This window comes from Poecilia mexicana, unplaced genomic scaffold, assembly GCF_051168715.1.
Source record: "Poecilia mexicana isolate PSO_F unplaced genomic scaffold, ASM5116871v1 scaffold_12, whole genome shotgun sequence".
Taxonomy (NCBI): domain Eukaryota; kingdom Metazoa; phylum Chordata; class Actinopteri; order Cyprinodontiformes; family Poeciliidae; genus Poecilia; species Poecilia mexicana.
Window position 1 is genome coordinate 9,302,767 of NW_028263381.1, and position 243,311 is coordinate 9,546,077.

At 38.5% G+C, this 243,311-nt stretch overlaps 12 protein-coding genes and 1 long non-coding RNA gene across 17 annotated transcripts; 6 read left to right on the plus strand and 7 right to left on the minus strand.

Moving 5' to 3' along the window:
- The first annotated feature begins 1,335 nt into the window (after nt 1-1,335).
- Nucleotides 1,336-9,282, plus strand: LOC106912345 (Golgi phosphoprotein 3). Its single transcript, XM_014979165.2, has 5 exons — nt 1,336-1,739; nt 2,221-2,352; nt 2,568-2,682; nt 3,903-4,063; nt 6,868-9,282. The coding sequence occupies exons 1-5, from the start codon at nt 1,527-1,529 to the stop codon at nt 7,129-7,131; spliced, it is 885 nt and encodes a 294-aa protein (XP_014834651.2). The 5' UTR covers nt 1,336-1,526; the 3' UTR covers nt 7,132-9,282.
- Nucleotides 9,283-11,379: 2,097 nt separating this feature from the next.
- Nucleotides 11,380-12,672, minus strand: LOC106912332 (uncharacterized). Its single transcript, XR_001416887.2, has 2 exons — nt 12,352-12,672; nt 11,380-12,233 (listed from the first exon to the last, which is right to left on the minus strand). It is a non-coding gene; the product is annotated as an uncharacterized LOC106912332 (long non-coding RNA).
- Nucleotides 12,673-20,244: 7,572 nt separating this feature from the next.
- pstpip2 (proline-serine-threonine phosphatase interacting protein 2) lies at nt 20,245-27,859 on the plus strand. Its single transcript, XM_014979104.2, has 14 exons — nt 20,245-20,387; nt 20,939-21,039; nt 22,951-23,025; nt 23,570-23,604; nt 23,707-23,813; nt 23,912-23,974; nt 24,965-25,063; nt 25,324-25,369; nt 25,516-25,595; nt 25,678-25,776; nt 26,811-26,907; nt 27,034-27,118; nt 27,262-27,299; nt 27,394-27,859. Exons 1-14 carry the CDS (start codon nt 20,355-20,357, stop codon nt 27,447-27,449), a joined length of 1,014 nt encoding a protein of 337 aa, XP_014834590.1. The 5' UTR covers nt 20,245-20,354; the 3' UTR covers nt 27,450-27,859.
- A 1,201-nt stretch (nt 27,860-29,060) lies between these two features.
- dhx29 (DEAH (Asp-Glu-Ala-His) box polypeptide 29) lies at nt 29,061-40,638 on the minus strand. Its single transcript, XM_088010878.1, has 28 exons — nt 40,457-40,638; nt 40,074-40,147; nt 39,585-39,698; nt 39,380-39,509; nt 39,162-39,301; nt 38,938-39,075; nt 38,691-38,817; nt 38,342-38,500; nt 37,825-37,993; nt 37,568-37,688; nt 36,850-37,242; nt 36,504-36,770; nt 36,241-36,384; nt 35,987-36,163; nt 35,183-35,323; nt 34,961-35,105; nt 34,754-34,874; nt 34,567-34,651; nt 34,356-34,444; nt 32,983-33,111; nt 32,771-32,846; nt 32,470-32,694; nt 31,990-32,126; nt 31,003-31,093; nt 30,633-30,917; nt 30,429-30,560; nt 30,048-30,144; nt 29,061-29,749 (listed from the first exon to the last, which is right to left on the minus strand). Exons 1-28 carry the CDS (start codon nt 40,623-40,625, stop codon nt 29,694-29,696), a joined length of 4,131 nt encoding a protein of 1,376 aa, XP_087867004.1. The 5' UTR covers nt 40,626-40,638; the 3' UTR covers nt 29,061-29,693.
- A 110-nt stretch (nt 40,639-40,748) lies between these two features.
- mtrex (Mtr4 exosome RNA helicase) lies at nt 40,749-56,729 on the plus strand. The gene is made up of 27 exons (XM_014979142.2): nt 40,749-40,937; nt 41,249-41,389; nt 41,941-42,007; nt 42,097-42,159; nt 42,383-42,495; nt 42,799-42,973; nt 43,147-43,237; nt 44,215-44,339; nt 44,660-44,758; nt 44,970-45,087; nt 45,177-45,308; nt 46,707-46,786; nt 47,138-47,248; nt 48,340-48,441; nt 49,485-49,610; nt 49,988-50,138; nt 50,265-50,437; nt 50,526-50,594; nt 50,999-51,124; nt 51,210-51,320; nt 51,413-51,601; nt 53,813-53,976; nt 54,524-54,629; nt 55,079-55,135; nt 55,216-55,378; nt 55,778-55,882; nt 56,343-56,729. Exons 1-27 carry the CDS (start codon nt 40,837-40,839, stop codon nt 56,393-56,395), a joined length of 3,111 nt encoding a protein of 1,036 aa, XP_014834628.2. The 5' UTR covers nt 40,749-40,836; the 3' UTR covers nt 56,396-56,729.
- On the minus strand, nt 56,606-72,686 carry plpp1a (phospholipid phosphatase 1a). Of its 2 annotated transcripts, none has more exons than XM_014979121.2 (6): nt 71,801-72,686; nt 64,578-64,729; nt 62,718-62,998; nt 60,408-60,465; nt 58,217-58,393; nt 56,606-57,542 (listed from the first exon to the last, which is right to left on the minus strand). In XM_014979121.2, the coding sequence occupies exons 1-6, from the start codon at nt 71,856-71,858 to the stop codon at nt 57,426-57,428; spliced, it is 843 nt and encodes a 280-aa protein (XP_014834607.1). In that variant the 5' UTR covers nt 71,859-72,686; the 3' UTR covers nt 56,606-57,425. The 2 variants fall into 2 exon arrangements, with proteins under 2 accessions (XP_014834607.1, XP_014834600.1); XM_014979114.2 differs by lacking the exon at nt 64,578-64,729 and adding an exon at nt 66,344-66,498 and having other exon boundaries at nt 71,801-72,684.
- A 2,018-nt stretch (nt 72,687-74,704) lies between these two features.
- Nucleotides 74,705-115,741, minus strand: csgalnact1a (chondroitin sulfate N-acetylgalactosaminyltransferase 1a). Its single transcript, XM_014979091.2, has 8 exons — nt 112,791-115,741; nt 98,268-99,545; nt 92,676-92,892; nt 88,923-89,024; nt 81,369-81,547; nt 80,306-80,400; nt 80,085-80,166; nt 74,705-77,929 (listed from the first exon to the last, which is right to left on the minus strand). The coding sequence occupies exons 2-8, from the start codon at nt 99,064-99,066 to the stop codon at nt 77,643-77,645; spliced, it is 1,761 nt and encodes a 586-aa protein (XP_014834577.1). The 5' UTR covers nt 99,067-99,545; nt 112,791-115,741; the 3' UTR covers nt 74,705-77,642.
- A 90-nt stretch (nt 115,742-115,831) lies between these two features.
- Nucleotides 115,832-117,723, minus strand: nxnl2 (nucleoredoxin like 2). The gene is made up of 3 exons (XM_014979082.2): nt 117,646-117,723; nt 117,233-117,557; nt 115,832-116,476 (listed from the first exon to the last, which is right to left on the minus strand). The coding sequence occupies exons 2-3, from the start codon at nt 117,532-117,534 to the stop codon at nt 116,308-116,310; spliced, it is 471 nt and encodes a 156-aa protein (XP_014834568.1). The 5' UTR covers nt 117,535-117,557; nt 117,646-117,723; the 3' UTR covers nt 115,832-116,307.
- A 962-nt stretch (nt 117,724-118,685) lies between these two features.
- gng10 (guanine nucleotide binding protein (G protein), gamma 10) lies at nt 118,686-119,805 on the plus strand. Its single transcript, XM_014979068.2, has 3 exons — nt 118,686-118,897; nt 119,447-119,574; nt 119,664-119,805. Exons 1-2 carry the CDS (start codon nt 118,817-118,819, stop codon nt 119,570-119,572), a joined length of 207 nt encoding a protein of 68 aa, XP_014834554.1. The 5' UTR covers nt 118,686-118,816; the 3' UTR covers nt 119,573-119,574; nt 119,664-119,805.
- Nucleotides 119,806-124,016: 4,211 nt separating this feature from the next.
- btc (betacellulin, epidermal growth factor family member) lies at nt 124,017-132,208 on the plus strand. Its single transcript, XM_014979059.2, has 5 exons — nt 124,017-124,191; nt 124,764-124,856; nt 127,366-127,483; nt 127,714-127,860; nt 129,991-132,208. Exons 1-5 carry the CDS (start codon nt 124,152-124,154, stop codon nt 130,118-130,120), a joined length of 528 nt encoding a protein of 175 aa, XP_014834545.1. The 5' UTR covers nt 124,017-124,151; the 3' UTR covers nt 130,121-132,208.
- A 6,366-nt stretch (nt 132,209-138,574) lies between these two features.
- Nucleotides 138,575-142,709, plus strand: rxfp3 (relaxin family peptide receptor 3). The gene has a single exon (XM_014979050.2). The coding sequence runs from the start codon at nt 140,676-140,678 to the stop codon at nt 141,903-141,905; it is 1,230 nt and encodes a 409-aa protein (XP_014834536.2). The 5' UTR covers nt 138,575-140,675; the 3' UTR covers nt 141,906-142,709.
- Nucleotides 142,710-149,714: 7,005 nt separating this feature from the next.
- Nucleotides 149,715-174,128, minus strand: slc45a2 (solute carrier family 45 member 2). Its single transcript, XM_014979033.2, has 7 exons — nt 173,596-174,128; nt 168,818-168,994; nt 156,635-157,029; nt 155,311-155,454; nt 152,169-152,292; nt 151,425-151,630; nt 149,715-149,993 (listed from the first exon to the last, which is right to left on the minus strand). The coding sequence occupies exons 1-7, from the start codon at nt 174,065-174,067 to the stop codon at nt 149,772-149,774; spliced, it is 1,740 nt and encodes a 579-aa protein (XP_014834519.2). The 5' UTR covers nt 174,068-174,128; the 3' UTR covers nt 149,715-149,771.
- A 14,191-nt stretch (nt 174,129-188,319) lies between these two features.
- amacr (alpha-methylacyl-CoA racemase) lies at nt 188,320-207,717 on the minus strand. Of its 4 annotated transcripts, none has more exons than XM_088010880.1 (7): nt 207,302-207,717; nt 206,502-206,615; nt 205,675-205,944; nt 205,397-205,540; nt 202,572-202,732; nt 190,847-191,033; nt 188,320-189,718 (listed from the first exon to the last, which is right to left on the minus strand). In XM_088010880.1, exons 3-7 carry the CDS (start codon nt 205,919-205,921, stop codon nt 189,309-189,311), a joined length of 1,149 nt encoding a protein of 382 aa, XP_087867006.1. In that variant the 5' UTR covers nt 205,922-205,944; nt 206,502-206,615; nt 207,302-207,717; the 3' UTR covers nt 188,320-189,308. The 4 variants fall into 4 exon arrangements, with proteins under 4 accessions (XP_087867006.1, XP_087867005.1, XP_087867007.1 ...); XM_088010879.1 differs by having other exon boundaries at nt 205,675-205,958; XM_088010881.1 differs by lacking the exon at nt 206,502-206,615.
- Nucleotides 207,718-243,311: the final 35,594 nt, after the last annotated feature.

The following is a 243,311-nucleotide window of genomic DNA, read 5'->3' on the forward strand; positions in this document are numbered from 1 at the left end:
AAAGCTGTCTGCAACCCCTCTCTGGACACAAGGTATCACATTAAATATGTTTTTTTTCTTGCTGCCAAATGTTTTGTAACCCAAAATGGCACACTAAAATGAATTTCTGTATTTGATTCACATAGCCTGGCAGAAGATGAAGCTAAATAACTCATAGTTTATGCAGATGTCTGAGGCCTCTATACCAGCATTACCAGTCACAAGGATGAAAATGAGACAGTAAAACTGGCTAAATAAGAAAATATCAATTTAGAAAATTGATGTTTCTAATCTCTCTGATGTTTCTAATATTAACCAGCTGATCAGTATGTGAATCTCTACCTTCAACAGCTGTAGAAAGAGGAAAATGAATATCAAGTTGACGAAAAAAAGTAAGAAAACTTCAAAAAATATATTTGAAATATGAACAAAGTTGAACTTGGAGACCATCTTTGATTTTACGCTGTTCATGTTAAATCTTCCTCCTCACTGACCCAGTTGTCTTGTCTCTGTTTCTGTTGTATGCCAAAAATAACTGAGATTATTGATTCATTCACAGCCTTCATTGTTATTAATAATATTTATAGCCTTCATTCATATTGATAACATTCACAACCTTCGTTCATATTGATATTCATAGCCAACATTCATATAGATGTTTATACCCTAAATTCATATTGATAATATTGATAGCCTATATTCATATCAATGAAATTCACAGTCTTTGCTCATATCATTAAAATTCAACTCTTTCAGTCTTATCAACAATATTCACAGCCTGTTAATATTAATAGCCTTTGTTCATATCAGTAAGTCACAGCCTAAATTGATTTCAATAATAGTCACTGCGTTCATTCATATTTATTACATTCACAGCCTATGTTCATATTAATAATATTCAAAGTCTATGATCTTATAGATAATATTTACAGAATACGTTAATATTGGTAGTATTCAAAGAATATATTGATATTATTCCCAAATTACCTCCATAACAATATTTACAGTTTTATACATATTTTTAATATTCACAGCCCATACGTTCATTTGGGTTATATTCAGACCCTATGTTCATATCGATAATATTCACAGCCTTTGTTCATATTGATATTCACAAAATTAACATAAAGAATTTCAGTTTTAATGAATGTGTTTTCATCAATATTTTTAATGTATTTAATACAGTTGAACTGAAACTTTCACATTAAAAATATTTATTTGATAAATCACTCGTCTGAATTACTATTAACCTGCTGTGTAGGATTTTCCCACAACATTGAAGGCAACACGAGAGAAGCGTTCACGGTCCTGCTCAGACCTCATTCGACGTCACAGAAGCACCGCCACCATGTTGGATCAGGAAGTGGGCTGAGACTTCGCTAGAACACCGAGCCCAGCTTAACGTCAACGGCCGCTGACTCTTCTTGGCCGACCTGTCTTTCACCTCCTTTTTTCCACTTCCACAATTCGGTTTTGATGCTGCACGGCTCCCTATCTCACCGAGGTAGGCGCCTGTCTTTGAATCCGACCGCTTCGCAGCCTCAGCTATGACTTCTCTCACGCAGAGAACCTCGGGCCTCGTCCAACGGAGGACCGAGGCCATTCGCAGCGCCGCTGCTGCCGAGAAGGAGAAAGATTCCGGTGGAGAGGAAGACGAGGCTCGCCGAGGTGAAGAAGAGGAGGACGACAAGGGGGACTCTAAGGAAACCAGGCTGACGTTAATGGAGGAAGTCCTGCTTCTGGGCCTCAAGGACCGAGAGGTGCGGACTGTTTGTAATCCGTTAACTTATTAAAAGTGTTTACGTTGCGTCATCGGCTAAATGTCAACACAGAACACTGAGTTTATCCACTCGGTAGCTAATGTTTCCGGGATTTGTTTATGCTCAGCTTGAAGTGTCTGACTTTAAAGTGTAACGGTGTAAATCCTGTTAGCTAACGTGTGTCAAGTAGCTTCTGTTTACCGACGTGCAACGTGTCAGTTCTCTCAAGGTGCTCAATATTAACAGTATTATCTGAATACGGCGGTCCGGTGCGGTACCGAAGCATCCGGTTCATAACTTCCCGGATCAAAGCAGTTATGCTACTTGTTTACCAAGATACGTAGCTACCACGGCTTGCGTTACCTGGGTAGTGTAGTTACCAGGTGTGAGGTCCTTTGAAACATGGAAGTGTTGTACCAAGGCTGGCTCAACACGTCAGCTAAGCAAGCGTTTTTTTTCCTTCTTCTTCTTCTCCGCTCAGGGCTACACGTCTTTTTGGAACGACTGTATTTCTTCCGGCCTCCGCGGCTGTATGCTGGTAGAACTGGCCCTCCGAGGAAGGATACAGCTGGAGGCCTGCGGTGTGCGGAGGAAAAGCCTCCTGGCAAGAAAGGTGGGTATTTGTCATCGAAATTCTTTACATGGCATACCGTAGAGTTTGTTTGTTATTAAAGATAATTACGCTTCAGAGGTCAGAGGAAGCATTTTTGTTATCTGTCCAACAAAGGCACTTCTTGCCTCTCTTGTAATTCCTGTTTGTATAAGATGTGAATCCAGTTCAAAGTTAACTTGACTGCCACTGACAATTCTCTTTTTTGTTTTTGCAAGGTTATCTGCAAGTCTGATGCACCAACAGGAGATGTGTTGCTGGATGAGGCCTTGAAGCATATTAAAGACACTCAGCCTCCAGAGACTGTGCAGAGCTGGATAGAACTCCTCAGTGGTGAGATAAGCACTTCTGACTTTGTAAAACAAAGCTTGCAGTCATCATGAAACTGCCCAAGTGGATTATGTGCCTTTATTTGCATATCTTGTGCTGATTTGCTCCATTTCACTACGAAGTAGTTTTTCCATTTGGCCCTTGTTATTCAAGGTTACTTACATTCAACCATCTAAATTTTTAAGCAGGTCAAAATCCCACCAAGTCGATGCCACATTAGTTACCTTCAAATGTATCTCATTATTAATTTAAGGATGCGAGGTTGTGTACGTTTTACTTCTTCCTTTAATTGGAATCATTGTGCTGTAGTTCCTGCAGATGTTTTCAGACTATTTTGCACCGTGCCAAAACTCTTCTTTTTAGGGAACTAAAAAACGAAATGACCAATTTGTGAATCGCCCGTGCTGTGAAGCTTACCACAAGCCGTAAGTTAAGTAACGAAGCGTGAAGGCAATGGGCACTCCTGTCGGCGTTGAAAACCATAACTGAGCAAAAGTATATTTAACTTGAGTTATTAAGTTACCTAAGTTATCTTTAATCTTAATGTGATTCATAAATTTTAAAGGGAATTTATGCGCCATGTTGGAGAAGAAATTCTTCAGTCTTTGTCTTAGGATTATCTAAATAACCAGTTTGAAAAAGTGCATTTTTCAAATATGTTTCGCAAACGTGTAAAACATTCAAACGCTACGAGAGTGCTGCACCTACCATTTTAAATGTAAAAGCATTGTACAGCAATGTATATTAATGTTTGTTTGTTTTTTCCATGAATGTTGCCTGAATTTGTAAGAATTAGGACAACCCACTAAATTACTTTATTAAATGGATTAAATCATCCTTTCTGATTTTTGTTTCAGTCTTTTGAATAATTATCAAAGATAAATTTGGTTTTGTTTGCTGCAAAATAATCTATTTGCTCATTATTTCTGTATATTTTCCTCCATTTACACAATAACTGTCGCTATATTCTGTATCTCTTTTAGGAAATGGAGGGTAGATTAACGTTAACACTCTCAGTCCAACTACTACTATCCTAACAGCTCACCATCGTCACAACTATTAATCGTATATCTTCACTATGCTGACATGGAAGTGTGGTTTCTACCTTCTTGGTATTGTGATATTGTCTGTTGCCTTAGGGCGACATACCCAAGGGGAGTTAGCATACGGAAACATGCAGAAACTCTGGTTATTTAAAGCTACATTTTTGTGTTGACCTGTAGGAGAGACCTGGAATCCCCTGAAGCTCCATTATCAGCTTCGAAACGTCAGAGAGCGTCTGGCTAAAAACCTGGTGGAGAAGGGGGTCCTCACCACAGAGAAACAGAACTTCCTGCTTTTTGACATGACCACACATCCGCTAACCAACAGCACCATCAAGCAGGTATGATGAGGCAGTGTTCATCCCATCCATTCATCGTGAGATATGTTGTTGAGCTGAGTAAGGATTAACGAGTCGATATGTATCATAAAAGGTAAAAGCATTTTTCAGCTCTCTGCTATGACTGACTGCTATTGTGTGAAGTGTAGTCACACCCTCAGTTTAATTTTCAACAGGTTTGACCTCTTCTAGCACAGCTTCAGTTGCATTAGATCTTGATAAAGTTTTATTGAAATGCACAGTATGTAATTTGTCTTTAGCTTGTGTGTTTTGCGAGTTTTGCACCACACAAAACCATTCATAGCTTCTTCACAAAGTACATCTGTGAATAATTTGATGTTGGTATGAATTTAGCTGTTACGTAAATGCCAGCTGGATTTCTTTACTAAAAATATATTCATATAAAAGTGAATATTTTCAATGTTAAAGGGGGGAAATAGTTGGGGATTCAGGCTGAACGTTCTGCAGCATTGCATTGTTTTCTTTTTGGCTTACAGGGGCAAGCGTGTGCATTTCTTTATCAGAGCCACCAAGATAAAATCTTCCTTTTATCCCACAACTTGCATTTTAAGTTTCGGCAAAGTTTAAGTGTTGCAATCTCAATAGTTCTAGATGATGCACTTCTGTTTCCGAAGTTTTAGATTTTAGACCAGCATTTCATCAGCTTGCAGAGTAGCATGCAAGAGGGAATGGAGTAGAAATGAAAGGATGCATAAGTGTCCAAGGCTATGACCTGTATTTGTTGTCCTTTTTCTCTAAATGATGCATTCTTTTAGCTAAAAAATCTTTGCTTTGAAAACATCGTTTGTACAATAAGTACTGGGACCCAGCTATTGGTGAAGTTATTGCATTTTACTTTATTTTAAGCAAACATTGCCATGTGTATATTTATTTTTTAATTTTATTGGTTTATAATTGCATCTGCAGATTGATCATACTTGTGATTAATTTCTTTGGTAATATAAGTTAACTTACATTGTTTTATTGTACCAACAAACTATGACGTGTGTGTAACATGAGTCCCACACACGTCATCCTCTCACCATTTTAAAGGTTCAGCACGTCACAACATGATTCATTGTGAGTTTTACAAAACCTTTATCTCCATTTAAATGAGTCTTTTATTTTAGTAGACTTGATGATGCTTCGAAACTACTTGGCTCAGCTAATATTTCTTAATTAGATAGAAAAATAAGCTGTAATTTTATTTATTAATTTTTTTTGTGAAAGATGGGATTCAGCCAACAAGCCTTATTAGTCTAATAAATTGTTGTGCTCACTGGCAGAAATCTGAGGATTGCACCAAGAAGCAATATTTCCAGCTTATGCTGAGTTGGATGTTCGCTCTCTACATGTGGATCTGTATTAAACTGACAGTTTGATCTGTAAGAAGACCAACTTGTTCAATAAATCTTCCTAGTTTAATAAATATCCCAGGAGGAAAAAATGAGGTTGAAACACTTATGTGGTCAGGCGGATTGATTGTAATTGAGTCATAAGAACCGAATGGAGAACTTTTGATTAATGGTGAGTAAATGTTGGGCTCATCCATCATTTAGACCTTTATCCAGTTGATATTTATTAGCCTAAAATGCCCAGCGGATGAGTCTTGCACAAAGCGTCCCACTTTCGTTCGTCCTTTAAATTTTGGGCTTTTTGAAATGACAAGATTTGCCCACCAAGTGCAGATGCTCTAATTGCTGATTCTTTAAACAGAAGAACGACTATTATTTCTACTGCCACTAAAATCAATAAGATTTTAAACAGTTTAAATATCTACTCCATATTTTTCATCTGTTTTTGTGTTTTAACTGGGCTATATACGCCGGAGGCCAGCCAGCTGTGGTTTCAAAACGGCGTTACTTTAGTAAGAGTGTTTGGTGGGATGTTTTAAATTCCTGTGACTGTTGGTGGTTTTTGCTACCTGAAAGACAAAATTAGCAGCATCCTACTTGATGGAGATGTGGTGTGGTATTGCAGTGTCCTTTCAGGCGGCTGAATTTTCTGGTCTTATATTTCAAGACCTTTAAACTGTGAAATTGTATAAATACCAAAGATAAATCATCCAGATAGCAGTGGAAATGCGCAAAAACGTCTCGGTTAATACAAAAAACGGCTGTAATGTCGATAAAGATTTTTGTACTGATTAAGAATAATGATATTTAATAACCTTTTTTTTTAAATAAATGTAAATTTAAAAACAAATTTTAATAATACAGCAATTGTAGATTGTTTTAACTTTTGAAATGTAAATTTTCTAAACTTCAGATTTGTAGAGAAGTTTGTTAGCCGGCTCATGTTATAACACAAAACGGGTTCATGATTTATTTCATATTAATCTGAAGGATTTAAACTACTAAGTGGTATAAAATCACGCCTAAACTTCTACTATATATAATTAACAGCTTTATTGAGGTGATAATTGTTTTTCTACAACTCTTTAAGAGTCTAAATGAGGTGTGAAAAGACTCATTTTCTGAGGGAACCCATACAGCTGCAAACAGAAAGCCTCAGTTAATTAAGTTACCTTATATTTACCCTCACAGTGCAGTATGTTTCAGAGCATGATGAACCTGAAGATGCTTTAGAGTTTCAAACTAAAGGAAGAGCTTTGTGAAACTTCCTTTGTACCGACCACTCAACTCTCTTAAGCGAGTGTTACAGATTTGGTGAACGCTGGAAATGCTGTGGGTTCCCCTTTACTTTTAGTGATTGGTTAAAAGTATAACTGTCGTCTGTAATAGGGATTTCTGTTTTCCCATTTGGCACTTGAAGTGGAAGTAACGCTTTCCTTTTGTCCACCGCAGCGCCTTGTCAAGAAAGTCCAGGATTCCGTTTTGGAGAAGTGGGTCAACGATCCTCATCGCATGGACAAGCGGGTGCTCTCCCTGATTCTCCTGGCTCACTCGTCCGACGTCCTAGAGAACGCCTTCGCCCCCCTCCAGGACGACCAGTACGACCTGGGCATGAAGCGGGTCCACACCCTGCTGGAGCTGGAGCCCGAGAAGGAGAGCTCAAAGCCCAATGCCAATGAACTCATGTGGGCTGTGGTCGCTGCATTTACTAAATGAAAATGCCTGACTGGTTGAGACTGAAACGATCTGGCTGTGGTCTGGGTTATTTAATTGGTTGAAGGACTCAATAAGACAGACTTCACTTAAATGAGACAATCTATTCTGGTTGAGGAGCCTGTTTATACATCTATTCTGGATGACATTTTTTTTTTTTTTGGTGGTAGTCCATATTAACAACGTGCAGTCTGAGTGGTGGTGGGCTTCACCAAGTAACTGTTGATTGGAAGGAATGATGTCTGGGTGGAAAACGACGATGGGCTGCTTTCACACGAGTGAGGTAAGTGATCTGCCACCGCGGACTATGGATCTATTTCAAAACATCAACACTACAAGCGGACGAGCCTCTGCTTGCACAGGATGGCACCAGAGAGCAGAGCAGGTGGCAGTTGTCATGGTGAATATGAAGAAACTGACCAGGGTCAAGCGTCGCATCAAAGAAAAGAAAAAACGTCACCTGCATTGCTTCAAGGTCTGGCCACGGTTTGCAAACTAGTCTCTGTACGCTCCCTCATGCTGAGTCACGAATTACAAGACGGAAAATTACATGGCTATAGATGCTCTTTGCACTCACGGAGGCCCCATCCCCCCCTCCCGCGCTACGCTACGCTCTCTCCAACAGTTCATTCCCCAACGTGTTGGGGAGAAATTGCTGTTATCGTTACTGTTAGAACAGACTACCTGAATGTTTCACAGATTTTCTCGTTATTTTGTCCTCATGCCTCCCTTCTTTCTCATCGCATCCTGGGGAAGAAAGGAAGGATAAAAACACCCAAGTTATCTGACCCTTTAGTGACTTACATGAAGAATTTCACCTCGAGTGTATTTAAGTACAAAAAAAAAAACTTTTGCTGTTTTTGTTTGTTTTTTTTTTTGCAAGGGTCCATTCTGTGTTTATAGTACATGGCAAGTCTCACCATTGTTGTTTTATGTAGCTAGCTGATGCCTGGAGTAGCCTTTCATTTATTACCTGTTTTATTCAGTCTTTACCCCGTGTAGGTTGGATTGTATTTTACAGAGTTGAGTAACATTAAAAATTATGAACTTTAGCAACTCTGACAGAAAAAAAAAATTAATTAAAAGCTCCCTATGTAGTCTGCTTCTGATCAATAACAGCTTCTGCTTTCTGAGTGTGAATTAAAACTAAAGGTGCTTCCAGAAACTAATTTCAGATTGGGATCTCTGAGGGTAAGAGCTACGAGGCTGCTTACTGAAATAGGCTGAGGATATTTCTACTAGACAGGTTTGGTCCATGCTGGTGTCAATTCCCCCTTATTTTTGTTTTTAATGATTAAATGCACCTCTTCACTGAATGCAACTGGTTTTACACCCATGACGATTGAAGAGTCTTGTTCAAGTGGAGTTTTTGTTATCCGCCTTATGAAAGTAACAGGCCTGGTTTCCCACTTTGCTGATCCACAAACTTCAGTGTGAACTGTTTTCCTTCTACGAAAGAATGGAAATTATCAGTAAAAATCTTAAGAAGATGAAATGCGTAGTTTGGATGAGGCGTCCTTTAAAAAGGTTCCATCTTGCAGTTGATGAATCTGTAAGTTTTATTTTATATATCTAGTCATAAATCATACAGATTTTGTTTTAAAAATAACAAACAAATAAATAAAAAACATGGGGATGTTGTTTTGTTCTTTAGAAGACGCAAGAGTTACCTGGGGCCCAAATGAATCCAGAAGAATAGAGCATGTAGTCCGTTGGAACAAAACCTTAACACCAAAAACATGATTCAGAGCAAGTCAGTTGAAACTTATTTTCACAAATAAAAATGTGATCATAAATATAATTCAATTCTAGTTAATGTAATCTTTGTGTAATGTGAAATTGCTTTTCGTTTGATTGCATACATATTTTTCCCTTCCTGTTTGGTTTTAATTTCTACATGCAACATACCAAGGGGTATGAATAACTGTTCCAAAGCGTTCACAGCAAAGAGACCATGCATGCTACTGGTGGAGGGGCCGGGGTACTTGACGGATGTAGCTACAGATAGCAGGCTTGTATGTAATTATTAGTCATTTTACGTGTATGATCTAATGGAATTCAATGAAAGGGATCTACTCTGCTATTCTCTATAATTCTGTATGCTTTTTTTGTATTACCACAGAAAATAAAGTAAGGATCCTTTAAGTGCCTGAATTCACTGTTTTGGTGTTTTTTATTTTCATGTTCTCCGTAACCATTTTTGCATCCATATGTCTCATAGGGTTTTTTTTTTTTTACCTGCTACAAAAATGTATGATTTATTCATTTCGAGTAAAGTCTGTAGTTCACAATGTAGTTTTCAGTGTTTTTCCTCAAAGTTAGAATGAGTTTACCAACTACTACTACACTAGATTCAAATGTTTGAGCATAAAAATGGTTCAAAGTACGGATCTTTGACATTCAGTCACCAGATGCAGTTAATATACTGGATAATCTTACTTTCTCATGAAAAACTACTCAAAACCCTCGAACGTTAAAGTTATGTCGCATTGCAAATATAACCTTTTATGTTGTTTGGATTTTACTCAGACCAACACAGGTAGCGCATAATAAAGTCTGTCCTCAAGGGTTGTCATCCTGCATGTTTATATTCTTTCCCTGGATCATGAGCAGATTTCTGCTGGGAGAAGGTAGTTGGGCCATTTGAATCAGTTGTGTTAGAGCAGAGACACAAACTGCCAGGAGCTGGATACCTTAAAGGGCCGGTGTCTTTTTGGATGCCTCTCTGCTTCAGCACACCTGGTTCCAATGTTTGCTCATTAGCAGAGCTCTGTAGTGCTTGACTGCCTGCTAGTGAGGCAGTTTAACCATTTAATTCAAGATTGCAAAACATAAAGGCACACGTCTAAAAGCTGCAGGACCCTGGCCCTTGAGGGCTGGAGTTTGAGACCTCTGGCTAAAAGGCACATGCTTTATGCGCTTGGTGCCACTCACGCACGCGTTTGCATATTATTTCCACTTGGGGGCAGTCTTGTCAATTGGATAAAAACACATACTCCTTTTTTCCCCTCACTTTCTAAATAACTCAAACCTATTTTAAGGTTAGTTAGAATAACCAAGATTATTCATATTTGCTAAATGTCACAATAATCAGAGAATCAGCTGATATATTTTTCAAAATCAGAACTTTAAATACATTTCCTCAATATTTGCTAGCATTGCCACAAAGTTGACTTAAGCCACTTTGTAACCACTTTGCCTAGTTGCTAAGAGTCATTGTCCATTTGGAATATCCATTTACTTCTGAGTTTTAATTTCCAGGCTGATGTCTTATGATATTGCAGCAATATTTCCTCATAATGTATTTTTCTTGGGTTTATGAAGTGAACCAGTTCCTTGTGTGTGTTTGGAAACTCCAATCTGGCTGTTTTGTATTTCTTTTAAAATAATTGAGTGACCTTTCAGCCCATGCCACAGCAACATGGCAAAGTCTTTGGCTTTTGTTCTGGGTTCTTTGCTGATTTCTTGATATTTCCACAATTTCCAACAAGATAGTGTGTCTGAGGTGTTCCCTTGAAAAGCATCCACAGGTGTTCCTCCAATTAACCTAAATGTGTCAGTTGCCCTGTCATTAGTTTCCAAAGCATCATCATCTGGGCTTTCCCTCGTTAAAAGAGATAGTAATCACTTTGTATGTAAACTGCTGATTTAGAAGACATTAATATATAAATCTCCAACATATTCTCTCATTGTGGCATTCAGCAAATCTTTATTTGGTGTTTGTGAACCTCTGTCAATAGAATTTGACATATTAAACCGTGAGTCTCATCCTGTTCATGAGACTGTTTTAGAAAACCAGATTATCTTTTGTCAGAGGCTTCTTCAAATTTGCTGTAATACAGACTGATACACAAGATATTTTCTACCCACGGCCAACACCATCTGCAGCTCTGAAGAAATCAGAATAAATGAGTTACAGCAGTTTTTTTCCCTTTGGGATCAGTAAAGTATTTTTGAATTTGAATGAGACAGACACATTTCTGTGCGAGTTCTAAATTTAAGAATCTAATCTAAAAGCAAATCCAGGTATGATATCTGAAAACATTTTGTTTTTGTTTTCTCCCTGAAATAAAAAGAGAAATAGCTCATGCCAGTGTTGTGGTACTCGAAGTTGGTCTTGGTCTCGGGTTGGGTGGTCTTGAACACAACACTGGCTCATGCTTTAACAAATATGAGCTTCCTTTGTCTCTTGGCTAATTTTCACATTGTCATCACTTTGTTATATATAAAAAAAATACCTTAGTCTCAGCATAGTATTGAGGATGATTTATTTTTAAGATCCAAGTATCAGTGCAAAACAAAATTAATGCCATCAATTACAGTTATCCTCATAATTAGGCATACAAAGGTACATCTGTTAAAAGTGGAGATAATTTAGTCAGGTTTTTCTGCTACATTTCAAAGACATAGTATTTCAAATATACTCTGCCTAACATCTCTGCAATGTTGTCAAAGACAGAATAGGTTGTATAAAATCTGACAAAATTTTAGCTTAAAAAAAAACTTAAAGCAAGTTCATAAATACGTAAAACAATACATAGAACTACAACCACTATCAAATAACAGTTGTATCCCATTTAACAAAGACAGTACTAGTAACTATAATGAGAAGAAAGAAATAGTTTCATTTGTAACCTTTTTAACAAATCCGTAACACCAACGCTTCCCATTGCTGCAACTCTTAAATGAACATGAACATGATTCGGTGCATGAATGTATGTGTTCTTCAGTTCCAGTATCTTCAGCGGGCAACTGCCATGTAGTCGTCGTTCTTTGGTCCAGTCAGCCGCGGGATCGTCATCCTCCCGCCCGTTTTGTCTTCCCTCTTAATTTCACTCCAAACTCCACACCGGCGAGTCCCGCCAGATGGGTCAGCAGTGGAAAGCCCTCGCAAGGGTCACCACGTCGTAACCGGGTTCTCATCCAAGGCTAGATTGGGTTTCGTCGAATTCATGATTCCATCTGTGTCGGTGTGACCTCTCATTTTATTTTGCTGACAGTCTCATAGTTCTTGAGCAGCATTTCCAGGAGTTTGTATCTCCAGTACAATTTATCTCCAACTTGCCTCAGCTCGCGAGCGCAGAGCTCAACGGCGGCAGGAAGATCTGTGAGGCAGGAAAAAAAAAAAAAAAGTCAAGGTTACAATTGGAAACATTAAGACTCGTAGATTAACACTAGCACATTTTTACTCAAACAGGTTTGTATACATCCTTTTTGACTCACCGTGGTTTTCCATTTTGACTGTCATCTTACGCCAGAAGTTTTCAGATGTTCAGTTTTTCTCGATCACTGAGCTTTTAAACACCCGTTGTATTGCTTTGACAAGGAAGAACAGGTTGTAGCTAAACTTAGGAAGTGAAGCTTAAGTACTATGAGGTGCAGTCTCAGTAAAGCTCCACCCACCATGAGAACTTGTTTATGATATTGTTGTAAACTTCTCTAATCAGGAAGCCTTACATAACATGTATTCTCTTTACTCTCTATATTATACACATCTGCTGGTAAGGCATGACGGTACTAGAAAACTAGTGAACATACTCACAAATTAAAAATGTGATAACTTAATGAGTTCAGAGCAGTGCGATATCGAAAGTAAACAACTACAGTGAGTCATATGACGCAAGATGACATCATTTCTTACTCCCATATTCGGATACACGTCAATAAATTAAATCTTGCTTATTATTAAGATACATTTATGTAAGTGTACAGCTTTACCAGTTCACAGGAGGATTGTTTTTGTGTTCAAATGGGACAAAACTCCAAAGGTTAACTGTCACTCAGTGGGGGAGAAAGTACTCAAAAAATGTACTGAAGTAAAAGTAAAAGTACCACATTAACATTTTACTTAAGTAAAAGTAAAAAAGTACTGTTTTTTAAAAATACTTAAGTATTAAAAGTAAAAGTACTTACTGAATGCATTACCTAATCGCTAATATCATTAAGTGTACCTATTGTATTTAATTCTAATACATCAGCAATGTGCCATTTTAATGAACAATGCCACAGATAAAGCATGTTTTTACTATGTTTACTCTCTGTAACATAGTTTAGACTTAGATATGTGATTCTATGCATCATAATTTCAGGGATGGAAACATCTTGTCTCCTGTCCTAATATAGCATGAACTCCACTTTTTTTTTGCCACTAGTGGCATTTATTTTGAAAGAAATCCAACAGAAAGGGTGGGCAGTGGAGGATATGGAACCAAGGAGCCACGTAGCGGAGTTGTGTCATGTAGCACCCGGCGCTACATGACACATAAAATTAAGTTTACCTATCAAAATTGCTTCTCAAATTGATCTGAAAGATCCACGATCCCATAAAAATACCTAGATATTAAATACTTAGAGCTGAAAGAAATTTAACCAGTATCAATTCAAACTCTTCATTCTGTTTTGCTTCCATCTCTGTGCTACAATCCGTAGAGGTCTCCTGCCATCCCTAAAAAATAATAACATCCTGGGCGGTTGCCCATATTGCCAATATCAGAAACCACAACTGTCTGCACCATTAAACATAGCAATTAACAGTAAATAATGCTCATCTATGAACACTGACCAAGGCGCAATAAGCAAGAAATAACCAAGCAGAAAGAGGTGACTGTTCTCATCCTCCCTCCTGCTCCAACGTCTGCCACCATGACAGGTGACGAAAACAAAAAGCAGTGAACATGCTCTGTGTTCTTATGTTCTTGTTTTATTTATTCACCAATTAAATATAAATAAAATAATAGCTACTGCAGTGTACGTACGCAGAACGAACAAAAAACGGCTCTCAGTGAGGCTTCAGTCCTATCGGACTAAGTAAAGATCCGTCCAGAAGAATCGGATCATTCCTGAATGTTATATCACTATATTACAGACTTTGGTCATAGCGTTGTCCCATATTTACGACACCTCAGTCAACACCTCCACACAATAATTCAGGGAATGAGTGAAAACTTTTTTTTCATCGCAGTTGCAACATCTTTGTCTCTGTACAGCTAGCTTTGCTAGCATCACGTTCACAGATCTTACCTTTCTTTAAGCTTTCATTCCAAGTGACGCTAAAAGTTGGACGAAGTCCCCCACCGTCTGTGGAAGCGAAGCGCTGCTGATTTTACATGTCGCCATATCTTATGATTTTTGCAGCACTATTATATTACTGACGATTAGACAGACATCTTCTCCCGCTCAGAGGAAACCACTGCGCATGTCTGGAGCTCCGCGTGCGAGTAAAGGGGGAGGCGATGGGTGACAACAGACACGTAAGTCACGTTATTACTTGGATTTTACCTTAAGACCCTGAACTTCACAAAAAAAAAGCGCACAACGCGACTTGGATGTAACGAGTAACGCGACAGTTTTGTAGAAATGTAGTGAAGTAGAAAGTACAGATACTCTCTGTAAAATGTAGTGGAGTACAAGTAGACAGTATTAAATCTACTTAAGTAAAGTACAGATACACGAAAATTGTACTTAAGTACACCACTGCTGTCACTGTATTCACTATGTAGACAGAAACCTGGAATACTGCAAGCAACAGTTGCACTATGTGGGGTTAACAACACAATGAACATGTGACAGACCTTCATTTTAAAAATGAAATACACAAATCTCAATCCTCCATACAGGAGAATGAACATGTCACTACATGAACATGTCAGTTTCTCTGAAAAGGGGAAAGTACCACTGAATATACTTCCTTGTGCAGTCAGGTGACCGGTGGCCTGATGTTTTAGCAAAAACAATCTTACCTCACTCAAAAGCACCTTGTTGCTTTATTTGGCAATTCTGTTGCAAAGAAGTCCCATTGTTTATGTTCAACATATGTGACATACTTTCACAGCAGGCTTCGTGGCACATGATGTCTGAGAAGCTTGTTTCATCATCTTTTGTTACTGGTTCCTGGAATCAACAATGGCCTTTTTTTCCACAGGAACATGTTCTGTATCATAAAATCAACTTTGACATTAGGCAAAGATAAAAAAAAAAAGCTTTTCAAATCAACCTGGGGTTATACAAGTGGAACAATGTGGAACAATGATCTAAAGTAAACCAGCAAGTCCACCTTGGAGTAACTTGTAAACTTTAAATCAGGACACAAGTCCAATTAAGAAGCTGTGGTATGTCATTTGTGCAAAATCCCCCTCCAATGCAGCAGATTTAAAACATATATAGAAGAAGAAATAGGCCAAAATTCCTTCATAGGGATGCATGAGACATAATGACAGCATCAAAATGCCAGACAGCAGTTGTTGCTACCACGCGACAGCTGACCCTCACTTTTTTTTCCCCCTTAAATAAATGAAACTGTAATTTGAAGACTCAAATGACCCTTGTCTAAAATTAAATTGGATTTGGTGAGCTAAAACATTTAAGTGTGACAGAAAGTAAAAACAAAATAAAAATAAAAAAACCTGAAACAAAATAGACAGCACTGTAGAGACACCAGTAAACAGGTAAAAATCCTTAAAAACTGTTTTAACATGAACAATTTCATCATACATTTGATTTTAAAGTTATAGCAAGTAAATGAGGAATGAGTAAAACGACACACTGGAACTGAGGAAGTGCTTCTTCCGCCTGTCTGGCTCCTTCCACGTTGTAAGTCACAAACGAAACAAACGGGTCACGTGGTTGAAGGAGGCGTGTCCACAGCTTATATTAGAACTATAAAATGTTTTTGAGTTCACCGTTATCACAACGTACCGAAGGTAATGTACCTAGAGAGACAGTTTTTTCACAGCAAATGTACCATGAACTTGTTTATCAATGGATGGGTCTTGCAAAACAGTTACTGATTGCATACTCTGTAGCAAAGCATATTTAGGAAGACTGTTTAGCCGGATAGGTATTAAAATGCTATCCAAAATACTGAATTGGTTTCAGAATCAGAAACACAAAAATTACATCTAGGACTTTCCACTGAGAAATACCTATAAAGTGCTGAAATCTGTGTATTTCACAGGAAATATGGGTTTATTTAAGATCAGCACTCACCAGCGTAACACCAGCACTCCAGTTAATGATTCTTCTTTGATTTATTTAAGTTAAAAAAAAGCACAAGTTAACAAAGATCAAAAAGATAATACATCATAGAGGTGAATGATATGAGCTTTTTTTTGTTTTAATCAATTTTACCATATTTTCTGGTATTTATTGTAATAATAACAAAACTAATGTTAAAAAACTAGAGTTGAAACCAAAAATGTACATCACTCAATAAAAAGTCAGTAATATAATTTTTTTTCTTATTAAATCAAACCAAATTTCTTTTGCCTCAGGTCAGTTACAATTAGAAAATAATTTGCATTTACTGGACAAGCATTGGAATCCCCATACTTCCCAGTTAGGCTGGTGTTCCCAAGTATTGCACTTTTTCCTGCAAATGTAACAATGGTAATCATGACCAAACAGTTCCACTTTAGTTTCGTCAGACCACAAGGCTCATCTCCGAACAAAAAACTCTTTGTAGTTGTGCAGCTGCTAACGGCTATCTGGCTTTATATGCTTTTTTTTCTTTCCTTCCTCTTGGCCCATGTCAGTTCAGGACACACTGTACTGTGGATGATGACACCTTCTAACAGCTTCAGCCAGCATTTTAACAAGATCTTCGACTCTTGTGCTGGGATCAGTTTGCACATTTCAGACCAAAAATGATATGCATCTCTGGGAGACAGAAGAACCCATCTCCCTTCTAAACAGTATGACGATTGAACATTCCCATCATGTCTATACTTGCGCCAGTCATTAAAATACCTGCATCTTGACTAGGAACTCTGTATCTTCTCTTATTTCTTGTCTCAGTCATATTACAGATACAACACATATTCAGATACACGTCCGATTTATATTGAAATATTAAATAATTTCCTTCTGTTAGGATCTTGTGGTAAATGGTGACTCAAGCTCAAGTTTCAGGAAACCTTGCAGACTTCCAGGAAAATACTTTCCAAAAAACTTTTCTCAGGGCCTCTGCTGGTCAAAGGATGGCCTTTACAGCCATATAGGTACTTTTATAAATTGGTCATACAATAAAAACTGTCCTACAATTCAGCAGGATAACTGGTAAGTAGGAACACAAATAAAGAGGGGGCGTTAGAGCAGGTTTTTTTGCATTAGGCTGACATTCAGATGGTTCAGTGGAGGGTGGAGAAGGCTGGAGAATGGGTATAGAGAGCCGAGAGGGCAACCGCCCTAGTTGCCCAAATCAGAAACTGCCCCTGGTCGATTATATGCACGTGTCATTGCAGCGAATGAAAATTACCTCAAGAAGGAATGCCATTCCTGGGTGGTGAAACTTAATACCAGGGGATTCAGCGAGAGCGGACAGGTCCAAACGTGTCCGAACACTTCTGTAATTCTGGGATATTTAGTTTACATTGCTAAATTATTGCCCAGTGGCTTTGCTAGTGTTATTTTTATATCCCAGAAAATGTTCTTTTCTGTTCTGACTGTTCCCTTAAGCCCTTTTCGCACTGCAGGGTCCGGCACGGAACGGAACGGAACTGCACGCTTCGGTCCGGTTCCACCAGTACTGCAACCCAGTTGTGTTTGCATATAAGTGAGGGCGGCATCGAAGCTGTACCTGACGTCATTGTTTTTGAAACTAAACCGGCATCCTGCATGTTTTAGTTCTCTCCTTGGTTTTACACACCTGCATCAAATGATGGCTCATTAGAGGCCTAAGGAGAACACTGACTTGCCGAGGAGGTTGTTACTATCACTAGGGAGAGAACTAAAACATGCAGGATGCCGGTGTTCTATCAGATAGCCATGCGCTGTCAGGATGGCCTACAAGCAGTTAGTACGCATGCCCGCGCATGCGCATTAAGAAGTCCGACCGTTTGGAGCATAGACATAATATAAGGATAGACGCCTCATGGACCGTTCTCGCCTATTGTCGCTGACGAGATTTAGGGCGGCCATCTTGGAGCGGTACTCCACTCCACTCAGCCTTATGTGTTTAGCAGGCACAATGACGTATCAGCGGATTTAATCGATCATAACACACTTTTTTGTTACTGTAAACCATATTGAAACATCTATCAAAGCAACATTTATAAACAATTATATTTTTTAAGTATGTTTTTAATACATAGTTCATCATATTTAAATATGCTTAGTGGCTATAACAATAGAATAGGAATGGAATATTCTGATATCGATGTATGATGAGCATATTACAAAGCACACAGCCGTTCATAATTTATTTAATAAATTATTTAGTAATATCAATATATATTTATATAACTATACAAACACTAATAAATAAAGATTAATAATGGCACAAATAAATGATTAATACTGAATTATATATATATATATATATATATATATATATATATATATATATATATATATATATATATATATATATATATATATATATATAAACTAAAATATGTTTTTCAGCCGACGAGTCCAAAATCCGATGCGAGATTTATCCGTTCTGCAGTGAATCCGTCTCTCTTTATAGATTTCTCCCTCTTCTTCCTCACATCGTGTCTTTAGGAAATTTTCAAAACAAAAACGGAAGATTTAGGATGTATATTACTTTTGACAGAGTGAAAGAATATAAATAATAGTCTTTACCACCTGTGTAAACTTTGCCGGTGAATGTTATAACACATAATATAAGATTTATAATATGTGTTATATTGTTTCATTTCTAATATAGGCCCTTGTGTCAGATAATCTAAGTCAATGTTAGAGAATAATTATTTTTTTTTAGATTAACAGAATCTCAGTTAGCCTTCATAGCGGGGCTGAACCCGTATTACACCAAGCACTGTAGCTAATATTAGCTGGTATCTCGCCGGTGGACATAAATACAGTAAAGTAATATTCTAATCACAATATATACACAATAATATGTCCATCTTACTTGTAAAATGTTGTCTGTGGAGCCCTCACATCAATAATCCATCGATCCGAACAACAATATCCCTCAGTGCTGAGGCATCTTCTGCTGTTTTGATTGAGCAAAGTAGGAGGGTATACCGCTCCAAGATGGCCGCCTTATTTCCTGCGCCGGAGCGGTCCATGAGGCGTCTATGCTTATATTATGTCTATGGTTTGGAGTCGTCAGTTCAGCGTACGCAACAAGTTATGACGAAAATAAGTCATTAAATTGTCTATAATATCACATAATATGATAACTAGATAAATATACATGCGTTGTCGTGGTTTCAAAGTGTATTTATAGCAGGTCTGGCTGCCGCTGCAGTCAACTACAACACACGCCCGTGTAAAACTCATTAATCTACTTAACCGCTAAGTCAGGATGCCACATAACTGTTAATAACAAAGTGTATGATGATCTACGTCATGATTCTATGTTGCTGATTAAATAAAATAGTATGGTAACGACTGCTTATACATGTCAGAGCTAAGCGTAGGACTATCTGACAATGTAGGCTGATCTGACAGAACACCTGCCAGTGCAGTCGTTCTCAAACTGTGGTCCACGGGCGCGCCCTGGTGGTCCGTGAGGTACTGCATGTAAACGACCTTTTATTTGCCGTGACGTGAGCTCAGAAGTGGTAACTCGCCAAAGGATTGTGTTAAAAGTACGGTAATGGAAAACTGGCTTAAAACCGAGTTACTCAAAAGTGTGACTTTGCTTGGTAATGAATGATGCTCTGCTTACACGTCTACTATGGTTATTTTTTATTTAATTAAATGATTAAGTTAATTAAATGACATTAATAAATGCAATTGATAGAAATGGGTGGATTATTTTTATATTTAATGGTGCAGAAAATGATTTTTATTTTTTATCTTTTTGGTTTCTGCTAAAGCAACTCAAGTCTGTTTTCTTTAATTAATTGTAATTCTAAATCACAAATAGCCCCAAAGTGATGTGCACTGCTGGGACTTTACTTCCTGTATTACTTATTTTAGGTTGCGTCGACGGTCATATTTCAATCCGTTTTCTCGTATTTCTCGGGATTTAAGTAAGATGTCCCTCAGACACGCTTTCAATTGCAAGAGCAATATATTTTTTTAAAACGCTTTTAATTTGTAATTGGTATCTGTAGTCAGCAGAGGGCAGCATACTCAAACATAATTTGGGACTGCCATGATCCACCTATTTGTCGGCGTCATCATCACTGCGCGCTCGACACATTGACCCAAGAGAGTTGTTCACACTTGACACACAGTGTTTGTTGCAGAGGGAATGTACACACTTGCAGCCCAGGCAACCCTGCCTCTCTGCTGCTTTCTGTGTTTCAGTCATGAAGAACCTTCACTTCAAAGATTTTTTCTGGGTGAGGTATTTTTTGTATTCCGCTTTATTTTCTAATGGAGATTAAATGTAAAAATTTATACGCCTCAGTTATGTACTTTTTAATTTAAAACTTGATGCAGATAATAATTTAGTTAGATTCGATCTGATAATATTAAGCCTTTTCATTGATTGCTTATGTTCCATGTACCTGTTACATACTCAAGTGAGGACATACAGTACTTTAATTCTTAACTGGTAGCACGAAACAGAAAAGCTCATAACAAATTTGCACAATTATAATTGACTCCCCCCACCCCTCTAAAATCTCAAATTTAATCAAATTTGCATTTATTGATCTTGTTGTACCATACAAAAGAAGTAGAAATTGAGATTATTTTTGCTGGGTCACACTCTAACATAGGTGCAAAGCTCAAAATATAAATAAAGTGGAAATTGAAGTTTTTCTAATTCCAACAGCATAGGCAGAACATGTTACAATTAAAATAGTATGTTAAGAGAACATGTTAGAAGGTGTTTTTAAATGAAGAAAATAAAACTAATTATTATTATTATTATTTTTTTTTTTTTCAGTGTCCAGATCTGACATCCACTGCTGGCTATGATGCCATCATTCAGTATCTCAATGACGGAAAGAGAACATGCAAAGAGGTGGAGGACTTCATGAAAGCTAGGTAAGGGCTTTTCTCATGCATGCTCAGGAAATTGATTATACTCAGGTCCAAATTCCAAAACCAAAAGCTAAAGCAACGGGAACTATAGCTTTTTGTGTCAGTGTGGGAAGCAATAAAGTTTATTATTTAAGATACTAAAGGAAAAGATATAATAATGTGTGTTACTTCTTGGAGCAGCAAGACTACAAAAGGCTATTTTCTACACTTAACTACTCTAAATTGATCCCCTTCTAACATTTCTTGATTATTTAAGTAGTAAAGTGTGTTCGTGAAGCATCTTTTGGCGTATTTTATTGTGGAGTCATGCAAAGTCATGTGTTTGCATTCTAAATTCCTCCTTCCTCCTATAATAATTAATCTACCCTAGCGCTATCACCCACCACACACACACACACACACACACGTTAAACCCTGTTATTTCTACCGCTAACCTGAGCTAAAGTAATGTAAATTATTGAGGAGCTTATTATGATTTAGTGCAACAGAACACTATTCATGTCATTATTATTGACAGTAATAAACTATAGAAATAGCTAGAAAAGTAGATTGCACAATACCACAACTGAAAGTTCCTTAAATTAAAAAGGAAAGCATGCTGTGGACAAAACTGCTTCGCAAAATACAAGAAGTAAGACTTTTTGATCATGGCAGTTGCTGTAAAAAGACGTTACCGAGCTAACATATCTAAAACTGTATAAATGGAAAGTAGAATTAAAGGGAATTGAGCCTTCAAACCATGTCTGTTCTTGCAGAACCTTGTTGGGAGTTTTTGTACCTGCTGTGTGTTACTGTTTACTAGTCAGCGTCAGAAAATAATGGACTATTAAAGGATATTTGTTCTAAAATAGTTTTAGAGTAGCTGTTTCCTGCTCTGGTATCTGTGTGCTGCGTTTCTTCACTTGATTGATTGCTGTGTAAAGGCCTGGGCTTGGTCTTGGTGTGCCCAACATAAAAAGCAAAATACCGGTAATCAGTTTTGGTTTATAAGTAGCTCAATATAAACTTTAAGCCAGTCTTCTGAGCTCTTGATGTAGCTGTTTCTGCATGACACAGGTGGCAAATGTAGGTGAATGTAGTCAATTTTTCTCAGCTGTGTCATCGGGTGTAACTTGTAAAGAAGCAACTGTACGTACTTTTCATGCATCATGTCAGCATGAATTGTAACCAGCGGTAATGCTTCAAAGCAACAAGTCAGCTTATGTACATTCCTTTTTTGCTTATCAGTCAAGCAAGAGGCTGATATGCAAACAAATCTTCCTCCAAATAGTCTGTTCTGCAATGAGATGCAAAGTGAGCATCTGTTTGGAGACGTTTGTGGTGCAGCATTTTGCAAAAATATTAACTTTTTCCACATTTTGTTATGTTAGAACCAGAAACTAATGTATTTTAGACCTATATATATATATATATATAGTGTGTGGCGGCTTCATGGTGTAGGGTTGTGTGTCTTTAGCAGGGATTGGTGAAGCTGGTGAGAGCTGATGGAAAAATGGATAAAGCTTTTTAAAGCTGAAAGAAAGCTTGGTTTGGTTTTGCAGAAGACTAAGACTGGGGCAGTAGTTCATTAGCAGCAGGGCAATGCAGAGGCACAAAGGCATTATTTATGACATAGGCATCTGCGTTCCAAAAAATTTTCTCTGTCCACTACGACTGAGTTTGAACTATTTTGGAAGGATGTGTGAAAAGGATGTTAGCGACAGAAGTTTAAAACCTGCATGCAACATTTCAGACCTGCATGCATATAAGTGGTAAAAGCCATGGATCTCTTACCTTACACTTAAAAACTGCACAACTGTGTAACATTAAATAATGTAAGATCACTATTAAATACACTGGAAGATAGCTTCTGCTACATTTTTAAACATATCTACTCTCTTAAAAGACTCACTGTTTATTAACTGTTCCTTTCAGGGCTTCGATCGAAGAGAGGTACGCCAAAGACCTGCTTAGTTTGTCCAAGAAAGTTTGTGGACACAATGAGATGAAGTAAGCAACCTCCCCGTCCGGATGCAGCCATTTACTCCACTGACCAACTGTAAATACAGCACACAAGCATTTTGCTCTGTTAAATGCGTAGATATATTTCCTGCAGAAATATAAATTTCCTGTGCCTTTGCTTCCAGATTTAGGCACGGATACGTTCAGCAAAAGCACGACAATTTCATTCAAACACATTTTAAATATAAGTACCATTAAAATAAAAAAATAGCAGACGATACTGGTCCCTTCTCAGTTTCCTTTTGATGTTAGTCGGTCCCTATTGCTAACATGCTACTTATTCAAAAACACAAGTTTCCATTTTAGTCAAATGTCTGTTCTGGTTTTAGTGTTAAGAGGAAGGAAGAGGGATATGTGAAGATGATGGTATCTCCTTTTATGACACTTGATTAGTCCTTTTTCAAAAGTTAGAGCATCTTGTCCCTGTGACAAAAGAATAGGGACATTTCAATTGGAAGAAACTATATGGTAATGAACTTTTTTCATTTATGTAAATTTGGAGTGGTAATCTGTTTTACTTTTATATTTTAAGCACATTAAAAAGATCCCTGGACGTGTTTAAACTACGTAAGTGCCTTGACAGCAATGCTATAATGACTCTTAGAGTTCATGCTTTCCACGCTGAATGCAACTAAAAGCGTGTTTGTTTGGTTTTTTTTCTCCTTTAAGAGACTGAACATGTTAGTCTATCACACTTACAACTGGCGCAGAGTATGAGGGAAGAGGTCAAGAAACTGGAAGACTTCAAAGAAAAGCAAAAAGAAGCAAGGAAAAAAGTTGGTGCTCTTATTTATGCTGTGATATATTTTAGGTGACCTGAGTTAATTTGACGTGTAACCTTTTCTTTCTTTCTTTTTTTTTCTTCTTTTTTTAGATAGAACAACAGATGGATGCTCTCCACAAACAGAAGTCCTCACAGTTTAAGAAGACGATGGATGTGAGTTGAGATGAAAATATGTTACGGGACCTTTCAGATTTGAGTGTGTAAAACCTCTTAAAATACGTTAATCTTTTATAAAACAGTGGTAGCTGAAAATGACAGATTTAGTCAGTGATCGTCCTTGTCTGGATTTTTTTTTATCTTTGTAAATTACTTTAGTTGTTTTGTAAAGTGTTCTATAAATCAACACGTGTGAATAATGGAAAAAACATACGAACAAAAAGTAGAAATGACTCTAGTGCAAAGGCCTGTAAATATTTCTTAAATACAGATATTTACAGATATTTCTGTAAATATCTTAGATCAAGTTTTAAAAAAAAAATAAATGTTTCCTCTTTCAGCATGTAAACATGCTGTGGGTGCTTCTTAGAAAGAACCGAGAATTTTCACTCTTCTCCTAACATTTTAACCATGTTCTCAAATGTTTCCACTTTTTTCTTGAAGTCCAATTTGTGACTTCAGTCTGTAATGGGGGAAAAAAAAGATCTACAAGAAAATTTAAGTTCATTTTAATTCTTCCACATACCTTTAAGTAGTTTTATGTAAACCAAAGTTGGAATACTCACACTTATAAAAGTGAAAACAAACATGTCGCTAGTCGTCTCTTGTTTTCCACTACTTTTGGGCAACCTATCGTGTAAAATGAGAACCCGGAGTAGTATAGGAAGCAAAATAGGACACGCAGAATCATCAAAACAGTTTCAACTGCGTGTAAAATATCAAATTCTTTACTTCTACTTTGATGGAGGAAGTTGCTCCATCGAGTTGCATCAAGTCTGAGCATCTGAGTATACCATTTACAAAAAAAAAAGTCATGGCTTCACAGTGAAAAGCGTGCAAATTTTGATGTTAATTAGTTGAGAAAGGAGAACTAATTACGACAGACTTATTTCCTTTGTTTTATTTATGTTTTGCTTTGATTCTTTGTGGTGACAAAAAGTTCAGAATGATGACAGTTCCTCCTAACTGCTGTGGTTTTGTGCCCAGTCCAAGAAAACATATGAGCAGAAGTGCCGTGACAAAGAAGAAGCGGATCAGAACATGAACCGAAACACTAACACCAACAACACCAAGCTTGTGGAGAAGGTACACAGACAAACCTATCATAGTGTTACATAAAAAAAAGAAAAAAAAAGATGAAGTACAATTGCTACTCTGAACCTCTGAACTTCAGTAAGCTTGGTGTTTGTCAGAATAAATGATCACTGTGTACGCTAATCCCAGTTTAGGGGTAAACTGCATTATCTCTAACTTGATATTTTTGGAAAATGTCACTGTTTTTTTTTGTTTTTTTTCCTTGTAGACATTCCTAATTTACATTGAGGCTTCTGTTATTTATTTTCCAGCTCCAGTCAAAAGCTCAGCAGGCAAAACTGAACGCAGAAGAAGCAGGTAAGTTAAAAAAAAAAAAAAAAAAAAAGCAACGCTAGGATGAACTGGCTGGATTACGTTAAAGTATGACTTTTAAGCACTAAAGGATCGACAAAACCAATCGATATAACTGAACATCTGTCGTGATGGATTTGTTTCATCGGCAGACAGATTATACCAACAGAATGTCGTAACCCTGGGGAAAATTAGAGACGACTGGCTGAAGGAGCATGTGAGCGCCTGCGAGGTAAGGCTGAGGATAACAATCAATGCATTAGACACGCAATGTGCTAAATGCCAATTCTTTTATATATTTTTTTCAATCCCAGATATTTGAAAAACAGTCGATGGAGCGTATTAGCTTCCTGAGGAACACAGTGTGGACTCACCTCAACCAGCTTTCGCAGCAATGTGTCACCAGCGATGAGGTAAAGCTAAAATTGGGATTGCTGCGATCTACATCGCATTAACGTTGCAGTCACACGTGCACAGTTTTTAAATCGCCGACAAGGAACCGTTTTATAATTTCTCTAGCAATAATAGAGCTGCTTCCTTAATCAGCTGGCCTATCGAAGCACAAACGGCGTTTTTTTTGCGAGGGTTTATGTCAGGCCGTCAAGACTTTCAATACATTTTTAAGTACAAGTTCACATTGCAAAATGCAAACACAATGAGTTTTTAGACTCATTGTGAAATTAGCATGTACATTCGGACATTATAGGTACTTCAAGGTGCTAAAGTCAATATTTTTTGACTCATCAAAAGGGTAATGAGCTCCGTAGGCTTCTCTGAGGTTATTGTTTTGGATTTAGATCTCCTTAGGTGTGACGATTTTTGGTGTCTGTTGTTCCAGGTAGTGGGAACAGTGCTGACTCAGTCATTTTAATCTGTTGCACTCCCACCACACAGCAGACGGAGACATTTAACAGCTACTTGCAGCCCACAGCTAAGCACTTAGCGGCTTAAGAGTCAGACATCACCAGGCATCAGAAAATAAATGTCGGTCTTGGACTGTAAATAGGTGTTGCTCGTACAGTGGCCTGCAAAATCTTTTTTCCCCACCTTTTGCTAAGTTGCAACCGCAAGCCAGTGTGTTTTATTAGAAGCTTTTCTAATAGTTCAGCAAAAACAAAGTAGCAGATGAAATCTAAAGCGGAAGGAAATGCTTCCAAAAATATCTAATTTGTATTCAGACTCCTTGAGTCATTGTTTTGTCGAACACTGTCCACAGGAAGCGCGACTAATATTTTTGGGTCACGTCTCTGTCGCCTGATCATCTGGACACCGGAACTGTCCTCCCGTGTGAAACAGCTCAGACTTTCTCTGATTAACGTTGCCCTTTGTCCAGCCTATCCAGTTTACTACTTTGACCATTTTTTTTTACTCATTAAATAGGTAACTGCATTTATCAGAGCAAAAACATGCATAACATTTTGTGTTTTATGTGTCTGTGTGTGCCAAGCTGTACGAGGAAGTTAGAAGGTCACTGGAGCAATGTGACATCCAGGAAGATATCGAACACTTTGTGAATCTCAGACGGACCGGAGACAAACCCGCAGGTGTGACTGGAACACAAACTGATAATAGCGTGCCATTAACAATTAACCAGTCCCATAAACAGAGGGAAGTAATTATCTACTATTATTTGCCAGTAAGTGAACAATTTCTGTGCTTGTCTGGAACAGCTCCAGTCGCATATGAGAACTTCTACACGGGCCTGAGGTCTCCAACCGGACCACCGCCTTCCCGGGTGCCTCCACCAGCTGTGAGGTAAGCAAAAAAAAAGAAATACAATTTTTATTTATTTTATTTTTTTTCGTTACCTTCTCATTTTATGACTTGTTCTTTGCTGCTGCAACAACAACAAAAAAAGGCCACAATTTATGTTTCAATGTTAATTTGTGAATTTTCAGAAGGGGACCGCTTCCTGATCCAACACAGAACAATAGAGGTGCGTTTTCTTTCACTAAAGAGTTCTCTGCTTTTTTTTTTTTTTGTTGCAGATTTTGCTATATGTTCTGAATTGCGCTGTCCTTTCGTTGCAGATGACGCGCGCCACTCTTTGGTGCAGGACGGAGATTACAGCGTGATCCAGTATTAGCACATACATCTCCAGCAGTTTCAGACTTACCCGTTATAGCCCATCGCTTCCCCTTTTTAGGCTTCCTGTAAACACACGGTCATATCAGATGGAAAATTTGTGTCATAACTATGTGTACAGACTACGTTTCACTTTAGATTTCTTCGTGTGTTGAATGTAGTTTTATGAAGCAAAAGAAGTGGAAGTAGGTTTGAAGTTAATATATAAAATAAATGTATTGATCACATTAAGCATTCACTATCAGTGTTTTACTTCACGGAAGATCATCAGACATAAATCTTAAGACGATAACGCAAACTTAATTGCAGTGTGAATTCTGCAGTTAGGTTGGATTATATGTTTATATTAACTGTGCTTTGATTTTTTGTTTTTTTGTTTTTGCATTAAATTAAGACTTTCCCAGATTTAAACATGCCATTTGTTTACCAGTTTTCGTTTCCTTGTTGATGTGAAAGTGACTGACCGCTGTCTCGTGAGTGGCAAGATTCTCACGTTTTTATTGTAAGGAAGAAAAAAAGTCCCAGTCCAAGTTATTTATCAACTTGAACTTGTTACATTTTTGCGAATTGTTCAAGACAATAAAAAAAAAAATCCTCTTTCAAATCCATCTTTATATATACGATGTACATATAAATTATATAATAAATAATATAGACCATCAATACTTTCATTTGAAATCTCGTGAAAACGAGTTAAATTATTGAAGCCATGCCCTTTGAATTTGTCGTTCTGCAGACAAATCTGTATTTTTATGAATGATTCTGTTAAAAGAAGTTCAGTTTGAGACGGTGGAAAGAGGAAAAAGGAAATATTGTTGCTTCATCCGTCTTCAGAGCATTTCATAACTTTTGAATTTTTTTTCACATTTTGCAACCATAAACTTCATGGATTTGTGTGCAAGTCGTATGTATGTGATGGAGCAAAACACAACAGAGTGCATAACTGTTAAATCAAAGGAAAAACGATGCATCGTTTTTAAATATTTTTTGATAAAAATGACCTGAAAAGTGTGGTGTGAATTTCTATTCAGTGCTCGTTAACCCTGTATGAACCCAGAGCAACCAAAAAGATCACCTGACCATGGAAATGGTTTCTGCACACCGACTGAAACTTGGCAGACTACACACAGGCCTTGTAAAGAGCTAGGGCTAGCTAAGCCTTCATGTGGCAAACAACCCTAAGACCCCTCAGAGCGTCCCAGTTGAAAATCTTCACGATTGCTGTTCACCAATATTCTCCAAAAAAATATATCTCAGAAAACTCTATGGTAACTGATGGTTCCACAAAGTACTGAGCTAAACATAATGCTTTCCCGACTTTTTTCTTTATTTGCAAAACAAACAAAAAATACAAAAAAAAGTGCGAGTTTCCTTTAATCTTACAAATATGTGCTACTTAGTAATAATCTGTCACATAAAATCCCAATATAGTTCACTGGCGTTTACTTGTGTCAAGTTATAAAATCTGCACAAGTCGGCACTCCTACTTTTCCAAGAAACTGTAAATCTTTCTGGACTAGACAGCAGTTCTTATTGTGGCTACATAATCATTTTTGACTTTTGTCATTTTCTCCAAAGTGTTGTTCTGTGCCTGTATAACCAAACAAATACATTTGTTTTGTTCCGTTTATTTTTTATTTTTTTATTTTTTACTCCAAACACAGAAAACACTTCCTCCAGGCACGTCAGCAGCGCAGTACCAATTTCTGATCTGTCACATGTTGTGCAGCATCTTTATGCACTTTGCTCGGCACGACATGGTTACTGAAAACCCGCTTCACTTGATAAAGAAAGCTGTTAATTTCAGCTGAAAGCTGTAGAGAGAGTTCAGATCTTAGAATGACGACACTTCACCCCTCCATATGCCAATGCTACTATATAAATCAGACGTTTTAATAAGAAATATTCAACATGCCAAGCTCTAAACATTATAGATCTCGGGACCGAATCTGGATGTCACGGAAAGAAAAGTCGCCTTTCTTGAACCGTTTTCACAAAAATCCACAAAACATAAGTATTCCTCCGAAGGATAAAATCTAAACTGTTTTTACTTTATTTTAACAGTTGATTGTAATTTAATTTTGTTTGTCAGTCATGATACAATAAACATTATTAAAACAATAATTGAAAATAACCTTAACTATTATCTGGGGATTACATTTCAGTGTGTTTGTATGCATTTTATCTACAGTTCTCCTCAATGTGAGTAAAATGAGTCCTCTTCAGTGACCTGCAGCTCCTGATGTTACGCAGCGTGTTCAGATTTGATCAGATCCAGAATCACCTGGATGGTTGCATCACCTACAATGAGAAGACATTTTATTGTACGATCTGCTGCCTAAATTTAGATTCTAGCTAGAGAAAGGGGCGTCGTACAGACAGAGGAGCAATTTGTCTTAAATAAACAACAATAAGAATGAAAGTTATTTTTTAAATTAAGTGATAAAATTGTAGCCAAGGTAGAGCGATAAGTTTCAAACTGCTGATGTGTTGTGTGACACAGTTCAGAGGATTTTTTGAAGTTCTGGAGTAACTAAGTTACAGGTGATCAAGGTTCAGGGAAGCATAATAGAAAATGTTTCTTTTATTTTACGTTTACCTTCCAGATTCTTTCTGGGGTTCTCCAACTTCCTTTCAAGTAAAGAGTCCATCAGTTTCCTCAAATGTTTGAAGATCACTCCAATCCGTACCGGAGCCTTAAAAGTGGAACAACAAAATTTCTAACGATTGACCATAGAAGAACAGAAGGTCAGACTCAGACGTGTGACGCGTTAACTAACAACTGCTTTAGCACAAGTAAACTAGTAAATGCTCTCTTTACAAAAAGGGAAGAGGTAGTTTGTCATTTTTTTCCTCTAATTTTATAAAATCCACTAAATTGTGACGGAATCTTACAAATAAAACAGATTCAACTCAAGTTTTGACAAAAATTTCTTGTTAGGGTCCAATACGATACACATGCTGCAGGGGAAGTTCTGACCTGGAAATGAATCCATCCGTCTAATGTCATGAGCTTCTCTCTGTGCTGGATGTCGATGTCGCCTCCGAACAGCAGCATGGGGAACGGAGAAACCAGGGTGGTGTCTCGCAGGTAGATCTTGGTGTATTTAACCTAAAGGGGGAACATTTATCAGCAAAAGCTGCACAGAGAGAGAGACACGGAGCGAACAGGAAACACAACTACCTTCTCCTGGTACAGCAGCCAGCCGTGCACCTGCAGGTTACGGTTAACAGAGGAAGGATGGACCTGAGCCCTGCCCTGAGGCGTCTCCACGGTGCAGGCCACCCGCTCCAGCCCGTCCACGGGGGGGTTGCACAGCACCCGCGCCACGCTGTCGTAGAGCCCCGCCGTCAGCGCCGCGTTCAGGATGCAGATCTGCTGCTTGGACAGCGCGGCCGCCCGCTGCTTCGAGCGAGAGGACCAGAAACCCGCCTGCTCCATCATCTTCATCAGCTCGTGCTTCACGTCCTGGAGGGCAAGAGGGAACTGGACGTTACGGGAGGGACGTGAGGAGCTTGGGTGAGAGCAGGTGAAGAGCGAGCACAAACGCTACCTCTATGGTGAGCAGAGCCGTTCGGTTGAGGAAGTGTTTTCTACAGTAGGACATCTCCGCTCTCAGTCCCTCGGTCTGTGAGCTTTTCCATCTAAAAGAAAACAGCAAATTCTATAAACACAAAAATGCACATTTTGGATTACAAGCATTTTTTTTCCCCCCATCTACTTTTGTTCCAAAACACAATGAGAAAACACAGATCTAGGAAATAAAATCACTTTATGCCAGAAAACAAACGTATACAATTCTGACATTACTAATGGTGAATGGTTGACATTTGAAATATTAGGTTGTCAATTGTTAACTCTTTTAATCACAGTTTGGCAACGATGATGCCTTTACTTACCGTGCAATGCAACATAAACAAATTGGCATCTAAGCCAGACCAATTGGTCTTAAGAAGCATAAATCAAGAGGAAAAAAAACTGTGAAATGTAACTTTTGTGTGCATATTTTTACAGTAACACCAAAACTGATATCATTAATGTGTTGGAGTTCTGGTTTGACAAAAAAAAAAAAAAAGTGGTGATCAAAATATTAAAAGGTTCTCTTTACATTTTAAAAGTTTCTATTTAGGTCTGAAACCTTCTAAAAACACCACAGTGCTCACAGGAAAAATGTGAGCTTGGAGTGCAGTTTGTCATGTAGTCACTAGTTTTATACAGTGAAGTAATAAACCGCCAAAAAACTCTTTCCTGTGTATTTCCTAATATGCTTTTAAGCAAAACTTCCTGACCTCAAGAAACCTCAAAGCTGATCTTATAAAAAATATACATTCATGGAAATAGAACAAAGTTGATCACTTCTTTACAGATATTAATAAATTTACACTTTCCAACAAAAGCACTCTTGATTTCTTTATATGTACTTTTAAAGGCTTTGCTTTGATGTTTCAAAGTTGTTTTAATTGATAGTTTTTGATGTTTCATGAAAATATTTGAACCGAAAACGTCAGCAAATCATCAGGATCTTTAAACTGGTCCGTACCCCATATATGCGTTATATATGGTCAGGTGATCAGAGTTGGCGGTGGCCAGAGCGGCTTTGGCCAGGTTAGCTTCCTCCTTTCTGTTCATCGGTGTGGAAAATGGAGACTTCTCAGTGATGGCTGCAGCGATGGTTGCCTGAAAGAAAGACATTCTTTTTAATCCTGCTGAAAAATATCATAAAAAAATAAATAAAAAATAATAATATTTAAAGTACGAGGGTTCCTCCCATTTTACTTTTTGTTTTTTTACACTCATACCCCTAAATAAAATGCAGATCAATCAATTTCCTTTACAAATCATATAACAAATAAATGAAATTTTATCATCTCAATAGCAAAAAACAGTTGAACAAAAGTAAAGTTTGTGGTTGTAATATAGCACAAATGAGAGAAAGATCAAGGTTTGTGACTTCCTCTATAAGGCTCTGTAACTTAAAAGCTTTTTAGAAGTAATCTGAAAAACAGCAAACAGGACTTACTATGGGCTCAAGGCAGCCAAGGATGGCTCCGTAAATGAGCATCTTCCCGATCTTTACGTTGACCGGCAGGCTTGCCAGGTGGTGTCCCAAAGGCGTGAGGATGTGGTTGTCGGGTTGACATGCGCCGATCTTCCTCAGCAGGTTCACAGCGTTGCTGACGGACTGAGGCTGAGGAGCATCCAGGGCCCGGCTCAGGAAGTCCTCCGGGGACCCATACTGACATTTCTACCACACAGGAGAAAAACACTGTTTGACTTTGTCCGACTTCTTATTGCTAAGTGACAAAGGGTGGCCTCATTACCATTATATGGAGACAAAGCTCCTCCAGCGGGACCCGCAGAATTTCTGGGATGGAGTAATCCATGAAGGCATCAAACCTGGTGTGAGCAGCACGTGTGTCGCAAAAGGGAAATGGTCACGTTTTAAATGTTTAAAACTAACCAAAGGTCCGTTTATGAAGGACAGGCATATTGAGTGTTTTACTGTGGTTTGCCTGCAAACAATGCTCCAAACCTGAATTTAGGGTAAAGTCTGAAGCAAAAGCCGTTTCTGACACGTCCTGCTCTCCCCTGCCTCTGGAGGGCGCTGGCTTTGGAGACGAAGGTTTCCACCAAAGAACTCATCTGGCTGCTCTCATGGTACCTGAAGAAGCCCAAAGCAAGATGCTAGTTCAGCAGACTTTCACTTATAGATATTACCAGGCTGTGGAAAACAAAATGGAGACAAACATTGTTAGATGTACAAACTTTAATACACAGCAATGACTATGGGAGTTTTTGCTTTAGTTGTTTGCACAGCTGCCTTACCGCAAAACATTCATTTGTTTTAAGCAAGCATAGAAAATGGATGGTTAAATTTACCACAAGTTTGTTTTTAAAGATTTTAGATATAAATATACTCCTCGTGCCAGATTCTGTCAGGAGAGTTGTATGAAGATACTGTATTAAAACACACGGATTCAATAAATATACTATTTAGTTCTGTATCATTTTTGACCAACATAAGCCATAGGTTGTGGATTTCTAGTCAAAGTTGTCTCTCTGCAGGAGCCTAACTATTATTAGAAACACGCACACAAACAGAAATTATGAAAACTCTAGTATCTTTACTCTAGTTAACAAGAGTAAAGACAAAAAAGACGACACTTAGCTTGAGCTAGAACCGGAAATGGTTTCTCAGTAGTACAGAGGTACGAACAGAGAATCCCTACATGGAGACTGTGTAGTTGTGTTGTTATTACCTTGACCGACAGATCATTAAACCACAGCAAACGCAGACGTCCTGATTGATGTTTTAAGAAGAGTGATGAGTGGTTACTAAATAAATACTCGCTATCAAAGCCCTGAACTGCATTTAAAAAGGGTAACTTTGCGATCTGAGGTCATACATGTGTGCTCTACCGTGGGATTTATGGCAAAATGGACAAACAGACAAAAGATCATCTAGTACCTCTAAAATGTGGCAGTGAAATACTAATAAGAATTATATTAATATGACAACATATTACTGTATGTATGAAGAGATTTTATTTTTGCAACTATATACTTCAGGTTTTGTATTTTAGGGCGTCATTAATTTTAATATCACAGAGAAATGTGTCTTTAAATTATACATACTTAACACCTGAGTATGTGGCATGCAAAGGCAAAAAAGGTATGAATATATCCCATATATTGATTAACCAGCACATGAATGGTGTCATAAATCACATGCAGAAATTGTGCTACATTTTCTCCCCCAAATGTCTCAGTGATTCATAATTAAGACTATAGGAGCTGCAAAATGTGGGGTAATCATTTAACAGAAAGTCAGACCCATTATGGGATATTATAGCTTAGAAGATTTTTGTAAATAAAAGTGTAAATTATTAATTCATGAACTCTTACTTATTTTCTTTAGTCTTCCCTGTGTCGATGACAAAGACAACATCTGGAATCGTCACGCCTGTCTCAGCAATGTTGGTCGATAGCACAATCTAAAAAAAAAAAAAAAACAATAAAAAAAAAAACAAGCAAGCCAACAAAAGAAGTTGAAGACTCAACAAAGCTACCAGTTTATGAAAGCCTCACACCAGCCCTGAGTCGCTACTAACGATACCTTTCTAACACCAGCAGGGGGCACTGTGAAGGCAGCAGCCTGATCCTTGGATGAAAGAGTTGAATGGAGGGCCACAATCTTATACCTGAAATACGGTTACAGCACAAAGGGAACTGGTCGTTTTAAGTTACTTTCACTAATTTTTGTCCTTGAAAGCAAAAATTAGTGCTTAGTCGTATAGGGATACCTGTTTTTCTCCCGAAACCTCTTGTCCGACGAGAGAACGTCGTAGAGCTGCTGAATGTGAGCCAGACCCGGGAGAAAGACGAGCACAGCTCCATCCACCGCCGCAAACTGTGGCGATTTGTCTGGCAGAGAAAAAAACACAAAAAGTCACAGAAGAAATTTTCAACAAAATCACAAAGTGCCTCAAGATGTGATGATGGCATCATACCCAAGTAGTCCAGGAGATCTACGAGCAAGTCCACGTTGATCTTATTAGGGTTCATGAACTGAAGCACCTGCCGAGTCCTGCTGCTGAAATGGTCGAGGTCTGGACCCAGGTCCCAGCCGGAGGACGGATCCCTCACTATGACCTCCTGACAACAAACACACAAGCTCATCTAAAACCAAGTCAGCTCGTTTCGGTTTTCTCAGCCTGGAGAGTCAAGGTTACCTGGTGCTGCAAAGTCTTGCCACCTTTCTGTGTGACGGAGACGGACACCTCTTCTTCTTCTTCTAAAATCTTCTGGCTGTACTCGGAATCCTTTTCAAGGACGTATCCCGTCTGCTCTACTATATCCTCCAAATGGTACACCTGGGGAAAAAAAAAAAAAAAGAAAAAAAAAAAACAGCACCCATGTTTTCTTGGACCTTCAAGTAGTTTTTATTTTAGCTTTTAAGAAATAAGGATATATCATGTATCTTATGATTCTCGCTGCCAATTCTGAAAAGCAGGAGTCATCTTTAAATCCTTGTATTTTCCTTCATACTACTAACCAACAGGATATTATTAGCAATGAACTCGTTGACACTTTCTTTGACCAACCATCCGTCCATTTCCTTTCACCATCATCCGTCAACAAAACGACGAGACACTTAAAGACACTTTACTGTATTTTTTTTTTTTAACAACACATGTTTCTACATCCCGACTGCACTCTGCTTTATCACTTACAATCCTAATAAAATGCAAGGAAGTGTGTTTTCAGTACGGGAAAACACAGACGAACATTAAGGGTCAGGTTCTACAGCACTTTAATTAGGAATCCTAGAATACTGGTTAAAAAAGTAGCAATACAACATAAATAAGAAAGCTGTTAAAGTCCCCACATTTAATAAGCAAGATCATTTTAAAATGACTGCAAGAAGGTTTGGCTCCTGTCAAGCAAAAATATATAGAAATAATGACAGCACAAGATCTGTTCACACATTTTTTTAACTCAGATTCTTTGTGTAACAAACCCGAATTACAACTTACTTCAACTGGGAAAGTCCTGCCTGGAATGCTGACCACAGGGCAGCGGTTGAAGTAGCTGGAAAACTTGTCACAGTCCACAGTGGCGCTCATGAGGATCAGGTGCAGGTCGGATCTCTTCATCACAACATCTTTAAGGATGGTGAGCAGAAAATCCGACTGGACACTGCGCTCATGGACCTATGAGAAAAGGATGCCACAGAGTGAAGGCAGGACATAAATCTGCGTATTTATGCTCACTTAGGGTTTGTAAGTACCTCATCCACAATAATATGGGTCAGGGAGCTCAGGTGTCTGTCCTGCTGGAGCTTCCTGAGGAGAACTCCGGTAGTGCAGTACAAGAGCCGGGTCCAGTCCCCGGACAGGTTCTCCATCCTGATCTGGTATCCGCACAGCGACGACTGAATTCAACCGGAAACATCGTCATTGAAGCAGGTGAGGGTGCAACTAGAGCCTCTTACACTGGCACACAAAAACAGGAAGAAATAAACGAAGCACAAGCCCGTGAGCGAATGACAACCTTGGAGCCCGGTCCATCGTCGCAGCCCAGCTCCTGGCTGACTCTGCTGGCGAGGCTCATGGCTGATATCCTGCGCGGCTGAGTCACCACGATGTTGCAGGGCCGAGCGGCTTTGCCCCCCGTCAGCAGCTCCTCCAGCAGGAACTGAGGGATCTGGGTGCTCTTCCCGCTGCCCGTCTCGCCGGCCACCACCACCACACGGTGGCGCTGCAGAGCCTCGAGGACGCGACCTCTGTGCTGAAAGACTGGGAGCTTCTCTCTCTCCGCCTTAACAGGTCAAACACTCGGTGAACGTTGAGGAGTTATGTCACGATGGGGTAAACTGAACGATGTAGAGAGGATTTACCTGCAGCTTGTGGGCGAGTGTAGACTCTTTCAGCTTTAGTAAGAGCTCTCTGGCTGACTTAAGCGACGCTGCTCCTTCCTTCTGCTTACTTTTCACACCCTTGTCTTCATCTCTGCCTCCTTTTTCCTCAATTTCGAGACCGGCCAGATTCTCCCAGGAGTCTTCCGGCTCGTCTTCTCCTGCCCTCCTGTTGAGCTCCTGGCCTTGGTGATACGCGGGCTGCTGGGCTTGACTCTGGTTCTGCTGCTGCTTCAGTCTGGTGAGGAGCCGGGATATGAATTGGTCTCGAGGTTTGTTGGCAGCGGTGCGGCTCGCTTCCTGCTGCTGCTGCTCGCTGTCTCTCCACTCCAGCCACACGTCTCTGTAGGTCGGAGGTAGGAGCTGATGCACAGACTATGTGGGGGAAGAAGGAAGGTAAAAATAAAGTAACATCCTCCAAACGACCAAAATCAATAAATAAAATGGAAATAAAAACCACACACAACCCAAACCATAAATTAAAATGATTAGTGGAATAAAATTTCACTTGACATCATGCACAGCAAGAATCATGCTGGTAATAAGACCAACATAAAAGTAGTCTGACTGGAGCAACTAATTTTAGGAAATCATCACACCAGACAGCAGGTGACATAAAAAAATCCAAATATTTTTTTCTACCAAGAATTCATTTTCCTTTTCTTCTATAGCTTAAAATGAAACTACAGAATCCAGTTACCTGCCCTTTAACCAGGTTGTAGAGTGCCAACGTGGCAGCCAGATGCTGAGCCTGCATGCTGTCCTCAGTCAAGATGGTAGGACAAACTTCCAGGGCATCGTCCGCTCTTTGGACTCGCACCCTGACAGATGTGAAAACATCGCATAGATAATGTCTAAACGACAAGAGCCTCAGCTAACCATTAGACATCAGTAGCGATAGTCATTTCTTTTCTCCACCTGGCTCGTTGTCGTGGAGACGTGCACACTTTTGCTTACTTGCATCTCCAGTATCTGCCGGCAGAAACCTTGTGGAAAGCTGGCGGTGGACTTTTGGGCAGGTTTTTTCTGACCCAGTCGATGAGGAACTGTTTGGGGGACTTTCCTGTCCAGCTGCGAGCCGTGTAGTCGAAGTTACGAATGTCTTTTGGCTCGTTCTTTCTCACAACTGCAAAAGAACGACGCGACATGAGGTCATCACTACACACACACCGCAGTTAAGGTGCTTCTCCAGGTTTAGTGTGTCAAGCATAAACATTTTCAAAGCGCTTGAAGGTTGTCGCAAAAATGGCTCTTGTTAACTCTGCACCTTTATAAAATGTTTTACTGTATGGCCCAAAACAGGTCATGAGTTAAACTGAAAGCAGTAATTCAAAGTAGTACAAGAGGAGCGTCTTGAAATAGCCTAATTCCAACTACGAAGATGAACTCTTAATATCAGGATTATGTGGATATGATGTCTGTAGAGTTACAAGTGATGATATTTTGAACTTAAGGTCATCACTTTATGGTTGACCTTTTTCCGCAGGAGGGTCCTTTTCTGCTTGCTCAAACAAACTGAAGCTCAGGTCATCTTTATCGTCCGTCACGGGAAGCGTCTTCTTTTCCTTCTGAGGGACATCGACAACTTTTATGGCAGGATTGAACATGGGATGAGACTCCAGCTGCTTCATTTCTAGAAAAGAGAGAATAAATGGATCGGGAAAATGTCACAACAGTTGGAAGTTTTGCTCACTTTAGCTTTTTTTCAGGATTACACAGCAACTTGGTGAAAATCTACCTGCTGGATTGTCACGTATACTTTCTGAGAAACAGAAATGTAGACCTTTATATGCTTATGCTTGGTAAATTAAAATGACATTCACCTTGCTGTATGACCCGAATCCTGTCCTGTGCCTTCCTCTGCCCCATTTTGTCTCCTTTGGTCTTGGCATCAGCTGCCATTTCTTTGGCGTCATACAGTTGCGCGGTGAGGATCAAATACCTGTCATTCTACCAATAACACACAACCAAACTCTGCGTCAAGACTGGAAGCTGCTCCACAAAGTCTTTCGAAAAGAGCTTCCCCAAAATATCCTACAACTCAGTCAAAGACTGTTCAATTCAACTTACAGGGTCAAACTTTTCATCCAATTCAGGATTGCGTGTCCTCTTATCTCCTTCGTCCTCCTCCTCTTCGTCGTCACTGCTTTGTTCTGCGTACCTCAAAATCCAGTCCTTCATGTTTGCAGCTTCGTCCTTCTCTGATACCTGGCAAATAACGCAACTAAGCTCACATGCCGAGCCAGAAAACACTTTCATCTAGCAAGCACACAAAAATCTTTCAAGGCACGGACCCTGTTGGCGTCTGTGTGGCTGTTGTTGGACGCTTTGGGGTTCCTTTCAGCAGGTTTCTGCTGCGGTGGAGGCTGGAATTTAGGCCTACTCTTCTGGCTCTCCTCCTGCAGCTGCTGGCTGAAACCGTCTGGCAACTCATCTGGCAAAACAAATGGGAAATTCACAAAGTCAGCGAAAAATATTAATAACGCCCTTATGAACACTGGCGCTCCGTTACCGTCTTTAAGGTTAAGACATAGCCAGTCGAGAGCAGAGTGGAGGTCGCCCCCATACAGGACGCTGCTCTTCATCGCCTCTTCAATGTGCTCTCTTTTGAAGTTGAATTTCTCCAGAGCTGTGTACAGGTCCTTAAAGCACATGCAAATACAGCATTTAGTTTATGCAGCGAAGCTAGATGAATGAAAATGGTGGCATCTTCCTACCAACAGCTTCTTGGTTGTAAGTCTGCCAGAAATGGGCCCTTTGTCCCCATTCTCCTGTCTGAAATCATTGATCAGCTTGATGATTTTCTTCTCCAGCTCAGCTTGGATAGAAACCTTTAAAAAAACAAAACAAAAAAAAAACTTTATGAGAATCTACACATCTCATATTGGAAAGGGGGTACTTTCAACACTTTGGCATTTTTGTAAAAATAAGTGTGTTGTAGAGGAATTTTAAAAGTTCAACACAAAGCAGCAGATAATTGTGAAGTGGAAGGAAATGGAGACAGGGTTTTCAAAGTGTGTGACAAATGCAAACAAAAAAGTGTTCACATCTGTATTCATTAGATTACTGATGTTTATTAGGTGATTTCCAATGACGAATGGTTGGACTGCACCCTATTTAGGGACCAGTTACACTGAAGTTTTTGGCTCACAAAACATAAAGAAGTTCAAATACTTTTTCAGACACTGTAGACGTGTTACACTTACTTTAAGAATGGACTTGTCTGAGACTCCACCTGTATCCACCTGAGCTGTGTTGGCAAGACTGTAGGTCTTTGGGGCTGAGGGAAAAACAAAACAAACCACTACATGTCATTGTATGTGTTGAAGTTTTAACATCCTCTGACAGATCCTACTTAAAGTTAAAGTATTAGGTCTGATGGTTCAGAAACCTTAATAGGGTGCTACGTGAATAATGGCAGTGGCAATTATACACAATTTACCAAATAATGGCAAAAACATACAGCCATTAGGATCTTCTTATTAGCCATAAACCGCCTTGAAGCCTTTATTGACAGCGTCCTGCTGACAGATTCTCAGGTTTTAACAAACAGCAATTGATTCATTGTATTGCATTACCAGATCACTACCTTTAGATTTAGTCTCTTTCGCTGGTTTATTCGTTTTGCTGTTGGCTGCGTGTTTCTTCTGGTCCTCCACCGCACCGGTACCACCGACTGCAGGGGTAGAACCGGAGCTGGTCGCCGCTGCTGCCGCCGGGGCAGCCTGAGCGGCTGATTTCTTCTTCTTTCCACCCATTAGGTCAACAACTCCTGCCTGAGTGTGGCTCCTTTACGTAAACACGGGATTTAAATACATCAGCGAGATGTTAGATATTATGGAAAGAGAGTGAAAAAGCCGGAGTCAATACGTGTGTCTGACTCGTCTACGTTTTGCACCACACGGCTTCCGTAGCGGAACTGTCGAAACAGCCTCATGCTGTATTGTGGGAAGTTTGTCCCTTACAAACATGGCGGACCCTTTTGGAGACGGATTGTTCAGCGTGTTTGACGATGAACAACAAGGTTCTGCTGGCAAAAAGACGCCCACGGGTGCCTCTACGGAGACTGGGTATAATATTTTAAACATATTAAGTCTTGTCTTTAATATTAGTGCTCTTTCTCGTTTACGTCGCGTGAACGTGGCGTAAACGTTGGCATGCTGGCTCTTGCATGCCAACTGCTCTAACCGGCTAATTAGCTAGCTTGTCCAAGTCACAAAACGGAATAAAGTGTGTAAATTGTTCGGATAATGCTTACGTTGTATCTGTGCTCCGCTGTGACTAGAGTCGAACACATTTTTAGCTAAACCTGGTGGAGCTTAAGCGTTTGAATTCCGCGCAGACAGCTAAACCATGCTCTGCTGTATTTGGTGTCTTTCAGGAAATCTGCGGATAAAAGCGGTGCTGACAGGGATGCAGGTCCGTCTGTTCGGGTCAAGAGGGAGGCGGACAGTGACGGCGGAGAGGAGTTGGTGTTTGGGAAGAAACCTCGGCATGATGTAGTCTCATCCAGTGACCTAAAGTAAGATGAAACACAAACTACTTGTATAAGTCAAACCGAAGATGTGCACTTAACACGCTTATGTGGTTCCTACACAGGATGTAAACGCAAGGAAAGTTAGCACTTTCCATGTATTTTTATGTAGAAAAAAGTGTATAAAGATAGATTTCAGATTTTTGTCTGGTTGTATAAATGTTGAATCACTTGGCTCAAAAGGGAACTAAGAAATCTACTCGGTAGAGTCCGAAAGAGTAAGGAATTTGATGTTAAAAAATGGTAATGAACAATGTGTTTAATGTAAATCTATTTAATTTAAGCTTACAGCAACATTCTGCTCATCTTTGGTAAATTTGAACCTACATGAAAACTTTATTTTCTGTGGACTTGTCATTAAATAGATCTCCATATCAGTCGCGATTTATTGCTATTCAATTCTTCTTGAGTTCATGCTCTTAACACTTGAAATACATAGGGCAAGAATTATTGCACTCCAGTTTTTTGCAGTGTGAATAATGCACACACTGAAATTGCTGATACTGTGTCTTAGATATGAATGTTTCTATTTATTTCAGTCTCACAGAATTTATGCCTCAAGTGAAGGTGGAGCAGGTGGAAACTGTGGAAGGATGCTCACATGAGGTAAAAAAAAAAAAAAAACCTAAACAAAACAAAAACAGCTCTCTTTAATTTATAGTTCAGTTGTTTTAAATGCTATCTGTAACCCACAGGTTGCTCTGCCAGCTGATGAGGAGTATAAACCTCTGAAACCAAGAGTGGGAAAAGCAGCTAAGGTATAACAGTTAATTTAACTTTATGGTTTCATTTTATTACACTGATAATACATTTTAAATGTGACACTATTGAATTTTATTACATACTTTCTGCAGTAAGACATCTGATTTTTGTGAAAAGAAACTAGTTAGTTCAGTTAGATATGAATTGCTTTATGTGTTTGCAATAACAATTGTATCTCTTTTTTTCTTTTCCTCTTCATATGTTATACTTGTCCTGCAGGAATACCCGTTTGTACTGGATCCCTTCCAGCGTGAGGCTATCCTATGTATCGACAACAACCAGTCTGTGCTTGTGTCTGCACACACCTCTGCAGGAAAAACTGTCTGTGCAGAGTAAGCATGCTAAATAAAAACTTCCATCCTTTACAGTTATAACAGTTCTCACTTGATTTTAATGGCATTAGTTTTTTAAACCTTTTAGTGTGTTATTGCACCGTAGTGTTCAAGAGTTTAGCTCCGATTAAAAGAACGAGATTCTCTAAATGCATAATCAAATGAATGTGTAGGCTTCATTTGTGATTTATTAATCACAACCACAATATTGGGTCTATGCACATGAATAAGAGACGAGGGACCAGTTCTCTTAAGTCATTAGTCATTGTGGGCTATTTCTAAATGAATTTCTCTCTCTTGCAGATATGCCATCGCTCTGGCTCTTAGAGAGAAGCAGAGAGTCATCTTCACCAGTCCCATTAAAGCACTCTCTAACCAGAAGTACAGAGAGATGTATGAAGAATTCCAGGATGTAGGGTTGATGACTGGTGATGTTACCATCAACCCTACTGCCTCCTGCCTTGTCATGACAACAGAGGTGAGACGTAGATCAGTCCATCGTGGAGGCATTACAATACAATACTACTGCTACACGTTGTGTAACTATTACAGCTGATGTGTAGCAGGTATTGTTTTCCCTATAAGATTTTCTTGACAACGTGTGTTTTCATTGTGCAGCCGCTTTGACTTGAATGTTTTCTTTTTGCCTAGATTCTAAGGAGCATGCTGTACCGGGGATCTGAGATCATGAGGGAGGTAGCCTGGGTTATCTTTGACGAGATCCATTACATGAGAGATGCAGGTGTGTACAGAAAGGAGAGGTCACTGGCAATTTGACTGCTTGTCTTCAACGGTGAACATTAGACTTGATGCAAAAGTCACTGAAGTTAACAGATTTTGCTTTTATGCTTTAAATTTTAGCTAGAAACTTGTGACAAAGCTGGTCATCATACACTTGCATAATGTAACATCCTTACATTATGCAAGGTTCTGTGAATGTCTAACTCAAGACTCTGTTCTGTTGAAAAGGTTTCTTATTACTTTTAGCAGTGAACTTTAACCTCTAGAACTAAGTGTTCTAATGAGACTGGAACTAACATGGAAAACGCTTAAGAACCGAGCTAAAACAGTAAAACCCTTGAATTATTTTTTTTGTCAGGTTAAGTTAATGTTGTATAAACTACAATATTTTTAAAGGAAAATATTGAAGTCATTATCATTATTTCAAGTAGTTTCAAAATACTGCCTCCCTGAGTGACATTTTTTCAGAAAAATATGGAGCTTCCTTTGGTACAAATGTTCAATATTTCTGTTACTGTTGATTTTAGGTGGCTATGTTGAGAAAGTTATTCTTTCTTTTCCTTTGAGCATGTTTTTGTTGTGTATTCAAAGATTAACCCAACCCTTAACAAAAGCTAATGGCTAACAAGCATTAGCTTTTTCTAACAACCATGTTACCATTGGCTTCTCTTGATTTTGTAGTCATTGACAGATACCTAATTTAAATTTTTGTCAGGTCAGAATTGAACAAAGAGTTCTAAAAATGGTAGAGCGGTGGTCAAATGATTTAGTTCATCTCTCTTGTAAATTTGTGAGATAAATAACTTATATGAACTTTGAATCTGTGATAAAAATGCAAATTTTCTAGTTTCTGAATACTGCAGGATTTCAAATGACGGTTACATCAAGATAAAAAAGATGAAATGGGACGATTGACCTCCAAATGAATTTTTTTGTGTTATTTATTGTCATTGACAAGAGTTTCTTTGTTCATTTCAGAGCGTGGCGTGGTTTGGGAGGAAACCATCATCCTCCTTCCTGATAATGTGCATTATGTATTCCTGTCTGCTACCATCCCGAATGCCAAACAGTTTGCCGAGTGGATCTGTCATTTACACAAGCAGGTGGGCTGTATTTCTGGGTTGCCACTACCAGTTAATTTAAGAAGATTGCTCATTTTGTGGTGGTTAAAACATAGTTTTCACAATACGGTTAAATTATTTTAAAAAATTATGTTGCGCAGAAACAGATTTTTTTTCAGATTCATAAACGTTTTGGGGCTTCATAATGCTAGTCTAGAATTGAAGTACTGGAAAAAGAATTTGCATGTCAACAGTAGAGACAATTTTAAAAATGATTTACACTAAAAATATTGTTGTCTGGGAATTTTATTTTTGTCTCTTTTATCTATATTGACAATAAAAGTGTTTCTCTTTTCCTGCAGCCATGCCATGTGGTTTACACAGACTACCGGCCCACTCCACTGCAACATTATATTTTTCCAGCAGGGGGCGATGGACTCCACCTAGTGGTTGATGAAAATGTAAGCACACCCATAATCTATTGTCGATGGTTTCACTAACTCGACACAGTCGATCTCCCTTTACACACTTTTATCTGGAGTTCAGACATTTTTAAAAATATTTTTAGAAAGATAAAAGATTTTGTCATCACTTTTTATAAAAGTCACATAAAGCAAGTCAGATGTTATTATACGTGATTCAAATAGTGTATGCTTGTGCGCCTTTCCTCAGGGGGACTTCAGAGAAGATAATTTCAACACAGCCATGCAGGTTCTCAGAGATCTTGGGGAGTCCGGGGGCGGCAGTGGAGGTGGCAAGTGGGATCGAAACCGAAAGGGAGGCACTAAGGGTACGCAGGAGACGCGTCTAAATAAGACAAAAATGGAAGATTATATCAATCACTTAACCTAAAAATATATTTTTGTATAATTTACTTAGGACCGTCCAGTGTTTTCAAGATAGTGAAGATGATCATGGAGAGGAACTTCCAGCCGGTGATAATTTTCAGCTTCAGTAAGAAAGACTGCGAGGCCTACGCCCTGCAGGTGTCCAAGCTGGATTTTAACAATGGTATGGGGCATTTGTGAAGATTTAACTTTAATTTTCACTTTTCTTATCTCTAATTTCTGGAATAAGAATAGCATGGTGTTAATTTTGCATAATAAAACCTCAGATTAGCTTGGATTTCTGCACTGCTAGTTGGTTTAAACCAAATGAAGTACTTTTGCACTGCATGAGTATATGTTTTGTTAATTTAATTAATTATATTTGACTGCTTTTATTGATTTTATTCTTGGAATTAGTAATTTGATTATATGCACTTATGCTGACCAAGATTTGATTAATCATTTTATCATCCCAAAAGGACAGTCACCTAATTTTGTTCACATCACATATTTGCTAAGGTTTCTGTTTGGTGAGCAAATTGCTTCTTAGTAATCATGTCAAAAGCATTTCTGGTGCTGAAAAAATTGGATAGGAGTTGAAATTAGGAAATGAAAACCTGCCACTTGGCAAACGCAGGTGAACAAAATCCCCTCACTGCAGTAATGTCATAAATATGTTTTATTGTGCTCATACATTTAGATAAGAAAAAGGAGTTTCTTCTGGAAGACAAATTCATTTTGGACAAAATGCAGTTTTAAAGTGATTTTTGGCTCCCATTCTCATGCTGTTAATATTATCCGGTGAAGTAAAACATGCAATCTGAAGATATATTATGAAACATTCTCTTTCCTCTTCATGATTTGTTTCTTCTGGATTGTGACACTATTATGAATGAGGTTTGTTTTAACGCTGGACTCCTCCATCACTGGAGTCTCTTTATTCTGGTAAAGCTGCCAGTTTTTATCAACCCTGTATAAAAAACATGGATAAACTGTGCCAAAGAAAATTCTCATTTCCACAAATTATGTGCTCCGAATTATCCAAGAAAAGTTTACTTTAAAAAAAAAAAAAAAAAAAAAATCCCCAAACACAGATGATATGATTAAAAGATGAAACAAACTTTCAGCAAAGAGAAAATGTAATCAAATTTAAAATACCAGGCTAGTTTGGTTATGTTTCTAAGTATGTTAAGCTAGGAATGAGCTAAACAACTGCATCTACAAGCCTAGCTACTTATTACAATTTAGAAACTCATGATGGACATTTGTTTAAGCAAGTGAAGCCATATTTTGGTTCAGTGTGTTTACTCAGGATTTTGTGCATTTGTGTGTGTTAATGCAAGTTAGTGTCAAATGAAGGCTACAGTGACAAAAGTAATCACAGTTTTGCTGAAATGTTGCATATTATGGCAGACTGTTATTGATTAACGTTTCCATGCTGGAAATTCTGAAATATATGCAGTGCATGGAAAAAGAAACTGAAAAAAACTTTTTTAAATAACTCTAAATTTTACTAGATTAAACATTTATTTTGTGTGCAGCTATAAGAAAATATCAGTAACGCCTTTTTTGTTTCCTGCAGATGATGAGAAACGTCTGGTTGAAGAAGTGTTCAACAATGCAGTGGACTGTCTTTCAGATGAGGACAAGAAGCTGCCTCAGGTAAGCAGGCCACAGTTTGCCCGCAACATGTAATGTGTTTTTTCTTCTAGCGCCTCAAGTCTTTGAACTCTCAATGTTGACACCTTGTAAAATTTAAAAAAAAGCTTCACAATTTCCTCCAGTTAACCACCTTGATGGAAAAAGGCTGCATGTGTTAAAACGCTGGTTCTTCTGTTCCTTATTAAATTTAGTCGTGTTTTTCCTTTTTCTGTAGCAATGGGAAAAATCCCACAGGGGTAGCAATGGCCAACTCAGCCAGGCCCCACACTAATACGAGTTCCCTCTCCATTCTTTGCCGTCTTGGCTTTTGTCGCAGCAGTGACGTGTTGTGGTTTTTTTGGTCTCCCGCAGGTCGAGCATGTGCTGCCACTCTTAAAGAGAGGGATAGGAATCCATCATGGAGGACTGCTGCCCATCCTGAAAGAGACAATTGAGATTCTCTTCTCTGAGGGTCTGCTCAAGGTACCTCCGTCTCTGTGAAAAGATGCTTCTTCAAGCATATTGAAACTAGAGATGCACGATATTGGATTATTGGTCGATAGCCAATATGCTGATATAGTAAAACTCATTTGGCCGATAACCGATACCAATACCATGCCGATAATGTCATGCATCCGTAATTGAAACAAGTGAAGTGAAGGGATTATGTGTTCAAATGTAATGTCTTGTAAAATCATTCATTTGCCTTTAACTTTTTCGCATCTTAACATTTTACAACCTTAATGCAGTTCATTGAGATTTATGTGACTGATGAACACATAGCTGCGGACAGTTGTAAAGTGGAAAGAAAACAAAACATGATTTTTTTATATATAAAAAGAAAATGTGAAAGAAAACAAGATATACATTTGTATTTAGTTGAACAAATGATTGGAAAACCATGTTTTTGAAGAGTGTAGACAAGGATCTGATGTATCAGTTATCAACTAAAGATGGCAGAGTAAGTCGTCATACTTCCTGAGCAGTTCCTGGTCAATTTTTGTCAGTTTCAGTCTCTGAAATAATCGGTTTTAAGAGCAAGTTGCTATTATTCAGCAAATATTAATATTTAATTTCACCCCGCCTGTTTAATTGTTTCTTGGTGTGGTTGTCAGTGGTTTGCTCACCTTTTTATATTGCTCTTAACATCGGAGAGCATCGGTTTGAAGATGCGTCATCACGTTTGTAGAGCTACGGAGCTTCATAACCACCTACTGTGTCTTAGCTTGGATATGGGCTGATGGGCATCTTTTAAGTATCCCTGTTTACCTTCGTGAAATGTCTCCAAACCAGTGCTTCTGCTCATACTTCCTGCTTGTAGTAAACTGCAACGCAAAAACAAATGCCTTACTTTATGTGTCTATCACACAAAATCCTCTTTCTTTTTACTGTTGAGAAAATGTTAAATTCAAGGGGTGTGAATATTCTAGCTTTGTTTCAAAGAGAAAAACAAATTGGGATTGATATCAGATGTTGAGAATATGCAATCGTTTACAAGGTCTTGGAAGCCATATAAAAATACTCTGATTTGCACGCTGATGACAAAATGGTAACGATTTGTCGTCTCATTCCAGGCCTTGTTTGCTACAGAGACCTTCGCCATGGGTATTAACATGCCAGCTCGGACCGTTCTCTTCACCAGCGCACGCAAGTTTGATGGCAAGAACCACCGCTTTGTAAGAACTCTCACAGCAACTTGACCATTATAAAACTGTTTCTTTCAAAGGGATTGATCAGTTGTCACAATTTCTGCAGTAGATTTTTGTACATAGGCAAGAAGGTGATCGGAAGCAGGTGATGTCTTTTGGAGAAGTTTGAATCAAAAAACATCCCACCTATGTGTATCTACAGAAAAAATAAATCATCCTGTAAACATGGCCTTCCCTTTAAAAGACCTCTGGCTTGTGCTTAGTGTTCACTTTTACACAGCCTGTCGCTCTGAAGTCTTTATAAGGTCTTCAAACGGAGCCGCTCGCTTTGCCACATAAACAGCCACGTATTGTTTATAAGAGCTGGGGGCCGTGTGTGAAGCTGCAGACATGCACACACAAACATGGCGAGGATTGAAGCGAGTCGAGAGGGAAACATCCCTCCAATCCAAGTACTTCATGAAGAACATCTGGTGCCTCGGATGGTGCCAAAGCTCCACGCAGGCACTTCAAAACACTCCACTGTGATTCTTGATTCATGCTGTGGTGAAAATCACAATCTGTTACTGTGGCACGGTTGATCGGAAGATGCGATCACATCAACACGGAGTCCTTTTGTTTTGGTTGCAAAACACAGGGTTTTGTGCGGATGCTTGAATTTCAATTAGGTGCCTTCAATGTTTGGAAAGTTCTTGATTTCTGTATTTAACCCTTTAAAGCGCCTGACATTTAAGCTGCACAGTTTGGGGACTTGGTGCAACTTAACATTTTAATAAAACCCTAAATTTGGAAAATATTATTTAGAGTTGAGAACAGATATGTTCATACACCTAATAAGAAGATGGACACATTTTTTTTCTTGCTGTCTGAAGTCAAATCAGAGTAAACTTTTCTTAATTCTTTCTGACCTTTTTTTTTTTTTTCCAAAATTGTCATTTTTCCATCAAGCTAATTTATTTTGTAATTCCAATTTGTGCAGTTATAAGGTTAATGGGGGGAAAAAAGCAACTAATGTTCTGCAGATATTGGGGCATACTTCATCCTAACAAGCCTTTTTCCTTTCCTTCTAGATTACATCAGGTGAGTACATCCAGATGTCGGGGCGCGCTGGCAGGAGAGGAATGGATGACAGAGGAATAGTTATTTTTATGGTGGATGAGAAGATGAGTCCAGCTGTGGGCAAACAGCTACTGAAGGTACAGTAAATCTGAATGCGATAAATCTTTGATCTTGTTATGGCCAACTAAGCTGATCGCATTAAGGGTAATCGGGCCATTTGGTGTGCTGTCATAACTTGGCAACGTTCTCACAGAGAACCCCGAGTCTTGATTGTCTGTCTTTGATTTGACACGTTTATTTATAGCATGTTGCTATAAATACACAGCACAGCTGTGTGCCTTTTGAACCACACAGCCCGATATTAGAGGCTGTGAAATGTCGCCGCGGTTACGAAATCTCTCAAGTTTTTAAATTGGAGTCAGCAACTTCAGCGTACTTGCATGTAGACCTCTTACGGTTTATCCCATTTGTCTTCTACTGCACCCAACATTTCTGTTGTCGTCGTGCCTTGCAGGGCTCAGCAGACCCTTTGAACAGTGCCTTCCACCTGACCTACAACATGGTGCTCAACCTGCTGCGTGTAGAAGAGATCAACCCAGAGTACATGCTGGAGAAGTCCTTCTACCAGTTTCAGCACTACAGGGCTTTGCCTGGCGTCGTTGAGAGTCAGCATCCTGCTTTTTATTTCTACACTTAATTAGAAAAAAGAACTGGTTAGCAAACACCACTTTGGGTAATGTTGTAGCAAGTTTAATGAGATTGCTGCTTCCATTTTTTTTTTTATTTTGCAGAAATTAAGAAGTTAGAGGACCAGTATCACACCATTGAGATTCCTAACGAGGAGAGTGTTGTTACATACTTTAAGATCAGGCAGCAGCTGGCTAAGCTGGGTAAAGAGATACAAGAATTCATCCACAAGCCCAAATACTGCCTGCCCTTCCTTCAGCCGGGCCGACTCGTGAAGGTACGCCTCTCTACCCGTTCACATTCTGGGAATGTTTCCAGACTCCTGCATTTTATTAAAGGCCAATCTTCCTGTGCTGATGCCACAGGTGAAGAATGAGGATACCGACTTTGGCTGGGGAGTGGTTGTAAACTTTAGCAAGAAAACAAACACAAAGGTAAGCCAGACTTTACTGCCTCTCATGCTGGTGTGTTTCATTGGGGATTTAGTGGCCAAAACTGTGCATAATGGTGAATAAGCTTTAATTAAAGCCTTTCTATTGAACATCTGGTTTATTTGAGGATAGTGTCCTGAGAGAGACCTTTCTCTCCAGTCTCAAATCTTTTGTATCTCCCTAAGATTTTCTTTCTCCATCTATCTTTACATCAACTGCAACCTACTTCCCCTCTTTTTCGTCTCGTTGACAACTACTCACTATTTTGTGTAGTCTGTCCCCAAAAATCTCAATAAAATACTTCAAAGCCTGGTTATAATTTGAGAATGTGAAGAAATTGAAAGTATGAATTTGCTTCCAGTCTTTAGTTAAATGTTGCTGTGCCTGATGTGGTTTTCATGCTTTAGGCCAGCGGAGACTCTGAGCCGCTGTACGTAGTCGAGGTTTTGCTTCACTGTAGTAAAGAAAGTGTAAAAAACTCTGCAACTGAGGCGGCCAAGCCTGCTGCTCCAGGGGAGACCGGAGAGATGCAGGTTGGTGAAACTAACACACACACACACACACTGAACTGTGTCTATCACGTTTTCTGCTCACATTTCAATCTGTTTTTCTACCCAGGTGGTTCCAGTGATGCTCCACCTCCTCACTTCGATCAGCTCAGTTCGTCTTTACATCCCTAAAGATCTCAGGCCTTTTGACAACAGACAGCTCATGCTCAAGTCCATACAGGTACAGGTTTCATATGTAAAAAAAAAAATAACAGTTTTTTTTTTTTTAGCAAAAATCTTCAACCAAACATTTTACAACATCTTATTCTTCAGGAGGTGCAGAAGCGGTTCCCGGACGGCATTCCTTTACTCGACCCCATCGATGACATGGGCATCAAAGACCCCGGCCTGAAGAAGGTCATTCAGAAGGTGGAGGCCTTCGAACACCGGATGTACACACACACACTCCACAGCGATCCCAACTTAGAATCCGTCTACTCCCTGTGTGAGAGGAAAGCACAGGTAGGAATGTGTTTGTGTGTGAACAAGTCAAATCTGGAGTAAATGTCAGACTTTACGTTGAGTCAAACAATAAAACAATGGATGCTATTTTAATGAAATGTGTACTTATTTATTTAGACAAAGCAGTTGTAGTTGAAAATAGCCAACAACCTTCTATTCCTACTTTTTTTTTTTACAAACGCAGGAAGAAAGCAGCAATATTACATCATCTGCTCTCAAAGGTCACTTAAAATCAGCCTCATTATATAAACTGAGCTTTTTTTTATTGTGCCATGTCTCTTTATCTCCTCTGTGCTGTTTTCCTGCACTAAACCAGCACAATCGATGTTTCAGACCTCTAAGTCCCATGCAGTTAAAAAACAAATCATTCCCAGCATCACAGAACAAAACGAGGAATTGTGTTTTCTGTGGGGATTTGACAGAAATAAAGAGGAAAAAATAGAAATAGAAACATCAAGTTAGAAGCTGCACAGCAGCTGTAACAGGCGGTTGATTTATTACAGACTGATGTAATTATGTTAGTTTAATAATAGCACCTTTTTTACGTTGTGTTTTAGGTTGATGTGTATAAATTTGGATATTTAAAATGTCTCCCAGTTCCAGTGTTAAGAACCCTCGCTTTCTGATGGTCTATCATACAGTGGCAGAGAGAAAGTGAAATTCTTGGTACGATTTTTGAGAGGAAAGCAGGTGGATGGATTTATTTTAAGAATCAAAAGAGAGTGTGGAATCCAAGGGGATGCCAGGGTAGTAGACCTTAAAATGGGGGCAGATGGACAGAAGATATTGTGCATCATAAAGATAAAATTAATATAAATTCAACTGAAGACATTAAACAGAATAAAGGTCATGTGTTGACCACGTTTCATCCGTGGGATTTGACTGGAATCTTTCACTTACCAGGTTAACCGTCTAATCTGAATAAAATGATTTAAAATAAAATTTCTGCTTCCTGCTTTCAGAGCACACACCCTTAAGTTTTAAGGGTTTCTGTAATTAGAGTCCTAAAATGTCTTAAATTATGATGTTTTTTTTTTTATCAAGTTGAGTTTTAATATGTTAATCACAGGTCTTAAATGTTATCTTGACAGGACTGTATAATTTTGTACTTTTTTGTTCTCGCTGGACTTTTCTGTCAGGCCAAAGTTTGAGTCACACTCAGGCACCTTCACTGTGTGTGACTCCAAATGGTTGAAGCTACTGGTCACTCAATGCTAACACACCTTGCTAATTAGTTTAGTTTTTTATCGTCTGTCATGGATAAGTTCAAATTTATCACCAATTTCCTGGGTGAAGTTTGTTTGTTTCTGTGGAGATATACGGCTTAAATTTTATTTATAGCAGTCTTTCGAAGTCTTAAATTGGAGTTGGTGAAACCTAATTTGGACAATTTCTCTTTTCGAACCGTATGTGTTAAAAGATACAAAACAGACAGGTTCTACTGGTCCGATGAAACAAACCTGTTACACAGTTTGCAACAAGTTTGACATCTTGCTGTTGCATTTTAAAATAAAGTTGTATAATATGTATGTTTGGTCTCTGCAACGTCTAATAGCAATCCCCCTGAGCAGAGCAACCTGTGCTTCACATGTTCTTTCATTTCTCTCCAGTGATCCAGTTTTAACCGCAGCACTCGCCTTATTTGCTTACCTAATTTGTTTAGTAAAACATAAACCTGTCCAACCTTATGAGCTGCAGCATGACCGACAAAGAAGTCTTTCATTTTAATTTATGACTCACCGAAGCTATAAAACCATTTTCACGTGTAGCTTGGTTTCTGGGAGGTGGCGGTATTCACTGGGAACAGAAACACTTAAATATGTTGAATTTGTGATCTTGCGACAATTTCTCAGCAACTCACAGACCCGCAAGTTCAGTTAGACGAAGCAATATCTGGTGACGTCTCGCCTAAAGAGACGTTGCTGATAAATGTGCAATCTCGCGTCTTTGGCTTGGAGGGGTTTTGGAAAGAGGTAAAAAAAAATTATTGGTGCCTCAAGATATGTACTTATCGTGTTGTAATTTCCTTGTTGTTCCTTCCTTTATCACTAGTTAATGTACTGCTTCAGATGATCTCACAAAACAGATGGCAGTAAAAATGACATGGCTTTTAAAGAGCCATGCTGTGTTTTTGTTTACACTGGTAGATCTTAATTTGCTCTCAAATCACTCTTTAAAACAAAACGCTTTCTTTGTGTGTGTGTGCTGTAGATCGCAGCTGAGGTTCGGACCGCCAAACGGGAGCTGAAGAAAGCTCGCACCGTCCTGCAGATGGACGAGCTGAAGTGCCGAAAGAGAGTCCTCCGAAGACTCGGCTTCGCCAGCCCCTCTGATGTCATCGAGATGAAAGGCAGGGTCGCCTGTGAAATCAGCAGGTAGGTTTTCTAAACTAGTCGTAGCCGTTTGTAGCAGTTTCCACTCTTGAACTGCTCACTTTAGAGCTTCTCTGTGTGCGAGCTGTGAATGTGTTTCGCTACTTTTTATAATCATTAGCTATTTAGCGTAATTTTAGTCAAGTGCTTCAAGCCATAAAGAGAATGTTGAACATGGCAGCTTACCTTCAGCTACGAGGAACCAAATAGCTGGTGCTGCAAGATTTATATGAAAACATCCAATGAGTGATTCATTTTTAATTTGTTTTTGTTGGAACCCCTCGTTGAAGCAGTTATATTTTAATGGTTTATACACATTTGTAAGAGTGCGTTTTGACCAGAGCTCTCTGGTAAAAACCCTATGGGTTCTTATTTAGCTTATCCTATAGGGACTCTGGATCCTCATGTCTCAAATTTTAAGATCTGAGTTTCTGTGAGAACAGTTTTTCTTGTTGTAACTCTGCCACATGTCCTCTCTGCCTCTGTTTAATAAAAACAATAAAAAGATGGCATTGTACAAAATGCTAACGGTGTGTGTTAACCTGTGCAGCGCCGATGAGCTCCTGCTGACAGAGATGGTGTTTAACGGCCTCTTCAACGACCTGACGGTGGAACAAGCCACCGCTCTCCTGTCCTGCTTCGTCTTCCAGGAGAACGTACGAACAGACACACAGAAACTCGCACAATTTCTGTAACTCTGTACAAACACTGCTGACACAATCTGAACCCCATTCCAACCGAGTCCAGATCAGGTTGCATTCTTGGTCTGTCTTACTGCTCTGCAAACATAAACTAGAGGTTGATTTGTTTGTCCTGTCTAATGAAGCAGAGCTGGTCCAGCATCAGATTTTTCAGCAGAGCTTGTTTTTTTTTTTTTTTTTCTCTCCCTCTGGCTCTTATCCTGCAGATTTAATCCAACTTGTCAAAATAACCATCACTAAAGCTTGGATCCAATGTCAGGAAAATAGTTATTTAAATAATCCCAGTTTTCAGGCTTCACTTTTTTATCAGCGGTCTCCTCAGTCAGGCTCATATAAGGTCTAAACAGCAGCACATTTTGTTTGTTTTGCTCTCTGATCATTAATGAAGTCATTGCGGCCCACAGGCTAACGAGATGCCAAAGCTAACCGAGCAGCTGGCCGCGCCGCTCAGACAAATGCAGGTGGGACTTTATGACGCACGAACAGCTGGAGAGAATTCTAGCTTTAACAGAGATGTGAACACCGCTGTTCCTGCTTTCAGGAGTGTGCGAAGCGCATCGCCAAAGTGTCCGCAGACGCCAAGCTGGAGGTTGATGAGGAGACGTACCTAAACCAGTTCAAACCTCACTTGATGGATGTGGTGTTCGCCTGGGCCAACGGGGCCACGTTCGCTCAGATCTGTAAGATGACGGACGTCTTTGAAGGTTTGTTCCTGGCAGGTTTTTAACCGTATCCGTTTCTCCCACTGTGTTCTTATGTTTTCTTTCTCTTTTTTTTTTTAATGCTGCCTTTTTGGGGGGTAAAGGGAAAAAAATAGATTTATTGTGCGGTTTAATTCCCAATCCAAAGTTTTCCTAGAAGTGATCTCATGAGTAAAATATGGGATGGTACCATAGTAAGAAATATGAATCTGGGTTGAGAAACCCGAGGGAGGATTCGATAAACTCTTGTGTGTGTGTGTGTGTTCTGGCAACCCAAAGAGAAATGAGAATTTTCTGCGATTATTCAGTCAGCTCTGTTAATTTAACTTTAAAATGACCTCTTGAGTGTTTTTATTTCCGTGTAAATGTCTCCAACACTCTGAGCTTTTGTTTTTCCTGCAGGAAGCATCATTCGCTGCATGCGGCGCCTGGAGGAGGTGCTGCGACAGATGTGCTCTGCAGCCAAAGCCATTGGTAACACTGAACTGGAGAACAGGTTTGCAGAAGGTAAGAAATGCAGAGCTGTTCACTTAAATTGATTACCTTTTCAGTAGAAACAGTAGAATTGAGCCGTTCAGGTTTAAAAACCTTGATTGATCTTAATTTATTTCTTTTTTTTTTTTTTTGGGAGGGGTCTGAAAACATTACACTTTGTTAAAAAACACAATCTTTTACTACTTGTGCTTATGGTTGCAAATATTTTCATCTCTTGAGTAAAATTTAAAAGACTATGCATGTAGCCATTATAGGATTTGAGACGTAGAGGATGCCAGCATCTACTTGTATTTAAAACTGATGTTTAACTGGACCTGAATGCTTTTATTTAAAAACACAAATCCTACTAAAATATCTTAATGTAATGACGCAGTTATATATCTAACTTACATGTTGACATGACTGAAAATTAGTAAACAATGTGCAACAGAACCTGTGAATAATTGTACAATTTTGTCACTTTTCTTTGCAGGCATCACAAAGATTAAGAGAGACATAGTTTTCGCTGCCAGTCTCTATTTATAGACACAAGATGCAACTCACAACTTCAACCCCGAATCTGTCCTACCCAAAGTTATCTGAACAACTTTCATCAGGATTTGCTTCCACTCCATTTTGTTTTCTCCATAACATCTTGATTACAGATTTATTTTGGATTGGAGGCATCTAATTCAGAAAACATTGTACATTCAAGTTTTTATTGAATTCATACATCAAACACATGCATCATTTGAGTTAATGTTTGTGAGTTAGATGGCTTTATTTTTCCTTATTTTAGACATTTGTACATAATTGTAACATTTTTTTTTTTCAATAAAAAGTCTGTATGGTGATTTGTTGACATACAGATTATACAAAAGCACATTGTTCTGTATTTGTTTTACATAAGATCCACAGGGAGCTGTAATAGCAGCCACAGCAGTCCAGTACAAGGCAACACAGGACTCAGCAGCCAGCTGTTGCGTCACGCTAACCCAAAGCTACAAAACAAACACTTGGTTCATGATGTCAGGTTAGAGAGCAGCGGTGTTCTCTGGCTTAGGGTCAGCTTCATCTTCTGTTAACCCTCTTCACTCATTCACTACTGGAGACATAAAACTGACCCTAAATCAGATCCGTGAGCACGCTGACTGCAGTTCAGGAAAAAGCACTAAGCAGGATTACATTCACAGGTTTCCGACGCGCCCTCCCTCCCAGCAGTGGTCAGATCCTTTTGGTGCATGCAGTTTTCCCTCCGCTTCAGTAGATCACGCTAATAGGTCCACCTCCTTTTGTTTTTTCTATCTTCAGCTTGCGATCTACGTCTGGACACTTTTCACAATCCGTCTTTCACACAAAGCGCACTGGTAAACAAGCACGAAAAACCCTAAAGTTTGAAATTCAAAGAGGCCATGTGTGGTTCTGAGTTCAGATTACTTGAGGAATAATCAGGTGGTTCAAACTAGACGTCCATGCAGTGTATTGAATGGGGGATTTGCTCGGGATTAAAGGCTTCGAAGCTGGAATTCTGGGCGTGCGTTGGAAGGAGAGGTCTTTTAGCTTAGCTCCACTTAGCTTAGTTGGGACTCTCAAAGTGGTTCCCGTTTGTGGGGGTCTCCTGCAGCGTTGTGTGAGGGATGTCCATCTCTTTACGGCACTCTGTTGTTTTGAAAAAGTCCGATATGAAGAAGACCTGCAGGAATCGGAAAAAAAATAAATAAATAAATAAAAGTTTATGCAATGCAGAACTTTTCATATCTACATTTTGTCACATGGACCACATGGAAAAATGCTTATTCCATGCAGACCTACAAAATGATGTGTGTGATTATGGACTGGAGATAAAAATAATGGTTTTCAAAATAATTGGAAATTATTTTTAAAAGGAGCGTATGTAACTTTGCGTATGTAACTGAAATCTTTACCTCAACATTTTTATAGTTTTTTGCTAATTTGTTCATGTCCAGTTAAGATTTCACACAGAGCTTCTGAAGGTTTCAGGTCTGGCTACAGGTTTTAAATTGGATTTACAACTGAACTTTGACTGGGCCATTTTAAACACTGATCTAAACTGCAGCGCCTGCTGCATGGTGGGGGTTGTTATCCAATCCAAAGGTGAACCTCTGCCATAGTTTCAAGGCTTTTGAAGCCTCTAACAGGTTTTCATTGAGAAATCCAGAGTATTTTACTCCATCACTGCTCTAAAATAACTCCTCCCCCTCTACTTTGCACATTTATCGCATTAAATCTACAAATTAAAAGTTTAATATAAAAAAAAAAAATCAAAAGAGTGTGAATATAATTGGAAGACAACTTAAATGCAGCTGGAGATGAAATATTTAATGACTCGACGATCGCAGCACGTACCACCAGCAGAGCCATGCCTGCGCCCTGCAGCAGCCCTGTCAGCACGTCGCTCCAGTGGTGTTTGTAATCGGAGACCCTTGACAGGCCGGTGTACACCGAGGCAGCGATCAGGAAGAACTGGAGGGTTGGTCTGAGCAGCCGCGCCCACTGGACCTGAAGCCGCGCCTGCAGGTAGAGCTGTGGAACGCAGATCGATGACTCATGTTCGTTACAGACAACACAAACGAGCCAAACTTGACTTCTGTACAGGAAACGAGTGGCTACAGACACGTCATTTTAAAATGATAAAATCAAGGTCACTGACGTAATCAGTAGTGACATGAAAAATGAATCTTTCTAAATGTAATGATCTACAGCAGAATAATCTCTGGATTAAACATGTCTAACAGACATGTTTAATCCAACTATAATTTGTCGTCTCGCTTTCAAATGGTTTTGTGTCAAGAACACAAAGTTTAACCTTTGTCCCGGTCTGCGTTTTCGTGTTCCTTCCTGCTACACTTTACTGACGTAAATGCTGACCAAAGGCTAGCGCTTTCCATAAGTGAGCTTCCACCCCACAGGAGAAAGGAGCTTACTGCGTTAATGCTGAAGACTTTGTCCCCTGGTCTATTTCTATCTGAAAGTATTGAATGAATCAGCAGCTCATAAAGTTTATCGGGGCTTGGCAGTAAAACCAGCTCTGGACAATCGCAGCAGGGTGCTACTGAGACTGTTCATAAGGTACAGGAATGAGATCTTTAAACATTGTGGCTTAAACGTAAATAAATATCAGCACCTGCCACTACAGCAAGACCATAAACAGAAACATCAGACTCAACTTGCCTGTAAATGTCACAGAAAATCTGACTCAATGCAGACACCAGATTATAGCTCCTGTTTGTCTTGTGTAGAAGCTGACTGGATCCCAACAACGTTTTTATGAAATTCCTTTAAATAGCAAGGAACACCTAGCCTGCAGCTTAAAAACAAAGGAGGGTTCAAAGTTTAATGTTCATCCCGGTCTGTACTGAACTACTGAACTTTAAGCTAATAATTAAAGTCAGAAAAAAAATGTTTTATCTACGTAATTAACTTAGGGTCTGGATGGAGATTTTGTTTTTTCCTAACCGGGGTTGTGGGAAGTAGTAATAAGCAGTCAGAGTCTTACCTACTCTCAAAAGCAGCGACTGTACGATTGAACTATTAAAGATAAGATGTTTTATTGAAGAATAAAACTATAAAGCTCCTAATAGTAGGGCCACAAAAGAAGCTCTAAAGGACACAGTCCAGAGTGCATCCAAGAATGATAAAACCAATGAGCACTTTATTAAATAAATGAAAAATAATCAGTATTCTTCTCTAAAATGTAAATATATTAAAAAAAAAACTTTTTTTCCCAAAAGAACTATTGGTTCAAGTTGCATGTTTTCCAAATTCTAATACAGATAAACTTTTTCCACAGCAAATACAAGCAAGTAGGGTAAAGATAAGCATCATAATATAATAGCATATAGGATTAATTGTTTTTGTTTTATTATTAATATTTATATCTGTCCACCAACGAAAACTGTGAAAAACTGCAATAGATGCTTAGTGTCTCATAACTCTTAAGACGTCTGTTAGGGACATTCCCTTCAGATTAAATCAAGAAATACGAGAACCAGATCATTAGCTAAACAACAAAGATCTTATCAGTTCCACTAGTGGTGAAGCTTCACCACCCCTAACTCTCACTTTCAGTAACACTACATTGTTCCCAGTCTTTACGCTGAACGCAGAGGGCTGATTGTGTTGGCCTTGTTTTATTTGTTTTTTGCTATCTTTGAAGTAAAACATACTGTAAATCAGCATGTTTAGAGATGTTATCTTGAAAATATTCCAGGATAAACCTTCCCACAAAATGCAAATATTTCCATTTCAACCTCCTTCCAGATTATCTGCAGTTCTTCAGTGAGCAGCTGGTTATTTTATCCAGTCTTCAGTGTTTACACTGAACTAAACATGTCATGTTCTGATTTCTTTATCTGCAATTTATTTTTGATCCATATCAGTTAACAACTAAACATCAAACTGAGCTGTGTCTGACTGAGGTGATGCATGTAAAGTGTATCTGGTATGTTTAAGTTAATACACGACACTGAAATCATAAATTAGACACGTTTATTAAAAACATTTCTGCTTAGCGTGCAGCTTGGTTGGAGGTACTTACAGCGAGGAACAGCATGCAGTACATGGAGAACGACGAGTGGCCAGAATAGAACGACAGTCTGCAACAGAAAGACAGATGCATGACTCAAAAATGGGACTGCGAGTGTGTGTGTGTGTGTGTGTGTGTGTGTGTGTGTGTGTGTATGTGTGTGTGTGTGTGTGTGTGTGTGTGTGTGTGCGTGTGTCTGTGTGTGTAATCTGTTCAAGCAAACGAGAGGCTGTGCAAACATGCACTGCCTCAGCGGGCTTTTGTTCGTACACGTTTCGGAGAAATGATAACTCAGGGGGGATGTTGAGGTTCTATGGAGCTGCTCTTCCGAACTGTCCCCTCTGCCTTTGCTACTTCCTGTTTGAAACACAGTTGTTGTCATTTCACCGCTGTGCGTGTGTGAGGCAGACTGAGCTCGACCTATTAAGAAACCTACGTTTAAAGAAAACTCGGAGACGATGTTCAGCTCATAACTCAAAATGACGGAAAAGTTCGGCTCCTGCATGGGGCAAACTGAGGCTATCCACGGGGAAAATCTTGAAACCGTCTTATCTCGTAGATAAATGTAAAACTATTTTACTTCTGGAATATTTTTATTTCCATTTTCCTTACAAATATGAAACTAACAGGTTTTCTTAAAAGACTGCTCAGATTTTATATCATCGATGTCTCCGTGCACTCTTACCAAACACAAAGGGAGCTAAATGAAAATTCAAACCACACATTGCAGATTTCTAATTGTAGGAAACTGAACATTTTCAAAAACGTATCAGACACTATAACAGAGCAGTGCCATCACCTACAGCGACGTGTCCGTTTTACTGCTATAACTTGTACATTCTCAGAAAGCATGTGCTTAGTCATTGTGCTCCAAGAAGAGATGGGTTTCTTCCTGTGATATACCTTGCAAACAAATATCTGCCCTCCAAGACCAGAGGCTCTGTTTCTCCTGTCGGATCAAGAGTCGTGTTACAGTAAGATGAGGCTGAGCAGGACACCCTGACCAGCCCTCTTTCTTGTTCTGCTGCACTTTATCAGACCTATTAGTGTCTGGCAGGCCGTCCTAAACGCCCGGATGAAGCAGCTGGAAATCTGTGTCCCCAACATGAATCTTAAAAGCACCGGATATCTGCTCTTCAATCAGTGGATCCCTCTCTTGCACTGCCGTCACACTACATTTAAAAAAAGAACAAACAGACTGCCGATATGGAAAAACAGCAACAAATACGCACCGCGCCCTTGTAGATGTAGGTGACAAGGAAAAAAAAAACAGTGGGCACATGCAAAAGCAGCTAAAGGATAAAAAAGCGGAAGGTTTAAGAAACAAAGGGGAAACCTGGAAAGTACAAAGGCTGCTTGGCTGTAAAGGAGAGCAGCATTTTCCTCACATCCCAGAATAAACTCTCCAACCTCAGCAGTCCTCTGTGGTTTCAGAATGAGGAGAGGAAATCCTCTCCTCCCAACGTTCTTCCTGCTGCTCTGAGCAGATAACAGACACGGGAAAGCTTCATAAAAATAAGCTTTCCTTTCCTGTGCCATCAGTACAACCATCATCGTATTCCAACCGGTTTCCACTTTTTATATGTCATCTGCTTATAGCTTTTTAAAAACAGACCATATTTTCATTTTACATTTATTTGAATCTTTAATAACAATAATCCTGATAACTGACAGTTTTTTTTAGTGACATTTAGACTAAAATATTCCAACCTTGCAGATCTGAGCTGAGTGAATTTAGCTCATTTTTTCCCCCACTTGTTTTATAAGTTCAGCACATACTGCTCAACCTGTTCTGGTTTATTATGCCTAGATGGTCGACAATGTGTCTGTGTAACCTTTACTTTTTGCACTTCCAAAACAGATTAAAGCGTAAGGCGTCAGGGATTTTGATTTTACTCCTTCAGAGTTCAATTTCCAAATTACTTGGACAAGAAAGAAACTCTGAATGATTTTACACTTGAAGCTGCAAGTAAAGACTTGTAATCATCACATTTATCTGAACAAAGAAGGAACAAGAGGAGAAAAAGCTTTTATTTTCAGTAACTGCTGGTCGTATCTTTCTCCTCCATTGTGAATATTCTGACTCCGTTTAAGATATCATGCAATGAGGAGAACTGTTTTTTTCAATACTCGTTCAATTCTTTATACAGCGGGGAAATTTTGATCAATGTTTTTCCTCTTTCTCAAATCTAAACTGGTTTGACAACAGGACTTTCTAAAACACACTTCCTCTTTCAGAAACAACCTGCTTTTTACTGTCACCGTACATCATCCAGCAAATAAAAAGTTAAAGATCTGGAGGCGTTTTGATCAGATGCATACCTGCCCTCGTTGACCATCTTCAGATCTCCGGTGCAGTTGAAGTTTTCGATGTATACGCCCGCTGAGCAGTTGATGAGTTTCCAGTCCGGTTTGCACACGTCAAGGAAGTGCGGCCTGAGCCGGCCGATCGAATACTTTGCAATGTCCGTCAGAGACTGGCTCATGCCGGCACCGAAGACGAAGGTACCGACGGCTTTGTAAACACAGGCAACGTAGTTGCCGAACGTTGATTTGGACTCGATGCGCTTTAGATAAACTAAAAGGCACTCGCCAAAGACCATCTGCAAAGGAAGGAGAGGAATAAGTTAGAGCTTGGCTTAAAACAAATTGCCAAAAAGAAAAAAGAAGTAAAATCACATTTTAAGAAAGAGCAAAGAAAATAATGTTTCATCTTGTGAATATTTGTCATGAAGTTGTTCAAATTACTGATGTTTTTGATTTTTGATGTTACGTTACTGCAAAAATTGGTATTTTTTGATCAAGAACTAGAAAAAGAGATTTTTTTTTCACACAAAAAAACAAGCAAAGAATATTACAGCTGAGCATACAGACAAAGTTTCAAAGTCAGAATATCTTTTACTGTCTTATTTTGAATAAATTAAAAAAATAAGTTTTTTGTTTTGTATTTATTGTTAACTTTGGATAGAACCAGAGCCACTGCTTTTGCTTTTCCTGTTTGCTACACCAACTGGAGAAGACATAATGCAAAGACACTATAGGTCAGTTTCTCCACATTGCAGATTTCAAAATAAATAAAAAATTATCCCAGGAAGATGTCCACTTAACAAACATAATGTTTAGTTATCTTTTTCTCAAAGTCAACTGACTTAATAACAGTGCGATATAAGTGATAATTGGCACCCCTGCTGGAGATGAGTAAGTAAAACCAGCCATATTTAACACAGTCACACAAAAACTGTGTGTTTGTGTATGAATCACACTTTGGAGATTTATTTTTTTCTTAGTGCAATTGAGTAACATGTTTCCCTCTCTTTCACATTTACAAAAACGGCCTTGTGTATCACATCTATACAACAGGATAAGATGAAATTATAAATGGATAATTAAACATTCCTTGATGCTCTGTTTAACTTTAAAAACATGAGTTACAGCTTGATAAAATAGCTCTCATTTATTTTATAGCATCTGTGGTGCTGGTTATTTTCTTTAAAATGAAAAATGATTCCCCAACGTGGGACGTTTTTCTCTAGGGTGCATTTTCTTTTATATACTTTGTGTGCGTCTGTGTGTGTGAGAGCATGCTGCTGGAATAAAAAGATTTGGTATTTTAAGGGGTGCCAATAACCGTGGGGGAGGATGTGGCTTACATGTCTCTGTGGTTGAACTTGAAAGAGACAGCAGTGACTGTGCTTTACGAAAACCTGACAGATCAGAGGCCAACAGCAAAGCTTAAAATAACATCCGACCTGGTTAGCCTTTCCGCTTAACACTGACCCTGGAACAGCACAAACTGCAGCTGAATTCATGTGTTGCTATTATTTTGGATATTATTTTGACTTTCTTTCGAAATTAGCTCTCAGATTTAAAGTGATCTTCCCAATCTGCCATTTTTATTTACGATGCATCCATCTTAAAATACACCCTACGCATACCTCTATCTGTTTCATCTATAAGCATTAGAAAGATCACTTTCGTTGAAACAAGCTTGATTAACAGCGTTTTCTGTTGGCGAATCAGGACGCACATGCAAATGTGGAGAAATTATTTTAGCAGAAACACAAAGAAACTCAACCAATGTGTAAAGGAGGAAGAGATTAACACAGAATCAAAGGGCAGGAAGAGCTGTTAAAAGAGGCACAGAGGGGAACTGTTAGCAGGTTAAAAAAAAAAAACACTTACAATGAGTATTGTGCAGGGAATCATAACAGCTCCTAACAACTGATAGGAAATGGTGTCCTCTTTATAGGGGTACTTGATCGTATCGTCATTACAGAAAAAGCCTCGGCGGAAAGGCCTGTGCAGCAAATTGAGTATTGCAAACGGGAGTCCCGCTGGCAGAGAAGCAATGAGAGAAAGAGAAAATACGAGTTATAAGAGGGCGTCCGAACAAATTCCGATCATGCAACAGCGCACCCCCTTGTAAAGCCGAAGACTGCGGTCCGATGAGAGGGTCCCAAAGAATGAAGCAGCCCCCTGCAGGGAAGTGTCTTGCCCAGCTTTTCAGGAACATTGTTAATTGGTTAAAAGACAGTCACATGTTAGTAAAGAGTGAAGGTCAGTCCAAAACACAATCAACAGAGAGCATAAAAATGGCATTTCTCGTGAGGTTACAAATCATCGCGACCAAGAGCATCTTTGCTGCGTTCTCCTCTGAGAAGCAGGGCTCGTGTTTCCGAACAGGCGTCAGACCAAACAGTCATGACGGCCTGGAATCCTCTGGGTCTCTCTCCTCTCTCTGTATGGAAATTTCCTCTCCCTGAGAAACGATCATGGAGATCCAAGTTTCTTCAACCTCCCCCACAGCTCTCCCCACAAGTTGAATTTTTACACATAAGGACAATTTAAAGGTGCGTTTTGACTTTACCAGTAACCAGCAAACATCCTGGGCTATTCCCACTTATCCCAGTGTAATAACCGGAGCCAAATCAGAGAACAAAAGTAGAAATTTAGTTTTTTTAAAAAACTACCCTAAACCTCTGAGGATGATTGGAGGGCGCAAAACCTTTCCAGCTGATCAAATATTCAACACATTACAACACATGACTCTTTTCTTCCTTTTTCTCTTTCAATCACTCTGTGTGATCCACTGTGGGCATAAAGTCAATTAAAGTCTTTCCTAAAGGATGAAAAATACTATTACCATGAAGAATTTGCATGCTTGGTACTTAAAATACAATACCTTAGCAAATCTTATAACCAGGCACTTCTTTGCATTTGCGATATTGCAGAAGATTGAGATTTAATATATGGTGCATTTTCACTTACAAAGCACAGGTTGAGCCAAATTCTGTTGCAGAGTAAAAAGGTTTCAGCATACAGTCAAAACACACCTTAAGTTCCCGAAGAAGCAAAGACAGTAACAACACACAAATGAGACTTTAGCACATATATTAACAAGCATGCATCCAGCTCCCATTACAGACTCCAGAACCAAGTGGTCCAGAGATGCATTCCAGCTGCCTGCATATCTGTCAGACTGAATAACAGCAGCCGTGGAAAGATCAAATAACAGCTCATGTGTAACGCCTGGAATCTGCTCCATGCTCAGACTCAGAGATTGTTTGCTTCCCTTCAACAAATAATTGAACTTCTTAAGTGATTACTTATATTAGCTTCATTTTATTTCCTTATTTGATGTTTTTAAGTGGACATCCTCCTTCACATCAGTATCTGCTTAAGTGCTCGCTAATGTGCAGCCTTATCAGCTCTGACAAACCTCTCCCAACGTGGATATTTTTGACTTGCTAAACCAGGACGGAGCGTAGCCGTTAACGGACGAAATGAGAGCTTCTCTCGCTGTGGGCGTGGATGAAAGAAAGCCGCCGCATTTGTTTCACCCGAGGCACCGGCCTGGGCACTCCTTGGACACGTGTGTTACGCTTGTGTTACGGCAAGTCAACATGCAAGCCCCGAGACAGGCTGCCGTGAGCAACTCTACTACTTACAGAGCTAATGGGCAGGCAGAGCCCCACAGAGTAGAGCACCGTTGAGGTGACTGTGCTGGGGTGGAAAGGGTACTTGATGCTGTCATCGCTACAGAAAAAGCCCCTTTGGTAGGGGCGGACCTTACCCAGGTTAAAGATTGCCAGAGGTAGAGCCCCTGTGGAAGAAGAGATCGGGACTGGTTAACACAGGAAGAAGTCAGAGGTTTACAAAATAAAATCTGAAAGAAAAACAAATATCGTTAGAGTGTAGAGATTATTTCAAAATAAAAGCCAGTAAGGGTGTTTAGGGATGCGCAATTTAGTGGCGATAACATTGGTACTGGCATGTCAGCCGGTTCTTTACATGCTGGTGCTGATCTGATCAGAGAAACTGGGCCGATATTAACAATCCACGTTTATTTCCTTCAAGTTTGTGAATGTTTTGTGGAAGGAGCAAAGAGCAGGTATTTGGTATTTGTTTTGGCATATGCTGGTCATACAGCGGTTTTTCACATTATCAAGGGAGCTACATATGATATCTGTAAACATCAGCGGCCGTAACAGAAATATTAACATCAGATATCATCCCAGATTCTCAAATTGGTGCATCCCTACTGATATTAGTATCAAAACAAGCAAAATAATGCAAATACCTGCAATACTTTATTCAAAAGTTTACACATTTGAATAACTATTTCTCTAGTAACCTAATATTTGTGATTGTCTTACAGCTTAAAGAAGCATTAACAGCTCGATCCAACACACCGTATACTCATATTTTAAGAATAAAATTACATATAATCATTTTCTCCATTCCCACATACTTTATTTCTTTTTTTTAATCTGAAAGAAATATGGATGCTTCTATAAACACACTTTTAGTAGTTTGAATTCAAATTGTGTCAAACTGTTTAAAAATCCACAAAGCGTCTTTTATTCCCACACCAGTTGGGTTTAAGAAACTGATTTCAGGCACAATTTTATGCCAAAAATCCCCCAATACACACTAGAAAGTGGATTAACATTAACTACAGAGCTTGATTATGTCAAGCTCTGTAGAACAGCAACCGTTTATGTAACAGAAAGAGAAACTTTTTCAGGCGTTGGAAACCCAAAACCAACAGATTGTTCATTTCCTTCTCCTTTCCTCAGTAGATTTACTCCTGCTGAAAAGAAAAGTTTTTAAAGTCGGAAATCACAAAATTTAACATCAATGCGGTCAATTAGATACTCAGCAGCGTTCTAGGGAAACGGGAAAATCACAAACCCAATGCCAGAAACCACACAGATCCACTTCCTTTAAGAGTTCCTTTTTTTTTTTTTTGTGGAAATAACTGAGATGTTTTTTTCAGTGTGAAAAGAACGACAGCCATGACTTAACACTCCCTACACATAGGATACCATAAAGATAAAAAGGTCATGCTAATTGGTTTCGACAGTGCAAAGTCTGTGGGGAATGCCGCTGTCATCTCTCTGGCTGTTTGGCCTGTTTAACCCATTGTGCTGCAAGAAAGAGTCGTTCCCCTCATTCAGGCGGAAACCGAGTCGATTGTTGAGCTGCGGCCCACGTTAACGAGCAAGCGGACACGGCATTGCATGAAGATGCAGCCGAATCTCTGAAACTATTCTCCTGCAGCTGCACCCTGCGAAGCTGTGACGGCTGCAACAGCTGGAGACATTAAAAAAAAAAAAAAAAAAAAACCTGTGCCGCAGTTGTGACACACACGACACAACTAGCAACAGTTTAACTGGTTTAATCTCACAACTCAAGAGTTACCAAACATCTTGAGTTCACACTGGTTTACTTCCTTCTAGAGGAACTTCATCGAGAACATTATTTTTGCAACGTAGACTCAAACGGGACAAGCAGTCTTCTCTGTGAAACATTCCTGTACTAATTGCACTCGTATGGCCCTACAAAATGATTTGCACGCCCAGTAAAGACATGCATAAATACATCTGCCTTACTTGCATGGCATGTTCTCTTATCTTTACGATTTTAAAGAGTCACTTAAACAAACAGGCCTCTCTGCCACATCATGTTCATATTTAAGGGTAACAGGACGTCATGAAGCAAGGCAAGTAATAAAAAGTTGGAATATAGACTTTAAAATGAGGTTATTATTAAATGAAGGCGACTCTTAACAGGTGGGTTTTAGCCTTGATATAAAGCTGCAAAACGCTTTTTTTTGCAGTTTTCAGGTGCAATAGATGAGGGCGTGTGCTAACTCTTGACTGCTCCTCTATTTACTCAGCTGGGGAAAGGTATAGCACATCCATGCGTTGATCTGTTTTAAACATCTGCTCAACGCTTGAATGGATTCATAGTCTTTTGGTGAGATCGTAATGTAGAGCTGTGTGTCATCCGCGTAGCTATGGTAACCTTATTTTGTGTTATAATATGTATGTTTAAATAAAAATCAGTTGTGTGTGATTACGTTACTACAGTAAAATATAAATTCATTACCCATCTCTACCAGGGATAGGATAAATACAGAGCTCTGTCTTGTCCCTCTGCATTCATGTAATTTGCTCATTAAATGCCCATGCAGTGCAGTGTGACCACAGACTCCAGCCCCAATCTCAAGACAAATGCTCAAAGACCCCGGTTATAATTTAATAATCTCGTTTACTTGGAAGACGAATCCAATTAGCAGACAGAGCTCAGCTCAGAGTCAGACAGCTGGCTTGGTTCTCACTCTGTGCTCATTTTACTGGGAGGATTTTCAATAGCTTTGTTGGCAGATCAGCCTTGGGTCAAATTTGAAAGTCTAAGCTTCGTTGGCCTGTCGGCATAGGCTGGTTGGATCACGGTTTAAATAACTTATTCAGCTGAAATTCTGTTTACAGCCTAAATCATTTTTTAGTTAGATACCAAAACAAGTGGCCTTAAAAGCAAGAATCACTGTTCTCAACTTTTTTTTTTCTATAAATAATGCAAATAGAAAACAATCAATCATCCCTAAAATCTGCAAGAATTTAGGCATTAAGTGATATTTTCACTTAATTGTTGTACGCTTCATTTACCTGTGAGCTGCTTTAAAAATAATAATAATTATTATAAAATGATTTTTTGTGTCGGTTATTCTAGATCTTGCTAAAGCCGTTCGCCTCTGCAGTCATTTGTTGAAATTAAGATTTAAACCACCCACTGCTTTAATTGACACCAAGTTTAAGTCCTAGCCCACTGCCTCTGAGTGAAGCAGAGTTTAAACAGTGATTTACAACATACTTTAACTGGGACATACTGAGCAGAAAATCACTGTCATGGGCTCATTAAAAAGCTGACTCACACCGACCCAGTCACTATCAGCACACTCACTTTTTCCTCTTACTCAACATATGTGTATCAATAAATACATATCAATAAAAAAATGTTTTGGAATAGAGATTATATTATTTTAGCAGCAAAAGGGAAAAAAATATATAGAAGGAATCTGTTTTTTTTTAAATGTGAATAACATGAAAGTGTGGTAGTTTTAGACAAGGTTGTGACACTATATGAAACTTATTCCTACGTTTAGTCTTTAGCCAGGTTAATAAACAACTAAACAGTTTCAAATCAAGATAAAGTGTGTTAAAGTGATAAAAGTTAATACAGCAAATCAGCCATTGATGGAAACATAGACGCTCCAGAGAGAGAATATCTAACTCTAAAGTGAGACAGTTCAGTCTGGATATAATAACCTGACTGACAATCTAACACAGCACTTTTGTCTTGATCTGTGTGACGATGCTTCTACTATTATAATTTTCATAGGTGCTCATGCAAGACCCCAAGCCGGAAACCTTGTGGTTTGGTGAGCGAAGATCTTTTCCACTGTAAGGTAAAGACATGACTCATCACAGCATGTAAGCTTCCCATTCAGGAAATTCACGTGAGCGCTTTTAAATCGTACGATCATGCACTGCAAAGGCTCAGAAATTCCCCATGTGAGCTCAAAAAGTCACTTCATGGAAACATTCAACTATAAAGCATAATCGTAATCAGGGCCGGTCCGAGGTTGAACTATAGAACCTCGCCAGAAATTCATTTGGGTGAAGCTTCCAGTTAAGCCCACCAGCTTAATTTTATATTTCCTGTGCTTTTATTTTTATTTTTAATCGTTAATTTTAAACTACTTAAAGTTAAGTAAGAGTTCCTCATTTTTATAGATAGAACAGTGTGAGAATTATAAAACAGCGTATATGTTGTTGTTTATGTAAACAGTGAATTCAAGGAATTTCTGGATCAGGTGACAATGTTGTTCTGCAGGCGACCCAGTTCTGAGTTTATTCTAAGAAAATGCAGAAAGGAAAAAATCTACATCAGAGTGTCTACTCGGGCTATTTTTAGGACGTAAAGCCCAATAAGCAACATGTCACAGACTCAGAGGAAATGGACAATGTTACATTATAAAAAGTCAAACATTTTGTTTTTGTTTTACCTATCAGCCATGACACTCATTACCTCTGCTAGCCAGAGGCAATGAATTGAGTGAACCCAGGAAGTAAAATCAAATACTCAAATACTCGACTTTTCTAAAAACATTTACAGAGTGCAAACAATGCCTTTTAAAAGATATATATAATTATGACTATGAGCTGGTGTGATCAACTTCAGTAAAGATACAATAATTAAATTTACAAAAAAAAAATGTTTAATACAAAAACTAATTGGTACACTCATTTTCAAAACTAACACGATAATATTAAACTTTTGTTTTGTTTTCTTCTCTTTTTTCCCCATACATACAGTTAAAACACAGGAGCAGGTTTTAGGCTAGTTAGGCTATATACTCATGTTTACAAATATACCTCAACTAACTGTATATTTTAAACAGTGCTGGCTTAACAAGATTGCAGGGTGATATAGTATAACTTGTTTGCCATTTTTTTCAGCCAGCTGACTGGCAGGGGGTGTCCAGCAGGTAAAAGATTGAATCTCTCTGCCACTTTCTATTGCAACTAAATAGAAAAAAACGTTAAACAGTATTGTGGAAACTGGCTTAAGCTATTCACATAAATTTCAAGCAATCCTTAACACATGTACAATTTACACATTTGTAGACATGTAAATTCACGTTCTTTCTTCCCAGCTCAGCAGCTGACTGTGTCACCAATTATGTAATTATGCGCAATTTTTACTAATACCTCGGGCCGGCCCAGACTGCGTCTAAATATTATGCAGTCAGAAAAAAAAAAAAAAAAAAAAAAAAAAAAAAACATGAGCTGAGCAGTTGTAACAAGTTTACAAGCATCTAACAAGTTCAAAGGTCTTTGCCAATACTAAAAATATATATAACAGGGGATATAAAAATGTTTTTGTTAAGTGGCTCATATACAAGTACAGTCCTGGACAGTCACCACTCCCTTCACAAGATAGTAAGCTGCTAAATGCTCCAAAAGAAGGATTAAAGCCACACACACAAATCATCTTATGTCATCAACAGGGCAGCAAATAGCCCACAACAGTGAATGAAATGTTTAAACACATACCTAGAATTAGACAGACTAAATCGAGCAGGACAAAAAGGATTCCTTTGGTCTCAAACATGTTGACTCCTCTCCGTCTGGGTGCAGAGTCCCTGTCTCTCTCCGTGTGCTGCCTCTGCTGCGCTTTAATAACCCTCAAAGGTGGATGCTCCTCCTCGCAGCGCAGTTACTCCTACTGCTCCGGCTGTCGTTGTTTTTCACTCCGCCAGTAAGGATAAAAAATGAAAAATAAAGGGGACCCGCGGCAGCAAATGGCTCTTAAAATACCACAATAAAGACGTAAGAAACTACCCGGTCCACAGGAGAGCTGTTTTCATATGAAGCGGCGGATGCCACTAGCTGCAGTTGTTGTCGCTCTTCTTGTTGGGTGGTGGTGAAGAGCAGCTCTGCCAACAACAGAGCCGGAGCTTCATTGTGATTTCACAGCTGCTAGGAGCTTTTAAATAAAACAGCTCACTCTCACGAGGGGCCCGGTCATTTGGACGGACACCTGTCCCGTGACGACGTCTGCAGCCAGTGAAATATGATCCGAAAGCCGAGCCGAAAAGCTGCGAAGACCTCACTGGCTGCAGCAGGCCATGGTGCTGCCTTCACGTACCGGAGAGGAGTCCGTAAATAAGGCGGATTCATTTCTGCATTCATGTAACGTCGGCAGAGTGGGAAAAATGCATATTCCTCCACGGTTTTCACACACTGGGGTTCTGGTAAATGGTTATAACATTTTCCCTGCATTTCTTTGCGTTTTCATATCTGCATAATCATATATAGTAAGTCCCATTAACAAAAAAAAAAAAAAAGCACATTAACAACACAGTAATGCTAAATACCTTTCTTCAAATGTCACGACCATTAAATCTACCTCATTTGACTTTTATTGCCAATCCTCATTATGGTGCTAAGCCAAGACCCCTTTATTGCATTTCTCAATTATAAGTGAGGCAGTGTGCTCCAAAGGCCCCGGTTAGCAATATAACTATTTTTTTCTGTGATCACATATTTACATAGCTTCAGGGTCCGTCTGAGCTCAGAGCTGGGAATGACAGCCTTAGCAATACAAGCCAAAAATTATTTATTTATCTCGGTTTTATTCATTACAACAATAACAACGAACAAACAAGTTCACAAACACACTATGTGTGCCAGTGGTCCATGGAGATATAAACTATCAGAAGTTCTTGTATCAAATGAGTTTATGTCAACCATCTTCATTAAATTATATGTGCCTACTAAGCCAAGACAATATTGTTGATTTTCTGACTAGAAACCTGCCAAACTAATGTCTGAGTACAATAAATATGCCGAAGTGAGTCTTTTTGGGCCACAGAACATTTTTCGGGGATTTTATAGGCTTGCAGAAACATTTGCCTAGTTCTGACATCGTCAACATACTTACCAGTAAGCAGTTTGTTGTCCATTTGACTTTATTTAGATACAAGTACTGGGATATATAGAACACTGATATTTAATGGAAACACCTGAATGAAAGTTTGTTTTTTTTTCCTATAATTTCTTCTTGTTGCATTGTCTTTCTTGCATGCCACCTCATCATATGTATGCTCCTTTATTTTTAGTATGCCACACTTGTTGACATAAACCTTCTTTTTAATCATCCATTAGAGGTTCCCCCCGCAGACAAAAGCTGTTATGTTTACAGCTTGTTTGAACCTCTAACAAGAAGACACATATTCTTGTGATTCATTGAAAGGAAACATGTGATAAGCACAGATTTATTAAATTGGTCACAGAGGTTAGCGGTACTTCAAACTGGGGCAAAGATCAAAGCAGTCTTCTACTGTCTTTTAAAATAAGTGAATTAAAAAAAAAAAAGACCATGGCTGTTTTTGGTTAATCTCCTGGGATGTTAAAATTGGATGTTTATTCACAGAGAGGACAGTTATGATTTAAACATTATGAATACAAAGCTTGATCTCTTTTTTTTACATACGCAGACAAAAAGATCATGTGAAGAATAACGAGTCAGACCAAAATACTCCCCAGGCGCAGGTTGTTGCAAAAAAAAAAACTACAAAAAAAAAAACTACACATAGTCCAATCATTTTCCAGCATGATAGTACATGTGTTACAAGGCAAATGTGATAATGAAGTGGATATCAACTTGTGAGCCAAGCATGAATAAAAAAATAGGTCAGGATTTGGCCCGTAAGATGATATCCAGCATGTCAGAGTCACTTGCAGAAATGCTACGCTAAAAATCAACTCTTCAAATCTACTTCACATGAACAAATATATGCATTTAAAAATGAAATTGTTCTTTAGTATACTATAGAAACATGTTTACAAAGTAATGTGTTAAAATATGTTTAAAACACGAGAGAGTTACAAAGAAAGGTTTAGAGTAGCAGTTTTAGGAAAGTTTGACTGTTCAATTCCAATAAATGTGAAAAAAATTAAAGTAATGACAATTTATCTTTTAGCAAGCCAACGTAAGAGCATTACATTAACCCTGTGCATGCTAAACAGGAAGAGGAGTTGTCTACCAACAACAATTAGCTCATTGGCTCCGCCTAGAGGTTTGGGAGTAAAGGTGCAGCAATGCAATGCATTAAATTAAGAGACCAAAATTAAATTGAAAATCTTCTTAAAAGTAAAATGAAAATTATAAGTTTCTTATATGTAAAAAGGCGGAGCTTGGAAGAAGCAGGACATTCCCATTTAAAACAATGAGACAAATCGGAAGATTTCAAAAATAAAGAACTTTTGTTTTTTAACTCCTTTAAAATGATTTTTCTTTTCTGACAGAATAGCATCCACAAAAGTGACTGACCTCCAAGTTTCTTTTTTGTTTAGGAGAAAAACACCACCATCACAAATCAGATTCAAAGAAGTTTGGTAAGACAGAAGTACTGCACTGAAAACATAAGTTGTAAAATGTTTTTGCAAAAAGAATCAGAATCAGTCAGGTTTTATTTTATGTTCTTGCAGAGGAACAACAGTAAAACATTTTTGTCCTTGGAAAAATACAGATCAACCACGTATGAAAAAAAGCCTTCGCAATGCATAAATATGTTTATTCAACTCATTTACACAAGGTTACAAAACCAGTCTGACAAAATAACCAAACAATTATCGAAAATAAAAGTATTTCAGCAAAAAAGTAAATGACTGCCAGTCATTTTGTTTCTGGATCCTTAATAAGTGCTGCACAAGGATTCTAAATGAAATCTTTCAGGGCAAATACATCGAAATAAATAAATGATTGCTTACTAGCACTGATCATAATTTACTTCCCTATTGCACAAAAAACTCCACTTGACCAATATTAAAAATAAATTGCTCTGACTTGTTAAGTCGTCGTCAACATAAATTCACCAAACGGTAAAACACTTTCCTGTAAAACGTTTGTGCGACACACAGAAGGTCTGAGTTTCTTTGATGTTAAAACGTCAACGCTCACATCCATGCCTATTGGTACTGATGGTAAAGATGTGCAATGAAAGTTATATGAAATTCAAAATAATGGCAAAAAAAATCTAACTTCTAGCCTTATTAATAGCAGCACCATCACTAGAGCCGCTACTGTCACGCCTAAAAAAAAATTGTTCATAGAATAAATGTAGCATTTGTTACTTTTTAAGTAAAGTCATTTAGATTTCCTGTTTTCCTGGGATAGATAATGTAAAACAGGTAAATTTCTTCCCATCCCCTTGTCAAAATAGGAAAGAAAGGAGAACACTGAATTTGAGTTAGTCAACACAGACGTGTGTTGAACGTTTAAGGAGAAGTGGTGATTTGATGCAGTGATGATGGCCTGTGCCACACAAATGAATTGGGTTGACAGTAGATTGCAGAGCAGGATAGTGATCTAAAACACACAGACAAATCAACAGGGAAAAGCTCCAGTCAGCCATTAATCACTTTTTATGGCCATCTCGGTCCACAGACCTTAATCTCCTCGTTTCACCAAGAAGATGGCATAAGGACCCAGGACTCTTGGTCAAAGAGCTTCGTCTCTGTTTTCCTTGTGAAATGTTACATGAGAATAATCTTGTTAAAAAAAAAAAAACCGTTGACAGAAATGCAGAATCATTGTGCCTATCAATAATTATACCCAAATTAAAGCTTGAATCTCCCCAAAACGTTCAGTATATAATTTTACCGCAATAAAATAATTTACAGGGGTTTCCCCCCCCCCCCCCACATCTTAAAACAGGGGTGCCAATAAGGCTAGAATGAGCTGAATGTAATACTGTCCAAGCAGGCAACAAATAAAATAAAAAATTCCAAGACTTGACATTTACAGAACACAATTATAAATACAAAAGCAAAGGCAACCGAAAGAATAATTTATGTAAAACTTTACAAGGCAGACTTTAAAAGAGTCCTTCACTGATTGCTCAACAGCATGTTATTCATTTTCAAACCAGTAGGTGGCTCTGTTTACACACGTAAAAAACTTCAGTGCAAGTTAAACTTTCACTGATTCTGAAAAACAGACGGATCTGACATTATTTACATAAGGCACATAGTTGAGATGCATTACGGTTCACAGTTGAATTAAAAAAAAACAACTTAAAATGGCTCTCATACACAAAGACATTAATATGATTCTGTACAGAAGTTTACGTACAATTATTGACATTGATGTTACATTCATTTTGAGTTTTTTTGTCGAAGCATTTGAACTGCTCGTTTTACAGAATGGAGAAACTATGAAGTATACAGTTTCAATGGTTTCTAAAAACCAGAACTGGAACTGCACATTTGAATGTATTGTGGATTTTCTCCACACATTGTCAAACATTTGCATACAGACAAACACATGCATACACCACTTCCACTAGTATCTGGATAATGTGCTTTTGTAAGCTGCAGCAAAACCATATGCTTTTGTAACCAACTAGAAACTATTTGCACCCTCTCCTTATCAGAATTTGTTGTTTAAATTGGTTAGTTTTCTGGGTTATGTTTTAGTAAGGTTGCAGCAATTTCAGAGATTTATCGTTAGCCAGCTTTATCAATCCAAAATGTTGCTTTGGATGTGCGTTTCGGATCACGGTTCTCTTGGAAAGGTGTCTACCTCCTTATTCTTAAACTCCCACCCAAAACTCAGACAAGATCCCATGTACCAATAAGTCAATGGTCCCAACCAGAAATCAAAACTGGTTTGAACTATGATTAAAAGCTGAGCCAGAAAACTAAGCTATTGTTAAAAAAAAAAAAACATATGGTTGAAGTTAAACTTGCAAATATTTATAGAAGTGCATGTCTATTTTTGAGCCTGTGTGTCCAATTTTGACTGTGTGAATCAAATAACATACCCAATAAATTCAAACTTGCAACAAATTTGAAGTTTCACATTGTATCATCAGGCTAAAAGCCCATGATGAATGCATTTAAACTACTCACTGGACCCATAAATGCATGTTTCTCACTTTTGATTAAATGTATCCAGACTTTTGCAGAATCAAATCTAAACTCTTCATTGAGGAAGATTGACACTTCAGGAACTGCATATTTTTACTTTTTAGATCCGATTTACATCATCATATGGTTGAGACCAATTAACTTTGCTTGTTGAACATGAATTCAATGGACAATAAAAAAAAATATATATATATAAATAGCTGGTGGTATTTTTTCATAGGAGTAAGTACAGATGTACCTAAACCACATTTTACATATGGAGAGAAAATACAAAATACAATTTTTCAACCAAACTCTTTCTCTAAGTTTCCTGTACACATATAAAAGAGTGAGTCTTGTATTTGGTTTACAGAAGGACAGCAAATTAGCCAACTTTACCAAACATTTCTTTCAGAATTACACAAAGCTAAGACACTGATTCACCTGCTGGCTGCAGTGCCTAGCCGTTCTCAGTCCAGAGTCACGTCTTCTTTGGGTTTTGCAGCTTCTGCTTGCGGAGGTGAGCTTCGATCTCATGCCTGAAGAAGAGCATTCCCAGCTGGCCGTGCGAGGCCTCATTCATGGCCTTGGACTGCATGCACATTCGGTACTGGTCCGGCGGCAGCTCGTCGGCGCAGTGCTTCTCGTGCCACAGGTGGAAGAGGCCGCGCGACGGCGCCCGGACGACCAGGAGGTTGCTGTGGAGGTACTTTCTGTAGAGGTGGACGTCTTCGCCGCCCCAGCCTTTGATGTCGATGTCAAAACCTCCTGGCAGAACAGACATGGTCATGAGAAGGTGCGTCAGTGTGTAATGCTAAACATGTTGCAGCATGGCTCACAGTTATGGTGTCATATTGACTTCCTGAAAAAAAAAAAAAAAAAAAAAGATATTGTAAAAGAGGTTGCAGTTTTTCAGAGAGGGATTTGTTAGTTAGGGTGATGAAGGCTACTTCCTGCAAGGCTCACTACTCCCTTCTGTTTTATTTTGATTGTTATACCTGCCTCCATCTTTCACAGTTCACAAAACTTAACTTTGTTACAATGGTCTTATTTAAAATGAAGGCAAAAAGAACGCGCTGTACTTCTTTAAAATTCAGGTTTTCACAAGTCTGGATAAACAACACCTGTTCTTTACTATTTTCTAAAAATATATTATTTATGTACCAAAAACCTCCAAAGCCAAATAAACAGCAAGTCCTAGATTGTCCTCATGTGCCAGACAAAAAGTAAGCCGAAAATGAAAATGTCATGTTTGAAAAGGTAAGTACAGCGTTGCTGCTTCCAGACGATTCAGGAGGGAAAATAGATACCAGCTGCTAACGAAACGCAAAATGAATAATTGATCAGGAAATGCAGCCGTCTCTGCAAAAGAGTTGTGTGTTAACACAGGATGGAAGGAAATCAGAAATAACTTTATAGAGAATCTGTTGGTTACAAATCCATTTCTAAATTATAGGAACTCCCTCATTATATGGTGAGAATTATTTTTTTCCTTGGACATTGAGGTTAGATTTCATTTTAATCAAATTAAATCATCTCAATACCTGGTAAAATATTACATGTGATTATAGATACATAAATTAGTCACGACAAGCAGTGAACACTTGTTTTACTATGCCTGTAATTCATGATCTGACTTTATAATAATGGTTCTAAATTTGGATACCCTTATAAATAAAATAGAGGAAGCAAGATATAATTTAAGGAAGAGCTCTCTAGCAATAATCTACATAACTTCTATAGTTTTTGGGCTGAATCTAAATACAAGTTTCATGAGTTCACAATTAAAATGCCAAGGTGAGCGTCTTTTGTTATACATCTATTTTTATTTGCAGAGCAAGAGTGGGATTTTGTCTTCTGTAGCTAAAAGTGTTTTCACAGAGCTCAGACTGTTTTAGTGAGAGGGGAAATGTCTATGACTAAGACAGGAGGCCGAGCAGCCTTCTGTTAAAGCACTTTAGATGGTCATAGTCTGGATGTGTCTTCACACATTACTCACTGCATGAATCATTTGGCTAAGATAAATTGATCGAGTTAAACCTTTGACAATTAGTCCTGGAGTCTATGTGCAAACAAAAGCAAGTGCAAAAGGCATATGGATGGAAAGTTGAGTGAAAGGAAAATATTTTTGGTAAAAAAAAAAAAAAAAAGTGCACAAAAAAGAAACTTGTGAAGCCAAACCTATTTAAGAATTTGAGGAAGAATATCAAGGCACACACTGAAGCTAGGGAAAGTGCATGAAGAGCCTCAACACATAGAATTATCCAGGACATTAGTCACGAGTAAATTAGGTTGTGTTACATCACTCCAGAACTAGAGATGCCAGGAGTGTTTTTATCATTTTAAGCACAAACCCCAGCTACATACTGAATGCATGTACTATACTGCACATAGCTTCACTCTTGAGTAGGGTGTTAGTTATTTTTATAAAAAATAGTTTCTTATTGGTCCTATGCAATATTTCATTCTTTTAATAAACTGGATTTTGATTTTTAATGAGCAGTGAACCGTAATCATTTCAATTAAATCATCACTCTGTGTGTAATGAATCAATGTGATACACGAGTCTCACTTTTTCATGACAGACAGACAGACAGACGGGACATAGGAAGATTCTGAGCTACACTGTTGCTGCTTTATTAAATTACCGTTCAGGGTAATATAATAAAACCAAAGCTCCGTATTGTGAATAGTAATGCAATCCTGAGCTATTAGTGCTCTGCTGTTTCTCATGTCCGTTCTGCAGCGGCACCATTAGGACAACAGCGAGGATATTACTGCCGCGTCTGATGAAGCCGTTTTTACTGTGCAGTGTCACGCCTCTACTCAGACAGTCAGCCCTCAGGAGGAACTGATTATGGATTCCCGAAGCCGTTGTAAAAGTGGTGTTACTGCTATGTAAATTCTGTTGTGTAACCCTCACCTATGTTGATAAAGTCAGACCTGTATTGGCAGGTCATACCAAAACCGAAATCCCTCCAAAAGCCCGTGTCTTTCTTGATCACCTAGAAGGAGAGTTGCAAACGTATTGTGAAACACGCACAGTAGGATTTGGAGACTTAGCTGCAGAAGAGGATAAGTATTTCTAAACCGTCTCCACAAGTAGTCAGGAAAATGAGAAAGTATGGATCATTCGTGTGTTACCAGTTGTTGCTCCACGGGTGGGATGTGCTCTGGACTTCCATAAATGAGGGCAGGGTTGTACTGGCTGAATAACACGGGGTAGAACACCTTTTCACCTGCAGGGACAAAGCAGCGTTTGACATTTGCTGGTGATCTTAGTGATACTTTAGTCAGCCAGAGTTTTATTAGTCCCAATAATTATTTCGCTGGATGGAACCACCACCGAGATTTCAGACTGAAGCATAGAGCAAATGTGGTGATTGATCACATTTCACACCATGTACCCTTAATTCATTTATTACCAGTGTGAACTTTAATTTAACCTCAATTACACATTTCCAAGTCGAAGCTGTTTTTTTTCCCCCTCAGATATCTGCAGTTCGTTTCTCTCTCCAGTCTTTAAAATGTCTATTTGGGCCCAGAGGGAGTCCCTACACCGAAACCGTATCAGCACAATGTGAAGTGCTTCTATTCTGGGCTCCTCCTGGATTTCTGAACTCCTCGTCTCTTCTCCGACAGCAGCACTTATCATGGAAAACGACACGCCGGTGACAAGAAATGCCAGTGGAAAGTTAATTACCAGATTTGTCAGGGTGCTGCTGCACACAACAGGCAGCCAGGATCTATTCCTCTCAAGTGTGGAGGAATGGATAGATTTGATAGAAAAGATGAAGGGAATTTACTGTCTAGCTCATTTTTAGCTGTGTAGGCAAAGTGTTTTCACTTTTAGTTTCGAAAAACAAAGGGCTGAGAAGTGGAAAAGGATCCCATGCTCACTGTGAAGTATGGTAGATGATCTATGATACTGTGGGTCACTTGGATTGTTCCATTTTGTCAGGTTTTATCGATGCATACCTCCACCTTTTACTGTTAGAAAGCCCTATAAAAATGAACCAACTCACTTTCTCCACTTAGTTAATATTAATGGAGCCTCTCGCCAGAAATAAACATCTGTAAAATCAGACACACACTGCTTCTGATTATTGTGTGAAGCTACAATTAGCCAGAAGTAAAAGCTGTAATGTTTTCAGTGTGGAAGAGACTTTGGGTTGTTTTCTGTCATAGAGTTCGTGCAGCACATCACCTGGCTGCGTGTTGAGTCTGCAGGTGTTGAGGAAGTCGGCGGTGAAGTAGATGTCCACATCGCAGAAGAAAAGCAGCACGTTGCCTCCCTTCCACGCCCGGGCCCCGACGTCGAGGCCCCGTCCCCGAGAAAACTCCTCGTCCAGCTGAAGCAGCGTGTAGTTCTTGAAGCTGGTCTCCCTTTAAAACGCGCGCGCACACACACACACACACACACACACACACACACACACACACACACACACACACACACACACACACACACACGAGTCATTAGAGAAGAAGTATTTATTAATTCTGTTTACAAGTGTTTTAAAAGCATGGATGAAATTGTTCTCGACAATTTTCTCAGACTGCTTTGATTTTTTTGTCCTGTATGTGGCTGATTAATGGCATTATCTCCCATCTCTGAAGCATGGAGATATTATTTAAGTGCAACAGCGTTTACATGCATCGCCAATGAGCAATATCATTAAATCATTAAAAAAAAAAAAAAAAAATCCTGAAGACCTGAAATGGAAAACAGCTTTTAGACTTAGTAGACTCATTTCAGTGCTGATTTGGATCTAGATGACTGAAGAGGAGTCACCAATTCGGGCCGCAGGAAAACGAGCCCGTCTGTCTCTGTGGGTTTTCGTTGCTGTGGCGCGAGTAAGGAGAAACAGCTGGATCCAGATGCACACAGCTGTGGCTTTTTCTTTGATCATAACAATTCACACCGTTGGTCACCAATCCTTTACTCCAACGTGCGCCCACGTAGACACACAGCAGATCACACACGCATATCCCCTCATCTTTTTCACAGGGAAAAAGTGGCTCACGTGTCCAAATTTAAAGCAGAACACACAGATGGAAACATCATTTTTCATACAAGTGGCTAATAAAACGCATGGAAAAAGCAGCTACAAAGATTTCGTTAGAGGAATTCACTGTAACGAAGGGAAAAAGTTTTTCCCTTTAGGTAGTTTGAATCACTCAGAGTGTCATCCCTCTGCTACGTAAGGGTTTTTAAGTCCATGAATGGTGTGCATTAGCATATTTTCCTCTTGCACTAATGCGTAAACACCTTTGACGCATTCCAAACCTTTCCGCCTCTCCCATAAATACGACAGCGAAACCTTTTGATCCTGAATATCTCTCAACCTAAAAATAAATAAATAAATAAATAAATAAATACCAGCACCATGATGCACCTTATTGCTTATTTATCCGTCTTCACATTCCAAAGATTTCTGATGACTTCAAACTTCCAAGACGTATGATGTTCGCATGTAACTACATGTCGGTGTGTGTGTTGTGAGGTGCAGTCGGCTGACGCGCAGATAACAGAGTCCATATCTGTCAGCACAACATGAATCCAAACAGACCGAGTGTCGGCACGGAGTCCCAGGAGAGCAGGACCGTGTGCAGCCGGCACCAAACTGTCCACAGATGGCAAACTGCAGAACAATGACTCTGCTTGTTTTGATCGACTTTAACGCGACTCCAGCTGCATTTGTGTGTTGATTCAGTCTCAGCTTTTAATGTGACAGGAAGTGAGTGAGAGATCAACCGAACCCGTAAACTGTTAAGAGGAGCGCCTGCAAGGATTTCGTCAGCATTACGGTGCCTTGGAATAGCATTCAATCTCTGACCTTTTTTCACGTTCGGCCACATTGCGTCCACGAACTTTAAGATGTTTTATTCTGATTCTGTGTGGCAGGAGAACACAAAGAAACGCATAAACTGTGAAGTGGAAGGGAATTGCTACATGGAGCATTTTAAACTCGTACCAAATTCTAAACTAGAGTAAACCTGGACTCTAACTGGGGCATTATAAGACATGAAAAGCTTTGATCTAAACCACTCCATTATGACTGACTGCATCTTTAAAGTTATCCTCCTACCTTCTGGTGAACCTCCACCACAGCCTCAATCCATTTGTAGTCTAACAAATTTCCTTTCATAATCCGTCTCTGTTCATCAACACTCACCAGCTTTCCAAGTCCTGGTTAAGAAAAGCATCTCCAAAACATTGGAGGAACTGCAGCTCTCTGCAGATCCTCCAGAGGCACAACGTGCAGCTTGGCCTCTTTTTTGATTAATGATTGATTTACTGTGCCTTACGGTGAACCACGTCGTTGCGGGTCTATCTAGGGTTTTGCCATGGTATCTTCATTTTCAGGTGAGGAATTGAAGAGTGCCTCATGGGATGTTCAAAGCGCAGCAAATTATTTTATAACCAAGCTCTGCTTTAACATTTTCCACAACTTTATCCCTGACCTTTCTGCCGTATACCTTGGTTTTCATGAAGTTGCTGAATCGCATCTTCTCCAACAAACCTTTGAAACCTTCGCAGAAGAGTTACTGATATTAAATAACACAAAGGTGGACTGCATTAACTCTTTAGCTGACTTCTAAAGGCAAATAAACCTTGGGTGTATTTGTAAAATAAAACATATAGTATATAAAGCTCACATATGACTTTCTATCCACTTCCCAATAGGAACTACTTTGTGTAGCTCGCTAAAATAAAATCAATTAGACATTTGTGTATTTGCTGAAAAGAAGATGTATCACTAAGGTGTCATTCGATAAAAATAAACTTTGACCTAATTTTTTAATTGCTCAGACTTAACTTGTTCTTTTTCCTCTGTGCTTGGAGTAGCTTACAGCTGGAACAATTAGTCTGTGGGCGAGCGTGACAAGAGTGAGGACAATAAAGACGCTGCATTCAGCTCACACCACTGTCTCTTTCCTGTGTTTTGTCTAGACATTGGAAAGAAAGTGTCACTCGTGAAACAATATTTTTGTTCCGATTTACTGCTTTGTCCTGTGGCCTTTCACCTATTGAAAGCCTATAAACACAGCAAGAGCGGTGGGGAGCGATATTAAATCTAAAGTCTACATAAATGTACCAGTTTCATGATTACTTAGGCTGCAGCCGCAGTTCAGTTTGCAAACAATTCAAGAATGCATTGAATAAAACAAACGGCTTTAAAAAAGGTACAAGTGGGCGAACTTCGGACAAATCCCCAGTGACCCACTTTGTACCGAGCTAAGCTAAGTTTCTTGTGCATATTTACATTTCAAACACAGCCGAGGATAATCCATCACTTGTTGAATGATGCTGATAAATTCCTGGTTATTTGCAGTAGTGGACGTTGAAAGCCAGGTTTTTATTTTGTTTTTTTGTTGTTTTTTCTTTGAAAGAATTGGGTAATTTACCTTTTCATAAACTGGTAGGGAAATCCTATTAAAATGAAATCACTGACTGAATTTGCATGTTGCCCAAACAGAATGCGAAAAGAAACTGATAAAGAGGGCTCAGCCAGCAAAAGTCAGCGTAACCCTACTTAAATCCACGTTTTCATAGACGCTTTTATCATTTTGATCTTTTGTCACCCACACATCGCCACACCCCTCCGCTTGTTCCAACAGATTCCTTTTCACTACTGCAGATGAGATGGTCTGCACCCTGTTTCAGATGAAACTATGTCAGAAAGAAGTCTGAGAAAAAAAACTCCCACAATACGTCTCAGCTGCAGGTCTTATCCTGTTAGCTACACTCGGTAAGGACAGGGTGGAGGATGCTGAGTCAAAGCGTGACGCTTGTTGATGAAACGGACTTCGGTCTAAGCCCCAAATCTGTGGCTTCTGTTTACTCCTGTCACTTTTGGTTGGAGGCCAACTGAGCCTGCTTCCTGTAAAAGTAATGATAGTGGTATTGGTTTTTAAATGGGAATCCCAGTGCCATCATTTTGCTCGAGTTTGGAAAAAAAAAAAAAACATTCAATAGCTATTGAATGCATTGTCCTCATTTCTTTTCATACATCAAATGTCTCTACAATCAATACTATAGCATTGTATTAAATGGCTTGGCTTGTAGTCAAAATGAGGAACTGAAGCATGCTGCTCTGCTCTGCTCATTCCTTTAGTTAGAAAAAAAACACAATCAGTGAAGTGAACAATGCTTTATGGGATGTTCAAACCGGCTACAAAGGAACCCCAGAACAAGATTCAAAGAAATGCAGGATTCACTTGCCTCAGTTAAGGTCAGAGGTCATGTGTCCACCATAAAAATAAAAAAAAGAGAGACTGCGCAGAACACATTTTGATGACTGATGAGGACCGATTAGACAAAAGCTAAACTCCTTAGAAGGCGTGTGTCCTGTTATATCTGGTGTAAAAGTAACAGCTTTACAGAAAAATAGCACCATGTGGAGGTGGTGTTATGGTCTGAGGTTATTTCGTTGCTTCAGGACTTTATGTGATTATGTGACATGAGCTTAAAAAGGATGTTCATGATTAAAAAACCTCTTTGTGGCTGAATTACAACAATTCTGCAAGTCCTCCACAGCTGGAAATGACTTATTGCAAGTTATCCCAAACACTTCATTGCAGTTGTTACTGCTGAGGTTGGCCCAGCCACTTACTATGTTTAGGTGGCTGTAACTTTTTCCACACAGGCTTACGCAGGTTTGGATTTTTTTTCCCTCCCTTAATAAGAAACAACTTCATTTAAAAACTGCATTTTGTGTTTACTTGTGATGTCTTTGAATAATATTTAAATTGGTTCTGTTCTGGAAATTAGGAAGTCACACTTGCTAATGTCAAGTGTGAAAAAGGGCTTGTATGTTCATGCAAACAAGTCTATCATGACAGCAGCTAAAGTTAAAGTTAAATACTTAAATAAATAGCTGATCACACTCTTAGGTGAGCCTCGACCAGACTGGGGAGACCAGGGCCCCGTCCTGGAGCCAGAAGCTCGGCGGCGTGTGCCCAAAATATTTCAATCATTCTCAGTTGTGAATATTTGTCTGTTGGTTAGCAAGGTCAAAACAGGAAACCATGCAAATGCTTAGCACCATCATTTTAATAATATTTTCGTTGTGAGCTAACTGAAGGATGAATTTTACACTGACATTTTTTTTATTTTTATTTTGCATGATTCTTCACGAGTTCCACCCTGCACAACCCTGGAAACAAAATGACTCATGCTTTATTGTTGATTTAACCGTCTGCTTTGTATGTAGAATGAAGGTTGGTTGATTTTTTTCCCTCTAAACAGTTGCGTAAAAGACAAAACTACCTGGTACTTTAGTGAGCCAGATAATCAGTAGTCCACACGTGTAATGGGAGGGTGAACGCAAGCCGGCAGAGGCCTCGGGCAAAACGGTTCCACGAGTTAATGACGCCGAGTAATTTGTGCAGTGCATCTCTGAAAGATCTGCGAAAGAACATGAAAACTGTGCAGCTCCGATTTGTGAGCCTTTAAATCCATTCATAACCTCCCTGTACTTCTGACCAGTTAATTCATCCTTGGGGGGGGGGGTTTTCACAGGATTTACTTGAGCCATCCGAGAAGTGACTGAAATGCCACAAATAAGGTGCGACTTATTAAAAGGAGAGAAAAATAATGGAAATTGTTCAAATGAAATGATTCACCACGTCATGCAAATGTTTTCTTTTATCTTTTTTCCAGTTTTCTACATAATCCTTGTTTTTATCTTTATCCTTGGGATTTAATGTTTTTTTTTTCTCTCTCCGTGTTAGCACTGCTTCTGATCTCATCTTCTGAGTTTTTCTGTTTTTTTCCCCTGCAGCCATCCGCTCCTCTCTGTGTCCACAACACAGTCATTATTTATGTGTATTGACTGACTGGTATCCAGTTAGATCAGATCACTCGCGTTTCTCTCTTCTTCACACGCCGTCTCCCTCCCTCTCCAATCATTCCTGCTATTCCTCTTTGTTTCGCATCGTTTTATACCTCCATTCCGAGCCACGTAGGGCTCATAAACTCACAGGACCCCCCCCTGTGACTGGGTTTGAGGCTTTGAAGTGCAGGATTTCAAAGCCTTATATTTGAAAGTACAGCTTCTGATTCAGTCTATTTTTAACAGGCATCCCAAGTGTCTGGCAGAAAAAGGTTAAAAAGTGAGAACCGACTTTCTTACAGGTTCACCAAAAATGTTTTCCATGCATCTAAATAATACACAGCGAGAACGTAAACTGTGTTAATTGAAAGCAGAGTGTGACTGCAAAGTGATCTTGCATTAGGAGTGGGGGGGAAGATCAACTTGCTTGAGGCTATTTGTGAGAAGAAACAAACTAAGCCAGTGGAGCTGAGCTGAATCTGTTAAAAGTGATCTGCAGAAACAGATCTCCGTCTCAAATGACGCCGACATCGCTGCAGGGAAAATTATGCCTGGGAAATAAAATGTGTTCATCTACAGTTTCATTTATCCATGTCAAAAGTTCAATAACATTCTGTGCAAAGGTAAAAATGTAGAAACGGGAAGGTTATTCGTTCCGATTTGCTTCTTTTAAAATTGATTCCCCCCCTCAAATAGATGCAGCAGCATTTGCATCCTCGCCAAAGGCAGGGAATCCCCTTCACCATTTTCCTCTCATTAAAAAGAAGAACCCAGCCTCTGGAAAACTTTATACTAGGGAGATATTCATGCAGACATGGCTTGATTATAAGAAACGCCATCCAAATTGCTCTTAAAGTGACTATTTACAAATTAAAACAAATATGTTGGTAACAAACAACTTTCGACTTAGGGTGAGAAATATTAAACAGCTAATTAACAACTCCAGAGAAAAGCTGAGGGGTAATATTGCATTATTTATTATATGTTAAAACATTTTTTTATTTCATTAATACTTGTGACGTGTGGGATTAATAACAGTAACTCTTTTAAACCACTAAAAAGGTTTGATTCATATTGTAAGTTTTGTTGTCCTACAGATACAATGAAAATAAAAAATAAATAAAAATCACAAATTAACGGTGCTTTTTAATTTCAAACTGTGATAGATCACACCCTGATGCGTTTTGCTGTACTCTAAGACGAACCCTAAATCTCTTTGGGATCCCATTTCATCCAAAACCATCTTTCAGAGATCCCATCTTCATTTCAACCTTTTTTTTTTTTTTAACAAGTTTGCTTTTCTTTTTACTCATTACTGAAAGTTTAACTCTGCCTGTTTTAGAAATCACCGACAGCGAGACAATGAGACGTTGTGCAACACTGGAGATGGTCCGACTGCTTCAAGGCCACACGCAAACCTTTGGGCCCACATCACCATAGAAACCCCTCAGGGAATCAGTCACTTCAACTCGCAGTGGACCTGACTCCCGATCAGCCAACAGCTACTGTCTCCCTAGGTGGTGACTGTGCATGCGTATGTGTGTGCGTATGTAGAAATCTGTGCCAAAAAGGGCTGAGTGAGTGAGGGATGATTGCAGGCATGTTGTAAATTATCAGTGTTGGCTGGAAGCTTTTCAGCTCTTCTGTACGGGTGACACGCTGCTCCATTATTCATTAGATACATGAGTGGCTGTGGCAGGATGAAGAGCCAGGAGGAGTGTGTATGTTTTGCATTTGTGTGTCATGACAGGAAGAATGATTACAGAGGAGATTATTCTGGTTATGTGTGGAAAAGTGGCCCAAAAAAAACAAAACAAAACAAAAAAAAAAAAACATATAGTTTTGCAGCGCTTATTCTGTTTGTTTTGTGCAGCATGTGATGCAAAACTTGGCTGAACTTGGCTGCAGATCAGACTCACCTAGATGTGTTCTCCAGAGTGCTCCGGACTTCACTCATCTGCTCTTTCCCAAAATACACCACGGTCAGATGTACCCGGCCATCCTGACGCACACAGACTTCCCTGCACACAAAGGATGGGACGTTAGGGATGAAAGCTTTATGTAAACCGAGCGGAGACTCGAGGGGGTTGACAGGAAGAAGGAAAATCAAGGTGACAAGAGTTTTTACAGGAGGCTTCACAGTTTCACTAGGGCCAGAACAAAAGAAGAGGAACAAGAGCTTCAGTGCTGGGCTGAGACTCTACTTTTAAAAATCTATGCACGTCGATTTATGATGATAAAATATTCTTAATGAGGGAAAGGACAATTCTCACTAGACACTAGAATATTTTCAGGCTGCACATAGTTAAAGTAACATAACTCTGCCTCTCTCTCGCCTGCTGCTGCACACTGCCAGTCAGCTGGCTGCTACACCTTTCCTTTCTCAAATAAAATACAAAGTTCAGCTGCTTACTCACAAAAACTCCAGCAACATTTATGATGTGGGAACTGAAGAAGCATCACCCGTCGCTTCTTTTACGATGACGGCATTTTAAAACCGCTGTTGGCGAGCTGCAAGCTGCTAAAAAGCCAACTGAGAGGATAGTGGGATTAATTAACCAGCCAATATCAGAGTATTATAGATGTTTTAGACTGAGAGAAGCAAAAAAGCCAAAACAATCTGCTTAGTAAACTTGAAAAATTATTTTGAATGCATCACAATCATTCTGTGCAACCAATACGCCGTTTCAGCTGCATTCGGAATAATTGTCGATTTTTTTTGCGTTTCACTTTACAGTTATTAGATCATGTTTTTGAAATTCTTTTTTCATATTCGAGTAAAATCCAAAAGGTGGTTTTTCCAAAGTTTATCATACCGTGGGAATCTCATGCCTAACTTTAGAGAAAATGATGTCAACGGCAATGTGTAGGAAGAGATCAAATAAAAAAATGGATAATCCCACGGATTGATTTAGTAAGCAATGCAGACTCAAAGGAAACAACAAAATAATAAATGGACGAAGCCAGATGAGATCGCCGTTTCCACGAAATGTGTCAAAGCGTGACCAAGCCGCCCACATATGTTCAACGACCCATCCACGTATCTATTATGTAAAGGTTTTTGCACCTTTACATGTAATCTGTGCACAGAGACGCAAAATCACCCCCTCATGCTCCTGTTTAATGTGATGAACGACGCGCAGGCAGCCATTATTCCAGCTCAACCACAGTTAATGCTCAACACACGGGCAGAGGGAACGGCTCTGCCATCTTTGCACTTTTGATGCAACATTTAACATCTTCTCAGGCATATTAAGCAATCTTTTTATATATATATATATATATATATATATATATATATATATATATATATATATATATACACACACATTTTTTTGTTTTTTTTGGGGGCGGGGGTTGTTCCTGCTGCTGGAAGAGGGGGAGGAATATCCACTGTATTGTATTACTCCAATAATAAATCTACAGTGGCACTCCCAAGATTAAATCAGCCGATTCTACTAACGCAGGGAGTTGAATGCCGTCTGTTTGCTGAGAGCAGCAGCTTGGAAACTGATCTACATGGAAACTTGCAGCATAAAGGCTGTCTGTACACAAATGTAAATATATGCGTTGTGAAAATAAATGCAACTGTATGCACAGAGGTGATTAGCTGAGAAATTTGAGGAGATTCAAAATGAATTTAATAGATAATGGAAGTTGGACAGCATTGTGCAGTTTGTTTAAACTCAAGGTCCATCAAATTTATAAAGGAATGGAGCTTAATGTCGCAAAGTATTGCTTTCACTTTTTGGAGCAAACTCTTCTTGCTACACAAGGGGATGTTGCTTAATAAGAAGTGTTTTGAGGGGCAGATTAATATACAGACTGACACATTTGGCAGCAACAATGCACCTTTAAGGTAGTCTGCCAACATTAATGAAATTCAGAAAAGGAGACAATATAAGAACAGAGGGACCGGTTCATGCTGGAAGAAAGAAAGTGAAGTTGAAGTACTGCAAGGAAACTTAAGAAATTTGTGTTTATAATCAGTTGTCGCGTCTTTAAAGTAGAGCTTTTATTTTAAGATGGAGTGGTTTCTGTAGCAACATTTCAACTGTCAATCATGATAAAAGAAGTGGTTGCTTAACATGGCGGGTGTTACTTTGGTGTAGCATCAGGAAGTCTGCTTCCTTTACAGAAACTAAACAACAAAATTTATCTAGATACACTAAAGCCCTGTGATCAGAGACACCGTGAGAAATCATCTGGTGACTGGATTTGGATGAGTTTTTAAAGCTCAGATGAAAAAAAATATTAGTAGCGCAAAGGCTAAAATAGATATTCTGTTAACTACGATTCTTCTTTAAGAGCAATTGGAAATGCGGAGGAAAAGAAATTGTAATTTTTACAAAAAGCCACATCTTAGATTCTCTCCTGGTTTTCACAAAGGAAACATCCATGCAAGCCAAACGAAACTGGGTGGAGATGCCTGCAGGAATTCGATGGAGATATGTTAAACACAACACACATCATGCTGCAGATTATTTTGATTGCATACAGGCACACAGGTGTGCTCGCAAGAATTCCCCCAGAAGCATGTGTAGAAAATAAATTCTCGTAAACCCCCACAGGAATCACGACATTTTATTGCCAATGTATATAGGCTGGTGTTTGACAGCTCCTCCTTTTTCATGTGAATATTTGATCTATTTTTGCAGGCCTCTGATGGTACATTATTTATCGTCAGGGATACAAAGATTAGATTCCATATATTAATGCGCCTTTGTACTTACGAGCTTAAAAAAAATGGATTAATTGAAGAGCGAACAATGGATCTGTATAATATTAGAGTTTCACTTCTGAAATGAGTGGCAAAATATATTCAACTCGTCTTTCAAACCTTTGGTGGAAGAGAAGCATTTTCTCCCAGTCTGTGAATAAATACCCTTTTGATTAAAAAAAAAAAAGTTATTACTAAACATTCACACATGCTGTGACACACGCTGCTTTCCTCACTGCACTTTTATGAGCAGAACGTGTTTGCTCAGCAACTCCACGTCTTTTAAGTAAGTACATTTTTGCCATGTTGTGCATCAGCCACAGCAGGTCTGCCCAGGGGGGCATTTTAATGGGTTGCAACGATTCAACTAAGCAGGATTTACCATGTAAAAAGCGGCGTGATAAGTAGCAGCAGCAGCACAATAAATCACAGACATTAAGGACGACGTTTCCTCGACTGGTTGCAGCGGGCTGCAAGCATGTTTCACTGTTGGTTAGCTTATTGGTTCACTGTTGCTTACTGCCTGTATATTTCATCAAACACTTTGTCGCATGCATACAACCCAAGATCTGCTATTGATTCGATTTGAAGTACTTTGGGACGCAAGTTATGTCATTTTTTAAGGCTACAAAAGTTTCCAAGTGAAAACTTGGTAGGTTTTGAAGAAAGCTTTCTAACAAAAATAACAGAATTTTTTTTTTTACTGCAACAGCTTCCTTTACATTCACAAGCGTCAAATACATTTCCCATGATACAACCCCAGGTTTAAATTCAAAAAGCAGAAAAAAAGGCTGTTGACTCTTCCAGTAATTGTCACAATTTGTGTACTTTATCACATTTTCCTTATTACAGTAGGTGTGGGAACTCGTGAATAATTCACGGTGTTTCAGTGGCTGCTATATAAAGCTGTAATGACGAGAAGTCAATATAAAAAAAAACCCCGTCTGCGTACCTGAAGTTGTGCATGAACTGTTTGAACTTATCGGCTCGTCTCGAGAGCGGGACGATGATGTTAATCATGACATTGGTTGTGTCCATCCTTTCATTTTTGACCTTCATCAGAGGTCCGAAGGGTCGGAAGAGGACCAGACGTCTGAATTCGTGACTCGCCTCCCCTCTGAAGGTCAGCTCGTACAGCGTCCCTTTGTCCCTCTCTGTACGACTGATACCTAATGGAGAAGAGATGAACTTATGACCAAACATGCATAAAATGCAATAATAATGTTAGTGTACGAATTAAAGGAACATAAGAAGCACTTATCAGTTATTTATCTTATTTTCAACAATAGAGAAATGGCAAATTTCTCCAAAATATGAATCCTTTGACTAAAATAGTAATCTTACTACAAGTTCTGGATAAAACAGAAAAAAAAAAACTGAGGTCTTGCTTGTTAAGGTTCAACCTAGAGAAGAAAAAAAAAAGATTTTAAAACATATTTAAAATGCATTTAGTCACCTCAAACAAAAGTTGTTTGCAATTCGTCAGACAGGATTTGGCAAGTTTTATTTTTTCCTTTCTGTAGGTGTTAATTCATATATTTAACTCTGCTGCTCTAACCACAAATGTATTTCCTTTCAAATGTGACACCATTTAAGGAGAAATGCACAAAAATAATTATCACAACAAAGAAAAAATTGAGCAAAAGCACCAGTCTATTTTGTGCCCTGCTTAATTTAAAGACGGTAACGATGCAGTTTTTTTGTTTTTGTTTTTTACCCACAGCATGACTAAACCTTTATGAATAAATTCTGTGTCATACTGTGACATTTTTTTTCTCCAAACATACAAATCTAATGAGGACACATGAGACGTTGTCCAGTCGCTCTGCTGTTTTTGGGCAAAGAGCCACAACATGCAACACTGAGGCACTTTCAGACAGAGAGGCTATTTTTGTAATCTGCGCTAACATTCTTGTTACGGGCTTTACGCAGCTGCCTCCCCATGAGGAAAGACGCTTTCCAATTTTTCTGCCTTTACAAAGATTTTTACTTGCCTTCAGACCTGATGAGATCACTTAGCAAAGAGAGAAAAGCGAAACCTAATAAAGAAAAAATGGGAAGTGGGGCCAGACAGAAGTGAATCAGATAGGAAGTAGGACTGAAAAGAGAATATGGCATACCAGTGAAAGATGACGGACTATTTGAGGATGATGGATATGAGGAGCAGTACAACAGAGGGGTTTCTATGGGCAAAGATAGACAGCGCTGATAGCAGCCCGAATTAAATGGTGCTAAATTGGCGAGCTTCCTGTGATCGGGGGCCTCGTTTCCCAGAGGGACACGATGAGCTTTCATTTAGTGCATTTGCCAAACAATTTAGGGTAAAAGCCTTCACTTCCTGTCTTCTGTCTCAGAGCAATTTTCTGTCTCTTTTGGAGGCCTTAGTGGCTGGATGGCTCATTTTGCAAACCTTTATTGCTTGTGTTTAGCTTCCAGTCACTGGTTTGTTAATGCGGCTTTAAATCTCTGGAAAAATGCTGATGCCATTCTCTTCTTCTTGGCTGGCTTCAATTTAGATAAGAACTGCTTCTTCAAGATGCAATGCAATTGATGGGCATTAGGGAGAATTAAAATATGTCTAGCAGAGAACTGCCAAGTCACAAAAAGCAGACAGCGTGGTCTAACTCTCCAGACAACATGGGAGCTATTCTGAAAACGCACACAGATACATTAAGGAGTACATGCGCAAAGAAATCCAGTGATGACCGGAGTGAGATTACTTTGTGCTCATCCTTGGCCTTTCTGATCGGTAAGCCCAGTTCGACCAGGTTGTGCCGACAACAAAACCATTTCATTGTGGAAGTTACTGAAGTTAGCATCTTTCAGGAGTTAAAATTATAAAATGAGGAAGGAGTACCAAAAGTGAAAGAGTACCAAAAGTGAAACTGAAAGTTGGACATCAGCAGATAACGAGAAGCCAAACATGTCCTTTTCTTGGATTGGGAAGTGTTTGTACTTTTGGAAAACCTCAGAGTTTGGAATCGATTGGACATGAGATTCTTTTTAGAATGATGACCTTGAGTAACAATGTTAAACATGTACAACATGGTTGAATTGACATTAAACATGTCTTTATCTGGACTATATTGATTATATATTTCTGTATATAAACTCAGTCTATTTATTCTGTAAAGTGCCTTAATGTAACATTTGTTGTGACTGTGGAACATAAATAAGCTTAACAGAGTTGCTTTAAAAAATACAAAAATTATTCCTTTCTGTGGCCACAATTATCCACACACCTTTGAGTATGTCATCATGACAGCTGACGTTTTTATTTGCAATATGAAATCTTCCAGCTACTGTTATAATCCCATAGTTAACGATCCTGTTAGCAAACTTAAGTCTTTTTTTTATTATTATTTTTTAAATTTACCAACATGTTTCTTCAGAGAGAAATTAATATTTAAGTCTATGGCTGGTCAACTCCAAAAAAATCCATTTGAATCCCCCTGCATACCCGTATGTAGCCCTGCATTGCAATGCATAAAACACCAATAGCATGTTCTAGAGAGCATCTAATGAAAAATGTACTACAATATACCTTGATGCAGGTAATTCAAATTCAAAAATACTTTATCGATCCCAAAGGGAAACTAAATTAATTTAATCAGTCCCTCGCTAGTCAAAGTTAAGAGAAGAGTGTACTAATTCTACATGAAGTACATTAATGGGAATGGCAGGAATGCTACATCTTTAATATTCCCACTAATGGTGGTAATTGCAAATATAACATGGCAAATAGTTTAAGAGGTCTAATTTCTAATAAACTTGTTTTAAAATAACAGAATCCCGTTATGCTGAAGTCATGGCTGTATAACACTGACTGCTCGCAGGCACACACACGCACAAACAAACACACACACGCGAACACACGCAGTCGCACACTTCCAGTTTGAATGAAGAGCAGCTGTGCTTATTTCCTGCGGTTTTGATCTGAGCTGAGCTGCACAAACTAAGGGGATATCCTGGCAGCACTTCTGCACAAACACACTCAGATTTATGACCTTCCAGGAATATGCAGTGCCAGTTAGAGGGACAAAAAGGAAAGAAAAAAAAGAAAAAGAAGCAGAGCTCTTGTGCTAAGATGCTTCCTGAGTTATCTGATCTCAAACAGATGCAGATGTCTACTTGAATGCGTGTGTGGGCACTCAGGATGGACTGGATGTATTCAACTCCTATTGCTCAGCTCGTTTTGAGGCACTCTGGCCATATTCTTACAAAGTGAATGCCAATCTGCCCCCGGGCATGTTGAAAGACCCCCTACTTCCTCTGACGTGTCTCCATTCATGCTGCTGAGTTTTCACAAGGACGTTTTTGTTTTTGTACACACACACACGCACACGCACACACAAAAGTAACAGAAAACCATTTAAACTCACAGGATGCATCATGCACAGAAAACTTCCTGCTTGTCTTTTATGTTAATCCCTGCAGTGACAGTAAAGAAAGCAGCTGTGGGTGCAGCAACAAAGCTCTCAGACGTGTCCTGCCATTAATGCACATATTTCTGCTGACTGGTGGAATCGGCAGCACACCAATTACGGTCCTGATGACACCCCAAAGAGTCAAATTGGGTCAAATATTATCTCAGTGTCCCTAGGTTGATCTAGCAATTTCACCTACAGTACAAGTACTTCAGAAATGGCTAAAAAGAGAAATTATAATGCGGATATTCACGTCAACCAAAACGTCTGTTCAGCCGGGTGTCCATTTTATATAAGCAAAGAGACCTTGCGTTTTCTGAGACTGTGCATCCGTCTACCAAAGGAACCATGGATCCATTTGGTGATTCATCTTTCTGCCGTAATCTGACATGCTGACAGCTCAATGCCCAAGCACATCTGAAGGCATCAAGTTAAAAGTTGAAGCTGTCGGTACAGCGGTGCTAGGCAAAGCCTGCAGGATTCATTGTGTCCTAATTAAAGCAACATTAAAGTGGCTAAGTAAAATGATTTTCATACCGTTTCCAGAGCCCTGAAATGGAACAATTTAGAGCGACTGTGACTAAAATGTCAAGTAATGTGTCTTTTGAGCTGAAAATGTCACAAGACGCTTTTAATCATTCTGGAGCACAAAAAATTCAAAGAGGCTAAAAATAATAATAAAAATCTGTCATACATTATCTCTGAGAAGGGATTTGGGTTTTGCTGGCCTCGTTAGAATAACGGTAACCTGGTTTTGTTGAACATGCTATGCAGCCAGAACAGTAGGGAAAAAAAGAGCGTAAAAATCAATAATTTTTGCTGCACCTCACAAGGTGCAACCAATGGAGACATTGGTTACACTACACAACTTCCCTACACAGAAGCTGCTATGAAAATCAAATTTTTTTTACCAGCCTTTTGCTTTAGGGACTGGTTCTGTATGAAAACAGCAGAGTATATAATTTGAAGTTTGTGGGCTATTGGTCCACAGGGGTCCGCCGATACTGAACTCGGCAACATCACAAATCAATTGTTAAAGCTCATTTCGCTTTTCCCATGTTGACTCTTTCATACCAGAGCTCATTTAATGGTACACCACAAACCCCTTCAAAGAGGCAGTATTCTCTGTTGACTTTGTGACCAAAGGATATGATAAGATGAAGCTTTAAAAATTTGCTTGTTAAAATGTATAAACCCAACGTAATGCTTGTTAAATGTGGAGTTTGGTTCGGATTTCCAGAGTAAGTGGCGTTGCTGCCGATAAAAATCAAATGACTGCTTTGCAAGTCATACTGCGCCAGCAGCTGCTGCCTGTAGCACTTATTAACCTAATTGCTTAGGTAACGACAGGCGTTAATTAATGGCAAGGCATTGCATTTCAAACAAACAAAGTGAAATCCTATTCTTTACTTGCACTATGCGAGTTCAAAAGTTACGTTTACAGGATCTACACAAATCATAATATCCTTTGAACTTTTCCTGTTTAGTCTTTGCAGAACTACAAATTTCACTGCATTATATTTGGGTTTGTATTTGTTGGATCAGCGCAAAGTCAGCGGAAAACCAAGTGTGGCACGCTTTAGTACTGTATGCTGTCAGCAGGGAGGTTTGTAAGAGGCCTTAAGAAGATGGATAGAAAATGTGACTCGAAAAACTGGGGCAGACATTCACTTGCAGGACAAAGACATACTTCAGTTCAGAATGGCCCGGTTAACTGAGAATATAAGTGGCAACACTTCAGCAATGTACACAAATGCTCTCTAGCCAATTCAACTGGGCTTAAACTATTTTGCGATGAAATAAAGGCAACATTTTCCCGTCTGCAATGAGAAAAAACTTAGAAGACATGTCGCTGTATTTGCTGCAAAAGATGACTTTACTTTTATCTATTGGGTTTTGACTCAATCGAGCTAAATTATAATGCAAATCAAACGTTCCAGGTTATTTTTTGAAAAATTGAAAGTTATTCATACATAACACAACATCCCAATAAGCTTTGGGTTGTTGGATATTAAATTACATTAAAGTTTGTGGTCATAAAAAGACAAAATGTGGGAAAAAAAAGCCACTTTTGGAAAGGAATGTAGTCATCGACTACATCAGGCAAAGTGTTTTACCTTCTATAAAGTCAGACGGTGTGTAGACTTTGCTAGTTTGAGTCTTTTCTGCTGCCACCCTGTTATCCTGACGTGATGAGGCTGTGTTGAGGCTGTGCAGAGCCGCCTCCAGCACCTCTCCCAGCTCATCTCTCTTGTCCTTCCTCACGGGTTTCTCCTCTGGATGACGCGTGAGCCCCATTTCCAGCTGGTACATCTTCTGCAGGGTGAAGCTCTCAAAAGGCACCACGGCGTACTCGTTGGGCAACCTGGTGCCGGAGCTTATCTCAGCTTTTGACAGCTGAGCTCGAAGGAACTCCTGCAGGTCAGACTGCTGGCTCTTTGCCCCCTGAACCTCTCCAAAGCCACCCCCCTGCAATTCGACGCCCCCGTCCCGCCCCTCTGGGAGTCCGTTCGCGGCCGTTTTCAGGCTCTCCTGCACCCTTTTGAGCTGCAGGCTGCGCTCCTGCAAATCCTCCTTCAGCTGAGCGATCTGTTTCTTTAAGGAGGAGATATAGAGGCGGTGCTGCTCCTCGCGCTCCTGGAGGAGCATCTGGTAAGAGTGTGCTGCAGGCGGACCCCGGCTTTGGGCAGCATCCCCTGCTCCCCTTGTCCCGCCGGGCCCTGCTCCGACCACGGGCCCTGTACCTCCGAGGCTGGGGTGGTTGGACCCTGCATGGGGTAAAACGTGACTCAGCGGAGGGTTGTTGGAATGTGGAGGGCTGCAGGTCATCAAGTAGAGGAGTGAGAGGGAGCAGCAGAGGAGCACCAGCAGGCCCCCCACACGGGACACCCAGGTTAGCAGTCCGCGCCTCAACATAACTGCGTGCGGTATCAAAGCTCACACTCTCAGTAATATCATGTAACCTCACACACTCCAGCCTCAATCAAAACAATCCGTTTCCGATGATGTTCCATCACTTAGTAAGGAGGCGGGCGACTTGTCAGACCGACGTCATTTATCCTGAATTAGGTCGCCGCCTCTCAGGTCCCAGTTTCTGTGAATTACTTCGTCATCGGAAACACAAATGGTCCACTTCGCTTCATGGTCTGCCGGACGACTCCATTCCAGACATCGTTAGGTCGTCCGTCACTCACAAGTGACTCATCTGTTTGAATTTACTACCGACTCCCTCACTCGGTCCACGCTGTCGTCTCCCTGTCTGTGTGGCTGTATCTGGGAACGACGGCAGTCAGCTGCGTGAGCGCAGAAAAAGCTGGCTGATGCATGAAGAGAACGTTTTAATGGGCACGTAAATCCTTCCTGCGGTCAGTGGTGGGGTTTTTCATCTTGGTTTCCTGACAGGGGACACAAGAGACATAAACAGTCATATTACATTCAAAGCGTTGCAAATCAGAATCCTCCCGGGCCCTTTTTGACGCACTGCTTTTAGGGTTGCGGAAAGTGCCAATTACGCATTCTTCAGGGCCACAATTTTGGAAAACAATATTGTTAGAGTAGATGTGCCTTGCTGCGAGGTGTAGAGCAACAGAGCGCCGTATATGTACATATAGCCACAGGCCAGTTCTGGATGTCGGGGCATATTACAGCTTAGTTTTAGTTACGGTTTCTGAAACGTAGCAAAAAAAAAAAAATTCTTTCATGTGGTTTCTATTGTTTAATGTTCTTTTAATGAGATGCCACAGAAAGCAGTGGAATGACTGAAGTTTTTTCTCTGGCTGTGCGGCAGTGCTGCCCCTCACCTATCTGTTGATGAACATTTCCACAGTGGCTGCAAGCGTTCAGGTCAACGAGCAAGTCAATTTGCCAAGGCCAACCGAAGACCCTTTATTTTGAAAGTACAGGCTTTGATGTATATTCCTATTAAAAGCTTGTAGAGCAAGTTCTGTGGTATATCAAAAATATGCCGTTATAACAGAGGTCAGTGGGACTAAACTTGTCGGTAAACCTGAAGTCAGGAATTTGAGAAGCTGGACTATAAAATAACAAAACGCTGTCCAGGTTTGTACAACTTTCCTTTAAAATGACTATGAAAAATAGAGAACTGAAAATAAAGCTTGCAAAATCTGTGGGCACCAAAGAGTTAATGTGACCACATCAAAACTTAAGGTGAAACGTTTCAAGCGACTGACTGCAGGCTGGCTACAGCAGCAGAAAGCTTTAATAACCATCAGCTTGCGTTACTCAGTATAGAGCCACATACAACAGCAAAAAGGTAGATACTCCATGTAACAGGCATGTTGTATAAAAATAAAACGTATAGATTACTATCATAATTCATATTTTTTAAATATAGGTTTTTTTTTAATGGGTTCTAAAGAAAAGCTATTAAATGACATGTTAAGTTACACCTGATTCCATAATATTCTCACAAAAGATGATCAAATTACGAGTCATGTTACACCTAAATATGTGATATTTATCCATATATACTCGTCAATTTTAGTAATCGTTTTCAAAATCCTCATGAAGCATCACAACCTTTAATTTGAGAGATGTTTTCTTCTAAGCTCTGATGAGTAATTGGGAAATAAAATCACTGATGGCTGATGTTTCTTAGAGCAGTGTGAACAGGTCCTGCAAAATCAGGTTGACTAAATATATAATTTGGTTAGGAATTTGCCAAAAATAACTACTACCGGTTAGTCTTTAACCGCATCAATTGAATCAAGACTTTATTTCAAATAATTTTAAAAAATGTTGATGTCCGTCAGAGTCAAAAGGTTTCTACCACTACCATCTTAATGAGTGAGTATACAGAGTAAAAAAAAAAGTCCAGAATATTTTTTTCCTCAATTAAAATGATTATGTGGTAGAAAAAAAAAAAAGTTAATGAGGGGAGCAACCATCTGTTTTGTGTAATCAGTGTTACAGATTAAAAGCCAATCGGATGGTCTGCATGCCCATTAGTGAGCAGCACGAACATCTGCTGACGCATAATTGGAGCTGAAATTATACATCAAGGAAGAAGTGTATTCCTTCATTTGACAGTAGCAGCAGATCGATAAACGTGCAAGTCTTTGGGATTGTCTCCTTATAGGCCTTCTGAAAAAAACCCCTCAAACATATTTGCTCTTTTTTATCGTAGCGTTGTAAATTTCACAGATTTAAGTTATCTAGAACCTATAGAGTCAGCGATTTAGCTTTCATTTCTTTTTGGGATGACCTTTCCTGGAAATCTACGTCTTGGAAGTTTGACAACCATCTGAAATGTTTTAAGCTTGTGAAAAATCTCCCTTTTGAACCTCAAATTGCTTGGGAATAGCTTTTTAACCTTTAAGAAGGTTCATGGACAGCAACAATTGCTCTCCTCTTGTTCAATAAGGCAAAGACAGAGTGGAATCTGTTCATTTTTGCATACTTGAGGCTAAATGAAAAATATTTTTGGAAATTTAGTGAAGACCACATGATTTTTATCCTGTCCCGACATGTAAAACCCAAAAATTTAAAGAGGATGTAATGTCTTTTAGGATGACTACATAAAAAAAAAAAAATATGTGTGCAATGGTGATATGTATATTTAGCAGTGCAAATGTGGATCTTCTGTATGAATGCATAAACATTTTTTTGTTAGTAAAGTGCTTCAGTATTTGAGCTACTGTACACGTCTGTAAATGCATCTCTGTATCAGTCTCCGTCCCTCCTGACTCCCCACACAGTCGGCTCTTTGACCCGACCGCCTGAAGCCGCAGCAAATGAAAGGATTAGTATGTGGTGGAGGTGAATACTGAACTGTGCTCCGACACATGGAGGGATCAGGAGACACAGGGCGTCTCTCCAGCAGGACGTCCACAGCTGACTCGAAAATGTTTGAGGAGAAGCTGAGCGAGGGAGAAGTGGGCGAGTTGGCGGTGGAGAGAGAGAGAGAGAGAGAGTCTTCAGAGACACAGAATCATCGTCAATTACAGGAAAACCCTGGTGATATCATTATGAAGCCGTAAATCATTTTATATGGAATGATGAACACATTTAAACGGGACACGCAGTTTGGTTTGGTAGCAACTGGTACTCATTACTTCTGCAATTTCCTTTTTTTTTTTTTAAAGTGATTACATCACTTATGTTCTTCGATTTGACTTTTTGAATATTTTTTTTGTAGACTATATATATATATATATATATATATATATATATATATATATATATATACACATACACACACACACACACACATTTCTTTTTACATTTTGGAGATTATGTCCACAACATTTTAATCCAATAGTAAAATTTTCAAGAAACAGTAAAAAAAAACAACAAAGATCACAAAGGTCACACCAGGTCACAGTTTTCTGTCTAATAACCAATTGTGAAACAGCAGCCAGCAAATAATTTCACTCAGCGTAGACTTTTCCCACATGATTCATTTTTATTGCAGTGGCTGGGCAATAGTTCAGTGACTAATATGCAAACATTTCAGTATGAAAAAAAAAAAACTGATTAAAAAACGCCAATTCAGACTGATACGGCAGTGATGTCTTTCAGATAACTCGTCACGCCACCTTGGGTGAAGCAGTCAGCTGGTTTCGCAGAGCTGCGAGAGAAAGATTCATCGCTAGAAGGAAGGCTAGTAAGATTGTTATTTATGAGCAGAGACTCATGGTCAACTCAGTGGAATAAATGACTTGATTCAGCCCCGGTCATTTCTCTCCGTGACGATCGGCACGGCTGCAGTGCAGCAAAACCGGCTGCTAAATAATCATGCTTTATTTTATTGGTGGCGGGATGCCTGGTGTTTGTGATTTCCCGTTCCCACAGTGTCCCTTCTCCTGCCCACGAACAAGGTCATAAAAAAAATCTATTCCCACGCCCCCAGATATTTTCTGTTTTAGTTTTATGGTAACGCATAATTGTTCCAGAACAAACTATATTTCCATACACAGGTCATGTGACCGAATACAAGATGCTTAAATTAGAATTTCAATTATTAAGTGAGGGGGAATAAAAACAAAAAACAACTTTGCCCAATGTGAAAAACTAAACCTAACAACTGGTCATGCCCCCATCGGTGGCAACAGCTGGCATCGGACCACCAGTAGCGTACCGTCACGCTACTACCATCATTTTGATGGTCAGTATAACGTTTGTTTTTACAACTCCTTTCATAAAGTTCCACTTTTGCTTTGTCATCCACAGAACATTCTGATCAAAGTGTATTTTAGTAACTCTAAAACACATCTTTGTGTTCATTTTGGTCAGTATTGGTTTTGAAATTCTGTTTTTGTTATATTTGTGCTCTTGCGTTGCAGCCGCACCCACTGACCAACAAAATTCAACTATGGGAGACTGATAAAGAGACACTTATGGTTTGACATTCAAACTCTTTCATGGATATCATTTTTTCTAGTCTCTTTCCTATTGTTAAAGGTTAGGTATTATGTCAGGGAGTTGTTTCATCATCTGTTTGCTAATTTCGTCATAGTCGGACCTGGCATAATGCTTTTAAGATCTTTTACCTATCCCCCCCCCCGCATCTTGTAAGCTGAATGCATAGAAAATCCTCTAGATGTTACAAGACTGCATTGATTCCACAAAATATAGCTCTTGGATATATTGTTGAGCTTCATATATAGTTGAAATAAAATATAGCTCTTCAATATGTTGAACTTACTGGATCAAACATAAGCTCTGTTTTCCATCATTTAATGACGTTCGACCACAAATCCAGAGTGCTACACGTGGTGTAAACATTCACAAGTTGCTATAGAAAAAGGGTCAAATTACACTTTTTAAAAAAAATAAAATAAAATACATTTAAATATAAAATTGAGTAAATTGAATCTGTCCAATCTGGATCCATTTACATTTGGTTACTTAACACAATATAATTAAAAATATCTTGTTTCCTGACTGTGTAAAGTGCCCTGAGATGACTCCAGCGTTGCAGTTGCTTTACACTAAAGTGAACCGAGATAAATTATTGACGATGCTAGAGCAGAGAGAAATAGGAGGTTAATTGTGAAGAGCGCAGCTGCATGCCACTTGCTCAAACTGAAATGGCTGCAGCAATGCAGATAGGATGCACACTGACTCAAAGTTTTTTTTTTGTATAAAAGACTTGAATTAGTCTGTCACATGATGTCAACCCAATCAAGGTACGGTCCACTTGAACAAACTAAAGAAAAACTACAGAAATTTTCACACAAATAAACAATAGGAAATACATATGGGTGTCACAGAACATTCTGCTCAAATGCACTATTATTTAAAGTTTTCTCTAGGGCTTGGTTAATATATTGGCTGCAAATAAATCATATCTGCCTACAGTATATATCAGCACATAACAGTATTTAGCAGCACATAACTAGGGTTGGTTTCAGTTTCTCATAGCATGCTTTAAGCTCAGCTTAGATAGTAAATGATTAGAGGAAGGGCAAAGCTTTTCAGAATTTAAAATAGTTAAAAGTTGTTCTTATTTGTTTGAGCCTTATTTGAATTAATGCATTTCAAAAATAAAATTATCCATGATCCACGGTTGATACTCCTACGTACATGTCTGAATGGTTCCTTTACAAGTGTCCGTCTTCAATGTGTCCGTTACAAGACGACTCACTTCAGGTCATGTTAATTAAGCAACAGTAAGTGCTGAAATTTTTACATTAATTAGGATCGCATTAGCAAGTTATGAGAAATGTATTTTTGTAAAGAAATAATACTTTTTTTCCTCAAATCTCAGTTCTATACTGTGTTGCTGTTGACTCATTTTGATCTGTTTTTTTCCCCACTTGGAGGACAGTTTCATAGTGGGATTTGAAAACTCTGCAATGGAGTCATTTTAGAATATTTCCTGAAAAAAAAACAAAAAACTGTGTGAATTATACTTGTAAAATAGTCCATTATCTCCTGGTCTGACTACATCACTATGCAGACTGCTCTGACTGTTGATTTTACAGTGCGCTCTTTCACCTGCGGCTAGGCTCATATCAGGGCCTCATATGAAATCTGCACAACACTTCCTGTCTTCTCTTTGTGTGGAGCGGAGACTTCCCCCTGAGACATAAGCAGGAACGACACCTGATAACAGCTTCCTGCTGTTTCAGTGCTTACGGTTTTCTGCAGATTTTAAGAAAAAAAAAAAAAAAGAAAACCCAGCCTGTGTAAATGTAATGAAGCTAAATTTGACACACATATATATATATATATATATATATATATATATATATATATATATATAAACACAGGTTTGTTTACCAACACAGCACAGAGGAAGAGGATACATTGTTCCGTTTCCTGAAATGGCTCGACTGATAAATGTGTTTTTGCCCATATCACATATTTCATTTTTCATTCAGGAAATAAAACCACAGATGTGGTGCTGAATGCGTGGGAGATGCTCAGAGATACAAAACCTCTCCTCTTAAAAAAATAGTAAAAAAAAAACAAAAAAAAACAGCTGTCATAAAGAAAATGAAATACGAGGACAAATAATTTAGTATTTGGTGACCAGCGATGTTTTCAGCTCCAGAGCTCTGCGCCCTCTGCCCTAGCTTTTTCCTCCTTTATACAAGAGCTTCCTGCCAACAGGGGATCGGCAGGCAGATATAATTTATTTGCAGCCAATATATTAACCAAGCCCCAGAGGAAACTTTAAATAATAGTGCATTTCTTTTAGAAAATGAGCCGGGAAGAGGGCGAGAGGCTGAACGAAGAGCCAGCGCTGCAGCAGACTGCTGTCAGAAAACGGAGTGAAGTTCTCTGCCCCACTTTTGTTTGACAGTAACACCAGCACAGCAGAAATCCCACTCAGGTGACGGGTTATCTCTTTATGTATGCTAGTCTGTGTTCTACAGAGCTACCTTTGAATGCCTTAGGCGTCTGACATGCCAGGTTTGACCCTCTCAATTGACTCAGACAGCTACTGCTAGTATCCAGTAAATTCAAGTTGGCAGTTTAAGGTAAACACATAATCTGAAAATCTTATAAAAAGTCTGGGAGTCTGATCAAAGGTAGAAGCGATAAAGAATAATAATAATTAAAAAAAAAAAAGAAATGCAGGTGGAAACTGCAAAGGGGATATCGCACCTCCACTTTGAAGAATTTTACTTCTGTTTTGAATAGGGCTGAAACGATTCCTCGAATGATTCGAGTACCTCGATTACTAAAATTCCTCGAGGAAAATTTACCTGCCTCGAAGCTTCGTTAATTTATGTTTTATTAGTTAGCGCACCGTGTTCCGGCCGGGACTTCATTTGCGTTGCGCGGAGCTCTCACTTCCGCCTCTGAGTTGTTGACAAAAGCTAAGTCTCAGCGGCATAAAGTCCAATCTTCAAGATTGGCCCGTGGGGATTTTATTGATTGATGATAATGCCCGACTTTTTATCGTTTTTGGGGAACCAATAAGCATCCTTAAAATGACTGGGGAATGCCTGGAGTACGGCAGCATTTCTCCTCCGGGGCTGCTGGTTGAAAGCGAACGGCGGGAAGAGCGCTGAGGTGAGCGGATAGCCTGAACAGGGCGGGCGGCTGAGTAGCTGATGTTTACCGTGTAAATGTAGCTTTACCGACGAACCGCACAATAAATTTCATATCCCGGTCTGAAGAAACGGGTGGCGGAGCGCATCGGACATGGCTGGTAGATGAGTTTCTGAGTGTGACCAGTGAAGGTGTCGTAAATATCCCGTATTGCTTCCCCCCGTGTTCGTCCCCCGGTCTAACGGTTCGTCAGTCCGCTGGTCTATTTCCTCCCCTCCACCCCATGTTCGTTCATTCGCCCTCTCCTCCCACTCCAGGCGGCATTTCCCGTATTTTCAAACCCAAAGCGTGACAGGTTAGGTGGCAAGGTGAGTTTAATTAATCTATTAAACTCACTGAAGATGAATATATAAACTAAAAGCTGGATTGTAGACATTTTTTATAAGCATATTTGTGAGCCTGCCTCTTTGTTATTACATTCAATATAATTTCAGATTTTTCTATAACTTTTCTTCTGGTTAACTTAGAAAGTGAGCTATTATTGTTACAGGTTAGTTTTCTAAACTACAAAAAAGCAACTGTTAGGGATGCTCAAATATGAAAAATTGGACTGATATTGATTGATATCTGATAGTAACACCGGTATTATGCCAGATTTACCAATATTTCATTTTATAATTTTTTTTATCCGATTACTCGATTAATCGTAAGAATAATCGATAGATTACTCGATTACTAAAATATTCGTTTACAACAGCCCTAGTTTTGAATATATTTGGCCTTTCAGTGTGAGAAGCTATGATTATCACTCCATTTCCCTTACACCTTCAAGCAGCGTTTGGTTTTTGTTTTCATTTGATCATCTTCAGATTTCTTTTCTCCGATTTTGATTAAGCTCAGAAAAGTGCAACAAAGTACATGCTGTTATTCGATCTTTTAATAGACAAATATTGTTGTGAGCTCATATTTGTGATGGATCTAATTATGCAAACTGTTTCTCAGTCCAAATGTGGAGAAAAGAGCAGGAGCTTCTTAAAGGGACAGAGGTCAATTTCAGGATGCCAATTTGTCAAATTTCTTGTAAGTTCATGTTTTATCTACACAGCGTTTTTAAAACAAACGAAGGTAACATTGCTACTTGATTATGATGTAAATTGGCACTATGTACCTTGAAAATACATAATACTGTCCCTTTAAGTACTCAAGTCACTGACATAGGTACAATTGTGATCTCTTGGTAAATGACTCCTTTACTGCTGAATAAATCCGTGATCCGACACCATAATAAACACAATTTATCCAGTTTGGACATTTCATCCAAAATGCTACTTTCAATGGACTTTATCTTGCTCTCATAATGCATGAAGCTTGCATGTTGTGGTGTAGATCTGCTTTCGCAGTTAACTGCCATTTCCTAATTACATGATAAGCTGAGGAAACAACTTCCTGAAACCTGTGGGCTATCTTCCTGCCATATTTTCTTCCTCTGTGGGGGGAAAAGCTATTTACTAGGGCTGTTGTAAACGAATATTTTAGTAATCGAGTAATCTGTCGATTATTCTTACGATTAATCGAGTAATCGGATAAAAAAATAAAATAAAATGGAATATTGGTAAATCTGGCATAATACCGGTGTTACTATCAGATATCAATATCAGTCCAATTTTTCATATTTGAGCATCCCTAACAGTTGCTTTTTTGTAGTTTAGAAAACTAACCTGTAACAATAATAGCTCACTTTCTAAGTTAACCAGAAGAAAAGTTATAGAAAAATCTGAAATTATATTGAATTTAATAACAAAGAGGCAGGCTCACAAATATGCTTATAAAAAATGTCTACAATCCAGCTTTTAGTTTATATATTCATCTTCAGTGAGTTTAATAGATTAATTAAACTCACCTTGCCACCTAACCTGTCACGCTTTGGGTTTGAAAATACGGGAAATGCCGCCTGGACTGGGAGGAGAGGGCGAATGAACGAACATGGGGTGGAGGGGAGGAAATAGACCAGCGGACTGACGAACCGTTAGACCGGGGGACGAACACGGGGGAAGCAATACGGGATATTTACGACACTTTCACTGGTCACACTCAGAAACTCATCTACCAGCCATGTACGATGCGCTCCGCCACCCGTTTCTTCAGACCGGGATATGAAATTTATTGTGCGGTTCGTCGGTAAAGCTACATTTACACGGTAAGCATCAGCTACTCAGCCGCCCGCCCTGTTCAGGCTATCCGCTCACCTCAGCGCTCTTCCCGCCGTTCGCTTTCAACCAGCAGCCCCGGAGGAGAAATGCTGCCGTACTCCAGGCATTCCCCAGTCATTTTAAGGATGCTTATTGGTTCCCCAAAAACGATAAAAAGTCGGGCATTATCATCAATCAATAAAATCCCCACAGGCCAATCTTGAAGATTGGACTTTATGCCGCTGAGACTTAGCTTTTGTCAACAACTCAGAGGCGGAAGTGAGAGCTCCGCGCAACGCAAATGAAGTCCCGGCCGGAACACGGTGCGCTAACTAATAAAACATAAATTAACGAAGCTTCGAGGCAGGTAAATTTTCCTCGAGGAATTTTAGTAATCGAGGTACTCGAATCATTCGAGGAATCGTTTCAGCCCTACTATTTACAGCTATTAAATTTTGATTACGTTTTTTTTTTTTTTTTTTTGCATAAAATCCTTAGGATACCATGCAATGATCTCGATTCAAATACTTAGAAAAGCTGCATGAAATGTTTCCAGTTTTAATCCCTGCCACAGAACTTTACAACAATGTAAAACTTTTGCATGCAGGTAAATGCTTAATGGGTTTTAACTGTCCACTTAGGCCAAATAAATGCAAAATATGCCTCCCCTCGGTCTCGTTATTGAAAACACACATCCAAGACAAAATAAAGACAAAAACCAACCAAACAAACAAAAAAACGCATCGAAGCAACCAGATAAAATACACAATGATGGATGCGTGAGCTCTTCTGCACTAGCCCGTCTGTGTCCCAGCAGCCCAGACTGCGTTGTGCATTTGTTACAGGTCAAGAAAGTTAATGTGCTCATGTGACTGTTGGCCTCGGCGAATGTCAGGGTTTCTCCCCAGACAAATTCGTCACAACATGCCCTCCAGCTAGAGCTCAGTAAAACAGAACAACATCCACAGCGCAGGGCAGAGAGATTAATTAAGATAAAATAAAAAAGGAAGGGGAAAAAAAAAAGAGGCTGGATAGAACGTCATCTACTCACAGATCACTTGAGGGGGAAACTATTAGCAGAGTAAGAGATCCACGGAACGAGGAGAAGTGAGACTAATGCGAGTGTGAGGGAACTGAAGGAGGTGAGAGGAAGGTTTTGTTTGATGTCTACGGTTCCCTCAGGTGATTCTCCATCTCATTTATTACAGGCTGGTTTTCCCAGAACCTCCCTGTCAACGCACCATCTGGAAAGGACTTGGAAAACAATTTCAGCACCACTTTTATCCCCCCACCCCTTTACAAAAGCATTAAACAAGGTTTGACACTCTTGCTTTCTTTCTGTGGGCCTTCTTCACGGTTAAGATAGAGAGAGGCTTGAATGTTCCCCTGAGAACGTTCAAGTTGTCGTTAACGTACTTGCAACGTCGAAGAGAAAAGCTTGTTCACTGCATTTGGTGGCAAATAGCCACTGGCTAGTGTAAGAAGGTGAAAGAGTTGCAGAGTCAAAACCACCAAAATTTTCCATCATTAAGCTTCTACAATTTAAACTCAATATAATGAGATGCCAATGGAACAACCAGAGTGACTGGAGGAGTTTGGCAGGCATGTCGTCAAAGCCGAAGAAACACCACCCGTAAATGTTTTTTTTTTTTATCCCCCCTCCCCAATTAAGGAAACTCATTCAAATCTAAAGCTGGCAAAATTTGAAGGTGTGAGGCAGCTGACTGCAGGTTTTACCTGAGCAGACAGTCCAACTAGCCAGCAAATATCAGCCAGTTATACTCGACTACTGAATATGGTGAGTGTTTTGTTTTTGGTATATATTTTGCTTAGGTCTTTGTATTAAAAGTAATAGAGACTAGCATTTCCCACTGACTTATTACTATTAGAGACTGAATACAAACCGTCTGATTTTTGCGGGAGAGGTCATTCTGCTGCTGGTGTCACCACTGTCCAATAGGGAAAACCATTGGTATTTGCCAATTGCTGTGCTCCATGGCCCACCTAACTACTTTTTGGATCTTATGCACTGAAACCTTGAGGCAGCATGTCCATCGTGAAAGACGGTACTTCTCATATCTAATTAAATCTGGCAGCAAACTTAATTTGTTGCCAGATTTGGGATTATTTCAGAGTGCAAATCCAGTTCTTATACCTTTAATGTTCATACATGCTGCTTTGAAGTTTGTAACGCACACACCAACCTGGCATGGTGCTGACCCACTGAGGTGTTGACTCCACGAGACTCCTGAGGGTTGCCAATGCAGTAATCAGCCTGTTGGATGGAGTCTCACTGCAATAGATCCCCACACCTGGCACAGATTACAGTGCCAAAAATGCTAAATGTTGTAGAAAATGATGGAAACACACACACACACACACACACACACACACACACACACACACACACACACACACACACACACATCGATGTGGTTCCACAGATCAATAATAAAAATGCAGCCTTCACCTTTATCTACAACGCGCTGCAAATAGATACGACACAAAACAGAGAAATGAATAGATGAATAGACTCGGCTCCAAAGAGCACAATGGCGACCACATTTCAATTGTTTTAGTCTCTGAATAGTAATTGCACAGCACGATAAATCTTAATCTGCATCGTGAGACACTCCCCGAATCCGATATACTGTACAGTTGTTGTTGGCGTTTTAAAAAAACTAAACGCTATGAATAACTGACAATAGAGACGGCAAGAGAGCAAACCACAGAAGATTCAGTCAAGATAAATTGTGTCAACTGCTTAGTTCACGCCTTGTAACTAACCACGCTGACTACTGCAACTCCAGACATGGCTCAATTTAAATGTTTTGCAAGCATGCACATTACCACTTTGTTTATGCTATTTTTTTATAAAAAAAGACATTTGATGCCACAACGTGCTGCAGCACTTGCTTAAAATCCAATCTTTGCCATGACACTTCTCCATAGGACTTTAAGTATTATTACAGAACCAGCCACTTTCTGCGGTTGATGTAGTTGAAGCAGATTGGCACAAGAAAGACAATCCAGAGGCTTGTACCACTCACTGCAGCCGATAGTATCAACTGGTTTTTAATAAACTAGCTCCATCAAAAACATGCAAGGAAAACAAATATATGACCTCAAAGGCAATTTGTCATTTTTATTGCATGGAAGTTACTTTAGTACCTGTAAAATGTCACAGATTTATAGTCCTGCATGACGTTGTTATCTGATCTATGAAACATGAGTGTGCTTGCACGCATTCTGCACAGCAAGGGAAAGTGAGGATAAAGTCGTTCCCAGGCACAAAAAAGAAACAAAGAGGACGGTAACCCAGATCGTCAGGACACAGGAAGCACATGTGTCAGTCATCCCGTATTACATCACCAGGTTCACACATATACAGTAATTTCATTTCAAACTGTTGATGCAGGATATCTGTTCCTTTTCTGGTAAACCACTTCAAATACTACATAATCTTCAGCTCTGTTCCGCCAGTATGAGGAAAAACAACTCTGCCAGCCTGCACACTAAATATTTCAGGGTCCAAGGTGCTTGTTAGAGAAAGCACTAAGCAGGATTACAGCATTTCTCTGATAAAAAAACAAAACAAAAAAAAAAAAAAAAAAACAGCTTGCTCAGAGTGGTGCATATACGTCTGTTAATTTGTGGGTGAGATGCTAAATAATAGTTAAACAGGAGCGTCAAGTAGATTAGTTGTCTCGGGTGGTGTTTTAATTTTTAACGGATTTGTTCAAACTCAAGCGCGTAATATTTGCAAGTAAGGTGAAAGACGGGTACCAAAAGCATGAACGTTAGTGAAACGCTTATGTTTGTCACAGGTTCCTCTTGGAAGTAGAGCTTAAAACAAGATTCAATTGGAGTGTAATTGCAAAAAGTGGACAATATCACTATAACCTCAAACAGTTCTCTCAGTTTGCGTTACTAGAGTATTTAATCTAGCGGCATTGCATTACAATCACTTAGCACTGAACTCACCTTTGTTGTGTTGAGGTCCGTCCTGAGTGCAGCAGGTTTGGTATCGCCTCGGTCCGGCTGACCCCGTCCAGCAGCAGCAGCAGCAGCTCTGCAACTGGACTACAGCGCTTTTCAGAAGCGACTGTGAGCGTTTGTATTGCTGCTAGACGTGAAGCCGTATTAGAAACACCGGAAAATTGGGCAGTTCCTGCCTTCAAAATAAGACGAAGGTCAGGAATCAAACTCAACTGTCTACATTATGGTTAATTTGGACCACCTGTTAGATATCCGTGCCTAAAAAGGCAGCTTTTTGGCGAACGTGTTTTTGTTTAATCGTGTTTTTATCTGTTAATAATAATCTGCTGGAATTTATTGTAATGAACAGAATACAGAATATAGGGCTTCTGTAGAAAAACAAAAAACAAAAAACATCTGCAAACATGAAACGGGTCTTGCACAGACTTTTTTTTCTTTCTTTTTTTTTTTTACTTTTTAAGCTCGTATTTTGTCTGTGAAAATGTTGCTTTACAACATAAAACCAAGTGTCAGTCAGCATCAACCACTTGTGGGCCAGATTTGCTTCATTCTGTTGCGGCACAAAATTGGTATTTGGACCACACTTTGGACTTCCATCAAGTAACACAATTGTGAAGTGCAAGGAAAGGGGAAAAATACATGGTTTTCTGCATTTAAAATAAAATAAAATCTGAAAAGTGTGGTGTGGCTTTGTATGAAAACTTTGCAACCGCCTTTCACAGCAGGTCTTTTAGCTGGTAAGCACAGAGACGTACAAAGAAAACGAGTTGACTTCTGATAGAAATTTATTGTGCTGGATTTTATAAACAGGTATGAAGGAGGCTTAGTACAAGTTCACATATGTTTCAGATTTTTATTTGTTAATAAAAATGCAAAAAAAAAAAACAACAAAAAAAACATGTTCTTTTATTTGATAGATTATTTGCTGCTTAGATAGCTTATCAGATATAATCAAATATAAATAACATTGAATTGTGTTTGTGAAGAGACAAAATGTAAAATGGTTCAATGGGTACAGACACTGGAAAAGCTGCTTTCCAGTTCTACATGTGGATGTCGACTAAGGTGTTAATCCTAATTTTAAAGATGTGTAAAGTAGCTAAAATAAAGCTATTGCAAACAAAACAAATTAAGTTCACTTATATTAAACAAAACGTCAATTTTTTTAACCATATTATGAAAAAAAAAACATTTGTACTGATAATTTTTCAACAAATTTGAATATTATTTTGAAACTACCTACCGGATGTTCTCTTCGCTTGATAGGTCAGTCTTGATTTCAAGGCGCTCTGTTTTCTGGTCCGTCAGTCCACTCAGCTCGCCATCTCCCTCCTTTCCTTCCCTGTACTCGCATAAAGCCAGCCTTGTTAGTTGACTTACTCAAGACACCGTTACAGCAGAAGGAAACACTACTGCCATTCATTTCTGAAAGCCAACAAAAAGTCCAAATGTAAAGTCGACATCTTGAGTTACGGCGGACATCCCTGCTATGGAGCGCGCTCTCGATCAGGCAGCAGAAAGGACCTATTGGTTTTGTAGGACGCATTGTATTACGTCTTGCACACCCGTGTGCATTAACACCTTTGTGTGAAACGAGTAGCCTAGACATTTGCATCCTCCGTTCTTATTTGAAATCGAGCTGAACTTAAGCAAGTATAAAAAGAAAAATCAGTCTGGTTGATAGTATCAGTATTTTTTTTCCAGTCACACGAGCCCAGAGAACAATATTGCAATTCAAACGATAATAAGTGTACAATTAGCCACATTGACCAAATTAATAGTTTTGACAGTGACAGATTTGGAGTTTTGCGTGTGCACTTTGCATTTTCAAAAATACATTATAATCAACAATGGTGCAATTTGAATAGGTGGGTGAAAGATGTTTTTTTTCTTCCATGTTACTTATGTGTGCTAATTTATTAGCCAATTAAACACACTCATCTTTCACCTTTTGAAAGACATCATTTCTGTTGTCATGGCAGTGACTATCACTTTAAATAGATATTACACTTAGTTTTTGCTGCAATATCATTCCAGAGCAGTTTAAATAAATCAATAAAAGTTCACAATTAATACCACATTCATGCTAATGACAACATATTTAAACATTGACCAAGATTACCCGAATATGCATATAAAGACTGCTTATGAATAAAAAAAAAATGATAAAATTGCTTTAGGGTCTTGTAGGTCCTCCCCCCAGTGAGTTATAGGCCACATTAAAAATCTATTATATCCACAGTAAAACTTCTATATGAGGTGCCATCCACTCCCTAATAATTATTTGGTTACATGTCAATGTACTTTATTTGAAAAAAAAAAAAAAAAAACACGAAACATAAAGCCAGATGCCTTGGTTAAACCGTAACCTTATAATATACAACTCTAACCGTATTGACAGGCGCAGCAGAAAGAGCTAATTGATGAGAAATCAATTTTTTATGTGGGCAACAGTGACCCCTTGTGGTAGTCTGCAAAACCCCAACCTCTCCTGTGTCAACTTAGAAAAAAATGATGCAAACAAGATCAATGAAGTTCTCTTGGACGTCGTGCTTTGATGCACATCTGCAGGTTTGACAACTCTCTTTCAGTCATGTCAATTCGTGTCTTGTGCATCATTTTCCATTAGCAGGATCTTAAATGGTTGCTTGGGATGCAGCCGAGTTCAAAAGTTGGTTAAAAACACCTGATCAGATTTGATGAAAAGGTGCAGTTTATTCCTCGAAAGAGCAAGTGGGGATAATTAGCAGCCATGAACGCTTTGATGGAGTTTCAAAGCAAGCAGGCCTGCAGGGACCGGTGGGTGCTGTGAGGACCATGAAGTCATCAAGGTGTGGGATGTATTCGCTCAAATTGATAACTGTGAACTCGGCATGCACAGAGGAAACATGCAATTAGGTTTGTGAAGGTGCTAGCATGCTGGAAACAGACCCTCTGGGATTTCTACCATTTAATGAGACTAAAGGGAATCGAGTTTGTTTTTCTGTTTAACAGAAGCCGAGTGATGTATAAACTAAAACACCAGATTCCATGGTATGCATTTTTATTACCAATGTAAAAAAAAAATTGCAAAAGAGAAAAAAAAATATACAGGCAGTTTAATAAATATAACAGATGAACTATTTTACATTTCTCCTTAAGTGGAGGTTGAAGGTGTTGCTGAAAGCTTAACTGCTGCAGAAGCATGCTTTAATGTAACCTGAGATCTACGGCAGCTGTTAATCACACAAAATATACAACTTCACTCACAGCTGAGCCTGAGATTCATCTCTTATGCATAGAAAGGTCTCCAACTAAAGCAGCGTCTCGGTATCTAACTGCAACCGAGCTCAATCACAGTGTTTTAAGGCTAAAAATATCCAATCAATAAGCAAGAGATGTTTTTTGGGTGAAGGGAATCTGTTTTTTTCTTCTCCCCCCCCCGACTTAGTTTGCACACAATTCAGATTGTAGCTGAAGTGAATGAAGTATTTTACAAGTGACTTTGGGTTTATGCTTCTCCTCAAGCCTTGAAGTTCTGAAAAATCTCAGCCGCATCCAGCCAAGTCCTGAAGCAGGCCAGGCCTCGGTCTCGGATTTGCTTCCTGCCCTTATCGGTGATCACCTCGCCATTCTCCTTCACGATCACCAGTTTGGGAACTGCTGTGATTTTGTAGCGCTGCTTTAACTCGCTAAGTGAAACAAGAAAAAAGAAGAAAAATTGGGTTTGATCAGAAGAAGTAGATTTGTTACTCTTTGTTTCTATTTGGTACAACTTTGGTCACATGAACTTTCCTGTTTTTTTGTTTTTTTTTTTCAAATAAACCCAGCTCATCTCAAAGACTCAAACTGAATTTAAAGTTGTGGGTTTTAAACGCTGATATGTTGGCAGATTTAAATTTTCTTGACGGAAAAAAAATAATAAGAAAAAGGAAATATCCTGCAAATTCACCAATAAAGGTAGAAAGATTCATTCATCATAAAGTAATCACATGATCGTTCCCATTAATGCCTCCAAAGAAATTCGTTTGATCTACAGCAATATTTGTGACTGTGATGTTGCTCACCCTAAAACTGGATTCAAATTATTTTAAAAGCGCTGTTAGGCTTTGATACTTTTTTAGTTTTATTTTATCATTTTATTTTTGCTTCCTGAAGCAATTCAAACAGTTATTAGCAATGCATTTAGAAAGTCTGTTTGCATAACTGTTCACACTAATAATAACAGTGTAGCCAATAACATCCAGCATTAAAGGCCAGTCTGTGGAAACTGTCAGTCTGCTCTGCATTTAAACCTAATCCCTGGCAGGGTGACCCCTAAGTAGTTTACATAAGATGCAAAAACGCTTTACAGACTGCAGTGTTTAAGCCAATAAGATGCAATTGCACTTAATTATTTGTTCCTAACATTCCCTGAATTACATTGTTTGCAGTGAACAAAAACTTACTGCTTGTAATCATCACTCCAGGGTAAAGCCAGCCAGTCTCCGTGCATATCATGGTAATATTCGACCATGTCATCCAGCGACTTGTCTGAGGAGATGAACACGATCTCAAACTGAGCCGCAGGCTCACTTTCCTCCACCAGCTCCGTGTAAAAATCACACAGGACAGGTGTGAAGTCCCGACACGGAGGGCACCATCCGGCAGAGAAGTAAATCCCCACCACTTTGTTCCTCAGCGCTTCCTCGGGGTCCACGAAGTCCCCGTCTTTATTTAGGAGAGTCCGACCAGAAAACACCTCCACCATGTCTGCCAAACTCTCTCACACACCTAAACACAAAGAGTCCGGGGCTGAATGTCGCTTTAGCTCATGGTAGTTCCGTTAAATGTCAGTTTGCTGGGTTACCGAAATGTTTACCTTTCCTTTCCGCAAAAGCTCCTTACAGCCAATCCTCATAATCGCCTACGGACCAATGAGACGACGAGAAGACTGTGGTGCGTTTGCGGTCATTATCAAAGTCTGTTTTACACAATGCTGAATCGCTGCTGCTATGATACCAGGCTGCACGACCTTTTACCGCTGTTTTCAGCAGTTGTTGTGGTCTCCCGAGGGGCAATACGCTATGTAACACTGTAAACTTTATTACTGTGTTAAACCAGATATTCAGGCGTGAGTAGATGCATATAAAAACACACAGAGGTAATTAAACTTAACCATTGGTGGGTAATTTTTCTTCACAAAGGGCCACATGAGAAATTTTGACTGCTGTAGAGGACGATCTGAACAATTGTTTAAAATAATTAATAAACTGTGAATTTAAGTTTTATTGTCTTCAGGGAACAGTCGACATCGTAGCAAAACAATAAATTATGATAAGTCCAACTTTATATCTTTATAAGTCATTTATATTTTTGCTTCACCGGGTTCCCAAAAAATCTTTTACATTTATTTCACCAATTCAATTCAAAAAGTGAAGTAAAGATCCATTACATAATTATACAATTTGAATTTTTCTTTGTTATTTTTGATAATTTACAGGTCAGCTGTCAGCAGTCTTCCCCATTTTTGTACATGCCTATAACATATTTGAGTTTGTTTAATAATTGTCTTTGGTATTATTACATTTCTTAATTTGATCTTAATGCGTTTAAAATTATTGAAATGATTTAAAAAAAATCTTTTCAATTTTATGGTGATGTTTTATGGCGATGTCATTTCATGTTTTAGATTTAATAATTTATAATTACATTTTGTTTTGTCAAAGTAAAATAATGCCTAAGTTCTGATGTGCCTTTTAAGCTCTCTTGCAAAGTAATGTACCGGACTTTTCAGTGGATTCAGATCTTAAACAGTTTTCCTTGCAGTGTTGGTGAAATGCACATAGAGGTCAGTGTGTTTCTCTTTCTCCCTGCTTCCTCAGCAGAGAGGAGAGGTCATTTGGAAAGAAACCCAGCCTTTCTTTTCTTGTCCAGCATTTGTTGCCCATCAACGAAGTCAAGCTGCTTTGTGTCAGAAGCGTGAGGGGAGATCTTCTCTTTTGTTTTGTCTTCATACAATAATTTTTTCCTCTGCTGTCATCTCTGGGATCATGACCTCTAATTCCAATTTATCCAACATGCGACGGCTGGTGGAACAACTTAAACTTGAGGCCAGCGTGGAAAGAATTAAGGTAAAAAGCCAGCATGGAGCTGTTGTTGTTATCGGCTGTTGGTCTTGTTTCTTTCAGTTTTCCCATGACTATTGACACAACATTGTTGCATGACAACATTCTGGTTTTATACAAAATATTAGGCTACTAATAACATCAACATTTCTTTTTCTTTTTTTTTTTTTTTTTTTACAAAAAGAACAACAAAAATTCAGGAATTTACACAAAAGGTCAAATATTTGCAATCCAGTTGTGTGAATGTAGTTTCTATTACACAAATTATAATTGAAATTCTGAGGACTTTAATGCACCAATAGTATAAATGTATAAACAGAGTTTAGAGTAGTCTTATGGTTTCCCTCTGTCATTTGGGAAACGTGTCTGGCACCAATCATCTTACATTGTCGTTCGCATACTTTAACGAAAAGGTTCTAAGTTTCCGAGTTTGTTCCATTGCCTTATTTTTAAGTAAACTGTAGCAGGTAAAAATTCATTTCCCTAGACGCAGCACACATTGTTTGGAACAAATTCTAAAACCTATCTTCTAGATACACTTGGTGCTTTTTCCAGGTGTCCCAGGCGGCTGCAGAGCTGCAGCAGTACTGTCTGCAGAACGCGGGTAAAGATGCCCTGCTGGTCGGAGTCCCTACAGGGAGCAACCCCTTCAGAGAGCCACGCTCCTGCGCCGTGGTGTGAAGGTCGGACACTTTTCTATTTCGCAAGGGAATATTTATTATGTCAGCTGAGCTTCAAAAGAAGAATAATAGGTTTTGCACCCTTTTTGCAGAGTATGAAGAAGTGGACACAACTGTGACATCTCCTACAGGGAAAAAAGAGATTTCAGCGTTTTATCCAGATATGTTTTGTACAAATTATAATTTTTTTTTAATGGAGGAAACGAAAGACTGTAATAAAATATTTCTTTGGTACATATGTCTTTCTTTTTATATTATTTTACTTCATTTTAGCTTTCTTTTTTTTTTAAAGCACATGGTGTAACTGTATGTCTCATTAGACGTCTCTTTGAGAGCGATCTCTATGTTATGCAGGGGCGGAGTGATACAGTGGCTATCTACACATTGTACAAAACGGATGTTTTAGCCTGCTCACTAAATGACACTCTGGAATCTCATGGCGCTGGAACTTCCTGATGTTCAGTCTAAGTTAGGAACACATTTAGAGAGAGGAAACCGAGTCTTCCTGTTTCAAACTGCAAGGACACAGTGAAAGATAACCCTGAGGCAGCTCGCTTTTTGGACTCATCTGTGAGATTAAGCTGTGATAATTCAGAAGTAAAACCTGGGCTAGCATGAAAAATAAGGTTCATACGTAAATATTTGCTGTCATAATGAGCTGTTCTGAGTTAAAAAATCTCTTTCTGGAGATTTTATTATTAGCTGTTTTTACCGATTTAAAATATATATTTATTTGCCTTTAGGTATATAAAGGTTAATGTAAAAACTGTCTAACGCAGCACCAATAATGTCTAGCCGGTCATGAGACGACTCTCATTTTTATCACTTCCTTTTCCTTCCAGTGCACATTTAAGGGAGGAGTCTTTGTAGAGCTATCTATAGAACCGCTGACCTTTACTTAAATATGCCTATTTTTTTTGTCTTAGCTAACCGTTTGTAATTAACCTTTTAGCTGAACGTTAACAGTATGTTGCAATGCCCAAAGCTTTAAAATTATGCAAAGTAAAAGGAGATACTGAAGGTTCTCCTTTATCTCTGCAATCTATAATTAAGTAAAGCCATCCATCCTTTGCCGAGTTCCCTGCTAACCCTGATTTCCCCAAATCCATTGGAACATTTAATTACTCTCATCCTCTTTAATCCATTCCAGGCAGTCCATTATGTGTGAAATATTCTACTGTTAATATTCTCACATTTCTTGCTTTTGCTGAGCACCTCCTTTGCCCTTTGAACTGCCGTCCCCCTGCTAGCAGCAGCAACGATAATGCAACCAATAAACACAGAGGGGTGTCAACTTTTTACCACGTAGAGATGGAATAAAACTTTTAGAAAATGGACACCCACCTTCTAAGAGAGCCCTGGGAAACACCACATGTTGCCCATAAAATGACCACTGACCACAAGCGACTTTAAACTGGAAAAACGAAAACTTTACTAAGAAAATTTCACAGATCAGGAATGCTTAAAAGCAAAAGTATCGTCATCCTACCAGGGCTGGATTGTGGGGTAAATTTTTTACCAAGGTAATTTTTGATTTTGCTGTGGTTTAACCCTGACGCAGTTAAAAATTAAAGAGTCTTGAATAAGAATCCCAAGAAAACCTTCCTGGCTCCTGAAAAAGGTTTCTTGAAATAGAAATGTTCTCTTCCCACCCCTCTACAGCAACTATCAATCTAAATTATAAATTATTTTTTCACATTGGCCAGTCCTACTCAGATCATTGTAAAAGTGGAACACAGACTAGTTCTAGTCTGGATTACATCTTTTCATTATTTATTTTTATTTTACGACTGTAGTGTGATGTTTTTTGTTTATCGTGTTATGTTTTTATCGCGAGATGCACTTTGAACTGCCTACTTGTTGAAATGTACCTTTCAGATAAACTTGCCTAGAAACTTGACTGATGTATCACAAAACCTCTGCCTACTTTCTATTGCACATTAGGGCTTTTCATATGTTGGATGAATGTAACTAAAAAGGCAAATGTTGCTTTGTGGAACAGGTTCAGTAACATTAATATCATTGACTCATGAGCTTGTTAGTTCCTGTTGAGTTTACTGTTTTGTTTCAGGGCAAATAAAATCTTTCACTTCTTCCCATGTGGCACATGCAGAAAGACTTTGCATGTTTTAAAGTGCCTGTTTTAGGGAAAACATTATTATTGATGATGATGTTGCAGTTACATTTTTATCTCTTGCTGGCTTCAAAGATTTCTCTCTATAGGTCAAAAATTTGAAGAACTACCTTTTGCTGCATTTACAGCCGAGTCTTTTTTTGGGGTATGTTAGGTTTTCATATCTAAAGGCTGAATGTTTTCTTATGAGTCATTGCGAAATAGCTCAAACTCATTTCTAATTAGATTTTGACTGGCCCATTCTAACATGTCCCTCGATTTAAACCATGTCTTTGCAGCTTTGGATGAATGTTTGGGGTCATTGTCCTGTTGGTAGCTGAATCACTGCCCCAATCTCCATTCTTTTATAAACTCTAACAGCGTTTTCTCCGTTTCTTCAGTAATTTAGTTCTATTTATCTTCTCATGAAATCTGACCAGCTTTCCTGTCCCTGCAGATGAAAAGAAGAATGTTGTGCAATTACTCTGGACACACTATCACCATTTCCTTCATACATGGTGTTTTGCATGTAGTACAAAAAGCTACACTTTGGTCTCATGCGACCAGATCACATTCTTTTGCAGGGTTATGAAAACTGTAAATGGCTTACAACAATTTTTAAAATTGAATAATGGATTCCTTCTTGCAACTCTCTTGTAAAGGACCAACTTGTGCAGACATTCTGCAGACGGTTAAAACCAAAATGTGTTTTTTTTCAAACTAATGGAGTATTTAGAAAAAAAAAGATCATACTAGGAATCAAAACATGTTGGTTGTAGCTTGATGATGATCTGGGAATCCAGTCTTGCCTGTACCAAAATATCCTGAAGCAGAACATCCAGCTAATAGTTTGCGAACTTAAGCTTGAACATTCATGGGTTATGCAACCAGAAGTTCATCACCGAACATCTTGAAAAAAGTCAAAATGAAGGTGATGCGTTTTCTAGTCAAAGTACTGACTTAAATTTGACTGTGACCTTAGTAGGTCATTAATGCTCAAAAATCCTCCAACATGGCTGAGCTATTCCTCCCACTATATATGATCTGTTGTTTCAAATGCTTGATGGCAGTGAAGTTGCAAAGCCAGTTATATCAGGATTGGAAGGCTATTAGTTTTCACATATGTAACTCAGTAACTTTTATCCACTTAATAAATGAAATAACTGGAAAGCTAAAGTTTGCGATTTCTAAAGTAACCATTTTCTGTTATTAAAATATGCCTGGTGATCTGAAACATTTAGTTGTGGCTGAAAAGAAAAAAAAAAGAAGAAAAGAGCAAACCTTATTTTATAAGACTGTTAGTAATTCAATTTAAGGAAATTTTTAATAATTTTTTTTTGTTTTGTTTTTATTGTTACAGTTGTAGATTTCCCAACTTGTTCTCTGTTGAAAGTGTTAAACGACGCCATCTGGTGGTTAAATATATACAATGACATAATGGTCACGTCGTGTTTCTGCAGAGTAATCCAATCATTTAGAGATGAAACATCTATTCATGCATCACCAAAGTAACTCAAACATATATTTTTTTGTTAATATAGCAATAATAAAGAGAATAAATACAATGATTTATATGATGTAAGTCATGATTGTAACATATTTTTTGTCCAAATACATATGAAGCTGCATTAACCCCTTAACAGTCACATAAAAAAAAGTGCAAGCCATGAGGACACACGCGTATCCTCATGACAGTTAAGGGGTTTTAATGTTGAAGAGCATGTTCTACAGCTTCAGATAAAGAAGGAAAATATACCTTTCCATTCATAGCCTCTGGGATATAAACCTCTCCTCACTCCGTTTAATCTGTGGTGGAGTCGGCCTCAAACAACAAAAAGCCCCAACATTGCAACAATCTATTGAAAAGTCTCATTTTTCCCTCCTACATCTTTTCTCTCTCTCTTTTTTTTGCATTCTGTTAGTTTAGTTAGCATGCACAGCTCTAACACACAATGCAACAAAAAGTATATAAATAGAGTCTCAAGTGCTTCTGTGGTAAGCAGGTTGCCTTTGCAGCTGCTCCACCTATCGTTTCATTCCAACAAGGTCAGGTATTCAAAGGACTTGTTTTTTAGAAAAGGAAACAACCTGAACACACTGAATAGCTTTGTCTTCTCCTTTAAAGGTGTGGGCGGAGAGTAGAGTGCAGAGTTAAGTTTCACTGACACCTCCCTTTCTAGACTCACAAACTGCAGAAGATCAGTCGTGTTGCAGTCCTGAGTGGTGCTCTCGGCTGGGATCTTAGTGCGTATGTTGTCATATTTTTTTTTCTCCCCCGACTCTTGTGGATGTGGCTGCCATCAATGACGAACCACAACAGGACACTCTGGGAAACTTCTGCGACAGGTCTATTCCCTCCCCAGAAGTCACTGACCGCTGAGAAGGATTTAAGCCACTTGGACTTCTCTTTCCCTCATATGTCTGCGAATTTTCATAAATCAAATAAGAATTTCCATCAAGTGTGGAGATGGCAAAGTTGCACAGACTCTATGTAGTTCTACTAACAGGTAGGATTAACTATTATTCTGCTCATGTGTTAGACTAAGTGGTCAACTTTCTTCACAACTTAATTATAGTGTAGTTTAGAGACATGGAGCCATTTGTCTAGTAAAATTTGTAAATAAATAATTTTATAGATTAGTTCTTGAGACAATTTTCTGTTGAAAGCTGGTTCAGTTAAAATTGAATTGAGACATTATTCTCCCACTACTAACGTGTGTAAAAAGATTTGGAGTTGGTTAATCATTTAGTGAAGATCGTACAAAGCAGCACTATATTATCTGACTCTCCACTAATTATAACATTTTAAATCCTGTTGTCTGAAGTGTGAAACATTCCCCAATAAATTATTATTTATTCTGAGAGTTTATAAAATCAGGCAGTGAGAGTGACAACTTTTACGCACCTGTAAAAAGTGGAATGTGGTCTCAAATTAGCTGATGTGTCAACACAAAGCAAGTGAGCATAATAGTATGTATTACGCTCACTTGCATGTGTGTGTGTGTGTGTGTGTGTGTGTGCGCGCGCGTGCGTGTATGTGTGTGTTTGACTGGCTTTTTGTTTGTGTTTGTGTCTGCAGCTCTAGCACTGTGGAAACGTTGTCTGGCAGAATGGAACGCCACCGACGGGTCCTCCAACCAAACCGCATCCGTCTGTCAAGACAACTGCACAGGTAGAGACGGGACAATCCCTCACTGATGTCACAAAGAGCATTGAGGTGTAATTGACACAATCATCAAAGCAGACACTGAACTGGTCAAAGCAGTCTAGGTAAATAGTGTCAGTCATCTGTGACGGGATTATGGGCTTTGAAAGCCGCGAAGGCTTTGACGTTCCCCTTCTTCCTGTTCACCTTTGGCAACTTTGTTTGCAATGAAAATGGGAGATGAAATGACTCATTTTCAACAGAAGGTACAGGAATTTGCTGCCGGATCTGTGAATGAGAACACTCCCAAAATTGAGTGTGTTCAATTTGGAAAATGAACTGATTGTGGCAGTGCTAAAGAATACTAGCAATACAAGTCAATAACGACACGTTTGTTTCTACTGTGTGTAATCAAATCCATAAAAAAAAAGGTTGTGCATAATTAAAAACTGGATAGTTCAGATGCCACTGCTTTAATGACGCAGAATCTGTCAGACTTGCCACTAAACATTTCCTACTTCTAGGAAGCGCTAAGATACTCTTGTTAAATAAATAAACTAATGGTAGAGAAATCTACTCTAGTATGGAAGGTCTAACAGTGAATGAATGAATGAATGAATGAATGAATGAATGAATGAATGAATGAATGAATGAATGAATACTGTCCAAGTGCTTTATACTTCACTAAAGGCTGTCCAAAAGTTAAAAAGAAATAATAATAATAATAATAATAATAATAATAGTAATAATAATAATAATAATAATAATAATAATAATAATAATAATAATAAAACATTACAGTTACAGTGACCTGAAATAAATATATAAAACATAAACAATAACATCTAAAATAAAAATAAAATTATATTATCAAAAGCCACATGACAGAACTTACCAGAAGTATCATAAAATTAGAATAAATAAACAAAAAGAAAATCGATAAATGGCAAGAAAGATATTGTTGACATTGTTTTGACCGAGAAATTAACATCTGGATGTGAAAGATGAAACTGTCCAAGCCATTTCTGCTTAAACACTTTTTGAAATGAGATGCAAAAATCCACAACTGGTCCCGACAGACGATGTGATTGTCGCCTCTTGGTTAGTTTTGTAGTTGCCAATGTGTAGGAAATTCAATAACGGGTAAGGAGTGCAACATGCTTCACTTGGTTTTCACAGCAGCATTTTTGTTGTAATGAGATGATGTACTACAAAGTTACAAAGTTATTGTTATGATTATTATTATTATTTTTCAGTTTTATAACCCAGACTATGCAAACTATTTGCTCCTCTGCTTTAACTGCCACCAAATGTGAAGGTTGCTTTTAGCGGGTCATGTTGGCTAACCATCAATAAGACTGCAAACACATTTATCTTCATGACCTCTGGGGTCATGTCTGCTAGCGTGTTCTCAAGTTTCAGCTAACAATTAGACCGCACTCATTGATGTCACCTGGAGGGCAGTATCCTTTTACGAGCTCTCTCTCTCTTTTCTTTTTTTTATTTGTTTTGAGGGACAAATTCACTAGAGCAGGTTGTAAAGATAGCGGCGGCTTTTCAAGAAGTGCAACATGAAAACTGGTGGTCAGAAGTTCAGCAGCTGTTCCAGGGCACATTAGTTAGCAAGTTAAATAAAAACCTGTGTGTGGGGACATAGTTGAGAGAATGGGAATTCCAACTTTCATGTTTAATTTAGCGGAGAATTACACCGATGAAGCTGTGTGCATAATGAGTCTTTTACGACACCGGTGCCTTAGCGGATTTGAATAGCGTTCCTCTCTGGACCGGATCGTATTGCAAACAGTCTATTAATAAATTAGGTCATGGCAGAGGGTGAGAATTGACGTCATAGTGGCAAGCTGACAAACTGTGACAAAGCTCCAGAAATAAAATAGATGTTGCACTTTTATTTGCACGTGATTAAAACTGGATACGTCGAATTAGAAATTACTCAAATATGTTCAAAGCAGCCTCCCATTTTAAATATTTGTACATTTCTGCAAAAGCAATCCTCATGCTGACGCTTCCAAATGGGTCAATCTTGTGCTAGTTACTTTAACAATGAAAGCATTTTCCTGATCTTACACTAAAAAAGGAAGCCTCAAAGAACAGGGATTAAAAGAACTTTAAACTGTTGTGAAATCAATCAACTAATAGTCAGAAGCATAAAAATTACATTAAACTAAAAATTGTTTGTAAATCTCAGGTTTTGTGTAGTATATTCAACAAAATACAGGTTCCGTTTCAATACAAGTGTCATGTACTTAGCTGAAAAGTTTTAACAAAGTCATTTTAACCAAGAAAAATAATAAAAAAATAATAATAATTGAGATCTTATCAGTGCCATTTAAAAGTGCTTAAAAACATTGCTAATGCAGATGAGAGTTGAGATCAAATAAAAGCGATTTGTAACTGGTAAGCTACAGATGCAGTCCTTTTAAGATAATTTATATTTCATTAGTAGGTTGGAGAATTTGTTTTAGCAACAATGAGAACAATGAATTTACTAAGAGGCCATGTAATTTCATTTCTCCAGCAGAGAAAGACACAGAACAATCGAATGGCCACTTCTCAGAATGTCCTGAGGAGCTGCTTTATTACTGCATCCACGGAGAGTGTCGTTACATTAAGGAACAAAAGGCAACATCCTGCAGGTGAGAAATAGTTCTACAAAATGTTAATAAATATAAATGTAAAAAAAAAAAAAAAAAAGATTAGACAATGAAGTTTAGCTTTGTTGAGAATCCAGAAAAACAAACATGGGAATTTTATCAGAAATATGTGGTCAGATAATATTTATATTTAGAACCGTATGAACAGTGACAAAAGAAGAAGAAAATAGAAAAATTAAACATTTAAACCTTCATTTTTTTTCCTGTCTAAGGTGTCACGTCAATTACCACGGTCACAGGTGTGAATATGTGTCGTTGGACCTGCAAATTGGTCGCAGAGAACAAATCATAATAGGCTGCGCCATTGCAGTGCTTCTGCTGTTGATGATCCTCGTTATTTCCATCTGCGTCTGTTCACAGTAAGATAAAATACATTTTTCTTAAAGGAACAGTTTGGCCTTCACAGACCTAGTTGTCAACCATGATTATTCTTTTCAATCAGTGCTTTATGGGGTTTAAAAATATGTTTTCACTGCCTCCCGCCTTCCTGCAGCAACACATCTGCGTTGATGTGTTCAGAGAACAATCATATAAACCTGAGTTTTTAAAAGCAGCCTCTCCGGCCACTGGTTCTAACTCACTACAGGGGAATCTCTTGGCAGCTTTGCACCTGAGTGACACAGCAGGTCTGATATGATTACAAAATCAATCACTGACCTTTAGCCCTAGGCCGACTGGGACCAAGTGCACTTGTGAACAATGTTGTCTTGAACACGGAGTTTGTTGTGGATCCAGCCCACGATTAGCACAGACGTCCAGCAAAAACCCACCTTTCGAATTTCAAGCGTGTCCACACCCAACTCTCACCCAGCTTCCATGGGACCAAATCCCGAAGCTCCTCCACACGGGCAGTGGGTAAGAGCAGAAACCCCGGACAACACAGGCGATGAGATCATGGATGGATTTTGTAAAAAAATATATATTGGCAAAAATAACCTCTTGTGAGATTTGTAAAATCATTAAGACACTATCTTTCTAGGACTCAATATTTGTCTCTGTTCACATGTTTTTTTGTTTTTAGAACTGTTGCCTATAAAGTTTCTCAAAACTAAAATCACAGTTTATAAATTAGGTGGAGTGAGTGAGTGAATGGATTATTGGAAGCCAGACTTATTTTTATTGGACTGAAAGTCCTATTGGCCTTTATTCCAGGTTGAAAGATTACTATGACCTAACTAAAAAGTTCAGACACATGGATGAATGAATTAAACCACCAGGAAACTGCTTACACAGTATTTAAGTCCAGATTTGGACTCAGCAAATGCATAATTTTATTTTATTTTTCATCAAATATTATCAGACTTTTTTTTAATATATTTATTTTTTTTATTCATAGTGAAACAGGGTTCCTCCTATAGGCAGTTAAAGGAAAAGCTACACCACACATTATGTGCAAAAATGAATATAAATGAGTACAGCAAAGACACCAATTGAGCAGCAACAAAGTAAAATGTTATTAAAATAGAAACAAAAACCAAATAGAAAAGTCAAACAGTTCTGCTACACAACACAGACAAGATAAAAACAATTAAACTAAATGTAGTTAGTCAAGCAAATGAAAATAAGCGAAGCTGAGTACGAAGAGAAATGCATTTATTCAATATATTATAATGGACTGCTAAGGAGCTTATCTGCTGTGAGAATGAAACTGTTCTGAAAGAAAGTGAAGTGTAAAGTTTTTGATTTGATACATCTGAAACATTTGTCAGGAGTTGAGAAAACAGGAGTATCTGCCTAAATGTCAGACCACACAAGACGGTGACAAGAAATACGCCATCGTAAAAAGAAAGCTACAATAAGTCCTGTTTAGAGAATGAAACTTACTGAGGTACATGCTAAACAGTGTGCAAATGAATAATACAAATGCAGATCACCTGAACACATTATTTCCACCACAACATTTAGTGATAGCAGAATCATGCTGTGGGGATTATTTTATTCAACGGGGAGATGGAGGGAAGTAAATATGGTATAATCCTGGAAGAAAAGCTGCTAGTGGCTGAAAAATACTTGAGTTGTGGTGGTACAGCAACCTTGGATGTACAATCAGAACCACAAAGCAATGGTTCAGAGCAAAGGGCGTTCATGAGTTAGAATGGCCTAGTTAAAGTCCATCGAAACTCTATAGCAAGTGAAATTCATAGATGTTCAAGCTGAGATTTAACTACTTTTGCAAAGACAAATGAGCAAAAAAAAGTGTCTAACTGTCCAAAGCTGATAAAGAGATATCCAAAAGGATGTAACTGTTTCAAAATGTTTGAAATGCTCATTATGATAAATAATAGTGAGTATGTATGCATATTTATTTATGCATATTTTTAAAACAATATATAAATGTATATATTCTGATCCCACTTTTGCAACAAAGCAGTTTTAGCCAAGCTGTTCCTTTAACGTCTTACTGCAGAGGCTGAACATATTTGGTTTTGGCTTTGCAGTCATTTGTTGCCTTCCATATGCGGCATGTGCCATAGTTCTGTTGTTTTCAGTCGCAGGTGCAGATTGTGGGGACGGAGGAGAAGACAGACGGAGGAGCTGAGAAACGGAACAGGGAAACGCGTCATGCCGGACTCGAGTCCATCACACTCAACAGAGCTGACACCTATCAACTCAGTATGAAGACTCTGTCAGAGACGCCTTTGGGCATCACATGTTTACGCACGGGGCCGCTTCTGGCTGCAGGCTCACAGTAAATGCAGGAGGCCTTGGGTGGCCCCTGGTCAGCATCGAGGCCGACGAGGAACACCGCTTCACAGAAAAATATGTCAACCTGTGACAGAAGCTCAGAAGCTTCCTCTTGTCCTTCTGGAGACCTGCTGTGTTTGGAACATTAAACAGGCTTTTGGAAACAAACAAACAAACAAAAAAAAAACAAGAAGAAGATGCCCTCCTGGATTTATGATAAATATGAACTGGGGAAGAGTGTTCAGATGCCTGGGTGCTGGAAAGGAGGCTTTTGTTTTAAAAGTTGTGGAGCAACAGACATGGCCTTTCGCCGAGTGCTGCTGATCACGCAGCACTAAATAAATTGTTGCTATGTTGGAAAAAGCTGCGAAGCCAGCTGGCAGCCAATGGTAACACTCCGTCAGGTTGGCATCTACACTGTGAGATGAGAGGAAAGCTACTGTCCTTTTAGGGAAACTGAGCTACAGAGATCAACCTTCATACACATTGTAACACAGCTGCAGCAGCAGGCTTGTTTACTGCTTGACTAGCTTTTATGTGCCACATAATGATCAGTTATCACTTTCAACTTATCACTGCAGAGCCACGTCTCCACGTATGATCGCAGACGATATTGTTACTCGTGTGCATGACCAAATTCAAGAAGAGGCCCTTTAAGGTCGGAGCTACGTTAATCACACAGTTCAAAAAGGACAAGCAGATCTTGTGCTGGAGGCCCTTTTTTTTATCTGTATGTTTAGAGCCGAGCAGCCTGGAGGCTACAGAACAGAACAGCTGAGTCTGTGTGCAAGGGCTGACAGAGCTGCTCTGTTTCACAGCTGCCAAACTTTCACTGAGATTTCAGAATGTAACCATAAACTCAGAGTCAGATAAATCTGGCTCTGAGTTTTATATCAATAAACATGCTGTTGCTTACTTTACTTTTACTGAAAAATGTATATATTTATATATATACAGATACTTTGTCCTCAGTTTGTCTAAGAAAATATTTCTGCAAAGCATCAGAGTCGAAGAGCAGACAAAGTAAAAAAAACGATAGTTCACGTTTCTGGAGAATCCTTTTATAGCAATTTTCAAAAAATATAAGTAAATAAATAAATTAATAATAATAATAATAATAATACATTCTCACAGCTCTGCTGATAACAACTATACAGATCCCCAATCATCAAAATGACAAATAATTTCATTTACAACTGGTTTGTTCATCTACCTGATCATTAGACCATGGGAAAAATTAAGAGATCAGTTAAAATGATCAGTTTCTCTGGTTTTACTTTTTATAGGTATATGTTTGAGTAACATGAACATTGTTCTTTTATTCTATGAACTACTGTGACAACATGTCTTCCAAATTCCAATCAAAAATTTTAGCATTTATTTGCAGAAAATGAGAAATGGTCAAAATAGCAAAAAAAAAAAAAAAAAAAAAAAAAAAAGATGCTTTCAGACCTCAAATAATGCAAAAGAAACAAGTTCATGTTCACTTAGAAACAACAATACTGATGTTTTAACTCAGGAAGAGTTCAGAAATCAGTATTTGGTGTAATAACCATGAGGTTTTCAGTGGTGTTCAGTGCAGTGGTCTCCTATTTTTTCCAGACCTGTACGTCTTCACATATCACAATGTCTTCATTTCCTGTAGGTTGCTATAATAATTATGTTAATAATTAATATAATACCCAATTGGCTAGTGATGGAAACAAATCAGACACACAGAGAAGCCATCAGTGTTTATAGTTTTACAGTATTGTGTTGCCATGGTGCGGTAACACCAGCTAGATTCGACACTACACCAGCGAATGTGACTTTTTATGGCCCTCTGTCATACCTGCCTTCACCCAGAAGCTGCTAAAGACTAAACTATAACAGTTCCACCTCTGCTGCGAATTGAAAGAAGTCAACTCACATGTTCCTCTTTGCTTTTAAGAGTTCAGCCACGTGTTTCATCTCAGCTGCTGTATTACTCTGTATTACCAAGACGGTAATATTTCATTAAATGTCTATTTTAATCTCATGAAACATTTTTGGCTGATTTTGTGCTATCTTTTCTTTTTTCTCTCTCTCTCTCTCTCTCTCTTTGCACAATTAGAGTGAAATGTAATCAACCCGTGCCTAAAAAATCCACAGCAATGTTCATCATTAACTTGGAATGTTTTACTGCTGCATCAGTGAAACTGTCTCTAAAACAGTGACATCTGTGGTATGCTGCAGTTTCTATGAGGGGCGTGTCAGCGGAAAACAAAACTGATAAGAGAGATAACATTGAAATTGATGTAGATGTTTGATCAAGACCTGTGATGGGCAGACAGCCTACCCACAGGGTGTATCCTGCCCTTCATTCATCATGTGACTGCTGACATAGACCAGAGTACCCTTCACCAAGCAGGTTTATGTTGGACTAGATAAAAAAAAAAAGTTCTCAAACTATCCAGGCATGTTTAGTTTCAGTGTGCTTGCAAATGTGACTTCAGAATCATCTGAAAGCAGTTTTCGCCCTGAATGGCAACGACTCCACCTGTTCTCCCCTGGCATGCACGCTGCTCTGCTCTGACAGCTGTGCAGAGCCTAACAAATAGTTGAGAGATAAGTCAGCACAGGGACAGCTTCATATCGCAGATCAGCGCTGGAAATGAATGCAGTGACTCATAGAGGAAGAATTATAAACCGTTCTAGTTTGTTTGTAGTTTGCATAGAGGCCACTGGAGGTCAGCAGTCTACCAAAGGTCTCAGCACTGACGGTGTTTCAAAAGTTCACTTCTGAAGAATGGGTTTACATGAATAAACTATAAGTAGATTTTCTTTTCTTTCTTTTCACAGAAACACTTCTTTCAACTTATACTTTTATAAACTTAACACAAAATTGCCCAAATTAATCTCGTAGGGGAGATAATTTTATTTTATGCAAAGATGTATTTCAGTCATCTATTGTTACAATCTTAAAATACACAACATAAAATCAGCCCTTCAAAGGTTCCTATATTATAAAGAAACCTTTGAAAGAAATCGTTAAAGATGGAGTTCTTCTTTTCCATATAGAGCTCTTGAAATGCCCGACACTTCTTCTTTTACCCTCCGCTTGCTCACTTTCCTTAGTTTCAAGGAGCAAACAACAATAACAGGATTTGGGAACATGTCTTGGGAAAGAGCAAAGGAGCCCAGGAAGTCTGGCTGCTCAGAAGAAAAACATGACAAAACGGAAGATAATCCTGGACTTTTTAACTATACAGTGTTTTGAGCAAACACTTTACTGAACACAACATCAAAACACATTAAAGAAGGGAATGGTTTCGTTGGTATAGTTGACTAGAACGTGAAATGTTAAAACCAGTGTTTATCTGCTGAACTCATCTTTCCTGCAGTTCATTTTTAACAGGACGCCTGCTATTCATTTCCATTTGTCGATGGGGGGGGAGCTCCTCCTGTGACTATGTGTTCCTGATTACTGTTTAAATAACTATTTAGTTTCCCATAAGTGTGTTTTTTTCTCATATAGAAGCTGCAGTGAGCTTTTGATGTATGAGTCATTACCTCTCCTAATTTGTATATTTGCATCCAGGGCAATAGCGATGGTTTTGATATTGTTTTTGCCAGACGTAGCCGTAGGAAGCATGACAACTTTCCTACCACCTAAATTCCTGCTTTGTGCAAAGTGGACATCTCACAGAGCTTTAAAGAAGTCTGATCTGTATTCAGTGAAGATGATGCAGCATCTATTAATCTTCCTCCTTAAATTGATCCGGCCGTCCTCCAGAGAAAGCCTTTAAAAGTTGAAGGATCAGGAAACAATTACCCTAAAAGCAGGTATCTGTGGCTGGAAGCGATGGAGGTGATACTAAAGAGATGTCTCCGGTCACAGAGCATTTCCCGGATTTCCCCCCTTCCTGGTAATCTTTGCAGACTGCTCTCGGATTAAAGGCAAAGGGCAAATGTTTGACTAAAGACCATTAGCCCGGTGACTGAGATTTTCTTTTCTTCAACTTTGATCCTTTACAAATAGAAAAGAGGATTTTGCCTTTGCTGATTTTTGTTGTTGTAATGCAAAGGATTTGGTGTCCATGGCTTTACCCTGTCTTCTCAAATGGAACTAGGAAGAATGTTGGAAAACACTTTCTATAAACATTAAACAAGAACTTTAATAAAAATATGGTCCAAAAAAGATGTCTCCTTTGATTACAGCTCCTATAATGTAAGTAACTTTCCAGTTTTATCCCACATAATAATGCTTTTTGCATTTATTACCATTTCTAATTGGCTTCTCAGAACCTCTGAGGACAACTTAAATCATGTTATGATAAAAAAAAATAAAGCCAGAACAACTGATGAAGCTATAAAACTCCAACACACAGTGACTTACTTGTCTTGTTTCAGTAGCATGAGTTAAAAACAGACAGGATCATCAGATCAAGCAACACCTACGTCTTAGCTAACCCAGCATGCCATCAGACATGAACAGCAGAAAATGTGTTAATAAGAAGCAGAAAACATTTCTGACAGAAATATTTTATCATGCATTTTCATTATAACGACGTGGGGTTGTTCCAAGAGATTTAAAGTAAACATAAAAAAATCATAATAAGTAATTATGTACTTAATTAAATGTTTTAGCATCTTAGCATCTCTTTATTCAACAAAATCAGTTTTTCACCAGTATTCATTTGATACCAGTTTTGACCCTTTTTCCCCTCATTTGGCTTATATACAAAGATATCATTGAATCTTCTTGTTGAAACTATTTTTCCAAAGGTTTTCAACAATTCATGCTGAGAGCCGGGTTCAGGTAAAACCATAATAGAGGTTTAAGCAGGCAGGCCTTTTGAAGTTGATGTTGCAATATCTAGTTGAATACAACTATTTGACTCAAAATGTTACCCGTCCTCTTAAAGGAAATGGGATAGGAACACAGACGATGCTTAGGCTCAACTCTGTTGTAACTTGGAAACTTCTGGAAAAACAATATATTCTCCGATATCAGATCGATATCAAAATTTGCATCGTCTACATGGAAAACCCAAATGGTTTCTTAATAAAACTTGTAAGGTCTTTGAACAAAAAGAAGATTCTGTTTGGATACAATGACAAGAACTGAGTTTCAAAGAGGCAAAGTGAGGTAAAAATGAAAAACATAGCTCCAACTGTGAAGCATTGCAAAGGCAGCATCATGCTGAGGGTCAGTTTCAAGCACAGACTAAAACTGTTAGCAGCATGGCTCCATCCTTAACACCTAAAACATGTCTATAAAAACTCTAACTATGCTCAAAAGTGAGGCCTATAAAAAAAACATGACAGATCAGGACATGTTACTGTGGAATATCATCTCTGCCACCTGGAAATTGAGCTGTTAGCAAGTCATTACAGCCATGAAACTGTCATACAGTAACAGTCTTCAGTCAGAGGCCTCTTCAGATTCAATGCGATACTGACTGCTACCACAGATCCTGCCAGATCCTTCCTGCTCACAGTGTCACCATCCACGACAAACCTTTGAAAATACTTCAATTGTATGAGTTACGACCAAATTTAATTTCCCTTTGGAACAAGTAAAATGTTGCTGAACTGAACTGACTGATGATGATGAGTGAAAACATCTGGCTGGAACTGCAGAGCATGGCAGCACCTCACATTAGTACATCTCAGGAGACTACGTTGTTGATTTTGAAGTCTGTTTGAGATCATTATTTTGTTACCAGAAGCAAAAGCAACTCCCGCCCAATTAACTTTTTTTTTTTTTTTTTTTATAGACCGTGTCATATCCTTCAAGTATTTTAACTCTGTTTGTTTTTCTTTCCTCCACCAGTGATACAGCCCAAGCTCTTCCTGCACCTCAAACTTATGCTGAGATGAGTCCTTACTTTATATTCTGCAACTTTTCTCTCATCAAACATGCTTCAGCTAATTCGGAGCAAAAATAATGCATTTTCAACAACACCAGTCCATCATCCTTTGTTGTGAAACTTTCGGCCACATTCATTTTAATTTAAAATCACTGATGCTTGATTTCTAAGTTCACTCAAAAGAGGATTTTCTATAATCATTCCTGAATATTGCCTGCTGCACGCCAGAAGAAACATCTTCTTGCATCTCTTGCAGAACGTTTGATTTGCTTTTCTTTCAAGCACACAGCAGTTCCCTCGGGTTTCTTGATCTGCAAAACCTTAATGTAATCTATGCTCTGTTGTAGCAAGGAATTGTTTCTATTGAAAGCAGAAGCAATTGTTACCTGAAAAACGAATCCCTACCTTAAAACTAAAATTTCATTTTAGGCCTCACCGTGTTTGCAGAGCTAAATTAATTTTGGGAGAATGACTCAGTTGCTTCAGGAGGCGTCCCGGGCTGCAGTTGTTGAGGCAAGTTTTAAAAGGTGTCAGAGTGTATTGACGCTGTAGGACATCCATCATCTGGCATTTACTAAGGATTTAGCCTTAGAAAATTAGTTAAGGACAGAGACATTGATAAAAACTTAATTTTTTTTGGTGCTCACAGGGCTCTATGTTTTTACCACCAAAAAGTGTTCAGAAGAGAAAGATTTTGGTTAAAGTTTTAAAACCCTGCACAAAGTTACATTGAGGTTTGTGTCTAGCATTTTCTCTGTTACTTCATTGTCTGGCCTTCTAGGAAGCTTCTGTCAAATAATCTATATCCTGCTATTCTAGCATGCCAATCCTTTGTGAGAACTCCTCATGTTTTTATGATACTGCAAACATCATTTTTGGTCTGATATTGGTTTCTAAGTAAAGGAGTAGCTGAGAAAAGCAGAGACGTGAGTCATAATCTTGGATGTATAAGTATCCAGAAAGAGACAAAAGGTGAAGCATATGGCTGCACGGACCTGGTTAATGTTAAATTAGAGCAAAGTCTTTATGTTAAAAGCTTCCATTGAATCAACAACTTATTAAATGGCTTTAGAAGTGTCTGAAAGTACAACATACAGAGGGATAAAAAAGTATTTTCTTTCGTGTTAGATGAAAATGAAGAGTCGGATTCTTGTTTGTTGCTTTCTTCTTAATAAAAAGTTATATGCAGCAAAGTTGTGCAAACATATTCATACACCTTTAACCTTTTCAATTGTTGCATGCTACAACCATAATGTTCAATGTATTCATGTCATAGACATAGCAACACAAGTCTCTGGATGTGCAAAGCTGGTTTGGTTTATGCCCCAAATGATTTACACTTATAACTGGAGAGATATGTTCCAATTCAGTGTGGCTTAGCCCAAAAGCACAAAATAGATTTTAGATTTATGAAAAAAAAAAACATGCAAAAAGTGAATACTATTTTCAGACACTGTGAGTGACTTCAATAGGTTGTGAAATCTGAGGATGAAGTGAATAAACATTCAAATTGCTTTCTTTGGATGCTTTCAAACAAATTTTAACAAATCAACTTATTTCTGTTTGGCTGTCTACAGGCAGACCCATCATTCCATTTGGTATCTAGTTCAGGGTCAAAGAAACGACAAGAGGAAGGGCACACACTCGAGAGGATAGGGAAAACACAAAAAACACATGAGAAACACACTCTTGGAAGTGCTTGGACAGAAGGAAAGGAGGTGGAAAAAGTGTTGAACAGTGAAGAGTCACTCCCAAAACATTCTTTCTGTCAGACACCACACCCTCCATGCTAACCCAGAGAGATCCACGACATATACTGAGCAGAATGTCAATGGAAATTATGGCTTTTTGGAACTTGTCTTTACATGTTCAGAAAGTTTTTAGTTCAGGGTTGCTTCGTAGGAAAAAAAAAAGAAAAAAAAAACTTGCTTAAATGTAGACCATCTGTGCTCTTCTGAGGTGGAGGACTTTCACTTCCAAATTATCCCCTGAAGTGTGTTAAAGAGTTGCAGCACTGAGCTGTATCAGTCTGTGCCACTGACTTTAGCAGACACTGTAATGCCTTAAGCCCGGGTTATCAGAGACCGCGCAGGAGAAAGATTAAGGCCAGGCTGCCGCCGCAACTCTGTCCCACAGCAAAATTTCAGACAAAATGAGGACGATTGTGTTTTGGCTGATGGATGTGCACTGTGCATTTTTATTGTGAAAGAAACGGAAGACCAAATGATGTTTTCAGACAGTTTCATAAACTGAGAGTCAGGAAAATGTCGCCTAAAACCCTCAAATTCATTACTATCAGTCAGCATTAAAACGAAGCGCAAGACTCAGTCAGGAAAGCTACATATATATATATATATATATATATATATATATATATATATATATATATATATATATATATATATATATGTATCCCATCGTTCTAACGATTGGGCAAAAGATCAAAGTTCAGTACGAGCAACCTTTGCTCATGCATATGCAGTCACATCTGCTCAACATCCACTAGTGCCAAACTGTGATTTGTTTAATGAAAGAAAACTTTGTCAGAGTTTATCTACAGACTCCAGAAAGCTGGACTTACAGACACCAGTGTATGTGCGAGTCTCACATTTATCTCCACAGATGTTCCTTTTGTGTCATCAGAAGTCGCCCACTCCATTAGACTTTCTGGAGAAGGATCGTGTTTTCATCAGCTAAAGGTCATCACATTTCAGCCTCTTTATCTGTTGCTATGCTGCATGAGAAATCTTACATTAATTTTTCTTTAATATAAAACACAGAAATAAATTGTCAGTGTCCAAGTGGTGTGCTTTTTTATTTTGTCTCAGAAGACAAATATCAGTCATGCCAATCTCGCTGAGCTTTTCTATAAATCCTAGAGAAATCCCAGATGGGACTAATCAATGCTATTGATGCAGGACATGCAAAATTAAATAAAAAAAAAAAAGAAAAAAAAAAGCCCAATCCACCAATGGTGAATTGGCCGCCAAAGAGACTTTTGAACAGCTTATTGATGAAGCTGAATGAATGAAAGGTTCTTCCAGGAACACAGGCGAAATCCAGGACAACACTGAGTAGGGCAGGTATGCTGCAAGTATAAGAAGTAGAATATGGCTGAGAGATTATTTAAATTATGGATGATGCAGTTGGGTTACTGTTTGAGAGTGCTGGAGTTCCAAGGGGGCAAAGGTGACTATACCCACAAAGGCTGAGATCCACAGGTGGTGCTTGTGGGTAATGATTTGTTTGTTCTTTCTTCCAGGAGGAGATGCGAGAGAGAGGTGGTGGAGCACCAGAGGGTGGACAGGCCAGCAAGTAATGGTGGATTATTGGTGAGGGGTCCTGACATGAAGAAGCAGAGGAACAGGCAAGGAGATTCACGGAGATAGAGTAAACGAAAATTGAACTCAAGTAAGAGCAGCACTCCATGACATGTATAAGTATATTGAGTACTGCCGATGTATGGAAAGTATAGAATAAAACTTTTTAGCAACCTTTGCTCTAGTAGATAGAAAAGATGGGGAGGAAAGAGAAAAGAAAGACATGCAGCAAGTGGTCCGAGACTGGGAATCGAACCCACAACAACTGCATCGACCAGTCATACATGTTTATAAATGTCAATATTTACATATTTTGACATGCAAATATGGCAATTCGATTAAGTTCTCATGCGTCATTACTTTCCTGCAGAAGCACGGGCCTCTGACTAAAAACCATCTGGCTTACGTCTGTTGGCCTGACAGCCTTTTGACCAAAATAAACTTGCGCGTATTGATTAACTTTCCTTCTTTGGAAGAGGGTGGAGGCCTCCACCTCTCCAAACAACAAACGCAGCGGCTTCCATCAAAGATCACGTGTACTGCAAAAAAAAAAAAAAAAAAATCAATGCAGCGAGGCGCCAAAAACAAAGAAAACAGAACATCAGACATGAGTACATGACTCCTTCACAGACATTTTGCTGAGCGGAGTTCCCCATTAAAATCTAAAGAATGACACAAATATGTTAAATAAAAAGTAAGATTTATTTTTCTTTCAAGAAGTTCAGGCATACAATCAAAAAACGTCATAAGTTTCTGCAATCAAGCGCACCTTCTACTTACATTATATAACTGCATGTGCTTCTGTCCGCCTCTTCTTACCTCTGTGTATGTCAGAGAAAGAGAGAGAGGGACAGAGAGAGAGAGAAAAAGAGAAGAGGGGGGAGGGAGGATTTCTATTTAAAAGCCAGTGAAATTTCAGCAGTAGCTACTAAATTGTCTGAAAAATGCCTTGTCGTGATAACCTTCGATTCTCTGACATATTTATCAGCATGAGATGAAATTTAGGCGGGAGTTGGCTCCCTTGTGTCTCCTAATCAGCACCAAGGACAGCACCAAGTTGCGCCGGAGCGCTGCGTCAGGTCACCTTTTCCTTACTGAAGGCTTAGAAAATCTCAGAGCAACAAACACAAGCTGATCCTCAGAACAAGCTCAACAATCTGACAAGAAGCTCTTATTCATTCATTTATTTATTTTCACCTGTTTGTAATTTCATCATTTTAGAGTTTAGACATGTAGCCCGCATGACGCTCACGCCGAGGACTTTATCGTCTCCCAAGTCACGAAGTTGGATCAGAGAATGACTTTACTGAAGATTTTCGGGAATAAAAAAATAAAATGTCTGGGGAATTGACGGACATCAACGGTGAGGTCGGGACTGCTCACGCTGCCTCCGCCAACTTCAGCTGCGTTTCCAATACTTCGAACTGCTCGCGCGCGGACTTCCACATGTCGGACTTCGCTAAAACCGATTTCGTCGGAGACGGCGCCGCTTTTGTCAGGATTACAATCTCTGTGATCTACTCTCTGGTGTGCGCGCTGGGTCTGGTCGGGAACTTGCTGGTTTTGTACCTGATGAAGTCCAAACAGGTGTGGAAGAAATCCTCCATCAACCTGTTCGTAACTAGTTTGGCGGTGACCGACTTCCAGTTCGTTCTGACTTTGCCTTTCTGGGCCGTGGAGAACGCGCTGGACTTCACATGGCCCTTCGGCAAAGCCATGTGTAAGATAGTTTCCTACGTGACGGCGATGAACATGTACGCCAGCGTGTTTTTCCTCACGGCCATGAGTGTGGCGAGGTATTGCTCCCTCGCCTCGGCGCTAAAAGGCAGGCGGCGGCGCACGCGCTGCTGCTCGGCGCGGTGCGTCTCCGTCTTCATCTGGTTCGCCGCCGTCTCCGCCGCCCTGCCGCACGCGGTTTACTCCACCACCGCCACCGTATCCAACGAGGACCTGTGCCTGGTGAAATTCCCGGAGACGAACGGGTCAGCGCAATTTTGGCTCGGACTCTATCACTCCCAGAAAGTGCTGGTGGGCTTCCTGGTGCCTCTGGGAGTCATCTCGGCGTGCTACCTGCTGCTTTTGCGCTTCATCACCTCCAAGAACATTAACACCTCCAGCGCGAAACGACGCGCCAAGGTCACGAGGTCGGTCACCATCGTGGTTTTATCCTTTTTCCTCTGCTGGCTGCCCAACCAGGCGCTCACAGCCTGGGGCATCCTCATAAAACTTAACGCTGTTCACTTCACGTATGAGTACTACACCATGCAGGTGTACGTCTTCCCCGTGTCGGTCTGCCTGGCGCACTCCAACAGCTGCCTGAACCCCATCCTGTACTGTCTGATGCGGCGGGAGTTCAGAAAAGCGCTCAAAAACCTTTTCTGGCGCATGACCTCTCCGACTGTAACCACCATCAGGCCGATCACAGCCACCACGAAGCCAGAGATGGACGAGCAGGGACACCCGCTGGTGCCGGCCAACGCGCCACCGGTGCCCGACATGGTGTTCTTTCCTCCTGGGGCGGTGATTTACAATGACCGGCGTGACCTGCCGCAAAACAGCACATAGTTTAACCACGCCAGGGATAGTTTAAGGTACGCGGGAAGCTGTTGATGTGTATGTAGTTACTGCGAAGCCAAAATGTTCCACTAAAAAGGCGAGAGGAACTCGAACAGCTGGGGTCAGTTTTGGATACTGGCCACATGGCTCTCCACCCAGAGGTGTATACCCTTGGGGGCAGCAAAATTAACTCTTGAGGATGTTCTTGCATCACTGGCACATCCGTACTCACAAGTACCACAGTTAATAAATCAATGCTTTTACAAAGAGGACTATATCTCAAAATATAATTTCAAAAGTCTCTGTTCATCGTAGAACTTTGATCATTCTGTGTCTTAGATTTGAACAAGAGGAATGAACAGCATTTCATATGTGTCTGCTATGATATGTGTGTTATTGTCTTATGTTTGTTTGTTTGTTTTGATATGTAAAAAATAAGTAAAAAAGAAAAAAAAACAAAGAGTTAAATGTAAAAGTAAAGTGCATCATCAGCATGTGGCAGAATTGCTTTCACTTTTCCTACTGATATTTATTATTGAACACTATTATGTAAAAATGAATCAACTGATTGTCACAATTTGAGGATGAAGAAAGCCATAATGGAGGACTGGTATTAGTTAACACTGAAGAAAAGAAACAAAAACAAAACAAAACAAAATAAAACATGGATAGCCTTTAAAAAGAGGCCTGGTAATTTCCTCTGAACCGCACCACTGAAACACCCAGTCATGTGCACTTCTTTACAGGAAAATAAGGTAACAGGTTAAAAACAAAAATTAAAATTAAAAACCCAAAACCATTTAGTGCCTGAAAGAAAACTCCCAAAACTTTCAAATCTATTATTTTGTAAATGGAGAAGGAACGCAGTGATTTAAGATCTGGTGTTCATCTCATAAAAACAGGCATTCCTATGAAGCTCCTTTGTCAAATTAAAATTACCTTTTGGGAAATAAATTGATCTAATACTTTTCATTTTTTCAACGTTTCAGTAATAAAATGTTTTTTTTAATTTTTTTTTATTGGTTGGATGTAATATTCCAATCTTGTAAGAAATTAAATGTGTTTTTGTAACCTTTAAGCGTAAAATCGTTGTAGTTATTAGAAATAAAGTCTTAAAAGTATCAGTCTGTGTGTAATTCCTCTATGTGAAGTGACTCACTTAGTGAATTAAGTTTCTGAAATAGAGAAACTTTTCAATAATATTGTAATTTTTTGAGGTGGACCTGTAGAATGAAACATTTTGTTGACTTCAGGCAGGACTCTGGCAACATTTTGGATCAGCTGCAGAAAGCATTGCAATAATTTATCCTATCCAAAATAAAATGATGTGACAAAAAACATCACGGTAAATGGTACAGTAAATGGCTTTTATAGCACTTAATCAAGTCCAGAGGACTCCAAAGCACTTCACAGAAGTTTTTCAGATAAAGGAAAAAGTATTAAAAAACAAAACATTCATATTATTTTCTGAACATAAGGGTACTTACTTTTGAATGATGATGAGGTAACATGCAGCTCGTGAAATAATCTACTTTGAATCCAGAAGTACTTTACAGTAGATCTTGTTTATTCTCGTCCATTCATCAAAAAGGGATTGGTGTCTCTTAATAAACCGCAGGCAGCCTGTTCACCACCGACAAAATGCTTTGCTCCAGATGCCAGTTTTCCACATTAGTGAAATACACACAAATCCTTGAACGCATTTATGTTCTCCGTTAGGGGACAGTAATGGACCATTTCACTGTTCATATTCGACAGAAACCCCCATCCATCCATCCATCCATCCATCCATCCATCCATCCATCCATCCATCCATCCATCCATCCATCCATCCATCCATCCATCCATCCATCCATCCATCCATCCATCCATCCATCCATCCATCCATCCATCCATCCATCCATTTTCTTTACGCCCTTGTCCCTTAGTGGGGTCGGGAGGGGTGGCTGGTGCCTATCTCCAGCTAACATTTCAGGCGAGAGGCGGGGTTCACCCTGGACAGGTCGCCAGTCTGTCGCAGGGCAACACAGAGACACACAGGTCAAACAACCATGCACACACACACTCACCGCCCAGACTCAGCGTTGCTCAATTTTAAAAGTAAAACTCATTTTAAAAGTGAAACTCATTTTATTTTTGTTCTTCTCCTGCTGTGAGTAGTTTGTACGCCAAAACAATCAAAGCACAAAATAGAAATAAACAATCTCAGTAATTACTTTGCACCTAGTAGTAAACTAAACGCATCATTCATTTTAAGCAGCTGGAAGTTGAAGAGAAAAATTTGTGCAAGCTATTCTAACTTGAACTAATTGGAGTTGGAAGCTTTGATGTGGTTGTTGAATGATGCATCTTGGGTGCAAATGGGCTTAAACATACGTATTATTGTAACACAGAAAGAGCATTTCATTTGTCAGTAAAAATACCTTTGAGATCATATCAAATTACAACCACAAACTGCAACATATTTTATTAGGGTCTTATTTGACAGATCAACACAAAGTAGTTCTGCACTGTGATGTGTCAAATAAAAATATTAAAAGTGTGGCAGGCATTTGTACTTAATCCATTCACTGCAACACCCCCAGACATAATGCAGAGAAAACTGACAAAAACAGACAGAAATATTTTAGAAATGCTGGAAAATATATAAGCTTCCACCTGTGTAAAAGACTGGTGTTGATGCCATGTTCTTTTTATTTGAGATGCCCAAAAATATTTTCCATTGTATTAAAGTACAAAGGAAAATAGCAATATGTTACTATATTAATTTTTTTTCTTAATTTAAAATATCCCATAATATGGATTTCCATAGGGCTGAATAGCCATCCACAAAAACAAAGTGACCCACATTCTGCTCCTCTTCAACTAGTCTACAAAGTAGCAAATCATTAAGAAAAAATGAAAATGTACTGCAGCTCCAAATGTCTGGAGATGGAAATAACTGCACAGTGACTGCAAATGCAAAAAAAACAGAAGAAAAAAAAAAAAAGAAAAAACCTAGCAAAAATCATGAATGCAGATAATTCACAAAATGAAGACTTTTGTTTTTCACCCCCAACTCTTCATTCACAAGGATAGATGAAGGCAGTACCCTACTAACATATTTTTGCAAAACAAATTAAGTCTTTCACTTCTTTACATTCTGCTAACACTGTATAAAACACAAGCACATTATTTAATATTGGATCTTAATTCTTACTTTTGGGGTAAGTTCGACAATGAGGAAAACATTTTCTTCTCCTCCTCCTCCTCCTCCGCTGATGATAAAGCCACCATGCCATAAACACATTATGTTCTTTCCTTTTCAGATAAAAAGCTGATGTGATTCCACTTTTACAGCTCATTTGTTAATAATAAAGACCACATGTCGCTGAACACATCTTCCTGGACAAACACAGGGAGGCTCATCAATCTGGGCTCACTTCTGAGAACACAGCTTCCAACCAGAGGGTCAATGAAATACACATTCAAACAAGCAGTAACAACAGCAGTTATTTTTATTGCCGCTCTGCATCAGAAAACCATTTGACAAACAGGATGCATGCACACATAAAAATAAAAATCACTTTAAATGCCACACACACACACACACACACACACACACAAACAAAAAAGGTCTTTAAAATGCTGGTCGTTGCTACTGACTTTTGCAAAAATGTCAATAATTTGAAATGTTTATTTCAGGTCAGTTATTTTCATGTTTAACCAGGAGTCCAAACACATGGTGGCTGAGTCATAAGGCAGTGTTAAAAGCTTCCAAGAGGGTGGTTTTCTGCACAAATATACTTGGCTTTGGCTTGTTTAAGCCTCTTAGACCTGGACCTCATCCTTGTTGGAAATAAGGTTAGCCTAATCAGGATGCCAACCCAGACCAGTTAGCTGGAAACCTGAGCTTATTGAGTTGGCAGCGACCGATACAGAAGTCCGGATGGTGACTCACACCAAGCAGGTGCAGCTGAGAGACCATTTCCTTAGTTAAAGAAAACGGAGAGTGAAAAGCAACGGGAGGTCGTATCTGCTGAATCACACACAAAACGGAGAGCTGGTTTGCTATGGGGAAATGTTTATTGGAAAACTATGAGGCACAAACGAGACAGATGAGTTTGTTCATGAACACGCGGCGAGTGGAAGTCGGAGATGAGTCTTAATCGTCGATGATGACTGCAGCTGATGAACAACAGGCGACATCACAGTGAAAACCACAGCCTGAAATCAAACAGGGGAGACAGGAGGAGAAGCATGTGGTTCGGAGAATGAGCGCTCTCCAAGTCCAAACAGGCCATTTGAAGCAATTCAAACAAATCACTGCTTTTTAGGTTCCCTCTCGTCCTTTAGTTGTCTAAACAACCCTTAAATCTGAACGGTTTCTGACTCTGACAGCACGCGTCCTTTCGGGAGACGAATGTGAAAACACTTCTCCAAAATCAAACCCCACAGACCCCTAATATTACTCGGAGAACCCCAGGCATTGATTATGCACAAAAAAAAGTCACAGTTGTTCATCAAAATTACACATTTTTGACATGTCCAATGAGTGTGATGACTCAAAGCTTTGAAATGACTTAAATCTAGCTCAAAACTTACAACTGTGACAGAGTAATCTGTTACCATGCAAATCGTTCCACTTCCATCCTCCGCCTGCAGCATAGGCATGGAAGTACCTACGTCTAACTCAGCGGAAAAATGTTAAAATCACTCCATGATTCACAATTGGAAATCTGAGATGGAAAGAAGAGTAAAACACGCACACACAGTCATGTGCCACAACTAAAATCAACAGTTACATTTGCTAGGAAGAGGTTTCTTATGAAGCGTAAATAAGGTTTTCATTTCTTAAGAGGGGACGGTGACCTTGTTCAGGACCCCATGCCATTTGCTACCTGCCACTAAATAGTTACTGACCCAGAGTGGCTGAACGAGTTGATGGAAAGGAAATTGGCAGACAATGTGAACTCTACGTTTCCCACCAAGCTTGTCTCATTTCTCTTGGCTGCTAAGGGGAGTCGAGCGGATGAGACATCTTCTGTTGAGTTGATCAGGAGAACCAACAGTAAGTGTTTTACTTTCCCAGGAAAGTTGTGGACTACAACTTCCAGAAACACAGGAGAATTCTCAAGTGAAGGAACAGGGTCAGTCACTGTACCTGCAACCAAATAAATAATCTGGCAACATGGAGGTTTTATTAAAAACTGAAATTGACATTTTCTAGGACACATCTAACCCTGCAATACTACGATTTAATAATCCAAACCTGTACTATTCATCTGCAGGCTTGGCATACCACACAAACTCATAATTTAACTCAAATTCAAAAATACTTCATTGACCGCAAAGTGAAATCAAATGTCATAACTCATATTAATTGGAGAAAATTATTAGAATTATCTTTAAATCACTTCATATTCATGAATAGTACCATTTACAGAACATTTAAACATTTTGCTAACAAAACAAAAAGCTTGATTGAAACTGTTTTCTTAACTACCATTTTCATCATATGTAAATGTATTTAGGTCTTGCAACACTGCAGTTTCTGGAAGTCAACTCTCCAACCTGCAACTGTACGTAAACTTTCTAAGACAGTCAGAAAATGCAGCAATCCACCAAGCTCCATCGAAGCCTTGAGGGCATACGTCTTAACCCTGTTAATGCTCACACTGCTGTAAATGTCCTCTCTGTTGGATTTAATTCTAACCACGTTACGAAATTTGCTGACAGCACAACAGTTATTGATCCTGTGAGAGAGGTAAAGCAGAGCAGTGAACCCACCGCTGAGGATCAGATAGTCTTTTAATCAACTGGAAGGTCTACTCTTCGTTCTTCACCACTCATCATTGGTTAAAGTAAAGGACAGATTAATTTGTCTGCAACCATAACTTCAGAAGTAAACATCATAGCCTCTGGCTACATAACAGCCTCAGATCCAGCTGCAGACTAGTGAAGGCAGATATTTAGGGAGATTTCACTCTATATTTTTTATTTATTTATTTATTTTTTTTACATATTTTATACATATAAGCATATTGGAACTCATTCTCCCACTCCAAAATAATGTACCGCCTAAGGATTTGATTTGTGATCTGAAATTGTCTTCAGACTATTCCTAATCCCAATCCCAACAAGAATAATCTTAGTCTTATTCTTGTGGCTAAACTAAGAACAAGACTAAATTTAATTAATCTAAAAGTGAAATGTTTCAATGTGATGTTTGATTGTCTGAAAAAAAGTTTGGTAAACATTTTTTAAAGAATAGGAAAATACATTTGTTTTTACAATTGCTTAATGTGGTTAAACCAATGGGTCCTTGTTCCATAAGGTTCTGCAACTATATAAATTTGAATGAGTTGAGGTCCAGATTGTGACAGCATAAACTCTCCACTGGTCACTCTAAGACCACCCAACTTATCTGCACCCTGCCATTAAAAGGTGTAAGCAAACTCAAGACAGACAGCTTCAATAAGCTTCTGCTTCCACCGATCAGTCAGCAAAAATAAGCAGAAATTGTACTGCAGAAGATTACAGGCCGGAGTACCCTTAGACAGTGAGCTGATGTGTAACGTTTTTCCTCTTTCTTAGACATTTTTTGTGGGACTAGAGGCCTTTACTCACAGTAATCAGACAGAAAATGTACAGAAAGAAAGGAGAAGACGTCTAACAAAAGTCCTAATGTCTGGTTGGTTGTGTCAAGCTCAAGAAATTATTACAACAACACAAAACAAGCTTCAGGACAGTATCTTGAAAAAAAGTTTGATGTTAGAAAGAAAACAGCAACAGCAAAACCACTGTTCCTGGACAGTGGATAGATATTAGGATTAGGGGTGCACAATCAGCAGTATTCCGCATTACTAAGATGCAAAACATACTTTCTTTTGTGATGACTCTGCATCTTCTTTTTCCAAGTTTAAGGATTAACTCTCCTTTTCAGAATTTAATTTCAGTCCTCCATGGGTACTGCTAGGCCTCAAACATATGAACAACAAAACAAAGAAGCTTTATTTATTTATTAAAACAGCACCATTAAGTTTATTTTAATGGTGTTTATTTTATGTTTTCTTTATATTAGTTAATAAAGAAAACAAAAAAAATGCAGCCTATGAAAAACATGACTGAGGCAGATTATTTTTTTATCAGAGAATAGGTCAAGATCTCAGTTTGACTTAGTTTCAAGGATCCAGCATGTCGAGGCGAGTAAATCTTCATCAGCACAAACATCATAGGGTAGATTGATATACACCGTCATTCAGCCATTTACTAGCATTCTTATGCTGTCCTTATATAGGCTATTAGGTTATATGTTTACATATTTCCACGGCAACACAGGAAGTCAACATTCACACTGTTTGCATGTTTTGTAACCTAAGCTTTTCCTTTGTACACCGGTGTTGCACATTCACAAATCTAAGACATTATTTTATTATAGTGCTGCTCTGTCTTTAACGAATAAAGGTTTGTGACGTAGATCATGTGACTGGGAGAAGGAAGGAGAAGTGGTAATGCTGGAAATAATCTTAGAAGGTTCATAGTCTTGTGATTTACTCTACCAGGCCTACCAGGACAATGTGGTAAAATTAGTTGTAATTTACATAAATACAATTCCACTGTACTACTTTGGAAACAAAAAGATAAAACATTCACTGTTACAATGTGTTTCGTGGTTTCAACGAATGTCAGAAAGTTGACGTGAAATTAAACAGAAGTAAGAAGTGTGGACTCCCTGCGACGAGAGCAGTCACACCTTTGTCTGCACAGCAAACATAAAAAAAAAAGTAAAACAAGTGAGCACACCGTTTCAGAAGACCATCTAACAATATAACAAAGGGGCTTTATTTATTTATTCATTAATACAGCAACATTAACATTTATTTCGTAGCAGTATCATTCCACATATCTGATAAAGAGAGCAATGAAAATGCAGCCTATCAAAGACATAGCGGAGGCTGACAGGACAACCACAATTACACTTCCAGCTGCGATGACCAGACCTCCGAGCCCCGCTCCCACAATGATCTGAGCCAGCTGGACCATGCAGGTGAGCGCCGCGCAGTCCATGCCGGTGCCTCGAGGGCTTTTGTTGCCGCCTTGTAGCTTTGGTTGTTCCTGGAAGAACAGCAGGTAGTAATACTGACGATTAGTGGGAAGAAAGAGTCTTGGCAAAATAGAAATATCTGACTTTATCTGAAACAAGAACTGTGTGTGACAAAAAAGATTGAGCGGTGAGCAGCTTTAGTCCTGGACATGATAAGGGCAACAACTCAAACAGCTCCATATCTTTAACTCCTCCTCACCTCAAAAAAACTTGCTTTTTAGATTTTAATACATTGCTCAAATAAGCAAAATTATTTGATGTCTTATCACACAAGGATGCAGCTCTGGCTTCATCTTTGTGCAATTATCATCGGAGCAACACAGCTAAACCAACTGGGCCACATGATTTAAATATTAAAATATAATCCTAATGCCAAAGGCTTTGAGCCACTTTCACATATCTTTGAACTGATATTAATCATTTACATTTATACCCATTGACTTGCCAAAAACAGGACTAACACAGGCAGAGGGAGACTTTTTCTAATAACCTAAATAAGGCTTCAATTAAAAAAAGATACTGCAATAAAAAAATTATCATGCATGAATTCTCATACTAACTAATATTATTAAATCAATGCTGTTTTTTCCTTATTGTTATAATTATTGCCATCCTTATGCCTGCACACAACTAAAAACAAAATAAAAACCAAACACACCGAATGCAAATATCTAACATATGATTTGCAAAAACACTAAGTTTAAAAATCCAAAACAAAAGAAAAATCTGTTTTTAAACCCCAAATTAATAAAATTATGACTAGTTTTCATTCAAAGTGATTTTTAATCAAATGGAAAAAAATATCTTTTTTTTCTTTGCTGCATTAACTATTTAGATGTTGTTGTTTTTTAAAATAAATACTAACATTGCTTAGTTTGTATATTATTCATAATTATGTGCTTACTTGTGTATTACAACAAACGCACTCCAGCCTTCATTCATAAATATTCCTGGTAAGTGGCTTGTTTTAAAAGTAATTTTAGGATTGGCTCACAAGAATACAGCAATTGATCTGTGGTTGATTCTATGTTTTTATGTCTCTACTCTAAACACATCTTACTATACAAAAAAAAGACTACTAAATGCTGTATTTGCTAAAGAAGTGGGATGTGCTGTAGTGAGCAATTTAACTCAACTTAACTCAGTTCAAGGGTATTTCATCAAGGACAGAACAGTAAACGATGCTGCACGATGAAAACAAAGCAACCACTGTTTCATACGAAGGTTTTCTAAGCACAGACTAATTTTCAAACCCAGTCGTTGATTGGATCTGTTTTTTCAAAAGACTGTCCATTTCTAATGTCACTTATAAATAGAACCGACAAGCTCGCGATTGGTAGAAACTAAAAAAGGGGATAAACACAGACAGACTTACTGTGGACTTCCTGAATTACATGACAGAATCTCGGATTTAAGCATAAAATATTTTGTCTTCTATGTACCTCCTCCTCACGCTGATACTCTGCAATTAAGTTGAATGGGATGGTGTAGAGCGTGCTGGACATGACGCCAAACACGCTGCAGAGGATGAGCGTGGCGATGACATCCGGGAAGAGGCCAATTAGGCTGGTTCCCATGCCGAACACAAAGTAGCCCATGAAGTATAAACCTTTGAGGCCGATGTATGGAAGCAGGAAGCGCTGCACGTCTGAAAAAAAACAAAACAAAAAAAAAAAACACACGACCAAATGTGTCACAAATGGCTACTAGTAATTAGAAAACAGCAAAGGCAAGTGAGGTGTGTTGTTTCCAGGGAATTGGTGGATTATGTGATAACTACTTTGACTTTTATAGTCCACATAATGCAGCCACCTAACTCTGTTTGCTGCAAAACAACATATTTTTTATTGTTTCCAGACGTAGCTTCATTATATGGTAATTTGCCTTTAGATCAAGGACATTATCTCCCTCTGCTTTTGGAGTTGTTATTTTACACAAGGGTCTTTCCTTGCTCAGACCTACTTTTTGTTTCAAGTATGGCCCAGCTTGGCTCTGAGGTGATCGGTGCAGAGCCTGCTAATGAGAAGCAGCAGCCTGGAAACTCTGATTGCCCACTGCCATCTGACTGAGTGCGTGACCTCCACTGACTCTCACGCGTCCGGACGTTAATAGATGGCAATTTCTATAACGATGGTGGAGAATGAGAAACAAACTTTGCCACAGAGACACCTGGCTCATCCACTTACACGAGTAGAGCGCAGAAGACACTGCATTAATACACAATCCCCAGCAGCCGACTTCTACACCTCTCTCATATGTGGCGTACGCTGTAGAGTTGTGTTCTGCATAAGGATTTCCTTTGTAAACAATCTGCAAAAAAAAAAAAAAAGGGAGAGTAGTGTGATCAGGAATGAGAGTGTTAAAAAGTCTTAACAACACACAGCTTTGTTTAAAATTCCCAACTTCTGTAATAAATGTCAACGATCTGCAATATATGATGTTAACTGATGACTGGGGTGGGTTGAATTTTCAGCTTGATTGACTGACCAACATCAGGTGGTCAGAAATTCAGACACAAAACCTGGTTCTGAACACTGAACAACACTCTTCTGTGTGAAAGTTGTTTCTGGGGAGAGAAGAATCAATGAGCTATTTTTAGCGTCACTGATAGGTTTAAAAGTGAACTTAGAGAATCCACGAAAACTTGAGAGGCTTTCCAGAAAGAAATCGTATTTTATTAGGTTGAGTGAACAATAGAGGCTAAATATTATTGAATCAGAAATATTAGAATCATATTTGGAAACCTCAGAATTAAAGTAAATATCCACATTTTCAAGGGATTAGACGCTGAATCTGATGACTCTGCTTGTGTCTTATATAAGATCCTCATTTTATTTTATTTCAACTTGTTAATAAAACATTTCAACAACAGTAGAGCACACATTTTTTGCATCTTCTGTCGATCTGAAAATATTATGAAACATGATATTAATTAAATATTTTCCTGTTTTTATGTTTGTCAGAGAATGCAAACCAGTCCTTTTGCCACCATCTGCCCCCTCACGGAAATACATATTAATGAGCTGAAACAGATCAAAATGTTTCGACGCTGTGTTCTTTTTTCTCCTCATAAATTTGTTGCTCTCACTTTGCCACCTTGCCTTCATATGACTGATTATTTGTAGCTTATTTTTAATTAACATAGTGATTGCACAGTGGCAAAGTGTGAGGGCCATCAGCATATTAAGAGAAAGCCATAAGGGGGAGTCTAGATAAATAATAATAATAATAATAATAATAATAAAGTTTACAATTTCATTTCAATACCATTTGTATAATTAAATAAATCCACCTATCAGATGTCATTATCCTTGAACAGTGCATCACCAGTTACTCTAATACTAATACGCAAGCCGTGCAAGTAAATCAGTGTACCAGAAGGAAACAATCACTGTGGAACACAACACCAAGTGATCAGAGATGAAATATTTTAATGTACGTTTTGGTATTACTGTTAACACCACATTATAGCTTTCAAATCTTTTTCTTTTAGTGTTGGAAGTTTATCGGAATGAGTTACCCACACATCATTACATTTCTAAATGTCTAGAAGTCCTAAGACATTGGGTGGTAAATTACTAACGACAGGGACAAATAACTTACAAAACATCCACAATGCCAGCAAGATGAGTTGTGCTCAAACATGTAATTTACTTTTTTTTTTTTTCTTTTCTGATTGCGTAACCATTATTTGGAGCTTTATTTGTCATTTTATGTGCTAAATCACACATACTGTTCAGCTGAGCACCTTGTGTTCATACTGAACATACAGGGAGCAGACCGGTTCGGGGGAGAAGCTGTCAGTCTGAATATAATAGTCTGTCACTGTGGAGTCTCCTGTAATCTCAGTTGTTGCAGGGAAAGGTTTGGAAAAGTACCAGGAGAAAAAATGGGACAGATGCGGGCTGAGATCATTGACTCCATCACCCAATGATCAATCTTATCTAGGAACTGTTTGCTAAGTATGTTGCCATATGTACGTGTGTTTCACCCTTTCAGGCCAAAGGGGTTTAATGTTCCACATTTTCACATTTTCTCCATCACATTTATTTTTTTTTTTTTATGTTTTCATTTGCCGGTTCTATTTATGTTCTCACTCCCACCTCATCGCATATGGATACACGATGAAGGCCCCTGGCCTCATTCTTCAGTTTGATAGACTGAAACAGAATTTCATTAACATCTTAATTAGACTATAAAAGATCTCCATGAAATGTTTTTACCAAGCTGATTCTCCGGCTGCGGGATTTGCCACGAGGTAACCTAGCAGAAGGAATAAAAGCTGTTTGCAGAGAGAAATGTCCTGCTTTGGTTGTTTTGCAGGGTCCTACATCAGCCCGTTGGTCAGCAGCCAGAGTGGTGCCCTTTGTGCTAAAGGGAGAGTTCACGTTTTCTGAAGTGAGGTTCTATAGTAGATATTTCTCCTCTCAGAGGAGATAACTTGCTTGTCTGAAAGCAGTAAAGATCGAAGTGGACTTGGAGGAACTCCAAATTAAAATCGGTCACAGCAGACTATGGGTTTTTATGAACCTTTAAGCTACTCTCATGTTTGTAGGTGGTTATTTGCACAGGAAGTGGAAATAGCCGATAACCTGTCACCGGTTGTCTTCCTGGGTGAAACTCATACTGAGAACTGAACATATGTAAAGGATTTAAAGCAAACAGCAGACAGAAAGGTATTTGAGGGTAAAAATCAATTACAGCAATTGCATATTCAGTCGGACACATTATCCATTAGTAGATGGACTCCTGAAGTGGAAGATGCTCCAGGAGACGGTTATGAAACCAAAGATTGGGATGTGCTGTGAATCCGTATGATGAGGACATAGAGATGATGACTCAGTGCCTAACATATTCCCTCCACTTCCGTCTAGATGTGGTGAATCTGTATGCTGTTATCCACCCACAGTCTTTTTGGTCTGGTGCTAGATGAACAATCTACATCTATACTTTTTAAGTTGTTTTATTCTCACACAGGACAATTTGCTTGTATAAAAATGATTATAAACTGAATCTCCCCAATGTATGAATAGTTTTTGATTTATCTGTGCATAAAGAAAGTGGTTCCTTTTGAATAAAAGGGATGTTTTTTGTCAGAATATTGCATAAAATGCCTTATGGTTGAAAAATAATTACATATTTTATAATTTTTTTTGTATAAAATGAGTCATTTCATCACAATTCTTTTCCCTTTGCGACCATTATTTTATATAAAAAAAAAAAAAATAATAATATATTAAAAGAGTTTAGATTTTATTTCTCCAAAATTGCTATTATTTATCAAATTCCAAAAATGAAAGCACAAATCATACCCAAACTAATCATTACCTGTCCCATGAAATCAGTAAAGAAGAGCATGTTGCAGAGAAAAGCCGCCCATCCCAGCAAGTGACTGATGCACAGGCAGCGGTAGTGGTTTGGCATGTGGATTATAGCTTTCATCAGGGACCTGAATGTCATCTTCTTCTGCTCCTGCGGACGCAAAGATCCAAGATCAATTTGAAGCCTTGCAGTCACATTTGACTAATTGTTGTTCTAGTAAGATTTCAAAGATTCGACAGCTAAGAAAGCATTCAGAGAGGAAAAGACTTTTTAGCGGAATCAACGTCAAGTTAAGATATACAAAGGTGTCACATGTTGGGTCAGAAGGGACTGTGCTGGTTCACATCAAATACAGCTGTAAAAACAAGTTGAATATCAATAACATTAAATCTACTGACAGGAAAGAGGGATGTTGTAGATTTGTTCTTAAAATGTAATGTAAATTTGGGAGGCGTCAAGCGCGAGTTGTCGTCTTCACCTCAAATCAAAATAACGATCCGGTCAAGATATCCATGCTGGCCTACCCTACCATCAAGCAGAAGGTGATTCTGCAAAAATAACAGACACTTTTGATGTGAATAAATGACTGACTCATTCTGTGTGTCACATGAAGATGTTTCATCTTATACAAAATACTGCAGGTTTCAGATAAAAACAATGAATAAGAGATTTGGAAAATGATAGTTTCTCAACTTTCACCTGCTCTTCATCTTTTAAAAATATTAATAACAAGTAGGTATGAAATCAGCTTTAAATTATGTAAACACGCTTTCAGGAATACAAAGTTGAAAGTGTTAGTCTGCTTTCTCAGTTTTAAATCACAGCTTGGGAATTGTGCCCAAACTTCTGAAGCTCATTCGATTTGAATGCATAAAAGGCAGAAAAGACCAAACAGTGTGAATATAAAAAAATAGAACTCATTTGTCATGACCTTAATGGATAAATGCGTCATTTATGCATAAATGCAGGTATGACGCAGGTATGATGCTGCAAAAAAGAAAAAAAAAGACTGACAAAAATCTGTTTGTATATACGCAATGGTTCACATCTATTGTAATTTTCTTGCATTGTTGCAGTGTGTAGATGTGTGATTAAAGCAATAGAGAGGGGATGCTGGAGTTTTTGATTGTTTGCTCTTCACAATGAATCCTTGTGAAGATTCACAATTAATCTTCATTGTGAAGAAAACTGCTTCTTAGAATATCAAAGATAACTGGCCATGCCAACAACAACTAAAAAAACAAAACAATCCAAACTCCAATGTCTATTCAAACTGCTTTAAAAGTAAACTCATAATGATGGATTTAGCTGGAACCCACAGATCACGCACCTTGTTTGGCTGCTTGGAACTGGATGTCACTGCGTTAGCTTCTCCCAGAGCTGAGAAGGATCGCGGCCTTTCGCCCAAAGCTGAGTAGGATCTTGGCCTGACGTCTGAAACAGATGTGGGGGCCGCGGTGGAGCTGGGCTCCTTACTGAGTGCTCCGTAGCCGTTGCTTTGGGAGCCCAGTAAGCGGAGGGCACTGGGAGAAGAGCAGTCAGACACTGAGGGGTCCTTGCACAGAGGTTGTTCTGGGATGCTAAACAGGTGCACGGTGAGGAAGAAGCCCCAGGTGAGAGCCGAGAAGAAGTAGATGACTTGGTACTCGGAGCCCAACAGACGACCGAGAACAGAGTGGCCCCAGTCCATAGCTCCCACCAGGTAGCCACAAGCTCCGCCCAGTCCTGAAAAACACAGGGGCAGAAATAAGAAAAGTTGATGATCCTGGCGTGAGCCAGGGGAAGTGAGGCAACAAAACATTTCAAGGTGCTACAGCACTAGCACAGACGCAAGCACTCATGTTAGTGAGGATAGACTCATATTAGTGGCATCAACCAGAGAGACGTCTCCTCCTCACTACGGCATAAAAATCATGATGAGTGCCTCTTCAGCTAAGAAGAAAAACATGTTTAATCCTTGTGTTTTATTCTGATGCCTTTAAGTCGGCGTTATCTCAAGCATTTCACAAAAACAATTCCTTATTCTAAGTCTTTTATGTCTGACTTTTGAATGTAGTTCACTGCTTTTATTGTGATATTTTATTAGAAGGTTTTCTTTATACTCCACATTGCTGGAGGCTTAGTTTTAAATGTTAACAGCACTTTATAATTACTGTATGTGTAATAGCATTTGTATCTGTCCATCTCTTCTGGTTGGTAGTGAGCACCGTACCGAGGCCCAGTGTTCTTCTGTCGGCCCAGATGCAGTGCAGATCGGGAGGCTGCCTGATCTGCAGGACCATGTTTGTTAATCCTGCCCGGAACATATTTATTGTCTCGAAGATCAGGCCATGTAAGTCTACGTAAAGTGAAACTGTGAATGGCTCATTAAGTCAGTTCAGGTTCCTTTGATTGCTCTATCATTACCTGGATAATACAAGCAAATGAGCGCCGACTTCCAGGAATACGTGTCGATTCACTTTTACAACACACATAAACACTAATCAAAGGAATGCTTCTTCATAATTTATACTGTGCAGCCTTCACCTTAAGCTGTGTTAAGAAATGAATTCATATTTTTTGTGAGCATTCTCTCAGAAGCACGTTTGATCTTCTGAATCCCTGTTGGGATACCACGTTCTTTCATCCACAAATTTGTTAGCAACTGTAAGACCAGCAAACAAAACTGACTCATAAACTCAGCAGGTTGTACTGCTGGACTGAGCAGGATGCTTTGGGGTAGGAAAAGGCCTTAAATCCCTTACTCTTATGATCTACTTCTTTTAAACTAGTGTCTTTATTTCCTGCAACTGCAAAACAAAGCAACTGTGTGGTTTTAATGATTCAGGTCAAAAGCATTATGAAATGAAATGAAATTTATGAAATGAAATGAAATTTTATTCGAACATGATACAAATATAAAAATAAAATAGTGCACAGTAACAAGAAGTGCATAAGAAAGAAGAGAAAATACAGGTTTTTTGTTTCAGTTAACATATCATGCTCAAAATGGGGTAGGAAGAAGTGAGAACTTATAAACTCCTACCTCCTAAACACTTGAAACTTTAGAGTCCTACTGTCATTAAAAAAATCAAAATCAAAGTGGCAGTCAGAAGTAACAGTTACTAATATTTACCTATACATTTTCCCATTTTATGCTGGTTTGTCTTTCTAAACCCTTACACCAAGTTATCTGCAATACACACCTTATTGCTTTCTATCACCCATATGTGTATCTATTGAAAATTACCTCTTTGTACTTTCTTTTGAATTGTGTTAAACTATTGCTTTGTTTTAAATCTTCATGTAACTTGTTCCATAACTTTACACCTGTAATTGAAATACAGAAGCTTTTTCTTGTTGTTCTAAAATTGCGGATCTTGAAGTTTGAGTGACCCCATAAGTTATACCCCCCTTCTCTTTCAGAAAACGTGCTCTGTATGTGCTCAGGTAACAACTTTTTAGATACTTTGAACATAAATTGAGCCATTTTAAATTCTACAAGCTCGTCAAATTTGAGAATTCTGGATTTTATAAAGAGCGGGTTTGTATGCTCATAATAACCGACATTATGGATGATTCTAATGGCTCGTTTCTGTAGGACGGTTACCGGATGTAAAGAGCTCTTGTAATTAACTCCCCACACTTCACAGCAATATGATAGATATGGTAAAATCAGAGAGTTATATAGAATATGAAGTGATTTAGCATTCAATACACGTCTAGCTCTAGCCAATATGGATATACTTCTACTGAGTTTACTCTGTAAATGTTTAATATGAGGTTTCCAACTGATTTTGTCATCTATTATTAAACCGAGGAACTTATTAGCAAAAACCCTTTCTAGAGTTACGTCCTCTATTTGAACTTGGATTTCAGTATTTTTATAACAGTTCCCAAAGACCATGATTTTCGTCTTGTCCAAATTTAGGGATAATTTGTTATGGTCAAACCATATCTTTAACTTACTAATCTCTGAAGTGACTGTTGAGAGAAGATGCTCTAAATTGTCGCCAGAGGCTAGAATATTTGTGTCATCAGCGAATAAGATAAATTTTAATACATTGGACACTTTACTGATATCATTTATATAAAGATTAAATAAAACTGGTCCCAATACTGATCCTTGTGGTACTCCACAGACAGTCTCCTGCCAATCAGATTCCACATCTCCCAATTTCACAAATTGTTTCCGGCTCTTTAAATAACTCCTCATCCAGTCAGAAACTACTCCCCTAATTCCATAGCGTTCTAATTTTTTAAGTAAGATTTCATGATTTATTGTATCAAAAGCTTTCTTTAGATCTATAAATATCCCTACTGCCAGTTTCTTACTATCTGTTGCGTTGGTTATTTCTTCTATTAAGTCAGTTACGGCCAGCGATGTTGACCGGTTTGCTCTGAATCCATATTGACTGCTAATAAGTAGCGAATGTTTTTCTATGAATTGTTCCAGTCTTTTCTTAAAGAGTTTTTCCAGGATTTTAGAAAATTGTGGGAGAAGAGAGACAGGCCTGTAGTTAGTGAAGAGGTGTTTGTTGCCAGTTTTATACATTGGTTTGACCTTAGCTATTTTCATTTTGTTGGGAAATAATCCTGTTTGAAATGATAAATTGCAAATATAAGTTAGTGGTTTAGAGATTCCTTTAATTACTATTTTAATAGTTTTCATGTCCAGATCATCACAGTCAGTGGAAGTCTTATTTTTACAGTTATTCACAATGTTTATGATTTCTTCTTCTAGTACAGGGTTGAGATATAAGGAGCTGGGATTATTCTCAATTTGATATTGCTGTGTTGCAGTTTTTGTAGTCGGTATTTTTTCTGCTAATTGAGGTCCTATATTAACAAAAAATCTATTGAAATTATTGACGACACTTTTCAAATCAGTAATATTCTGTTCATTATCTATAAAATAGTCTGGATAGTTGTTATTGTTAGATTTTCTAATAACTCTATTTAAAATATTCCATGTTTCCTTAATGTTGTTTTTATTCCTATCCAGTAATTTATGATAATAGTCCTTTTTACATGTTTTTATAATATTAGTTAACTTATTTTTATATTTCTTATATTTGTTTTCTGATTCAGACGATATGTTTTAGAAATTCTCTATAAAGTTTGTTTTTCTTTTTACATGCCTTTTGTATTCCTTTTGTGATCCACTGTTCATTTTTTTGATTGCTTTTCCTGTTATATTGTTTGATTGGGCAGTGCTTGTTATATAATATTTTAAATGTTTTTAAAAATTCTTCATATGCTAAATTCACATCATTCATTTTATATATTAATCTCCAATCGTAGGCCAACAACTCAGCTTCTAGAGCTTTTAGTGTCTCTTCAGACGTAACCCGTCTGTAATGCGTCTCTATTTTTTGATCGTCTGTTTTGCACTTGCAGTCGTAGACTATGAACACTGGTAAGTGATCAGTTATGTCATTCATTAATATTCCACTAGTTAAATTATTTTCCAGCACATTTGTAAAAATATTATCAATTAAGGTCGCGCAGTGCGATGTAATGCGACTGGGCCTGGTGATTTTAGGATACAGGCTTAAACTGAACATGGTGTTAATAAATTCTTCAGTCATTCTATGTTTATTTGGATTGAGAAGGTCAATATTGAAATCCCCACAGAAAAATGTTATTTTTTGATTAATTGTTATAAATTTTTCTTCTATCCAGTTGTTGAGTACTTCAATGTTTGATCCAGGGGCTCTATAAATGCAACTCACTAAGACATTTTTCCTTTTTTCCACGAGTATTTCTATAGTCACACATTCAAACATGTTGTCCATCACAGTTGACATTGTTTCGATCAACTTATAATTAATCTTCTTGTCAACATATAAAGCTACTCCCCCTCCAATTTTGTTTTCTCTGTTCTTACAAACCATTTCATAACCATTGATTTCAAAATCTATGCCCTTATCACTATTGAGCCAAGTTTCTGATAAGGCAATAACATTGAAGGTCTGTGAAAGTTGTTGGAGGTATTGTTTGATGCTGTCAAAATTTGCATAAAGGCTTCTGCTATTAAAGTGAATTATTGACAGCTTTTGTTCCGTTTTAATGCTGTTGTTGAACTGATCATCGCTGTAATAGTGACAACTATCATTGTTGACATTATAGAAGTTGTTATCAGGATCAATGTCAGTTTCAATATCTTGCTGATGATAGTTTCTGTGTTGGAATACGGGTAGCTCTATATCCTCATAGGCCGTGATCTGTTGCATGTTTCTCTTTCAGAAGTGAACGTCAGCTATGTCTGGCTGTCTGTCATACATTGTTGGATAATTTAGAGGTACTAGTACGTTATAGTATCCAACGCTGTGCCAGTAGGAGGCGACAAGGTCGAGGATAATGACATCAGAAAGAAAAAACACACGCACGCACGCACACACGCACGCACGCACGCACGCACGCACACACGCACACACACACACACACACACACAACCATATGTAAAGGCTAGAAGAATAGGAAAACCACAGTAGGACACTTTTCCATTGCTACCATTTACCTTTTCATTGCCAGACTTAAAATCCTTGAGTTAGAATTTAGACCTTAGAGATTCTCTATTTAAGGAGACAGATGGAAAAACACAAACGTTGCACTGCTGTTTCAGTTTTTAGCTCCAAACAAATGACATTAAGGGGATGAAAGTTTATTGTTAAAAAAAAGAATCTATATTTTTTTATTCCACACACACTGTCATCTTTGGAAAATGTTTGTCAAAGTCGCGTCCAATCCAAAACTGTATTTGGATGTGAACAATGGGTATGTGGGTCCATTCACACATTCACTAATCTGAATCCCCATTTCATAACCAAATGTTGCCATTTTATCAGATTTTCTGTTATTTCTTACCATTAAATAAAGCGCTGTGTGTCAGCTGTTTTCTATAATGAAGTGTTCTCATAAGTTATGGAGACAGCTGATCATAAAATGATAAAAACTGTCAAACTTTGTGAGGAAGCAAAAAGAAAAAAGAAAAAAAGAAAAACCCGTTGGGTAGATATTACATAGGCTGTTGTCACATTTTCACACCTATGGTAGTTACAAAACATCTTGTGTGGCAGGTGACTCATTTTTATAGGTAAAAAAATAGTATAAAAAACTGTACATATGGATCGGAAAACAAGGGCATTCTGGTTTCTGTCTGAATGCAGCTGCCGGAAAGCAAATGAGACACAAAGTCAATAATGAGGCAGCAAATGAGACACAAAGTCAATAATGAGGCAGCAAATGAGAACCCTCAGGAATATGAATTTTTATCCATTTTAGCTGATATCTGATTAACACTGATAACTAAAGACTGCAGTGACTCAGCTGAAAATACACCTTAATGTCACTTCAGTCCTAACACTTCCATTATTAACTCTTCCCAATGTCTTTCCTGTAGAAACAAACCAAGAAGGAACAAAAAGGTCTGAGGCAGCAACCTTAACGAGCATTTCAGAACAAAGCAGCTGACATTTTATGGTAACAAGAGTTAAACAGGAAGCTTCTATAACCGTGTAATTAGCCGCTGAGCTCTGAAGTCAACACCTTTCTTGTTTTCTTAATGTATGCTGCCTTACCGAAGGAACATTTATGTAATGTTTACTTCAGTAGAAAGGAAAACACTTCACATACCTGCACTATGCACAGAGTGAGTTATGTAACAAATGTGTTCTGATTGGCCGTCTGATTCAAATGACTGCTTTTAAAAACTTTGAAGTGCAGTCTTCTCCAGCCAGTCCAAATGTAATGAGGCCATTTTTCTACATTTAAAAAACAGGCAGGTTTAGTATTAATCACTTCAGGTCTAAGGCTTTCGTTTCTTCTGCTAGACTGGATGATTGATCTCCTCTCAACTTCGTGATCTCTGTTTATGTTCTGGATCGTTGACTAAAGTTTAGAGACTTTTTTTTTTTCCTTTCAGCAGAAGCTGGGAGCTTTTTGTCCCCTGAGAATATTGGGGCCCCTGATGAAACTGGAAAAGTTAGAAAGAGCAGCATATGAAAGAGGAAATATTTCATAGAGCCCACAAGAAATTCTATACGTATCAAAAAGCAATTACATAGAAGCGGAAAAGCAATAAAAAATGGTTGCAGCAAGACTGATTGAAAACGTGATCAAACGACTCACATATCCATAAAGAAGAAAAAAACATCTAAAGGCAACTTCAGGAAAAAAAAAGAATAGCCATAATAACATTGTGAAGGAATTTTTTTTTTTTTTTGGCAAGGGATCTTCAGTCAGGTAATATCCATTATGTTTTTTCTCAATTCAAAGCTCCTCTCATATCCTGAGTGCTCTCTCAAAATATACAGTCTGAGAGATGAGACTGTCATACGGGGATTCAGTCCTCTTTTGGGTCATTTAACACAACATAACTTATAAAGCCACAGCATGAAAAAAGTGATCAAAACATTGAAACAGTGGCTCTGTGGTCAGTACACTGTGTTCTGTGAGCAATCCTCAGAAATTCAACAGATAAAAAAAAAAAAAAAAACCTGAAATATAAAACTATGTAAGAGCCAGAGCTCCTACATCGAAAGAACGGGTCAGCATCGATAAGAGCTCTAGAGAATACACCTACACTTTACATAAATGGGTTTTATTTTTCAATAAAAGTATTTGAAATTTGAACTGAGATGTTAAAAACTGTCCTTTAGGACTTCGTTTTGCTACAGATCTCACAAAACATCAACCAACCCTGAAGCAATAAAGTTTGGGAAAAATAACTCTGCTGTTCTTAAACTTTTGCCCGTGGCAGTACATGCTGCTGTTTGTCAGTAAAGGTCATAAGGCCACAAATATTTCAAAGTAACACCAGCAATCAAATCCCAGTGTTTTCATTAGCTGTTCCGTTTGAGGGATTTGTTAGACTCATTTAACTCAGGAAAAAAAAAAATCCAGTTTGTTTTCAATGTTGAGCTTAAATGAAAATTCTGGCGTTGTGTCAGACACACAATACCAGAATTTTCAAAATATTCACCTCATAATTCCCCAAATTTTCTTCTAGCCCATGATGCTGCATATTTGTCTAAACTGTGTATTGCTGTGCACATCTTTGTGATACTGTACTTAATGTAACCAGAGAAGAAGCCTGTGTTTCTTGGGCCTTGATGTGACCCACTTCAGCTGTCTAAGCTCCCACTCATGTTTAATTAGACGCACCTGTTTCCAATTACAGCCCATTCCTCTGAGTGTGTTTAGCTAATGTGTTCTACCTCTCTGTCAGCTTCCCTCTTCCTCTGATTCCTCTGGTTGTCATTGTGTTTTTAAGAGACGGTCTGTTACTTCCTAGGTAACTAACCTTTTGTGACTAATAATAGTGGCTGAACTGGGCACAAAATGATCGCTCTCAGCTAGCTTTACTCCAGCTTTGCAGTAATTCCCAAATTTCTTTAAGTTTGTTTTACGCTGTACCCTAATATATAAGTGATCAATCAATTTGACAAATTTGAACACCGTCATATTCATGCTTCCATACCTGCTGAACTTCTGTTATGTGTTGGGGATCTGTTGACACCCAAACTGTCTGTTTTGATTTCTGTTGTTGCTAGGACTCCATCTATAAATTTTTATTAAAAAATGGCTGCCTACTCCAGCACAGGAGCGCCATTCTAATAAAAGCAAGGATGGGATGAGGGAAAAATAAATAAATAAACAAACCAAAACAAAACAGAGAGGCTCACAATTTTTGCCCTTTCTTCCTAAAGCCTCACATTCCAGCAGTAGCACGGTGGGGTCTCGAGAGTCATGTGCCTGGCCTGTGTTTCTCTCAGCCCAGACCCATGACTGCAGCACATGATGAGCTCAGAGCTGGATTACTTCCTGACTCGCATGCTCAACGCCAGCCGGTGCTTGCTGGCAGCTGATTGCTCCGCTGACGCTCACAACAAACACATCATCTCACCCCACAGCTACCTCTCTGGTGTTTGCTTCATCTTGCTTTACTTTTACGCAGGTTTTTGGAGGTCTCACTCGGGAAGTATTTTTGATGTTGTGGTGCTTTGCAGATTTATGTGAAATGGCAAAATGTGTTGTGTCCCTGGGACGTATTTTGAGGATGTGTCATGCCATTTGCTGCGTATTTGTCTTACTTCAACCAAAGTGATTTGCTGTTCAGAAAAACTGAACTAAAATGTGACAGAGTTTGGATCAGAATATATCTTACTGTTTGTTACAACATGGCACTGTCATGATCTGTGGGTTTTGGTGAAGTGAAGAAAAACACAGGCAGGCCAGGATGAAGTGAAGATGATGATTTAATGACAATAATCCACGGGACAGCACAACGAACACACGACGGCACAGGGAAACTGGCTGGTTACACACAACGAGGATCCGACCGGAGACAAAGACAACAAAGAAACGAGACACAGCTGGGAACAATCAACAGATCAGACAGAGACTCACAGGGGAACAGGCTAATAAACACAGAAAAACCTCAAAATAAATACACAGAAAACACAGATCACAACAGGCGGGTAGCAGGAGGATTATTTTATGATTTAGTTCAATCTAAACACAGGACAAAATGCAAGAGAAAACCTAAAGTGTTGAGGACAGAGAGAAGTTCCCCTTCCAGCAGCACAACCAACCTTAACATACAGTCACAGCTACATTGACAGAATGGTCTAGTCAAAGCCTAGAGCTAAATCCACCAACAAATCTGTGGCAAGATTTCTTTTCAATCTCACTGAGTTTGAACTATTTTGCAATGATGGGTGGAAGCAGATCTCTTGATCTCTTAGATATGCAAAACTGGCAACTGTACCAGTGGTGAAGGGATATTATCAAGGATTTGTGTGGAAAATGAAATTTTCCAAACACTCTTCAGATGTATATATATTTTTTCCCCAGATTCTTTTCACCTCATAATTCCTCAGATTTTCTTTTAGCCCATGATGTAAAATCCTTTGAACTGACATTTAACTTTGGAATTGTAGCATTTTAAAAATGAAGAAAGACTCAAGGATATTCACACTTTTGCAAATGACTGTCATAAAAATAACTTAAGGTACTTTTTTTCTCGTCTTCTGGACTTCTAATTTCATAGCCCACTGGGGTTTCCACACTTCACCAAATCACCACTATAATATTTACCACATTTAAAGCAAAGGTTACGAGTTTAATTTCAGCTGGAAATGTGCCCCTAAACTTGCTGCACAGTGTAACGAAGTGAGGTTAAATTAAATGTCACTGGCCCCCCATCCTACTGTCAGAAATTGAAGAATATAGCTCGGAGTAATTTTCTTAAAATTTGAGTTTGTAATTTAAAGGTCTAAGATTGCCAAATCACAGACGTATTTCCTCGAATAAAATTGTAAAACCTCTTTTTCTCTTCAAATGTGTTCCCAAGTAGCCTAAAGTGAAAAGTGAAAGCATCCAGGATGCGAAAGTGGTGGATGCAACTGCAACTCGAGTTACCTCAGAGTCTGCACAATTGATGGGACTGAAAGTCTCTAGAGAAAAAACAAGACATCTGGAAATAAGTGGAAATCTGCAGGAAAGTTATATACCTGCCTCATGACAGCTCACGATGTTCGGCATGTTTCCGAGAACCTTCGCAGCGAGTGTGTGTCTATCTGAAACGATGCGTACTTTTCTCTACCTGACAGCAGAAAGCAGGAAACTACTCATTCAAGCCCATCATTTTCACGACCTGAGAGAAATGTGCAGATAGAGATTCACAAAGAATCAAACCAAAACATGCGTCTGTGTGACTGTGTGGAGGACACGCTACAAAGAGCTTCAAAAGGCTTTCTGTAACAACCATGAACATTTTGTCTGCAACAAGAAGTCGTGGCTGGTTTTCACAAATAATGCAAACGCAAAGAAGACTTTAACTCTTGTGCGTGCGAGGACTGAGGCAAATGATACAAGTTTTACGTGTGTGGAGTCGGTTGGACCCCATTTGTAAACACAAGGGTTAACTCTCACCGTGTCATTTCAGCAATGCATTCTGCTGATTTCTTACTATAGTATTTAGTAACAATCACTTGAGTTCAGAAAACTGTGAAAAAAAAAGCAAGAGGTGAAATGATTTGTAGAACACAGTTTATATTCAGAGTCTGCGTGGGCCCACAAACTGAGCTAAATTGAAACTGAGTAAAGTTACAACCTGTAAAAAGTTATCGCTTTCTGACTTGGGCTTGTAATCTGTTTGTTTATGTTCTACTTGATGTGTTGATTTGCTTATTGTTTGGTTTTCTTGACTTCTTTGTTACAACTGAAGTTGCAATATGATAGTGTTGTGTTATCAACACTTCTGTTTCCCATTACTTAATCAACTGACCTGTTTCTTACTCAATAATCACTTATTTAAGTCTTTGCAGGGTTGTTTTTTTACAGGTCATTACTATACTGGCCAGGGCAGATTTACCTTATAGGAGCCATATCGTCATCATTCCATAATTGACTCAGAAGGGTTTGACATTTTCCAATAAGGATTAAAACTTACTACATGCCTGAAAGGTAAAACTAGTTAGTAAATGTTTTACATATTCTGATGGCCATCCCTAACAGCAACAGAAACCCCCAGGGTTCTCACTCAGACATCCCAGTGAACTTTTTATATGTTGAAGATACATAGAAGCAGCATGCAAGTGGCTCAACAATCTCTTCGTTAAACTTGGTGTATATTAGAATAGAATAGAAATATCCTGTATTGCCTCCACAGTTGGGAAATTCAGATGCAATAGGAGCGTCGGAGTATAACGAATGTTTGTTGATGTTTATTAGAAGTCTAAATATACATGTGCTTATGTCAGTTCACATGCTTCTCAGAAACAACATAGAAAAACGTAAAACAAAGTGAATCCGCACCTAAAACACTCCTAAAGGCAGAGATGGTCTGAGAAAGCAATAAGCAGAATCACATTTATGGACACTAAATAGAGGGGGAAGCTTCTGATGCTCCCTTGTCAAGACTATTTCAGCCATTACTGCAGCTGTCAAGATTTAAAATATGAGCAACACGCATGATCTTCCCCCACTTTATTAAAGCAAAAAGTTCGGATCCTTTCATTTCCCACCAGTCAGAGTAGCAACAACCTCTTGGATCAACCTTGAAGAATTTTTGATAACGACGTTAAATGGGCCGGAAGAGTGGCGATATTGTCATTTAGCGAAAACTGTAATTTATCAAATGCCCCTTTAATGACTTTTGTCATTTGTTGCTGCTCATGAAATCAGCTAAAAAGCTCAGCCACAGCTTGACATTCCATTTCTGTGTTTACATTTTAGCTCCATTTGTTAAACAAAATTGTCATTCGTCACTGCTGCTCTGCCCATTCACAGCAGAAGTCAAAAGTGAGTTCTCCTGAATCACTATCACGAATGCTCACACAGCCCAAATAGCCACCGGAGTTCAGGAGGCTAAAATAACCCAAGAACATCTCGCAGAACAAGCTAGAACAAGCAAATGTTGCAAAAATACTTCCTCGGAAACAGAATAGATCAGGTTAATATGCCCAAAGGAAGCTGTGAGGGACACAATAAGACTAAAAACTGCATGTGTGCAGATGTGGGATACCTGTGAACAGAGCGTGGTAGTGCAGACCTCTCTCCTTGTCTGAATGTGAGCACACATCAAACAAGTAGGCCTTGATAGGGCCGTCGATAAAATCAGCGGCGAAGTCAAACAGCACGACCCCGAACATCACCACGACGATGGCCCAGATGCTCTTCAGTGACCTGTCACTGACCAGCGCTGCAAGAAACAAGAAAACAGATCAGCAGTCACACATTAGCACAACCATATCATAACACTGAACTACAAATGAAGTCTACAAAAGTGCAACTTTTGTTCAAGTGCAGTCATATAAATGACATTAAAAAAAATAAATAAATAAACTGCAGAGAACTTTTATTCGGTCCCAGTCATTCTTACATTATTTGTTGACCTTGCTGACCTGATCCCTCATTTGAAGACGTGTATAAGGGTAAAAATTGAGGTTGCCCTTAGTTTGATAGTCACGTAAATAGGTTGGTGAAATTCCTTAACCATCAGCTTAAAGATCTGTCTAAAGTTAAGCCTTTTAGTTCCACGTGCGAATCGGAAACTGTCATTCATCCATTTACAACCTTCCGCTTGGATTATTTAACTCTCTGTTACTAGGCTTTGGCCTTGGCGCTCTGTCACGTCTGCAAATGGTACAAACAGCTGAAGCCCGATTTCTAACTTTCTAATTTTCTTCTAAATATGAAGAAAATATGAATGTATTAGGATTACTCCAGTACTGCTTTCATTGCATTGGCTTCCAATTCAACTTAGAGTCTATTTTAAAATCCTGTTTCTGGTTTTTAAATCTCTAAATGTCTGTATAATTTACTTGCTACGCAAGTAAATTATAAATATTGCTTGAATAATTGATCAGTTACTAACAAATTCATAAAGCCAAAGTAACAATCTCAATCATTTGACAGTTTTTGGGTTATGCACACATCATCAGTGATTATTGTCATGTAATCTTTACTTTTCTTGAACACCAATGGGGTTCAAGAACCCCATTGGTGTTAAACTGTCTAATAGTTTAAAGGAACTATTAGACAGTTCCTTTAAACTCCCAATATCAGGGTTTAAAACGAGGACATAATTTCAACACAAACAGCACCAGTGACCATAAAACACACATTATTTGCTTATTATCATATAACAAAGAACAACAAAGACTGTCTTAAGTTATTTTCTGCTTGTCTGCGACTCCACTGCAACTCCTGCTGCTCTTGGTAAACTGCTTTGGTCATTGTTGAGTAAGGACCGCCTGCGGTGAGGAATTTTAGTACGGTTTCAAAGATCCACCCACAGAGCTGCCAAGATTCATCTTCTCTGCTTATGACGAAGAAAATGCATGAATTCTTTCTATTTTTGTAAACTTGATGCATCTTGTCCTTAAAGACACCTGCTGACTGAAAATACTAGTTAAAATGCCATGAGTGAAAGCAGGAAGCATTTTTATTCTTGCATATTCTGCTGTGAAGATAAGTGGAAAAATAAAAGCCTAAAACAAAAGGAAAAAAAAATAATGCGAGGAAGTGGAGCAACGTGTGTTCACTTCAACCCAATAACAACTTAGCAGTGGCAGCTATCCCAGCCTCTTGTCACACTTTTATTTGTGTTTACTTCATGCTAGATAAAGATGCAACAACTTATCTCATGTTCACTCCTACATCTCAGTTGGCTGTGGTTTCATATTATTGTTGCATTTCCCATGAAATATTACAAATTAATCACTCTTTGATTTGGAAGAAGTATCACAGCTCTTCAAAAATTAACATTTCATCAAATAAATAAATAAATTATGCTCGTGGTTCAGCAACCTAATTTTAAAAAGTAAACTTGTATAATATTACACATATTTTAAACTTTAAAAAAATTTGTACGGAAACAATTTTAGATAATTTATATAAAAATATAACAATCGTTACAGACAAGATCGTTCTGTCTCTAAGGATTATGAGAATATATCAAAAGAAAATCTAGTAGCCTCTAGTTTAAATCTCCTGTCAGTCTGGAAATACGTTGTCAGAACCAGTCTGATCAGGACACTTTTAGAATGAAAAAAGATTTTTAAACTATCGTTTGAGATTTTTGAAACCTTCATTCTGTTTTTTTTTAAAAAAAGCAAACCAAAACAAGAATAATATTCTTAATGTCTTTGGCATTTGGATGGGATTAGAGTTGGACAAGCATAACATTTCATTTTGAGAATAACTAAAAAAACAAAAAACAAAACGTGGACTGAATTATTCTGCACTCTTTAAAAAAAACACTGCTTGTGAATCTCGTCTCTCATTCTTGTGGACAAACACATTTGAACGAAAGCAGAACAGGAGACCCATGGAAAGAGAAGCTGGCACTCAGTGGTGAGAGTGAATGTGGGGTTACAGCTGACCAGAGCTCAGTGTTAACACCAACATGTCTTAAATAGCGTCATCGGTGCTTCACAAATTCATTTATTTGCTATTTATTTAGAGAGTGTGTCTTTTTAGGGCAGCATCTGAATAAGGTCCGTCACCGTGGGAACTGCTGCATGGAAAATGGGACGTAAACTGCGTTAGAGAGGAATGTTTGGTGAAGAGACATAAATGTTGCACTGAGACGTAGTTACCAATCTCTAACTTTCCTAATTCAATGAAAGCTTTAAGAGTTAAATTGATTTGCTCGTCTTTGCTTTTTGCTGCCTATCAACTTTTCCACCTCCCTATAGCTTCTTTCTAAGCTTTGCTCAGAGCCTTTGAAGCAAAAAAAAAAAAAAAGAGAGAAAATCTGGGGTTTCGAGATTGCTTTGAGTGGATACAACACAAGAAGAAGAAAAAAAACACTGAGACTGAAGCTTGGACCTTGTTGCGTATTAAAGCAAAAGAACACTAATTACAACCTACTTTTATTACCTTGTCAGAAAAAAAAAGTGAATAGCAGTTTCTTCTTGCTTAATCAAACAAGAATTAGGTGAAAGACATCAACAAGATTTGGACCTGTGATAATTAAACTGAGTTCTGTCCCTGACCTTTCTGTTCTACATAAAAGGCAACATTAAGTCCATTAAGACCTGAAAAGAAGTGCACTGCAACAGAAATGACAAACCAGAATTTTTACTTTATTCTAATCAAAGTGGGAAAGAAATGCTGACAATTATGAAGGCATTTTCTATAATGCAGATTTGATGAGCTTACCCAAACATAAGAAAAAAAGGTCATTCAAGGACAGAGAAAAAAAAACCTGAAGACTTTTATCAAAGGAAACAAACTCATACCTATTTCCAATAAAATATTACTTGTTCTATTACTACAAGCGTTTTTCATACATTTTCTATTCTATTTGTGTTTAATTAAAAAAAATTGGTCTTGGATATATTTTTTGAAAGATTTATCAGGGTTTTAATATGTATTTTTCAATGGGTGGGGGTCATTTTACCCACAGATGTCAGACTTTGTTCGTTTCACACCACACAATGTTAAGGAAAACTATTTAGGATTAAAATCAAGTGACACTTGAGGATTTTATGCATTTCTGTCACCATCATATTTAAACAATACATAAAAATAAATTGACACTTTTTGTATACAGGCATGAACGAGTTTGTTCATGGAGATGAACTGAAAACGCGAAGGGATGTAAATGGGAATGCACGAGTATAACACTAGAGCAGAAATAGGTAAAAGGGCAAATTGACTCTGAGTCCTTTTAAACCACTGAAGTGATTTCTCTCTGGTGCTGGGACAATGTTTGAACGTTACAGTGCAGCCCTTTCTGATCTTGTGGGAGGAATAAAGCAGAGCTGTCACAGAAAAAAACAGTGACATTCTCAGTAAAACAGTTTCTGTAGACAGCCTTTCGAGAAAATGCAATTTATCCTCCTTTTCTATAAAATTAAGGTCACCAGTTATGTGTGGAGATCTTCTCGTGATCCTGCCTGGAGCCTCGCTGATTCCCAGAAAACCTTTTTGGTTTTACCCCTTCACATGACATTATATTTTCTCATCATACATCAGTTCCAGGGGACACCAGCTCAGCTCCTATAGCTTCAGTCACAATTTTAAAACAGGAGAGTCTTGGGGTCTTTTGCTCAAATATTTAAGTCAGCAAAATGTTTTTTTTTTTTTGTTTTTTTCCCTCAAAAGGTCAATAGTTAGAAGAAAAAGCCTAGAAAAAAAATATGAGATATAATTGACAGATGTGTGCAAAAATAACCAACTGTTATAGTGAATGTTGATGTTCCCAGTGAAGAAAAGTAAGAAAAACTTACTTTTCTTCACGTGTCGTTATATTAGTTTGGATTAGTACTGCTTTGTTCCACTTTTTTAAAATAATGTATCAGTTTCTGTGTAAATGAATATCTTCAAATTTTCTATGGAAGGAAATAACCATCAGCACGGCAATAAAGAACGTTTTCTCAGGTGTTTCAACATCATATGATCGTCTATGTTCTGTTTTTGTTTTGATGCTGCAAAGTCGGACTTTCCAAGTTTCCAACAAGAAATACTTCAGGATGCCCGTTCATGTTTGCCCCAGGGTTGGCATTAGTTTGTTGCACATATGAAATGTAAAAGTTGCAGATAGTAATAACTCATTAATACTTCTTACATTTCAAGTCAGATTAAACTAATGACAGTGATGAGCTCCTAATTGCTCCACGAGCACTTAAACAAATAAAACCGAGAGAAATCCATTGTTATTGGCTTTAACTAACAGGTAACATTAAAGGAAAATAACAAATTCTAACGCTCAATCATGGAGTAACGTCATTAAAAGCTCCATCTTAACTCTGGGAAAAAAAATCAAATGCACCAGACATCACAACCTCTCACCTGAAATGAAAGCATCTCCATTGAGGAACATGCTTATCCCTATCAGCATCATGATGCCAAGGACCAGGATGTAGGGCCTCCGACGCCCCCAAGGGGAGCGACAGTAGTCGCTGGCCGAGCCGATAACAGGTTGCAGTAGGAACCCCAGGATGGGGCTGATCAACCACACGAGGCTGTACAGACTGCGGGGAAGGCCCACGCTCAGCAGCACCGGAGTCACAAAGGCCGCCTCGACAGCGTAGCAAAACTCCCGACCAAACATCACGAGGCTGTGCAGGATGAGGCGACCTCGGGAGTATCTGGGGGGCTCCACGATCCCAAACACGGTGCTCTCTCCGCTGGTCATGTAGTCCTCTTTGGAGCCAGGGTAGTCTGTGGTGTACTGCTGCAAAGATGAGGTGACGTGTTTGCCCGGTTCCGGGAGCTTGCAGGGTTGGGGCCTTGCAGGCTGGTCCTCTGATAACATGGTCATTGTGGAGAGCAGTCACACAGATGTAGGAACACAAGTGAAGAAGACAAAGAAGAATCGTTGTTAAAGGTGATCAAAGAAAAGGCAAAAGTCCAGGTCCTTGCTCTGGTGCTTGGCTAATCCTCCTCTCTATTGCATAGCTGAGCAATAAGTCCAAGATCCAGTTAGCATGACTTAACAAGTGGAAGGCTGTTCTGTTGACTGAGGGCAGGAAAGCGGGACCCAGGGAAGAAGGAGGAGAGAAGAGAGTGTTCTTGAGACATTACAGCACCCCCCTTCCCACTTCTGATTTAGTAGTAGTAAATACACCAGTCATGTGAATGTGTGTGCCATCATGTGCAGCAAGCGTACGGCCTTAAGATACTTGACGTGGAGCTTGGAACAAAGCATCACAGTGTGTAAAGCCAAAGTGCCTCATCACGCTTTTATTACTGCAAACTGCTGGTTAGGTGGCCAGCGCACATTTAATTTATTCAACCAATCTTTATGTGTTTTGTATTTCTGGTTAAAAATACTGAAAATGAAGTAATGTAGCTATCAGTAGTTTAGTAATCAAGTTATTAAATGTTTTCATCCTGTTACATTAACCTGCCTAGGGCTGTAAATAAAAAAAATGCTTTTGGCTAATTTAGATGACAGACTGTTTAATAATTTGCATAGTCCTTTAGCTAAAGACCCTTAGAAAACCCAAACAGTTTTAGTAATGATATAAAGCGAGTTATAAAGCTTATCATGTCTATTAAAATGACAATATATCAACTTATTAACCAGCTAACACTTTGTTAGCTTGTGCTGCTACATATGGTGCAGAAAGAAATAAACAGGCATAATATTCAACACAATACAAGTTGATATTAATATTTTTATAGTTTGTCTCAGTCTATATATTCAAATAAATCAACGAGTGCTGATGCTATGTGTCAAAGAACAAGACTTTTGTTAGATCCCAGTGTACTTTAAAAAAATAAAAAGATGTCATTTGTTTCTGCTTGTTTAAAACCAGTAGAAATGAGGTCTGAATCCTTTTATTGGCTAAAAACTATTGGCTTTATCTGATGAAACACTTATTATTATTATTATTAGGGAACTTTCACTTTCAGTTGGTGCAATGTTTTCTGTAGTTTGATGTAATTGTTGCATTTCTCTTGCTGGAGTTAGTTTAATAAAAAATACTGTCAATAACTTGTTAAATTTCAGGAGATAAATATCAAGAGAGGCTTGTTCAACCCCAGATTGCCTCTGTAAATAAATAGAAAGCTTCGTTACAGCTGTAGCCTGGTCACAGGTTTGTTTTGTTTCTCTACCTGCCTTTCCTTATTACCAAACTTCCTCTTTTTACATCCTCGCTGACATATTTTCATCCCACACGTTGATTGCTCTGAATGACAAGAAATTAATTTTTTTTTCTTTGACATCTTCTTTTTGCGCTTGTTCTTAACAGGAGGAGAGTACCTTTTCCTGCATTTTCCATCAAATTTATTAAGTTTCTGTAAATCGAAAGTAACCTTAGGCCCTATCAGAAAGGCTGTGTTAAACTTTTTTTAATTAAAATGTATCCTACCATGTCCAGATGCACCAGCAGCATATCAATATTTTACAAAGAAGCTGAAAAAAATACTGAGAAAATCCATTTCTGTTTGCATAATGTTCCCTCAAAATAACAAGAACTGCTTGTTTTAGAAAAAATAAATGACCTTTAACTTTATTAAGTTCCCAGGAGCACATTTTGATTTAAGCAACCCCCCCCCCTCCACACACACACACACTTAAGAAGGCTGTTTTCTCTATTACTTGTAACAAAGTATTTTTACTTCCTGTAATCAACTCATTTATTGGTGTGAATATTTCTGCAACATCTATCTTACACAACAAGAACTGGACCACGTGCCAAGATGTTTACCCCAAAAACCTTTTTTACTCAGGAACAGAAAAAAGTTTGCATTTATTACAACACAGACAAGCAAAGCAGAGGTTCTTGCTCAGTCAGAGCTAATCAGCAGTTTAGACAGCTGCTGATTAGCTGAAGGTTAGAGCTGTCTGTAAAGCAGAATGATGCAAAAACAAATTAGTTTTCCTCTAATTGAGTTGGATTTTCCTGTCAAAATGTTTTCGAAATGTTTCTGGAGCATGAATTGTATTTTTGTTTTGTTTTGTTTTACCAATTTATTAAATCGGGTTAGTGCTCCATTTTGATAAAAAGAAGTATAAAAAATACTGGGGGGTTTTATTACCAGAAGCTTTAGGAAAGTTTCAGACGTTTTGGTTTTGTTAAAATACCACATAGAGTTTTAAATAAGTTAAACTTATTCCATCGCCTCCAAAGAGAGGCTGACCTAAATTACTTATTTGGAAACGATCTTAACAGTTGTGGACATCTTTCAGCTTGGATCAATGACTTGCTAAAAAAAAATGAGCAGAAAAAAAGGCTCTAGGAAAGATTAAGCTGTTGTTGTGAAGCAGCAATGTAATCCACCACACAGAGCTCAAATTAAATGTGGAAAATGGTAAGTGGGGCCATCTAATTCAGTTACACTGAGTGAATTAAAGGTCACTGGTGAAGACATCTTGGAAAGCTTCAAATAAGTTTAAGAGTTTCTTCTGGTATCAAAAATGTCAGAACAATAACAGCCTGTGTTGTCAGACAAAGTTTACACTCTTCAAATCCGTTAAAGGTCCACAGCAATTACCCCCACAGACAGCTACGAAGCATACAAAAAAAATTACACAAGAAAAAAAAGAATTAAATAAAACACACGCAATCCCGTATATTAAGTTCATATCCAGGAAAAAAAAAAAAGAAACTCTTCACCTGATTGAACTTATATCATTTCTGTCCAAAGTGCAGTCAACTATTTGTGGCCCCTGGACTGATTTTGTGCGTCCCCCAACTGCAGTTAAAGAATGATACACATTTAGTCGCCAGCCACGGTAGTTGATCCAGCCGGGAAACTTTTTATAGTTTATTAGAACAGAACGGCTTCCCAAAATCTTAAATCTTCTTCCAAAAACATTAGATGAAATGCAAAGTAATCAAGCGTCCTGCTTTGTAGTAAATAGAACTACATTTATCCAGGGGCTTTTACTCTAAAGCAAACCTCAGTGCACTCAAAGCTGAAATATTTTAGTGAAAATAGTCAGGATCTCAACTAAAGAGGAAAAAAACAAACAGCTTCATAAAAATAAGAATTATTGTGCAACACTTATAAACGAGGACCAGCCTTTCAGATTTCTGCACGCTAATTAAAGGGCACTGATGTAACACTCGTATCTCTTTCACAAACATGAATAAACAGCTTTTATAATAAGAATCCCCTTTTCACGCTTTATTGCAGAGGGAACGTCAGTACACAGTGCATTTGTGATTGTCAACAAGTGAGGCAAAACATCTCTTGCAAATTAGCTCATAAAGCAACAACTGATAAATGTTATCAGTACATCGACATTGTGTTAAATTAAACACAATGTCGTACAGCACAGTCACATTTACATTTTTAAATATTAAGTCATTTGTACATTTCTCCTTGAGATTAAGTGCTTTGATAAGCCTCATTTATTAAAGCCGAAACTGATTAAGTCACTATGCAAATGAGATTGGAGATTTAAAAAAAATTAATTAAAAAATTAAAACATAAGCTTTTAATTGAAGCCAGTGTCCTTATCGGGGAAAACTAAATCCTCTCATATTGGCTTAAAATATTGCTGAGAGCAAATACACAGGTCAAAAAACGCTGCACAAAGCTGCAGCAAGCATATTGTATACAATGAAAGATGCTGAAACATATACAGACTGTTAGTGGACATGATGTTTTATCAATTCTGCTGTTCAAAGCCCGAAATGACATTTGTACTAAATTACTCACAGACTGTGCCGTTAGCCAGCAAGCGAAAAATCAGAATGCGCGTTCACGACGTGACATTAAGGAGGACAAGATCCAATAATAAAGGAGCTTTCCTGTTCCTGCGGGAGATCTTCAGCTAGTCCTGAATCTGCGGCCAGACAGAAGTAATTTGGAGCAGGAACGGAGTCTTTAATGACAGTGTCGTCGAGGTGGGAGGGTAAAGGTGAAAGTGAAAAGAGACCAGTGATTTTATTGGTATTATATTGTTCAGGTTAAGATGCCTCAGACAGCCATTATTTTAGCAGTAAATGGAGTTGAGGTGCACACATCAATGCTATGTGCCAATCATAAGTTCCTTTATTTCTTAGAAAGCACACAAAATGTATATATGGTAAATGATATATACCGTCATTAATCAGTATAATTATGAAAACCGTAATTTAAACACTACTACTACTAAAAAAAAAAAACATGAAATAAATAAGAAACAATGGTGGTGAAGGCAAACACCAACATCTTTACAACCAGCTCATCAAATATAAAGACATGACGTCCAAATACCACAAATAAAAGAATAGTTCAATTATCCATGAAGGCAGCTTTCAAAGAAAAAGGTATATGCTGTGATGGCTACAAAAGAAGACTAATTCCAGTTAAACGCCAATAATGTTTTCCTGCCTTTATTCATTTTTTTTCAAACTGCATCAGTGCATTTGGTAGGTACGTATGAAATACACTCTGCTGCAGAGTTTCCAGAACTAAATAGATGATACAGACATTATCAAGATTATTTCTGACAAACATCTGGTTTTTCTATAACTTTTTCCAGAGGGATGTTGGTGTAATGCAAAATGACTCATGTACATTGTTTTTAAACCTTTAAACTCCAAGCAGTTGAGCTGATTTCTTTCAGCGATGGTCTCCAACTACTCCTTCATAAACTCCTAATCTGCAGAATGTGTCAACAAATTCTCTTGTCCCGAGTTCTGGATTTCTGAGGCTCCCCCAAATACACCGTAGATACCATTGGTGTCTCGGCTGCTTCTCTAATAACAGATTGATCAATTATTCATTTATAACATTTAGGATATTTTATTTTTAACATCTGGTGAATTATAACCAGATGTTACACTTTATTAAGGGGTATCAGAGTGCAGGGGTGTCAATACAAATGCATGGCACACATTTCATTTTTTTTGTAAAAAAAAAAAAAAATGTTGAACCATGAATACTTTTACTAAAAACTTGAGGTTTCCGGTTGCAGCATGACGACGTGTTAAGAAGGGGTTTGAATACTTTTGCAAGGCACAAGGCATTTCAAGCAATACACATAACTGTGTTAAAGCCTAGTGGTAGAATATGACAACAGTGATGTAAAAATTTTACGCCAGCCCAGGTCAAAGAATTTGCAAGCGACGTTAATTGTCTCAAAGAGAGGCGAACTCAAAGTGCTGCTGGGCTTAGAAAGCAGCTGGTTCCCATTGACTTTCATCCCTGGGTGGCAATTAAAAGGTATAAAATTTCCCGGTGTCTAACCACTCATATCTAAATAATTAATCACAACAGAAGGCAGGACTCCAATAATGCTGTTTCAGTTAATTACACAATGTAAAAGACAAAAAGGGCTCTCGCACCCTGAAAGCTCGAAGCTAATTTTCTCATTTCTACAACAAACACATCCCCTTACAGCTCTAGTTATTAAAAAAAAAGCTGCTACAAGACATTTTTGGGGAGAAACATTCCTCGTCTTGTTTTGGAAATTGAAAATTCCAAATCTACAAATATCTGCCTTTTAAAACTTTACGTTTGCAGATTTAACTAAGCCTACTCAACTGAAGCGACGCACATGATTTCATCATAAACACGTGCCGCAAATAACTTTGTCTTCTCAACATTTCGAGGGGAAAGTGTAAAGACCTTTCAACCGTTCAAATGACTCGCCCTGGTGAATGAATCACAAGGGTTCTTCTGTGGTGGCTGGCTCTCAAAGCAAATCAAGTGATGCATGTGATCCCCGAGGGAGGGGATAGAGATCTGCAGGAGGGAGGGGGGGAAACAGCGAGAACATTGCTTGAAGAAAAAAAAACAAAAAAAAAAAACGTAATGAATGCAGGCTGGAACGCCTTTATATGGAGATAACAAAAGCACAAGATATCACCTGCTTTCCCTGACAGGCACATGCGCTCGCATCAAATGTCAGAGCGTACCGAGAGCTCAGACATGCTCATTCATGTGCCTTCATCTGGCAGGACCAAATGTGTGATCGTCACACTGAGACAGACTAATTTACACTGACAATGTTTTTTTTTTGACAAGAAATGTCTCCTTTATCGCCATAGACTCCGCAGACATTTTCGCATGCAAAAACAGGGAGAAATCGGATCGTGGATGCATTGCATTAGCATTTTCTCCACCAAGTATTTTGCACTTTTTGCTAAATGTATTACACCTGCTAAATCTCAGCATTCGTTTGTGGATCAGGTTTCCACCTGTAGAAGATCAGACCCTCTGTTTTTCTCTGATGAGATGTCAAGAACCTTTTACCACACATTTTAGTTTATTTGTGTATTGAATAATACTTTCATCGTGTCAAGCTTAAAAGTCACATAAACAAGCTGTTGCTTTTTAACAAGAAAACTAACACAGCGTGAAGAAGTAACCAATGCCACAACGTAATTTAACTTTCTCACGAGTCCAGGCTGTATTTCAATATTAAATATTTACAAGTCTTTCATGCTCCTGCTGCATATTCAACAATAATTCCCTCTGTAATATTTATAGGGGGGGGGGAAAAAGGTTATTTGTTCAGCTATGCACATTCATGGAAAATACAAAATCTAGGCAAAACTCACAAAAAGAAAAACAAAACAAAACGAGGAAATGCATTTGAAATGTGAATGCAAAACTGAAACAAGCATTTAGCTTTCAACTTGAAGCAAACTTCAAGTTTAAAGCTTGAAGTTTAAAGCAGTGAAGATGGCAGAGATGGTTTTTAAATGCTGGCCTTTTACCAAGCACATGTAAGGAATTATCCACCTGTAGAGCATAAGTGCTCTAGACATAAGTAATCTATACAAATAGTAGCATGGTCTCCTCAGAACACTTACGTTTAAACCGAAGCCCCATTTTAATCTTTATCACAGTAGACAGTGTACTGCTGTGATAAAGCAGTGTGCTGCTTTATCACAGCAGTACTGCAATAAAGTATATGACAGAGTGTTTTGTACTACATGGTGGAAGTCAGATGTCTGGATTCCTCACATGCCGGTCGCTGCCGGTGGTGCGGCAGTCTGGAAGCGAACTTGTCATGGAGAGAAAGGCGGAGAAAAGCAAATAGCTGTAACATTGTATAACATCGCCGTGGACTGGATGGCATGGCTCAGTAGTACAGAACAAATGGTTTCCTTCCGTGTAAACAGGTGACAAAGACTGCGCGACGAGGACTAGGCCATTTTAGGGATCGCTGCAGTCGGAGGTTGCCTAGTGACATGAGGAAAAGCCATGATCAGAGCTGGAAACCCAAAAGGTTGGTTCTTAATCAGCTCAGGCAGAAAATTGGTTGTTGCTTCAGTAGAACTAATGACTGCACTGTTCCTGAAAAAGACACTCTTCTCCTCAGACTTTATTATCCATTCCCGTTCTTTCACTTATTTATCTCAGCAAGAGCTATTTCAAATTCTTGCAGAAGAAGTATGCAATCATCTGGCCAGATCCCCCCTCGGTGTCTAATGTTTATTAAACCTGCCTTTGAAAAGCAGATTTCGGGATATTTTAAACCTCTTTCAGGTTTATTAATTGTCTAAGCACAAAATAATGCTCCTGGCATAACAGTGCCCCTAGTGGGTGGACATGTAATACAAATAAAACAAAGGAGTAACAATCTCCCACTTTTCTTAAAAAAAAACCCAAACAAACAAACAAAAACAGGGCTTATGAGAAAGCGCAGCCATTAAGGATTTTGTCAGAACAGTCTCAACGTAACAGAATGTGAAACATCTTATGACTGAATTTATTGAAGAATCCAAAGTCCTTCATAAAGAGCCCTAAGGAGTGAGGTTGCGGATGCTCCCTTCTTTGTTAAACAGTCTGCAAGTTGGTCTTTTGTTTGAGACCACAACACTTGATGAACTTTCTTAGTTTGCATCAGTTCTTTAATTGAACTGATTTCCAGGCGTAACCTTTTCTCTGCAACAAACTTAGTTGACTTAAGTGCATCAACAAGAGAGAAATTATCAGTCACACAGATTATAGGTGGAGGACAAGCAGTACTACCAGCACTGAGTTCAGAAAAGAGTGTGGAAAGAAAAATGGCATTATCAATCCCCTCAGACATGGCGAGTGTTTCACCTGCCAGTGTGCTTCTGACAATTCTCTTAATTCTCTTTGACTGCCATGCAATGGGAGAGAACCGCCCGTTGTCACCCATCAAAACAATGAAGTGCCCACCTTGAGTACCTCCATCTGAAAGATTTCCAAAAGATGCATCAGTGAATGTAACCATCTTTAAGTTACCGTCGTCCCCAAGGTGTTGAAAATTCAATTCAACTGACTTGGCCTTGAGCTTACACATAACTCTGTTTGCTTCACTAATGGTCTGTACTGTAGCATGTTTGAGACGGGATGCTAAATTACTAGCATCAAACATGACATCAGGCCTGCTCTGTCTTGCCACCCACAGAAGTTGGCCTATCTTAGATCTGAGCTGCTCTGTCTCCTTCTCAGTGAGAGGTGAAGCTGACTCTGCTGCTCGTGAGGGTGAGAGGTGTATGGACTGCAGGTGCTGAATGTATGTTTCTTGGTGTATTTGTACCTTCTCACCTTGAGTAACAAGATCTACACCCACATAGGAAAAGCTATTGTGTGCTTCACGACAGACATTAAACTTTGACCTCAGGTGAGGCATGACTGACTCTGAAAACATGTGTGATCCACCCCATATAAAATCATCAACATGACAAGCAAGTACACCAGTTACATTTTTGCGCTCATCCAGCCAATAGAAAACTGCAGGGTCAACCTTAGACATGATGCCTCCTGCTTCAATCATGATGCTTTTTACTCTGTTATACCAATACAGTGAAGCATCAGCTAAACCATACACACATTTTCTCAGTTTCCAAAGCACACCTGTGCTATTGGCCTCTCGAGGAGGTTTGATGAAAATGTCTCTGGACAGTTGCATTCCTTGTAAAAAGGCAGATTTAATGTCCATAGAGTGAAGTTCCCATTGTTTTTGACATACAACTGCCACCAAGAGTCTCAGTGACTCTGAGGCACAGGTTGGAGAGTCCTTTTGTAGGTCAGAAACTTGTAGCTCCTCAAATCCTCGTGCAACAAGTCTTGCTTTTGGTATTATTCCATTTTCAGTCTCTTTCAGAGTGCACACCCAACGAGTGGAGACACACTTTTGTCCTTTGTCCTCAATTTCCTCAAACACTTGGTTCTGTTTCCAGCTTTTTATTTCATTTTCCTTTGCTTCATCAAACGATATGTCCTTACTCACAAAAACATCCTCGTGCATATCTGTATCCTCAGCATCTGCCTGGATGTGAAGATCCTCCAACTGTGACAGGTCAGCTGACTCACTGTTGCCAGCCACTTCTGCTGGCTCAAGCAGCTCCAAGTTAAACCAGTTCTTGTATTTCCCAGTTGCTTTGCCTGCATGTCCCAACACTTTGGCTTTTTGTGAGACACCCTCTGCATTTCTGAATGTCACAATTTGACCTGTCTTTATGATGGTGTTCCCAGAGTGCGGTCTCTCAGCCTCTGCATTTTCAGGAGCAGGCAAATGATGATTCTCAGGATTTACTGCAATAGTGTCTCCTTCTACATTCTCTTCAATGATGTCCACTGTGTGTTGTCCTCGATTGTTCTTCTCATCGCAGGTAATCTGAGGTTCTTCATTCTCGTGAGTAACTTTCCTCAATCTGAGTTGATGGACTCTGACACAGGTGCCTCCGTGTCTAACAAAAACGACTGCACCATCTTGACCAATCACCACTCCTGGTCCTTTCCATTCTGGACAATCCACTCTTTTGTAAAAGACTTTGTCTCCAGTTTCATATCGCTCGTCTATGGGCCGCATCTGTTTCTTTAGTGCTCTCCGTATCCTTTCTGAACATTCTGCTTCTGTAAAAGCTTTTCTTGCAGCATGCAAGGCTGAAATGTGCTTGGCAACCCATTCACTCTTGGTGGTGCCCTCTAGAGCTGGAGCTTTGTCTATTAATACAGAAGGCAGGTTAGGATTCTGCCCGAACACCAGCTGATGTGGGCTGTATCCATGGACACTTTGCATAGAGTTCTTTGCCATCAGGGCCCAGTCCATGGCAGTGCTCCAGTCACATCCAGTACTTGCTTTGACTTTCAGCAGGATCTCTGTCAGAGTTTGATTGTGGCGCTCCAACAGTCCATTGCTCCATGGACTGTAAGCAGGTGTTGTCTTGACTTCAATATTAAAGTTCTCGGCCATGTCTCTCACTTCCTCGTTATTGAACTCACCACCATTGTCACTGAACAACTTTTGTGGTGGGCCATGCACACTGATCCAATCATGGATAAAACGTCTGACTATTTCAGAAGACCTCTTGGTGGTTAAGACACTACCAGCACTGAAACGGGTAAACTGGTCAATAATGTGTAGGTACCAAACCCCAGGTTCAAGTTCGTGCAGATCTACAGCAACAGTTTCATTGTATGTAGATGCCAATGGTAAGCCGACAGCAGGTTTTGGTTTGGTCTTACAATATTTTTTGACACACTTCACACTGGTTCACGATGTTTTTCAGCAGGCTGTCACATTCTGTGTCCTTGTTGCCAGAATTAGTCAAAAGTCTCTGTATTTTGTCAGCAGATGCGTGTCCAAACTGTTTATGAAGTTTCTCCAGAACTTTCATCTTTTCACTTGTGTTCATCTTGTCTGTTGTCGTCAGTATTTCTTCCTCATTAGCTTGCAATAGCTTATCAGAGTGAATGAAACTTCTATTTTCACTGTCCACAATGTTTACACAGTAATGACCTGAACTAGTAAAGTCCAGTTTGACAGGCTGGTTGAACATCACTGCACTGTCCCTTTCCATGTCCAAAACAGTCCCTGCCCTTTTCAATGAGGTCTTACTCAGCAGCAGCGGGATGTTAGCAGGTACTACTTCAGTTTCTATATTACACTTTGTGTTGCCGATTTTAGCAGGTATCTTTACCTTTTTTATGGAGTAGACGATTTTTCCATCTCCAAACTTGAAGGGCCTGTGACTTTGTGTTTCTGTCTCTTTCATAGTCTTCACACTTTTCTTTTGCAACACAGTACTATAGTTGTCCAGCCACTCTTGTCCACAAACTGTCCTAGTGCAAGCAGTGTCTATTATTGCTGAGCCAAAACATTCTGTCATGAATATTTCTGCATCTGTTGGTGATTCTTTGGTGTACAGAGTTAAGTTGCACTCTTCCACGTCTTTTGTATCATCAGCAATTTTAACACTATCAGCTTTGTGCGGACAGTTTTTAACCCAGTGAAAAGTACTTTGGCACACTGCACATTTTGACCGTCGTCCGTACTTATCCAGCGGGTTTGTACCGGGCTGCGGAGTGTTGAGCTGTGAAGTTTTCTGATGGGGACTCTGCCGCCAGAACTTGCCTTTTTGCCGCCGTTGCTCCGCTGCAAACACGGACTCCTGGCTAATGCCCTCTGCTGCCGCACCTCTTTTTTCGCCAAATATTCTCTTCAAAGCGGACTTCATTGAAGCAAATGTTACATCTGAGCATGCCGTTAAAGCCAACTGTCTGTCCGTTATATCCAAACACGCGGTGTCCAAAAGCTTAAAAGCCAAAACTGGGTCAGGCAGCTCCATGTTGTATTTCTTCATCCGCGAGTAACGCTGCTCGAAATCAATAATATAGTCCGCCATCGACATGTTAACTTCTTTTATGATCCAGTCAAAATCCGAGTATGCTTCATAGATCCTGTCCTTTTCCTCTTTTAAGAACAAGTCATCTAGTTTAGCGAACAACGTTGTCATTCCAGTGTCTTTATTTAGATCATCTACCGGAATTTCCATCGCCGTGTCCCGCGCTCTTCCAGTCAGGGCCAGGGCGACAGCCAGCGCTTGCTTTTTCGACTCCAAATCTGTAACTCTCGTCCAAATGTTGACTTCATTCTTCCAGCTTTCGTAAGGCTTTCCTTCCTCAAACATTGGCGGAACTCTGTAGTTACTAACCATCCTCTGCTACCAATGTTAGTCAGTAAAAATAACTCGTTTCTTTACTCAACTTTATTCCGCCATGTGCATCTCCCGAACAGCCAGACAGAGAGCCCCGAAGAAGAACACAAACCAATAACATATGCTCCTGGCATAACAGTGCCCCTAGTGGGTGGACATGTAATACAAATAAAACAAAGGAGTAACAATAGAAGGATATAATAATTTAGAAAATTGTTTTTTCTACTTAAAATGTATTGTGCAATTATCTTGTTTAATCTTTTCATGAATAAGCCCTAATAAAATGAAACAGATTTTTGTGTTCACATTCTCTCTGTGTGATGTCGACATATGCTTGATTATATGACTTTGTAACATTAAAACAAAAGCAAAAACTGAAGAAGTCTTTAGGACAAATATTAAATAGGATCTCTTGTTTTCTGTCAACACAGGTGAAGCTCTGAGGAAATGCTGTTTGAATTTTAATATTTATTTTGTTTTTAAAGGCACAAAAGTAATACTTTTAAATCAAGTTATTTCTTTTTATACAACATTTTTGCTTCTGTGAGCAAAGCACAGCTTCTGATGACGTGTTAACAGGAAACTCACCAAACAGGAAAGGGTTTAGAGTTCATCCATAACATAATCCTAACCTTGAACTTTGAATCCATCTGTAGCTCTGATCTCACACCTCACTGCTGTCCTTATCAACCTGTACATCTAAAACACAAAGGGCTGGAAAAGTGAGTCTACATTATGTTTCACAATAGCTTTCCAAGGTATACCAAAGAAAAATTCAAAAATCCTCGACTAGGGAATTTCTTTTTCCACAGGTGATCAACTGGGAAGAAAATACAGAAAAGAAAAAGACAAAAGCTCACTGAGCAAAAGAGAAACAAGTGAGCAATTGGAGCTGAAATGAAAGTAATTTCAAACTAAACTTGAATTACATTTTGAATAATTGAAATGTTAAAAATGACAAAGTGAGCACTCTGTACTCATCCTGCCCTCCTTATGTTCAAACCTGCTTAAGCCCTGCTGTTTACCATCTCGTGGGTTTAGTGCAGCGATCAATTTACAGTGTGTTTACATTTCAAACCGGATTGCACAGCTGCTAACAAGCAAGCAAATTAAAAGTAAAAACATATGTACACCCTGGAGTAATTCATTAATATTTTATGGCAGCCTTGAGTCATTTTGCTTATTTAGCTTTGTGCGTTTAAATATATTGACATACAATTTTTTACTCTTCATGAGTTTACAGATATCCCTAATCTTGCTACGTATTACTTCTTGACTGAGAACTCATACCCTAAATTAAAGGCAGGGGAAAAAAACTTTTTCTGCTGTAAAGTCTTAGAAACATCGCTTTTTGTTATCTTTGCTTTTCATTGACTTTGTGGCAGCTCATTTCTCTGAAGCACAAAAAAAAACATTGCTGCAGTTAAAAATATAGCAGAAATTGTAAAACTGCACGATAGCCATAATTTGGTCTCTTATGACCTGCTGTCTGCTGTACAGCTATCATTACCAGATACCACCATGTCTGTCCCATTTTCATTTATTCAGGAACTTTGTTCATATTAGTCATCTGTGATTTACGTAACCTCATAATTTTATGGCTGGTAAGTGCAATTCTCGTGCTACGTTACTTCTGTCTGTGTTTTATATAACTCTATACACACACACACACACGCACACACGCACGCACACACACACGAGTTTGAGGTATAAAAAGTGACAGGTAGAGTATAGTTAGTACAAGGTGACACTATCAGGTTCAAAAACCAATCAAAAGAACTACTGAAAAGAACTTTCGAAGAACTAAATAAATAAATGTACTTATTTTAAAGTATACATACTAAAGAAGTTAAATCCCAAGGTGATCTGAGATTAATGTCTTTTTTCTTTCCTTTTCTTTTTGACTGATATGCAGCCTCATGCATGGATTCGTGTCCAAAAACATGCAGTGCCGATGTGAAGCTGGAGCTGTAAGTTACAAATAAAACATTCCCCTAGTTTCTCAAGAAAAACCTTGACTCCATCTATTGGTCTCAGCCCGTGATGGCTGTTGTTTTTCATTACAGGCGTGTCTTAAGACTTTTTGATGACGAGTCTTTTTTATTTGTATCTGCACAGCTTGCCCATGACAGATCATAAAATTCATAAAATTCGTAGATATTTCTGCTATTAATCACTAAAATAATTCCACAAAATGCTACAATTTGAATGATATATTTTTGTTTTATTTGTGATGTTCTCCATTGTATAAATTTAAACTTCTGGTGTCAAACAATTAACACAAAGGAGATCCTTTTTTTAACATTGACAGTAATTCTATGAGAATCATCAATGAGTTAAAAACAATCAATTAGGTTAAACAAACTGGTGACTTTAGCAAAAAATAAGTGATGCAGACAATAAAATGACTACACATCTCTAAATTTAAATAATTACAGATCAAAACATTTGATAAAATCAATCCAATCAATCAATTCAGCTCCAGAAAAAAAAACAGATACATTCTTCTAATTATAGCACAGTCAGTCCATTGTAACAATGGTCCTACTTCAGTGGAGAAGTTCAGTATCTGCTGTATCTAAATTGGTTTTGAGAGGACAATAAATCTGCAACGGATCTGATACCGAGACCTGCTGCATAACGCAGACAGAGTAGGTGGACATCACACATTAGGATGACAAACCTAGAAGCTCAAAGAGAACACCAAAGAAAAAAAAAAAAAAAAAACTTTTCTATTTATTTGCCGCTTTACGGTCTTTCAGGCCGGGCCCACAAATCTCTTTTGGCATGTTTTGACCCTGCGCTGGGTAATACATCAGCCATCAGGACGGCGTGAGGTAAGAGAGGCAATAAAAAGTGAGGTATAGCTGTAGAATAGTATATTTATTTTCAATTATAGAACAAAAAAAAACTAAAAAGATATCCAGGTAACCTATGGGAACAGTGCCTGGCCCTTAACACCATTAAGTCGAGACACACTCGCTTCACAAGTGAGTGTTTATGTCAGGTTACTCAGGAAGTTCAGCCTAGATTCAGCCTCAAACGCAAAAAAAAGTCTTCCCTGCCTTTTGTTAATGTTTTGTGGCTCTTACACACAATAATTAATTTTTCATCTTCACTGAAATGACTAAAATAAAATTTCCCCCTTTCCGTTTTTCAGCTTGATCATCAAAGATCTACTGATACCTTCTCCTACAGCTTTGCCTTGCCAGCACTGCACTGCACAACGCCGGCTGCCAACATCTCGTCTATCTCTGCTGAAGTGTAGCCGTAGTCCAGCAGGACCTCGACCGTGTGTTCTCCCACTGCCGGGTCGGAAGCGAGACAGGGCTCAGCGGGAGTCCGAGACAGAACCGGAGCTGGCAGGGGGAACTCCTCCCCGCTGGAGTCCTTCATGAAAGAGCCTCTCTCTCGGTTGTGAGGGTGAGAGCTCACCTGGTCCAAAGACAACACAGGTGTGACGCAGGCATCGGTTCCGTCAAAGACCATCAACCAGTCCGCCTGGGTCTTTGAGGCGAAGCGCTCTGTGAAGAGCTGCTTGAGCTCCGGCCAATCGCTGAAACTCATCTGAGGAGGCAGCTCTCCAGCGTCTAATTCTAAGCCTGAGAGAAAAACAAACAAACAAACAAAAAATACTGATGCAATTCCATAAACAAGGCTGAATAGAGAAATAGCCAGGACTACAGTAGCAAAATTGAGTGAGATCAGTGTGAATATCTGAAAGCAGGATCTTTCAATGTTTACTGAATTATTTGGACACAGAAAAAAATAAAACAACTATAACACTGTAGGGAAACAACCTTTGTGCCAGGATTCTTACACAATGCATGGAAAGTGCTTTTTTTATTTTCCAGTAATGGAAAGGTATGGAGAAGCTCTTGAGCTTACAGAAAATGTTGCTTATATTTTGAAACAAGTTTCAAAATAATTGCAATTCACAAGACATGTTTTTTGAGTTTTCTCTAAAAAAAGAAAAGAAAAAAATCGTGCAAGTCTTTTACAGTCCCGACTTGCAATTATTTTGAATGTTCTTTTCTTGTTACTACTTTCTGGACAGAGGAATGGCTGGTTTTATATTCCTTTTGAGACGTCGTTAAATCCCTTCCCAGACTCAAAATGCTAGAATCTTCTTTTTGAATCAGACGGCTCTTTTCATCTTACCATGATGCTCACTCTCACATCAAAAGGTCAGCAACTCACCAAATTAAATATCTGGGGTTAAAACAAATCTTCAACAAAATTAAGTGTGGATAAATCTAAGACAAACTTTTGCACCATGTTCTGTGATGCAAGATGCCCTTTTTTGGGGGATTATAACTTAAATATCTGATTTCTCATTACTGTTTGAAAGACATTGATAGGTAAAAGACAAGATACACAATTGATACCGTTTTTATTTTATTGCTCAGTTCTCAGATGCTTAACAATCAAATGTGACTCTGAAATGTGATCTATTTCTGGATCACAGAAATGTTAAATCTGTGATCCAAGAAACTCTGAAGTTCTTAATCCTACTGAAAATCTGTGGTCCCCCAAAAAGGTCTAAAAATGCTGTAAAACAAAACACGCTTTCTTTTTATATAAATACGAATGTTTTTCAAATAGTATCTACAGAAACAAGCTAAAATATAATCCAGAAATTATAAATCAACAGAATAGCACATTTGTGTCACTGCCAAAACGTTTCGTCCTGACTGTAGCATAAACTTAGTAGTGATTTTAGTACAAACCCTTAAGCAGCTGGTTGTAAAACTCTGTTTCTATGGCGCCCACAGCCAGGTATTTTCCATCCAGAGTCTTGTACGTGTCGTAGAAGGGAGCTCCGCTGTCCAACAAATTTTCTCCCCGGGGGCGACTCCACAAACCAAGTTTACGAGACTTCCATAAAAACGAACCTGTAAATGCTGCTCCTTCCACCTGAGGACAACAAAGACAGCGTGAAATTATAAACGTTTCAATTTACAGGATGTATTTTTACAAAAATCACTGATGCATGAAGGTCTGCAGCAAGTAATAGTAAAATAATTTAGCATTATTCACGTAAAGTCACTAGTAAAACGTATTTAGAACCACAGAGCCACATTTCAATCACAAATAATGTATTTTACTTAATGTAAAATACCAACACAAGCTAATTGTGGTATTTATCACCATCTGTCTTTCCCACCAACTCTAAACAACTTCCCAAGACCTGCTAAAGAAAAGCCTCCCCATAGTATGATGCTGCCACTACCATGCGGGGGCTTTAGGAAAGAGACAAACTTGGTGTATTTTAAGAACTTATGTGACAGGAAAACACAAAGAAGTACACAGTTATGAACTGCAACACAAAGTACACATGTTTTTTTAAAACATTTGGGGGCTATGTCCAGCTTTGTTCATCTAAAGGCTGACATTTTAAACATTCTACTTAAAAAAATCAGCTGAAGGTTAGTAGGACTTCATGGAGAGAAACAAGTAGAGGTGTTCTTTCAGTCAGAAATCGTAAAATAAGTCTGGAATTGGTATATTTTGCAGTGCTCTTAAAAATAGGGTTAGGAAAAAAAAAAAAAGAAAAACTGTTGCTTCAATCACAGCTAAAAGTCTTTATAAGTTATGGCTCTAAAAGCTTTACTAATGTCCAAGATCAATTCATTTTACTTTGTAAAAAAAAAAAAAATCAGTTGGTTCTCAACTTCGATTGGGCCTTTTTAAAATGTACATATGTTGCTCTATCTCTTTTTGAATAGACACTGTAACTAATTTGAAAAGCAAAACAGTTTTTCAATGCAATAAACTGTTTTAAAAAGTGATAACTTGTTTCAATCTTCAAATGGAAAGTCTGTTGTTTGCAGAGTAAACAATAGGATGCTGAGTCAAAGCTTTTCCTGCCATCGCAGAATAAATAACACCTTGATCAAACAGTAATGGCTGACAACTCTGATAAATCTGCCGGCTTTGAATGTCATCCATTAGATTTCAAAATGTTGTTAAGAGAGAACAGCAGCAGCTGAAGACAGGATATCTATCACAACTATTATTGCTGATGGTAATCAATTACCCCTGTCTGAACTCATCAAAAAAGTGCCCTTCGTTGCAAAAGTTGCAGCTTGAACAGAAAAAAAAAATGAGGAACACAAAAACCCATCTCTCTGCTGTTCAAAAGGCTGTTTTAGAGGTTCAAATCTGATGTGACCCAAACCACTTTTTGCTTTGTCGAAACTAAAAGGGGAAAAAATATATATCTATTGTATGACGACTGAAACATGAGGGGGGAAAAAAAGAAAAGAAAGAAAGCTACTTTAAACTTGAGAATTTAATGTGGTTTTTTTTTTCTGACTGTGTTGCTGCTTTATGAAAAGAAAAACTAGTAGAAGAACAGAAGGTCGCTCTGAAACTGGTCAGATTTTCAACGCACTTACAATTATTCTATACCAGAAAAGGAAAAAAGAAAAAAAAAGAAAGAAAGAAGAAGAAAAATACAGACTCATGCTTGAAACATTTGCTCGGTACAAAAACAAGGATAAAACTTGGAATGTGGATTATTCGCTTACTGGTCTTCATCATGAAAAATGCATGTGTGAATAAGAAAAAGATGAGAGACTCCAAGCAGTGTGTATGTGTGTGTGTGTTTGCTTCTTCCTTGGATCCAACATACTACAGCTACTCACACTGTCTATTAAAATTAATTTCATTAATATGGCCAGGACAGGATATGAAAGCATCATTTAATAATAAAATTATGAATGGCTGAGTGCCCCTCTTCTTTTTACTGCTTTCATGACGTGCTGCACTGATTTCATTTTAATTCAACATGCCATGTTGGTCCACTCTGAAATGTCAGATCAAAGGATGACTAGTGTCCCTGATTGAGGCTCTGTCAAGGTTTTCACATAAACATCTACAACAATAGACTATTTTTTCCAACATTAGTGCAGCAGAAATAAGTTGCAAGCTTAACAATCAACATTAGTGCAACATGTAAAGGTAATTGTGGGGAACAAACTAGCAGCTTTCTGGAGTCTTAATTATGTCCATTTAATAAGCAACCATCTTTGCTCCGTTTCCTGGGGCAAATATTGACGTTTGGGCTTTTTAGCAACTAAATGCACCACTAAGTTCAGTCATTCACTGTATATGTCAGCCAATTGACAACTGAGATTGATTCCCTTGCAGAGGTTTCTTGAGAAAGGTGGTTTAGTTACAAATGGTGATATTGTTCTGTAGCTGCATGTGGTTGGCACTGTTGCATAGACGATTGAAGGGCAGACAGTTAAAGCAGACAATTAACCTTTGCACAATTTAACAGATGATGAAATGAAATCATTATATCAAATAAGTAAACTGTCAGAGAAAAAAAGCATAATAAAAATTATTACAATAAACATAAAAAACTGAACTTCTCAAATTCTTTATTATTGGTAGACAGCAAAAACAAGTTTTAAACTCTGCTAAAATGGAAAGTACATCAAGAAAAAATATGTGCTACCCTCTTTAGCCAACAAGACAAACACAACATTTTTATTCAGAAGTACTTTCCCTATAAGTCAGGGGTGTCAAACTCAATTTCACCGAGGGCCACTGCAGCATATTGGCCCCCCTCAACGGGCCACATTGACAGTACAGATCAGGAGTGCATCCCTGCTAAAACACCCCAGACAAAAGGTTGACTTCCCTCATTCAGTTCTGTAGAGGCTTATAATGAGTCAATGGTCCAGGTGTGTTAGAGAAGGAATGCATCTAAAGTTACAGATGGTAGCTCTGGAAAACTAGACTTGGGCACCATTAGCATAAATGTATAAAAATACAATGTTAAAAATAAATTAAACACCACCTCATATTGTTAAATAACTGATTTTATGTATTGAAGTTTTAAAAATTACATTTGAGTTTCCATGTATGTAAAATTACTGCTCAGTTTAAAAATTACAATATTTAAATCAGTTGTTTAAAGGTAGGCAGACAAATAATAAAAACAAGTCACGTGGGCAGACATTATAGACTTTACGCAAAGATTTAGTCTCAGAGGCAACTGAAATCAATTAATAAAAAAAATCCTTTCTGAATATCATCTCATGGTCTCTGAACTAAATGCGTCTTTCTGACCGGGAGCTGACAGCGTGTTGAAGAGCTATGGACCAGACGCTTTGGAGCGTCTGGTTAGGAAGCGCATTACAAACCTTTGGTAGAAATGGCACGTTAAATTCAAGTCTCCATTACAGACCAGAGAAAACTAAAGAGAATGCAACGTTGTGTTAATCCATTTCAGGAGCCGGTAGTTTATCCTGAGGAAATAAATGATGACGCTGAAGTTAATTAGACTGTAACATGCGCAGTCCGCTGCTCAACCACTGTGGACGCGGCTCTGCCGCTGCAAAGTATTAAAGTGTTAAAACTTTACCTTTAATAACATAAAGATACCTAATTTTTAAAGTGCAATCAGTAATACTTTTATAACAAATTTATATCAGTAATGATTTCTTGGTTAATGTCAACTTTGTATTAAAAGTGTCATAATTTACCGAATGACGCTTTATGACAACAGTCAAATATTCATGAAGGCTTATTCATGTTCATGACAGGTGTTATGTCATGATTATGACAGTGTCATGACAGTCTTATTCACCCCCCTTCAAATAAAGTGTTACCCATGTTTTAAAGGAAATACATTTTTTGTATAATATTTGATGAGAACACATTTACATGATCTGCAACATTTTCTGTTAGTAGGAAACATATGTGGGTGGATTTCATCATTTAGTTAAGTAATGGCACTTGGAAATGCCTGCAAATGCAGCTCAGCAACATTTGGCCTTCTAAAGAAAAATGTCTTAATAGAAAAGTGCAAATTAGTTTTCAAAAATGTACAAACTAAAAGCTCTTAAAAATTAAATATTCATTTTCTAAAACTATGTCATCTTCTGAACTTTCTATTACCAAGTTTAATCTACAATAAATAAAATTAAATTCAGAAAATGAATGCAAATTCCAGCTAATAGGAATGTTTATTCTTGAGCGTTGTTAAAAACTGCAAAAGTGTACAAAATGGTTGCCTACTAAAAATAAATGTACTGGATGAAAATAACTAAAATCAAAGGAACCACTAAAGTAGACTACTGTATGTATAACACATGAAAGAGAGCGATGTTCTGTGAGAATATGCAAAAATATATACAGAGTGCAATTCTGCACAGAGACTTTGCAAGAAGAGGAAAAAAAAAGATAAAACACAATGATCACAGAAGTAGCTTGCAGAAAGACACAAAAGATGTAAAAGAATTGCACAGTAGAAATTATATATGTGGAAAGAAAAAGAAAAATGGCACAAAAACAGTCTCAAAAGGTAGACCGGACAGTAATTAATAGTAGGACATGAGACACTGTGCTAAAAGGCTAAAAAAAAAAAAAAAGTGTGAAAAGTTCATTTGAATATTACATTTGAGTGACAGGGATCCGTCTGAAAGACTTTTCCGAGAAAGAAGCTGTCTGTGGAAGAAAAAATGAGCTTCTTTTGATTTAAAAAAAAAAATGTAAGAAGTATGTCAAAGTGACCCCGAGGGCAGAATCAGCGAAGAACTTCAAAATTGTGGAGGTGGTTCATTCCAGGTGTGCACAGGGCTCATGTGGCTAGATACGCCACACAGACTGCCAGTTGTACATGTTTACATCCTCACCACCACTTAATTTAATTGTAACATAAGCTCCAGTGCACAGAAGCCTCAAAAGACGCGAGCGGTTTGAACTGGGAGGCTGAGTGGAAAAGCAAGACGAATGACAGTGTACTGCTGCCGCTAGATGTTTGGAAGATGAAAAATGGAGGAGAAAAATGTACCGCCCTGATGTGTCACAGTTGACAGCTCCGAAGCAGATGGTGTGCGCTTTTGGAGCCTGTGATTACGGGAGGCTTCATGGAGAGGCTCTGAGAGCCAATATAATAACGTGGTTGTTCCGCTAACAAAAGTGGCCACGCCAGCTGGTTCTGCAGCCTAACAATGAAGAACTGTCCATAGTGAAGTGAGGAAACAAGATTCCAGTGTTCATGATGGAGTTACTACAACACTGTGCAATGTTTCATGTCCGTTTCCCAATTAAAACTTTCCTCTGGCAAAGTAGCAAAACAATGCAGCATGCATAGGACTTTTTTTTATTTTTTTATTAGGATGAATAACAGATTTTATACTGGTTCAATACAGTCTACAAAATATGACTAACAGCTCGAATTAAATCAATGTGCTGAAGATTAGTTAACAAAATTTAGTTCAATTTTTTAAGCTAAAACATTTTACATTGAACTTTTCTGTCAATTAAGTGAAATTCCTCTTTTGCCAGTTTTTATGTTTTAAACAGAAATCCATACAAACTTTAATTAGTATTAGTAATAAAGGTTACTGAATTGAGGAAAAAAATAATTTATTAATTTCAATTTAATGGAGAAATGTTTAAGTAAGTACACACCCTGAATTGACCTTAGGAAAGATTTACCATGAGTATGTTCTCTCTTTTTTTTTAAGACTTTATTATTTCTTAAATACTGTTCCACTTAAATATGCTGCTTTTTACTTTTCTGCATCTTGTTATTGGCTGTGATGGAGGATGACTTGTGGAGGCTGTGTCACACAGTGACTACTGGGAAAGGTTCCAGAGACCAGGTGCAATGAATAACATGATGAGACCAAGTAGAAAGGACCACTTGGCAGACCCTCAATGTACTCTGTGGTACTTTCTGTTACACGTTTTAATTTGTGTGATGTTCATGTACTTTGTTCTGGTAAGCAGTTTTAGTCCAGAAGACTGAAATGTTATTTATTGCGTCTGAAGCTGCATCTAGTTTCCGTCTGAAAAACCTGACACAGCGACCCGCCCTTACTTATCAAAGGAGAGTCATTCTGACAAGCCTTACAGCAACCACAAAGTTAAGATCATGCAAGGCTTCCATTAAATAAAGTGAAATTGTATCTTTTACCAAGAGTTAGCAGAGGTTTGAGTGAAAATGTCAAATATTAAACTTTGAGGACAAGCAGACAAGAAACTGAAGGAAAGAATTCACCTTGAAACTGTACAAATATTACGTAAAATTTGCAACTACTAGATGGCCTTGAGGCCTAGATTTGAAGAGCCCTGCTCTACATGAAAAAAAAAACAACTAAATACTCCACAAGGCATCGACTCGTGGCAGACTACAATTACACACCAAACCTTATTTTACAATCCATCATTTTCCTTCCACTTCTTTAAAAGTGAAAAAATTTGGCAAAGTTCGAAGCATATGAATGCTTTCGCCAAGCATCAAAATTAGTGACTTTTCAGTCACAGTTTTAAACTCAACAAATTAAGCAATTTTTCAAATTAGTGAAACCTCATTAAAGTCTGCTCTGCAATTAATCAGAATCAATTTTCTGAAAAAAAAATAACAATGATGATAATTAATAAATCACCAGAGCCAAAAATATTCAATTAGAAACTTTTAAAACGCTGTTGCCAGACAACAGCCAGAAAATTCATTCAAAATCTAATAACTGCACTTCAGAACAAGTGAAGCGTATACGCTCTTTCATATGCAACGAAAGAGTGTATGTGTTCATTTTAAATCCAATATCCACATCATTACCCTAACAAAAGTGTGTGATGTGCTCTAAAACTTCTTCTTCCTGTTGTACCTAATAAAGTGGCCAGAGCCTGAATCTGTAAAATCCTAGGAGCATATGTCTGCATCCATAATCCCATCGCTTCTCTCCTCACTGACAGCCTGTAGGTGAAGTTTAAATTAGAGCCCTACTAAATGTCCCAAAAAATTAAACTTTGCTTAAACAAATTAACAGTTTTGACACCATCGCTCTAAATCTCCGCTTCTGCTAAAACCCCAGTGGAGCCACATCCCTGGTTAAATTTAATCTTTAACTCAACAATTGAGCTGGAAAGGTCACCTTTACTTTTTTTATCTTCTGCACCCCTCAAAGAACAAAGAAGGAGAAGTACCAAGAGGGAAACCTTTGGCATTTTAGATTTACATAAAAAAATCAGGCTTTGGAAAGTGTCCTAAGAGTGTCTGGGATTTCTGCATCTCCTTGCTTCAAACAGCCTCTGGTACTGTAAGATTCTGGGACTGATTTGTATGCACAGTTCTTTTGCGGTGGTCTGCTCAGTGATTTATGATTATCTTTGAGCTAGGGGACTCCAAAGGCTGAGGAAAAAAAAAAAAAAAACATTCAGTTTGAGGCCTCTCTGGAGAGTCCAATATGGATTTAGCCTTTTTTCTTTTTTTTTTCTGCAGATGGACCAAAGTTTTTGTTCACGTAAAAACTACGTTTTTCTTTTCTTTTTTTAAACCAGGACAGTGTCTATACCCCACTGACAACAACTCAAACCCAGGAATGATTTGTTGGAGCGGAGCGAAGTTGATCTTTTAGAAAGTCAAATTAGCGTTAGCGTGAAGGACTTTCCTACGGCCGCTTTCAGAAGGTTCTCCTTAATCCTGCTCCTCAGGGCTCTCCATCCTCCGTACATAATTTAAATTATTGCATTACCTTCTCCAGAATGTTCACGGATGCCTATTAATCACAAATTCATTTAAGTCCGGTGTGTGGCTGCGGTGAAAGACCTAAAACATGCAGAAAGTGGGCCCTGAGGACCATCATTCAGAACATCTGAGCTAGAAAACAGATTAGACTGAAAATGCCAGAGGAAAGACGTTGCATAACTAGAAATCTGACTGCAAATTTATTACTAGAAATCTGTTAAAGCCGCATTTCAATCAGTGACATACAGGAGCTGTAGAAACGAGCAAAGTAGCTCTGCAGCTAGTAGAGATTATTGTAAAAAATAAATAAGTAAAATAACCCAAGCTGCTGAATACAATAAACACACAGAAACGATATATATATAAAAAAAACAATAAATAACATAAGACACTTAGCTGAGCTTGTGAGAAGGAGACAATAAGAGTTTGACAAAGATGTTGGAAAAACAAAGAATTCCATGTTTTCTTTTTAATTTAAATAACATTTAAAGAAATAGTATATAAAGTGTGCGTGCATGTGTATGTGTGTGTTTTAAAGAATGTGGGATGAGCGCAAAATGATTCAGCTAAGGTTTATCCAGTTGATATATTGTGGTTTTAGTGCTTGCTTTTTCACAAAAATTCAGTTTGTGTCTTCACAAACTGAATTAAATTTTAATCTCAGTTTCAAATCTTTTTTTTTTCAATGTTCCTCAGTCCCCAAGTGTTTTAGAAGTTGAAGTAGTAAAACAACTTGTTAATTTAATGCTGGTAGGAACCAAATATCAGCTTTAGCAGATGGTGTCTCCTGCTATGTTTTTCTGACAATAACAACAACATGACCCAATAGTCATTTGGGACACTTTCAGTCTGCCTGTTATGTTTAAATGTCTATTTTGCTGATAGATGGTGTAATAGGGGCACAAGAACCAGGTAATTGTCCTACATGTTGAACAGTGCAACGTAAAAAAAAAAAAGTAAATTATTCTATGACTTTCCCTTTTATTTATAGAAAGCATCATTTACACAGGATTAGGGTTGGTAAATATGCAAAGGCTTTATCATTACAGCCAAGTGTTAACAGGAACATAACAATGAATAAGTTCCTAACACACACACACTTTTGATATCTCTCGGAATGTGATTCAAAAAAATAAAAAATTAAATATATTTAATACAATAAACCCTTGGGAACAAAAAGTAGGAATATTAACTTAAATGGCAAAAAGTCAAAAATAAACAAGGGCGCAGAAAAATGTGGAAATTTGTTAAAGATAAAGGCTGCAAAAGCTTTATACATTAAAACAACTTTCTGATCTCTTGAGTAAACACTTCCCACACTCAGCACTGACCCACTTAGCCCATTTTAGGTTCAATTCAATACTCAAAGCACACACACACACACACACACACACACACAAAAAATCCTGAAAATGAGACAATAATGAATGAAAATAAAAAGCCTCTCCCGCGTGTTCTCCATGCACTTCAATTTTCACTGCTCATTTCAAGAAAATAAATTAATACGATCTTCTGTAACTACATTCTCAGCAACACAGCCCCCTCTCTGACAGAGCTGCCCACATAACCACAATGATTCAGTCCATCAGCTGACAAACCTTCCAGCTAAATCTCATCCTGTCACCTGAATCACTGCAGTTTGTTCCGCTCTCGTCTGTTTTACACAGAGAACTGCACCACATCAGCCCGAAAGGCTTCGCAAACGGTGCCTCGTCTGAAAATTACCTGACAGAGACGTGAAGTGGATGAATAGACGACAGCCCTGCTCATTTATGCCCGGATGGTACATCCTTGCTGGCTGCCAGCCTCTTCACTTGGCTGCATTTAGGTCTAACAGGAAAAACATTAGACTCCTCTTACTGCACGCTTTAATGGCATAGCTTTAGAGACGGCTTTGCACTTGGGCCCACTTCGAGCCGAAGCACACTTAAAAGCAGCGACATTATGATATAAAGCAAACTGAAGGTACTAGAAAGCACTTCTAACTGCATCACATCTGAAAAGTTTCTATTCGGGGTGGGGTTGGTTAGCTATACGGTTTAAAATAACATTGAATCAATTGCTTCTGCTTTCACACTTCAAATAAGATTGAAGGCATGAGTCGCTATCAACGCATACCTAAGTTTAAAAAAAGATATAGTTTAAAAAAAACAAAACAAAATGTAAAGTAATGAGATATCAGAGAAAGTGTCAGAGTTACAACATTTTCTGCCCCTGATTTTTCCTATTGCTTAGCACTGCTGATCAGCTTGCTGAAAGAAGGCTCTTAAGATTTTAGGTTGTTTAGCTTTTTAAAAAACACAGTCAGTGAAGTTAAAGCAAATAAAAGAACAGCATTCATCGTTTCTTATTAACGACGTGCAGTTTTAGAGCTGCAGCTGGTAAAAATCAATGCTCTACTGTATATCAATTCAGCTACAGTAGGAACTTCTTTTTTCTTCATTATTTAAAAAAATAATAAATTTGATTATATTATTATATACAATGTCACATATAATGTCAATCCTGCACCAGTCTGAATTCAAGCAAGCACTTTATTGGGTAGCTGTCTTAAATGATTTAACAAGCTGTGTTTACCTAACTGAAAGTGATTATCAGTCAATAACAATGACCCGAATACAATAAGCAACAGATTTGTGTTGTTTCCACTTTGTAGAACAAATTGGAAGCAGAACCTGAAAGGTTCACATCAATTTGTTGAACTAGTTTGAACTTTAGCAAATCCCAGCTCCCACCTCCTCCAGAGGTAAAGGCGAAGCAACAATTTGAAGAAGCCAAAACACAAAGCGCTTTGTCTTATAGAAGGCAAAAACTTTGCTTTCCAGCTATGCACAAAACGTCTCTCTTGCAAGGACAACAACAACAACCCTCTGAGGTCTCATTTATGTGTGGACTGCTGGGTTTCTGCAAGGACTCCTCTCCGACAAGATTTCAGGAAAGGTGTTTTGCTCTGTTTATTTGCCTTGTTATCTTCCATTGCAGCTGTTCGGCAGTTTCAATACCCTGCTGGTTCCATCTACAGATTTTTTCCCCCCCATCTTTCAATGTTTCACACACTGACAAAAACAATTCCCTAGAATTTTGTAAAAGATCGGTGCTTCCGACATGCAGACATCTACACCACAGAGAAATCTGCATTCAGAAAACAAGAGCTAAGGTCCCGTTGTGATCAATTTTCAGGCAGAAGTCAAACTGATGAATTAAAATATTTTATCGCATCAATGAAACTCTAATAAGAGCCGCAGACTAAGCCTGGAGTATATTAGTCTCTTAGCTTTAATAAAATACAACCCAATTTGGAAGAAGTGTGGAATATAAGGAATCAGATGCTGTAATTAAACCGAAATATGTGATTGACTTATAGATACATCAATTAAATCTATTTTGCATAGAAGCTCAATATGTTTGTTTCAAATCGGCTCTTTCTAAAGCCATTAATACATCAGCTGCATTGAATGTGCATCATAACCTCACTCCCACTGGGCTTCGTTTAAAGATGTTCTGCCTTATGAGGCTCTGATGGGCTTTTCCAAGTAACTCCACCATGAGCCGTCCAACTTAACCCAGCGATGCTAATTGGGGCTTTACAAGACAGAAGAGTCCCACCATGCAGCAGGGCAGAAAACATTTTTGCTTGTTGATGTCAACAGATCACATCACAGAGACAAAAGAGACAATTAGCTCTGCATCTTATCCAAAAAGGCATCTGAAGAATATATGATTCTTTATTATGTCTGATCACCTTTCTGGTTGAATTTCCTGAAATTCAACCACAAATACATGCAGCTTTGCTGTCAAGTACTTTTTAAAACAACTTCATACAATGACACTGGTAACCAGCCCCTTACCTGCACTGTGGTTCTAAGGTTTGCTAAGTTTGTTTGTCCATAAAGCAGTGACTGCAGTCATATGAATAAATGGAAACTTGTCCTAAAAAAAACCCCCACAGGGTTCCTTACCATGCTAGCGTCAATGATCTGTCCTTTCCCCGACTTTGTGCGCTCCAGCAGGGCTAAGATGATCCCCAGAGCACAAGTAAGACCACCACCAGCAAAATCTGCTACCAGATTCAAAGGCGCGTAGGGCTTCTCTCCACTCCGACCCAGCTGAGACAAAAGGCCTGTATGGACATTAAACAAACTCTTTAGAGAAAACCTACAGCACAATAATGACCAATTTAGTTCAGAAACCAGATACTGTTCAGAAGCTTTTTGTTTTTCACTGAACTGGAGGAATTCACTGCATGAATTGTTGCAAAAGAACCTTGACTGAGACTTGCTGCTCCTTATGCTGCGCTGCCATCGCACTGGTATAAGAGCCTTGAAGAATAATAAAAGCATAACTGTGTAGTTGCAAAAGGATTTTTCAAAGTTTCTTTGTAATATTTGCTGCTGCTTTGGATGCCACATAAGAAAGGCCATGCACAAAACACCAAACGGGATTTCTACGATGTCTTCAAGCCTAATCCTAATTTATTCTTAAAATATCATTTGAGCAGTCAGTTATTTGTGCTTTTATTCAAACTTGCTTGTTGTATTTTAAGATATGAATGAATTTTCATGTTACCAAAGATAATGGACCTATAAACGGGGTTCCAAAACGGCACTCCACTTCGGTTTGATCCCTAAATTGACCTTTTAGTCAGAGCTGAACTCAGTCTGTGTGCTACAAAATAGAAACGAGGCTGATGAACAACTGCAGCGTTCATCATTTGAAAGGGAAAGAAAAGCAGAGCTTTTAGCGCTGCAGCACAGAAACATCCACAAAGCTCATAATTATGTACTTGAGTGTGCAGAATGAGAATGAACAACTTGTGATTTTGTGCTTATTGAAAGCATCTTAATTATAAGTGTTCTAACTTTAAATACATACAACTCATTTATGATACGAGGCATTTTTAATCATTTCAAACTCTACTAATTGTTTGGTAAAATAAACAGCATAATCTCTTTTTATTTAAAGAACACTACGACTTAAAATAACTCTGACCCTGATTTTTTCCCCCCCAGTTTTCATCTAATTTTGAATGATGGTAGGCATATTCTTAAAAACAGGCAACGAGATTCTTTTAAATAGTGTCACCGTTTTTAAATTATTTTATACGGTTTTATACTTGTGCATATGTATTAATTAATTCTATTTTGTAACCAGGTTGCTGTGTGTTGCAGACTTCTGCCCAGGTCCCTCTTGAAAATGAGATCTGGATCTCAACGGGGTTTACCTGGTTAAATAAAGGAAATTAAAAAAATAAAGAAAATTAAAAAAAAAATATTTGCTAGTATGTACGTCACTTCTCCAGGTAAAGTGGTTTCGCTGTCATTGTTTATCTTTTCTTTACGTATCTTTCCTCTGTGCTCATTCGAAGGTTGTTTAAAAGTTTCTGAAAAATGCTGCTGGGTCTCAACAGGTTGAATGCAGAGCATTTTTTCTCCAGATAAAACGATTAAAATCCTTCAACAGATTAACTCTTTTGGGTAACTTCCAGAAACAACAATAAAAAACATCTAAAACTAAAGTTTAAAGCACCTCCATATTTGCTGAGTTCTCTGGTAATGGTGTTTAAAATCCCTAAAACAAGCAGATTTGTTTTTCTTTTTAAGCAGCGTGATTTTAGAAAAAGAATCTGGCCTCTAATTTGACAACATTCATTTAGAGTAGAAAAAAAAACATTCCATTGATGTTAATATTTAGTACAAACTTTCTTGCCTATAGCACCACACAGTGTTCACCCACAAAATGTTACAAGCTAAAAGTATGTAGGTAGAGGGATCTTTGATAATTCTTCGTTGCACACCCTTTGTAGTTCACCCAGAGTCCAAACTCTCCTTTTATGCTCTCAGCTCACCCTGCAAGTTTTCAGTGGGATTTATGCCTGAGGACTGACATGGCTATGGAGGAATGTTGAATTTGCATTTGATGAACCATTTCTGTGTTGGTTTGGCCATATGTTTGGAGCCTCCTAATCACCCTTTTTAATTTAATTTTCAGGATTATTTTATTACATTTGTATATAAGACAGATTTATATTTTAACAAGGTTTCAAGGGCTTTGGAAGGAGAAACAGACCCCCAGCATCAAACATCCTTTAATATCACAGTAGACATGAGGTGCTTTTCCACACTTTCACCTTCTGTTAACACCAAGACTCACCAGGAGCGATTGTTGCTAAAAGCCCGACTGTTTGCCACCTGATCAAAGCGCTCAGTTCCAAAGCAAAGTCCAAACAGAGTTTAGAAAGCTTCAAGTGCTTACGTTTGTGATGGTAGGACAGGATGGGGGTGGGGGGTATAGCTTTTTTCTGACATACCCCAAAGCCATTTGTTGAACTTCTCTTATTATCCTCTCAACTTTAACTGTTAAATCAGTCACAATAGTTCCAGTTGTTTATACTTTTCAATCATTGCTCTGACTGTAGATATTTTTATAAGCAGCTATTTTCTTCTAGTCACTTTCTTATTCATGGAGATCAAAATATACAGTATGCAGCAGTTGAAAGACTTGTTCTATTATACTTTACATTTCAAATAGTGGGTAACAGAACTGGGTCTCTGCATCATTTATAAGGAAGTCATAGAGAAGAAAATGACTCAATTGAATTTATGTGACATTACTCTGAGGATGACTACATTGTGGGTGGAAGAGCATCCAAGCTTCAAAGAAGAACTCTGAAGATCATCAGAAATCCTGCAATGTTCAATTCATATTCTGGCTCTTAATTAAGACTTCTGCAACAAACCAATATGACTATATATTGGTTTGGTAAGGTAACCCAACCAGTCCTTACCTGACATGGCGAGGTAGTTGATGTCATGTCCAGCTGCAGAAGCGTAACACCCACTCTGGCCATATCCCGTCAACCGGGCGTAGATCAGACGAGGATTTTCTGAAAGTAACTCACTTGGACCAAGGCCCAGTTTTTCCATAACACCTTAAAATGAGAAGAATAACAATTATTCATCGTTGGCTTCCTTACTGTGTTAGATTAAGCTCAATGGTTTTAAGACAAATTAGTAGTCACTTAAAAGTGTCCCCTCCCCATCTTTTTACAGATTCAGTTCTGACCTTTGCGATAGGGCTCGAGGACAACATCCGACTGAACGCAGAGCCGCCTGAGCAAAGCCACACCCTCTGGCGTTTTCAGGTTGAGGGCAACGGACTGTTTGCCGCGACCTTGAGTGTCCACAGTTGAGAAAACCTTGGTGCGGTCCACACGGATCACCTTGGCTCCAAAGTCTGCCAGGATCATGCCACAGAACGGTGCAGGGGCCAGACCCGCCAACTCGATGACTTTCACTCCCAGCAGTGCCATGGGTTTATGACTGCCAAGCTTATCTAAACATGCAGATCTCAATTCATGTAAGATAATGCACGGGTTATTTTAGAATTAAAAACATGTCACAAGCAAGACACAATCAATGATATTGAACGTTTTTTTCACTAAGCCCATCATTATGTTCTCCTGTTTCCAAATAATGTAATTCAGGCTGTTTTTCAAAACGATTCAACAGGTACTTAGACAAAGAAACTAACTGACTCACTGAAAAATAGCCTAATTATGCAGAATGTTCTGGTGAGCATTCAACGGCACGATTTTGCCTTTCTCCTGAAATTACATGTTGATCTCATTAAATTCAGATTCAGAACCTTTTGCCATTGCAGCAAAATACATTATCTGACACTGCGTAACGCAGTCTTTTATGGTTAGTTGAAAATTATTGCATTTTTCTCTGCATTTCATCAATCAGTCAAATTTTGACAGCTCTGTACCACACTGACTAAGGCAGCATGTTACTGAGTCGCAAAAAACAAACAAAATAATTTGCTTTCTTTAACACAACTGTGTATGCATATTGTCCAAACCCCCCCCCCCCCCCCCCGAATATATTTACTTTGGTTTACTTATCCAATTACTGCAACTGTTCCACAGTTTAGGACTCTTTGCAACACAAGTTAGTATGTACAGCCCAGGATCGAGCAGGATCTTGTCCAGGAAAACTAGAGACCTTGCAGCAAAATAAGCACAAAAAACAACTGATTTGGTGATTATACCAATTCATGAATACTTGAACTATTTTCAGTACAATGCAGGTACCATCCACTATTAAATGTTTCATACTGCTTTGACAGCTACTTTTCATTAAGCCCATATTTCTATATTGGAAATCTCTCTTCAATGAATCTATAATCTTAAGCATCATGTTTTCATTATATTAAAACTTTTTAAACAATTAATCTAATGTGTTTTACTTAATTAAGTTACTGAAAGAAATTTGCTTTGTTAAATATTCTAGTTTTTATTTATGACTGCAAAGACAAATCTACTTCATCACAGTGCTTATTTCCCTGTTTCCAGACGGATCTATTGAAACAGGATCTAGTAAATAATAAGCATCTCAAGTAAATAGGAGCTGTAATTTAAGCACAATTGCTTATTTACCTATAAAATAGCTACTAAGAAAAATAAACTGAGGTGAAATGACAATGTTGGAACAACAGGTGGGTATGACAAGGAGTTATGGCTTCTCAAAGGCAAGATAACCCGCATACGTGCAACAAAGTAAAATATAACGTAAGTGAAACAGTAGCTTTTATGTTACAATACCAAAACAAGACATATATTTGCAGAATCTATTCATGCATGTGAACAAACATGCAAGTAACGTGTTTGAATAAAAGTTTATCAGCTCACCTCAGTCAGCTCAGAACTCCGAGGACAAACAGCTGGAGACTCGGCTCAAAATGAGCGGTTCCTTTATCTTTAGACTGAAGTTAGTCACACACAACAGATGGGTCACTGGCTAATGGGTTGACCTTAAATTCAAGTAAACTACGAGGCATACAAAACAGACAGTGTAGCCTATATAGTTCAGCAGGCATTTAATAATAATTCCAGATAGACATGCGTGGTTTAAGCATAAACTCCAGCCTCCGTGACTCCGTGACCGCTTCTGCGGTGTTGCTCAAAGATATGACGGGATGGAAGACTGGCGGAGGACGCAGGAGTTCACCCTGTCTTATGCGGGGAACGCTAACTCCTCCTGGTCGGGCAATTTTCAGGTTTCGCTGCGGTGCAAAGGTAACGAGATTCATGAATAAACTTCCTGGTGGCGTCTGACGTCATCGCGTCGTTTTGCGATGGTCGTCTGGGAAACGACGTTTTTTTTGTGTCCATTAAGTTGGACTGACTTATTTTGTTTAATCTATTCATAATTCATTAATTTTGATAAAACCAGGCATCATTATGAAGAAACTTGCTTTGTTCTTTTACACAATTAAAACATGAAAAGTGTAGCTTTATCTTTATGTAGTTCTCCAGTAGAAGCTTATTTTCCTGCAAATGCACTTGCCGCCGACAGACTTTGTCACAACATGGTGTGAAAGCTGTGATGTTTTGAAAATCTTTTTGGTTAAAGCTTTGCACACCTAGAGCCTAGAATTATTACCCATTCTTCCTCAGAAACTATCTCGAGCTCAGTCAGATTGGATGTAAAGAATCTGTACAGCAGTTCTCAAGTCACAGATTGTCTTTGCCATGTAGGTGTTTGGTCTTTCTCCTGCTGGAAAGGGAACCTCCATCCAACCCTTTTGCTTCTTCAGAGATGCTTTCTTTCAAGTTTGCTTTGCATTTCAATCCATCTTCTCATTCATTCTGACCCATCTTTCTTGTTCTGCTGAAAATGACTCTTACCCACAGCATGATGATGTTGAGGAAGGTATTTTTCACGGTGGTGAGTGTTTGTTTGGTGTAGTGTTAGTTTTGCTCCATATATTGTGCATGTTGCCTAGAAAGTTCAGATTTGGCTTCATCTGTCTAGAGCAACTTCTTCTAATGTTTGATGCCCCCAACATAATTTGTGGGTTAAGGTTTCCTTTCAAAATTTGCTTTGTAAAGGACAGATTTCTGGATCACATAACTAAATATTCTTAATGGAAAATGGAAATAATTTTCCATTTTCACAAATGCATCACAATTGCAATTGTGATGCAATTGTCACTTTAAAGTTGCAACTTTGCCACATCTTTACCCCTGACCTTTCTGGTTTGTCCCTTGTTCTTGATGGTGCTGTTTGTTCAGTAATAATGACAAATCCCTGAGGCCTCAGATTCAGAGACTCAGTCAACATCAGAGAGGATAAGAGCTAGTCGCATCATAGAAATAGGATTACAAAATCAGCAAGACAGACAGCAAGCAGTTGGAGATCATTTACGTCAACATTCACATCAGAATCCTCACATACGTTCAATAGAGTGCAGCTAAAGGGCTGACAGGCTTTATCACAACATGAGGACCAAAACAGACCATGTTGTTAAAGGAAGGCACGGATCTTCTCTGACCCCTACCAAACAAGACATTTACTTTGAAATGGGTGTTGCAAAGTTTAGGTCATTGTCTTTTAGTTTTTTACTTTGCAATGTTGAAGGGCTCAGAGACAATGCAATCATGTTTTGGATGTCATAGGCCTGAATCTGAACTATGGCTGGCTTGATACAGGTCAATCTTTCAATTAGGAAAGATCTTTTAAAGGACCAATGGCTGCTTGTTTTTCTTTTCCCTGAAGAAGGAATATAATTAGAGAGCTCACTTGTTATGCCAGCCGACCTTAACTCCAATGAACCAAGATTAATTTAATGGGGACTGCAAAAGCAAGTAAACTGAGGAAGAAACTCATTTTAGGACCACTGGTCAACTGCGGAGTGGATTCTGATATAAACTTTAAGTTTTAACAACACAGTCCTTTATGGCCTGTCTGACAATGAAAACTGAATCAGCAAAAAATAGATTGGTGGCAGAAAATTCACTAAGGATTTCATCAAAAAGCTAGCAGAAAGAAATTCTGCTTGAAGAAAGTCCTTGTTCTCTGTCCAGCCAATTTAATGATTCAGCTGGAGGTACTTAACTAGTGCTCGTTCTCTGTTACACAGCCACAATCTAAATATGGTTGGAGAACTGCTGTGGATCTGAGAGCAGGGAAACAAAACTGCCAGTATGATTTGGCCCAATGATGCATTGAGTTTATGTAAGGACTCCTTCTGCCATCAGAAAATTGCTCATGTAGGTGTGAACAATTTTACCTATAACACCCTAAGAATAGGTCATTGCAGCGTCTAGCTGAAGAAACCGCAACCCACAATGACTGCAACAAATACTTATGGTATTCTAGTGTTGCTTGAGATGCCAAAGTAGTTTCACACTGTGACAAAAACTTGTGGCATGTGCTTTCAGTGCCTGAGGCATTTCTATCCTCACAGGCTTTGCTTGTGATCAATAATTTTGATTTTGCACCTTGTTCATTTTTTAGTGCTGCCTCAAATTCTTGTTACATGTGCATACCAATTTTTTCAACTTTTTCTGTAAGTAAGAAAACTGCTGAAACGTATGATTTTCGTCCTTCACAATTAGGTACAAATTAAAAAGAAATACACTGAAGTTTACTGTTCTAATTTGACAAAGCTTATTAATGAAGTTCAAATGGGATTTAAAATATTTGCAAAATACTGTGTTGTTTCAGTGTTTTCAACAGGTATTGTTATAAAACCTAATCTCCTTGTCATTTAGTATCATAAGTTCAATAGCCAGGCAGATTACATCTTGAACAGCTGCTCTGCAGAAGAAATAATATATCCTTTCCGAGAGTATCCTTCAGGGTTTTAGGTGATTTCTGCTTCTTATTTTAAGAAATGTAGGGCAATAAGAAAACCTTTTTGCAGAAATTTTCCTGCTAGCAAGTTCAAAGTCAAATCAAAAGCAGCCTTGCCATGAAAAGGCTGCATAGGCATTCTTAATTGAGTAGAAAATACTCTCAGCAACAAAAGAAAGTTCATCACGGTGTGACAAAAGGAACATGACAGAGACGCTCTTCAAAGGAACAGACTTTTGAGCTCATTTCTTCAGGTCATCAGCTTGAGAATTGTTGCTGCTGTGCTTTTACCGACTAACGTGTTAATGACGTCACTTATTTAATGCTTGGCATATGGGTGTGCCATTTCGCTTTTTCACTCAGCAGTTGAAGATGGTGGCATCAAATTATAAGTATTTGTACAGCAATTGTGGATTATTCCTTCTGTCTGAACTGGTGTAACTGAGTCTGACTTCTAGACCATTTTGCTCAAACTCACCTTAACTTCCTGACTGTTGTTTCAATATTTCCATGTAATGTTTTGTTCCTCATAGTACCATCTGTTTTGTATCACAATCTAACTGGGCTTTCCTGTGGCTTTTTTGTTTTTGTCAAAGTAAAGAAAACAGCCTAATTTTTTAACTTTTATTCATTTGAAACACAATCATTGGTAGATCAAACATGACTCACAGTTATAAGGAGAAAAAAAGTCTATTAGGGCCTATTAATTAGTCTCTCTTATTGCTGTTTATGCACTTGAATAAAGTAAATGTTTCATTTTGCTGAATGTTAAGTGTTTTCAAAATGACCATTTTCAAATGTAATTATATAAATATACCCTTTTCAATTATTTTTCTTTAACTGCAATTTAGAAAATTCAAGGATGTGCTTGACAAATTATCTTCTGCAAGTTTAATAATTCCTGACACTGGATGTTTTTTTTATATTAGACATTCCCTTTAAGTTCAATTTAGAGCTGATTGAAAAATTTGTCATGTTTATCTTACAGTGTTTTTCCAAGTAGTCACACAGTACACCTAAAAATGATTAAAAAAAATAATTAAAATCTTTAAACAGAAACTTTTAAGTAGCTTGTGTAAAACTAAAAAAATAAATAAAGCTTACAATTCAACCCCAAATTGATTCACTAACCTTTTTGCTGCAAAATTAAAATACCTTCAGGCTTTAAAAAGTTGCAGTCGGTCGCTTGATCCCATGAACCAGAAGGGAAGCTACTGAATAAGTCCAAAAATCTACATGAATCCAACACATTTTGAACACTGAGAGATTATGATTAGTTTCTGCGTCGCGTCTTTTCCTGTTAAAATCACAATCATCAGTGGGAATAATGAAGATTTTACCTGATAGACTAAAGTGATTTATTGTTACAAAAGAATAAGAATAGCAGAATAAAAAAAGAAGAAATGTATCTTGCAAAATTTTACACAAACCTATAAATCTGTTGCATATGGTGTGGATTATGATTATGTTACACGTCTCTACTTATAGTGACAAATATAACAAATGATGTTTTGTTTTGTTTTTCCGTTTTTTTTTTCTTCTTCTGAAGACTTTCTGCTTTCCCTTGATCTTGGAGAGCCTGTAATGACGAACAGTCAGTGAGAGAAGGAAAGGACAACCGCCGTCTTCTTCCCCAAACTCTGTCTTTATTACAAATTATTGAAATTATGAAATTATTAACATTTCCTAGAACAATCACATTCCTGTGTCCTTTCTTCTGCTACAAAAAAAACACACACAGCCTTCACCTGCGTAAAAAGGTATCAACTCTCACCAATCAATCCAGAGTGCAGCGATATACATTAAAAAAAACATTTCTCAAATAAGAGGATTAATTATGTTGAATACTGCAAGAGGGAGATGGAATAATGGACAAAACCTTAAGCTCGCTCTAATGGGTTTTCAATAACTACTGTCCGACTGAATAAACTACAGTTTAATTGATTACATAGCAAGGGAGAAAAAGTAACGTCTATAGTAATAATAATAATAATAATAATAACTCCTTTTTAACAGATAAAACAACACAATGTATCTCAGGGTACCAATGTTTAATCGGGGAGTGGAACGGAGCTAAAAAAGATACATGTAGCGATCTTCAGAACGGCCGTTATGCGACCGTTGTAGCTAAAATGTAGCTAACTGCGATCCTAACAAATCCTTTTTTTCTTTATTTATTTTCAATGTTTCAGCACATCTATCAATCAAATTACAAATCATATCCAAATATACATTGTTACTCCACATTTTTAAAGGGGGGCAGCCCTCACCAGCTTCACACTACTAACCTGTAATGACGAACAGTCAGTGAGAGAAGGAAAGGACAACCGCCGTCTTCTTCCCCAAACTCTGTCTGAAGAGCGAGGGGCGGGGCTCCTCAATTCCGGTCTCCTGGTGAGACGTTGCCCGAACCTTCGTTACCCTTTTTTTTTTTTTTTAAAACCCATATATGTAATTAGTTGCAATACTATTAATTTCTGTGTGGTGGCGTATATTTCCTTAAACAGATTTTCTGGATTATCACCAAGTGATAATTAAATTCTCCCACTTTATGGTGTATCACACACTCCCCAACAAACAAAGGTGGCTCCTGACACTTAAGTCTCCAAAATAACTTGACTGAACATACATTTTTTTCAAAACATTGCAAAACAAAAATATGTAGTGTTTTGTGTTTCAGGTCGCTCAAGGTGAGTATATAGTGTATGATGTATGTTTTACAGTAGATGGATATGTAATGTATGGTGTATGTGTGGTTCAGGTATGTAATTATCTTTCCCAAGTGTTCTATCTACAGTGTATTGGACACATAACAGGTAGGTAAGGGTAAGGGCTACTGGGTGGGGGTTGGATAGGATGGAAGTACGGTGGGGGGAAACACTGGTGCATACACTGCATTGGTTGGGTTCCAACTGCATTCACCATGGGGCGCGGCTGGTACACTGGTTGACCCAGAGTCGTGTAAGTGAACATATGTCTTGGTCGTCTTTCTCTTGTAGACCGTCTCAGGGGGACTGGGTGTTCCATGTCAGGTGTTGGGGTATTATCCTCTTGAGGGGCAGAATGTATGTCCTCCATGAATGTGGACTGGAGCTCCTCAACATATTGTCCATCTCCACTGCTTGACCCCTGCCTTCCACTTCTGACACATTCTCCTTCTTGTCCAGGTTCGGTTGGGATTGCTTCCATCAAACTGGTTTCATTCTCTTCAGCTATCTCTTGGAAAGCATCGGTAGTATTTTGATCAGGTGGGTGACAGTTTGGTCTGGGTCTCTCCACAGGTATTCGAAGCCAGTAATGAGGTGTTCCCTCATCCTCCTCTTCATCAGAGTCATCTGTGTTTGAGTACAGTACAGCATGTCTGGCCTGAAGGTCGTTTGAACTCTTTTTGGCTTTCCTTTGTGACTCTGCTGTACTTGTGGTCAGGTTCTGGACTGGTTCTATAGGTAAGTCGTTTACCTGTAACAGTAGGTTTCGGTGTAGAGTGCGAACTGGCTGACCTCCTCGCTCAGGGCTGACTTTATAGACAGGATTGTCACCCACCTGCTCTCTGACGATGAAGATCTGTTGTTCCCAGTAGTTTCTCAGCTTTCCAGGGCCCCCACGTTCACCGAGATTGCGTACCAGTACTCTGTCTCCAGGCTGAAGGACGACACCTCTGCTCTTCTTGTCATAGTATGTTTTTCCCTTTATGCTGGATTGTTGGCTGTTTGCATTGGCTATCTGATATGCCTCAGTCATTTTTCGAGCCCACCTCTCGGCATATCCATTTGGCTCTTTAAGTTCGGCCTCCTGGTCTGTTATGAGACCAAAGAGGATGTCAACAGGGAGGCGAGGATGTCGACCATACAACAGATAGTACGGGGAGAACCCTGTGGCCTCATGCTTTGTACAGTTGTAGGCATGGAGCACATGAGGTAGGTGATCCTTCCAGTTCTCTTTCTCTTTCTCCCCCAGAGTCCGGAGCATCTGCAGTAAGGTACGATTTAGTCGTTCGGCCGGATTGCCCTGGGGGTGATATGGGGAGGTTCTTGAATGGGCCACACCAGCTAATCGTCTGAGATTCTTAAAGAGCTCATTCTCAAACTCCCGACCCTGGTCATGATGGAGTTTGGCAGGGTACCCAAATCTCGGGATGAAATCATTGAAAAGCCGGTCGGCTGCTGTCTTACCAGCCTTGTTCTTGGTGGGATAGGCTTGGGCAAACCTGGTAAAGTGGTCAATCACAACCAGGATGTACTCGTACCCACCCCTGCTGGCTTCCAAGTGAAGGAAATCGATGCATAGCAGCTCGAGGGGAGAAGTCGATGTAATACTTCCCATTGGAGCTCTTTCATTTGTGACTGGTTTCTTCTGTTTGATGCATGAGCATTTCCTGGTGATGTAGTTCTCTATATCACTTTTCATGAAAGGCCAGTAGAATCGCTCCCTTGCCAAGCTCAGCACTTTTTCAACGCCAACATGATTCAGGTTGTTGTGGAGGTGAGTCAGAACTGTTTGTTTATATGTGGCGGGCAGAACCAATTGTTGTCGACTCACAGTTTTTCTGTAGAGCAGGTCATTCTCCAGGTATAGTTTGCCCCACTCTCGCAGCAGCCTCCTCGTGTGTCCATCAACTTTATTTCTTTCTTCCTCTGTTAGTGGTTTGTCTTGTTGTTTCAACTCCACAACTTTCCCAATGGCGGGGTCTTTCCTTTGTTCCCTCACCAGCTCATCATGACTGACTGTCTGCAGACCCTCGAACTGGGTTTGGCTAGGGTGTGACAAGTTGAGGGCTGCCACCCAGGCCACATCTCTCTGTTGAGCTCTCCGGCTTCCTTCCCATGCAGCACAGACTGTGTCCTCTGATAGTTCTTCAGAGCATTCAGCCATAAAAGTGTCTATATCCAGGGGCCATCGTGACAAGGTGTCAGCATCAATGGCAGTTTTACCTGGTCGGTATTTGATGTCGAAGTGGAAGTCAGCCAACTGCCCCACCCACCGGTGACCCACTGCATTAAGCTTGGCAGTGCTCAGGATGTATGTGAGTGGGTTGTTGTCCGTGAAGACTGTAAAATGTGGGGCATAGAACAGATAATCACGGAACTTGTCACATATCGCCCACTTCAATGCCAGGAATTCAAGTTTCCCACTGTGTAGGTGATAATTCTGTTCCGCTGGTGTCAGTGTGCGTGAGCCATATCCAATCACCCTCATTTTTCCATCCTGAACTTGGTAGAGAACCGCACCCAGACCCTTTTGCGAGGCATCAGTATGAAGTGTGAAAGGGCGGTCGAAATCGGGGTATGCCAGCACTGGGGGTTTGGTCAGTCGGTCAATGAGCTGCTCAAGGACCTGTTGATGTTCTTTGGTCCACTCTATTGGGGTTCGAGAGGACTGCTGGTGGCCTTTTGTTTTTCCCTGTGGCGATTTAAGCTGAGAAGTGTCGGCCTTTGACTGAAGCAGGTCATACAGGGGCTTGGCTATACGTGAAAAATCCTGCACATATGTTCTGTAATAGCTCAGGAACCCGAGCATTTGCCTGATGTCCCCAACTGTTTGTGGTGTCTTGTGTTTCAGTGTTTGTACTGCTTCAAAATCTTTGGGGTCCATCCTTACTCCATCTGCTGACACCAATCGCCCAACGTACCTGACCTCCTTGCGAAAGAGCTCGCATTTCTCTGGTTTCAACTTTACACCATGACGCTGTAAGGCTTGGAGGACTCTGCGTAACATATGCTCTTCAAACAATCTGGAGAAGCACAAAACATCATCGAGGTAAGGGATGCAGCACTCATCTCTCAGCTCGTCAAGCATCCCCTCCATGCTCCTTTGAAAAGCTGCTGGTGCGTTTGACAACCCAAACGGTATTCGGACCCACTCGTACAGGCCCCATGGGGTTATGAACGCAGTCAGGTACCTTGACCCTTCAGCAATAAAGCCTTGATGGTAGGCTTTCCCTTGGTCCAGAATTGAGAACCAAGCATATCCTCCCAGGGAGTCGGTGAGGTCTTGGATTCTAGGGAGGGGGTGGCGGTCAGGTACGGTTTTGTTGTTGAGGAGCCGGTAGTCGACGCAGAGTCGTAAGGACCCATCTTTCTTCCTGACACATATGACAGGGGCTGCATATGGTGACTGAGATTTCACAATCCAACCTTTAACCAGAAGTTCCTGGATGTACTCCTTCACTTCTTTGTAGAGTGGCTTTGGAATGGATGCGTAGGCTCTTTGGACTGGGATATCATCCTTAGTCCTAATTTCCATCTGCAGAGAAGGGATGCATCCAATGTCATCACCGTCACGGGAGAAGGCTCCACACTCCTCACAGAGCACTTTCTTCACCACCTCTTGTTGTTCGAGGCTTAGGTGACTGACCTCGACAGGAGGGAGCCAGGAGTCAGTTGGAGAGCTGCTGGAGGATGCAACTCCATTGACCCTAACTGCAGCCATTTCTTTTTGGTGGGACCCTGGAGTGCTGGCCTCCAGGACCTTTGTGACATGTTGGATGGTTCCCAGGGGGGTTCTTTTGGGTAGGGTGACCTCATGTTTTAAGTGATTGGAGATGGGCACTTTAACATATGGTCGCCTGGCCTCATTGACTTTTAAGAGGCCCTCCCCCACACCCAAGTGTCCTAAAGCAGTGCTCCCCTCTGCAGGCTCATATAGGACAAAAGGGTCAATGATGTTAAAATTTGGGGGTACCCTGCACCACACATGAGCTGTTCTCCCAGGGGGAATAATAGTGTGGTCTCTACCCACCCTTATTGTGACTGGATCATCATAGGCTCTGGGAGGCACCTGGATGAAACTCACAATGGCCTCCACCTGTTCCTCCTCTATCCCAAATGCATCACGGAGGAGACTGACCACTGTGGTAACCGCCTCACCCGAGGACTCCTTCCTTTTAATGATCTCTTCCAGTACATTGGCTCCAAGAAGGGGCTGGGGCAGGGGCAGCTGACTGACAAGAAATGGAGCCTGTATGGTCAGGTTGGGGTCATCGTTTCCTGCTAAGTTGACAGTGAGCTCCACCCATCCACTGTACGGCACTGAATGACCTGTAACTGCATAGACACTGAGTTCCTCCTCTAATAGCTCTGAAAGGGGTCTCACTGTACAATTTGAGATGTGAGTGGCAGCCCATTCTTGGTCAATTATACTCACTTGTGACCCTGAATCAAATAGGGCTGTAATTGGGTAGCCACCAAGCAGGCATTTCAGCAGGCTTTTCTTTCCAACGAGGGGTGCTTTACAGGTGACTGTTCTCTGGCTGAGAGGTGTATGAGGCTCCTGACGTTGTCTTCGTTGGAGGCGTCTGGCTATTTGACTTGAAGCTTGACCTACTGTTCGGGACTGGAATTGCTCACCGGTCTCTGGGTGTCCCTCATCAGAGACCGAGTCCCGTTTCCCTGTGGCTGGACTCGCTTCAAGCACCCAATCGCCCTGTGCCCTGCTTCTCCACATGTAAAGCAGTGGTTACACACCTGTGAGTTCTGCTCAGTACACACAGGGCAACGAGCCATCCTGCCCCTCATCTGAGCTGCGGGTTGCCTCAACAGAGGTTGTGGCCGGCTGCTTGAGGATGGTTGGTAGGGAGGGTGTGGCTGCATGTGGGCTGACCTAGTTAGAGGCAGAGGCACTTGTGGGTTAGCTGTATGCAGGTCCATCAATGAAGCCACCATCTGAGTCAAGGCTTCAACTTGAGCACTGAGCTGTCCTATTGTCTGGAGATTCTTACTGTCTGCTGCTGCGTCTTGTGACTTGTTGTAATCACCTCCTGTTTCAGCTTTGGTACTGTGTGCTTGTGTTGTCTTTTGTCTAGGGAGTTGGCCCAGCCTGCGTTGGTGCTCATTCTCATCACTCATGATTTTCATGACTTGGCTGAGGATTTCCTCATCTGTAACTTGGCTGTTTGCAATCAGGGGCCTCAGTCTCTGTCGGAGGTATGCATGTTTCGTTCCTAAACCCTGGTATATGGTGTGGAGAAAGACTTTTTGGATGGTCTTGGGGTCATATGTGATGTCTGTACTGGTGTGCCGAGTTTGAAAAAGAAGTTTCTGTTTTAGCCCAATCATGCGGTACAGGAACTGTTGAGGTGGTTCTTGGTCTGATTGCCTGGCACACATCAATTCCTGGAACATCTCAGTCGATGCTTTCTCACCGAGGTGGGACCTGAGGAAGCCTTTGAGCTCAGATACAGTGATTGAGTCTTTGTTTACGAGCATGTCTTTAAAGGCTCCTGGTTTTATAATCCTCAACACCCCCCTGACCACTTCAGTCTCTGTGAAACCCTCTTTTACTCCCTCATCAATTTGTTTACTGATGTTGTTGTAGCTTAAATCAGAGTTCTGATCTCCAACCTGACCACCGTGTACTTTGAAATCTTTGCGCTGCAGGTAGGAGAGGTCCTTCAGACACACAGGTTGATCCGGGGTCATTTGTGGCCTGTTATATAACTCTGACTCAACTTGGTGGAGAGAAACTGGAATTGGTGTGGTCACACTAGATTCATACTGCCTGAGTTTCTCGCCCAGTTCTTCATACAGCTGTCTCAGACCTTCTACCGACCCCATTTTTGTGTTGGGTTGGGTAATAGAGTCAGGCTGGGACTGCATGACTGTACTGTTAAAGTGAGCATGGGGTTGTGATGTGGAGTGTTTGATTGTTATAGACTGAGTGTGACTAGGTTTAATACGTGCACAAACATCATCTAACACACTTTCTCCAGAATTATCAGTAGCATCAGCATTCGTTAGCTTATATATCAAATCATTCAAATCCAGCAACCAACCCATACCTTTGTCTTCCCGCTCGAGTAAGGCATCAGACTGTAAAAAGGAGATGGCAAAGTCCATGCAGCTTTCCTCATCGTTTGGGTCCAGTTCACCTCCATACTGGCTATTAGTAGCAATGTCTTTTGCCACCTGATAAACACTGTCGCTTGGGAGTTTGAAAAGTTGTTTCTTAATGTTCCATATTAACTCTTTGCGAACCTCTGCCATGGTGTCTGGTTCTACTACAGATCGGTCCTCCAGTTCAGTCCTCTGATAAATTACACGTTGTCCTCCAAATCAATGAGTTGACTCCTCTGAAGATAGCGTACGTTGTCCTCTGGATCAGCAACTTGGCTCAGCTTCAACTAGAGTACGTTGTCCTCTGGATCAGCAACTTGGCTCAGCTCCAACTAGAGTACGTTGTCCTCTGGATCAGCAGCGTGGCTCAGCTGCAGCTCGAGTGCGCTGTCTTCTGAATCGGCGATGTGGCTCCTCGGCGATCAGCTTACGTTGAACTCAGGATCAGCAGTGCAGTTCCGGTGGAGGATCGCGGTTCCTTCCCACTCTGATCTTCCACTCTGGACACCCACGGGTTGACTCCTGGCCTTCAGCTGTGTCACCTTGGTCACGTGGTTCTGGTATCTCTGGATCTTCTCCCAATATTTTTGATGAGGAGATCCCGGACGAGCCCCCACAGTTTGTTACACGTCTCTACTTATAGTGACAAATATAACAAATGATGTTTTGTTTTGTTTTTCCGTTTTTTTTTCTTCTTCTGAAGACTTTCTGCTTTCCCTTGATCTTGGAGAGCCTGTAATGACGAACAGTCAGTGAGAGAAGGAAAGGACAACCGCCGTCTTCTTCCCCAAACTCTGTCTTTATTACAAATTATTGAAATTATGAAATTATTAACATTTCCTAGAACAATCACATTCCTGTGTCCTTTCTTCTGCTACAAAAAAAACACACACAGCCTTCACCTGCGTAAAAAGGTATCAACTCTCACCAATCAATCCAGAGTGCAGCGATATACATTAAAAAAAACATTTCTCAAATAAGAGGATTAATTATGTTGAATACTGCAAGAGGGAGATGGAATAATGGACAAAACCTTAAGCTCGCTCTAATGGGTTTTCAATAACTACTGTCCGACTGAATAAACTACAGTTTAATTGATTACATAGCAAGGGAGAAAAAGTAACGTCTATAGTAATAATAATAATAATAATAATAATAACTCCTTTTTAACAGATAAAACAACACAATGTATCTCAGGGTACCAATGTTTAATCGGGGAGTGGAACGGAGCTAAAAAAGATACATGTAGCGATCTTCAGAACGGCCGTTATGCGACCGTTGTAGCTAAAATGTAGCTAACTGCGATCCTAACAAATCCTTTTTTTCTTTATTTATTTTCAATGTTTCAGCACATCTATCAATCAAATTACAAATCATATCCAAATATACATTGTTACTCCACATTTTTAAAGGGGGGCAGCCCTCACCAGCTTCACACTACTAACCTGTAATGACGAACAGTCAGTGAGAGAAGGAAAGGACAACCGCCGTCTTCTTCCCCAAACTCTGTCTGAAGAGCGAGGGGCGGGGCTCCTCAATTCCGGTCTCCTGGTGAGACGTTGCCCGAACCTTCGTTACCCTTTTTTTTTTTTTTTAAAACCCATATATGTAATTAGTTGCAATACTATTAATTTCTGTGTGGTGGCGTATATTTCCTTAAACAGATTTTCTGGATTATCACCAAGTGATAATTAAATTCTCCCACTTTATGGTGTGTATCTTGCAAAATTTTACACAAACCTATAAATCTGTTGCATATGGTGTGGATTATGATTATGTCTCCTTTACTCTGGTACACTCTAAAAGAAATGTCTCTAATTTACAGTAAAATACTGGCAGCTGTGGTTACGAGGATTTTATCGTATTTATACAGTGTAGATCAAATTAAAATCTGGTTCAAGCTTTTGCCTTCATAGGTCATGGAGTCTTCCTGTGTGTAATTTTTTGACAGTATAAATGTAGCTATGAAGGCCTCAGATGTTTGTTGAAGAGCATCATGAAAACAAACAGCATCACAAAGTTCAAAGATAAAGTTGTGAAGAAGTTTTAGGCAAAGTTAGGTTATGAACCAATATCCCCAACTTTAAAAAATCCCCAGTAAATCTTATCAATTTGAATAGCTTCTATATTAAACCTAAAACAAAAGCTACATCTGTTTTGTTCTAACTTAAAGTTTTTGAGCTAAATAAATTGGATTGTTTTATTTTTGCTTTTCTGTGCTTGTATATTCTTCAAACATAGCTGAGATTTTGCTCCCAGGAATGTGGACAACTACAGTGCAGCAGAGTAGCAGAAATCCTCAACAATATGACAACCTTGAAATGAAATGTCACCTTGTGCCAGCAGACGTGGACTGATGGTTTATGTACGATTTCAGTGGCTCGGTTTGCAAAGGTCACCTTACCTTGACTGTCAGATTTTGTGCAAACCCAGATGTGAGATTTTTATTTATTTATTTATTTATTTATTTATTTATTTATTTATTTATTTATTATTATTATTATTATTATTATTATTATTATTATTATTATTATTATTATTATTATTATTATTATTTTATTTTTGTGCAACATTTTCTACCAGAAAGAAGAGAGATGCAGGAGACAAGGTAAAAGAGGCGTCTTCATTTCTGGGACAATCTTGATTTGTAAAGGCAATGTAATTTAGACTCATTCAGCTCGTACATAAGACATAATTACAGCTTTCAACTGAACTTTTTCATATTAGTCACCGTGTTCACACCTCACAGAGCTGCTCAGCAAAGCACTGCCATCTGCTACGTGAAAAAACAGTTTGAAAAGGGGAAAATTAGACAAAAAAAGAAAGTGATGAATGCACAAGTATGAGGAAAATATTTGATGTTATTTATCCTGTTGGATTACTGCACCTGTCTGAAAAAATGGAAGTCATTTCGAACTTGAAGATATCTAAAAAAAACAAAACAAAACAAACAAAAAAACGATGTCAATAAATGGAAATGAGTTAAAATTATCTCTGTGTTCAAATATTTTGAAGCAACATTGTAGTCTTTGTACAATAACTCACCCACAGATGGATTGTTAGAAACAATTTTGCTCACACCAAATATTTTTGGGATCTTTTTGTGTTTGTTCACACCTGAAACTAGCATTAAAGAAGATAAGGAATTTGTTTTACATCTTCTCCGTTTCATTTGTGTTCAGGTTTGTAGCTCTCCGTGGTTAGATTTATTTCCATGACCAAAATCAAGGGGTTGAATAAAGTGCTAAGGAGCAAAGTGGGAGAGCAAGGCAGTCGTGATCTGCAGTTAAAAGTAGCTGGAAAGTGATAATGTTACATTTGGAAAACAATGGAATTGCTGATTATTAATCATATGTTTATTTCAATATTTATGTATTTTATAGCTGTAAGTTACGTTTGTTCAGCAATGATAATAACACACATTGTCATTTCTTCTTTGTAGAGACAAATTGTTGTCAAATTAACTTCCGATTTCATCATTTATTTGTTTTGTCTGACTGGCTCTAATGTTTGATTTTGTTTATCAGCCTCCCTGCTGAGACTGATCAAGACTGAAAGAAATTGATTTGAATAAAATCCCAACAAATGATTGCAGAGGGATTCAGGCAGTTAAACTGTAGCAATGGCTCCAGCAATAATAATAATAATAATAATAATAATAATAATAATAATAATAATAATAATAATAATAATGCCAAAAGATGGTAAGATAAAGTGAAAGTGAGAGGGCTGGACTATTCCCACACCTGGAAAGATAAGATGATGAGAGAAAAAGTTTTCGGATGTTAGGAAGGAGAAAAACTTGAGATCTTTGGTGAAGAATGCCAATATTGCCAAGAAACACAAGGGAAGTGAAAAATCTTTGAATGCCACTGGAGCCTTGAGTCAATGACAATAACAGCAAAGAAGCATTATGGAAAATCCTTTGCTAAACAGCCTTTTCTGCAGGCATCAGGTCCACAAGGATTCCCACTTTGAATCAATACATCCCAAGCATTGTTGGGGTCTCTTGAATCTTTTATGTCTCTGTTCCTGAGCTGCTGCTGAATGTGTTCAGTGCATTTGCAGTTGAAACTTTCAAGTGGAAATGATTCCAGTCAGGCTCCATGTACAGTAAAGATTGATAAATCTTGGTATTGATTTCTCTGCAGGGAGCCTGCAACACTCCAAGGCACAGAGGAGAGCATTCTCCTCTGCTGCAAGGAAGAATTGTCATCATGAATTTGGCAAACGCCACGCTTGAATTTTTATTTTTTGTAAAGAGAATGTGACACATTAAGAGCACACTAAGTTCAATTAATTAAACAAAATAATATCCCACCGTTCTCTTGCTTATCTTTATACCATTTAGTTCTGGGTGCATGGAAATGTCACAAATACTAATGCATTGTGTCATTCATTTTTTTCCTGCTAGGATTCATTAGAAGAGTTTTTTTTTTCAGGTTCAAATCCTTGTATAGTAAACAACTTTAAATGCCAAAACCATGAATTGCTTTGAATTTATAGTGGATTTTTACCATTCATTCAAAATAAAATATAACACTAATATTATATCGACTTAAGTAAAGTCATGTAAACATAATAAATTAATAAATCAATCAATCAATCAAATTTTATTTGTATAGCACATTTCAGCAGCAAGGCATTTCAAAGTGCTTTACATAATTAAAATAAAAACAGCATGTGACATTGAATAAACAATGAGAAAGAGAGAGATTTTAAGAAAAAGAAACAGTGAGAAAGAGAAATAAAAAGAAATTAAAGTAAAGATAAAGAGATTTAAAAATAAAAAATAAGACAAAATAAAAAATAAAATAAAATAAAAAATAAAAACATTATCCACATGAGGACTTGCCCTTATGGGATCTCCTCCAAAATAAGAGGCTCTACAAGCCTTTCCTTCTGTAGGACTTTAGTCAAACTGCCATTTGACAAGGACTCAAACCTTTAAAACTTTACATAAAGAGATAAAAAACAAAGATAAAAAGTAAAGATAAAAATATTAAAAACATTAAAAACATCAAAAACATTGAAGACATCAAAACCCACTCTCTAATACTAATTTAGCCATAAGCAACTCTAAACATTTGGGTTTTAAGTTGAGATTTAAAGGCACCCAGTGTTTCAGCTGTTTTACAGTTTTCTGGAAGTTTATTCCAAATTTGTGGTGCATAGAAACTGAATGCTGCTTCTCCTCGTTTGGTTCTGGTTCTGGGGATGCAGAGCAGACCAGAACCAGAAGATCTGAGGGGTCTAGATGGTTGGTACAGCAATAACAGATCTTTAATGTATTGTGGTGCTAAACCGTTCAGTGATTTATAAACTAACAACAGTATTTTAAAGTCTATTCTCTGAGCTACAGGGAGCCAGTGTAGGGACTTTAAAACTGGTGTTATGTGCTCTATCTTCCTGGTTTTAGTGAGAACGCCAGCAGCAGCGTTCTGGATCAGCTGCAGCTGGAGGATTGATTTATTAGTCAGACCTGTGAAGACGCTGTTGCAGTAATCAATACGGCTAAAGATAAACGCATGGATGAGTTTCTCTAGATCGTGCTGAGACATAAGTCCTCTAATTTATAAACAAACTAAATAAATAATATTTAATATTGAATATTTATTATTCAAGTTCTCTTTTAAAATTCTTACTGTTTTTTTTTATGAAGCCATGTTTTTTGTGTTTATTTTTGTCTTATTCCGAGATATTTCACACTTGTCTGTAATTCCCGGGTGTGCTTATAAAGTTTTGAATTGATCTGTGTCGTTGTTTAGTTTTCCCTCATCTTCTTTGTCCTATACTCTTCTCCTCGGATCTATTCATTCTGTTGATTATTCTCACCTAATCCTGATTCCAGTAATAAACTTCGGTTCCTATCATTCATGTCCAGATGCTTCCATTTCTACATCTCTCTCTAGTTGTTTGTTTGTTTGTTTGTTTGTTTGTTTGTTTGTTTTGCAATGCCCGTTTCAAGCTGTTTTGCAGTGAAGCTTCATGAAGCATTAAAATAACTCTGATCGTTGGGGCGATTCATGTCTCGAGGACCTGAAACCTTTTAAATTAATTTGGTAAAGTGTGCTTGAGGAGATTACACCTTGTAAGGAATTTCCCCCAGAGGGGGCGCCAAACCACAACCTGCCCGAGAGCGCCACACTTAGTTTGAGGGTGTCTGTAAAAAAAAATGCAATTGCAACTCATCAAAAACGCTGCTGCCAATGAATCAGAGCAGGAAAATGAACCAGAGAGGTGCAGAAACTGTTGGTTCCTTTAAATCAACATTGAAAGCATGTTTGGGTGCAGTAGCTTTGAAGCAAAAACAGTGAAGTTTGTTCTATGCCTTTACTATTTGCATTTCTACATCTGTTTTTTTTCTATGAAATGCTTTTATGTTCATACTTTGTTATTTTCTTTAGATATCCTGTAAAGTACTTTGAATTGTACATGCATAGTGCTGTGTACATAAACTATCCTGGCCTTAAGTTCATTACAATAAGAGCCATCCTTTAAGTAAATACGTAGCTTCTGTCATGCTTCTGCTTCTCCTCTTTTCAAAAACTCATCTATTCCCATCCACTGTCCATCTTTAATGACAGAAATGAGTATCCATGTTGACCTGAACACGGTGAGTCATCACATGCTGGACTTAACGGTACAGTTGAATGTTTATTAACAGTTTTACCTCTGTAAACTTGCTTATGTGACGTCTTTGCTCAATTTGTGTATGACTGGTTTCATGTAAAATGCATTCCCCTTTATCCAGCTTCCTCTGTTGGCATTTTATTGAGGATGATTGTAGTTGCACTTTGTGCTTCTCATGTATTAGCATAAAATTTCATCTCGGTGATAAATGGTGGCTCTCAGAACACATTCCTGTATAATCGACTCTCTCATTTGGCTTTGGAAACCGATACACCATGAGTCATAATAAGACCAGACAGAAAAATTTTGAATCGTCTCATAGCTTAGACCATTACTGGTTCAAATGTCCCTCAAATATTCATGTGTTACTCTGCTATCACCTCTGGCTGCTTGGGGAAATTTAAATAATGCATCAGACGCCCTCCTCCAACTATTATCATCTTCATTTCATGTCGTTAGCTTTGGGTGCTTCCCATAGTTTGATTAGCTATTTCACATCCTCTATTTAACCTGCTAGGAATGACAGAACTACCAAACCAAAGAAAGAAAAGCATGATTAAATTAAAAACTCTAAAAAGCCCCTTATGTCTTCACTACTGCACTGCATTTCGCTTATAATGATTCACTCCAGGTACTTAAACTCATCAACCTGTAAAACCTCTACTGAAGCAGATTCATTGTCCTTCCTGTCTCTCTAATTCACACTCATGTTCTGTTTTGCTTCTGCCGTCTCTTGTGTTTGTGTTTCAGGGACATTTTCAGGCTCTCTAACCTACTACAAGCACATTAGACAGAGTGTGGGATATAAATTTTACATTAAATATCACAAAGTTAATTTAATTTAACTAGCATCACTGAGGAAACTGCTACTTGGTCTTGTCTTCTTAATTATTTGCAGTAATATGAAACCAGTCAGAGTCCTTGTTTGTGCTCACAGTCTTGCTGAATAAAGCTGATTCTAATTACTAAGCTGCTCACAGGTTCCTGCATTCATCTGATATCTCGGCTGTTTTGGTCTGCATTCACCCTGGCCCTGTTTCCCTCCCAACAGTTTTCTGAAGATGTCTGTGATGTTGCTGCTGTAAGTTAAAACTTGTTTTGTGATCTCTGTTACATCAACATGACCATTAGTTTTCCATATAAAGCCCCTCTGTGCCGAACTGTTTATTTTCTTCTGTGCTTGTCAGTCTTATGCGCAAAAAAAATGATGCAAGGCAACTCATCTTTAAAAAATGGAGCTGTCAACGACATCAAAGAATGCCCAGAAAAAAATATTTTTGTGTTTCCTCATAATGAAACATCATCCTGTGTATAGGCTGCGGTATAAATAAATCCTTTTAGGTACAGTGTTGCATTTTCTAGCGGATTTATCTGCTTGTTTCTAGCATTTCTTTTATTCATTCTCTTTGTACGTCAACAAAACACTTTAAAGTCACATTTACTAAAAAATGACTGTCCACCTAAACTGGACAGTTTGGTAATGACATTACCACACTAAATTTTTTGAGGATTTTTTAAAAGATTTTTTTTTCTTAAAAAATCCTCAGAAAAGCAAGTCAGAGAGTACACCGAAATTAATGGAGGTAAAGCTAAATAAGAACTTAAAAGTTGCTCTTCACAGATGACTGAACTTTAACTATTTTAATTATTTTTTTTTTTTTAGGTTTTAGGCGTGCAAAACAGGCCAAGACATTCTGCCCAAATTTCCAGGTGTAAGTGTTGAGAACGATGGTTCTACAAACAAAGACTGAATGTCAAATATAAGCTGCATTTTTCAGATCATTACCATGTACCATATTCCTTCCACTTCACAAGTATGCACTATTTTGTTTTGGTTTATCATGTAAAATTCAAACATAATACACAAAAGTTCATGGTTGTAATGTGACAAGATGTGAAATGGTTTAACAACTTGGTCTAAAAACTTTTGCAAGGCACTGTACTGTTCATGTATTTAGAACAAAGTACAAAAAAGAGACATTATACACAGGAAATGAACAAAAATACTTTTCTGATTGGAACATAAACCCTGCTGTGAAATGGCCACAACTCCTCTAAAGCATTGCTTTCATCTGTGCAGTTTCCTGCTCATGGACAAAGTTTAGAAACTAAAAGTAGGACGATTTTTACAAGCTATGCAATTCAACTTCGGAGTCACATTTTAGAGTAGATATCTTTATGTAGAAACCTTTTTTTTTTTTTTGACTTTTTGACCAGATTGTGCATTGCATAGACGGATATAGTGTCATCTTTCCTCCTATCATATTTTACTTAAGGGAAAGATTCCAAATTTGTTCCAAGTAAAATTAATTCATTTTTATAAAACTTTGTTCACAGATTTACTAGTATTACTCTCATTTCAATTGTTAATTATTCAGAAAGCTAAAGCTTTAAACTTTAATTAAATCATGAAAGAACACCTGCCATTAGATGTGTATTTGGAAATTAAATGGACCTGAAGGTCCATTCATAATCCTTGGCAAATGTATAGCTTTTAAATAATTATAACTTTGTGACCTGAAAATGGATTTCTGTAGAATAGCTCTTGAATAGCTCAGGCCAAATATGTGTAAACAGTAGGTCAGTCTGCTCTGACATAAAGAGCAATTTTGGGTTTTTGCTGCACATAAGAGAAAAGATTGGTTGGTACTCTGGGCCATACATAAAAAGACTAAGTAGCATTTAGCCACCTGAAATGAGTTGGGATTTTGGGGGGATATTTGAATCATTACTGTTTAAACTTTACCGTTAATTACATAAAGTTACCTAATTTTTAAAGTGCAATCAGTAATACTTTTATAACAAATTTATATCAGTAATGATTTCTTGGTTAATGTCAAGTTGTCATAACAAAGACATTTTGAATAATGTCAACTTTGTATTAAAAGTGTCATGATTTACCGAATGACGCTTTATGACAACAGTCATAAATATTCATGAAGACTTATTCATGTTCATGACAGGAGTTATGTCATGTTTATGACGGTGTCATGACAGTCTTATTCAACCCCCTTCAAATAAAGTGTTACCGGTATTTCTTTTGCTGATTTGTCATACTAAGCAAAAATAAATTCTGGATTTTATTCAGCTGGATGCTCAAACTTGTGGGAACCTTGATACTTTATAAGAAGCTTTGTGATTAGAGGGGCTCTTTGGATTTGAAGCACTGAATGGCAGATAGCATGCTTTACTCAGGGCAATTTTGTGAAAGTTGTTTGTCCAAGAAACACACTGGTAGCAGCGAAGTTACACAGGATATGTATTTACTTATTTTGCTCTGTACAATGTTTTGCCCTTTAGCAGCAGCACAAAAGCAAAGAATGGAGCAAAACCGAGCTACATACTCTCCTCCCTGTTTAGTGGCGGACTTTAGTCATGGCCATTTTTCAGTGATGGCAGTTTACCAAAGCTGCACAAAGATGATGGAAACACCCCGCTGTTAGTCCACAGATCTTTGTTGCCCTCTGTTGGTCATGATGAATCAAGCGTTTTATTCCAGAGGACACCTGCCTAGACATTGTTTCTACCAAAGTGAAAAAAGAAATAGCAGGACCTGTGGTGATGAAACCACAGCAAATTATCTCTGAAACAGCTTAAGGTGCTAGGAAGAACTTCAAAGCTTCCTGTTAAGTACCTTTGTGGTACTAAATAGATTTTTAATGCTTGGATTAAGCTTGGACTTTTATTTTTTTTCCTCTGATGAAAGGTAGCATGGGGTGTCTTCAGGAATCATGCAGCTTATCTTCACAATAAGGTGAAATTAAACAAGAAAATTGTTTTTTCCTTATTTGGATTATTGATTTTTTTTCCCCTTTTCTCCATAAAAACAGTCTAAAAAGGATTCACTCCTAACATTTCTTTGACTACATGGAATATAGTGATTAACATTTGCCACAACAAGCCGTTTTCCACAATAAACAAGGTGATCTGCTCAGATGCGATTAAAAGAATTACTTTTGGCCAGCATGTAAAGCTAACACTGCACATCGTCTTGAATAAACATTCCAGAGTACATTTTCATAATATAATCTTTTTTACATCGAAAATTCGACTCGATTCTGAACGATGTAGAAAAAAATGGTTAGCCAATGCCTGCATCTCACCGAACGTATGCCAAATTAATCTTTTTATGGCATTGTGGCTTTTGTGCTCTAAACTCAGTGCTGTGAAAATTATTCATAAATGTTCAGACAGACAACTATCAGACAGGAACCCTGCAGAGATAAAGAGATAAACGCAGTTCTGGCAAAAGTGGTGAGAACTGTTCATTCCAAGGACAAACTGTCCCAGGTCAGAACCATTGTGTTAGGTTGTAGCAGTCTACCCTTCAAATGGCTCTCATTGTTTTTCACATAAGGAGTTTAGATTATTACAGTTCCAATTATCTGCTACCATGACTACAAACAGATTTTTTTTTTTACATCAGTGCAAATATTGATGACATAATCTCATACATGTCAGAAGACACAGGTGCTGTGTTTTTGTTGCAAGCGTGGAATAAAAGAATAAAGAAAAACACAAGTTTTTGTCTCAAAAAATGCCAAAACACAAAGGCACCTGGTCAGTTCAAGCATTTTAGAAGTTATACACCCTTCTAGTATTTATATATTATCACCTTATGTCTGATGAATTTCATCATGGCTAGTTGTATACTGATGACTATTGTTTCAAATTGGCTCACACCACACTTAACGGCCCCAGAGAGATCGCTCCTGGATGTCTGCATTTCTCATTAAATTTGTTCAAAGGTTTGTTGCGTGTAGGTAGGACGTATTGTTTCTCTACCTGCTATAAAAGTTGTTATCTGATTACATAAATCTCATATTAGGGATATTATTAGTAACAACGACAACAGGAGTACACTCGTCTGACTTTTATTTTTGGCTGGAAAGTAGCTTGGTCTGGAGTTCACAACCCGAGGCCATTTTCCCTCCTTACACGTTAATACATCCCACTTTGCACCTACGCCATTCAAAACATATTACACATATCTCACATCAGTTTATTTTCTCTTGTTGTTTAAACATTTTTGATGATTTATGGAGATATTTAATTGCAAAATGCTTGACTGCCGAGGAAAACTTAATTTATTATAAATTATTTTCTTAGAATTTTATATTAATCTCTACTGCTAGAAACTGATTCTGATCCAAGATTGGGTCCCTTTAAATGATTAAATATGGCAAATTATAATCCTTGATCAGAACAATATAAATGAGTGTCCTTCTACAGATGGATTATTTTTATTTTTTTACTGAAGTTATAAAATGACAGAAAACACAGAAAAATACTGAAAACGAATGGATTCTCAGTACTGAAGGTAAATATTACAAAACACAAACTGATGCAGGATGAAAACGACCAGCATTCAGAGAGAAATCAGTTCCTGTTTTTTCATACAGATGTGTTTCCATATTGAGTAATTTAGTTGTTGAATGACTTATTTCATTATCACAGTATAACATGTTTGAAGTGTTTATTGGATGTTTATGATGGCTTATAGTTAATGAAAACCTAAAATTAAGTTTTTCCACAATCCAACCACATCTCCAGCTATCTGTTTCTTACACTCCTTTTCCTATAACACTTTTTACTTTCATTCAGGCATCCTTTGATATTCTTGGATGTTACTCTCTGTAACCAGCTTATTTAGCAATTACCTTTTGTGAAGAAGTCAAAACTTAATATTTCCGTTTTAAAAACTAACATATTTTTTTTATATCTTTATTCTGTTTGTTTTCATGTCTATTATCCAATTTACAGCCATTACAACTCTCCTTTTATTTTATTTTATTTATTTATTTATTTTACTGAATGACATGGTGGTACTCATGCTAGAAAATCAAATCAGGTTGCTAATTTAGTTTCAACCTCCAGGCTGTGTTTTTGTATCCTTTGCTTGTGTCTAGTATGCAGTTCTGAAATAAAAAAATAAAAAAATCTTAGCCTGAGCTGGCATTGATGGTCATTCCACAGCTCGACATGGAAATAACCGCATGCTCGCACATTTAATGAGGTCATCAGTCTTTAAATATAGTTTTTCTTGTCAGCGAGTGTCAAACATTGAACAACCTAAGCTTTGATGTGCAAGTGCTTTATTCCACTTTACAGTTCCAGCTGCTTCGCTGTCGTTCTCTGTCAGCGGGATTTAAAGTTACATTTTGAAGTTCCACCAAGCTTACACAGGCTGCTGAAATGGGTGCTGCAGTTGGTGTTCAATAAATTGCTTAATATTTAAACTTATTAGTTTTGTTGAAGCAGTACTTCTAAATCAGTGTGCAAACAAAAAATGCTACTATTTCTGCATGATAGCTTCTTTGAACATGGACTTTGGATCATGTGAAAGGAAGGCAACCATTACAACCCTCATATCTATTTTTAGCCTGGGCTGCTCACACCTGTTTTTCCACTCTAAAACAAATTCATTATATGTCATGTGAAAACATAAAGCATCACTATATACTGATAGACTTTCTAGAATATCTTGACATGAAACAAATTCAGATGCTTCGAATGCCTAAAAAGACATTTTCAAAAATGTGCAAAAAATAAACCTACTCAGGATTGTTTTATGTAATGTCTACCTCTTACTGAGGTACAGTGGCTGTGCTCTGTTAACTTTCTTTCATCTAATGGTTGAATTAATGCCAGCCAAGGTCTTGTTTTAGCAGTATAATTCTTAGAACTGTCAAGTAAAGAAGTCTGAAAGGCAGAAATAAATTATTACAACTGCATTCAGACGCAGCAACGTTTTAAGAAATAAATTAGGCTTAACAACACAAATCAGGTCTTCTTTTCCTAAACTTGTCAGCTTGAATTACAACACGATTGGATTGGGCTTGGTGCTTTAAAATAGCCTAAACAGAGACAATGCCAGGATGTCAGGTGACGTTCATTTATGTCTTTAACAGGGAACAACTTCAACCAGTCCTGGAGTGAGAGGGAGAAATGCTGTTTTGGACCCCAAAGGAATGAAAAGTTTCAGCTGTAGACCTTTAAACAATTTACTCAAGGTCACCATGAGATGTTCCTGTGGCTATGACAGCAACGGTGGAAAACGTAATTATTCTTCAGAATTGGGATTTTATGCTGTAGCCTCATGCAAAGTAGTGGATACATTCTCAGATGAGTTGAGTGTGTTTCTATTCAGACCCTAATTCACATTCAGTGCAAACATTTGACATCAGAAGTCAAATAAGTATTATATACAGTCTATTTCTGTGTAATTTATTCCAGTAAATCTACAGCTGTAGCTGTAATGATGGATTTAATTCTGTGGACAGAGGAACATTTTCTATGTACATTGTGTTTACATACTTACATCGCAAAATACCTACATTGCAAATCAATGGGTCCAGATAATGGGTTAATAAAAGTATTACGCAAAAATGCTTCAAACCCAAAATTAGAAATAACCTTTGAAATTTTGGTCACATGTTTTCTATTCTGATATCAGTGGAAGAGGACATTAGTAAGCCTTTTCTCATTGCTCAATTTAGCTTAGGGTTAAGACTATTTACTTTTATGCTTATCGGCCAGAATCCATGTGGTTGGCCCATTGCACACTTTTGAATCCATAAACCATGTGTTATCCACACGTAAAACCCCTTTATAGTTCAAAAAACCTTTTAATATTGTCGTTAGTATGGGAGCCATATGCAACAACCAACATTTGTGGTACTTATGCACAGCAAAACAGGTAGGTACTTAATTTGTTTCACTTGGGATTGGAAGGATAAAAAGTTTCCAAGTTGTACTTTTTACATTTTTCTATACAAATAAAAAAAATCTGTACATTAATTTGTCCATCCCTTTATTTTTACTAGTACAATTCTAATTAGAAGTGTTGCCTCATATGTTTCCACAGTAAGTTAAGCTGTTAGGCTGGGGGAGAAAAAAAATCTTCCTTCGGAGAAAAATAACTTGCCCAGGTCAAAAACAATGCATTGCACACAGATTTATCATCATTATTATTATTATTATTATTATTATTATTATTATTATTATTATTATTATTATAGTTTATTTTTTCTAAAAAAGATGCATGAAAAGAAATGTCCTCGAAAAATGGAAAGACTCAAGAGAACACATTAAACTTCAGTTCAGTTGAATAATAAATCTTTAACCATTCATATAAAGAGGAAATGTCGGCGAGACCATAACACAGGGTAAGAGAGGGTTGATTCAAGAGCAACAAAAAAGGGCAATCATTAACCTTTAAGTCAATAAACAGCAACTGAACATCAGCAGTAGGTGTTCAGATGTGTCTCCTGCGGAAACACTGATGAATATTTCCATTCTTTCAGTCTCAAAACGAAATTGAGCCCAGAGTCGCCGACAGTTATGAGCCTGATCATGTTTCATATGAAACACTCACACATAAGGGAGGAAGTGGTGCCAGTTTCCTCTTCAGCTGCGTGACTGAATATAAACTGTACAGCCGCAGACTTCAGATAGGGGGCGGGAGTACAGTAGCTGCTCACACAAAGCGTTGACGCTTTGACCCCTATTTGAAAGGACTAATCTGGCACTCAGACACAGATGATGGATGTTTCTGTCTGGGAGTAAATATCAGCAATTCAAATGTAACGTTTCCACAATGCACTGTTTTGAGTCACAAACCTTTCCTCAGCTACAAAGTTTGTCATACATTAAATAGCAACAAGGTTTCTGTTAGTAAAGGGGACTCACCCACAGCAATTGTATAATATGTATCAAAGAAAACACAGCTATGAAAAAAAAAAATCTTTCCATTCCTGATTAAATAAAATTTAAGCAATGTTTAATAGTTTTCACAGAGGCTGAAATATGTTGCAAAGCTGTAATAAACCTTTGCCTTGTTTGTAAGAGGGCAAAAGGTCAACAGTGACATGCCATGTGGGAGTGGACGCTGACATTTGTCCCCATTAACTTGCATCTGTGAGTGGAAGCTGGATTGTTGGCTTCAAGGAAGTAAATACAATTCAGGCTTCACTTCCAATTCATAATTATGTGCTGCTATGTACTTGCCTTTCAAAAACAAGCCCCAATTAAAACATGGAAAGGTTTAAGGGAAATTAACACAGATACCTCCAGAAACACCTCAAGCTAAAAGAGCACAAAACCTCTATGGGGATTTAGCGGGAGAGACATCCATTTATCAGAGAGAGTCGCTCATTTCATAATTTACAGTTATTACTGAGATGGGCTGTCTTAAATTCATCCGAAATCTCTTTTTCAGCTAGAGAAAGAACGTGTGGCTTCAAAAGGTTCCTTTTCGCACTTGCGGAAGACATTTCCTCCTACACAGAAAGTGGAAGTTGCTCAAACCAAGTCTGTCTTTATTTGCAGGAAGTTGTGTATGGGAGGACAAGACGACCTTTACCACGCCGACTAAATTCATACTTGCAACAGGAAAAAGACATCTGAAAAGCAGAAAAATGCAAAACACCTTGTTACAGAAACTTTTGTTTTCATGTGTTCTGTGGTTCTTAAAGTAAAGTTACTTTAACCTTGTGGTCACACAAAAAATGACTCTCCTCCCAGACCTTATGAAACAAAAATAGGACGTTTTTTTAACTTAAACTACAAGCATCTTTTCAAGAGAAAAACTCAGACAACTCAGTTTCCAGACTGAGCTGATTTTGGGTTAATCAGACTGGAGACACATAATCAAACGACATCTTCCTCTTCTCTCATCATCTCAAAACTTTGATCATGTAGATTATTTTTTAGCCGATAGAAAACAATTGGTTGTAAACACACCCAACAAACCTTTGAACACATTAAAATGCAATTGCAGATATCCAGGAAGGGGTTCCTTGGGGCCTTTCAGTGTTGTGTCAGCCAAGTTGAACAAAAGGTCATTGGAGACCATGTCCCCTGTGTCGTAGTGGAACAACATGCAACTAATGCCTGAACAATTACCCAGAGGAACTCCACTTCCAGACACAATCGGAACAGTTTTAGCCAAATCTATACAAGATGTTCATTACAGTTCCACACGTCGTACCCTGGTGTACGTTTCAAACTGGTAAAGCTACTGCCTCCTCCTTTGTTTACCATGGGCGGAGTGTTCTGTCGTCCATCCTGCTTCGTATCCTTAAGTTGTATGGGAAAATGTTCGGAAGTGAGATCAACACACCAAGTCCAAGGCTAAACCGCGTCCCGAGTGTTAAACAAAAAAAAAAAAAAAAAACCTTAAAGTTCAGTCCGTACGTTTCAATAAGAACAACAACAAAAAAAAATCATGTGGGTGTGACACTGGAGGGACGCAAAACTGCTTCTCATGGCATCTCCTTAATTCTGTAAAGCATCATCTTGGGAGGTGCTCAACTCATGCAGATTGTTTGACAGGTTTTTGGAGAATCCTTTGGAAAAAAAAGCAGTTTGTTTACAAAAGATAAACAATGTTAACATAAACCTGGAGAGAGGTTCCTGCCTAGTTCAGAAATGCCATTTCACATCTTTCCTGAGAAAGGGTGCCTCTGGTCTGCTCCGGGCTGATAATAGTTGCAGTTGGGTGTTTTCTTTTCGTAAATCACTTTCAGCACAGCCAAGGCAAGTCTTCAAGGCAGATAAAGAGCAAGTTGAGGATGTTTGTTTTGACTCTTCCTCTACAGATGTTTCCACGTAGTCAAAGCAAAGTCACAAGAATTAAATAAGTATTGTGAGGAAGAAGTTATTTCCTCCCCAGAACCTTCCATGACTGTTGCTTTTATTCCTTTCACGCATGTTTGAGAAATCCTTGAATCTCCCATAGCAGCCATTCAGCTGTGCAGAATGCACAAGGGGGGGAATCAAACGCCAATTTTGAGGACAAAGCTCTTCCTCAGACCTCACAGAGCAGCCCTTCGCCACGATTCTCTAACTCAGCTCCTTCAGACTAGCAATCAGCAATTAGCAAACAACTGATCATCTATTAGAGGAGCAATGCTGTGAAACAGAGGGACAATTTCAAGACATTAAATTATGTTGTCAAATTTCTTTTAAGCCATATTTGATATATAACAACTAAAGGTTCCATAGTTACTTGATTGTGGTATAAAATGGCACTGTGTCTGGAAAACACATAATACTGCCCCTTTAAAATATTAGCAAAATGCCTCCAGACAAAATATACAGCACTAATTTGACACTGTACTCTTGTTTCAATTTAAAATGTCTTTTGCATCACAACTTCATCAAAAAATAACATTAATATTAACAAAGCTGTAGCAGAAGTAGCAGTCATAAGTAGTGTTGTGAGCAATGTATTTCCAATTGAGTATTCATCAGTTTAAAATTTGTTTTTTATCTCTTCAAAAATGGTCCTCAAAACGTTCCCTTCTTTTAGAAATGGCTGGAACTTGTTAGAATACTCCTTTATGATTAAGTTTGTTAATTTTGTCATGTGGATACTCAAATGTACATTTCACCTTGTTTAATTAAGGTTTCTCCATTCATTCATTTGTTGTCTTTAGCTTATCTGAAATGAAGGAACAACATGCCCAAATGGGGAAAACAAGAAACATCTTGTCAGCAACATTCCAGTTTACTCTTGAGGGTCCCGTGGAGTTCCCAGGCCAGATGGGATACATACATATAGTCACCCCTGGGGATTCTGGGTCACCTCCAGTGTCTCCTCCCAGTGGGACCTGCTTAGAAAAAACCTTTAAAGATAGGAAAACTTTTGATCAGTTGACTGTACCACCTGAACTGACTAATTTTCAAGAAAAGTCTCTTATGTAGGAAGATCACTTCAGCTGCTTTTATTCAGGATCTTTTTGTTTCAGTCATGACACATATCTCATGACCACAGATGAAATCAAGACCTTCATATTTTGGCTTAGCTGGCTGTTGACCACAACAAATGAGGGTAAAGGTCACATTACTGCAGACCAGGCCAGCTCCATCATGTCACGCATCAACAAAACCCCAAGATACTTGAACTCTCCTACTTGTGAGGAAAAAATTGTGAAGAGGAAGCTCTCCTTTTTCATGTTGGGGACTGTGGACTTAGACTTAGAGTCCATCATAGTATTCTAGGTGCTTCACACTCAGCTGCAAACCAATTCTGTGCAAGCTGAGAGTCATCACCATGATTACTTGTGGAGGTGAACCCACGCACAGATGGGGCAAAGGCAGTCTTGTGTTGATTATGACAGAATTTATTCAGCAGAGGATTCACAAAACTAAGGAATTGCACAACTGAATGCAAGAATCATCAAGCTGGAAATAACAACAACTGGGGCACAAGGAAACAGGCATAGAGGAACCTGGACACAAGAGAACTGAAGGAATGCAGTTCAGTCACTGAACTGGCAAGTTCAGTGATTGGCATGACATCCATGTGTGCCTAGTCAGCAAACACTTGTGCAACTGAGAAAGAGCCAGACAGGGAAAAGAGAGAAATGCTAACATAAAAATCTTAACCAAACTCACCAGAAAATCATCTAAAGCTCTGTAGGCCTCAGTTAAGGTCAGTGTAAAATGGTAAATGTGCATAAGTCTCGAGAATGAGACTTGGCCCAAACTGACAGAAACAAGGCTGCCATACTACCAGCTTCTCTGGGTCCTCTTTCCACACAATGACTGACACATATGGAGTGGGAGTAAAAACCAGTCACCCACTGGTTTAAGAACAAATCCCTACCTCTTGAGTCACTCACCAGTGTTATAGATTCAACAACAGTGAATGGACTAGGCAAAAATGCCGTCTGACGGGGAATTAAAGAGCATCGACCACCGTGAACCAGAATGAACAAAAGCTGCTTGTTGATGATGTACTGTAATGATGTATTGTTGATGTTTTATACCCACTTAAAGTGGAACTTGTGTGTTGGTGTTTTTGTTTTCATGTACTTTCTCTTTTTCTTTTTCACTGCAAAATGTGGGGAAAAATGCAGCTAGTCTGTTACGTGAGATATCTCAGTTTTCCTAAACTTTTGAAAACACTATACAACAGCAGAATACATTTCATACTACTAATAAATGTATCTAATTAATAGGAAGACAAAAGCCTCTTTCCTTAATTAAACAGCTCTTTTTTTGTTGCGGCGTTGCTCTTTGTTTCTTATGCCAAGGCTAAATTGTGCACACAAACTTCTTAGCATGGTTGCCATGGTGGCTGAACATGTTAATTTAAACTCAACGGACAGCAGAGCATCAAGGCACAATGCCAGGGTTGGAAGTGTTCACTCCTGAAGGAGGCTTTTAAAAAAAATAGATGTTTATACAAGCAGCAGTCATCATGTACAGAATATTGTACCTTCTTGTTAAGCTCCAAAGCTGCTGCTTTTTCTTTAAAAAGAATGTAAGTAGTTTAGAGTTTCCCTTAATACATCTTCTGATGCATTGGAGAGAATGATGAGTGTAAAGTTGAATGTCAATGCATATGCAAGTCTGTGTATTTTGTTTTGCCCCCAGGGGATAATTTGGGAATGTTCATTCCCCTTGTCTGGTTTTAGGCTGTGACAGACATTCCTCGTTAGACAAGGATGCAAAGTGACTTTAATTACTGCAGTAGATTCATACAAGAAACTGAACAGTCCATGCAATTTTACAAGTTATTATTAATTTATGTTGTTTTCTGTTTGTCGTCATTGCAATTATATCCTTTAAAATATAAAACAAATCCAAACGTTTAGTGAAATTAAGAAAAATTTCAACAGTGCTGTGTTTTTTGCTTTTTCATTTGCATTTTTTTGTCATATCAATTTCAAACTCTGGTGTTAAACATGGAATGGTTGTCAAGAGTTTATACATTCACAGAACCAGATTTTTGGGACCTTTTGGATGAGTCATTGATTCTTGGAGTAATTTGGTAGACTAGCCACTCCTGCAAGAGTTCACCACTCTTCCATGGTTTCCCTATTTGTGGATAATGATTCTTAATGTGGTTCACTGGTAAGTTTTATGAACTTTACCAGACTGGTTTATGTCAATGAGAGGCTTTAAGAGCTGCTCCCGATTAGCATTTCTCTACATCCGGACATGATGTGTTGCTTTTTAAGACCTTTTGACCAACTTCGTGTAAATAAGTATATAGGTCCTGTCTTGTTCCATCATCATTTGAGAATGGAATTATTTCTGTACTCCAACCCATCAGAACAGATGAGCAGTTCTGACACTCTGTCCTGAATTGAACCCGTATGCCCTGCCAGACAGAAATATTAGCAACTAGCACAGAATGTCCCACTGATTACAACAGACTTCCCAGACATGTCACAATGTTGTCCCTGCTCTGACTTTTACCACCAGGATAATTGTAGACTTGTGGATTTGCTTCAGATTCACATGAGTATCTAGGAAAATGTCATTGATAAACTCTGTTAAATTTTGTGTGGAGTCAGAAGCTTTGAAAAGTTCAGGTTTCAATTAGTGGGTCAATGGTGGTGAGTGATCTTTAGGGGATTCTTTAGGAAAAAGGATAGCACAAGATTGGCTATAGGTGCACACTAAGAATATAAAGATGAGTATAAAACCTTTCCAGATGTCCAGGCTTCTATATCCAGTCTGGGATCTTTCTAGATGGAATTGCATGTGATCCCTTTGCTTGCAGAAAGATCCAAGATATTCCTTCCACAGTCTGAAAATATGATTGGTGCACTTAGGTATGTGCATGTGTGTATGTTTGCAACCATGTGTGTTGCCCTGTGGAAGACTGGTGACCAGTCCAGGGTGAACTCCTTTGCACATCCGACAGTGAAGATAAGCACCAAGCCAGCTTTGGCCTGCAAGGAAGAGCTGATTAGACCATTATGAGGTGGATGGATAATAATATTCAACATGTTGAGCTAAAAAAAAGTAAAAATATTGGTCAGAGAACTTTTTTCAAATGTCAAAGGCAAAGAAAATAAATAAAAGGAATATGTTTGATATGTTAATGATCATATATGTTAATGTAAACCTTGATGAAAATGATGAGAATTGTGGACGAGGCCATAACCTGAGCAGACAGATGGGTCAGGAAATAATAAAATTAGCATAACTGGTTGCTGATACACTGAAACCTGCATGTTTGAGTGCTTCTTGTTTTTAAGTTTAAGTCCTTAACTCCTACATTAACAGAGAGAAAAAAGCCACCATGTTTCACAATGGGGATGATGTGTTTTGGTTGATGTGGAGTGTTAGATTTCTGCCACAAATAAAATTATGTTATAAATTAATTTAACTCTGTGGTGTATATATATATATATATATTATATTATATATATATATATATATATATATATATAATGGTATATATACCATTATATATATATATATATATATAAATATATATATATATATATATATATATATATATATATATATATATATATATATATATATATATATATATATATATATATATATATATATATATATATATATATATATATATATATATATATATATATATAATGTATATATATAATGTTACCATTTTAGCCAGTTTAAGGCTCATTTATGGAAACATGCTTGTTTTGACTATATAAGGAAGTTAGTGAGGAATGAAGTGAAGAATCCAATGCTGACCCTTGAAGGAAATGCCATAAACGACTTTCTCCTTCTCATCCAACTCTGCTACACCACTACACCACTGTGCTACCAGTTACAACGGATAATTCTGAAAACAGTAAATGTCTAAAAAATCTTTTAACAAAATCTGACAAACGTCAGTAGTTTGCTTCTGAGTCAGAGTCAAACGACACGGCAGAAAGCACCACTTTGCTGTTTCTTGCTGCCAGTTAGCACATAAAAAGCATCTGCTTGGAGAACGCTGGTAAACCACAAAATATATGTTTCAGGGGAGTGTCTAAAAAAATGTTCTTCTCATGCTGTGTCTAAAGCCTTCAATCACAGACAATTACTTTTCACTTGAAAGTCAGTGAAGAGATGAGATCTGCTTCTATTTCTGAATGCCAGGCAGAAACCCGATGGTGCTGTGTTGTACTGATCAGAACATTTTGGTGGACTCTTTGATCCCCCCCTCACTGGCAAGAGTTCTTGAGAGCTGGTTTTCTTTAAGATCAAAGAAACGGTGTAGTGGGGAAACTGAGCCATCTGTTGATAAAGCCTTCTTGCTCTCAGAACCCCTGGAGGAAGGGTCAAAGTTCACACGCTGAAACAGGTGGAAAAAACTGGGGATTCCGATAAAGACAAAAGACGGTTTTGTGTTCCCAAAAAGGCCCTGCAAGCCTTTTCATTTACTGATGAAGGTAAAATTATCACAAAGAACAATGATGATTTTTGTTTTTATTCCTAGCTGATCAAGTGTTTACTACAAAAAATGATGTCTCCCTGAAGCACCAAAGCAGCATTGGACCATCACAATATCTATGTCAATATTTGACTGTCAGTGTGATGCGTTTTAAAATTATTTTTATTAAAACTGCACTAGTTTTACTTTTGGAAAAGTGACATGTTTCCCAAAAGTTCGACTTTGTTTTATTATCACCCAGAATGTTTTCTCAAATTCCTGGGAATAATAAAGATGTATTTTATCTTTATTTTGAACACGTTTTGAATTTAACAAGCTTGTCTTCGTATCGTCTTAAAATAACCTGAAATATTCAAGTTTGACAAACAAGCAAAAGCAGAATCTTTAAGGAGATGAACACTATATGATACTGCTGCTGTTCAGTCATGTGTCAGTGCATCATAATCCATTTGTAAACTTAATTTTACTTATACAAATAGTAATTCTGCATTGTTCTTATTCTTTTCTAGAAATAACTGCATTTTTTTAAGTCCGTAATTGTACAAAGCCCTCCTTATCCTATTGTACAATCTACAGCAAATGTCTGAAGGTCAATACGTTGAGTCCAAAAATCTAACTTCTTGTGTTGCTTTTTCATAACACTGACCAGTTTTATAAGATACGTGAAGGTTGCTGATATGTTCTCCAGGTGCATGAATCAAATATTCTGTTAAACTTATAGAAAATATTTAAACCTTCATCCTCACATTAAGGGCACTTGTAGTTTGTGCACCACTGGAAAAAAAAAAAACACAACAGCCTGACATTTTCAAACCTTTAGATTCTTCCTTTGTAAAAAAATAAATAGGATCTAAGTGCATTTTTAATTCGACTGACAAAAAGGTTCAGTTTTAGAAAACCACTGGAATTTAACTCTGTTGGGCAGATATTTTGTTAACCATTTTTCTTCTTTAAAGTAATCTGATTCAGAAAAAGATTGTCATCTATCACATCATAAAATTGTCTGAGTAGTGGCTCAGTGAAATATTACTCATTGTATTGATTACTTCCCAACACCTCTCACCCCCCTCACCCCCCTCACACACAAACACACACCGTCACTAACATGCACAATCTCACAAACTGTACTACTGAGACCTCTGACTCACTGACCTTCATCTGCAGCCTACAAAAAATTAATCTTTGATTTCTAAAGCTGCATGCAGGTGCACAGTGAAGGAGTTTTTCTAAGAAGTGGTGTTTCAGAAATTATTAAAAAAAATATATATAACCGGATGTAAAGATTGGATGGGTAACAAGAATAGATTTAGAAATAAAATTATACATGTAGAACCAGGAACATGAAATAAGAAATATAAATACTTGCTATTCTGACTACTGTTAAATATTTCACTGTAAGATGTAGATTTTAGCAGTAAGCAACGATCGTTT

What these genes read in the sequence shown, in the direction of transcription:
- csgalnact1a (XM_014979091.2), bottom strand. Translation starts at nt 99,066, where the DNA reads ATGTTGAGGCGCGGACTGCTAACCTGGGTGTCCCGTGTGGGGGGCCTG. An exon ending in ACCGTCTGACTTTATAGAAG is followed by an intron (nt 92,893 to 98,267) that starts GTAAAACACTTT and finishes CTTCTCCATTAG; the next exon opens with GTATCAGTCGTACAGAGAGG. An exon ending in CACCCGTGGAGCAACAACTG is followed by an intron (nt 80,167 to 80,305) that starts GTAACACACGAA and finishes CTCTCCTTCTAG; the next exon opens with GTGATCAAGAAAGACACGGG.
- btc (XM_014979059.2), top strand. Translation starts at nt 124,152, where the DNA reads ATGGCAAAGTTGCACAGACTCTATGTAGTTCTACTAACAG. An exon ending in CAAAAGGCAACATCCTGCAG is followed by an intron (nt 127,484 to 127,713) that starts GTGAGAAATAGT and finishes TTCCTGTCTAAG; the next exon opens with GTGTCACGTCAATTACCACG. An exon ending in TCCATCTGCGTCTGTTCACA is followed by an intron (nt 127,861 to 129,990) that starts GTAAGATAAAAT and finishes TGTTGTTTTCAG; the next exon opens with TCGCAGGTGCAGATTGTGGG.
- mtrex (XM_014979142.2), top strand. Translation starts at nt 40,837, where the DNA reads ATGGCGGACCCTTTTGGAGACGGATTGTTCAGCGTGTTTGACGATGAA. An exon ending in TGGAAGGATGCTCACATGAG is followed by an intron (nt 42,008 to 42,096) that starts GTAAAAAAAAAA and finishes TGTAACCCACAG; the next exon opens with GTTGCTCTGCCAGCTGATGA. An exon ending in GAGTGGGAAAAGCAGCTAAG is followed by an intron (nt 42,160 to 42,382) that starts GTATAACAGTTA and finishes CTTGTCCTGCAG; the next exon opens with GAATACCCGTTTGTACTGGA.
- nxnl2 (XM_014979082.2), bottom strand. Translation starts at nt 117,534, where the DNA reads ATGGTGGAGGTGTTTTCTGGTCGGACTCTCCTAAATAAAGACGGGGAC. An exon ending in TGGAGTGATGATTACAAGCA is followed by an intron (nt 116,477 to 117,232) that starts GTAAGTTTTTGT and finishes TGTTTCACTTAG; the next exon opens with CGAGTTAAAGCAGCGCTACA.
- plpp1a (XM_014979114.2), bottom strand. Translation starts at nt 71,858, where the DNA reads ATGTTTGAGACCAAAGGAATCCTTTTTGTCCTGCTCGATTTAGTCTGT. An exon ending in TCTGCCTGCCCATTAGCTCT is followed by an intron (nt 62,999 to 66,343) that starts GTAAGTAGTAGA and finishes CTTCCTTTGCAG; the next exon opens with ATGGTCTTTGGCGAGTGCCT. An exon ending in ACTGCATGCTGTTCCTCGCT is followed by an intron (nt 58,394 to 60,407) that starts GTAAGTACCTCC and finishes TGCGTTCCACAG; the next exon opens with CTCTACCTGCAGGCGCGGCT.
- dhx29 (XM_088010878.1), bottom strand. Translation starts at nt 40,625, where the DNA reads ATGGGTGGAAAGAAGAAGAAATCAGCCGCTCAGGCTGCCCCGGCGGCA. An exon ending in ATGTCTTAACCTTAAAGACG is followed by an intron (nt 39,302 to 39,379) that starts GTAACGGAGCGC and finishes TTGTTTTGCCAG; the next exon opens with ATGAGTTGCCAGACGGTTTC. An exon ending in TTGGCTGCCTTGAGCCCATA is followed by an intron (nt 32,127 to 32,469) that starts GTAAGTCCTGTT and finishes TCTTTCTTTCAG; the next exon opens with GCAACCATCGCTGCAGCCAT.
- slc45a2 (XM_014979033.2), bottom strand. Translation starts at nt 174,067, where the DNA reads ATGACCATGTTATCAGAGGACCAGCCTGCAAGGCCCCAACCCTGCAAG. An exon ending in TGGAGATGCTTTCATTTCAG is followed by an intron (nt 168,995 to 173,595) that starts GTGAGAGGTTGT and finishes TGTTTCTTGCAG; the next exon opens with CGCTGGTCAGTGACAGGTCA. An exon ending in GTCTTCTGCGCTCTACTCGT is followed by an intron (nt 151,631 to 152,168) that starts GTAAGTGGATGA and finishes GTTTTTTTTCAG; the next exon opens with ACGTGCAGCGCTTCCTGCTT.
- rxfp3 (XM_014979050.2), top strand. Translation starts at nt 140,676, where the DNA reads ATGTCTGGGGAATTGACGGACATCAACGGTGAGGTCGGGACTGCTCAC.
- LOC106912345 (XM_014979165.2), top strand. Translation starts at nt 1,527, where the DNA reads ATGACTTCTCTCACGCAGAGAACCTCGGGCCTCGTCCAACGGAGGACC. An exon ending in AAAGCCTCCTGGCAAGAAAG is followed by an intron (nt 2,353 to 2,567) that starts GTGGGTATTTGT and finishes TGTTTTTGCAAG; the next exon opens with GTTATCTGCAAGTCTGATGC. An exon ending in CTGGATAGAACTCCTCAGTG is followed by an intron (nt 2,683 to 3,902) that starts GTGAGATAAGCA and finishes GTTGACCTGTAG; the next exon opens with GAGAGACCTGGAATCCCCTG.
- pstpip2 (XM_014979104.2), top strand. Translation starts at nt 20,355, where the DNA reads ATGAAGAACCTTCACTTCAAAGATTTTTTCTGG. An exon ending in ACACCAAGCTTGTGGAGAAG is followed by an intron (nt 25,064 to 25,323) that starts GTACACAGACAA and finishes TTTATTTTCCAG; the next exon opens with CTCCAGTCAAAAGCTCAGCA. An exon ending in AATGTGTCACCAGCGATGAG is followed by an intron (nt 25,777 to 26,810) that starts GTAAAGCTAAAA and finishes GTGTGTGCCAAG; the next exon opens with CTGTACGAGGAAGTTAGAAG.
- gng10 (XM_014979068.2), top strand. Translation starts at nt 118,817, where the DNA reads ATGACCTCTAATTCCAATTTATCCAACATGCGACGGCTGGTGGAACAA. An exon ending in CCAGCGTGGAAAGAATTAAG is followed by an intron (nt 118,898 to 119,446) that starts GTAAAAAGCCAG and finishes TGCTTTTTCCAG; the next exon opens with GTGTCCCAGGCGGCTGCAGA.
- amacr (XM_088010881.1), bottom strand. Translation starts at nt 205,921, where the DNA reads ATGGCACTGCTGGGAGTGAAAGTCATCGAGTTGGCGGGTCTGGCCCCT. An exon ending in CCTCGAGCCCTATCGCAAAG is followed by an intron (nt 205,541 to 205,674) that starts GTCAGAACTGAA and finishes TCTCATTTTAAG; the next exon opens with GTGTTATGGAAAAACTGGGC. An exon ending in TTACAACCAGCTGCTTAAGG is followed by an intron (nt 189,719 to 190,846) that starts GTTTGTACTAAA and finishes TTTTTCTCTCAG; the next exon opens with GCTTAGAATTAGACGCTGGA.